The sequence below is a fragment of the Carcharhinus amblyrhynchos genome, chromosome 1 (assembly GCF_965287045.1).
Source record: "Carcharhinus amblyrhynchos chromosome 1, sCarAmb.v2.hapA, whole genome shotgun sequence".
In the NCBI taxonomy this organism is placed as follows: Eukaryota; Metazoa; Chordata; class Chondrichthyes; order Carcharhiniformes; family Carcharhinidae; genus Carcharhinus; species Carcharhinus amblyrhynchos.
In genome coordinates, this window is record NC_137324.1 from 1,352,250 (window position 1) to 1,640,607 (window position 288,358).

A 288,358-nucleotide genomic window follows, 5' to 3' on the forward strand; every position below is an offset into this window, starting at 1 on the left:
AGGTAATGTTGGAGTTGTACAGAACCTTGCTTTGGCCGCAGCTGTGTGCAGCTCTGGTCACCTCACTGTAGGAAGAATATGATTGTATTTGAGTGGATACAGGGGAAGTTCATCAGGATGTTGCCTGGGATGGAGCATTTGAACTATAACAATAGGCTTGGATTGTTTATTCTGGAGCAGAGAAAGCTGAGGGGGAACACGATTGAGGTGTATAAGATTATGAGGGGCATGGACAGGCTGAGTAGGAAGCGAGAGGCTTGGTTGAAGGGCTCAATCATGAGGGGGCTTAGTTTCAGGATGGGGGTGGGAGATTCAGAGGAGATTTGAGAAAAAACATTTTCATAAAGAGAGTGGTGGGAATCTAGAATGCATGACTTGGAACTATAATCAATATTTGAATGAGTACTTGAAAAGTCATAACATACAAGGATATGGGACAAGAGCAGGAAAATGGGATTAGCATGAAGTTAGTGACTTACTGACTCTATAACTATGACTCTCTGTGTGAGAGTGGGGAAACTTGGGAATTGAATTTCAATGCAGAAAACTGAGAGGCGATCCACTCTGGGGCAAAGGCTGAATTTGAGTGATGCAATTTTAAAGCTGGTACAAGGCAGAGAGACCTGGGTATCTTTGCATAGAAATATACAGGAAAGTTTTGGCAAGGGTACAGAAAATTCTTCTAGAATACTCCTGGGATGAGGGCTTCTGTGAAAAGACTGGAGGGGAAAGAAATTGCAAAGAGGAGATTTGAAATAGGGAGAGAATGAACCTGGAAGAACACTACCGGAACAGCTTTGTGAAAATGCATTGGAACAGGTTATCCAATCAATAAAGCTCTCTCTTGAACTGAACATCTTGAAATTCAGGTTTCACTGCGTCAATCATGTCTTTTCATTGAATGAGAGTTCTATGTCAGCTTCCCGATTTCAAAGCTGAGATGTTTGTTTGACAGCAAGGTACACTTTTCTTGCTGCAAAGCTTGAATAGATAGATGGCTCTTTTCCATAACTTCAAAGACTTCAGTGCATTTAGTTCTGGAGATTTAAGGGGGATTTAATAATGGGAAATAAGGAAATGGCTGAGGCATTGAACAGGTATTTTATGTCAGTCTTCAGCGGAAGACACAAATAATAGCTAAACATTGATGATGGGAAGGATATGGCAGGTGAGGACCTAAAAACTATCATTATCAGTGAAAAAAAACAGTATTAGGTAAACTAACGAGGCTAAAGGTAGACAAGTCTCCTGGCCCTGATGGAATGCATCCCAGGGTACTAAAAGAGATGGCAGGGGAAATAGCAAATGTGCTCGTGATGATTTACCAAAACTCGCTGGACTCTGGGGTGGCTCCTGCAGATTGGAAAATAGCAAATATGACGCCACTGTTTAAAAAAGGAGGTAGACAAAAGGCGTACAACTATGGTCAGTTAGCTTAACTTCTGTGTTGGGAAAATACTTGAACCTATCATCAAGGAAGAAATAGCGAGAAATCTAGATAGAAATTATCCCATTGGTCAGATGCAGCATCTGTGTTCATGAAGGGCAGATTATGTTTGACTAATTTAGTGGAATTCTTTGAGAACATTACATGTGCGGTGGACAATGGGGAACCTGTGGATGTGGTGTATCTGGATTTCCAGAAGGCATTTGGCAAGGTGCTGCACCTAAGGCTGCCGATAAAGGTGTACGGTGTCACAGGTAATGTATTAGCATGGATAGAAGAATGGTTAACTAACAGAAAGAAAAGAGTGGGGGATAAATAGGTGTTTTCCTGGTTGGCAATCAGTGACTAGTGGTGTGCCTCACCAATTGTTTACAATTTACATAGATGATTTGGAGCTCGCACATGACACTAAGATGAGTGGCAGAGCAAAGTGCAGAGGACACTGAAAGGCTGCAAAGACATATAGATAGCTTAAATAAGTGGGTGAGGGTCTGGCAGATGGAGTACAATGTTGGTAAATGTGAAGTTATCTATTTTGGTAGGAATAACAATAAAATGGACTATTCATATCATCATAGAATCCTCCAGTGCAGAAGGAAGCCATTCATCCCATTGAGTCTGCATTGACCACAGTCCCACTAGATCCTAACCCATAACCCCATGCATGTACCCTACCTACCCGCCTGACACTAAGGGGAAATTTAGCATGGTCAATCCACCTAACCCGCATATCTTTGGACTGTGGGAGAAAACCGGAGCACCGAGAAGAAACCCATGCAGATGCAGGGAGAATGTGCGAACTCCACACAGACAGTGACCCTAGCCAGGAACCAAACCTGTGTCCCTGGTGCTGTGAGGCAGCAGAGCTAACCATTGTGCCACCCTAAAGACTTCGTCTTCTGACACAGTCAAGATCTTTTGCAGCTCCCCATGGGGGAATTGAATCGTGGTCTCCCACATGACAGGCAGGGATACTAACCACTGTGGCAACCACTGTACGAAAGAGAATTATTCAAATAGCAAAAAATTGCAGCATGCTGCTGTGCAGAGGGACCTGGGTATCCTTGTGCATGAATTGCAAAAAGTTGGTTTGCAGGTGCAGCAGATAATTAAGAAGGCAAACGGAATTTTATAATCATAGAGATTTACAGCATGGAAATCGGTCCTTCAGCCCAACTTGTCCATGCTATCCAGTTTTTAAGCATTAAGCTGGTCCCAATTGCCCACATTTGGCCCATATCCCTCTGTGCCCATCTTACCCATGTAACTGTCTAAATGCTTTTAAAAGACAAAATTATACCCACCTCTACTTCTACCTCTGGCAGCTTGTTCCAAACACTCATCATCCTCTGGACACTTTTGTATCTCTCCCCTGTCACCTTAAACCTATGCCCTCTAATTTTAGACACCCCTACCTTTGGAAAGGATGTTGATCATCTACCTGATCTGTGCCCCTCATTATTTTATCTATAATATCACTCGCGAGCCTCCTAAGCTCCAGGGAAAAAATCCAGTCAATCCTTATAACACAATCCATCAAGTCCTGGTAGCATCCTGGTAAATATTTTCTGCACTTTTTCTAGTTTAATAATATCCATTCTATATTAGGTGACCAGAACCGTATACAGCATTCCAAGTGTGGCCTTACCAGTGTCTTGTACAACTTCAACAACACATCCCGCGATTCAATGTTCTGACCAATGAAACCAAGCATGCTGATGGAGGAAATAAGGATAATCTGATACTAAAAGGCTGAAAAATCAGAGTAGATGAATTTAGAAAAGAATATAGTACAGAAAATCTCTGACATATCTGAAATTACAAAGGTGCAATTGCATAGAAACACATATAACCACTGTTAGAGATTTTAAATATGCATTTTTGAACATATTCTGTACACACTTTGGCCGAATACAGACAGCCACAAGACATAATGGAAAGCATAGTGAGGTGAACCACACTTTTTAAGACTGTTGCAAAGTTGAGTTGTGAAGTTGAAATTTGGTGTTAGGAAAGATGTAAAAAATTGTAAAAATGCCAGAGGGACCATTGTATGGTTCCTTTAAAAGTTGGTGTTTCGTTCCAGTGCTTGGAGGTTTAGAATATGAAGTGCACACACAGTCCAATCTGAAACATTGGTACAAAAAAGTCAAGCAGTACTCTTGACAAAACAACCTTTTTTTTTATTTTGCCCAATCAATTTAAAGCTGGCACTCGGCTCCCAAGAACATAGAAAATTTGAATTTTATGGTGTTGACGTCATCAGACCAATCCTATTGGAGGAAAATTGATAGATCATCACAGTTATAAAAGAGAGTGCAGGGGGAAAACCAGGAGAGCAGCAGGAGAAGGGCCATCTTTCAAGCCTTGTGATCTCTCACGAGAAAGGTCAGCTCTCAACTCTGCCAGCTTCAGATATGTCTGAAGAGAACGTACCATCTAACTCACAAAAGGGACCAAATCAGAAAGAACTCACAGAAAGAGGAATCAACAGAGGAACTCCAAAAGATTCCTAAAGCCACAAAACCTGGTGATTTTTTTTGAGTGACTGAATTCTATTGTTATATTCTTTGGTTAAGGAATGGATATTTGCATTAATTTGAATGGCATTCTATTAGAATCTTATTTTATTCAGTATGTTACTTGTTTAGTTAAGTTCCCCTGTTAGTTGAATAAATAAATTGTTAATTCTACATTTTAAAGTCAGTGTTAAGTATTTCTGTCAGAATCATAGAATCGTACAGTGCAGAAGGAGGCCATTTGGCCCATCAAGTCTGCACTGGCCACAAGGCCACCCAGACCCAATCCTCACAACTACATGCAATTTAGCATAGCCAGTACACCTAACCCACACATCTTTGGACTCTGAGAGGAATGATATGGAGATGCTGGCAGTGAACTGGGGTAAACATAGTAAGAAGTCCCACAACACCAGGTTAAAGTCCAACAAGTTTATTTGGTAGCACAAGCCACTAGCTTTCGGAGCTCTGCCCCTCATCAAATGGTGAGAGTTCTGCTCACAAACAGGGCATATAAAGACACAAACTCAATTTACAAAATGATGGTTGGAATGCAAGTCTTTACAGGTAATCAAATCTTAAAGGTACAGACAATGTGAATGGAGAGAGGTTAAGCACAGGTTAAAGAGATGTGTATTGTCTCCAGTCAGGACAGATTTTGTAAGCCCAGCCAAGTTGTGGGGGTTACAGATAGTGTGACAAGATCCCGGTTGAGGCTGTCCTCATGTGTGTGGAACATGGCTATCAGTCTCTGCTCAGTGACTCTGCGCTTCCGTGTATCGTGCCGCCTTGGAGAACACTTACCCGAAGATCAGAGGCTGAATTCCCGTGACCGCTGAAGTGTTCCCCAACAGGAGAACACACTTGTCTGGTGATTGTCGAGCAGTGTTCATTCATCCGTTGTCCTAACATCTGTAAGGTCTCCCCAGTGTACCATGCCTTGGAACATCCTTTCCTGCAGCGTATCAGGGAGACAATGTTGGCCGAGTTGCAAGTGTATGTACCATGTACCTAGTGGATGGTGTTCTCACATGAGATGATGGCATCCGTGTCAGTGATCCAGCATATCTTGCAGTGATTGCTGTGGCAGGTTTGTGTGGTGTCATGGTCATTGTTCTCCTGAAGGTTGAGTGGGTTGCTGCGGACAATGGTCTGTTCAATTCACTGTACCGCAAGTCCACGGATAACCTCACAATGCTCCACTTCTCAGCTTCTACCCTAAACACGTTAAAGAAGCCATCCCCTACAGACAAACCCTCTGTATACACAGCATCTGTTAGATGAGGAGGATTGCAACTGGCACCTCCAGACGCTGAAAGATGCCCTCATAAGAACAGGATATGGCGCTCGACTCATTGATCAACAGTTCCGACGCACCGCAGTGAAAAACCGCACCGACCTCTCAAACACGGGACACGGCGGACATAGTACCCTACGTCATCCAGTACTTCCCCAGTGCGGAGAAGCTACGACATCTTCTCTGGAGCCTTCAACGTGTCATTGATGAAGATGAACATCTCGCCAGGGCCATCCCCACACCCCCACTTCTTGCCTTCAAACAACTGCATGACCTCAAACAGCAAACTACCCAGCCTTCACGGGAACAGTGACCACAACACCACACAACCATGCCACAACCTCTGCAATTCTCATCCAAATCATTCATGTAAATAACAAATAACAGTGGATTCAGCATCGATCCCTGCGGCACACTGCTGGTTACAGGCCTCCAGTTTCAAAAACAACTCTCTACAACCACCCTTTGTCTTCTGTCAAGCCAATTTTGTATCCAATTGGTATCTCACCCTGGGTCCAATGAGATTTAACCTTATGCAACAACCCTACCATGCAGTACCTTGTCAAAGGCCTTGCTAAAGTCCATGTAGACAATATCAACTGCACTGTCCTCATCTACCTTCTTGGTTACCCTCCTCAAAAAACTCAATCAAATTCACAAGACATGATTTTCCACTCACAAAGACTTGCTGTCTCTAATCAGTCCCAGCCTCTCTAAATGCCTGTAGATCCCTTCTCTCAGCAACCTTCTAACAACTTACCCGATGTGAGGCTCAGCTGTCTCTCGTTCCCAGGCTTTTCCCTGTAGCGCTTCTTAAACAAAGGCACAACATTTGCCACCCTCCAATCATCAGGGACCTCACCTGTGGCTATCGATGATTCAAATATCACTGCTGGGAGACCAGCAATTTCCTCCCTAGCCTCCCACAACATCCTGGGATACACTTCATCAGATCTCAAGAATTCATCTACCTTGGTATGCTTTAAGACTTCCAGCACCTTCTTCTTTGTAATACTCCTCAAGACATCACTATTTATTTTTGTCTTTCATTGCTAGAGGGATGGAGTTTAAAAACAGGGAGGTTATGTTGCAGTGTATAAGGTGCTGGTGAAGCCACACCTGGAGTACTGTGTACAGTTTTGGTCTCCTTACCTGATAAAGAATATACTGGCACTGGAGGGGATGCAGAGGAGATTCACTAGGTTGATTCCAGAGTTGAGAGGTTTGGCTTATGAGGAGAGACCGAGTAGACTGGAGCTATACTCACTGGAATTCAGAAGAATGGGGGTAGATCTCATAGAAATATATAAAATTATGAAGGGAATAGATAAGATAGTAGCAGGGAGTTTATTTCCACTGGTAGGTGAAACTAGTATTAAGGGGCAAAAGCTCAAAATAAGGTTTTAAAGTTTATTTATTCGTGTCACAAATAGGCTTACATTAACACTGCAAGGAAGTTGCTGTGAAAATCCCCTAGTCGCTACACTCTGGTGCCTGTTTGGGTACACTGAAAGAGAATTTAGCACTGCCAGATGGGCATTGCCCATGTACCCAGGTTGCCATTGCCAAGGTGCCCACGTGGGCATTGCCAAGGGATGATCCCCCTTGCCCTCAGCCTGCCTGAGGAACCTGCTCCCTGTTTATGTGGAGCTTGTCTATTCCTCACTGGCGAGAACCTTTCCCAGCCAGGTCATAAAGTGGGGCGGGCCCATGCGATTGAGAGCCGAGCTCACTAAGCAGATGTTTAACAGCATTAAAATAAATTTCCATATATTAACCTCCCTCTTGCTCATTTCCGGCAAGAGGATGACCATGCCAGAAATCTGGTACTTGTAAAATGACACCTGTTGTGAAAACCAGTGCCAATTGCGCTAAGTGCTTTACACTCAACTTTACAACAGTGGTAACATCGCTCCCTTAATGTTATTATAGGGCTTAAGGCTTTTATGTTGAATGAATAATGGGTGACTGGGCATGGGAGAGGCTGGGGTTAAAGGATAAAATGGCTGAGCATATGGAGGTTACGTGTTTGGGGAGTGAATGAGAAGCTGTAAGTACTGATGGGGAATAGGTGTGGAATGCTGAGGGAGATGAGAGCAATTAGGAGGATCAAGTTCCCAATTTAATATAAACCACCCAACAAGGACACTGGCCCAAGTCATGTTGAAGTCCTCATTAGGATCATCCACTCCACACTTTTTGAGGACATTTTGTAAATATTTCAACCTTGTTTTGAATTGGTGTTGTTATACGTTATCTGGAATAAGATCCAACAACACTGTTTGATTATAGTTCTCACTCTAAAGTTCCAGTCATGATGCATCTGCTTGACCTTCCGGCGCACGGGCAATCAAAGCCTGTGGCATCATGTCCAAATGCCAAATTGTGTGCCAGCGAATGGGACATGAGCAGAGCACGCCGGTCAGTGGTTGACCAACGATCCTAAAAGGGAACAGAAGGAAATTTTGGTGAAAATGCTACAAATTTATCCTCGAATACCAATAATAAGACATTTCACAGACTCACATAAATGCTTCACACTGCCTCATCACAAGAAAATTGTACATAGATAGTATATTTGTAATGAACCTGGACTAGTAATCCAGAGGGTCAGATAAACATTCCAGGACATAGTTCCAAATCCCACCAAAGGAATGTTGGGGGTGGAATTATATTCAATTAATAAATCAGCAGCTGAAAGCTAATTGCACTGTTTTTGTTATTAATTTGTGGGAGATGGGTGTCGCTGCTGGCCAGCATTTATTGCCCATCCCCAGTTGCCCAAGGCAGTTGAGATTCAACCATTTTGCTGTGGCTCTGGAGTCATATGTAGGTCAGACCGGGTAAGGATGGCAGATTTCCTTCCCTGAAGGACATTAGTGAACCAGATGGGTTTTTCTGACTATTGACAATGGTTTCTTGGATATCAGTAGATTCTTAATTCCAGATACTTTTTATTGAATTCAAATTCCACCAGCTGCCATGACGGGATTTGAACCGGGGTCCCCAGAACATTAGTTGAGTTTCTGGATTCATACCACTAGGCCATCACCTCCCATAACCCTGTAACCATCAATTGTTGCAAAAAGCCATCTGTTTCAATGACTCCCATTTGGGAAGAAAATCTACTGTCTTCAGCTGGTCCTCAAATGGGACTCCAAATCTACAGCAACGTGGTTGGATCTTAATCACCCTCTGACACGACCTGGCAAGCCATTCAGTTCAAGGGCAATTAGAGATGGCCAAAAAATCCTGGCCTTGCCAGAGCTGGTGTGTCTCAGGAAAAATAGAGCAGGATAATGATATAGCTCATAATAACCAGGGTGTGGCAGAAAGGGCCAGGAAGTGCTTAAACATTGAACAGGGTAACAAGAGATCAGGACAGAGATTGCAAGGAATATAAAAAAAGATAGAATTAAAGGCTCTGGGTCTGAAAACGGACAAATAAGCTGCTTCAGAGTTGTTGGTGTGGGGGGGGGCGGTGCTGCTGGTGGGGAGCGATTCTCCCAAAAGTGCTGAATTGGTGGGAAAACTGTTCTAAATCCCAACTGTTCAGCTTCTCACCCGAATCTCCGCACTCTGTGCAATGCAGAGGTGCCAGTCGTGAACCTCACCCCTGGGGGGTGGAGGGGTAGAGCCTATTCGCACCAGAGTCTGACAGTTCTGAACTCTGCGCGTGCGCAATGGTCCTGATCTGTCCGTTTCCCCATTTGCTGGACAGTTCGGGACCCCATCAGTGCTGCCCCTCCAGCTCCCCCCCCGCCCCCACCCACAGTCCCCACAACAATTCCCAGACCAGCCCTGACCCCCCTCTCCACCCTGCAGTGCCACAATGCACAGCCCAGCACCCCCCTCCCTCCCAGCAGTGGTGGTCCCCCTACCCCCGCTTCATCCCAGCAGACCCCTCTCGCTGACTCCTCCTCTGGGGTCAGACCCTCCCCGGAGGCACTCCTCCCTGCCTTCCCGGCAGACCACACCCTCCCCCCGCCCACCCCCAGCCCGCTCCGATAACTGGCCTCCCTCCATCCCAGGTCGATCGCCATACAGAGTGGTACCGGAGCCCCCCCATCCTCTCTGATCACCCCGAGGCCCCACCCACAATTGGCACTACCCGATGCCCAATGAGCAATGCCAAGGTGCCCCCAGACATTGGCACTTAGCCCCTTGGACAATGCCAGGGAGCACAGACTGGCACAGGGTGTCCATGCCCAGGGAGAGAAATGACCTTAGGTGCCTTAGAGAATGAGACTGGGCAAATAACAATGGGGAACCTGGAAATGGCAGGTGAATTAAATGAATACTTTGCATCAGTCTTCACTGGAGAAGACACTAATAACATTTCAGCAATACTAAATAATCAAGGGGTAAATATAGGGGGGGGTGGTAGGGAATAAGTACAATAACTATCACTAGAGAAAACTTATCAGGGAAACTAATAGGGCTAAAGGCTGATAAATCCCCCAAACCTGATAGATCATTTCTCAGGATGTTGAGGGAAGTAACTACAGAGACAGTGGACACACTGGTAATAACATACCAAAAATCCTTAACTCCTGGAAAAGTCCTAAACAATCAGAAAAATGCCAATGTAACACCTTATTAAAAAAGGGGGAGATAAAAAAAAGGTAACTATAGGCCAGTTAGATTAGTATCCGTCACTGGGAATTAGAAACGTAGAAAGAAACTTTACAGTGCAGAATGAGGCCATTCAGCCCATTAAGTATGCACAACAACAATCCCATCCAGGCCCTATCCCTGTAATCATACATATTTACCCCACTAATCTCTCTAAACTACACATCCCGGGACACTAAGGGGCAATTTAGCATGACCAATGTACCTAACCAGCATGTCTTTGGACTATGCAAGGAAACCGGAGTGCCCAGAGGGAACTCATGTAGACAAGGCAGAACATGCAAACTCCACACAGACAGCAACCCAAGCCAAAAATTGAACCAAGCCACCCACAAATGTTCATTAAAGAGTTCATTATAAAGGTTGTAATAGCAGAGCATTGAGAAACACGCAGTATAATCCAACAGAGTCAATATGGCTTCATGAAGGGGAAATCATGCCTGACAAATTGATTAGAATTATTTGAGGTGGTAATGAGCAGGGTAGGTAAAGGGGACCCAGTAGTTGTGGTATAATAGGATCCCCAAAAAGGGTTTGATAGGCACTGCACAGAAGACCACTTAATAAGATAAGGGCCCAAGGTGTTGGAGGTAGGATATTGGCACGGATAGAGGATTGGCTAACTGATAGAAGCCAGGGAGGTGGGATAAGAGGGCTATTTTCAGCATGGCAACCTGTAACTAGTGGAGTGCCAAAATGATCAGTACTGGGCCTACAATGGTTTACAATATATATTAATGTCTCGGAGGAGGGAAGTGAATGTCCTATTGCCAAGTTTGCAGATGACATAAAAATCGGTGGGAATGCAAGTGGTGTGAGTCTACCGAGGATATAAACAGGTTAGGTGAGTGGGGACAAACTTAGCAGATGGAATACAATGCATGAAAATGTGAAGTTTTACACTTGGGTAGGAAGAATGAAGGTGCGGAATATTATTCATGATGTAGAAAGGCGGCAGAAAGCTGCAGCACAGAGAGGGTTTTGGGGTCCTTGTGCATTCATCACAAAAAGCTAGCGGGCAAATTCAGCAGGTAATTGGGAGGAAAATGGAATGTTGGTCTTTATTTCAAAGTTCCAGAGCAAACACGACACTACACAACCCTGCCATAGCAACCTCTGCAAGACATACCGGATCATTGACACGGATACCACCATCACACATGAGAACACCACCCACTAGGTACATGATATATACTTATGTGACTCAGCCAATGTTGTCTATCTCATACACTGCAGGAAAGAACGTTGGTGAGAACATGCAGACGCTATAACGGATGAACAGAAACCATGCGACAGTCACCAGGCAGGACTGTTCCCTTCCTGTCGGGGAACACTCAGCAGCCAAGGGCATTTAGCCTCTGATCTTCAGGTAAGCATTCTCCAAGGTGGCCTTCAAGACACACGTCAACACAGAATTGCCAAGCAGAAATTGAAAGCAAAGTTCCACTCACATGAGGATAGCCTCAACCGGGATCTTGGGTTCATGTCACACTATCTGTAACCCCCAGCATCAGGCCTGGGCTTGCAAAATTCTACTAACTGTCTTGGCTTGAGACAATTCACACTTCTTTAACCTGTGATTATCCCTCTCTCCACTCACAATGTCTGGGCCTGTAAAGACTTGATTACCTGTAAAGACTCACATTTCAACCATTATCTTGTAATTGTGTCTCTGTGTACATATGCTGTGTTTGTGAACCCAACTCTCCACTCACCTGATGAACACAAGAACATAAGAAATAGGAGCAGGAGTAGGCCATCTAGCCCTTCGAGCCTGCCCCGCCATTCAGTAAGATCATGGCTGACCTGAAGTGGATCAGTTCCACTTCCCCGCTTTCTCCCCGTAATCCTTAATTCCCTTGTCTATCAGAAATCTATCTACCCGTGACTTAAATATATTCAACGAGGTGGCCTCCACCACTTCAATGGGCAAAGAATTCCAGAGATTCACCACCTTTTGAGAGAAGAAATTCCTCTTCAACTCTGTTCTAAACTGTGCCCCCCCCCCCCCCCCCCCCACGCCCCCCACCCACCCCCGACTTATTTTGAGGCTGTGTCCCCTTGTTCTGGTTTCCTTTCTAAGCGGAAAGAATCTCCCTACCTCTACCCAATCTAGCCCCTTCATTATCTTGTAAGTCTCAATAAGATCTCCCCTCAGCCTTCTAAACTCCAACGAGTACAGGCCCAGTCTATTCAATCTCTCCTCATAGTCTAACCCCCTCATCTCCGGTATCAGCCTGGTGAATCTTCTCTGAGACAGAGGGTAGTTGTGGAGGGGACCCTGTCAGGCTGGAGGCCAGTGACCAGTGGTGTGCCACAGGGCTCAGTACTGGGACCTCTCCTCTTTGTAGTATACATAAATGACTTGGAAGAGAGCGTGGGTGGTGTGATCAGCAAGTTTGCTGATGACACCAAGACGGCAGGGTTGGCGGGTACTGAAGTGGATTGTCAGGTGATACAACAGGATATAGATAGGTTGGTGCATTGGGCAGATAGGTGGCAGATGGAATTTAATCCTGACAAATGCGAGGTGATGCATTTTGGAAGGAATAATGCAGAGAGGAGCTATGTGATTAAAGGTAGACAGATTAGGAGTATAGAAATACAGAGGGACCTGGGAGTGCAGGTTCACAAATCCATGAAGGTTGCGACACAAGTGGAGAAGGTTGTTAGGAAGGCTTATGGAATGCTAGCCTTTATAGGAAGGGGTATAGAGTATAAAAGCTGCCGTCTAATGCTTCAGTTGTATAGAACGTTGGTTAGACCGCATTTGGAGTACTGCGTCCAGTTCTGGTCACCTTACTACCGGAAGGACGTGGAGACTCTGGAAAGGGTGCAGAGGAGGTTTACCAGGATGTTGCCTGGCATGGAGGGGTTGGGTTACGAGGAAAGGTTGGAGAAACTGGGACTATTCTCCTTGGAAAGACGGAGATTGAGGGGGGACATGATAGAGGTATATAAGATACTGAAGGGAATAGACAGAGTCAATAGTGAGAGACTGCTCCCTGGACTGGGTGCAAATCTGAGAGGACATGGTTTAAGGGTGAGGGGGGAGAGGTATAATTTGGATGTGAGAGGAAGGTTCTTTACGCAGAGAGTTGTGGGGGTATGGAACGCGCTACCGAGTAGGGTGGTGGAGGCGGGAACGTTGGACTCGTTTAAGGTTCAGTTAATAGGCACATGAGTGAAACGAGGATGGAGGGTTATGGTAGGGGTTATTAAATAAGGGTTAGAACCTCGGGAGACACCGGAAAGGCAGGCTTGTGATTAACGTTTTTGTCTTTTTATTCCGCAGGTGGAGGTCCACCTCGTTGTCAAACGAGGGGCATGCACATGGTGGGTCGTGCGTGGGCTGCTCTTGGAGGTTCCAGGAGTGGCCTAGTACTTCGTGTCGGTGTGTGTGCTTGATCCTGGACCGGTAGACGGGCGCCGCAACAGCTCGGTGACTAGCACTGCTAGCTGTGCAGATACATGGATTTGGGCCTGTGTCTGTGGGAGTTTGTGCATTCTCCCTGCGGATGCGTGGGTTTCCTCCGGGCGCTCCGGTTTCCTCCCACACCCCAAAGATGTGCTCTTAGGCTGATTGGTTTTACCAAATTGACACTATTCTCCCCTGAATCTGACTAAGTTAGGGGTTCTATTTGTAGACACGCAGGGTAGAATAGGTGTAGGGTGATGCGGCGGCGCGGGCTAATTGGGCCAAAGGGCCTGTTTCCCGTGCTGGGTTGTTCTTTGTTCCCTCCAAGGCCAATATATCTTTTTGCAAATAAGGGGGCCAAAACTGCACACAGTACGCCAGTTGCGGCCTCACCAGTGCCCTGTACAGCTGCAGCAAGACCTCCCTGCTTTTATATTCTATCCCCCTCACTATAAAGGCCAACATCCCATTCGCTTTCTTGATCACCTGCTGCACCTGCAGACTGGGTTTTTGCGACTCGTGCACAAGGCCCATTCGTACACAGGAGCATGCTACAACTTTTCACCCTTTAAATGATATTCCTTCCTCCTATTAAAGGCGTTTGACAAGGTACCTCACAAGAGGTTATTGCAGAAGGTCAGGGGACATGGAGTTGGAGGTAGGGTGTTAGCGTGGATAGAGGATTGGTTGTCAAATAGGAGGCAGAGAGTGGGGGTCAATGGGTGCTATTCGGATTGGCGGTTGGTGACTAGTGGGGTGCCCCAGGGGTCGGTGCTGGGGCCTCAGCTATTTACCATTTATATAGATGATCTGGAGGAGGGAACCGAGTGCAGGGTGTCGAAATTTGCTGATGACACCAAGATTGGGGGAAAGGCAAATTGTGCGGAGGGTGTGGAGAGTCTGCAGAAGGATCTAGATAGGCTGGGCGAATGGGCCAGGAAATGGCAAATGGAATTTAATGTTGGCAAGTGTGAGGTGGTCCACTTTGGTAGGAAGAATGGTAGGAAGGACTATTACTTACGTGGCGAAAAACTGCAGCAGGCGACGGTGCAGAGGGACCTCGGGGTCCTTGTGCATGAGTCGCAAAAACCCAGCTTGCAGGTGCAGCAGGTGGTCAGGAAGGCGAATGGGATGCTGGCCTTCATAGCGAGGGGGATTGAATATAAAAGTAGGGAGGTCTTGCTGCAGCTGTATAGGGCATTGGTGAGGCCGCAGCTGGAGTACTGTGTGCAGTTTTGGGCGCCGCACCTGCGCAAGGATATTTTGGCCCTGGAGGGAGTGCAGAGGAGGTTTACTAGGCTGATACCGGAGTTGAGGGGATTGAGCTATGAGGAGAGGCTGAATAAACTAGGCTTGTACTCGTTAGAGTTTAGAAGAATGAGGGGAGATCTCATTGAGACGTATAAGATGATGAATGGGATGGATAGGATAGAGGCGGAGAGACTCTTCCCGCTCAAAAAAGACAGCAGGACTAGGGGGCACAGCCTCAAGATAAAGGGGAGGCGGTTTAGAACGGAGTTGAGGAGGAACTTCTTCACTCAAAGGGTGGTGAATCTCTGGAATTCTCTGCCCGTTGAAGTGGTGGAGGCTGCCTCGCTAAATATTTTTAAGAAGCGGGTTGATGGGTTCTTGATAAGAGAGGGGATTAAGGGTTATGGGGAGAGGGCGGGAAAGTGGAACTGAGCCACAACAGATCGGCCATGATCTTATTGAATGGCGGGGCAGGCTCGAGGGGCTAGATGGCCTACTCCTGCTCCTATTTCTTATGTTCTTATGTTCTTATAACCTCACATTTGCTAATGTTATACTCCATCTGCCAGGTCCTCGCCCACTCACTCAGCCTATCCAAATCTCTCTGCAGACTTTCCACACCCTCCACGCAATTCGCTTTTCCACTCATCTTTGTGTCATCAGCAAATTTTGTTACCCTACACTCAGCCCCCTCCTCCAGATCGTCTATGTAAATGGTAAACAGTTGAGGTCCCAGCACTGATCGCTGCGGCACTCCACTAGTCACTAACTGCCAACCAGAAAAGCATCCATTGATTCCAACTCTCTGCTTCCTGTTAGATAACCAATCTTCAATCCACGCTAACAGTTTGCCCCCAACTCCATGTATCCTAACCTTCTGCAGTAACCTTTTGTGAGGCAACTTATCAAACGCCTTCTGGAAATCTAAAAACACCACATCCACTGGTTCCCCTCTGTCTACCGCACTCGTCACATCTTCATAAAAATCCAGTAAATTCGTTAAACACAGCTTCCCCTTCACGAATCCATGCTGCGTCTGTTTGATCGAACCGTTCTTTTCCAGGTGCCTCGTTATTTCTTCTTTGATGATGGATTCTAGCATTTTTCCAACTACGGTCGTTAAGCTAACCAGCCTGTAGTTCCCTGCCTTTTGCCTGCTACCTTTTTCAAACAGCAGCGTAACAGTAGCTGTTTTCCAATCCTCTGGCACTTCCCCAGAGTCCAGCGAATTTTGATAAATAATTACTAAGGCATCTGCTATTACTTCTGCCATTCCTTTCAGAACCCTGGGATGCATTCCATCCGGTCCCGGGGACCTGTCCACCTTTAGTCCCATTAGTCTACCAATCACTACCTCTCTAGTAACAGTAATTGTATTAAGGGCCTCATCTCCAAACCTCGCTGGATTCCGGGGAAGTGCCGGAAGATTGGAAAACGGCTAATGTTACGCCACTGTTTAAAAAGGGTAGCAGGCAAAAAGGCAGGGAATTGTAGGCCGGTTAGTTTAACGTCTGTTGTAGGAAAAATGCTTGAATCCGTCATCAAAGAAGAAATAGCGAGGCATGTTGAGAAGAATTGTTTGATAGAGCAGACGCAGCACGGATTCGTTAAGGGGAAGTTGTGTCTGACGAATTTATTGGAATTCTATGAGGGTGTGACTAGTGCGGTGGACGGAGGGGAACCGGTGGATGTGGTGTTTCTCGATTTTCAGAAGGCATTTGATAAGGTGCCGCACAAAAGGTTGTTACAGAAGGTTAGGGGGCATGGAGTTGGGGGTAAGGTGTTAGCGTGGATAGGGGATTGGATGTCTCATAGGAGGCAGAGAGTGGGGGTCAATGGGTGCTATCCGGATTGGCGGTTGGTGACTAGTGGGGTGCCCCAGGGATCGGTGCTGGGGCCTCAGCTATTTACCATTTATATATATGATCTGGAGGAGGGAGCTGAGCGTAGGGTGTCGAAATTTGCTGATGACACAAAGATAAGTGGAAAAGCAAATTGCGCGGAGGGTGTAGAAAGTCTGCAGAGGGATCTAGATCGGCTGAGCAAGCGTGCGAGGACCTGGCAGATGGAATACAATGTTGGCAAGTGTGAGGTTATCCACTTTGGCAGGAATAATAGTAGGAGGGACTACTATTTAAAAGGCGAAAAGCTGCAGCATGCTACGGTGCAGAGGGACCTGGGGGTCCTTGTGCATGAATCACAAAAACCCAGCCTACAGGTGCAGCAGGTGATCAGGGAGGCAAATGGGATGCTGGCCTTCGTAGCGAGGGGGATTGAATATAAAAGTAGGGAGGTCTTGCTGCAACTGTACAGGGCACTGGTGAGGCCACAGCTGGAGTACTGTGTGCAGTTTTGGTCGCCGCACTTGCGCAAGGATATTTTGGCCTTGGAGGGAGTGCAGAGGAGGTTCACTAGGCTGATACCGGAGTTGAGGGGATTGAACTATGAAGAGAGGCTGCATAGACCGGGCTTGTACTCGTTGGAGCCTTTTGGTTGGCAAGGGAATTAAGGGTTATGGGGAGAAAGCGGGAAAGTGGAACTGATCCACTTCAGATCAGCCATGATCTTATTGAATGGCGGGGCAGCCTCGAGGGGCTAGATGGCCTACTCCTGCTCCTATTTCTTATGTTCCTACCAACCCTCTATCTTTAATATTCGGTAAGCTATTCGCGTCCTCCTCCGTGAAGACCGACACAGAAAACTGACTTAAAGTCATAGCCATTTCCTCGTTTCCCACCATTAAATCCCCCCTCTCATCCTTCAAGGGTTCAACATTCACTCTAGCCATTCTCTTCTTGTTTATATATTTGTAAAAACTTTTACTATCATTTTTACTATTTAGAGCTAGTTTAGTTTCATTGAAGAAGCAGTGCTCTAAAAGCTCCTGATTCCCAATAAACCTGTTGGACTTTAAATTGGTGTTGTGAGACTTCTTACTGTGTCCACCCAGTTCAACACTGGCATCTCTACTTTATTTAAAGGGAATGGACTATAAAATTAGGAAGTCTAGCTAAAGTTGTACACAGCACTAGTTAGACCCCACCTGGAATACTGTGAACAGTTTTGGTCTCTTATCTAAGAAAAGATACACTGGCATTGGAGACAGTCCAGATGAAGGTAATAAGATTTATCCTGGGTATGTCATCTTCCAGAATCTTCTTTCTCCTTTATCTTCTATATTCAGTATCCTCTGTTGGTACATAGAACATAGAACATAGAACATTACAGCGCAGAACAGGCCCTTCGGCCCACGATGTTGCGCCGACCAGTTAAAAAAAACAATGACCCACTAATCTAAACCAATCCCTTTTCGTCCATAAACCTATCCACGGATCTCTTAAACGCCCCCAAACTAGGCGCATTTACAACTGCAGCAGGCAGGGCATTCTTATCCCTCACCACCCTCTGGGTAAAGAACCTACCCCTGACATCCGCCCTATAACTACCCCCCCTTAATTTAAACATTTACAATTGAGATGAGGCTTTCTTTTAAGACATAAATATGGCTGTTATGCTGTCTCTCCCTCAAGCTATGAACTGTTGCCAGCAGAAGCAGTGGCTGTCTGGCCACTTGGAACTGGGAGCTGTGACTTTAAGAACATAAGAAATAGGAGCAGGAGTAGGCCATCTAGCCCTTTGAGCCTACTCCGCCATTCAGTAAGATCAAGGCTGATCTGAAGAGGATCAGTTCCACTTTCCCACTTTCTCCCCATAACCCTTAATTTCCCTGTCCATCAAAAACCTATCTACCCGTGACTTAAATATATTTAGCGAGGTAGCCTCCACCACTTCAACAGGCAGAGAATTCCAGAGATTCGCCACCCTTTGGCTGAAAAAGTTCCTCCTCAACTCCGATCTAAACTGCCCCCCACTTATCCTGAGGCTGTGCCCTCTAGTCCTGCTATCCTTTCTGAGTGGGAAGAATCTCTCTACCTCTACCCTATCCATCCCCTTCATTATCTTATACGTCTCTATAAGATCCCCCCTCATCCTTCTAAAGTCCAACGAGTACAGACCCAGTCTATTTGGTCTCTCTTCATAGTCCAACCCCCTCATCTCCAGTATCAGCCTAGTGAACCTCCTTTGCACTCCCTCTAAGGCCAATATATCCTTGCACAAGTGCAGCGACCAAAACTGCACACAGTACTCCAGCTGCGGCCTCACCAGTGCCCTGTACATTTGCAGCAAGACCTCCCTGCTTTTATATTCTATCCCCCTCGCTATAAAGGCCAACATTCCATTTGTCTTCTTGATCACCTGCTGCACCTGCAGACTGGGTTTCTGCGACTCGTGCACAAGGACCCCCAGGTCCCTCTGCACCGTAGCATGCTGCAGCTTTTCGCCCTTTAAATAGTAATCCCTCCTACTATTATTTTTGCCAAATTGGATAACCTCACACTTGCTAACATTATAACATTATTTTTCAAACAGGAGGCCTGTGACCAGTGGTGTGCCAAAGGGATCAGTGCTGGGTCCACTGTTATTTGTCATTTATATTAATGATTTGGATGAGAATATCGGAGACATGGTTAGTAAGTTTTCAGATGACACTAAGACTGGTGGCATAGTGGACAGTGAGAAAGTTATCTCCAATTGCAACAGGATCTTGATCAATTGGGCCAGTGGACTGACGAACGGTAGATGGACTTTAATTTAGGCAAATGCGAGGTGATGCATTTTGGAAGACTGAACCAGGGCAGGGCTTACTGAGTTAATGGTAGGGCGTTGGGGAGAGTTACAGAACAAAGAGATCTAGGGGTACATGTTCATAGCGCCTTGAAAGTATAGTGTCAGGTGGACAGAGTGGTGAAGAAGGCATTCAGCATGCTTGGTTTCATCGGTCAGAACATTGAATACAGGAGTTGGGATGTCTTGTTGAAGTTGTACAAGACATTGGTAAGGCCACATTTGGAATACTGTGTGCAATTCTGGTCACCCTATTTTAGAAAGGATATTATTAAACTAGAAAGAGTGCAGAAAAGATTTACTAGGATCCTATGGGGATTTGATGGTTTGAGTTATAAGGAGAGGCTGGGTAGACTGGGATTTTTTTCTCTGGAGCATAGGGGGCTGAGGGGTGACCTTATAGAGGTCTATAAAATAACAAGGTGCAGAGACAAGGTAGATAGTCAATATCTTTTCCCAAAGGTAGGGGAGTCTAAAACTAGAGGGCATAGGTTTAAGGTGAGAGGGAAGAGATACAAAAGTGTCCAGAGGGGAAATTTTTTCACACAGAGGGTGTTGAGTGTCTGGAACAAGCTGCCAGAGGCAGTAGTAGAGGTGGGTACAATTTTGTCTTTTAAAAAACATTTAGATAGTTACATGGGTATGATGGGTATAGAGGGATATAGAACATAGAACATAGAACATTACAGCGCGGAACAGGCCCTTCGGCCCACAATGTTGCGCCAACCAGTCTTACTTTTAAAAAAAAAACATTGACCCACTAATCTAAACCAATCCCTTTTCGTCCATAAACCTATCCACCAATCTCTTAAACGCCCCCAAACTAGGCGCATTTACAACTGCAGCAGGCAGGGCATTCCAGTCCCTCACCACCCTCTGGGTAAAGAACCTGCCCCTGACATCCGTCCTATAACTACCCCCGCTTAATTTAAAGCCATGCCCCCTCGTGCTAGATTTCTCCATCCGAGGAAACAGGCTATCACCATCCACCCTATCTAAACCTCTAATCATCTTATATGTTTCTATAAGATCCCCTCTTAGCCGCCTTCTTTCCAGTGAAAACAACCCCAAATCCCTCAGTCTCTCCTCATAGGACCTCCCCTGCATACCAGGCAACATCCTGGTAAACCTCTTCTGCACCCTCTCCAAAGCCTCCACATCCTTCCTGTAATGTGGGGACCAAAACTGCACACAGTACTCCAAGTGCGGCCGCACCAGAGTTGTGTACAGTTGCAACATGACGCTGCGACTCCTAAATTCAATCCCCCTACCAATAAACGCCAAGACACCGTATGCCTTCTTAACAACCTTATCTACTTGATTCCCAACTTTCAGGGATCTATGTACACATACACCTAGATCCCTCTGCTCCTCCACTCTATTCAAAGTCCTCCCGTTAGCCCTATACTCAACACATCTGTTATTCCTACCGAAATGGATTACCTCACACTTCTCCGCATTAAACTCCATCCGCCACCTCGCGGCCCAGCTCTGCAACCTGTCCAAGTCACCCTGCAAACTTCGACACCCTTCCTCACAATCTACCACACCTCCGACTTTGGTGTCATCAGCAAACTTACTAATCCACCCAACTATACCCTCATCCAGATCATTAATAAAGATTACGAACAGCAGTGGCCCCAAAACAGATCCCTGAGGCACACCACTCGTAACCGAACTCCATGATGAATAATTACCATCAACCACCACCCTCTGTCTCCTATCTGCTAACCAATTCCTGATCCAAGTACCTAAATTACCACCAATCCCATACATCTGCATTTTCTGCAGAAGCATACCATGGTGAACCTTATCAAACGCCTTACTAAAATCCATATATACCACATCTACTGCCTTACCCCTATCCACCTCTTTGGTCACCTTCTCAAAGAACTCAATAAGGTTAGTAAGGCACGACCTTCCCGCTACAAAACCATGCTGACTATCTCTAATCAATTCATTACTCTCCAAATAACTATAAATCCTATCCCTAATAATTCTTTCTAAAACCTTGCCCACTACAGAAGTAAGACTCACTGGTCTATAATTCCCAGGGAAGTCTCTGCTCCCCTTCTTAAACAATGGGACAACATTCGCTTATGGATATGGGCCAAATGCGGGCAATTGGGATTAGCTTAGGAGTTTTAAAAACAAAGTGCGGCATGGACAAGTTGGCTGAAGGGCCTGTTTCCATGCTGTAAACCTCTATGACTTCTATGACCTCTATGTTGAGGAACAGAAATTTGAAACAACAAGAAAAGATGCAGAGATGGCAGATGAAAGCACATTAGTGCATAAATTGAAATCTAGCTTCCGACAACAATTTCATTCTGAGAGGGATAGAAATTGGGAGAGAGGGAGACCCTTCAATGAAAAACAACTGGGGACAGTTTACCACCTGTGAAAAAAGAAATTAAAGAGAGTGGAAAAGAGGTGAAAGACCTCAGGTGTTTTCACTGTGGTAAGGTGGGACACACAAAGGCACAGTGCTGGAGGCTTAAGAAAGGCACTAGAAAAAAAGATGTGGTAAAAGAGGCTCAACCAGTGGAATTAGTTAAAACAGTGAAGGAAATCCCAAGAGAAGTGGAGGTAGTGAGCCATCTGTCTCAGGAACAAAGAACTGAATTGAAAGATTTGTTATGTGCCATGAGGCTCTTTGTGGAAATAGAATGGGGAGGACAAATGACACGGTATATGAGGTTGACATAGGGAGTTTTGTTCCAATAAGACAACACTCCTATTGGCTTAATCCTCTCAAAGGAGCAGAAGGAAATGGAAGTGATGCTACAACAATTCATCACAGAGCCGAGTCAAAGCGAGTGGAGTTCGCCGATTGTTTGGTCCCCAAACCTGGTGGTACTCAATGATTCTGCGTACATTATCTTTATAAGACCCTTGTCAGGCCTCATTTGGAGTACTGTGCGCAGTTCTGGTCGCCTCACAAAAGGAAAGACGTAGAAGCTATTGAAAGGGTACAGAGGAGATTTACAAGGATGTTGCCTGGACTGGAGGCATGCCTTATGAAGATAGGTTGAGGGAGCTGGGACTCTTCTCCCTGGAGAGACGAAGGTTGAGAGGCGACCTGATAGAAGTTTATAAAATGTTGAGAGGAATAGATAGGGTGGATTCTCAGAGGCTATTTCCCCAGGTTGAAATGGTCGCTACGAGAGGACACAGGTTTAAGGTGCGGGGAGGAAAGTACAGAAGTGATGTTAGGGGTAAGTTTTTCACTCAGAGGGTGGTGAGTGAATGGAATCGGCTGCCGTCAGTGGTGGTGGAGGCGAACTCGCTGGAGTCTTTTAAAAGACTTCTGGATGAGTATATGGGGTTTAATGGGATTGGGGGTTATAGATAGGTCTATAGATTGGTAGGTGTTGATGTGATCGGCGCAACTCGTGGGCCGAAGGGCCTGTTTGTGCTGTAGTGTTCTATGTTCTATCCGAACGTCAACTAACTCATATCCAATTCCAAGGCTGGAGGATTGTGTGGAAAATGTAGGACAAGGATCTTACATTACAAAGTTGGACTTATTCTGTGGTTACTGGCAAGTTTCTCAGAAGACTAAGAAAATTTGGCATGTCAGCTACGACTGTCACCAATGTTTACAAATGCACCGTAGGAAGTATTCTTTCTGGATGTATCACAGCTTGGTATGGTTCCTGCTCTGCCCAAGATCGCAAGGATCTACAATAGGTGGTGAATGTATCCCAATCCATCAAGTAAACCAGCCTCCCATCCATTGACTCTGTCCACACTTCTCACTGCCTTGACAAAGCACTGCATAATTAAGGATCCTGCGCACCCTGGACATTCTCTCTTCCACCTTCTTCCTTTGGGAAAAAGCTGCAAAAGTCTGAGGTCACATACCGACTCAAAACAGCTTCTTCCCTGCTGCTGTCAGACTTTTGAATGGACTTACCTTGCATTAAGTTGATCTTAACACCTTAGCTATGACTGTAACGCTACATTCTGAACTCTTTTGTTTCCTTCTCTATGAACGGTATGTTTTGTCTGTATAGCACACAAGGAACAATAATTTTTCACTGTACGTTAACACATGTGACAATAATAAATCAAATCAAATCGAAATCAAATCAAGCACCTTTGTCAGAGACAGCAAAAGAAGTTTCAGCTTTTGTAACCTCAAATGGGATCTATCAATTTAAAGTGATGACCTTTGGGATGAAAAACACACCAACTACTTTTCAAAGGCTTATGATCAGAGTTGTTGCAGGATTGACTAATTCTGCTGTCTACATAATGTGGAGTTGCCAACGTTAGACTGGGGTAGGCACAGTAAGTAGTTTCACAACACCAGGTTAAAGTCTAAAGTCTTATTTGGCAGCACAAGCTTTCTGAGTGCTGCTTTTTCATCAGGTGAGTGAAGAGTTCATTCACAAACAGGGCATATATAGACACAAACTCAGTTACAAGATAATGGATGGAATGCAAGTCTTAGGTAATCAAGTCTTTTCAGGGACAGACAATGTGAGAATGGAGAGAGGGTTAAGCACAGTTTAAAGAAGTATAGAACATAGAACATTACAGCGCAGAACAGGCCCTTCGGCCCATGATGTTGCGCCGACCAGTTAAAAAGCAATGACCCTCTAACCTAAACCAATCCCTTTTCATCCATAAACCTATCCACGGATCTCTTAAACGCCCCCAAACTAGGCGCATTTACAACTGCAGCAGGCAGGGCATTCCAATCCCTCACCACCCTCTGGGTAAAGAACCTACCCCTGACATCCGTCCTATAACTACCACCCCTTAATTTAAAGCCATGCCCCCTCGTGCTAGATTTTTCCATCCGAGGAAAAAGGCTATCACTATCCACCCTATCTAAACCTCTAATCATCTTATATGTTTCAATAAGGTCCCCTCTTAGCCGCCTTCTTTCTAGCGAAAACAACCCCAAATCCCTCAGTCTCTCCTCATAGGACCTCCCCTCCATACCAGGCAACATCCTGGTAAACCTCCTCTGCACCCTCTCCAAAGCCTCCACATCCTTCCTGTAATGTGGGGACCAGAACTGCACACAATACTCCAAGTGCGGCCGCACCAGAGTTTTGTACAGTTGCAACATGACGCTGCGACTCCTAAATTCAATCCCCCTACCAATAAACACCAAGACACCGTATGCCTTCCTAACAACCTTAGCTACTTGATTCCCAACTTTCAGGGATCTATGTACACATACACCTAGATCCCCCTGTTCATCCACACTATTCAGAGTCCTCCCGTTAGCCCTATACTCTACACATCTGTTATTCCTACCAAAGTGAATTACCTCACACTTCTCCACATTAAACTCCATCCGCCACCTCTCGGCCCAGCTCTGCAACCTGTCTAAGTCTCCCTGCAAACTATGACACCCTTCCTCACAATCTACCACTCCTCCGACTTTGGTGTCATCAGCAAATCAGTATAAATTGTTTCCAGCCAGGCCAGGCAAATCGTGGAGGTTACAGATGGTACGACATGAACCCAAGATCCGTTTGAGGCCGTCCTCATTTGTGCGGAACTTGGCTATCAGTTTCTGCTCAGCGATTCTGTGTTGTGTATCATGAAGACCATTTGGAGAATGCTTATCCAAGGATCAGAGGCTGAATGCCCGTGACTGCTGAAGTGTTTCCTGACGGGAAGGGAACACTCCTGCCTGGTGATTGTTGAGTGGTGACCATTCATTCGTTATCGCAGCATCTGCATGGTCTCGCCAACGTACCATGCCTTAGGATATCCTTTCCTGCAGCGTATCAGGTAGACAATGTTGGTCAAGTCACAAGAGTATGTATCATACAATCATAGAGCCCTACAGTGCAGAAAGAGGCCATTCGGCCCATTGAGTCTGCACCGACCACAATCCCACCCAGGCCCTACCCCTGTACCCCTATGTATTTTACCCGCTAATCCCTTTAACCTATGCATCTCAGGACACTAAGGGGCAATTTTTTAGCATGGTCAATCAACCTAACCCGCACATCTTTGGACTGTGGGAGGAACCAGAACGCTCGGAGGAAAAGATCATTCCAAAGATGTGCGGGTTAGGTTGATTGGCCATGCTAAAATTGCCCCTTAGTGTACTAGGATGCTTAGTTTAGAGGGATGAACAGGTAAAATATGTAGGGATATGGGGGTAGGGCCTGGGTGGGGATGTGGTCGGTGCAGACTCGATGGGCCGAAGGGCTTCTTTCTGCACTGTAGGTTCTATGATTCTATGAAACCCATACAGACACGAGAAGAATGTGCAAACTCCACACAGACAGTGACCCGAGCCGGGATCCAAACCAGTCCCTGGAGCTGTGAAGCAGGAGTGCTAACCACTGTGCTACCGTGCTGCCCATATGCCTTGTTGAAGGCTCCAGAAAAGATATCGTAGCTCCGGGGAAGTACTGGACGATAAAGGGTACTCTGCTTGCCGTAAGGAGGTCTGTGTGGTTTTTCACTGTGGCCTCCACAACCCTCTGTGGCAATGAGTTCCACAGCTAACTAGCACATCTTTCGGGTTGTGGGAGGCAAATGCACACCTAGAGAAAACCCATGCAGACATAGGGAGAAGTCCAAAGATGTTGCCCCTCAGTGTCGTGAGATGCATAGGTTAGAGGGATTAAACATAGAACATAGAACATTACAGCGCAGAACAGGCCCTTTGGCCCACGATGTTGCGCAGACCAGTTACAAAACAATGACCCTCTAACCTAAACCAATCCCTTCTCGTCCATAAACCTATCCACGGATCTCTTAAACGCCCCCAAACTAGGCGCATTTACAACTGCAGCAGGCAGGGCATTCCAATCCCTCACCACCCTCTGGGTAAAGAACCTACCCCTGACATCCGTCCTAAAACTACCACCCCTTAATTTAAAGCCATGCCCCCTCGTGCTAGATTTCTCCATCAGAGGAAAAAGGCTATTACTATCCACCCTATCTAAACCTCTAATCATCTTATATGTTTCAATAAGATCCCCTCTTAGCCGCCTTCTTTCCAGCGAAAACAACCCCAAATCCCTCAGCCTCTCCTCATAGGACCTCCCCTCCATACCAGGCAACATCCTGGTAAACCTCCTCTGCACCCTCTCCAAAGCCTCCACATCCTTCCTGTAATGTGGGGACCAGAACTGCACACAGTACTCCAAGTGCGGCCGCACCAGAGTTGTGTACAGTTGCAACATGACGCTGCGACTCCTAAATTCAATCCCCCTACCAATAAACGCCAAGACACCGTATGCCTTCTTAACAACCTTATCTACTTGACTCCCAACTTTCAGGGATCTATGTACACATACACCTAGATCCCTCTGCTCATCCACACTATTCAAAGTCCTCCCGTTAGCCCTATACTCGACACATCTGTTATTCCTACCAAAGTGAATTACCTCACACTTCTCCGCATTAAACTCCATCCGCCACCTCTCGGCCCAGCTCTGCAACCTGTCTAAATCTTCCTGCAAACTATGACACCCTTCATCACTATCTACCACACCTCCGACTTTGGTGTCATCAGCAAACTTACTAATCCACCCAACTACACCCTCATCCAGATCATTTATAAAAATTACAAACAGCAGTGGCCCCAAAACAGATCCCTGAGGCACACCACTCGAAACCGAACTCCATGATGAATATTTACCATCAACCACCACCCTCTGTCTCCTATCCGCTAGCGGGTAAATATGTAGGGATATGGGGGTAGAGTCTGGGTGGGATTATGATTGGTGCAGAATTGATGGGCTGAATGGCCTCTTTCTGTACTGTACGGTTTCTATGATTTCTATGATGAGCGTACAGGCTCACCTGAGACTGTGCTATCAAATAAACCTGTTGGACTTTAACCTGGTGTTGTGAGAGTTCTTACTGTCCCTTTACATATCTTTGTATCATTCGCAAATTTAGCAACCATGCACTCAGTTCCATCTTCCAGACCATTAATGTATACAGTGAAAAGACGTGGTCCCAATACTGGCCCCTGTGGAACACCAGTAGTCACCAGTTGCCATCCTGAAAAGGATTCCCTTATCCCTAGGAAATTTGGCAAGTTCGCTCTGACTCCCATCAACTTTTACAGTTGCACCAGAGAAAGCATTCTTTCTGGTTGTATCACAGCTTGGTATGGCTCCTGCTCTGACCCAAGGCCGCAAGGAATTACAAAAGGTCATGAATGTAGCCCAATCCATCAGTAAACCAGCCTCCCATCCATTGACTCTGTCTACACTTCCCGCTGCCTCGGCAAAGCAGCCAGCATAATAAAGGATTTTGCGCACCCTGGACATTCTCTCTTTCACTTCTTCCATCGGGAAAAAGGTACAAAAGTTTGAGGTCACGTACATAAGAACATAAGGACATAAGAAATAGGAGCAGGAGTCGGCCATCTGGCCCTTCGAGCCTGCCCCGCCATTCAATAAGATCATGGCTGATCTGTCGTGGCTCAGTTCCACTTTCCCGCCCTCCCCCCATAACCCTTAATCCCCTCTCTTATCAAAAACCCATCAACCCGCTTCTTGAAAATATTTAGCGAGGCAGCCTCCACCACTTCAACGGGCAGAGAATTCCAGAGATTCACCACCCTTTGAGTGAAGAAGTTCCTCCTCAACTCCGTTCTAAACCGTCCCCCTTTATCTTGAGGCTGTGCCCCCTAGTCCTACTGTCTTTTTTGAGCGGGAAGAGTCTCTCCACCTCTATCCTATCCATCCCATTCATCATCTTATACGTCTCAATGAGATCTCCCCTCATTCTTCTAAACTCCAACGAGTACAAGCCTAGTTCATTCAGCCTCTCCTCATAGCTCAACCCCCTCAACTCCGGTATCAGCCTAGTAAACCTCCTCTGCACTCCCTCCAAGGCCAAAATATCTTTGCGCAGGTGCGGCGCCCAAAACTGCACACAGTACTCCAGCTGCGGCCTCACCAATGCCCTATACAGCTGCAGCAAGACCTCCCTACTTTTATATTCAATCCGCTTCGCTATGAAGGCCAGCATCCCATTCGCCTTCCTGACCACCTGCTGCACCTGCAAGCTGGGTTTTTGCGACTCATGCACAAGGACCCCGAGGTCCCTCTGCACCGTCGCCTGCTGCAGTTTTTCGCCACGTAAGTAATAGTCCTTCCTACCATTCTTCCTTCCAAAGTGGACCACCTCACACTTGCCAACATTAAATTCCATTTGCCATTTCCTGGCCCATTCGCCCAGCCTATCTAGATCCTTCTGCAGACTCTCCACACCCTCCGCACAATTTGCCGTTCCCCCAATCTTGGTGTCATCCGCAAATTTCGGCACCCTACACTCGGTTCCCTCCTCCAGATCATCTATATAAATGGTCAAAAGCTGAGGCCCCAGCACCGACCCCTGGGGCACTCCACTAGTCACCATCCGCCAATCCGAATAGCACCCGTTGACCCCCACTCTCTGCCTCCTATTTGACAACCAATCCTCTATCCACGCGAACACCCTACCCCCAACTCCAAGTCCCCTGACCTTCTGCAATAACCTCTTATGAGGTACTTTGTCAAACGCCTTCTGACTCAAGAACAGCTTCTTCCCTACCGCTGTCAGACTTTTGAATGGACCTACTTCGCATTGAGTTGATTTTTCTCTACACCCTAGCTATGACTGTAACACTACATTCTCCACTCACTCATTTTCTTCTCTATGAATGGTATGCTTTGTCTGTACAGTGCACAAGAAACAATACTTTTCACTGTATACTCATACATGTGACAATAATAAGTCAAATCAAATCAAAATCAGATCATTGTCTCTTAGCTTATGTAGCAGCCTCTTGCAGGGTATCTTGTCAAAGGCTTTCTGAAAATTCAGATACGTCCACTGGCTCTCCTCTGGCTCTTTTGTCTAACTTCTTTGTTACCTTCTCAAAGAATTCTATCAGATTTGTCAGACATGACTTCCCTTTGACGAAGCTGGGCTGACTCAGCCTTATTTTACCATGTATTTCATAGAAACATAAAAGATAGGAGGAGGAGGAGGCCATTTGACCCTTTAAGCCTGCTCCACCATTCATTATGATCATGGCTGATCATCCAACTTAATGGCCTAATCCTGTCTTTTCCCCATAACCTTTGACCCCATTCGCCCCAAGTGCTATGTCGAGAATATATTCAATGTTTTGGCATCAACTACTTCCTGTGGTAATGAATTAGACAGAATCACCACTCTTTTGGTGAAGAAATGTCTCCTCATCTCCATCCTCAATAGTCCACTCTGAATCCTCAGACTGTGACTCCTGGTTCTGGACTTCCCCACCATTGGGAATATCCGGCCTGCATCTACCCTGTCTAGACCTGTTAGACTTTTAGAACATAAGAACATAAGAAATAGGAGCAGGAGTAGGCCATCTAGCCCTTCGAGCCTGCCCCGCCATTCAATAAGATCATGGCTGATCTGAAGTGGATCAGTTCCACTTTCCCGCTTTCTCCCCATAACCCTTAATTCCCCTGTCTATCAGAAACCTATCTACCCGTGACTTAAATATATTTATCAAGGTAGCCTCCACCACTTCAACGGGCAGAGAATTCCAGAGATTCACCACCCTTTGACTGAAGAAGTTCCTCGTCAACTCTGATCTGAACTGCGCCCACTTTATCTTGAGGCTGTGCCCTCTAGTCCTGCTGTCCTTTCTAAGCAGGAAGAATCTCTCTACCTCTACCCTATCCATCCCCTTCATTATCTTATACGTCTCTATAAGATCCCCCCTCATCCTTCTAAACTCCAACGAGTACAGACCCAGTCTATTTAGTCTCTCTTCATAGTCCAATCTCCTCATCTCCGGTATCAGCCTAGTGAACCTCCTCTGCACTCCCTCCAAGGCCAAAATATCCTTGCGCAAGTGTGGCAACCAAAACTGCACACAGTACTCCAGCTGCGGCCTCACCAGTGCCCTGTACAGCTGCAGCAAGACCTCCCTACTTTTATATTCTATCCCCCTCGCTATAAAGGCCAACATTCCATTCGCCTTCTTGATCACCTGCTGCACCTGCAGACTGGGTTTTTGCGACTCGTGCACAAGGACCCCCAGGTCCCTCTGAACCGTAGCAAGCTGCAGCTTTTCGCCTTTTAAATAATAATCCCTCCTACTATTATTTCTCCCAAAGTGGATAACCTCACTCTTGCTAACATTATACTCCATCTGCCAGGTCCTCGCCCACTCACTCAGCCTATCCAGATCCCTCTGCAGACTTTCCACATCCTCCACGCAATTTGCTTTTCCACTCATCTTCATCACATTGAGATCCCCCCCTCATTCGTCTGAACTCCAGCAAAAACAATCCTAACCTAGTCAATCTCTCCTCATACATTAGTCCCACTAACCCCACAATCAGCCTGGTAAACCTTCGCCACACTCCCTCGAGAGCAAGAACATCCTTCCTCAGGAAAGGAGACCAAAACTGCACACAATACTCCAGGTGTGGCCTCACCAAGACCCTGTATAATTGCAACAACACATCCCTGCTCCTGTACTCAAAACCTCTGGCAATGAAGGCCAATGTACCATTTGCCTTCTTTACTGCCTGCTGGAGCTGCATGCTTACCTTCAGTGACTGGTGCACAAGGATACGCAGATCCCTCTGCACACTCCCTTCTCCCAATTTACAGCCATTCAGGTAGTAATCTGCCACCTTGTTTTTGCTTCCAAAGTGAATGCCTCACATTTATCCAAATTATTGATTTACCCACGCACCCAACCTGCCCAGATTATTCTGAAGGATCTCTGCATCCTTATCAGAGTTCACCCTCCACCCAATTTGGTATCATCTGCAAACTTTGAGATGTTAGATTTTATTCCCTCATCCAAATCATTGATATATATATTGTGAATAGTTGGGGTCTCAGCATTGATCCCTGTGGCACCCCACTAGTTACTGCCTGCCAATTTGAAAAGCACCCATTAATTCCTACTCTTGTTTCCTCTCTGCCAACCAGTTTTCTATCCACCTCAATACACTTCCCCCAATCCCATGCCCTTTAATCTGCGCAATAATCTCTTATGCAGGACTTTCTCAACGCTTTCTGAAAGTGCAAATATACCACATCAACTAGCTTCCCTTTGTCAACTCTACGAGTTACATCTTCAAAGAATTCCAACAGATTTGTCAAGCACGACTTCCCCTTCATAAATCCATGCTGACTTTGTCTGATCCTGTCACTGCTTTCGAAATGTTCTGCTATAATGTCCTCGATAATGGATTTGAGAATTTTCCCCACTACCGATGTTAAGCTTACTGATCTATAATTCTGCTTTCTATCTCCCTTTTTGAATAATGGAGTGGCATTCGTTACCCTCCAATCTGTAGAGACTGTTCCAGAGTCTATAGAATCTATACATCCACTATTTCTGAAGCCACTTCCTTAAGTACTCTGTACATGTGGTACATGTGGGTGCCAATGACGTAGGCAAAGTGCAGACTGAGGATCTGGGGAGGGAGTATGAGAAGCTGGGAATGGAATTAAAAAGTAGAACCAACAAGGTGGTCATCTCTGGGCTACTGCCTGAACCATGTGCAGACGGGCGTAGGGTTGACAGGATTAAGGAAATGAAAGGGTGGCTCAGAGATTGGTGTGGGAGGAATGGGTTTGAATTTATGGGGCATTGGCACCAGTATTGGGGTAGGTGGGACCTGTTCGGGTGGGATGGGGTTGGGCTGAACCGTGCTGGGACCAGAGTGCTGGCGAATCGAGTAAAGAGGACTGTAGACAGGGCTTTTAAACTAATTAGCGGGGGGGAGGGTGCGAGGGTAGGTGACCTTACGAGGTCTAAAGTTAAGGAGAGGGTACAGGTAAGGGAAGAGGCCGAGGATATCCCAATAATAGAGGGAGTAGGGGGCGTGAGTATGGTTGGTGGCGTTACGGCAAATAGGGTCCAGGTGAAGGCTGGGATGAAAGCGCTGTATCTGAATGCACGAAGCATTCAGAATAAAGTGGATGAGCTGGTGGTGCAGATCAACACAAATGGATATGATCTGGTGGCAATTACAGAGACGTGGCTGCAAGGTGACAGGGACTGGGAGCTGAATGTCCAAGAGTGTCAAGTGTTTAGGAAGGATAGGCGGGAGGGAAAAGGGGGGCGCGTAGCTCTGCTGATTAAGGATAGCATCAAGGTGGTAGCAAGGGATGATATTGGAGCCAAGGAGCAGAACGTGGAATCGTTGTGGGTAGAGATTAGGAACAGCAAAGGGAGGAAGACGCTGGTGGGTGTCATCTATAGGCCCCCGAATAATGATCTGGAGGTGGGGCGGGCTGTTAACGCGCAAACAAGTGCGGCGTGCAGGAATGGGACGGCCGTAGTTATGGGGGATTTCAATCTGTGTATTGATTGGTCGACCCATGTTGGACACGGTGGGCTCGAGGAGGAGTTCTTGGAATGCTGCCGGGATAATTTCCTTGAACAGTGTGTGTTGGAGCCGACAAGGGAGCGAGCTATCTTGGATCTGGTGCTATGTAATGAGGCGGGTAGAATTAGGGACCTTGCAGTGAAGGATCCTCTTGGGGAGAGTGATCATTGTATGGTGGAGTTTCTGGTGCAGATGGAGGAGGAGAAAGTGGGTTCCCGGACACGCGTCCTTTGTTTGAATAGAGGGGAGTACGGTAGGATGAGAGAAGAATTGGCGAATGTGGACTGAGGGAGTGCGTTGGAGGGAGGGTCTGCTGAGGAGCAGTGGAGGATCTTTAAGGAGATCTTTCTTGGTGCTCAGCAGAAATTTATTCCGATGGTCAAAAAGGACTGTAGGAGGAGAGGTAATAAGCCGTGGATAACGAAGGAGGTGAAGGAAAGTGTTAAATTAAAAGCGGAGGAATTTAGAGTAGCTAAGAGAAGAGGATTGGGAGAGGTTTAAACATCAACAAAGATTGACAAAGAAGTTGATAAAGGAGGGTAGGAGAAACTATGAAGCTGGGCTAGCGCTTAATATAAAAAAGGATAGCAAGAGTTTTTATAAATATATAAAAAGGAAGAGGCTGGCTAGGGTGAATGTTGGTCCTTCAGAGGATGAGAAAGGGGACCTAGTGGTAGGGGATGGGGATATGGCTAAGGTATTGAATAACTTTTTTGTATCTGTCTTCACGGAGGAGGACGTGAATAATTTGCCGGGTGTTAGCGATGGAAAGATGGTAGGACTGGGGGGTCTTAATGACATTACTGTTACTAGAGAGGCGGTGCTCGACAGACTGGAGGGGCTGATTGTGGACAAGTCCCCGGGACTGGATGGAATGCATCCGAGGGTTCTGAAAGAAATGGCGGAGGTTATAGTGGATGCATTGGTGGTTATTTTCCAGACGTCGCTGGATTCCGGGAAAGTGCCGGAAGATTGGAAAACGGCTAATGTTACGCCGTTGTTTAAGAAGGGTGCCAGGCAAAAGGCAGGGAATTATAGGTCGGTTAGTTTAACGTCTGTGGTAGGTAAAATGTTAGAATCCGTCATTAAGGAGGAAATTGCGAGGCATCTTGAAGGGAATTGCTTGATAGAGCAGACGCAGCACGGTTTCATTAAAGGGAAGTCGTGTCTGACAAATTTACTGGAGTTCTATGAGGATGTGTCTAGGGCGGTGGATGGAGGAGAGCCGGTGGATGTGGTCTTTCTGGATTTTCAGAAGGCGTTTGACAAAGTACCTCATAAGAGGTTATTGCAGAAGGTCAGGGGACTTGGAGTTGGGGGTAGGGTGTTAGCGTGGATAGAGGATTGGTTGTCAAATAGGAGGCAGAGAGTGGGGGTCAACGGGTGCTATTCGGATTGGCGGATGGTGACTAGTGGAGTGCCCCAGGGGTCGGTGCTGGGGCCTCAGCTTTTTAACATTTATATAGATGATCTGGAGGAGGGAACCGAGTGTAGGGTGTCGAAATTTGCGGATGACACCAAGACTGGGGGAACGGCAAATTGTGCGGAGGGTGTGGAGAGTCTGCAGAAGGATCTAGATAGGCTGGGCGAATGGGCCAGGAAATGGCAAATGGAATTTAATGTTGGCAAGTGTGAGGTGGTCCACTTTGGAAGGAAGAATGGTAGGAAGGACTATTACTTACGTGGCGAAAAACTGCAGCAGGCGACGGTGCAGAGGGACCTCGGGGTCCTTGTGCATGAGTCGCAAAAACCCAGCTTGCAGGTGCAGCAGGTGGTCAGGAGGGCGAATGGGATGCTGGCCTTCATAGCGAAGGGGATTGAATATAAAAGTAGGGAGGTCTTGCTGCAGCTGTATAGGGCATTGGTGAGGCCGCAGCTGGAGTACTGTGTGCAGTTTTGGGCGCCGCACCTGCGCAAAGATATTTTGGCCTTGGAGGGAGTGCAGAGGAGGTTTACTAGGCTGATATCGGAGTTGAGGGGGTTGAGCTATGAGGAGAGGCTGAATGAACTAGGCTTGTACTCGTTGGAGTTTAGAAGAATGAGGGGAGATCTCATTGAGACGTATAAGATGATGAATGGGATGGATAGGATAGAGGTGGAGAGACTCTTCCCGCTCAAAAAAGACAGTAGGACTAGGGGGCACAGCCTCAAGATAAAGGGGGGGCGTTTTAGAACGGAGTTGAGGAGGAACTTCTTCACTCAAAGGGTGGTGAATCTCTGGAATTCTCTACCCGTTGAAGTGGTGGAGGCTGCCTCGCTAAATATTTTCAAGAAGCGGGTTGATGGGTTTTTGATAAGAGAGGGGATTAAGGGTTATGAGGAGAGGGCCGGAAAGTGGAACTGAGCCACGACAGATCAGCCATGACCTTATTGAATGGCGGTGCGGGCTCGAGGGGCCAGATGGCCGACTCCTGCTCCTATTTCTTATGTTCTTATGGGATGTAGATTATCCGGCCCTGGGGTTTATCTGCCTTCAATCCCATCGATTTTCACAGCACCATTTTTCTACTAATATTGAGCTCCCTCATTTCTTCCCTCTCACTAAATTTTGCATTCTCCAACATTTCTGGCATCTGATTTGTGTCCTGTTTTGTGAAGACAGAATCAAAGTATATATTCAGTTGTTCAGCCATTTCTTTGTCCCCTAGTATACATTCCCCAAATGTATCCACGTACTCTACAATTTCATCCTTAATAATGGACTCCAAGATCTTACCCATGACCGAGGTCAGGCTGTCTTGCCTCCAATTTCCATCTTCTGCCTCCCTCTCTTCTTAAACAGCGGTGTTACATTAGCCTTTTTCCAGTCCTCTGGGACCTTCCCTGACTCCAGTGATTCCTGAAAGATCACCACTGATGTCTCCACAGTCTTCTCAGCTATCTCCTTCAGAACCCTGGGTGTGGTCCCTCTGGATTTATCCACCTTCAGACCTTTCAACTTCCCTAGCACCTTCTCCTTAGTGATGGCCACTACATGTACCTCTGCTCCCCCCAGACTCTCTTGAAGTTCTGGCATGTTACTGTTGTCTTCTACCGTGAAGACTGATATAAAGTCCCCATTCAGTTCCTCTGCCATTTCTTTGTCCCTCACACTACTCCTCCAGCCTCATTTTCCGGCAGTCCAAAAAAATTCTTGCAATCTTCTTTCATATTACTGGTTAGCTTATTAATTGTCCTCTACTCGCTTTTAAAGGCTTTCCAATCCTCTGGCTTCCCACTATTTCTCACTCACATTGTGCTCTTTCCTCTGCTTTTCTGCTATCCCTGACTTCCCTTGTCAGCCATGGTTACCTCAACCTCCATGAACATGCTTCCGCTTCCTTGGAATGAATTTGTGTGGCGCCTTCTGAATTATCCCCCAAAAGGGAATTGCTTGATAGAGCAGACGCAGCACGGTTTCATTAAAGGGAAGTCGTGTCTGACAAATTTACTGGAGTTCTATGAGGATGTGTCTAGGGCGGTGGATAGAGGAGAGCCGGTGGATGTGGTCTTTCTAGATTTTCAGAAGGCGTTTGACAAAGTACCTCATAAGAGGTTATTGCAGAACGTCGAGGGACATGGAGTTGGGGGTAGGGTGTTAGCGTGGATAGAGGATTGGTTGTCAAATAGGAGGCAGAGAGTGGGGGTCAACGGGTGCTATTCGGATTGGCGGATGGTGACTAGTGGAGTGCCCCAGGGGTCGGTGCTGGGGCCTCAGCTATTTACCATTTATATAGATGATCTGGAGGAGGGAACCGAGTGTAGGGTGTCGAAATTTGCTGATGACACCAAGATTGGGGGAACGGCAAATTGTGCGGAGGGTGTGGAGAGTCTGCAGAAGGATCTAGATAGGCTGGGCGAATGGGCCAGGAAATGGCAAATGGAATTTAATGTTGGCAAGTGTGAGGTGGTCCACTTTGGAAGGAAGAATGGTAGGAAGGACTATTACTTACGTGGCGAAAAACTGCAGCAGGCGACGGTGCAGAGGGACCTCGGGGTCCTTGTGCATGAGTCGCAAAAACCCAGCTTGCAGGTGCAGCAGGTGGTCAGGAGGGCGAATGGGATGCTGGCCTTCATAGCGAAGGGGATTGAATATAAAAGTAGGGAGGTCTTGCTGCAGCTGTATAGGGCATTGGTGAGGCCGCAGCTGGAGTACTGTGTGCAGTTTTGGGCGCCGCACCTGCGCAAAGATATTTTGGCCTTGGAGGGAGTGCAGAGGAGGTTTACTAGGCTGATACCGGAGTTGAGGGGGTTGAGCTATGAGGAGAGGCTGAATGAACTAGGCTTGTACTCGTTGGAGTTTAGAAGAATGAGGGGAGATCTCATTGAGACGTATAAGATGATGAATGGGATGGATAGGATAGAGGTGGAGAGACTCTTCCCGCTCAAAAAAGACAGTAGGACTAGGGGGCACAGCCTCAGGATAAAGGGGGGGCATTTTAGAACGGAGTTGAGGAGGAACTTCTTCACTCAAAGGGTGGTGAATCTCTGGAATTCTCTACCCGTTGAAGTGGTGGAGGCTGCCTCGCTAAATATTTTCAAGAAGCGGGTTGATGGGTTTTTGATAAGAGAGGGGATTAAGGGTTATGGGGAGAGGGCCGGAAAGTGGAACTGAGCCACGACAGATCAGCCATGATCTTATTGAATGGCGGGGCAGGCTCGAAGGGCCAGATGGCCTACTCCTGCTCCTATTTCTTATGTTCTTAAACTCCTGCCACTGTTGTTCCACAGTCTTTCCTGCTGTGTTCCCTTTCCAATTAACTCTGGCCAGCTCTTCCTCATGGCCGTATAGTTTCCTTTATGCAATTGTCACACCTTTATCTCCAATTCCAATATCTCCCTCTCAAAGTGCAAGGTGAATTCTGTCATATTGTGGTCACTGCCCCAAGGGGTTCCTTCATCTTAGTTCCTTGATCAAGTCTACCTCATTACACATCACTAGATCCAGAAATGCTTGTTCCCTGGTGGGCTCTAATGCAAGCTGCTCCGAAAAAAATTCCATAAATTCTTTATCTTGGGATCCGTTACCAACTTGATTTTCCCAGTCCACCTGCATATTGAATTCCCCCATGATTACTGTAATGTTGCCTTTCTTCTACACCTTTTCTATCTCCTAATATATTTTCTGTCTGACATCCTGAATACTGCTAGGAGGCCTGTACATAGAAACATATAGGCATAATGGGCCCTATTTTACCATTTTGATTCGAAGTGCTGGGCAACTTGAAACAGGGAGTTTTAGGCCTGTTCTGAGGCACCGTCATATGGATTCAGCCTGCAAAAATATCAGCAATTCCAAATCGTGCTACACAAGTACGTGGGCGGGGTTTAATACACCCAAAACCCTGCAGTTCCGATCGAAGCCTCCAACTGCGCATGCACAAAAAAAAGATAGAATGATGCTCTCCTCCCACATCCCTCCCAGGCTGGATAATGTCTCCCCTTGGCCCCCACTGACATTGCCCCATCCCCTCCCAACATTACTGACTCTAGCCCCCTGCCACCCAGACTGATTGCAGCCCCCTTCCCCCCACCAATCTCAAACAGAGTGGCAGCGGCCCTCCCCGTTTCCCTCCATCGATCACATGTAGAGTGATTTCCCCTCCCTCTCCACCTCACCCTAGACCCTCCTGTACAAGGCCCGCCATCTCCTCCGGACTCCGATGGCTGTATGACACCTCCCTTTCTCTTCCCTGTCCCCAATCATTGAGTCACTGATCCACCCCCATCAGCATATCTGCAAGTGCTCACTTGCCTTCTCCTCAATGCTAACAAGCAAACTGCATGTAATTTGCTGGAATGCTCTGCCAACTTGTCTGTCGCTGATCTGCCCTAATGAGGGGCAGCTCCATAAAAATGGCAAAGATGGACAGGTAGGCAGGCAGTGCAGAAGAAAGATGACCAAACGACCAGTCCCCAGATTTACTGAAGGTGACCTCGGGAGGCCGCTGGATGCAGCAGAGGTGAGGCGGGACACCCCCTTCTCCCCAGTAGGACGCAGACCCAGGGGGGTCGATGGCAATATGTACTGGGAGGCTTTTACTGCTTCCTTCGGTGCCAGGGCACTGTACCCCACAACTGGGAAGCAGTACCGCAAGAAGGTCAATGACTTCATCCAGGCAGCAAGGGTGAGTGCTGAACCCCATCTAGCATATTCCCCCAAATCACTCCCAGATCCTCCCACCCCAGCATCCTGCATGCTTCCAGCCCCTGAGCACCAGCGCCTCCTTCCTTCTCCCTACCCCAACAAGAGCCCCACTGTGATTACCCTCTGAGGACCACCTCCTGATACTCTGTAGGAGTCATGCCATAATTTCTTTCATGGCTATGTCCCCACAGGAGAAGGCTGACCAGAACACCCGAGAGATGGCAAAGACAGGGGGTGGTGAGCCAGACCTCCAGGTCCTCACCCACTTTAAAGAGCAGGTGTTGGGAGCTGTCCAGGGAAGGGGAGATGCGGGCTGTCAGCAACAGCATGGTTGGGCTAGAGCCAAGAAATAAGCAGCTGTCAATCCTCCACTCAATTTGAGGCAACTTTAAGGGGCATGAGTTTGGATGCGTGAGGGGCAAAGTTTAAAGGAGATGTATGAAGCATGTTTATTTGCACAGAAATGGTGGAGGGTGCCTGGAACTTGCTGCTGGGGGAGGTCGTGGAGGCAGATACGGGAGTGACCTTTAAGGGGGGAGTGTGGGTATAGAGTAGATATGCATTTGGGGTAGTCCGTGACTATACGATAGTCTGGGGAAAACAAGAGTCTGTAACATCTAGTGGAGGGCACATTCAACATGACACTTAATTGGAGATTTAATTCAAGCTGCTCAAAGCCCTTCCAAAGCAGCTGTGATTGAACTACAAGCCCATTGAAAAGTTAGAGGTCAGGCACAGAGAGTTCTAACGTGGTGTCATCCAGATTCGAAACATTGGCTCGATTCTCTCCCACAGATGCTGTCAGACCTGCTGAGATTTTACGGCATTTTCGGTTTTTGTTTTTTATTCTCTTCAGAGTGGCCACCTCAGTATCCATCAAACAAGCTTAGCTATTAGCATGAGGTCACCAGCAATTTGAGGCCAGTTATGCACAGTTGTGGAACAAGGAAATACAAGGAGTGATAGAACACTCACCGTGATTACTCCTGCAGAATACTTTGGGGAACACATACCAGAATAGATTGAATGAAGTGGATGTCTAGATACAACCTGACCTCTGTAAAAGACAAATCAATGTTGAAAAAGGAGAAGCATGAATCAAAGAACAATTAAAAATCTCCCATGGCGTAAATAAACAGTTAATGTTTATAAAGGACACAAAAACAACTTCATGCTCCTCGTGACTTCTGTAGGTATTGCTACAGCAACTATTAAAAACATGGATTTCTTACTCTGCAGAAGAAGGACATTTGGCTCATTGAGTATGCACCGAGTCTCTGAAAGAGCATCTTACCTCCAACCGCCTGCTCTCCCGATCCCTTGCTACCCCCCATAACCCTGCACGTTTACTGTGACTAATCCAACAAATCTTTGCACCTAAGGGGCAATTTAGCATGGCCAGTCCATCTATCCTGCACATCTTTGGACTGTGGGAGGAAACCAGAGGGAACCCACGCAGGCACGGGAGAATGTGCAGACTATACAAACAGACAGTCACCCAAGGCCAGAATAGAACCAGGGTCCCCGGTGTGTGAGGCAGCAGTGCTAACTGCTCTTGCTCCAGAGGGAGTACAGCAAAGGTTGACCAGGCTGATTCCTGGGATGGCAGGTCTGTCATTTGAAGAGAGACGAGGTCAGTTGGAATTATATTCACTGGAGTTTAGAAGAGTGAGGGGGGATCTCATAGCAACTTAAAAATTCTAACAGCGTTAGAATTCTAACAGAGAAAGAATGTTCCCAATGTTGGAGAGTCCAGAACTAAGGGTCATAGTTTGAGGATAAGGGATAAACCTTATAGAACTGAGGTGAGGTGAAATTTCTTCACCCAGAGGGTGGTGAATGTGTGGAATTCACTACCACAGAAAACAGTTGAAGCCAAAACGTTGCCTGATTTCAAGAAGAAATTAGATATAGCTCTTGGGGCTAAAGGGATCAAGGGATATGCGGGGAAGTGGGAATCAGGATATTGAATTCGGTGATCAGCCATGATCAAAATGAATGGTGGGGGAGGCTCAAAGGGGCGAATGGCCGCCTCCTGCTTCTAGTTTCTGTATTAAGCCACCATGTTGCCCACAGAACATAGACCAGTGAGCTTACTGGGGAAGTTGCTAGAATCCATTATCAAGGATTTCATAACTCGGCATTTGGAAAGCAGTGGTGTAATTAGACAAAGTCAGCATGGATTTACACAAGGGAAAATCATGTTTGATAAATCTATTGGAATTTTTTGAGGATGTAACTAGTAGAGTTGATCAAGGAGAACCAGTGGATGTGTCTTAATTAGACACTCAGAAGGCACTCAGAAGGTCACACATAACAGTATGGATATTAGGGAACTTGGTGAAATAAATAATGACGTCTTGAGAAGTGTACATATTAGACAAGATGAAGTGCTGGGAGTCTTAAAGCACATCAAGGTAGATAAATCCTTGGAACCTGATGAAGTTTATCCCAGGACGTTGTGGGAGGCTAAGGAAAAAATTGTGGGTCCCCTAGCAGAGATATTTGAATCATCGATAGTCACGGGTGAGGTGCCTGAAGATTGGAGGGTGGCAAATGTTGTGCCTTTGTTTAAAAAGGGCTGCAGGAAAAAGCGTGGGAACTACAGGCCAGTGAGCCTCACATCTGTAGTGGGTAAATTGTTGAAAGATGTTTTGAAAGACAGGACTGATTAGGGACAGTCAGCATGGCTTTGTGAATGGAAAATCATGTCTCACAAATTTGATTAAGTTTTTTGAAGGGGTAACCAAGAAGGTAGATAAGGGCAGTGTAGTTGATGGTGTCTACATGGACTTTAGCAAGGCCTTTGACAAGGTACCACATGGTAGGTTGTTGCATAAGGCTAAATCTCACAAGATCCAGGGTGAGGTTTCTAAATGGATACAAAATTGGCTTCTTGACAGAAGCCAGAGGGTAGTTGCAGAGAGTTGTTTTTCAAAATGGAGGCCTGTGACCAGCGGTGTGCCTCAGGGATCAGCGCTTAGTCCACTGTTATTTGTAATTTTTATTAATGATTTGGATGAAAATATAGGAGACATGGTTAGTGAGTTTGCAGATGACATCAAGATTGGTGGCATAGTGGACAGTGAAGAAAGTTATCTCCGGTTGCAAAGGAATCTTGATCAATTGGAGCAGTGGGCTGACGAATGGCAGATGGAGTTTAATTTAGATAAGTGTAAGGTGATGCATTTTGGTAGATTGAACCAGGGCAGGACTTACTCTGTTAATGGTAGGGTGTTGGGGAGAGTTACAAAACAAAGAGATCTAGGGGTACATGTTCATAATTTCTTGAAAGTGGAGTCACAGATGGACAGAGTGGTGAAGAAGGCATTCAGCATGCTTGGTTTCATTGATTAGAACATCGACTACAGGAGTTGGAATGTCTTGTTGAAGTTGTACAAGACATTGGTAAGGCCACATTTGGAATACTGTGCACAGTTCTGGTCACTCTATTATAGTAAGGATATTATTAAACTAGAAAGAATTTGGAAAAGATTTATCCAGGATGCTACCAGGACTTGATGGTTTGAGTTATAAGGAGACAAATAAACCTGTTGGACTTTAACCTCGTGTTGTGAGATTTCTTACTAGCAGATAGGAAGCAAAGAGTTAGCACAAATGGGTCTTTTTCTGATTGGCAGTCAGGGACTGGTGGGGTTCCGCAGGGATCTATGCTAGGACCCCATCTCTTCACATTATATATTAATGATTTGAAAAAGGAAACTGAACACATTAAGATTGATGCTTCCATTGACGCAAACTCAGCGCAGTCAGCCGGGAAAATTTTGTGGCGGCTGATGAGGCGGAATTCACACATTTATTCCCGCCCTGATAGTGCCTCCTTCCACTGGATTTCCAGTGGCATCGACTCTGTGCCAGAAATCGGTTGGGAGCTGCCAAAAAATTTCAATAGTTATTTCATATATATTTTGATTACAATGAATGGGCCTGGGACTGAAGTCTCTGGGCCCAATATCATCTCCCTCCCCCGCCAGAGTGACTCCATCCACCTAGTTTAGAGTAGCTCCCCACTAACAGGGAACTGGTGGCTCAACCCTGCTGGAGTAAAAAGGGGCAATTGGGGCCCCTCCCAAAGGGCAGGCTATTGGGGGAGTGCCCCTGGACATTGGCATCTTGGCAGTGCCAACCTTGGCTAATTTTACAAACACATCACTTTGACATTGTGAAGTTTGTGTTTGTAAAATTGTCTGTTTTAAAGGCGGTTTTGCTTTATTTGTACTTGGAATTTTGGAAAAAAGAGAGGTGCATGATGCACGCAGTAAACAGACTGAAACATTATAATGCAAGGCCAGATAGTACTGTTGCCAAGACAACAGGCTGTGTTTGAAATTTGCCCAATCAGTTTGCACTAGGCATCTGAATAACAGCAGCCTATCAGATTTGAATTTGATGTTTTGGTAACTTGTAAACCAATCCTATTGTAGGAATGTTACTCTGTCATCAGGAGTAGAACAGCCAATTTCCAGTTCCAGAGAGCCAGCCAGCAGCTGCCTCTGCCACAGCTTGAGAGAGAGACACACACAGCCTGTAACTGTCTCTGCTACAGCTAATAGCTTTTACCTCATAGCCTCATCTGAATTAAAAAGTACAGAAGAATGACCGGGGGGCACCTTGGTACTGCGCATTGGGTATGGGGCAGTAATAAGATGGAGAGTCCAATGGGGACATGGCTGATGGGGCAGGGCCTGATGGCGTGGGGCCTGCTGGGTGGGAGAATCGATGGGAAGGCCCTGCTGCCACTCTGCAGACAGGACTGGTAGGGGAAGAAGGGAGCCCAGCGATCGGGGCAGGCTGAAGGGTTGGGGCAGGGTCAGCCTGCTTGGAGTGGTCAGGAAAGCAGAGGGGTTTGGGGCTGTGGAGGGAGAAATCATAAGAATAGGAGCAGGAGTAGGCCATCTAGCCCTTCGAGCCTGCCCCGCCATTCAATAAGATCATGGCTGATCTGAAGTGGATCAGTTCCACTTTCCCGCTTTCTCCCCATAATCCTTAATTCCCTTGTCTTCACTCAAAGGGCGGTGAATTTCTGGAATTCTCTGCCTGTTGAAGTGGTGGAGGCTGCCTCGTTGAATATATTTAATTCACGGGTAAATAGATTTCTGATAGACAAGAGAATTAAGGATTATGGGGAGAAAGCGGGAAAGTGGAACTGATCCACGACAGATCAACCATGATCTTACTGAATGGCGGGGCAGGCTCGAAGGGCTAGATGGCCCACTCCTGCTCCTATTTCTTATGTTCTTCATAAGTTCCTCCTCAACTCCATTCTCCCTTATTTTGAGGCTGTGCCCTCTAGTCCTGCTATCCTTTCTAAGCGGAAATAATCTCTCTACATCGACCCTATCCAGCCCCTTCATAATCTTGCATCTATAAGATCCCCTCAGCCTTCTAAACTCCAACGAGTACAGGCCCAGTCTATTCAATCTTTCCTCATAAGCTAACCCCCCTAATCTCCGGTATCAGCCTGGTGAACCTTCTCTGCACTCTCTCTAAGGCCAATATATCCTTACGCAGATAAGGGGACCAAAACTGCACACAGTACTCCAGTTGCAGCCTCACCAGTGCCTTGTACAGTTGCAGCAAGACCTCCCTGCTTTTATATTCTATCCCCCTCGCTAAAAAGGCCAAAATTCCATTCACCTTCTTGATCACCTGCTGCACCTGCAGGCTGGGTTTTTGCGACTCGTGCACAAGGACCCCCAGGTCCCTCTGCACCGTAGCATGTTGCAGCTTTTCACCCTTTAAATAGTAATCCCTCCTACTATTATTTCTACCAAAGTGGATAACCTCACATTTGCTAATGTTATACTCCATCTGCCAGGTCCTCGCCCACTCACTCAGCCCATCCAGATCCCTCTGCAGACTTTCCGCGTCCTCCACGCAATTCGCTTTTCCACTTATCTTCGTGTCATCCGCAAATTTTGTTACCCTACACTCAGCCCCCTCCTCCAGATCATCTATGTAAATGGTAAACAGTTGAGGCCCCAGCACCGATCCCTGCGGCACTCCACTAGTCACCAACCGCCAACCAGAAAAGCACCCATTGATTCCAACTCTCTGCTTCCTATTAGACAACCAATCCTCTATCCACGCTAACACCTTACCCCCAACTCCGTGCACCCTAACCTTCTGAAGCAACCTTTTGTGAGGCACCTTATCAAACGCCTTCTGGAAATCCAAAAACACCACATCCACCAGTTCCCCTCTGTCTACCGCACAAGTCACATCCAGTAAAAATCCAGTAAATTCGTTGAACACGACTTCCCCTTCACGAATCCGTGCTGCGTCTGCTTGATCAAACCATTCTTTTCTAAGTGTCCTGCTATTTCTTCTTTGATGACGGATTCTAGCATTTTTCCAACTACGGACATTAAGCTAACCAGCCTATAATTCCCTGCCTTTTGTCTGCTACCTTTTTCAAACAGCGACGTGACATTAGCTGTTTTCCAATCCTCTGGCACTTCCCCGGAGTCCACTGAATTTTGATAAATAAATACTAAGGCGTCTGCTACCACCTCTGCCATTTCTTTAATTCCATGCATTCCATCCAGTCCCGGGGACTTAAGAACATGAGAACATAAGAAATAGGAGCAGGAGTAGGCCATCTAGCCCTTCGAGCCTGCCCCACCATTCAATAAGATCATGGCTGATCTGTCGTGGCTCAGTTCCACTTTCCCGCCCTCTCCCCATAACCCTTAATCCCCTCTCTTATCAAAAACCCATCAACCCGCGTCTTAAAAATATTTAGCGAGGTAGCCTCCACCACTTCAACGGGCAGAGAATTCCAGATATTCACCACCCTTTGAGTGAAGAAGTTCCTCCTCAACTCCGTTCTAAACCGCACCCCCTTTATCTTGAGGCTGTGCCCCCTAGTCCTACTATCCTTTCTGAGCGGGAAGAGTCTCTCCACCTCTATCCTATCCATCCCATTCATCATCTTATACGTCTCAATGAGATCCCCCCTCATTCTTCTAAACTCTAACGAGTACAAGCCTAGTTTATTCAGCCTCTCCTCATAGCTCAACCCCCTCAACTCCGGCATCAGCCGAGTAAACCTCCTCTGCACTCCCTCCAAGGCCAAAATATCCTTGCGTAAGTACGGCGCCCAAAACTGCACACAGTACTCCAGCTGCGGCCTCACCAATGCCCTATACAGCCGCAGCAAGACCTCCCTACTTTTATATTCAATCCCCCTCGCTATGAAGGCCAGCATCCCATTCGCCTTCCTGACCACCTGCTGCACCTGCAAGCTGGGTTTTTGCGACTCATGCACAAGGACCCCGAGGTCCCTTTGCACCATCGCCTGCTGCAGTTTTTCTCCACGTAAGTAATAATCCTTCCTACCATTATTCCTACCAAAGTGGACCACCTCGCACTTGCCAACATTAAATTCCATTTGCCATTTCCTGGCCCATTCGCCCAGCCTATCTAGATCCTTCTGTATACTCTCCCCACCCTCCGCACAATTTGCCTTTCCACCAATTTTGGTGTCATCAGCAAATTTCGACACTCTACACTCAGTTCCCTCCTCCAGATCATCTATATAAATGGTAAATAGCTGAGGCCCCAGCACCGACACCTGGGGCACTCCACTAGTCACCATCCGCCAATCCGAATAGCAACCATTGACCCCCACTCTCTGCCTCCTATTTGACAACCAGTCCTCTATCCACGCTAACACCCTACCCACAACTCCATGCCCCCTGACCTTCTGCAATAACCTCTTGTGAGGTACCTTGTCAAACGCCTTCTGAAAATCCAGAAAGACCACATCCACCGGCTCTCCTCTATCCACCGCCCTAGACACATCCTCATAGAACTCCAGTAAATTTGTCAGACACGACTTCCCTTTAATGAAACTGTGCTGCGTCTGCTCTATCAAGCAGTTCCCCTCAAGATGCCTCAAGATTTGTCTACCTTCAGTCCCATTAGTCTACCAAGCACTACCTCTCTAGTAACAGTAATTGTATTAAGGACCTCATCTCCTACCATCCCTCTATCTTTAATATTTGGTAAGCTCTTTGCGTCCTCCACTGTGAAGACCGACACAAAAAACTTATTTAAGGCTTCAGCCATTTCCTCGTTATCCACCGCTAAATCCCCCCTCCCATCCTCCAAGGGTCCAACATTCACTCTAGCCAGTCTCCTCTTCTTTATATATTTGTAAAAACTTTTACTGTCATTTTTTATATTTAGAGCTAGTTTAGCTTCATACTCTATCTTTCCTTTCTTTATCGCTTTCTTAGTCATTCTTTGTTGATTCTTAAATCTTTCCCAATCTTCTACTCACCCACTATTTTTAGCCACTCTGAACGCATCGGCTTTTAATTTAATACTCTCCTTTATTTCCTTCGATAACCATAGCTGGCTATCTCTTCTCTTACAGTCCTTCTTTACCATTGGAATATATTTCTGCTGAGTACCGAAAAAGATCTCCTTAAAAATTCTCCACTGTTCCTCAGCCGTCCTACCGACCAATCTGCGCCCCCAATCGACATTCGCCAATTCCAATCTCATCCTATCGTACTCCCCTCTGTTCAAAGAGGACACAGGTTTGGGACCCTACTTTCTCATCCTCCATCTGCATCAGAAATTCAACCATACTATGATCACTCATCCCAAGTGGATCCCTCACAAGAAGATCCCTAATTCTACCTGCCTCGTTACACAACACCAGATCTAAGAGAACTTGCTCCTTCGTAGGTTCCGTTCCATACTGTTCAAGGAAATTATCCCGACAGCATTTAAAGAACTCTTCCTCAAGTCCACCGCGTCCGACTTGAGTCAACCAATCAACATGCAGATTAAAATCCCCCATAATTCCTCATTGTTCCTGTGGAGCAGCTTCGAGAGGCAGTGATTTTTGGGCATGTGTGGAGGTCGCGAGTAAGGTACTTTTTCTTGTTTAAATTTTTAACTTATTTCTAGTTTAAAGTCGCGAGTAGCGGTGGGTTTTTTTTCTTTTTTTTGAATTAGTTAGAAACCGGAAGTCGTCACTAGGACGCTTACCGGGATTTGTAGTTTTTTTTTCGGGTCTCTGACACTATAAATTGGCACAGAGAGGATACCCGATCCTCTACACTGGTAGAGAATCCCACCCTCCCACCTCCTCGAACCAAATTAGAAGTGTGTGGGAAGTTTTTTTTTCTTTTTTTCCCTGCTGGAAATTGTTTCAGGGATGGCAGTTCAGGCAGTAAGCTGCACCTCCTGTGGTATGTATGTGGTGAGGGACACCAGTGGTGTTTCAGGTGATTTTACCTGTAGGAAGTGTGTTCGTTTGCAGCTTCTGGAGGAGCGTGTTAAGGAGCTGGAGGTGGAATTGGAGGAACTCAGGATAATTCGGGAGGCTGAGGCGGACATTGATAGGAGTTACAAGGAGATAGTCACTCCTAGAAATGAGTCTTGGGTAACTGCCAGGAAGAGGGGAAAGAAGCAATTGGGGGGACAATCCCCTGGGGCTGTTCCCCTCCAAAATAGGTTTTCTGTCCTGGAGGCTACAGTTGAGGAGGAATCAACTGGAGATAGCCAAAGGGAGCAGGTCTCTGGAGGTGAGCCTGTTGTGAAGGCTCAGGTGGTTAGGGGATGTAAAAGATTGGGCCTCGTGATTGGGGACTCCACAGTTAGGGGGACGGATAGGAGAGTCAGAGGTAATGGTAGGGACTCAGGGCTGGTGTGTTGCCTCCCAGGGGCTGGGGTCCGGGATGTTTCAGAGAGGGTGTTTCGGACTCTTAAGGGAGAGGGAGATCAACCCCAAGTCATAGTTCATGTGGGGACGCATGACATAGGGAGGTTAAGGGAAGGGGATATTAAGCAGAAATTTATGGAGTTGGGGTGGAAACTTAAGGCCAAGTCGGACAGAGTGGTTATCTCGGGACTCTTGCCTGTGCCACGGGATAGTTTAGAGCGGAACAGAGAGAGGGTAAGTTTGAACTCGTGGCTGAGGGGATGGTGCAGGAGGGAGGGGTTCAGGTTCTTGAGCAATTGGGGCTCATTCTGGGGAAGGTGGGACCTCTACAGGAGTGATGGTTTACACCTGAATCAGAGGGGAACCAATATCTTGGGGGGAAAATTTGCAAAGGCTATGCAGGGGGGTTTAAACTGATTCAGAGGGGGGGTGGGACCTGAGTAGCGGGGGTGAAAGTGAGGGGGGCATAGATGGGGACTGCAATGCACGGCGTCATGGGGGTGAAGCGGAGCAGGGTTTGAAATGCGTATACTTTAATGCGAGGAGTATTCGCAATAAAGTGGATGAACTTGCAGCGTGGATCAGTACCTGGGACTTTGATGTTGTGGCCATTTCAGAGACTTGGATAGAGCAGGGTCAGGAATGGTTGTTGCAGGTTCCGGGGTTCAAATGCTTCAGTCGGAGTAGAGAAGGAGGTAGAAGGCGGGGAGGGGTAGCATTATTAGTCAAGGATTGTATCACAGTGTCAGAGAGGAAGTTTGATGAGGACTTGTCTGTTGAGGTAGTATGGGCGGAGATTAGAAATAGGAGAGGAGAGGTCACCCTGTTGGGAGTCTTTTATAGACCTCCTAAAAGTTCTAGAGAGATTGAGGAAAGGATTGCGGAGACGATCCTGGATAGGAGTGAAAGTAATAGGGTAACTGTTATGGGGGACTTTAACTTTACTAATATTAATTGGAATTGCTATTGCTCTAGCTCATTAGAGGGGTCAGTTTTTGTGCAAAGCGTGCAGAAAGGTTTTTTGACTCAGTATGTAGATAGGCCAACTAGAGGTGAGGCTATATTGGATTTAGAACATAGAACATTACAGCGCAGAACAGGCCCTTCGGCCCACAATGTTGCGCCGACCAGTTAAAAAACAATGACCATCTAACCTAAACCAAACTCTTTCCATCCATAAACCTATCCACGGATCTCTTAAACGCCCCCAAACTAGGCGCATCCACAACTGCAGCAGGCAGGGCATTCCAATCCCTCACCACCCTCTGGGTAAAGAACCTACCTCTGACATCCGTCCTATAACTACCACCCCTTAATTTAAAGCTATGCCCCCTCGCGCTAGCTTTCTCCATCCGAGGAAAAAGGCTATCACTGTCCACCCTATTCAAACCTCTGATCATCTTATATGTTTCAATAAGGTCCCATCTTAGCCGCCTTCTTTCTCACGAAAACAACCTCAAATCCCTCAGACTCTCCTCATAGGACCTCCCCTCCATACCAGGCAACATCCTGGTAAACCTCCTCTGCACCCTCTCCAAAGCCTGCACATCCTTCCTATAATGTGAGGACCAGAACTGCACACAATACTCCAAGTGCGGCCGCACAAGAGTTTTGTACAGTTGCAACATGACGCTGCGGCTCCTAAATTCAATCCGCCTACCAATAAACTCCAAGACACCGTATGCCTTCCTAACAACCCTATCTACTTGATTCCCAACTTTCAGGGATCTATGTACACATACACCTAGATCCCTCTGTTCATCCACACTATTCAGAGTCCTACCGTTAGCCCTATACTCTACACATCCATTATTCCTGCCAAAGTGAATTATCTCACACTTTTCCGCATTAAACTCCATCCTCCACCTCTCGGCCCAGCTCTGCAACTTGACCAAGTCTCTCTGTAGACTAAGGCACCCTTCCTCACTATCTACCACACCTCCGACTTTGGTGTCATCAGCAAATTTACTAATCCACCCAGCTATACCCTCATCCAGATCATTAATAAAAATTACAAACAGCAGTGGCCCCAAAACAGATCCCTGAGGCACACCACTCGTAACTGAACTCCATGTCGAATACTTACAATCAACCACTACCCTCTGTCTCCTATCCGCCAGCCAATTCCTAATCCAATTTCCTAAATCACCCTCAATCCCATACATCTGCAATTTCTGCAGAAGGCTTCCATGGTGAACCTTATCAAACGCCTTACTAAAGTCCATACACACCACGTCAACTGCCTTACCCCTATCCAGCTCTTTGGTCACTTTCTCAAAAAACTCAATAAGGTTAGTAAGGCACGACCTACCCTCCACAAAACCATGCGGACTATCTCTAATCATTTCTAATCATTTCATTACTCTCATTTGGTGCTGGGAAATGAGCCAGACCAGATGCTAGACTTGGAAGTTGGTGTGCATTTTGGTGATAGTGACCACAATTCGGTTACGTTCACCTTAGTGATGGAAAGGGATCGGCATGAACCTCGGGTCAGTAGATTTAGCTGGGGGAAGGGTAATTATGAGGCTATTAGGAGAGAATTAGGAAGCATAGGTTGGACTAGGAGACTACAGGGTCTCGGAACGTCCGAAATGTGGAGTTTTTTCAAGGAGCAGCTACTGCGAGTCCTTGATATGTACGTCCCTGTCAGGCAAGGAGGAAATGGTCGAGCTAGGGAACCGTGGTGCACTAAGAAAGTTGGTTCGCTGGTTAAAAAGAAAAAGGAGGCTTATGTTCAGATGAGACTTGAGGGCTCAGGTAGTGCACTAGAAAGCTTTAGATTGGCTAGGAGGGAGTTAAAGAGGGAGTTAAGAAGGGCTAAAAGAGGACATGAGAAGACTTTGGCTGATAGGATTAAGGAGAATCCTAAGGCGTTCTATAGATATGTTAAGAACAGAAGGTTGGTTAGGGCAAGATTGGGGCCAGTTAGAGACAGCAGTGGGAATTTGTGTGTGGAGCCGGAAGAGATTGGAGAGGCATTGAACCAATATTTCTCTTCGGTGTTCACGCAGGGGGACATAAATGTAGCTGTGGAGAACACTGGGTTACAGGGTTGTAAACTGGATAGTATTGCAGTTGATAAGGAGGATGTGCTAGATATTCTTGAGGGTTTGAAAATAGATAAGTCCCCTGGGCCGAACGGGATTTACCCTAGGATTCTCTGGGAGGCAAGAGAGGCGATTGCAGAGCCTCTGACTCTGATCTTCAGGTCGTCGTTGGTCACAGGTATAGTGCCGGAGGATTGGAGGATGGCGAATGTTGTCCCATTGTTTAAGAAGGGGAACAGAGACTTCCCCGGGAATTATAGACCGGTGAGTCTTACTTCTGTTGTGGGTAAGGTTTTAGAAAAAATTATTAGGGATAGGATTTATAGTTATGTAGAGAGTAATGAATTGATTGGAGATAGTCAGCATGGTTTTGTGGAGGGTAGGTCGTGCCTTACTAACCTTACTGAGTTTTTTGAGAAAGTGACCAAAGAGGTGGATGGGGGTAAGGCAGTTGATGTAGTATAGATGGACTTTAGTAAGACGTTTGATAAGGTTCACCATGGTAGGCTTCTGCAGAAAATGCAGATGAATGGGATTGAGGGTGATTTAGGTAATTGGATCAGGAATTGGCTGGCGGATAGGAGACAGAGGGTGGTGGTTGATGGTAAGTATTCGTCATGGAGTTCAGTTACAAGTGGTGTGCCTCAGGGATCTGTTTTGGGGCCACTGCTGTTTGTAATTTTTATAAACGATCTGTATGAGGGTATAGCTGGGTGGATTAGTAAATTTGCTGATGACACCAAAGTCGGAGGTGTGGTAGATAGTGAGGAGGGGTGTCTTAGTTTACAGGGGGACTTGGACAAGTTGCAGAGCTGGGCTGAGAGGTGGCGGATGGAGTTTAATGTGGAAAAGTGTGAGGTAATTCACTTTGGCAGGAATAACAGATGTGTAGAGTATAGGGCTAACGGTCGGACTCTGAATAGTGTGGATGAACAGAGGGATCTAGGTGTATGTGTACATAGATCCCTGAAAGTTGGGAATCAAGTAGATAGGGTTGTTAGGAAGGCATACGGTGTTGTGGCGTTTATTGGTAGGGGGATTGAATTTAGGAGCCGCAGCGTCATGTTGCAACCGTACAAAACTCTTGTGTGGCCACACTTGGAGTATTGTGTGCAGTTCTGGTCCCCACATTATAGGAAGGATGTGGAGGCTTTGGAGAGGGTGCAGAGGAGGTTTACCAGGATGTTGCCTGGTATGGAGGGGAGGTCCTATGAGGAGAGTCTGAGGGATTTGAGGTTGTTTTCGTTAGAAAGAAGGCGGCTAAGAGGGGACCTTATTGAAACATATAAGGTGATTAGAGGTTTGGATAGGGTGGACAGTGATAGCCTTTTTCCTCGGACGGAGAAAGCTAGCACGAGGGGGCATAGCTTTAAATTGAGGGGTGGTAGTTATAGGACGGATGTCAGGGGTAGGTTCTTTACCCAGAGGGTGGTGAGGGATTGGAATGCCCCGCCTGCTGCAGTTGTGGATGCGCCTAGTTTGGGGGCGTTTAAGAGATCTGTGGATAGGTTTATGGATGGAAAGGGTTTGGTTTAGGTTAGAGAGTCATTGCTTTTTAACTGGTCGGTGCAACATTGTGGGCCGAAGGGCCTGTTCTGCGCTGTAATGTTCTACGTTCTACAATTATCGCTGTTCCGTTTCTGCACACATCAATTATTTGCTTGTTTATAGCCTGCCCCACCTCTAAGTTATTATTTGGGGGCCTATATACCACACCCACCAGCAACTTTCTCCCCTTACTATTTCTTAACTCCACCCACAACGATTCCACGTTTTGCTCTTTGGAGCCTATATCTTCCCTTACGACCGCCCTGATATTATCCTTTATTAACAGAGCTACCCCTCCTCCTTTTTCCTCCTGTCTATCCTTCCGAAATGTCTGACACCACTGGATATTCAGTTCCCAGTCCTGGTCACCCTGCAACCACGTTTCCGTAATGGCCACTAGATCATCCCCATTTGTGCTGATTTGCACCATCAGCTCATTCATTTTGTTTCGAATGCTTCATGCATTCAGGTAAATGGTGAGGGGGAGCTGGTTCCCCCTCACCATTTGGGAGGAAGGTGGGCTTGGGATATAGAATTTGATGATCAGACATGATGAAAATGTATGACAGGGTAGGCTTGAAGGGCTGAATGGCCTGCTCCTGCTTCTATTTTCTCTGTTTCGATGTGGTAGTGTGAGCTGGGGTCCTCTTTTGTGACCTTACTGGACTCTCTTGCCAGGTACCAAGTTTAAAGGTCGTTCGAGAACACCAATTCACTATCCACAGATCAGAGCTGAGTGATGGCTTCAAAAAGCAAACAGCTGCTATCCTCAAATTCAGTGATGAGGATCTTCAGGGCTTATCCGAGACACATTGAGATACCTTATGCCTGTGATCATAGAAGGAAATCCACCAACCTCATCAATGAAGTGAGGTTGGTGGATAAATTCTACCATAATGCGAAATTCTCCTTCTAGTGAGTGAGTGAGTGAGTTCAGCGCCAACTCTGGCTCCAGGAGTGCCATCCAGTGCAGGAGAAGGATGAATGAGCTCATCCACTCTGCCAGGGTAAGTCAGGCTCTTCCCACTTCTCAACTCCCAGTCTCACAGCCCATCAACCATTCACAGAGATCATCACACTACCATCACACGAGACATCAGCACTGACTCTCACAAACATGTCAACATCTTCATCGCTTACATCCTATACAGCTGGCATCTTCAGCTCTGGGACAAGTCCCCTCAGGAATCTCTGGCACCTTTATAATCTATCTTGGCATCCATCCTGCTCAGAGTCTGACCACCTTTATGCAGGATGAACTCACCCAGGGCAAAAGGGAGAGAGATCCTGCAGCAGACGGTGGGATGTCTGAGCTCAGGCCCTCGCTCAGTGTAAATAGCAGAGCTGCCCAGGACTGTGTTTGTTCCCAGGGTGAGACTGGCATCTCCCAACCAGTGAGGACCCATGACAAGCTCATCATTCACCGAACTGCACTGAGTGCTTTGCAGTGTAACTCTCTGAAAGTTAGGAATGGACAATAAATATTAGCACAGTCAGCAACACCCACATCCTGAAAATGACTTTAAACAAAGTCCTCTGAGTGCCGGTGAACTTGGATTTCTCTGTCTCTGCCTGAGGTACACTAAATCAATGCAGTGCCTAGTGCACATTGAGGTGTGTGTGTGTGTACAGGGTGAATATTGCAGTTGCAGTCCATCCTTAGGATGCTGATTCAAGCTGTTTCTGAGTGACTTGCTGCCTATCAGAGAGAAAAGACGTCATTCATGATTTGTTCGTAGTACCAAACATTTTTAAAGTTTAAAGTTTATTTATTAGTCACAAGTAGGCTTACATTAACACTGCAATGAAGTTAATGTGAAAATTCCCTTGTCGCCACACTCCAGCACCTTTTTGGAGACACTGAGGGAGACCTGATGAAGTGTATCCCAGGACCCTGGGGGAGGCTAGGGAGGAAATTGTGGGTCCCCTATTAGAGATATTTGAATTATTGATAGTCATGGGTGAGGTGCCTGAAGATTGGAGGGTAGCAAATGTTCTGCCCTTGTTTAAAAAGGGCTGCAGGGAAAAGCCTGGGAACTACAGGCCAGTGAGCCTCACATCTGTGGTGGGTAAATTGTTGGAAGGTATTTTGAGAGACAGGACCTACAGGCATTTAGAGATACAAGGACTGATTAGGGACAGTCAGCATGGCTTTGTGAGTGGAAAATCATGTCTCACAAATTTGATTGAGTTTTTTGAAGGGGTAACCAAGAAGGCAGATGAGGGCAGTGCAGTTGATGTTGTCTACATGGACTTTAAGAAGGCCTTTGACAAGGTACCGCATGGTAGATTGTTGCATAAGGTTAAATCTCACGGGATCCAGGGTGAGGTAGCTAAACGGATACAAAATTGGCTTGACGACAGAAGCTAGAGTGGTTGTAGAGGCTGGATAGACTGGGACTTTTTTCTCTGGAGTGTAGAAGGCTGAGGGGGTGATCTTGTAGAGGTCTATACAACAATGAGGGGCAGCAAAATAGTCAATATCTATTCCCAAAGGAAGGGAAGACGGCATAGGTTTAAGGTGAGAGGGGAGAGATACAAAAGAGTCTAGAGGGGTAATGTTTTCACACAGAGGGTGGTGAGTGTCTGGAACAAGCTACCAGAGGTAGTAGTAGCACACGTACAATTCTGTCTTTTAGAAAGCATTTAGCCAGTTAGTTGGGTAAGATGAGTATAGAGGGATATGGGCCAAATGCAGGCAATTGGGACTAGCTTAGGGCTTTAAAAACAATGGGGCGACATGGACAAGTTGGGCCGAAGAACCTGTTTTCATGCTGTAAACCTCTATGATTCCCTATGAACCAGATGGGGTTTTAAAGTAATGGATAATGGTTTCACGGTCTTCATTAAACTTTTAATTCCAGAATTTTATTGAATTCAGATTTCACCATCTGCTATGGTGGGATATGAACCTGGTTACCGAGACCATTACCCTGGGTCTCTAGATCCCCAACACAGAATCTCTGACACAGAATCCCCGACATAGAATCCCTGGGTGCGACACGTGGCACAGTAGTTATCACTGGTATCTCACAGCGCCAGGGATCTGGGTTCGATTCTCAGCTTGGGTTAATGTTTATGTGGCATTTGCATATTTGCCCCGTACCTGCATGGGTTTCCTCTGGGTACTCCGGTTTCCTCCCACATTCTGAAAGACATGTTGGTTAGATGCATTGATCTGAACAGGCGCTGGGGTGTGGTGACTAGGGGGATTTCACAGTAACTTCATTGCATTGTTAATGTAAGTCTTACTTGTGATACCAATAAATAAACTTGACTTTAAAAAACTTTACACTGCAGAAGAAGGCCATTCGGCTCATCGAGTCTGCACCAACTCTCCGAAAGAGCATCTATCCTTCAACCCCCAGCTGCTTCACAGAGCCTGTGACCCAGGTTCAATTCCGGCCTCGGGTGACTTGGAGTTTGCACATTCTCTCCATGTCTAAATGCGTTTCCTCCGGGTGCTCCAGTTTCCTCCCACAGTCCAAAGATGTGCAGGATAGGTGGGTTGTCCATGTCAAATTGCCCCTCAGTGGCAGGGCGCCTAAGCTAGGATAAATGTGTGGGGTTTTGGGTATAGGGCCTGGGTGGGAATGTTGACAGGTTAGGCTCGATGGGCTGAATGCACTGTAGGATTCTATGATATCTATTTCTACCCAGGGTTGGTTTGTTGTGAGAGAATGATGTGTCAGATACTCACAGCATGAGTTGAGCATTGTCATGAGGTGTACTTGGTAGAAGGTGTTTTTGTCTCCATGACCTGAATCGCTCCAGAGTCTGCTCAAGATCATAGTCCACACGGATTTCATCCGTTCTCCATGCCAGAATTGCAACCAGCACAAAGCGAACTTGCATTTCTGAAAAGTACTGATGAAAAGAAAGGGTGTCATAAACTGAGCTGAATGAATTTCTCTGATAGGCACATAAAACTGAAAACAACCAATCACTAGGCAGCCAAATTCTCCTCCAATTCAATTTATAAGTTTGCTGATGACACCACTGTAGCAGGTCAGATCTCAAACAGTAACGAGAAAGAGTACAGGAATGAGATAGCGAATCTGGTGCGGCAACAATAATCTCTCCCTCAATGTCAACAAAACCAAGAAGATTGTCATCGACTTCAGGAAGTGTAAAGGAGAACATGCCCTTGTCTACATCAATGGGGATGAAGTAGAAAGAACATAGAACATAGAACATTACAGCGCAGAACAGGCCCTTCGGCCCACGATGTTGCGCCGACCAGTTAAAAATCAATGATCCTCTAACCTAAACCAATCCCTTTCCATCCATAAACCTATCCACGGATCTCTTAAACGCCCCCAAACTAGGCGCATCTACAACTGCAGCAGGCAGGGCATTCCAATCCCTCACCACCCTCTGGGTAAAGAACCTACCTCTGACATCTGTCCTATATCTACCACCCCTTAATTTAAAGCTATGCCCCCTCGTGCTAGCTTTCTCCATCCGAGGAAAAAGGCTATCACTGTCCACCCTATCTAAACCTCTAATCATCTTATATGTTTCAATAAGGTCCCCTCCTAGCCGCCTTCTTTCTAACGAAAACAACCTCAAATCCCTCAGTCTCTCCTCATAGGACCTTCCCTCCATACCAGGCAACATCCTGGTAAACCTCCTCTGCACCTTCTCCAATGCCTCCACATCCTTCCTATAATGTGGGGACCAGAACTGCACACAATACTCCAAGTGCGGCCGCACCAGAGTTTTGTACAGTTGCAACATGACATTGCGGCTCCTAAATTCAATCCCCCTACCAATAAACGCCAAAACACTGTATGCCTTCCTAACTACCTTATCTACTTGATTCCCAACTTTCAGGGATCTATGTACACATACACCTAGATCCCTCTGTTCATCAACACTATTCAGAGTCTTACCGTTAGCCCTATACTCTACACATCTGTTATTCCTGCCAAAGTGAATTACCTCACACTTTTCCGCATTAAACTCCATCTGCCACCTCTTGGCCCAGCTCTGCAACTTGTCCAAGTCTCTCTGTAAACTATGACACCCCTCTTCACTATCTACCACTCCTCCGACTTTAGTGTCATCAGCAAATTTACTGATCCATCCAACTATACCCTCATCCAGATCATTTATAAAAATTACAAACAGCAGTGGCCCTAAAACAGATCCCTGAGGCACACCACTTGTAACCGAACTCCATGACGAATACTTACCATCAACCACCACCCTCTGTCTCCTATCCGCTAGCCAATTCCTGATCCAATTAACTAAATCACCCTCAATCCCATACATCTGCATTTTCTGCAGAAGCCTTCCATGGTGAACCTTATCAAACGCCTTACTAAAGTCCATATATACCACGTCAACTACCTTACCCCCATCCACCTCTTTGGTCACTTTCTCAAAAAACTCAATAAGATTACTAAGGCACGACCTGCCCTTCACAAAACCGTGCTGACTATCTCCAATCAATTCATCACTCTCTAAATAAGGTATATAAGATACTGAAGGGAATAGACAGAGTCAATAGTGAGAAACTGCTCCCTAGATTGGTTACAAATACAAGAGGGCATGATTTAAGGGTGAGGGGGGAGAGGTATAATTTGGATATGAGAGGAAGGTTCTTTACGCAGAGAGTTGTGGGGGTATGGAACGCGCTACCGAGTAGGGTGGTGGAGGCGGGAACGTTGGACTCGTTTAAGGTTCAGTTAGATAGGCACATGAGTGAAACGAGGATGGAGGGTTATGGTAGGGGTTATTAAATAAGGGTTAGAACCTCGGGAGACACCGGAAAGGCAGGCTGTATGATTAACGTTTTTGTCTTTTTATTCCGCAGGTGGAGGTCCACCTCGTTGTCAAACGAGGGGCATGCACACGGTGGGTCATGCGTGGGCTGATCTTGGAGGTTCCAGGAGTGGCCTAGTACTTCGTGTCGGTGTGTGTGCTTGATCCTGGACCGGTAGACGGGCGCCGCAACAGCTCGGTGACTAGCACTGCTGGCTGTGCAGATACATGGATTTGGGCCTGTGTCTGTGGGAGTTTGTGCATTCTCCCTGTGGATGCGTGGGTTTCCTCCGGGCGCTCCGGTTTCCTCCCACACCCCAAAGATGTGCTCTTAGGCTGATTGGTTTTACCAAATTGACACTATTCTCCCCTGAATCTGGCTAAGTCAGGGGTTCTATTTGTAAATACGCAGGGTAGAATAGGTGTAGGCTGATGCGGTGGCGCGGGCTTGTTGGGCCGAAGGGCCTGTTTCCCGTGCTGGGTTGTTCTTTGTAAATAACTATAAATCCTATCCCTAATAATTTTTTCTAAAACTTTGCCCACAACAGAAGTAAGACTCACCGGTCTATAATTCCCGGGGAAGTCTCTGTTCCCCTTCTTAAACAATGGGACAACATTCGCTATCCTCCAATCTTCCGGCACTATACCTGTGACCAACGACGACCTGAAGATCAGAGCCAGAGGCTCTACAATCGCCTCTCTTGCCTCCCAGAGAATCTTAGGGTAAATCCCGTCGGCCCAGGGGACTTATCTATTTTCAAACCCTCAAGAATATCTAGCACATCCTCCTTATCAACTGCAATATTACCCAGTTTACAACCCTGTAACCCAGTGTTCTCCACAGCTACATTTATGTCTCCCTGCGTGAATACCGAAGAGAAATATTGGTTCAATGCCTCTCCAATCTCTTCCGGTTCCACACATAACCTCCCACTGCTGTCTCTAACTGGCCCTAATCTTGCCCTAACCAATCTTCTGTTCTTAACATATCTATAGAACATATCTATAGCCTTAGGATTCTCCTTAATCCTATCAGCCAAAGTCTTCTCGTGTCCTCTTTTAGCTCTTCTTAACTCACTCTTTAACTCCCTCCTAGCCAATCTAAAGCTTTCCAGTGCACTACCTGAGCCCTCAAGTCTCATCCAGACATAAGCCTCCTTTTTCCTTTTAACCAGCGAAACAACTTCAGGTTTTTCGGTGTACAGATCACCAACAACCTGTCCTGGTCCCCCCATGTCGACACTACAGTTAAGAAAGCCCACCAACACCTCTACTTTTTCAGAAGACTAAGGAAATTTGGCATGTCTGCCACAAATCTCACCATCTTTTACAGATGCACCATAGAGAGCATTCTTTCCAGTTAGAACACAGCTTCTATAGGTCCTGCTCTGTCCAAGACCACAAGAAACTACAAAAGGTTGTGAACGAAGCTCAGTTCATCACTCAAACCAGCCTCCCATCCATTGAATCTGTCCTTTCTTACCGCTGCCTCGGCAAAGCAGCCAACATAATTAAGGACCCTACATATCCAGACATACTCTCTTCAACCATTTTCTGTCGGGAAAAAGATACAAAAGTCTGAGGTCATGTACCAACTGATTCAAGAACAGCTTCTTCCCTGTTGCCATCAGATTTTTGAATGGACCTACCTTGCATTAAGTTGATCTTTCTCGACATGACTGCCACGCTACACTCTCTAACCTCTCCTTTCCTTCGCTATATATGGTATACTTTGTCTGTGCAGTGTGCAAGAAATAGTACTTTTCACTGTATGTTAATATGTGACAATAATCAAATCAAACTAAACAAGGTGACGATAGAATTTTCCAAGGAAATTGAAGAAGGAAATCAGAGATGCAAAGATAGGAAGAGGGCACAGCGGAGGTGACAAATTAATGTTTCCTATCTGTCTTTATGAAGGACGGTGTTGTCAATGTCATAGTGGAAGCAGTTGAGACACTGGAAGGATTATAAACTGAATAAGGTGTTGGGCCAGACCAGAGCTGGTGGAAGAGGCAATGCTATTGGATTAGCACTCCATTCCTTCTGACTTAACCAAGCAAGGAGCTGAGGATTTCTAGCCAGATTCTGACCTTGTGCTGGTTGAATTTAGCTGATCAGTAGGCCATGTTGTACAGGGAAACAGGTACGAGAATTGTATACAGCCACCAAATGCTACAAACCAGCTCCCAGCTACTCTGGGAGGCCTGAGAATAAATTTTAGTGTGAAAGGTCAGTTTCAGTATGAAAGGTCAGTTCTAGTGAGAAAGGTCAGTTTCAGTGTGAAAGGTCAGTTTTACCACTTTTTAGACGCATGGGTTCAAGAAGGGCAGGTCATGTTTAACTAATTTGGTGGAATTCTTTGAGAACATTGCATGCACAGTGGACAATGGGGAACCTGTGGATGTGATTTATCTGGATTTCCAGAAGGCATCTGACAAGGTGCCTCACCAAAGACTGCTACACAAGATAAAGCTGCACAGTGTTACGGGTAATGTATTAGCATGGATAGAGAATACAGGTTAACGAACAGAAAGCAAAGAGTGGGGGTAAATGGGTGTTTTTCTGGCTGGCGATTAGTGACTCGTGATGTGCCTCAGGGATCAGTGCTGGGACCACAACTGCTTACGATTTACATAGATGATTTGAAGTTGGGGACATAAGAACATAAGAACATAAGAAATAGGAGCAGGAGTAGGCCATCTAGTCCTTCGAGCCTGCCCCGCCATTCAATAAGATCATGGCTGATCTGTCCTGGCTCAGTTCCACTTTCCCGACCTCTCCCCATAACCCTTAATCCCCTCTCTTATCAAAAACCCATCAACCCGCTTCTTAAAAATATTTAGCGAGGCAGCCTCCACCACTTCAACGGGCAGAGAATTCCAGATATTCACCACCCTTTGAGTGAAGAAGTTCCTCCTCAACTCCGTTCTAAACCGTCCCCCCTTTATCTTGAGGCTGTGCCCCCTAGTCCTACTGTCTTTTTTGAGCGGGAAGAGTCTCTCCACCTCTATCCTATCCATCCCATTCATCATCTTATACGTCTCAATGAGATCTCCCCTCATTCTTCTAAACTCTAACGAGTACAAGCCTAGTTTATTCAGCCTCTCCTCATAGCTCAACCCCCTCAACTCCGGTATCAGCCTAGTAAACCTCCTCTGCACTCCCTCCAAGGCCAAAATATCCTTGCGCAGGTGCGGCGCCCAAAACTGCACACAGTACTCCAGCTGCGGCCTCACCAATGCCCTATACAGCTGCAGCAAGACCTCCCTACTTTTATATTCAATCCCCCTCGCTATGAAGGCCAGCATCCCATTCGCCTTCCTGACCACCTGCTGCACCTGCAGGCTGGGTTTTTGCGACTCATGCACAAGGACCCCGAGGTCCCTCTGCACCGTCGCCTGCTGCAGTATTTCGCCACGTAAGTAATAGTCCTTCCTACCATTCTTCCTACCAAAGTGGACCACCTCACACTTGCCAACATTAAATTCCATTTGCCATTTCCTGGCCCATTCGCCCAGCCTATCCAGATCCTTCTGCAGACTCTCCACACCCTCCGCACAATTTGCCTTTCCCCCAATCTTGGTGTCATCAGCAAATTTCGACACCCTACACTCGGTTCCCTCCTCCAGATCATCTATATAAATGGTAAATAGCTGAGGCCCCAGCACCGACCCCTGGGGCACTCCACTAGTCACCAACCGCCAATCCGAATAGCACCCATTGACCCCCACTCTCTGCCTCCTATTTGACAACCAATCCTCTATCCACGCTAACACCCTACCCCCAACTCCATGTCCTCTGACCTTCTGCAGTAACCTCTTGTGAGGTACCTTATCAAACGCCTTCTGAAAATCCAGAAAGACCACATCCACCGGCTCTCCTCTATCCACCGCCCTAGACACATCCTCATAGAACTCCAGTAAATTTGTCAGACACGACTTCCCTTTAATGAAACCGTGTTGCGTCTGCCCTATCAAGCAATTCCCTTCAAGATGCCTCACAATTTCCTCCTTAATGACGGATTCTAACATTTTACCTACCACAGACGTTAAACTAACCGGCCTATAATTCCCCGCCTTTTGCCTGGCACCCTTCTTAAACAACGGCGTAACATTAGCCGTTTTCCAATCTTCCGGCACTTCCCCGGAATCCAGCGACGTCTGGAAAATAACCACCAAGTGTAGTGTGTCAAAGTTCACAGATGACACTGTGATGAGTGACAGAACAAACTGTGCAGAGGACGCTGAAAGTCTGCAAAGGGATACAGTCTAAGTGAGTGGGAAAGGGAATGGCACCTGTTAGTAAATGTGAGGTCATTTATTGTATTAGGAATAACAGCAAAATGGACTATTATTTAAATGGTAAAAAATTGCAGCATTCTGCTGTGCAGAGGGACCTGGGTGTCCTTGTGCATGAATCACAAGGAGTTGGTTTACAGGTGGAGCAGGTAATGAAGAAGGCAAATGTAATTTTGTCCTTCATTGCGAGAGGGATGCAGTTTAAAAACAGTAAGGTTATGTTGCAGCTGTATAAGGTGCTACAGATGACACTAAGATGAGTGAACTAGAGTACTATGCAGCTTTGGTCTCCTTACTTGAGAAAGGATATACTGGCACTCGAGGAGGTGCAGAGGAGAATCACTCGGTTGATTCCAGAGTTGAGAGGGTTGGCTTTTGAGGAGAGACTGAATAGACTGGGGCAATACTCAGTGGAAATTAGAAGAATGAGGGGAGATCTTATAGAAACATATAAGATTATGAAGGGAATAGATAAGATAGAAGCAGGGAAGTTGTTTCCACTGGTGGGTGAAACTCGACTAGGGGGCATAGCCTCAAAATAAGGGGAAGCAGATTTAGGACTGAGTTCAGGAGGAACTTCTTCACACAAAGGGTTGTGAATCTGTGGAATTCCCTGCCCAGTGAAGCAGTTGAGGTTACCTCATTGAATGTTTTTAAGGCAAGGACAGATAAATTTTTAAACAGTCAATGAATTAAGAGTTATGGTGAGTGGGCGGTTAAGTGGAGCTGAGGCCACAAAAAGATCAGCCATGAACTTATTGAATGGCGGAGCAGGCTTCAGGGGCCAGATGGTCTATTCCTAGGTTATATGGTCTTAATGAGAAAAGTTATTTTCAGTGTGAAACTCTGTTTTGGTGAGAAAGGTCAGTTTCAGTGAGAAAGGTCAGTTGAAAATTGAATTGGAGGGGAATTTGGCTACACAGTCGTCAGTGTATAAGGAGTATAGGAGGCGGCTGAGAACACAGCCTTGTGGGTCTCCACTGTTGAGGATAATCATGGAGAAATTTCAGTGTGAAAGGTCAGTTCTAGTGTGAAAGATCAGGCTTAGTGTGAAAGTAAGGAGTCTCACAACACCAGGTTAAAGTCCAACAGGTTTATTTGGTAGCACAGCCACAAGCTTTCAGAGGGCTGCTCCTTCATCAGGTGAGTGGGGGTTCTAGTCACAAACAGGGCATATGAAGACACAAACTCAATTTACAAGGTAATGGTTGGAATGCAAATCTTTACAGGTAATCAAGTTTTAAAGGTACAGACAATGTGAATGGAGTACTGTGTGCAGTTTTGGTCGCCGCACTTGCGGAAGGATATATTGGCCTTGGAGGGAGTGCAGAGGAGGTTCACTAGGCTGATACCGGAGATGAGGGGGTTGGACTATGAAGCGAGACTAAATAGACTGGGTCTGTACTCGTTGGAGTTTAGAAGGATGAGGGGGGGATCTTATAGAGACGTATAAGATAATGAAGGGGATGGATAGGATAGAGGTAGAGAGATTCTTCCCGCTTAGAAAGGATAGCAGGACTAGAGGGCACAGCCTCAAGATAATGGGGGGGTGCAGTTTAGAACGGAGTTGAGGAGGAACTTCTTCACTCAAAGGGTGGTGAATCTCTGGAATTCTCTGCCCATTGAAGTGGTGGAGGCTGCCTCGTTAAATATATTTAAGTCACGGGTAGATAGGTTTTTGATGGACAAGGGAATTAAGGGTTATGGGGAGAAAGTGGGAAAGTGGAACTGAGCCACTTCAGATCAGCCATGATCTTACTGAATGGCGGGGTAGGCTCGAAGGGCTAGATGGCCTACTCCTGCTCCTATTTCTTATGTACTTATGTTATGAATGGAGGGAGAGTTAAGCAGAGGTTAAAGAGATGTGTATCGTCTCCAGCCAGTACAGTTAGTGAGATTTTGCAAGCCCAGGCAAGTCATGGCGGTTACAGATAGTGTGACATAAACCCAAGATCCCGGTTGAGGCCGTCTTCATGGGTACAGAACTATCAGTTTCTGCTCAGCGACTCTGTGTTGTCATGTGTTGTGAAAGCCGCCTTGGAGGACGCTTATCCGAAGATCAGCGGCTGAATGCGCATGACGCTGAAGTGTTTCCCATCGGGAAGAGAACACTCTTGCCTGGTGATTGTCGAGCGGTGTTCATTCATCCGTTGTAATCGCGTCTGCATGGTCTCCCCAATGTACCATGCCTAGGGACATCATTTAGGTAGACAATGTTGGCCAAGTTGCAGGAGTATGTGTCATGTACTGGTAGAAGGTGTTCTCACGTGAGATGATGCCATCCATGTCGATGATCCAGCATGTCTTGCAGAGGTTGCTGTGGCAAGATTGTGTGGTGTTGTGGTCACTGTTCTCCTGAAGGCTGGGTAGTTTGCTGCGGACAATGGTCTGTTTGAGGTTGCCCCGTTGTTTGAAGGCAAGAAGTGGGGGTGTGGGGATGGCCTTAGCCCTCAACTCGGCTGACATTGTCTACCTGATACGCTGCAGGAAAGGATGTCCCGAGGCCATGGTACATTGGTGAGACCATGCAGACGCTACGACAATGGATGAATGAACACCGCTCGACAATCACCAGGCAAGACTGTTCCCTTCCAGTTGATGAACACTTCAGCAGTCACGGGCGTTCAGCCTCTGATCTTCAGGTAAGCGTTCTCTAAGGCCGCCTTCACGACACACGACAGCACAGAGTCGCTGAGCAGAGACTGATCGCCAAGTTCCACACACACGAGGACGGCCTCAACCAGGCTCTTGGGCTCATGTCACACTATCTGTAACCCCCATGACTTGCCTGGGCCTGCAACATCTCACTTACTGTACTGTCTAGAGACAACACACATTTCTTTAACCTATGCTAAATGCTATCTCCACTCACATTGTCTGCACCTTTAAGAATTGATTAGCTGCAAAGTCTCGCATTCGAATCAGTATTCTGTAAACTGTGTGTGCCATTATATGCTCTGTTTGTGATCAGAACTCTCCACTCACTAACGAAGGGGCAAACCCCAAAAACTAGTGGTGTTTATAGAACATAGAACATTGCATAGAACACAGAACATTACAGCGCAGTACAGGCCCTTCGGCCCTCGATGTTGCGCCGACCAGTGGAACCAATCTAAAGACCCTCTAACAGAAACTATCCGCCAAAGTCTTCTCATGTCCTCTTCTAGCTCTTCTTAACTCTCTCTTTAGATCCTCCCTGGCTAATTTGTAACCCTCCAGTGCCCTAACTGAGCCTTCATGTCTCATGTTTACATAAGCCTCCTCCTTCCTCTTCACCAGAGATTCAACTTCCTTAGTACATCACGGTTCCCTCGCTCGACCACTTCCTCCCTGCCTGACAGGTACATATTTATCAAGGACTCGCAGTAGCTGCTCCTTGAATAAGCTCCACATTTCAGATGTTCCCAGCCCCTGCAATTTCCTACTCCACCCTATGTATCCTAAATCTCGCCGAATCGCCTCATAATTACCTTTCCCCCAGCTATAACTTCTGCCCTTCGCTATATGCCTATCCCTTTCCATCACTAAGGTAAACGTAACCGAATTGTAGTCACTATCACCAAAGTGCTCACCTACCTTCAAGTCTAACACCTGGTCTGGTTCATTACCCAGTACCAAATCCAATGTAGCCTCACCTCTTGTTGGCCGATCTACATACTGTGTCATGAAACCTTCCTGCACACATTGGACAAAAACTGACCCCTCTAATGTGCTTGAGCTATAGCTTTTCCAATCAATATTTGTAAAGTTAAAGTTCCCCCATAACAACTACCCTGTTATTTTCACTCCTATCCAGGATCATCTTTGCAATCCTTTCCTCTACATCTCTGGAACTTTTTGGAGGCCTATAAAAACCTCCCAGCAGGGTGACCTCTCCTTTCCTGTTTCTAATCTCAGCCCATACTACCTCAATAGACGAGTCCACATCAAACGTCCTTTCTGACACCGTAATACTGTCCTTGACTAACAATGCCACACCTCCCCCTCTTCTACCACCTTCTCTGCTTTGACTGAAACATCTGAACCCCGGAACCTGCAACAACCATTCCTGTCCCTGCTCTATCCATGTCTCTGTAATGGCCACAACATCGAAGTCCCAGGCACCAATCCAGGCTGCAAGTTCGTCCACCTTATTGCGTATGCTCCTCGCATTAAAGTATACACACTTCAAACCACCCTCCTGCCTGCCAATACACTGCTGTGACCTAGAAACCTTATCCATGACCTCCCTATTCTCATCCTCCTGTACATTGGAGCTACAATTCAGGTTCCCATCCCCCCTCTGAATCAGTTTAAACCCCCCTGAGTAGCATTGGCAAATTTTCCCCCCGAAGATATTAGTTCCCGTCTGGTTCAGGTGCAGACCATCCCTCTTGTAGAGGTCCCACCTACCCCAGAATGAGCCCCAATTGTCCAAGTATCTGAACCCTTCCCTCCTGCACCATCCCTTTAGCCACGAGTTCAAATGTTCTCTCTCTCTATTCTTCTCCATGCTATCCCGCGGCACAGGTAACAAACCAGAGATAACCACTCTGTTTGTTTTAGCCCTGAGCTTCCACCCCAACTCCCTGAATTTCTGTTTTATATCCCCATCCCTTTTCCGACCTATGTCATGGGTGCCTACATGAACCACAACTTGGGGCTGCTTCCCCTCCCTCTTAAGGATCTCAAACACTCGCTCAGAGATATCATGGACCCTGGCACCTGGGAGGCAACATACCAACTGTGAGTCTCGCTCGTTCCCGCAGACTCTCCTATCTGTCCCCTTAACTATGGAATCCCCAGTCACTAATCCTGTTCTTTTCTTCCCCCTTCCCACCTGAGCATCAGGGACAGGCTCTACCCCTGAGACCTGTCCTCCATGGCTTACCCCAGTTGAGTCTTCCTCCCCAACAACATCCAAAACAGAGTACTTATTTTGGAGAGGAACAGCCTTGGGGGATCGCTGCTCTGACTGTTTCTTACCCCTTCTAGCAGTCACCCATGCATCACTTTTGGGAGTAACTACCTCCCTGTAACTTTTATCAATAGCTGCCTCTGCTTCCCAAATAATTCTTAGTTCCTCCAGTTCCAGCTCAGGTCCCTAACACGGTCCTCAAGGAGCTGTAAATGGGTGTACCTCCTGCAGGTGTCATCAGCTGGGACACTACCAGTGTCTGTCACCTCAAACATCCCACAGGAGGAACATGGCACTGCCTGCACTGCCATCCCTATTACTTCCCTTACCAAGAAACAAAAAATAAACTTAAACTTACCTGCTCTCACTCCAAGTCACTCGCTTTTTTTTAGGTTAGAGGAGGGGGTAGGATGGGATACTCTACACGTGGAGAATATCAGGTTTCTTCACCTTTCCAATTTATGGGGGTCCAGAGGGAAAAAAAAACTACTTCCCAGGCCTCCTCATGACCATTTCCTATATCCGGTTTAAATTACAGCGCAGTATAGGTCCTTCGGCCCTCAATGTTGCGCCGACCAGTGGAACCAATCTAATGATCCTCTCACCTAAACTATTCCAATGTTATCCATACCAACTGACCAGTTGAATGCCCTTAAAGTTGGCGAGTCCACCACTGCTGCAGGCAGGGCATTCCATGCCCTTACTACCCTCTGAGTAAAGGACCTACCTCTGACATCCGTCCTATAATTATCACCCCTCAATTTAAAGCTATGTCCCCTCATGTTAGCCATTACCATCCGAAGAAAAAGGCTCTCACTGTCCACCCCATCTAATCCTCTGATCATTTTGTATGCCTCAATTAGGTCACCTCTTAACCTTCTCTCTAACGAAAACAACCTCAAGTCCCTCAGCCTTTCCTCATAAGACCTTCCCACCATACCAGGCAACATCCTGGTTAACCTCCTCTGCACCCTTTCCAATGCTTCCACATCTTTCTTATAATGTGGCGACCAGAACTGTCCGCAATACTCCAACTGCGGCCGCACCAGAGTTTTGTACAGTTGTAACATAACCTCATGGCTCCGAAACTCAATCCCTTTATCAATAAAAGCTAACACACCGTACGCCTTCTTAACAACCTTATCAACCTGGGTGCCAACTTTCAGGGATCTATGCACATGTACACCAAGATCTTGCTGCTTGTCGACACTACCAAGAGTCCTTCCATTAGCCCTATATTCTGTAATCCTGTCACTCTTACCAAAGTGAATCACCTCACACTTTTCCGTATTAAACTCCATTTGCCACCTCTCAGCCCAGCTCTGCAGCTTATCTGTGTCCCTCTGCAAACTGTAACATCCATCCTCACTGTCTCCAACTCCTCCGACTTTAGTGTCATTTGCAAATTTACTAACAAATCCTTCCACACCCTCAGCTAGGTGATTTATAAAAATGACAAACAGCAGTGGCCGCAGAATAGATCCCTGCGGTACACCACTAGTAACTGAACTCCAGGTTGAATATTTACCATCAACCACCACCCTCTGTCTTCTATCAGCTCGCCAATTCCTGATCCAAACTGCCAAATCACCCTCAATCCCATGCATTCGTATTTTCTGCAATAGCCTACCATGGGGAACCTAATCAAACGCTTTGCTAAAATCCATATACACCACGTCAACTGCCTTACCCTCATCCACCTCTTTGGGCACCTTCTCAAAGAGCTCAATAAGATTTGTGAGGCACGACCTATCCTTCACAAAACCACGCTGACTATCCCTAATCAATTTATTTCTCTCTAGATGATTATAAATCCTATCTCTTATAATTCTTTCCAAAACTTTGCCCACAAAGTAAGGCTCACTGGTCTATAATTCCCAGGATGGTCTCTACTCCCCTTCTTGAACAAGGGGACAACATTTGCTATCCTCCAGTCTTCCGGCACTATACCTGTAGCCAATGATGACATAAGAACATAAGAAATAGGAGCAGGAGTAGGCCATCTAGCCCTTCGAGCCTGCCCCGCCATTCAATAAGATCATGGCTGATCTGAAGTGGATTAGTTCCACTTTCCCGCTCTCTTCCCATAACCCTTAATTCCTCTGTCTATCAGAAACCTATCTACCCTTGACATAAATATATTTAGCAAGGTAGCCTCCACCACTTCAACGGGCAGAGAATTCCAGAGATTCACCACCCTTTGACTGAAGATGTTCCTCCTCAACTCTGATCTAAACCACCGCCCCCCCCCCAATATCTTGAGGCTGTGCCCTCTAGTCCTGCTAAGCTTCCTAAGTGGGAAGAATCTCTCTACCTCTACCCTATCCAACCCCTTCATTATCTTATACGTCTCTATAAGATCCTCCCTCAGCCTTCTAAACTCCAACGAGTACAGACCCAGTCTATTTAGTCTCTCTTCATAGTCCAACCCCCTCATTTCCGGTATCAGCCTAGTAAACCTCCTCTGCACTCCCTCCAAGGCCAATATATCCTTGCGCAAGTGCGGCAACCAAAACTGCACACAGTACTCCAGCTGCGGCCTCACTAGTGCCCTGTACAGTTGCAGCAAGACCTCCCTGCTTTTATATTCTATCCCCCTCGCTATAAAGGCCAACATTCCATTCGCCTTCTTGATCACCTGCTGCACCTGCAGACTGGGTTTTTACGACTTGTGCAGAAGGACTCCCAGGTCCCTCTGCACCGTAGCATGCTGCAGCTTTTCGTCTTTCAAATAATAATCCCTCCTCCTCTTGTTTCTGCCGTAATGGATCACCTCACACTTGTTAACATTATACTCCATCTGCCAGGTCCTCGCCCACTTGCTCAGCCCATCCAGATCTCTCTGCAGACTTTCCGCGTCCTCCACACAATTCGCTTTTCCACTCATCTTCGTCTCATCAGCAAATTTTGTCACCCTACACTCAGCCTCCTCCTCCAGATCATCTATAAAAATGGTAAACAGTTGAGGCCCCAGCACCGATCCCTGCGGCACTCCACGAGACACCAACTGCCAACCAAAAAAGCACCCATTGATACCAACTCTCTGCTTCCTATTCAACAGCCAATCCTCTATCCACGCTAACTTATCCCCAACTCCGTGCACCCCAACCTTCCATAGCAACCCTTTGTGAGGCACCTTATGAAACACCTTTTGGAAATCTAAAGGCATTTGAGATTAAGATCAAAGCCAGAGGCTCTGCAAACTCCTCCCTAGCCTCCCAAGAATCCTATGATAAATCCCATCCGGCCCAGGGGACTTATCTATTTTCATACTTTCAAGAATTGCTAACAGCTCTTCCTTATGTACCTCAATTCCATCTCGTCTAAAAGCCCGTATCTCAATATTCTCCTCGACTACGTTGACTTTTTCCTGTGTGAATAGTGACGAAAAATATTCATTTAGTACCTCTCCTATCTCTACAGGCTCCACACACAACTTCCCACGACTGTCCTTGACTGGCCCTAATCTTGCCCGAATCAATCTTTTTTTCCTGAGATATTTATAGAAAGCTTTAGGGTTCTCCTTGATCCTATCCACCAAAGTCTTCTCATGTCCTCTTCTAGCTCTTCTTAACTCTCTCTTTAGCTCCTTCCTGGCTAATTAGTAACTCTCCAGTGCCCTAACTGAACCTTCACGTCTCATCTTTACATAAGCCTCCTTCTTCCTCTTCACCAGAGATTCAACTTCCTTAGTACACCACGGTTCCCTCGCTCGACCACTTCCTCCCTGCCTGACAGGTACATATTTATCTAGTAGCTGCTCCTTGCATAAGCTCCACATTTCAGATGTTCCCAGCCCCTGCAGTTTCCTACCCCAACGTAGGTATCCTAAATCTCGCCTAATAGCCTCATAATTTCCTTTCCCCCAGCTATAACTTCTGCCCTTCGGTATATGCCTATCCCTTTGCATCACTCAGGTAAACGTAACCCAATTGTGTCACTATCACCAAAGTGCTCACCTACCTCCAAGTCAAACACTTGGTCTGGTTCATTACCCAGTACCAAATCCAATGTAGCCTCACCTCTTGTTGGCCTATCTACATACTGTGTCATGAAACCTTCCTGCACACATTGGACAAAAACTGACCCCTCTGACGTGCTTGAACTATAGCTTTTCCAATCGATATTTGTAAAGTTAAAGTCCCCCATAACAACGACCCTGTTACTTTCGCTCCTATCCAGGATCATCTTCGCAATCCTTTCCTCTACATCTCTGGAACTTTTTGGAGACCTATAAGAAATTCCCAGCAGGGTGACCTCTCCTTTCCTGTTTCTAATCTCAGCCCATACTACCTCAATAGACAGGTCCACATCAAACGTCCTTTCTGCCACTGTAATACTGTCCTTGACTAACAATGCCACACCTCCCCGTCTTTTAACACCTTCCCTGCTCTGACTGAAACATCTGAACCCCGGAACCTGCAACAACCATTCCTGTCCCTGCTTTATCCATGTCTCTGAAATGACCACAACATCGAAGTCTCTCCCTGGCTACCCTCCTGTTTTGATTTAATTTGATTCATTATTGTCACACTTATTAACAGAGTGAAAAGTATTGTCCGTTGCGTGCTCTACAGACAAAACATACCCTTCACAGAGAAGGAAACAAGAGAATGCAGAATGTAGTGTTATCGTCATAGCAAGGGTGTTGAGGAAGATCAACTTAATGAAATTTAAGTCCTTTCAAAAGTCTGACAGCAGCGGGGATGAAGCTGTTCTTGAGTCAGTTGGTATGTGGCCTCAGACGTTTGTATCTTTTTCCCGACAGAAGAAATGGAAGAGAGAATGTCTGGGGTGTGTGGGATCCTAAATTATGCTGGCTGCTTTGCTGAAGCAGCAGGAAGTGTAGACAGAGTCAAAGGGTGGGAGTCTGCTTTGCGTGATGGACTGGGCTACATTCACATCCTTTCGTAGTTCCTTGCGGTCTTGGGCAGAGCATCTGTAAACGTTGCAGAGTTGTCACCAACATGCCAAATTTTCTTAGGCTTCTGAGAAAGTAGAGGCATTGGTGGGCACTTGACCCTTTCTATTTCATTCCTGTTGATGTAGGCAGGGGCATGTTCTCCTTTCTGCTTCCTGAAGTTGATGATAATCTCCTTCGATTTGTTCACATTGAGAGAGAGAGCTTATTCTTGCTGCACCAGCTCACCGTTTCTCAATTTCATTCCTGTACTCTGTCTTGTCATTGTTTGAGATCCGACCCACCACTCCCACCACTCTCTGTGTGAAGAACCCCACCCCCCAATATTCCCTTTAAACTTTTCCCCCTTCAGCCTTCACCCATGTCCTCTAGTTTTTTTCTCCCCTCGCCTCAGTGGAAAAGCCTGCTTGCATTCATTCTATCTATACCCATCGTAATTTTATACACACCTATCAAATCTCCCCTCATTTTTCTATGCTCCAGGGAAAAAAGTCCTAACCTATTCAATCTCTCTCTGTAACTTAGTTTCTCAAGTCCTGGCAACATCCTTGTAAACCTTCATTGCACTCTTTCAACCTTATTTACATCCTTCCTGTAACTAAGTGACCAAAACTGCACACAATACTCTAAATTCAGCCTCACCAATGTCTTATACAACCTCACCATAACATTCCAACTTTTATACTCAATACTTTGATTGATAAAGGCCAATGTTCCAAAAGCACTCTTTATGGCCCAATCTACCTGTGAAGCCATTTTTAGGGAATTATGTATCTGTATTCCCAGATCCCTCTGTTCTATTGCACTCTTCGGTGTCCTACCATTTACCTTGTATATTCTACGTTGGTTTGTCCTTCCAAAGTGCAATACCTCACACTTGCCCACATTAAACTCCATCTGCATTTTTCAGCTCATTTTTTCTCGCTGGTCCAAATCCCTCTGCAAGCTTTGAAAATCTTCCTCACTGTCCACCACACCTCCAATCTTTGTATCATCAGCAAATTTGCTGATCCAAGTTACCACATTGTCATCCAGATCATTGATTCAGAGGACAAACAACAATGGACCCAGCACTGAGCCCTGCAGCACTCTACCAGTCACAGGCCTCCAGTCAGAGAAGCAATCCTCCACGACCACTCGCTGGCTTCTTCCATTGAGCCAATGTCCAATCCAGTTTACTACCTCTCCATTTATACCTAGTGACTGAACCTTCTTAACTCATCTCCCATGTGGGACTTGTCAAAGAACTTACTGAAGTCCAAGTAGACAACATCCACCGCCTTCCCTTCATCCACTTTCCTGGTGACCTCCTGGAAAAACTCTAATAGATTGGTTAAATATGACCGACCACGCACAAAGCCATGTTGACTCTCCGTCAAAAGTCCCGTCTATCCAAGTATTTGTAGATCCTATCTTAGTACTCCTTCCAATAATTTACCTACTACTGATGTCAAACTTATCGGCCTATAATTTCCTGGATTACTTTTTGAGCTATCTTCCAATCATCCAGCACCTCACCCATGGATACCAACATTTTTAATATATCTGCCAGTTATAGAGGTTTACAGCATGGAAACAGGCCCTTTGTCCCAACTTGTCCATGCTGCCCCTTTTTCAATCCCTAAACTCGTCCCAATTGCCTGCATTTGGCCCATATCTCTCTATATCCATCTTACCCACGTAACTGTATTGAAAAGACAGTTGTCTTTTAAAGGCAGTTATCTTTTTAAAAGACAAAATTGTACTCATCTATACTACTGTCTGGCACCTTGTTTCAGACACTCACCATCCTCTGAAAATATTGTCCCTCTGGACACTTTTGTATCCCTCCCCTCTCACCTTAAACCTATGCCCTAGTTTTAGAATCCCTACCTTTGGGAAAGGATAATGACTATCTCGCCAATCTGTGCCCCTCATTATTTTATAGACCTCTATAAGCTCACCCTTAAGCCTCCTATGCTCCAGAGTAAAAACATCCCAGTAGCATCCTAGTAAATCTTTTCTGCACTCTTTCTAGTTTAATAATATCCTTTCTATAATAGGGTGACCAGAACTACACAGTATTCCAAGTGTGGCCTTACCAATTCCTGTACAACTTCAACAAGACATCCCAACTCCTATATTCAATGTTTTGACCAAGAAACCAAACATGCTTCATGCCTTCTTCACCACACTCTCCACCTGTGACTCCACTTTCAAGCAGCTAAGAACATGTACCCCTAGATCTCTGTTCTGTAACTCCCCAACGCAGAAGATTAACTGAGTAAGTCCTGCCCTGATTCAATCTATCAAAATGTATGACCTCACATTTATCTAAATTAAACTCCATCTGCCATTTGTCAGCCCACTGCCCAACTGATCAAGATCCCATTTCAATCTGAGATAACTTTCTTTGCTGTCCACTATGCCATCAATCTTGGTGTCATCTGCAAACTTACCAATGCCTCCTATATTCTCATCCAAATCAATATAAAGTGGACCCAGCACTGATCCCTGAGGCACACCGCTAGTCACAGCCTTCCAGTTTGAAAAACAATTCTCCACAACCACCCTCTGGCTTCTGTCAAGAAGCCAATTTTGTATCTATTTGGATATCTCACCCGTGAGATTTAAGGTGTGAAAGGTCAGTCTCAGTGTGAAAGGTCAGTCTCACTGTGAATAAACTTAGCAAAGAGTACTCAGCAAGAGGCTGTTGAGTTAGTGCAAGACCTTTGGGGCAGTCGTAGTAGCGAACCAGATAAGTCAAAGAGTTTCGGAAATATATTTGAAACACTAAATTAAAATGAAGAAAGTTTGGCTTCAGGACGAAGGATAAACAAACTTTGGAAGTGGATTTGATGTCAGCAACATACCCACAGGCAGATTTATAGTTTTAGTAACAGTATAGTTAGAAAGGTTAAAACCATTATGAGGAAAGGTTGAGGGAGTTGGGGCTTTTCTCTTTGGAGCGAAGGAGGATGAGAGGCGACTTAATAGAGGTTTATAAAATGATGAGAGGGATTGATCGAGTGGGCGAGCAGAGACTGTTTCCTTGGGTGGATATAGCTGTTACCAGGGGCATAACTTTAAGGTTCATGGTGCAGTTTTGGTCGCCGCACCTACGCAAGGATATTTTGGCCTTGGAGGGAGTGCAGAGGAGGTTCACTAGGCTGATTCCGGAGTTGACGGGGTTGAACTGTGAGGAAAGGCTGAATAAACTAGGCTTGTACTCATTAGAGTTTAGAAGAATGAGGGGAGATCTCATTGAGACGTATGAGATGTTGAATGGGATGGATAGGATAGAGGTGGAGAGGCTCTTTCTGCTCAGAAAGGACAGTAGGACTATAGGGCACAGCCTCAAGATAAAGGAGGGATGGTTTAGAACGGAGTTGAGGAGGAACTTCTCCACTCAAAGGGTGGTGAATCTCTGGAATTCTCTGCCCGTTGAAGTGGTGGAGGCTACCTCGCTAAATATTTTTAAGACGCAGGTTGATAGGTTTTTGATAGGCAAGGGGATTAAGGGTAATGGGGAGAGGGCGGGAATGTGGAACTGAGACACGACAGATCAGCCATGATCTTATTGAATGGCGGGGCAGGCTCGAGGGGCTAGATGGCCTATTCCTGCTCCTATTTCTTATGTTCTTATGGTGGGAGATGTGGGGGGAAGTCCGAGGTAGATTCTTCACTCAGATAGTGGTTGGGGTGTGGAATGCACTGCCTGCTGTGATAGTGGAGTCAGGCACTTTAGGAACTTTCAAGCGGTTATTGGATAGGCACATGGAGCACTCCAGAATGATAGGGAGTAGGATAGCTTGATCTTGGGATTGGACATAGCTCGGCACAACATCGAGGGCCGAAGGGCCTGTACTGTGCTGCACTGTTCTATGTTCTAATAAGATAATGTTAATAGTTTGCTCAAATGTGAATGCAATAACAGTCTTAAAATGAGATATAGTTTTAAAAGTATCTTTATATTGAAATATTAAGTGATTCTGTATTTTATCATACTAAGTGTATTTTTATTATTTATTAAATGTGTTTGTTCACCTCAGTCAAAAATGCGAATGCTGCAGAAAACTGATACAGTTCACTATTCAACAGCGAGAATCCATTAGTCAACAGAATAAACGAAATAAGTTTCAAGATCCTGGGACAGTTACTGAAACATAGGCTGCGATTCTCTCATCACAACCTGCAAATTTTCTGTTGGGCGGGTCCAGGAGATGTGCATGTCGGCCATCTGGCGGGTTTGCGACAGTTTTTACGAACCACGCGCACCTTCCAGCCAGAGAAAAATGGTGCCACTCGGAACCTGCTGAAAATTGGTGGGCCACTGTTTAGCAGAAGTTTATATACCTTTATATGCCATTATCTACATGGCAATCTCTGCCCATGTCTGCGTCTCCTGTCTCTTTGGCATGATGCAATTTTGATGCGAATCAGGACAGGTATTTAAAAGTCATATGGCAGACTTGAACAGGCGTGAGGAGGCAGGTGCTCCTAGAGGAGCATGGGGGTTGGTGCAGGCAAGTCCTGGAGATGTCTGGTGGACTTTCTCCTGCTGCATTCAGGTTTTGGCCCATTGACGAATGACATCTGTGGGGTGGGCGGGGGCGGTTCCATTTCCTCACAGCTCCCTGGATGAGTTTCCATCAAGGATCCCGTACCCTACCCCAACGCCCCCTCCCAGCAGCGCTATAGCACACTGTGGGAAACAGCTTCGAGGGCTCCCACTCACCCCGCCCCACCCCACCCCCTCACTCCCACCCCCTCTCCAAGCAGTGCTATAGCATACTGTGGGAAGCAGTTTCGAGGGCTCCTTCTTGCAGTGATAGTGTCTTGCCGCAGGATGTGGTCAGGAATCTACTGAGTGCTGGGTTTCTGGTGTGAGGGAGGAGTGCACCATGTGCTGACTGAGGCCTAACCAGAAGAAGCAGCTGCTGCTCCAGGCCAGGATGCAGAGGTTCAGACATTGAATCTGTTGTCAGTGGGCACCCATCTGGTGTTGTCTGTAGTCTGTCCCTGCCCTGTGACACTGACCAGCAACACATGCCTGTAACAGATGCTGCAGTTACACACATAGCAATGGCTCAAGGGTGTGCAGTGCCCACGTCTGCACACAGAACTACATAATCTGTGCCAGCATTTGTCACGACTGGAATCTCTCACAATCCAAATCGGCCATGCATGGCACCATGGATTGTATGGGGTTCCAGCTCCTACAAGTGGGGGTACTGGCCCAAGTGAGCATTTGGGGGTGGTCTGGGTCTATGCAGCCAATGGGAATAATCTGTCACTCTATGTTTTTTTCCAAACCCCACTGTGCAGATGGTTCTCGATTTGTTTGAACTGGAGCTGGCCATGTCGGTGGCAGCAAGGGCAGGCGAGGAGGTGGAGAGAGCACTGCAAGAGCAGCCACTACCAGTCCCTCAGGAAGGAGGGCCGCCAAGGACCAGGAGGTGGGTGAGCAGGCTCCTGAGAGGATGCCCAGAAGGCGGAGGGTGCCAAGGCCAAGGAGGTACAGGCACAGCAATTCCTTCGAGGCCCTCTGAGGAGATGTTGCCGGCTGTGCTTTTCCAAGACTACAGTGCATCACATTTGTGAGGTGCTCTCACACGTTAGGAGAGGGGGTGGCCACCCATACCCTGTGGATGTGAAGGTGACAGTAGCCCTCAATTTCTATGCCTCTGGATCATTCCAGGCTCCCAGTGAGGACCCGTGCAGAGATGTGCGTGGCAGGTCACAAATGCCCTGTGTGCCTGGGCCGGGCAGTTCATTAATTTCAATGTGGGCCATGCACAGCAAAAGGCCCAGGCTCTTAGCTTCACCTCCAACGCTGGGATCCTGAATATGCAGTGAATGGCACGCACACTACCTTGCGGGCCCCACGTGCAGGGCCACTGCGATTTGTGAACCAGAAGGGATTCCACTCCCTGAATGTCCAAATTGACTGCGACCATCAGCTCAAGATTATGCAGGTCAATGCACGCCACCCAGGGGGTGTCCATGACAGCTTTGTGGCAGTCTGGGCACTACTGGGCGACAAGTTAAGGTCATGGCAGATGACACCTGTACAGAGGCCCCAGGCTGAGGTGGAGACCTGCTACAACAAGGCCAAGCACCAACCCGGTCCGTCATTGAATGGTGCATTGGCGTAGGGTGGGGTGGGGGGCACTTCATCAAGGGTCCACTGGATGTTGGGGAAGGTAAGGCAGGCACTCTTAAACACATGGCTGAGTCTGCAAGGCTTAACAGGCAACCTCTATGTTTCGGAGTCGGGAACACAGAGCTGTTGAAGGGGGCAGTGTGGGGGGTGGGTGAAGAGAATCAGAGACACATTAGTCGCAGCTTGATGTGCAATTAACAGTCTATGGTGCTCTTAACATAAATGATTCCCAAACTCTGACTAATGCTGACCCTCAACCCCACCCTCTAGTGAACTACAATTTTCTAACCTTGTGCGGCCGACTGCTTCTTCTAGGTGCTCCCTCAGGATGCACATCGGAGGTGCAGGTGTCCAGCTGTGGTGCATGTCCCACTGCCTGTGATGCCCTTGATAGACATCCCCTCTGTGGCACTTCTTTGTGCCACCCTGTTCACCTCGTTAGCCCTGAGATGCCCCAGTGTGAGAAAGGGGGCAGTCGGAAGGTCTCGGGATGTCCAGGCTCTTCTGGGTGGAAGACCCTGACATGGGCTCGAGCCTTTCCTCCCTTGGGGTGGCCCAGAGGTCCCAGGGACACTCCATGGGATGCCAGGATAGTTTGGACTGAGCTCCAGAAGCTCGGCATCACTTGGCTCTGCCAGTCCTGGGGGACAAGATGCGCCTGCCTCATGGTCTGTGAGCCTGGAGCCCTGGCCCTCTGAGCCTGGGCTAAGTTGTCGAGGCTCAGAGCCACAGCTTGGTGTGTCTCCAGAATGCCAGTGGCGATCCCAGCCATGGCCAGCAGTGTGTCCCACATGCCCTCCGTCACCCATGGCCATGGAATAATATGCCTCCTGGATGCTGGAAACATACTCGTCCATGGCCCGCTGTGTCTCCAGGATGGCTTGGATCCTGTCATCCATGAGGACAGACCCTTGAACAAGCCTTTCCACTGCAGTCGCCACCCTTGCAGTGTTGGCCTGGTTCGCACACTGTGTCGGCACCACTTCCTGCAACAACAGAAGTGGTGAATGCCAAGAGCCTGACACCGCACTCTGGCAGGCAGTGCCACAAAAAAAATGTACAACCTTCTGCAAGAAGCAAGGGTGAGTGAGCATCCCTCTTAGAACCTCATGTATACTTGGCACACATCTCCAACCCTGCTTATTCACCTGAAAGCCATGCAACAAGTGACCCTTCCCCCAAGAACAGAATGTAACCCCTTCCCCTCACCCCTTCCATGGTGACCACTTTCCTCAAAACTGCCAGCACAACACCGGAGACACAAGTGCGCATTTTACACCACGCACTACAATACGTTAATTCTTGCTTTACATCTTATGTTCCCCTCGGAAAATAAAATCCACATTGCATGGGAGATGACACACACTGTTGGTGGTGTGCCTGACCTGTGGCAGCTGACTAGCATGGAGGAGTGTGCCATGGAGCTGGCGGGGCTGATAGGCCACTGATCTTGATGCTGGAAGGTCTTTTCCACGATCTCCCAACGATGTGCACATGCGCACGCTCATCCCGTCGATTTCAGGTGCTTTGGCCCCACTTGTCCCCCTCCCCCCACCAAGCGTTTAATGATATTCACAACTGCGTCTCTGCAGTGCACAGACCGCAGAGATTCGGGTGAGAAGCTGAACTGTCAGAACTGTCACAATCTAGAACAGTTTTCCCACCAATTCAGCACTTCTGGGAGAATCACCGCCAAAATGTATTAAATAAAGGCATTTATTGTCCAGACAGGAAAAAAGGTCTTTCTTATGGGCCAGGTGAGGACAAAGGATGGACAAACCGCCCTGAAAGGACGCAATATGTTCCCCTACCAGAGTTACTACCCCTCCCTGAGACCCCATACACGCCCAACAGCTGTACGTTCCTGCCAAGACTCCAAAAACACAGGAAATGCACAGACACAAACAATTGTTTGCAGTTTAAAAAACTGGCAGTCTTGAAGCATTAATGCATTTCAAGAGATAATTGAAGTTATATGACTTGTAATGAATCAAGGCTCCAGCGAGAGGGCAACTCTAAAAAGAGAAACTCCAAGAGAAAGACCCCAGACTTTGGGAATGAAAGGATTAGAGGGGAATGAAAGGCTGCAGGAGGTGGGGAACAAAAGACCGCAGGAGGAGAGGAATGAAAGACTCTAAATGATGAAGTGAAAACAATAATAGAGCTTCGATTTTTTTGGTGTCCGTATCACCAACAACCTGTCCTGGTCCCCCATGCTGACGTTAAAGTTGAGAAAGCCCACCAACGCTTCTAATTTCTCAGAAGACGAAGGAAATTTGGCATGTCAGCGACAACTCTCACCAATTTTACAGATGCACCATAGAAAGCATTCTTTCTACTTGTATCACAGCTTGGTATGGCTCCTGCTCTGCCCAAGACCACAAGGAATTACAAAAGGTCATGAATGTAGCCCAATCCATCACACAAACCAGTCTCCCATCCATTGACTCTGTCCACACTTCCCACTGCCTCGTTAAAGCAGCCACCATAATTAAGGACCCCACGCACTCTGGATATTCTCTCTTCCACTTTCTTCCATTTGGAAAAAGATTCAAAAATCTGAGATCATGTACCAACTGGCTCAAGAACAGCTTCTTCCTGAGGAATTGAGTTTAGGAGTTGGGAGATAATGCTGAGACTATATAAGACCCTGGTCAGACCCCACTTGGAGTACTGTGCTCAGTTCTGGTCGCCTCAAGACAGGAAGGATGTGGAAGCCATAGAAAGGGTGCAGAGGAAATTTCCAAGGATGTTGTCTGGATTGGGTGGCATGCCTAATGAGGATAGGTTGAGGGAGCTCGGTCTTTTCTCCTTCGAGAGACTAAGGTTGAGAGGTGACCTGACAGAGGTGTATAAGATGTTAAGAGGTGTAGATCGAATGGATTCTCAGAGGCTTTTTCCCAGGGCTGAAATGGCTGCCACAGTGTGTTAATACATGTGACAATAATAAATCAAACCAAATCAAAGAGATGATGCTGCAGCGAAATGAACTGGAAACAAATAATAAAGTTATAATGAGTCAGAAAGTAAAATAAGCCACAGGGAAAAAAGTTGTAAGAGTGAAGACACTGCTGTCTCACAGCGCCAGGGGCCCGGGGCAGCCAGGTGACACAGTGGTTAGCACTGCTGTCTCACAGCGCCAGGGACCCGGGGCAGCACGGTGACACAGTGATTAGCACTGCTGTCTCACAGCGCCAGGGACCCGGGGCAGCACGGTGACACAGTGATTAGCACTGCTGTCTCACAGTGCCAGGGACCCGGGGCAGCACGGTGACACAGTGATTCACACTGCTGTCTCACAGTGCCAGGGACCCGGGGCAGCACGGTGACACAGTGATTAGCACTGCTGTCTCACAGCACCAGGGACCCAGGGCAGCACGGTGACACAGTGATTAGCACTGCTGTCTCACAGTGCCAGGGACCCGGGGCAGCACGGTGACACAGTGATTAGCACTGCTGTCTCACAGTGCCAGGGACCCGGGGCAGCACGGTGACACAGTGATTAGCGCTGCTGTCTCACAGCGCCAGGGGCCCGGGGCAGCCAGGTGACACAGTGGTTAGCACTGCTGTCTCACAGCGCCAGGGACCCGGGGCAGCACGGTGACACAGTGATTAGCACTGCTGTCTCACAGCGCCAGGGACCCGGGGCAGCACGGTGACACAGTGATTAGCACTGCTGTCTCACAGTGCCAGGGACCCGGGGCAGCACGGTGACACAGTGATTCACACTGCTGTCTCACAGTGCCAGGGACCCGGGGCAGCACGGTGACACAGTGATTAGCACTGCTGTCTCACAGCACCAGGGACCCAGGGCAGCACGGTGACACAGTGATTAGCACTGCTGTCTCACAGTGCCAGGGACCCGGGGCAGCACGGTGACACAGTGATTAGCACTGCTGTCTCACAGTGCCAGGGACCCGGGGCAGCACGGTGACACAGTGATTAGCACTGCTGTCTCACAGTGCCAGGGACCCGGGGCAGCACGGTGACACAGTGATTAGCACTGCTGTCTCACAGTGCCAGGGACCCGGGGCAGCACGGTGACACAGTGATTAGCACTGCTGTCTCACAGTGCCAGGGACCCGGGGCAGCACGGTGACACAGTGATTAGCGCTGCTGTCTCACAGTGCCAGGGACCCGGGGCAGCACGGTGACACAGTGGTTAACACTGCTGTCTCACAGCGCCAGGGACCCGGGGCAGCACGGTGACACAGTGATTAGCGCTGCTGTCTCACAGTGCCAGGGACCCGGGGCAGCACGGTGACACAGTGGTTAACACTGCTGTCTCACAGCGCCAGGGACCCGGGGCAGCACGGTGACACAGTGGTTAACACTGCTGTCTCACAGCGCCAGGGACCCGGGGCAGCACGGTGACACAGTGGTTAGCACTGCTGTCTCACAGTGCCAGGGACCCGGGGCAGCACGGTGACACAGCGGTTAGCACTGCTGTCTCACAGCACAAGGGACCGAGGTTCAATTCCAGCCTTGTGTGACTGTCTTTGCGGAGTCTGCATGTTCTCCCCATGTCTCATGGGTTTCTTCCAGGTGCTCCAGTTTCCTTCCACAGTCCAAAAGAAAGAGTACAGAGTAGGGAAAGAGTGTGTATACGGGAGAAGGAGGAAGCGTATATCGGAGAGAGAGAGGAGGAGAAAGAGAGAGTGTACAGAGTGGGATAGGGAAAGACCGTGCATATAGTGGGGAGAGTACCGAGCAAGATAGGGAAAGAGAGTGTACAGGGGGAGAGAGAGAGAGAACACAGAGAGAGAAAGGCAAAGCAAGGGCATATGGGGGAGAGAGAGTACAGAGTGGGTTAAGGAAAGAGAGAGTACACGGGGGGGGTGGGATCCTGAGTAGCAGGGATGAAAGTGAGGGGGGCATAGATGGGGACTGCAATGCACGGCATCGTGGGGGTGGAGCAGAGCAGGGTTTGAAATGCTTATACTTTAATGCGAGGAGTATTCGCAATAAAGTGGATGAACTTGCAGCGTGGATCAGTATCTGGGACTTTGATGTTGTGGCCATTTCACAGACATGGATAGAGCAGGGTCAGGAATGGTTGTTGCAGGTTCCGGGGTTCAAATGCTTCAGTCGGAGTAGAGAAGGAGGTAGAAGGGGGGGAGGGGTAGCATTATTAGTCAAGGATTGTATCACAGTGTCAGAGAAGAAGTTTGATGAGGACTTGTCTGTTGAGGTAGTATGGGCGGAGATTAGAAATAGGAGAGGGGAGGTCACCCTGTTGGGAGTCTTTTATAGACCTCCTAAAAGTTCTAGAGAGGTTGAGGAAAGGATTGCGGAGACGATCCTGGATAGGAGTGAAAGTAATAGGGTAATTGTTATGGGGGACTTTAACTTTACTAATATTGATTGGAATAGCTATAGCTGTAGCTCATTAGAGGGGTCAATTTTTGTACAAAGCGTGCAGGAAGGTTTTCTGACTCAGTATGTAGATAGGCCAACTAGAGGTGAGGCTATATTGGATTTGGTGCTGGGAAATGAGCCAGACCAGGTGTTAGACTTGGAAGTTGGTGTGCACTTTGGTGATAGTGACCACAATTCGGCTACGTTCACCTTAGTGATGGAAAGGGATAGGCATGAACCTCGGGTCAGTAGTTTTAGCTGGGGGAAGGGTAATTATGAGGCTATTAGGAGAGAATTAGGAAGCCAGGTTGGACTAGGAGACTACAGGGTCTGGGAACGTCCGAAATGTGGAGTTTTTTCAAGGAGCAGCTACTGCGAGTCCTCGATATATATGTCCCTGTCAGGCATGAAGGAAATGGTCGAGCTAGGGAACCGTGGTGCACTAGGAAAGTTGATTTGCTGGTTAAAAGGAAAAAGGAGGCTAATGTCAGGATGAGACTTGAGGGCTCAGGTAGTGCACTGGAAAGCTTTAGATTGGCTAGGAGGGAGTTAAAGAGTGAGTTAAGAAGGGCTAAAAGAGGACATGAGAAGACTTTGGCTGATAGGATTAAGGGGAATCCTAAGGCGTTCTATAGATATGTTAAGAACAGAAGATTGGTTAGGGCAAGATTAGGGCCAGTTAGAGAAAGCAGTGGGAAGTTATGTGTGGAACTGGAAGAGATTGGAGAGGCATTGAACCAATATTTCTCTTCGGTATTCACGCAGGGGGACATAAATGTAGCTGTGGAGAACACTGGGTTACAGGGTTGTAAACTTGATAGTATTGCAGTTGATAAGGAGGATTTGCTAGATATTCTTGAGGGTTTGAAAATAGATAAGTCCCCTGGGCCGGATGGGATTTACCCTAGGATTCTCTGGGAGGCAAGAGAGGCGATTGCAGAGCCTCTGGCTCTGATCTTCAGGTCGTCGTTGGTCACAGGTATAGTGCCAGAAGATTGGAGGATAGCGAATGTTGTCCCATTGTTTAAGAAGGGGAACAGAGACTTCCCCGGGAATTATAGACCGGTGAGTCTTACTTCTGTTGTGGGTAAGGTTTTAGAAAAAATTATTAGGGATAGGATTTATAGTTATTTAGAGAGTAATGAATTGATTGGAGACAGTCAGCATGGTTTTGTGGAGGGTAGGTCGTGCCTTACTAACCTTATTGAGTTTTTTGAGAAAGTGACCAAAGAGGTGGATGGGGGTAAGGCAGTTGACGTGGTATATATGGACTTTAGTAAGGCGTTTGATAAGGTTCACCATGGAAGGCTTCTGCAGAAAATGCAGATGTATGGGACTGAGGGTGATTTAAGTAATTGGATCAGGAATTGGCTGGCGGATAGGAGACACAGGGTGGTGGTTGATGAAAAGTATTCGTCATGGAGTTCAGTTACAAGTGGTGTGCCTCAGGGATCTGTTTTGGGGCCACTGCTGTTTGTAATTTTTATAAATGATCTGGATGAGGGTATAGTTGGGTGGATTAGTAAATTTGCTGATGACACCAAAGTTGGAGGTGTGGTAGATAGTGAGGAGGGGTGTCATAGTTTACAGAGAGACTTGGACAAGTTGCAGAGCTGGGCTGAGAGGTGGCGGATGGAGTTTAATGCAGAAAAGTGTGAGGTAATTCACTTTGGCAGGAATAACAGATGTGTAGAGTATAGGGCTAATGGTAGGACTCTGAATAGTGTTGATGAACAGAGGGATCTAGGTTGAGGTTGTTTTCGTTAGAAAGAAGGTGGCTAAGAGGGGACCTTTTTGAAACATATAAGATGATTAGAGGTTTAGATAGGGTGGACAGTGATAGCCTTTTTCCTCAGATGGAGAAAGCTAGCACGAGGGGGCATAGCTTTAAATTAAGGGGTGGTAGTTATAGGACGGATGTCAGAGGTAGGTTCTTTACCCAGAGGGTGGTGAGGGATTGGAATGCCCCGCCTGCTGCAGTTGTGGATGCGCCTAGTTTGGAGGCGTTTAAGAGATCTGTGGATAGGTTTACGGATGGAAAGGGATTGGTTTAGGTTAGAGGGTCATTGTTTTTTAATTGGTCGGTGCAACATCGTGGGCCGAAGGGCCTGTTCTGCGCTGTAATGTTCTATGTTCTGTAGGAGAGTGAGAGAGAGGGAGAGAGAGAGACAGCACACAGTGAGACAGGGAATGTGAATGTACACAACAGAGAGTGAAATAGTGGACACCAGAGAGTGAGAGAGGCCTTAGTGTGGAATAGAGAAGGAGAGTGTACATGGGAGAGAGAGAGCAAGCACAAGAGCTGGACATGGAAAGAGAGTGTACACGAGAGAGAGAGAGAGAGAGAGAACAAAGATTGGGATTGAGAAAGATAATGTACAGTGGAGAGAGAGCGAGAGAGAGAGAGAGCACAGAGCAGATTAGGGAAATGACTGAAGACTGGAGTCAGAGAGAGAGCACAGAGTGGCACAGGAAAAGAGAATGCACAGTGGAGAGAGAGGGAGAGGGGCAGAGTGGGAACTGAACGCACAGCCGACATTGGGAGATGAAATAAAAATTTTACCTCCATGTCAATACTCACAGTGTTCACCAAATTTATAACTCGAATCACTTCCTGCCTAACAGCGTCATCAGTATCCCCCAGTTTCTTCGTCTGAAGGGAAACAAAATGATTGGCTTTGAATCAGGTGATCAAAGTATCTCCATCCCTCCCAGAAACATCACCTGTTCCCATCATTCCACATGATTGTAAATGATGAAAGGGCACCCCTCATAATGAGGCCACTCAGTCTGTGTGTATCCCTGCTCCAGCTGCTCTTTATCCTTTCCATATCAAATTGCCTTTTGGAAGTTTCCAATCAAGCTGCTTCCTTTATGCTTGCCGGCAGTTCAGTCTGAATCATGATGACTCCAGTTCAAATCCAGGGGGTCAAATATTTTGAAAAGAATACAGAGGGACTGGAGGGTTTGTAGTCACGTGTTACAATGTTAACACCAGGAATATTTGGCCATACATAATAGTGAATGGTTCATAGGCTGTGTCTTTTTTTTTCTTGAGGAGAGATGGCAGAGAGTTGTCCTGATAGAGATTGCCAAAATGATGGGAGGTTTTGTCATATTGTTCGTGACAAACATCCACCAGATAGATTGATGAATAAATAGTTGATTGAGATAAATAACTTTTGACAGAGAATAATGAAAAGGAAGGAGTACCCCATGATTCAAGACTCCCAGCAAACAGGGGAACTCCATACTTAGTCCCTGGAGCTGGGCACTCTGTCCCAGCTGGCCAACTGCTTTACGTGACCCCCCGAGAGCCCACCCATACAAGCAGCATCATGAATCAAAGGTACAGTTGAGGTGGACAACATGGTATATGTGGGTAGCCGATGTCTGCTGCAAATTGTTCTACCATTGCATGGACTTCTTCTTGTGCATCCAATCATTTGGAAGGTGCATCTATTGTTTTTGTTTCGGAGCAGCAGGAAACCGGAAGTCAGCCGTAGGGAGACCTGGGTAACTTTGTTTCACCTAATAAATTTGAACGGTGAGGGAACCCGAGACACTTAACGTATAATGTCTCCCACCCCCCACCTCCCCGCCCCCCACCCCCACTCCTCCAACCAACACAGAGATGTAGAGGAAAGGATTGCAAGGATGATCCTGGATAGGAGAGAAAGTAACAGGATGTTTGTTATGGGGGACTTTAACTTTACAAATATCGATTGGAAAAGCTATAGTTCAAGCACGTTAGAGGGGTCAGGGAACCAGCCCCAAGTTGTGGTTCATGTAGGTACCCATGACATGGGTACGAAAAGGGATGGGGATGTAAGACAGAAATTCAGGGAGTTAGGTTGGAAGCTTAGGGCTAAAACAAACTGAGTTGTTATCTCTGGTTTGTTACCCGTGCCACGGGATAGCGTGGAGAAGAACAGAGAGAGAGAACATTTGAACTCGTGGCTAAAGGGATGGTGAAGGAGGGAAGGGTTCAGACACCTGGACAATTGGGGCTTATTCTGGGGTAGGTGGGACCTCTACAAGAGGGATGGTAGACACCTGAACCAGAGGGGTACCAATATCTTGGGGGGAAAATTTGCCAATGCTATTCGGGGGGGTTTAAACTGATTCAGAGGGGGGATGGGAACCTGAATTGTAGCTCCAATGTACAGGAGGATGAGAATAGGGAGGTCATGGATAAGGTTTCTAGGTCACAGCAGTGTATTGGCAGGCAGGAGGGTGGTTTGAAGTGTGTATACTTTAATGCGAGGAGCATACGCAATAAGGTGGACAAACTTGCAGCCTGGATTGGTGCCTGGGACTTCGATGTTGTGGCCATTACAGAGACATGGATAGAGCAGGGACAGGAATGGTTGTTGCAGGTTCCGGGGTTCAGATGTTTCAGTCAGAGCAGAGAAGGTGGTAGAAGAGGGAGAGGCGAGGCATTGTTAGTCAAGGACAGTATTATGGTGGCAGAAAGGACGTTTGATGTGGACTCGTCTATTGAGATAGTATGGGCTGAGATTAGAAACAGGAAAGGAGAGGTCACCCTGCTGGGAGTTTTTTATAGGCCTCCAAAAAGTTCCAGAGATGTAGAAAAAAGGATTGCAAAGATGACCCTGGATAGGTGCGAAAGTAACAGGGTAGTTGTTATGGGGGACTTTAACTTTACAAATATTGATTGGAAAAGCTATAGTTCAAGTACGTTAGAGGGGTCAGTTTTTGTCCAATGTGCGCAGGAAGGATTCATGACACAGTATGTAGATACGCCAACAAGAGGTGAGGCTACATTGGATTTGGTACTGGGTAATGAACCAGACCGGGCGTTAGACTTGGAGGTACGTGAGCATTTTGGTGATAGTGACCACAATTGGGTTACGTTTACCTGAGTGATGCAAAGGGATAGGCATATACCGAAGGGCAGAAGTTATAGCTGGGGGAAAGGTAATTATGAGGCTATTAGGCGAGATTTAGGATACATAGGGTGGAGTAGGAAATTGCAGGGGCTGGGAACATCTGAAATGTGGAGCTTATTCAAGGAGCAGCTACTGTGAGTCCTTGATAAATATGTACCTGTCAGGCAGGAAGGGAGTGGTCGAGCGAGGGAACCGTGGTGGACTAAGGAAGTTGAATCTCTGGTGAAGAAGAAGATGGAGGCTTATGTAAAGATGAGACATGAAGGCTCAGTTAGGGCACTGGAGAGTTACAAATTAAGTAAAAAGTCTGACAACACCAGGTTTTAGTCCAACCGATTTATTTGATAATACTCACAAGCTTTTGAGGCTTCCCTCTTCGTCAGGTGAATGGAGAGTTCTGGCCTCAGACAGAGCATATAAAGCACAGACAGTTTAGAGATTACTGATTAGAATGCGGACCCTTACATTCTAATCAGTAATCTCTAAACTGTCTGTGCTTTATATGCTCTGTCTGAGGCCAGAACTCTCCATTCACCTGACGAAGAGGGAAGCCTCGAAAGCTTGTGAGTATTATCAAATAAATCGGTTGGACTAAAACCTGGTGTTGTCAGACTTTTTACTGTGTTTACGCCAGTCCAACGCCGGCATACCCACATCATGAGTTACAAATTAGCCAGGGAGGAGCTAAAGAGAGAGTTAAGAAGAGCTAGAAGGGGACATGGGAAGACTTTGGCGGATAGGATCAAGGAGAACCCTAAAGCTTTCTACAGGTATGTCAACAATAAAAGGCTGGTTAGGGCAAGATGAAGGCCAGTCAGAGACAGCAGTGGGAAGTTGTGCGTGGAGCCTGAAGAGATAGGAGAGGCACTAAATGAATATTTTTCGTCAGTATTCACTCAGGAAAAAGTCAATGCAGTCGGGGAGAATACTGAGATACAGGCTTTTAGATGAGACGGGATTGAGGTACATAAGGAAGAGCTGTAAGCAATTCATGAGAGTATGAAAATAGATAAGTCCCCTGGGCCGGATGGGATTTATCCTAGGATTCTCTGGGAGGCTAGGGAGGGGATTGCAGAGCCTTTGGCTTTGATCTTCATGTCGTCATTGGCTACAGGTATAGTGCCGGAAGACTGGAGGATAGCAAATGTTGTCCCCTTGTTCAAGAAGGGGAGTAGAGACCATCCTGGGAATTATAGACCGGTGAGCCTTACTTCTCTTGTGGGCAAAGTTTTGGAAAGAATTATAAGAGACAGGATTTATAATCATCTAGAAAGAAATAAATTGATTAGGGATAGTCAACACGGTTTTATGAAGGGTAGGTCGTGCCTCACAAAACTTATCGAGTTCTTTGAGAAGGTGACCAAAGAGGTGGACAAGGGTAAGGCAGTTGACGTGGTGTATATGGATTTTAGCAAAGTGTTTGATAAGGTTCCCCATGGTAGACTACTGCAGAAAATGTAGATGCATGGGATTGAGGGTGATTCAGCAGTTTAGATCAGGAATTGGCTAGCTGATAGAATAGTAAAAAGTCTGACAACACCAGGTTTTAGTCCAACCTATTTATTTGATAATATATGGTCTTTCTTGATTTTCAGAAAGCGTTTGACAAAGTGCCTCACAAGAGGTTATTGCAGAAGGTCGAGGGACATGGAGTTGGGGGTAGGGTGTTAGCGTGGATAGAGGATTGGTTGTCAAATAGGAGGCAGAGAGTGGGGGTCAACGGGTGCTATTCGGATTGGCGGATGGTGACTAGTGGAGTGCCCCAGGGGTCGGTGCTGGGGCCTCAGCTTTTTACCATTTATATAGATGATCTGGAGGAGGGAACCGAGTGTAGAGTGTCGAAATTTGCTGATGACACCAAGATTGGGGGAACGGCAAATTGTGCGGAGGGTGTGGAGAGTCTGCAGAAGGATCTAGATAGGCTGGGCGAATGGGCCAGGAAATGGCAAATGGAATTTAATGTTGGCAAGTGTGAGGTGGTCCACTTTGGTAGGAAGAGGAGGACGTGAATAATTTGCCGGGTGTTAGCGATGGAAAGGTGGTAGGACTGGAGGGTCTTAATGACATTACTGTTACTAGAGAGGTGGTGCGCGACAGACTGGAGGGGCTGATTGTGGACAAGTCCCCAGGACCGGATGGAATGCATCCGAGGGTTCTGAAAGAAATGGCGGAGGTGATAGTGGATGCCTTGGTGGTTATTTTCCAGACGTCGCTGGATTCCGGGGAAGTGCCGGAAGATTGGAAAACGGCTAATGTTACGCCGTTGTTTAAGAAGGGTGCCAGGCAAAAGGCGGGGAATTATAGGCCGGTTAGTTTAACGTCTGTGGTAGGTAAAATGTTAGAATCCGTCATTAAGGAGGAAATTGCGAGGCATCTTGAAGGGAATTGCTTGATAGGGCGGACGCAACACGGTTTCATTAAAGGGAAGTCGTGTCTGACAAATTTACTGGAGTTCTATGAGGATGTGTCTAGGGCAGTGGATAGAGGAGAGCCGGTGGATGTGGTCTTTCTGGATTTTCAGAAGGCGTTTGACAAGGTACCTCACAAGAGGTTATTGCAGAAGGTCAGGGGACATGGAGTTGGGGGTAGGGTGTTAGCGTGGATAGAGGATTGGTTGTCAAATAGGAGGCAGAGAGTGGGGGTCAATGGGTGCTATTCGGATTGGCGGTTGGTGACTAGTGGGGTGCCCCAGGGGTCGGTGCTGGGGCCTCAGCTATTTACCATTTATATAGATGATCTGGAGGAGGGAACCGAGTGCAGGGTGTCGAAATTTGCTGATGACACCAAGATTGGGGGAAAGGCAAATTGTGCGGAGGGTGTGGAGAGTCTGCAGAAGGATCTAGATAGGCTGGGCGAATGGGCCAGGAAATGGCAAATGGAATTTAATGTTGGCAAGTGTGAGGTGGTCCACTTTGGTAGGAAGAATGGTAGGAAGGACTATTACTTACGTGGCGAAAAACTGCAGCAGGCGACGGTGCAGAGGGACCTCGGGGTCCTTGTGCATGAGTCGCAAAAACCCAGCTTGCAGGTGCAGCAGGTGGTCAGGAAGGCGAATGGGATGCTGGCCTTCATAGCGAGGGGGATTGAATATAAAAGTAGGGAGGTCTTGCTGCAGCTGTATAGGGCATTGGTGAGGCCGCAGCTGGAGTACTGTGTGCAGTTTTGGGCGCCACACCTGCGCAAGGATATTTTGGCCCTGGAGGGAGTGCAGAGGAGGTTTACTAGGCTGATGCCGGAGTTGAGGGGATTGAGCTATGAGGAGAGGCTGAATAAACTAGGCTTGTACTCGTTAGAGTTTAGAAGAATGAGGGGAGATCTCATTGAGACGTATAAGATGATGAATGGGATGGATAGGATAGAGGTGGAGAGACTCTTCCCGCTCAAAAAAGACAGTAGGACTAGGGGGCACAGCCTCAAGATAAAGGGGAGGCGGTTTAGAACGGAGTTGAGGAGGAACTTCTTCACTCAAAGGGTGGTGAATCTCTGGAATTCTCTGCCCGTTGAAGTGGTGGAGGCTGCCTCGCTAAATATTTTTAAGACGCGGGTTGATGGGTTTTTGATAGGAGAGGGGATTAAGGGTTATGGGGAGAGGGCGGGAATGTGGAACTGAGCCACGACAGATCAGCCATGATCTTACTGAATGGCGGGGCAGGCTCGAAGGGCTAGATGGCCTACTCCTGCTCCTATTTCTTATGTTCTTATGAAAAACTGCAGCAGGCGACGGTGCAGAGGGACCTCGGGGTCCTTGTGCATGAGTCACAAAAACCCAGCTTGCAGGTGCAGCAGGTGGTCAGGAAGGCGAATGGGATGCTGGCCTTCATAGCGAAGCGGATTGAATATAAAAGTAGGGAGGTCTTGCTGCAGCTGTATAGGGCATTGGTGAGGCCGCAACTGGAGTACTGTGTGCATTTTTGGGCGCCGCACCTGCGCAAAGATATTTTGGCCTTGGAGGGAGTGCAGAGGAGGTTTACTAGGCTGATACCGGAGTTGAGGGGGTTGAGCTATGAGGAGAGGCTGAATAAACTGGGCTTGTACTCGTTAGAGTTTAGAAGAATGAGAGGAGATCTCATTGAGACGTATAAGATGATGAATGGGATGGATAGGATAGAGGTGGAAAGACTCTTCTCGCTCAAAAAAGACAATAGGACTAGGGGGCACAGCCTCAAGATAAAAGGGGGGCGGTTTAGAACGGAGTTGAGGAGGAACTTCTTCACTCAAAGGGTGGTGAATCTCTGGAATTCTCTGCCCGTTGAAGTGGTGGAGGCTGCCTCGCTAAATATTTTTAAGACGCGGGTTGATGGGTTTTTGATAGGAGAGGGGATTAAGGGTTATGGGGAGAGGGCGGGAAAGTGGAACTGAGCAGCGACAGATCAGCCATGATCTTATTGAATGGCGGGGCAGGCTCGAAGGGCTGGATGGCCTACTCCTGCTCCTATTTCTTATGTTCTTATACTCACAAGCTTTCGGGGTTAGCCCCTTCGTCAGGTGAATGGATTCTCCATTCACCTGACGAAGGGGCTAACCCCGAAAGCTTGTGAGTATATTATCAAATAAATAGGTTGGACTAAAACCTGGTGTTGTCAGACTTTTTACTGTGTTTACGCCAGTCCAACACCGGCATACCCACATCATAGCTGATAGAAGACAGAGGGTGGTGGTTGATGGGAAATAACTGAATAAACTAGGCTTGTACTCATTAGAGTTAAGAAGAATGAGGGGAGATCTCATTGAGACATATAAGATGATGAGTGGGATGGATAGGATAGAGGTGGAGAGACTCTTCCTGCTCAGAAAGGACAGTAGGACTAGGGGGCACAGCCTCAAGATAAAGGGGGGGTGGTTTAGAACGGAGTTGAGGAGGAACTTCTTCACTCAAAGGGTGGTGAATCTCTGGAATTCTCTGCCCGTTGAAGTGGTGGAGGCTGCCTCGCTAAATATTTTTAAGACGCGGGTTGATGGGTTTTTGATAAGAGAGGGGATTAAGAGTTATGGGGAGAGGGCGGGAATGTGGAACTGAGCCACAACAGATCAGCCACGATCTTATTGAATGGCGGGGTAGGCTCGAAGGGCTAGATGGCCTACTCCTGCTCCTATTTCTTCTGTTCTTATGAAATATTCAACCTGGAGTTCAGTTACAAGTGGTGTACCTCAGGGATTTGTTTTGGGGCCACTGCTGTTTGCCATTTTTATAAATGACCGAGATGAGGGTGTAGAAGGATGGGTAAGTAAATTTGCTGATGACACCAAAGTCGGAGGAGTTGTAGACAGTGAGGATGGATGTTACAGTTTGCAGAGGGACATAGATAAGCTGCAGAGCTGGGATGAGAGGTGGCAAATGGAGTTTAATGCGGAAAAATGTGAGGTGATTCACTTTGGTAAGAGTAACAGGATTACCGAATATAGGGCTAATGGAAGGAATCTTGGTAGTGTCAACGAGCAAAGAGATCTCGGTGTACGTGTGCGTAGATCCCTGAAAGTTGGCACCCAGGTTGATAAGGTTGTTAAGAAGGCGTATGGTGTGTTAGCTTTTATTGGTAGAGGGATTGAATTTCGGAACCGTGAGGTCATGTTACAACTGTACAAAACTCTGGTGCGGCCGCACTTGGAGTATTGTGTACAGTTCTGGTCGCCACATTGTAAGAAAGATGTGGAAGCATTGGAAAGGGTGCAGAGGAGGTTTACCAGGATGTTGCCTGGTATGGTGGGAAGGTCTTATGAGGAAAGGCTGAGGGACTTGAGGTTATTTTTAATTGAGAGAAGAAGGTTACGAGGTGACCTGATTGAGGCATACAAGATGATCAGAGGGTTAGATAGGGTAGACAGTGAGAGCCTTTTGCCTTGGATGGTGATGGCTAACATGAGGGAACATAGCTTCAAATTAAGGGGTGGTAATTATAGGATGGATGTCAGAGGTAGGTTCTTTACTCAGAGAGTAGTAAGGTCGTGGAATGTCCTGCCTGCAGTAGTTGTGGACTCACCAACTTTAAGGGCGCTCAAATGGTCTGTGGATAGGCATATAGATAACGTTGGAATAGTTTAGGTTAGAGGGTCATTAGATTGGTTCCACTGGTCAGCACAACATCGAGGGCCGAAGGGCCTGTACTGCACTGTAATGTTCTATGATGTAGAAAAAGAGATAGTCAGCCATGGATATGTAAGGAAATAAAGGAAGTATCAAATTGAAAAAAATGCATACAAAGTGGCAAAGATTAGTGGGAACCTAAGACATTGGGAAATCTTTAAAGGTCAACAGAAGGCCACAAAAAAAGCTATAAAGAAAGGTAAGATGGATTATGAGAGTAAACTAGCTCAGAATATCAAAACATCTACCAAAAGTGTCTCCAAATATATAAAATGAAAAACAGTGGCTCAAGTAAACATTAGTCCTTGGAGGGTGAGAAGGGGGATGTAATAACTGGAAATGAGAAAATGGCTGAGACATTGAACAGATATTTTTTGTGTCGGGCTTCACAGTGGAAAACACAAATAACATGCCAAAAATTGATGACAAGAAAGCTATGGTCTTCACCAACAACCGGTTCTAGTCCTCGAATGCTAACACTATGGTTAAGAATGCCCACCAACGCCTCTACTTTCTGAGAAGGCTAAGAAAATTTGGCACGTCAGCTACGACTCTCACCAACTTTTCTAGATGCACCACAGAAAGCATTCTTTCTGGGTGTATCCCATCTTGGTGTGGCTCCTGCTCAAGACTGCAAGAAACAACAATGGGTCGTGAATGAAACCCAGTCCATCATGCAAATCGGCCTCCCATCCATTGACTCTGTCAACACTTCCCGCTGCCTTGGCAAAGCAGTCAGCATAAATAAGGACCCCATGCACCCCGGACATTCTCTTTTCCACCTTCTTCCGTTGGGAAAAAGATACAAAAGTCTGCGGTCACATACCAACCGTCTCAAGAACAGCTTCATCTCTGTTGCTGTTAGACTTTTGAATGGAATGCATTAAGTTGATCTTTCTCTATACCTTAGCTATGACTGTAACACTACATTCTGCTCTCTCTCGTTTTCTTCTCTATGAATGGTATGCTTTTTCTTTATAGCGAGCAAGAAACAATAGTTTTCACTGTATGTTAATACATGTGACAATAATAAATAATATATCAAATCAAATCTATGGCAAGTGAGGACCAAGAAACTCATTATCAGTAAAGAAGTAGTGTTGGGCAAATACTGAAAGAGATGCCGGAGGAAATAGCAAATGCACTCGTGATAATTTACCAATTTCGCTGGACTCTGGGGTGGTTCTCACAGATTGGAAAATGGCAAACGTGATGCCACTGTTTAAAAAAGGAGGTAGACAAAAGGTGGGTAACTATAGGCAGATTAGCTTAACTTCTGTAGTAGGGAAAATGGTTGAATCTATCATCAAAGAAGAAAGAATGAGACATCTGGATATAAATTGTCCCATTGGGAAGATGCAGCATGAGTTCATGAAGGGCAGGTCATGTTTGCCTAATTTGGTCGAATTCTTTGAGAACATTACATGCACAGTGGACAATGGGGAACCTGTGGATGTGGTGTATCTGGATTTCCAGAAGGCATTTGGCAAGGTGCCGTACCAAAGGGTGCTGCATAAGATAAAGGTGCATGGTGTTACAGGTAATGTATTAGCATGGATAGAGGATTGGTTAACTAACAGAAAGCAAAGAGTGGGGGTAAATGGGTGTTTTTCTGGTTGGCGATCAGTGACTAGTGGTGTGCCTCAGGGATCAGTGTTGGGACCACAATTGTTTATGATTTACATAGATGGTTTGAAGTTGGGGAACAAGTGTAATGTGTCAAAATTCACAGATGACACTAAGATGAGTGGCACAGCAAAGGATGCAAAGGACACTGAAAGTTTACAAAGGGATATAGATAGTCTGATTGAGTGGGTGAGGGTCTGGCAGATGGAGTACAATGTTGATAAATGTAAGGTCATCCATTTTGGCAGGAATAACAGCAACATTATTATTTAAATGGTAAAAAAAATGAGATTTTGCTGTGCAGAGGGACCTGGGTGTTCTTGTGCATGAATCACAATAAGTTGGTTTGCAGGTGCAGGGGGTAATTAAGAAGGCAAATGGAATTTTGTCCTTCATTGCTAGAGGGATGGAGTTTAAAAACAGTGAGGTTATGTTGCAGTGTATAAGGTGCTGGTGAGGCCACACCTGGAGTACTATGTACAGTTTTGGTCTCCTTACTTGAGAAAGGATACACTGGCACTGGAGGGAGTGCAGAGGAGATTGACTAGGCTGATTCTGGAGTTGAGAGGATTGGTTTATGAGGAGAGACTGAGTAGACTGGAGCTGTACTCGTTGGAATTCAGAAGAATGGGGGGAGATCTTATCAAAACATATAACATTATGCCTCCCGAAGATACACAAGGCAAACACACCCAGCCATCCCGTCCTAATGGGCAATGGGACCCTGTGCAAGAACCTCTCCGGCTACGTCGAGGGCATCCTGAAACCCATTGTACAAAGAACCCACAGCTTTTGTCGCGACACTACGGACTTCCTACAGAAACTCAGCACACATGGAGCTGTTGAACCAGGAGCACTCCTTGTCACAATGGATGTCTCGGTGCTCTATACCAGCATCCCGCATGACGATAGCATTGCTGCAACTGCCTCAGTACTCAACACCGACAACTGCCAGTTTCCAGATTCAATTTTACAACTCATCCGCTTCATCGTGGACAACAATGTCTTCACCTTCAAGAACCAGTTCTCCATCCAGACACACGGAACAGCCATGGAGGCTAAATTCGCACCTCAATATGCCAACATCTTCGTGCATAGGTTTGAACAAGACTTCTTCACCGCACAGAATCTTCAACCGATGCTGTACACTAGATACATCGATGACATTTTCTTCCTTTGGCCCCATGGTGAACAATCACTGAAACAATTATATGATGGCATCAACAAGTTCCATCCCACCATCAGACTCACCATGGGCTACTCTCCAGAATCGGTTGCATTCTTGGACACACGCATCTCCATCAAGGATGGCAAGGCTGTTCCCTTCCAGTTGGTGAGCACTTCAGCGGTCATGGGCATTTGGCCTCTGATCTTCGGGTAAACGTTCTCCAATGTGGCCTTCACGACATACGACAGCGTAGAATCGCTGAGCAGAAACTGACAGCCAACTTCCGCACACGAGGATGGCCTCAACAGGGATCTTGGGTTCATGTCACACTATCTGTAACCCCTATCACTTGCCTGGGCTTGCAACATCTCACTTACTTACTGGAGACAATACACATCTCTTTAACCTATGCTTAATGCTATCTCCGCTCACACTGTCTGCACCTTTAAGAATTGATGAGCTATGAGGAGAGGCTGAATAAACTAGGCTTCTACTCGTTAGAGTTTAGAAGAATGAGGGGAGATCTCATTGAGACGTATAAGATGATGAATGGGATGGATAGGATAGAGGTGGAGAGACTCTTCCCGCTCAGAAAGGACAGTAGGACGAGGGGGCACAGCCTCAAGATAAAGGGGAGGCGGTTTAGAACAGAGTTGAGGAGGAACTTCTTCACTCAAAGGGTGGTGAATCTCTGGAATTCTCTGCCCGTTGAAGTGGTGGAGGCTGCCTCGCTAAATATTTTTAAGACACGGGTTGATGGGTTTTTGATAAGAGAGGGGATTAAGGGTTATGGGGAGAGGGCGGGAATGTGGAACTGAGCCACGACAGATCAGCCATGATCTTATTGAATGTCGGGGCAGGCTCGAAGGGCTAGATGGCCTACTCCTGCTCCTATTTCTTATGTTCTTATTTCCTCTGTACTTGCTTCCCAGCACCTTAAACCTGCGTCCTCTCGTAGCGACCATTTCAGCCCTGGGAAATAGCCTCCAAGAATCCACCCTATCTATTCCTCTCAACCTCCATCAGGTCGCCTCTCAACCTTCGTCTCTCCAGGGAGAAGAGACCGAGCTCCCTCGACCTATCTTCATAAGGCATGCCCCCCAATCCAGGCAACATCCTTGTAAATCTCCTCTGCACCCTCTCAATAGCTTCCACATCCTTCCTGTAGTGAGGTGACCAGAACTGTACACAGTACTCCAAGTGGGGACTGACAAGGGTCTTTCAAAGTTGCAGCATTACCTCCCAACTCCTAAACTCAATCCCTCGATTAATGAAGGCCAGTACACCATATGCCTTCTTGACCACATCCTCCACCTGCGAGGCCGATTTAAGAGTCCTATGGACCCGGACCCCAAGATCCTTCTGCTCTTCAACACTACTAAGACTCCTACCCTTGATATTGTACTCCTTCATCCCATTGGTCCTGCCAAAATGAACCACTACACATTTATTCGTGTTGAAGTCCATCTGCCACTTCTCTGCCCAGTCTTGCATCCTATCTATGTCACGCTGCAACTTTTGACATCCTTCCAGACCATCCACAACACCATCAACCTTCGTATCGTCGGCAAACTTACTAACCCATCCCTCCCCTTCCTCATCCAGGTCATTTATGAAAATGACAAACAGCAAGGGTCCTAGAGCAGATCCCTGGGGCACTCCACTGGTGACTGACCTCCATGCAGAAAAAGACCCATCCACAACCACTCTCTGCCTTCTGCAGGCAAGCCAGTTCTGGATCCACAAGGCCAAAGCCCCCTGGATCCCATGCCCTCTCACCTTCTGAAGAAGTCTTGCATGGGGGACCTTATCAAACGCCTTGCTGAAGTCCATGTAAACCACGTCCACCGCTCATCCTTCGTCAATGTGTTCAGTCACGTTTTCAAAGAACTCAACTAGGCTCGTAAGGCACGACCCACCCTTGACAAAGCCGTGCTGACTATTACTGATCATTTTAAACTTCCTAAATGCTCATAAATCTTGTCCCTCAGAATCCTCTCCATCAACTTACCAACCACTGAGGTCAGGCTCACCGGTCAGTAATTTCCCAGGCTATCTTGTTCCCTTTCTTCAAAATAGGAACCAGATCCGCAATCCTCCAATCCTCCGGAACCTCTCCCGTCTCCATCGACGATGCAAAGATCATCGCCAGGGGCTCTGCAATCACTTCCCTCACCTCCCACAGTAACCTGGGGTACATCCCATCCGGTCCCGGCGACTTGTCTATCTTGATAGAGTTTAAAAGTTCCAACACATCCTCTTTCTTAATGTTCCAGACAAACACCTCCAGACAAACACCTTCCTAGCCTGCCTGATCCTATCTCTTTCCAATGCTATCGTGAAGGAGATAGAATTATGATCTCCATCCCTGAGATGCTCTCCCACCGAGAGATCCGACACCTGTCAAGCACCAGGTCAAGTACAGCCTCTCCTCTCGTAGGCTTATCCACGTGCTGTGTCAGAAAACCCTCCTGAACACATCTAACAAACTCCTCCCCATCCAAACCCCTTACCCTTGGGATATTGCAGTCGATGTTTGGGAAATTAAAGTCTCCCATCACGACAACTCTGTTATTACTACATCTCTCTAGGATTTGTTTCCCTATCTGCACCTCAACTTCCCTGTCACTATTGGGCGGCCTATAGAAAACACCAAGCAAAGTTATCGACCCTTTGCTGTTCCTAACTTCCACCCACAGAGACTCCGTAGACAGTCCCTCCACGGCATCCACCTTCTCTGCAGCCATGATACTGACCCTGATCAACAGTGCCACTCCACCACCTCTCTTGCCCCCGTCCCTGTCCTTCCTGAAGCATCTGAATCCCGGCATTTGAAGTACCCAGTCCTGTCCCTTGATGACCACATCACATCCCCAAGCAGCAATCCACGCCCTAAGCTCATCTACTTTGTTCACTACACTCCTGGCGTTAAAATTGACACACCTCAGACCCTCGGTCTGGGCACTTCCCTTCTCCATTACCCGTCTAACCTCCCTCTCATACTGTCTACAGTCCTTCCCTACCTGGGAGCTAACCTCCTCGGTCTCAGTCTCCTCATCTCTATTCCCTCCCCCCAACCTTTCTAGTTTAAAGACCCCCAGTAGCCCGAGCCAACCTTCCCACCAAGATATTGGTCCTCCTGGGATTCAAGTGCCACCCGTCTTTACTGAACAGGTCACACCTGCCCCTAAAGAGGTCCCAATGATCCAGGAACTGGAATCCCTGCCCCCCTGCTCCAGTCCCTCAGCCACGCATTCACTCTCCACCTCATTCCATTCCTGCTCTCATTCTCCCGTGGCACAGGCAGCAATCCTGAGATTACTACCTTTGCGTTCCTCTTTCTCAGCTGTCTACCTAATTCCCTATAATCCCTTTTCATGACCCTTCCCTTTTCCTGCCTATGTCAGCGGTACCTATATGAACCACAACCTCCGGCTCCTCACCCTCCCCTTTCAGGATGTCTGGGACGCGTCAGAAATGACATATCAGAAACGATCTCACAATGTGAAGGTGATGGATATCGTATTGAAAGGAACAATGTTATAATTCAGGCCAGAAACTCCAAAGTGTGTTATGCAGTCTGCCTGGATCATGAGCTTTGCAATTTGAATTTGGCTAGGGTAAGCATGATAGGTTTCACTTCAGGTACGATTCCACTGACCCACTTGGGAGCTTTTACCAAGCAAAGTTTATTTAAGAATACAGTTAATGGAAAAGGAAAAAAATCCATGATATTATATAATCTTAGATAAATATATGAAATGTTCCAACCAAACAAACCTCCCTATAGAAATCCCTTGACACAGGGTTAGCACAGGAAATATGAATGCTCATACAATGCTGGAGCTTAGTCCTTTCATTGGATGCTGCCTTTCTCTTCACAAACACACACACACAGACAAGCTTAGAGTCAGGACAGCTTTCAAAAACAGCAAGGGGGGAGAGAGAGAGAGAGAGAGAGAGACCCTAGGCAAGCTCCTACCAACAGCAGATTTTCCACTCTAGGAAGGCAGGGAAACCTGCTTCCAGTTGGCCAGCGGAATCTCCAATACCAGGGAGAGAGAGGGAAACAACCAGGACAGCTTCTGATTCTAAAACCAAATCTGAAAGTAGGTCCTTGAATTCTGGGGAGGAACTACCCGGCTTTGACCTGTCAAACAATCTTCACCCTAACAATGCAGTCATAAAAGGTCCCAGAAAGTACCTGAGGCCCAGGATAAAAATTTTTAAAAAGTGCTGAAGCTTCAATGAAAGGACTTCCAGCAGACAGCTCAGCAAAATAAAACCAAAAGGCCTGCTTACAACTGCAGAGAACATGATTTAACAAAAACAAAATTAAAGTAGAAGTCTTTCAGACTGTGGGAAGGAACTGGAGCACCCGGAGAAAACTCACACAGACACGGGGAGAATGTGAAAACTCCAGACAGTGACCCAAGAGGGGAATTGGACCCGGGTCCCTGGCGCTGTGAGCAGTAGTGCTAACCACTGTGCCAACATGCCGCCCTTCGGAACAATTCTTAAAGATTCACGAATATCACAATGATCGCTGGAATACACTGTCTACATCCTGATTTGAGGCCATACATCAAGCGAGCTTGGGTTGACTGACCAGGGTAGGTGTCTACTGCAGCGAATTTGAGTGCTCATTGCTCCTAGTCTGTATGGAAGAGTTCTTGAACAACTACACGCAGGACAATTTTGTATAGTCCAGATGAAGGAATTAGCACATAATTAATTTTTGTGGATGGGTCTGAATGCTCAAATTGAAAAAAGTAGTTGGACTGTGTCAATCCTGTGCACAAACAGGAAATACACCATCATTATCTTCTTTACTCCCTTGGGAATGGCCTAAAATGCCATGGCTAATATTACATGTAGATTTTGCTGTTTGAGGGTTGCATGTTCTTCATTATAATTGATGCACACTCAAAGTGTCCAGGAGTTATGAGATCCACCGCATCTGAACTAGCCATTGAAAAACTTGATTAAATCTTTGCAAGGTTTGGTAAACTAGAAGAGATTGTTCACAATTTACTTCATGAGAGATTCACGATTATCTCAAAGTAAATGGTATTCACACCCTTATTATCCATCAACCAATGGATTCGCTGAAAGATTAAAAGCTTCAAAAGAGCAATGTTTGTCATCACTGCATGTAAACACCTTTTTGGTATCTTATAGAAACACTATTCATGCGACAACCCAAAGTTCACTTACAATGTTACTCTTAAAAAGAAAGTTGAGAATGATGTTTGACTTCCAGACTTCAGAGATATTACAGCATCAACAACAACCTCATGCTCATTACCCACAAGTGAGAAATGGGTACCAGCCATAGTTTTCGCAAAAACAGGTCCCATTCCTACACGGTTTAAATTGAAGATGACCAATTGTCATCTCAAAATTATATCTCAGAATCATCTCCAGAAATGCCAATTTCCTTAGCCCCTAGTGTTGTGAATACTATTACAGGAAGAGTTAATTGAATCTTAGTTGTCTGATGACTGTGCCTCTGCTACTATAACCAAGAGGGAATGAAACATTATCAGTTTCCAGAGAAGAAATGTCGACCGAAGTTCCAAATCATATGTCTAGGGTCAAGGACAGTCAAGCTCCAGAACGTTGTATACAACCAAAGAGGAAGAGATATCCTCCTGACCCTGATGTCACTATTTCCAGTCTTGCTCCTTATCCTGTACTGTGGGCCCTTTTCTAGGCCTCAATAACCCATGTTCAACATGCTCAGAGAAGCCACTTACCATTGCACTGTCTGCCACAACCACCAGCTCGACATATTTCTGCTGTGTAATAACATTCCTTCTTACCTGGAGATAGAGAAAATATCAGTTAGTTTGAGGTGCAAATGTACAAGTGACCTGGGCTGGGAGAGACCCAGATCATGTGGATCCAACAATTTTTTGAAGTTATACACAAGTACTTTACTTTTCGCTGTCTCATTCTCACAATATAAGGAGCGAATGAGCATCCCTGTTATAATTGCTTTTCAATTCATTCACATGATTTTGGCATGGCTGACTTGGCCACAGTCTATTGCCCATCCCTTGTTGCCCTTGAGAAGATGGTGCTCAAATGTCCCCTTGAACCATTGCAGTCCTTTAATGTGTAGGTAAACCCACAGTGCTATTACAGAGTTCCAAGAGTTTGACCCAGCAACAGTGAATGAACAGTGGGATATTTCCAAGTCAGGATGGTGGGTTACTTGGAGTGGAACCTCCAGGTGGTATCTGCTGCTCTTGTCCTTCTACACGGCAGTGAACAAGAACAAAGAAAATTATAGCACAGGAACAGGCCCTTTGGCCCTCCAAGACTGCACCGACCATGCTGCCGTAGAACCATAGAAAATTACAGCTCAGAAACAGGCCTTTTGGCCCTTCCTGTCTGCGCCGAACCATTTTCTGCCTAGTCCCACTGACCTGCACTTAGATCATATCCCTCCACACCCCTCTCATCCATGAGCCCGTCAGAGTTTTTCTTAAATGTTAAAAGTGACCCTGCATTTACCACTTTATCCGGCAGCTCATTCCACACTCTCACCACTCTCTGCATGAAGAATTCCCCCCTAAAATTCCCTTTAAACTTTTCTCCTTTCACCCTTAACCCATGCCCTCTGGTTTTTTTTTTCTCCTCTAGCCTCAGTGGAAAAAGCCTGCTTGCATTCACTGTATCTATACCCACCAAAATCTTATGCCCATCAAATGCCCAACTGAACTAAAGCCCCCTACCCTTCCGGGGACCATATCCCTCTATTCCCATCCTATTCATGTGTTTGTCCAACTGCCACTTAAAAGTCACTATTGTATCTGCTTCCACTACCTCCCCCGACAACAATTTCCAGGCACCCGCTACTCTCTGTGTAAAAAATCTGCCTCGTACATCCCTCGTACCTTAAACCTGTGCCCCCTAGTAATTGACTCTTCCATCCTGGGAAAAAGCTTCTGACTATCTACTCCATGCCTCTCCTAATCTTGTAGACTTCTATTAGGTCACCCCTCAATCTCCATCATTCCAGTGAGAACAAACTAAGTTTCTCCAACCTCTCCTCATAGCTAATGCCCTCCATACCAGGCATCATCCTGGTAAATCTTTTCTCTCCCCATCCAAAGCCTCCACATCCTTCTGGTAGAGTGGCGACCAGAATTGAACACTATATTCCAAGTGCAGCCTCACTAAGATTCTATGAAGCTGCAACATGATCTGCCGATTTTTAAACTCAACACCCTGGCCGATGAGGGCAAGCATGCCGTATGCCTTCTTGACTACCTTCTCCACCTGCACTGCCACTTTCAATGACCTGTGTACCCAGATCTTTTTGCCTACCAATACTCTGAAGGGTTGTGCCATTTACTGTATATTTCCTATCTGTATTAGACCTTCCAAAATGCATTACCTCACATTTGCCCGAATTAAACTCCATCTGCCATCTCTCCGCCCAAATATCCAACTGACCTATATCCTGTTGTATCCTCTAATGATCCTCATTGCTATCCACAAGTCCAGCAACCTTTGTGTTGTCCACAAACTTAGGAATCAAACTAATCAAATAGTGGTCATGCGTTTGGAAGGTATTGCCTAAAGAACATTGGTGAGTCCCTGCAATACATCTTTTAGATGGTATACAAAGCTACCATTGTTCATCAGTGGTGGAAGGAGTGGATGTTTGTGGATGTGGTGTCAATCAAGTGGGTTGCATTATTTTTCCATTTAATTTGAATTGATTTATTATTGTCACATGTATTAGTACACAGTGAAAAGTATTGTTTCTTGTGCACGATACAGACAAAACATACTGTTCATAGAGAAAGAAACAAGAAAGTCCAGTGTGTAGTTTTACAGTCAGGGCGTAGAGAAAGATCAACTTAATACAAGGGTAAGTCCATTCAAAAGTCTGACAGCAGCAGGAAAGAAGCTGTTCTTGAGTCAGTTGGTATCTTTTGTAACTTTTTCCCAAAGGAAGAATGTCCGGGGTGCATGGAATCCTTAATTATTCTGGCTGCTTTGCCAAGGCAGCGGGAAGTGTAGACAGAGTCAGTGGATGGGAGGCTGGTTTGTGTGATGGATTGGGCTACATTCATGGCCTTTTGTAGTTCCTTGAGGTCTTGGGCAGAGCAGGAGCCATACCAAGATGTGATACAACCAGCTTTCTATGGTGCATCTGTAAAAGTTGGTACGAGTGGTAGCTTACATGCCAAATTTCTTTAGTCTTCTGAGAAAGTTAGTGGGCTTTCTTAACTATCGTGTCAACAGGAGAGGTTGTTGGTGATCTGTACACTAAAAAACTTGAAGCTCTCGACCCTTTCTACTTTGTCCTCGTTGATGTAGACAGGGGCATGTTCTAAGAACATAAGAAATAGGAGCAGGAGTAGGCCATCTAGCCCTTCAAGCCTGCCCTGCCATTCAATAAGATCATGGCTGATCTGAAGTAGATCAGTTCCACTTTCCCGCTCTCTCCCCATAACCCTTAATTCCCTTGTCTGTCAGAAACCTATCTACCTGTGACTTAAATATATTTAGCAAGATAGCCTCCACCACTTCGACGGGCAGAGAATTCCAGAGATTCACCACCCTTTGAGTGAAGAAGTTCCTCCTCAACTCCGATCTAAACTGTCCCCCCCTTATCTTGAGGCTGTGCCCTCTAGTCCTGCTATCCTTTCTAAGCGGAAAGAATCTCTCTACCTCTACCCTGTCCATCCCCTTCATTATCTTATACGTCTCTATAAGATCCCCCCTCATCCTTCTAAACTCCAATGAGTACAGACCCAGTCTATTTAGTCTCTTTTCATAGTCCAACCCCCTCATCTCCGGTATCAGCCTAGTGAACCTCCTCTGCACTCCCTCCAAGGCCAATATATCCTTCCTCAAGTGCGGCGACCAAAACTGCACACAGTACTCCAGCTGCGGCCTCACCAGTGCCCTGCACAGTTGCAGCAAGACCTCCCTACTTTTATATTCTATCCCCCTCGCTATAAAGGCCAGCATCCCATTCGCCTTCTTGATCACCTGCTGCACCTGCAGACTGGGTTTTTGCAACTCATGCACAAGGACCCCCAGGTCCCTCTGCACCGTAGCACGCTGCAGCTTTTCGCCTTTTAAATAATAATCCCTCCGACTATTATTTCTGCCAAAGTGGATAACCTCACACTTGCCAACATTATACTCCATCTGCCAGGTCCTCGCCCACTCGCTTAGCCTATCCAGATCCCTCTGCAGACTTTCCACACCCTCCGCGCAATTTGCTTTTCCAATCATCTTAGTGTCATCAGCAAATTTCGTCACCCTACACTCAGCCCCCTCCTCCAGATCATCTACATAAATGGTAAATAGCTGAGGCCCCAGCACCGATCCCTGCGGCACTCCACTAATCACCAACTGCCAATCAGAATAGCAACCACTGATACCAACTCTCTGCTTCCTATTAGACAGCCAATCCTCTATCCATGCTAACACCTTACCCCCAACTCCGTGCACCCTAACTTTCTGTAGCAATCTTTTATGAGGCACCGTATCAAACGCCTTTTGGAAATCTAAAAACACCACATCCACCGGTTTCTCTCTGTCTACCGCGCTAGTCACATCCTCATGGAAATCCAATAAATTCGTTAAACACAACTTCCCCTTAACGAATCCGTGCTGCGTCTGCTTGATCAAACCATTCTTTTCTAGATGCCTCGCTATTTCTTCTTTGATGACGGATTCAACCATTTTTCCAACTACAGACGTTAAACTAACCGGCCTATAATTCCCTGCCTTTTGTCTGCTACCTTTTTAAAACAGCGGCGTAACATTAGCCGTTTTCCAATCTTCCGGCACTTCCCCAGAATCCATCGAAGTTTGATAAATAATTACTAAGGCATCCACTATCACCTCTGCCATTTCTTTCAGAACCCTGGGATGCATTCCATCCAGTCCTGGGGACTTGTCCACTACAGTCCCATTAGTCTATCTTTCTCCTTTACCCTTACTGAAGTCGATGACAATCTCTTTCATTTTGCTGACATTGAGGGAGAGATTATTGTAGCCGCACCAGTTCACCAGATTCTCTATCTCATTCCTGTACTGATTTTCGTCATTGTTTGAGATCCGACCCACTATTGTGGTGTCGTCAGCAAACTTGAAAACTGAATCGGATGGGACAGACTTATAAATGAATATTATGACCCTAAGCCACCTCTGCTCCTGCAAAGGTACTGGTTTTGCTTATCAAAAGCCTTCCAAAAGTCCATGTAGACAACACCAACTGCACTGCGCACATCCACCTTCTTGGTTACCCCTTCAAAAAACTCAATTAAATTTGTAAGACATGATTGTCCCACTCACAAAGCCATGCTGACTGTCCCTAATCAGTCCTTACATCTCTAAATGCCTGTAGATCCTGTCTCTTAAAATACCTTCCAACAATTTACTCACCACAGATGTGAGGCTCACTGGCCTGTAGTTCCCAGGCTTTTCCTTTTTAAACAAAGCAGCCCTTTTTAAACAAAGGCACCACATTTGCCACCCTCCAATCTTCAGGCACCTCACCCGTGATGATCGATGATTCAAATATCTCACCTAGGGGACCCACAATTTCCTCTCTAGCCTCTCAAATTGTCCTGGGACACACTTCATCAGGTATTGCTGATTTACCTACCTTGATGCACTTTAAGACTTCTGTAATATGTACACTCCTCAATATTTATTTCCCCAAGTTCCCTAACATCCTTGCTTTTCTCAATAGTAAATACTGATGAGAAATATTCATTTAGGATCTCACCCATCTCTTGTGGATCCACACATAGATGACCTTGTTGATCCTTAAGAAGCTCTACTCTCTCCCTTGTTACTCTTTTGTCCTTTATGTATTTGTATAAGCCCTTTCTCTTAAATGTACTCTTACACCCGCTATACTTTTTAAGAGATTCACTTGATCCCAGCTGCCTATGCACATTCTTCACTGGGCAGGGAATTCCACAGATGCACAACCCTTTGAATGAAGAAGTTGTGGGCCAAAGGGCTTTAGTGTTCTAAGAAGTTCCTCCTCAACTTAGTCCTAAATCTGCTTCCCCTTATTTTGAGGCTATCCCCGCTAGTTCTAGTTTCACCCGCCAGTGGAAACAATATCCTCGCTTCTATCTTATCTCTACCCTTCATAATCTTATATGTTTCTATAAGATCTCCTCTCATTCTTCTGAATTCCAATGAGTAAAACCCCAATCTATTCTGTCTCTCCTCATAAGCCAACCATCTCAACTCTAGAATCAACCTAGTGAATCTCCTCTGCACCCCCTCCAGTGCCAGTATATCCTTTCTCAAGTAAGGAGACCAAAACTATAACAGTACTCCAGCACCTTATTCAGCTGCAACATAATCTCACTGTTTTTAAACTCCATCCCTCTCACAATGAAAGACAAAATTCCATTTGCTTCTCAATTACCTGCTGCACCTGCAAACCAACTCCTTGAGATTCCTGCACAAGGTCACCCAGGTCCCTCTGCACCACAGAATGGTGCAATTTTTTACCATTTAAATAATAGTCCATTTTGCTGTTATTTCTACCAAAATGGATGACCTCACATTTACCAACATCGTACTCCATCTACCAGACCCTCACTCACTCACTTAGACTGTCTATATCCCTTTGCAGACTTTCAGTGTCCTCTGTACACTTTGCTCTCAAGGAACAGAATCAGGAACAGGATCTGGAACAGGCTCCGGAACAGGATCAGGACCAGGGTCAGGAACAGAATCAGAACAGGATCAGGACCAGGGTCAGGAACAGAATCAGAACAGGATCAGGACCAGGGTCAGGACCAGGGTCAAGATCAGGAACAGGGTCAGCAACAGGATCAGGACCAGCAGCAGGAACAGGATCAGGATCAGGAACAGGGACTAAGAACAGGGTCAAGGTCAGGACAAGGGTCAGTCTAGGATCAGGAATAGGATCAGGATCAAGAACATTATCAGGGTTAGGATCAGGATCAGGAACTGGATCAGGAACAGGAATAGGATCAGAAACAGGGTCAGGACCGGGATAAGGATCAGAAACAGGATCAGGAACAGGATCAGGGTCTGGGACAGGAACAGGATCCGGAACAGGAACAGGACCAGGGTCAGGAACAAGGTCAGGGCAAGGATCAGGGATAAGGTCAGGAGCAGGGTCAGGAACAAGATATGAAACTGGAACAGGATCCAGAACAGGATCAAGATCAGGGTCAGAAACAGGATCGGGAACAGGATCTGGAACATGATCAGGAACAGGTTCAGGAACAGGTTCAGGATCAGGAACCAGAACAGGATAAGGGTCAGTAACAGGATCAGGAACAGAGTCAGGAACAGAAACAGGAGAAGCAATCAGTTCAGGAATAGGATCAGGAACAGGGTCAGGGACAGAAACAGGTTCAGGAATAAGATCAGGAACAGGGTCAGGAAGAGAAACAGGAATAGGTTCAGGATGAGGATGAGGAACAGGAGTTGTATGAGGATGTGTCTAGGGCGGTGGATAGGGGAGAGCCGGTGGATGTGGTCTTTCTAGATTTTCAGAAGGCGTTTGACAAAATACCTCACAAGAGGTTATTGCAGAAGGTCGAGGGACATGGAGTTGGGGGTAGGGTGTTAGCGTGGATAGAGGATTGGTTGTCAAATAGGAGGCAGAGAGTGGGGGTCAATGGGTGCTATTCGGATTGGCGGTTGGTGACTAGTGGGGTGCCCCAGGGGTCGGTGCTGGGGCCTCAGCTATTTACCATTTATATAGATGATCTGGAGGAGGGAACCGAGTGTATGGTGTCGAAATTTGCTGATGACACCAAGATTGGGGGAACGGCAAATTGTGCGGAGGGTGTGGAGAGTCTGCAGAAGGATCTAGATAGGCTGGGCGAATGGGTCAGGAAATGGCAAATGGAATTTAATGTTGGCAAGTGTGAGGTGGTCCACTTTGGTAGGAAGAATGGTAGGAAGGACTATTACTTACGGGGCGAAAAACTGCAGCAGGCGACGGTGCAGAGGGACCTCAGGGTCCTTGTGCATGAGTCGCAAAAACCCAGCTTGCAGGTGCAGCAGGTGGTCAGGAAGGCGAATGGGATGCTGGCCTTCATAGCGAGGGAGATTGAATATAAAAGTAGGGGGGTCTTGCTGCAGCTGTATAGGGCATTGGTGAGGCCGCAGCTGGAGTACTGTGTGCAGTTTTGGGCGCCGCACCTGCGCAAAGATATTTTGGCCTTGGAGGGAGTGCAGAGGAGGTTTACTAGGCTGATACCGGAGTTGAGGGGGTTGAGCTATGAGGAGAGGCTGAATAAACTGGGCTTGTACTCGTTAGAGTTTAGAAGAATGAGAGGAGATCTCATTGAGATGTATAAGATGATGAATGGGATGGATAGGATAGAGGTGGAGAGACTCTTCCCGCTCAAAAAAGACAGTAAGACTAGGGGGCACAGCCTCAAGATAAAAGGGGGGCGGTTTAGAACGGAGTTGAGGAGGAACTTCTTCACTCAAAGGGTGGTGAATCTCTGGAATTCTCTGCCCGTTGAAGTGGTGGAGATTGCCTCGCTAAATATTTTTAAGACGCGGGTTGATGGGTTTTTGATAAGAGAGGGGATTAAGGGTTATGGGGAGAGGGCGGGAAAGTGGAACTGAGCAGCGACAGATCAGCCATGATCTTATTGAATGGCGGGGCAGGCTCGAAGGGCTAGATGGCCTATTCCTGCTCCTATTTCTTATGTTCTTATGTTCTTATATGATCAAGATCAAGAACAGGATCAGGGCCAGGATCAAGATTAGAATCAGGAACAGAAACAGGATCAGGAACAGGACCAGGAATGGGAACAGAAACAGTAATAGGATAAGGACCAGGAAAAGGATCAGGAACAGGATCTTGAACAGGAACAGGATCCAGAACAGGGTCAATGCCAGGGTCAGGATTCGGATCAGGAACAGAAACAAGATCAGGATCAGGAACAGAAGCAGGATCAGGAACAGGATCAGTACCAGGGTCAGGAATATGATCAGGATCAGGAATAGAAACAGGATCAGGAGCAGGGTCAGGACAAGAACATAAGAAATAGGAGCAGGAGTAGGCCATCTAGCCCTTCGAGCCTGCCCCGCCATTCAATAAGATCATGGCTGATCTGTCGCTGATCAGTTCCACTTTCCCGCTTTCTCCCCATAACACTTTATCTCCTTGCCTACCAAAAACCTATCTACCTGCGTCGTAAATATATTTAGCAAGGTAACCTCCACCACTTCAACTGGCAGAGAATTCCAGAGATTCACCACCCTTTGAGTGAAGAAGTTCCTCCTCAACTCCATTCTAAACTGCACGCCCCCTTATCTTGAGGCTGTGCCCTCTGGTCCTGCAGTCCTTTCTGAGGGGGAAGAACCTCTCCACCTCTACCCTATCCATCCCTTTCATCATCTTATACGTCTCAATGGGATCCCCCCTCATCCTTCTAAACTCTAACGAGTACAAGCCCAGTCTATCCAGCCTCTCCTCATAGCTCACCCCCTCAACTCCGGTATCAGCCTAGTGAACCTCCTCTGCACTCCCTCCAAGGCCATAATATCCTTGCGCAAGTGCGGCGACCAAAATTGCACACAGTACTCCAGCTGCAGCCTCACCAATGCCCTATACAGCTGCAGCAAGACCTCCCTACTTTTATATTCAATCCCCCTCGCTATGAAGGCCAGCATCCCATTTGCCTTCCTGACCACCTGCTGCACCTGTCGGCTGGGTTTTTGCGACTCATGCACAAGGACCCCCAGGTCCCTCTGCACCGTCGCATGCTGCAGCTTTTCGCCCTGTAAGTAGTAGTCCTTCCTACTATTATTCCTACCAAAGTGGACAACCTCACACTTGCCAATATTGTATTCCATCTGTCAGGTCCTCGCCCACTCGCTCAGCCGATCTAGATCCCTCTGCAGGCTTTCCACACCCTCCGCACAATTTGCTTTTCCACTTATCTTTGTGTCATCGGCAAATTTTGACACCTTACACACTCGGCTCCCTCCTCCAGATCATCTATATAAATGGTAAATAGCTGAGGCCCCAGCAACGATCCCTGGGGCACTCCACTAGTCACCAGCCGCCAATTTTGTCTTTTTTTTCTGCTGGTAATTGTTTCAGGGATGGCAGTTCAGGCAGTGTGCTGCATCTCCTGTGGGATGTATGTGGTGAGGGACTCCAGTAGTGTTTCAGGGGATTTTACTTGTAAGAAGTGTGTTAGATTGAAGCTTCTGGAGGAGCGTGTAAAGGAGCTGGAGGGGGAATTAGAGGAACTCCGCATAATTCGGGAGGCAGAGGAGGACATAGATAGGAGTTATAAGGAGATAGTCACTCCTAGAAATCAGTCTTGGGTCACTGCCAAGAGGAGGGGAAAGAGGCAAGTGGGGGGAAAATCCCCTGGGGCTGTTCCCCTCAAAAATAGGTTTTCGGTCCTGAAGGCTACAGTTGAGGAGGAATCAACTGGGGATAGCCAAAGGGAGCAGGTCTCTGGGGGTGAGCCTATTGAAAAAGCTCAGGTGGTTAGGGGCTGTAAAAGATTGGGCCTCGTGATTGGGGACTCCACCGTTAGGGGGACGGATAGGAGAGTCAGAGGTAATGGTAGGGACTCAGGGCTGGTGTGTTGCCTACCAGGGGCTGGGGTCCGGGATGTATCTGAGAGGATATTCAAGACTCTTAGGGGAGAGGGAGATCAACCCCAAGTTATAATTCATGTGGGGACACATGACATAGGGAAGCTAAGGGAAGGGGATATTAAGCAGAGATTCATGGAGTTGGGGTGGAAACTAAAGGCCAAGTCAGACAGAGTGGTTATCTCTGGACTCTTGCCTGTGCCAAGGGATAGTTTAGAGAGGAATAGAGAGAGGGAAAGTTTGAACTTGTGGCTGAGGGGATGGTGCAGGAGGGAGGGGTTCAAGTACTTGTGCAACTGGGGCTCATTCTGGGGAAGGTGGGACCTCTATAAGAGTGATGGCTTCCACCTGAACCAGAGGGGAACAAATATCCTGGGGGGTAAATTTGTGAAGGCTATGTGGGGTGGTTTAAACTGATTCAGAGGTGGGGTGGGATCCTGAGTAGAGGGGGTGAAAGTGAGGGGGGCATAGTTGGGGACTGCAATGCACGGCATTGTGGGGGTGGGGCGGAGCAGGGTTTGAAATGCGTATACTTTAATGCGAGGAGTATTCGCAATAAAGTGGATGAACTTGCAGCGTGGATCAGTACCTGGGACTTTGAAGTTGTGGCCATTTCAGAGACATGGATAGAGCAGGGTCAGGAATGGATGTTGCAGGTCCCGAGGTACAAATGCTTTAGTCGGAGTAGAGAAGGAGGTAGAAGGGGGGGTGGGGTAGCATTATTGGTAAAGGACTGTATTACAGTGTCAGAGAGGAAGTTTGATGAGGACTTGTCTGTTGAGGTAGTATGGGCAGAAATTAGAAATAGGAGAGGAGAGGTCACCCTGTTGGGAGTCTTTTATAGACCTCCAAAAAGTTCTAGAGAGGTTGAGGAAAGGATTGCGGAGACGATCCTGGTTAGGAGTGAAAGTAATAGGGTAATTGTTATGGGGGATTTTAACTTTACTAATATTGATTGGAATTGCTATAGCTCTAGCTCGTTAGAGGGGTCAGTTTTTGTTCAAAGCGTGCAGGAAGGTTTTTTGACTCAGTATGTTGATAGGCCAACTAGAGGTGAGGCTATATTGGATTTGGTGCTGGGTAATGAGCGAGACCAGGTGCTAGACTTGGAAGTTGGTGTGCATTTTGGTGATAGTGACCACAATTTGGTTACGTTCACCTTAGTGATGGAAAGGGATAGGCATGAACCTCGGGTCAGTAGTTTTAGCTGGGGGAAGGGTAATTATGAGGCTATTAGGAGAGAATTAGGAAGCATAGGTTGGACTATGAGATGACAGGGACTGGGAACATCCGAAATGTGGAATTTTTTCAAGGAACAGCTACTGCGGGTCTGCAATAGGTATGTCCCTGTCAGGCTAGGAGGATTTGGTAGGGCTAGGGAACCGTGGTGCACTAAAAAAGTTGATTCGTTGGTTAGGAAGAAAAAGGAGGCTTATGTTCGGATGAGGCTTGAGGGCTCAGGTAGTGCATTAGAAAGCTTTAGATTGGCTAGGAGGGAGTTAGAACATAGAACATAGAACACTACAGCACAAACAGGCCCTTCGGCCCACGAGTTGTGCCGATCACATCAACACCTACCAACCTACAGACCTATCTATAACCCTCAATCTCATTAAACCCCATATACTCATCCAGAAGTCTTTTAAAAGACCCCAGCGAGTTCGCCTCCACCACCACTGACGGCAGCCGATTCCATTCACTCACCACCCTCTGAGTGAAAAACTTACCCCTAACATCACTTCTGAACCTCCCTCCCCGCACCTTAAATCTGTGTCCTCTCGTAGCAACCATATCAACCTGGGGAAATAGCCTCTGAGAGTCCACCCTATCTATTCCTCTCAACATTTTGTAAACTTCTATCAGGTCGCCTCTCAACCTTCGTCTCTCCAGGGAAAAGAGTCCCAGCTCCCTCAACCTAACTTCATAAGGCATGCCTCCCAGTCCAGGCAACATCCTTGTAAATCTCCTCTGTACCCTCTCAATAGCTTCTACATCTTTCCTATAGTGAGGCGACCAGAACTGCGCACAATACTCTAAATGAGGCCTGACAAGGGTCTTATAAAGTTGCAGCATTACCTCCCGATTCCGAAACTCAATCCCTCGATTAATGAAGGCCAGTACACCATACGCCTTCTTGACCACCTCCTCCACCTGCGAGGCCGATTTAAGAGTCCTGTGGACCCGGACCCCAAGATCCTTCTGCTCTTCAACACTACTCAGACTTCTGCCCTTGATAGTGTACTCGTTCATCCCGTTGGTTCTGCCAAAATGGACGACTACACATTTATCTGCGTTGAAGTCCATCTGCCACTTCTCCGCCCAGTCCTGCATCCTATCTATGTCCTGCTGCAACTTTTGCCATCCTTCCAGACCATCCACAACACGACCAACCTTCGTGTCATCAGCGAACTTACTTACCCATCCCTCCACTTCCTCATCCAGGTCATTTATGAAAATGACAAACAACAAGGGTCCCAGAACAGATCCTTGAGGCACTCCGCTGGTGACTGACCTCCATTCAGAAAAAGCCCCATCCACAACCACTCTCTGCCTTCTGCAGGCAAGCCAGTTCTGGATCCACAAGGCCAAAGGCCCTTGGATCCCATGGCCTCTCACCTTCTCAAGAAGTCTTGCATGGGGGACCTTATCAAACGAAGAGGGAGTTAAGAAGGGCTAAAAGAGGACATGAGATGACTTTGGCTGATAGGATTAAGGAGAATCCTAAGGCGTTCTATAGGTATGTCAAGAACAGAAGGTTGGTTAGGGCAAGATTAGGGCCAGTTATAGACAGTAGAGGGAAGTTGTGTGTGGAACCGGAAGAGATTGGAGAGGCATTGAACCAATATTTCTCTTCGGTGTTCACGCAGGGGGACATGAATGTAGCTGTGGAGGACACTGGGGTGCAGGGGTGTAAAATAGAAAGTATTGCAGTTGAAACCAGGGATGTGCTGGATATTCTAGAGGGCTTGAAAATAGATAAGTCCCCTGGTCCAGATGGGATTTACCCTAGGATTCTCTGGGAGGCTAGAGAGGTGATTGCAGAGCCTCTGGCTCTGATCTTCAGGTCATCGTTGGTCTCTGGTATAGTACCGGAAGATTGGAGGACAGCGAATGTTGTCCCATTGTTTAAGAAGGGGAACAGAGACTTCCCCGGGAATTATAGACCGGTGAGTCTTACTTCTGTTGTGGGCAAGGTTTTAGAAAGAATTATTAGGGATAGGATTTATAGTTATTTGGAGAGTAATGAATTGATTAGAGACAGTCAGCATGGTTTTGTAGCAGGTAGGTCGTGCCTTACTAACCTTATTGAGTTCTTTGAGAAAGTGACCAAAGAGGTGGATAGGGGTAAGGCAGTTGACGTGGTATATATGGATTTTAGTAAGGCGTTTGATAAGGTTCACCATGGTGGGCTTCTGCAGAAAATGCAGATGTATGGGATTGGGGGTAATCTAGGTACTTGGATCAGGAATTGGCTGGCAGATAGGAGACAGAGGGTGGTGGTTGATGGTGAATATTCGTCATGGAGTTCGGTTACGAGCGGTGTGCCTCAGGGATCTGTTTTGGGGCCACTGCTGTTTGTAATTTTTATTAATGATCTGGATGAGGGTATAGTTGGGTGGATTAGTAAGTTTGCTGATGACACCAAAGTCGGAGGTGTGGTAGATTGTGAGGAAGGGTGTCATAGTTTGCAGGGTGACTTAGACAGGTTGCAGAGCTGGGCCGCGAGGTGGCGGATGGGGTTTAATGTGGAGAAGTGTGAGGTAATTCATTTCGGTAGGAGTAACAGATGTGTTGAGTATAGGGCTAACGGGAGGACTTTGAATAGTGTGGAGGAGCAGAGGGATCTAGGTGTATGTGTACATAGATCCCTGAAGGTTGGGAATCAAGTAGATAAGGTAGTTAAGAAGGCATACGGTGTCTTGGCGTTTATTGGTAGGGGGATTGAATTTAGGAGTCGCAGCGTCATGTTGCAACTGTACACAACTCTGGTGCGGCCGCACTTGGAGTATTGTGTGCAGTTCTGGTCCCCACATTACAGAAAGGACGTTGAGGCTTTGGAGAGGGTGCAGAGGAGGTTTACCAGGATATTGCCTGGTATGCAGGGGAGGTCCTATGAGGAGAGACTGAGGGATTTGGGGTTGTTTTCGCTGGAAAGAAGGAGGCTAAGAGGGGATCTTATTGAAACATATAAGATGATTAGAGGTTTAGATAGGATGGATAGTGATAGCCTTTTTCCTCGGATGGAGAATGCTAGCACGAGGGGGCATGGCTTTAAATTAAGGGGTGGTAGTTATAGGACAGATGTCAGGGGTAGGTTCTTTACCCAGAGGGTGGTGAGGGATTGGAATGCCCTGCCTGCTGCGGTTGTAAATGCGCCTAGTTTGGGGGCGTTTAAGAGATCTATGGATAGGTTTATGGACGAAAAGGGATTGGTTTAGATTAGTGGGTCAGTGTTTTTTTTTAAAAAAACTGGTCGGCGCAACATCGTGGGCCGAAGGGCCTGTTCTGCGCTGTAATGTTCTATGTTCTAATCCGAATAGAACCCATTGACACCCACTCTCTGCCTCCTATTTGTAGGCCAATCCCCTATCCACGCTAACACCTTACCCCCAACTCCGTGCCCCCGAACCTTCTGTAACAACCTTTTGTGCGGCACCTTATCAAACGCCTTCTGAAAATCGAGAAACACCACAACCACCGGTTCTCCTCTATCCACCGTACTAGACACATCCTCATAGAATTCCAATAAATTCGTCAGACACGACTTCCCCTTAACGAATCCGTGCTGCGTCTGCTCTATTAAACAATTCTTCTCAAGATGCCTCGCTATTTCCTTTTTGATGACGGGTTCAAGCATTTTTCCCACTAACCGGCCTATAATTCCCTGCCTTTTGCCTGCTACCCTTTTTAAACAGCGGAGTACCATTAGACGTTTTCTAATCTTCTGGCACTTCCCCGGAATCCAGTGAGATTTGGAAAATAATCACCAAGGCATCCACTATCACCTCTGCCATTTCCTTCAGAACCCTTGGATACATTCCATCCGGTCCTGGGGACTTGTCCACCATCAGTCCCTCTAGTCTGTCGAGCACTGCCTCTCTAGTAACAATCATCTCATTCAGGCCCTCCACTCCTACCATCTTTCCATCGTTAACACCCGGCAAACTATTCGCGTCCTCCTCCGTGAAGACCGAAGCAAAAAAGTTATTCAAGGCCTCAGCCATTTCCTCATCCCCCACACTAAATCCCCCCTCTCATCCTCTAAGGGTCCAACATTCACCCTAGCCAGCCTCCTCCTTTTTATATATTTATAAAAACTCTTACTATCCTTTTTTATATTTAGCGTTAGCCTTGATTCATAGTCTATCTTTCCTTTCTTTATCAGCTTCTTTGTCATTCTTTGTTGATATTTAAACCTCTCCCAATCCTCTACTCGCCCACTACTCTTAGCCCCTGGTGATGATCTTTGCGTCAATGGAGACGGGAGAGGTTCCGGAAGATTGGAGGATTGCGGATGTGGTTCCTATTTTCAAGAAAGGGAACAGAGATAGCCCGGGAAATTACCGACCGGTGAGTCTGACCTCAGTGGTTGGTAAGCTGATGAAGAGGCTTCTGAGGGACAAGATTTACGAGCATTTGGAGAGGTTTGACATGATCAGAAATAGTCAGCATGGATTTGTCAAGGGCAGGTCATGCCTTACGAGCCTAGTTGAGTTCTTCGAAAATGTGACTGAACACATTGACGAAGGAAGAGCGGTGGACGTGGTGTACATGGACTTCAGCAAGGCGTTTGATAAGGTCCCCCATGCAAGACTTCTTGAGAAGGTGAGAGGGCATGGGATCCAAGGGCCTTTGGCCTTGTGGATCCAGAACTGGCTTTCCTGCAGAAGGCAGAGAGTGGTTGTGGATGGGTCTTTTTCGACATGGAGGTCAGTCACCAGTGGAGTGCCCTAGGGATCTGTTCTAGGACCCTTGCTGTTTGTCATTTTCATAAATGACCTGGATGAGGAAGTGGAGGGATGGGTAAGTAAGTTTGCTGATGACACGAAGGTCGGTGATGTTGTGGATGGTCTGGAAGGATGTCAAAAATTGCAGCAGGACATAAATAGGATGCAGGACTGGGCGGAGAAGTGGCAGATGGACTTCAACGCGGATAAATGTGTAGTCGTCCATTTTGGCAGAACCAACGGGATGAACGAGTACACTATCAAGGGCAGGAGTCTTAGTAGTGTTGAAGAGCAGAAGGATCTTGGGGTCCGGGTCCACAGGACTCTTAAATCGGCCTCGCAGGTGGAGGATGTGGTCAAGAAGGTGTATGGTGTACTGGCCTTCATTAATCGGGGGATTGAGTTTAGGAATCGGGAGGTAATGCTGCAACTTTATAAGACCCTTGTCAGGCCTCACTTGGAGTACTGTGCGCAGTTCTGGTCGCCTCACTATAGGAAAGACGTAGAAGCTATTGAAAGGGTACAGAGGAGATTTACAAGGATGTTGCCTGGACTGGGAGGCATGCCTTATGAAGTTAGGTTGAGGGAGCTGGGACTCTTCTCCCTGGAGAGACAAAGGTTGAGAGGCGACCTGATAGAAGTTTATAAAATGTTGAGAGGAATTGGATTCTCAGAGGCTATTTCCCTGGGTTGAAATGGTCGCTACGAGAGGACACAGATTTCAGGTGCGGGGAGGAAAGTACAGAAGTGATGTTAGGGGTAAGTTTTTCACTCAGAGGGTGGTGAGTGAATGGAATCGGCTGCTGTCGGTGGTGGTGGAGGCGAACTCGCTGGGGTCTTTTAAAAGACTTCTGGATGAGTATATGGGATTTAATGGGATTGGAGGTTATCGATAGGTCTATAGATTGATAGGTCTATAGGTAGGTGTTGATGTGATCGGCGCAACTCGTGGGCCGAAGGGCCTGTTTGTGCTGTAGTGTTCTATGTTCTATGACACCAAGGTCTCGCTGAGTATCCACCTCTCTCAATTTACACCCATTTGAATAATAATCTGCCTTTCTATTATTGCTATCAAGGAGGATAACCTCACATTTACCAAATTATACTGCATCTGCCATGCATACAGCTACACTCAGCCTATCTGAATTACCCTGAAGCATCTCTGTACCCTCCTCACAGCTCACCCTTCCACCCAACTTCATATAGCCTGAAAATTTGGAGATAATACATTTAGTTCCCTCTTTCAAATCATTAATATAGAATGTGAACAACTGGGGTCCAGGTACAGATTCCTGCGGTACCCCACTAGTTTAAAGTTGATCATTAGTGTCATAAATCAGCTTACATTAAAACTGCAATTAAGTGACTGTAAAAATCCGCTAGTCACCACAAGCCAGTGCCTGTTCGGGTACACTGACAGAGAATTTAGCATGGCCAATGCACCTAACCAGCACATCTTTCGGTAATGCCTACCAATCAGAGAAAGATTCATTTATCGCTATCCGCTAACCAGCTTTCTATCCGTCTCAAGACACGACCCTACAATCGCATGTTCTTTTGCTTTACTTAGTAGTCTGTGTGATCTCGTTTAGATTAGATAGGTAGATAAAGGAAAAGGGAATGAGAACGTGGCACATCAATATGATTTGGACATTTTCCTTGATTGGAGGGGGTGCTACCTGTTCAGCTTGTTGGGTCGATAAGATCGTTTACATGCCACAATTTTAGAATTAATCGGTTCTTTCTTTTAGTTATTGTACTGCTGATTACTCACCCTCCGTGAACGATCAGACTGATGAGTGTCAATTAGTTTCTGATGGACAGTTCTGACTCCAAAGCTACTTGATTCTGGGGGGAGATCTTCAAATCTGTATAACAAATGACGGCCAACTTCATCTCCCTTCAGATGTTCAATGATGTAAGTTTGATTACTGAAAATAATCTGAGCGCTGGAGGAGAGAAACAGAGAGAAAACACCCTTATCCTAGTGAAAGAGAGGCAAATCTGTATTTCCAAAAGGAATAACTCGGTCTGCAGAATAAATCATTTCTCAAACATTTCTCAATATTCATTTGATTCAAAGGATGTGGGTGTCGCTGACTAGACCAGCTTTTATTGCCCATTCCTAATTGCCCTTGAGAAGATGATGGTGAGCGGCCTTCTTGAACCAAAGCACTTCTTGTGGTGTAGGTACTTCCACAGTGCTGTTAGGGAGGGAGTTCTAGGATTCTGACCCAGCAAAGTGAAGGAATGGTCTAAGTCAGGATGGTGCGTGTCTTGGAGAGGAACTTCCAGGTGGTGGTGTTCCCATGTATTTACTGCTCTTGTCCTTCTAGATGGTTGTGGTCATGGGTTTGGAAGGTATTACCTAAGGAACCTTGGTGAGTTCTTGCAGTGCATCTTTTACACACAGCTGCCACTATTTGTCGTTGGTGGAGGGATTGGATGTTTGTGGAAGAGGTGGCAATTACGCCAGCTGCTTCGTCCTGGATGGTGTCAAACTTCTTGGAGTTATTGGAGCTGCACCTATCCAGGCAAGCAGGGAGTATTCCTGGGGTGGATAGTGATAGCCTTTTTCCTCGGATGGAGAAAGCTAGCACGAGGGGGCATGGCTTTAAATTAAGGGGGGGTAGCTACAGGACGGATGTCAGGGGTAGGTTCTTTACCCAGCGGGTGGTGAGGGATTGGAATGCCCTGCCTGCTGCAGTTGTAAATGCGTCTAGTTTGGGGGCGTTTAAGAGATCTCTGGATAGGTTTATGGACGAAAAGGGATTGGTATAGGCTAGTGGGTCATTGTTTTTGTAACTGGTCGGCGCAACATCGTGGGCCGAAGGGCCTGTTCTGCGCTGTAATGTTCTATGTTCTATGTTCTATTCCATCACACTCCTGACTTGTGCTGTGATGGTGGACTAGCTTTGGCGAGTCAGGAGGGGAGTTCCTTGCTGCAGGGTTCCCAGCCTCTGGACTGCTCTGGGAGTCATGATGTGGAGATGCCAGCGTTGGACTGGGGTAAACATAGTGAGAAGTCTCACAACACCAGGTTAAAATCCAACAGTTTTATTTGGTGGCAAAAGCCACTAGCTTTTGGAGCGCTGGCTGCCCCTTTATCAGGCGAGTGGGAACTCTAATCACAAACAGGATATATAAAGACACAAACTTAATTTACAGAATAATGATTGGAATGCAAGTCGTCTTTTTCGCAACTTTAACCAAGTGTTGTGAGACTTCTTACTCTGGTCTAGTAGCCACAATATTTATTATATGACTATTCCAGTTCAGTTTCTGGTCAATGGTAATCCCCAGGATGTTGATAGTGGGAGGATTCAGTGGTGAATGTTATGACGAGGTAGTTGAATCCTTTCTTGTTGGGATGATCATTTCCTGGCACTTGTGTGATGCAAATGTTACTTGCACTTGGAACCAAGGTGAGTGATCGTCCACTATCACAACCAGGTGTGACTCCAATCAGCAGAGAATTTCCCTCAATTCCCATTGATTCCAGTTTTGCTGGGCTCCTTGATGCCGCACTCAGTCAAATGTGGCCTTGATGTCAAGGGCTGTCACTCTCACCTCACCTCAGCACTTTTTTGGACAAAGGCTGTAATGAGGTCAGGGGCTCACTGACCCTGCTAGAACCCAAACAGAGCACCAGTGAGCAGGTCATTGTTGAGTAAGTGCCACTTGATAGTGCTTTCAATGGCCCCGCCCATCTCTTATCACTTTACATCCCATGAAAGAATGATGAAAAAAGGTACAGCAAGCAATTGGGATTGGTCAGGTATCTAGATGTGTAGAGAACTGGCTTGCAAAGAGGAGTCAGAGAGTAGTTGTGGAGGGGTCTTTTTCTAGCTGGAGGTCTGTCACTAGTGGTGTGCCGCAGGGCTCGGTACTGGGACCTCTTCTCTTTGTAGTGTACATAAATGATTTGGAAGAGGGAGTAGGTGGTGTGATCAGCAAATTTGCTGATGACACCAAGATGGCTGGATTGGCGGGCAGTGAGGAGCAGTGTCTGGCAATACAGCGGGATATTGATAGGCTGGTTGATTGGGCAGATACATGGCAAATGGAGTTTAATCCAGATAAATGTGAGGTGATGCATTTTGGCCGGAATAATGTAGGGGGAAGTTATATGATAAAGGGTAAGCCTGTAAGGAGTATCGAGTCGCAGCGAGACCTGGGGGTGCAAGTGCACAAGTCTTTGAAGGTGGCAGTGCAAGTGGAGAGTGTGGTGAAGAAAGCCTATGGTATGTTAGCCTTTATAGGAAGGGGTGTGGAATATAAGAGCTGGAGTCTAATGTTGCAGTTGTACAGAACATTGGTTAGGCCACATTTGGAGGACTGTGTACAGTTCTGGTCGCCATACTACCAGAAGGACGTGGTGACTCTGGAGAGAGTGCAGAGGAGGTTTACCAGGATGTTGCCTGGTATGGAAGGACTGGGGTGTGAGGAAAGATTGAAGAAATTGGGGCTCTTTTCCCTTGAAAGACGGCGACTGAGGGGGGATCTAATAGAGGTATATAAGATTATGAAGGGTATAGATAGAGTAAACAGAGGTAAGCTATTTCCTATGGTAGAGACACATAGGACAAGGGGCCATGGACTTAAGGTGAGCGGGGAGAGGTGCAACACAGATATTAGAGGGAGGTTTTTCACACAGAGGGTAGTGGGGGTATGGAATGCTCTGCCAAGTAAGGTGGTGGAAGCAAACACGCTAGAGTCCTTTAACAGTAACTTAGACAGGCACATGACTGAGTTGGAGATGGGTGGATATAGGAGAACCTTTAATTAAGGGTCATTAGCATTGGGGTGTCCCTAGAAATGTAAATGGGTATAGTATGATAATAATGTTCTGCTCTTTTCATTCACAGGTTTTAAGTCGGTCCACCTCGTGTCCAACGAGGGGCATACACGCGATGGGTCGTACTGGGGCTGCTCTTGGTTGTTCGAGATTGGCCTCGTGCTTCATGTCGTTAGTGTGTGCCTAAACTGGACAAGATACTGGGCAAGACGACAGCTCAGTGACTATCGCTGATTGCTGTGCAGACACATGGATTTGGGCCGGTGTCTGTGGGAGTTTGCGCATTCTCCCGGTGCTTGCGTGGGTTTTCTCCGGGTGCTCCGGTTTCCTCCCACACCCCAAAGATGTGCTGTTAGGCTGATTGGCAGGAATGAATTGTCCCTAAATCAGTTTTCCCTCAATCTGGATGGCCATAAAACATTAGATAGGGGTGACGGGTAGAGAGGTGGTGTTGAGATGGCAGCGTGGGCTCGTTGGGCTGAAGGGCCTGTTTCCCAGGCTGATTTTGTTCTTTGTTCTTTGTTCAAATGGCATATTAGCCTTTAATGCAAGGGACATTACACAATACAGGAATAAAGAAGCTTGCTGCAATTGCACAGGGGTTTGGTGAGATCACATCTGAAATAATGTGTACAGTTTTGGTCTCCACATTTCCAGGAAAGGTACATTGGAGGGGGTACAAAGAAGATTCATTGTTTTGGTCCCAGGCATGAAGGGTTCGTCCTGAGATGAGAGACTGAGTAAATTGAGCTCACATTCTCCAATATTTAGAAGAATGACAGGTGATCCTATTGAAAGATTCTCAAGAGGCTTTATAAGAGATTGCTTCTATTGATCGGGGAATCTCAAACACAGGCACAGTCTCAAGATGAAGGTCTGATCATGTCACTGAGGGAGTTATGAATATTTGGAATTCTCTGCCGCGCAGGGTTGTTCTAGAATTGAACACATTAAAGTCTGGAAGAGACAGATTTACAATATATGTTCACCACTTGGAAGTACTACTGGCAAAATTAGGTAGGAAGGCACAAAGAGTGTGCTGAGGGATATGGACAGGTTAAGTGAGTGAGCAAAAACTTGACAGATGGAATATAATGTACAAAAATGTGAAGTTTTATACTTTGGTCGGAAGAATGAAGGAGCTGAATATTATTTAAGAAGAGAATGAGAGGCGACCTTATTGAGACACATCGGATTCTCAGTGAGTTTGATAGGGTAGATGTTGAGAGGTTGTTTTACTTTGGAAGAGAGTCTGGGACCAAAGGGCACAATCTCGAAGCAAGGGATTGCCATTTAAGACAGAGATGAGAAATCATAGAAACCCTACAGTGCCACAGTGCCATTTGGCCCATTGAGTCTGCACAACCACAATCCCACCCAGGTCCTACCCCAATATCCCTATATATTTTACCCGCTAAGCCACTCATCTCAGTACACTAAGGGGAAATTTTAGCATGGCCAATCAACCTAACTCGCACATCTTTGGACTGTGGAAGGAAATCGGAGCACCTGGAGGAAACCCGCAGACACGAGGAGAATGTGCAAACTCACACAGACAATGACCCAAGCCAGGAATCGAACCCAGACCCCTAGAGCTGTGAAGCAGGAGTGCTAACCACTGTGCCACCCCAAGGGTGGCATGAGAAGGGATTTCTTATCTCAGAGAGTAGTGAATCTGTGGAATTCTTTCCCACAGAGGGCGGTAGAGGCTGGGTTGTTAAGGTTGTTCAAGGCTGAGATAGATTTTTAATCAGTAAGGAAATCAAGGATTATGAGGATAAGGCAGGCAAATGGTGTTGAAGCTTGCATTGAATCAGTTTTGATATTAAACAGTGGAGCAGAATTGATGAGCTGAATGACCCACTTGTGTTCCTACATCTTATGGATTTATTTTTGGTCTTTTAGGGAATTCAGGAACATGGGGAGTGAGTGGGAAAGTGTAGCTGAAGCCCCTAAGGTCAGCCATGATAACGTTGAATGGTGGATCAAGCTTCACTAGCTGGCCATCCAGTTTGAGGTTGTACACTTCCTCCGACATCTTCAACTTTGCTTCTGCATGTTGCCAACAACGACTGTCAATATGTCTGCTGTCTTCCCGTGTGAGCCTTCTCATTCTGACTGGTCACAAACCAGACTCTCCCATGAGTCTGTGGAAACGCCTGATCTCTTGAGACATGATCCTATTTCTCGTGTTCATATGTTCTTGTGACAATCCCCCCGTGCTACCCACACACCCCCCCACCCCACCCCTACACGGATCTAGCTCAATGGTGAGATCCTGGAAACGTACATCATTTTCCTTATCAAAGCAGCTCCCAATCTGATAAAGGAAGACATAGACAATGATGTTTATCATTGCTTCCAGCTCAGCATTCGACCGAGTGTATGGAGTGGTACCTTAAACCCAGGACAAAGGTTATGGTTCAGGGGGCAGCAGCAATGGCCCTTTGGCCCATCAATACATCCATATAATTCAGAGATTTGAATAATCTATTGCAGATCAATCATGAAACTTGACAAATACAATCAGCGCTCTCCCTTTCAAGATTCTCCCAACCCCAGAAAAGGAAAGGCAATCTGGCAGCACGCTGCGAATGAGCAGGACATATATATCATCCATCGACTGAGACAACTGAACCAACCACTCCCCTCAGAACACCATCAAAGCACAATGCTCCCAGGAGGAAATGCTTTTGGAACGTGTTCAAAGCATGCATGGTGTAGTGGTATTGTCACTGGACTAGTAGTCCAGTAGACCCAGGATAATGCTCTGGGGAGCCAGGTTCAAATCTCACCACACCAGATGGCAAAATTTGAATTCACTAAAAATCTGGAGTTAAAAATCGAATGATGATCATGAAACCATTGTCGATTGTCATAAAAGCCCATCTGCTTCACAAAGGTTCTTTAGGTGGAAATCTGCCATCCTTACCTGGCCTGGTCTACATGTGACTCCAGACCTATAGCAATGTGGTTGACACTTAAATGCTCACAAAGAACAGTACAGCTCAGGAACAGGCCCTTTGGCCCACTAACTCTGTGCCAACACAGATGTCTCTCTAATCTAACACTTTCTTGCCTCTATGTGGTCCGTATCCCTCTATTCCTGACCTATTCATGTATTTACCCAGATGCCTCTTGAACATTGTTATAGACTCTACTGCTTCCACCATTTCCTCCAGAAGCGCATTCCAGACATTCACCACCCTCTGTGTGAAAAACTTGCCCCTTACATCCCTTTTAAACTTTTCCCCTCCTGCTTTCTAACTATGCCCCAAGTGATTGACCCTTCAACCCTAGGAAAAAGACTCTATCCATTCTATCCAAGCCTGTCATAATCTTGTAAACCTCTATCAGGCTCCCCCTCATCCTCCGACACTCCAATAAAAACAACCCAAGTTTGTTCAACCTTTCTTCATAGTCCATATCTTCCAAACCAGGCAACATCCTGGTAAATGTCTTCTGCACCCTTTCCAATGCATCAACATCCTTCCGGTAATGTGGTGACCAGAATTGCACACAATACTCCAAATGCGGCCTAACCAGAGTCTTATACAGCTGCAATATGATTTTCCAATTCCTATACTCAATGCCCCGACCAATGAAGGCCAGCATGCCATACACCTTCTTGACCACCTTGTCCACCTGAGTTGCCACCTTCAGGAATCTGTGGATCTGTACGTCTAGATCCCTCTGTATGTTAATAATTCGAAGGGCTCCACCACTTACTGTGTACTTTCCTTCTTCAATAGACCTTCCAAATCACATTACCTCACATTTGTCTGGGTTAAATTCCATCTGCAACTTTTTGGCCCAGGTCTCCTGCTGTATCCTCTGACAATCCTCCTCACTATCTGCTACTCCCCCAACTTTTGCATCATCTGCAAATTTACGAATCAGACCTACATTTTCCTCCAAAGCATTTATATATATTACAAACATCATAAGCCTCAGCACGAATCTTTGTGGAACACCGCTTGTCACAGACCTCCAGTAGAAAAGTATTCTTCTACTCTCTGCTTTTTAGCCCAAGCCAGTTTTGCATCCATCTTACCAGCTCACCTTGGATCCCACATGACCTCACCTTCTGTATCAGGCCAGAGGAACCTTCCTGAAGGCTTTACTAAAGTCCATGGATACAACATCCACTGCCCTGCCTTGGTCAATTTCTTTTGTCATTTCGTCAAAGAACTCAATCAAGATTGTGAGACACGACCTCCTCTTCACAAAACTATGCTATTGCTAATAAGCCTATTCTCTTCCAGATGTGAGTACATTCTGTCTCTGAGAATCTTCTCCAATAATTTCTCCACCACTGTTGTGAGGTCCACAGGCTGTTATTTCCCAGATTGTCACTTCTGCTCTTCTTAAACAGAGGAACAATGTTGGCCAATTTCCAATCCTCTGGTATTTCGACTGTGGCTAAAGAGGATATAAAGATTTTGGCCAAGGTCTCAGCAATTTTTTCCCTCGCTTCTCTGAGTATAGACCCTATCTGACCCTGGGGACTTGTCCATCTTAATGGTTTTTAAAACCTCCAATACTTCCTCTCTTTTTATCTCAAGATGTCCGAGAATGTCAACATCCTCCTTTCTACACTCACCATCCACCACATCCTTCTCCTTTGTGAATAATGATGCAAAGTATTTGTTAAGGACATCAACCACCTCATCTGGCTCCACACACAAATTCCCTCCACTGTCCTTGAGTGGACCTACCCTTTCCTTAGCTACCCTCTTCCTCCTTATATACGAATAAAAAGCCTTGGGTTTCTCCTTAATCCTGCCAGCCAAGGACATTTCATAGCCCCTTTTTTGCCCACGTAAGTCCCTGTTTAAGCTCTTTCCTGCTATCTTGGTATTTCTCAAGAGCCTTATCCGTTTTCAATTGCCTGAAATTTATGTATGCCTCCTTCTTCCTTTTCACTAAGCTCACAATCTCTTGTCATCCAGGGTTCCCAAATCTTGCCATTTTTATCCTTCATTTTCACAGGGACATTCTTGTCCTGAATTGTTAACAACTGGCTTTTAAAAGGCTCTGACATCTTGGATGTGGATTTATATGATGTGAATAATGTTTTTTAAATCCTCAATCCTGAGAGGAGAAAGCTCACTCCAAATAAAACACGTCCCTTTACCCAACTGAATTAACAGGCTATAAGTTACAAATGTGAATATTTACGGCAAACTGAGAATTAACTGTCAGTCTTGTTACCTGAGTCCTGAGCAGATGCTTGCAGAGACCTGGGATCCAGGGAGTCTTCTGATGGAACCCTTGTAGTAACAGTGATGCTGTAGGAAGATGATTAAATCTCAGTATAAAACTCCTGATACCTCAAGAGAACATATTGACAAATCTTCTTTGATATATCAAATAGCATTATAGTCAGGGAACAAATGTAACTAAAGCTCTGAGCGAGGAGTCGGAATGGCTGTAGTTTCATTGATTCTGGGAGAGATTCTCACAATCAGGAGGAAAGGAGTTTTAGTGGTGATTCACAGGCACTGGGCCCCAAAACAGGCCCCTCTCCAGTGTCAGGATCCATGATCTCTGGTGAGACTAGCTGTCATAACTTGAGATGCATCGATGTGGCTAATAGTTAATTGAAAGGAATTATTGATGACAAGAACTAGATACTAAGAAGGGTTTAACAGCACAACTAATGTAGGTTTCCTCCTAACACCGTGACTCTGACTGAATCCTCTAGTAAAAAGTTTGACAACACACATCATGAATCCTCTAGTCCAGGAATGCTCATTCTCACTTCCAGGTTGGCCACTGGGTCTGGACTGGTCATTGACCTGTGAAGGACTGCGCACTACCCCATTCACCATTTAACACAGGCTGAGTTCTCATTCCTTGCAATACTGCAGACTGGTCTGAAATAAAAACAAATTGCTGGAAAAACTCAGCAGTTCTGGAAAAGAGATGAGGCATCTTGTGCTTGAACTCAGAAACATAGAAAATAGAAGCAGCACGAGGCCATTCGGCCCTTGGAGTCTGCTCCACCATTCATTTTGTTCATGGCTGATCACCAAATTCAATATCCTGATCTCCCCTTCCCCCCGATATCCCCTGATCCCTTTAGCCCCAAGAGCTACATCTAATTTTCCCTTGGAATCACACAATGTTTAACCTCAACTACTTTCTGTGGGAATGAATTCCACATTCACCACCCTCTGGGTGAAGAAATTTCTCCTCACCTCAGTTCTAAAAGGTGTATCCCTTGTCTTCAAACTACGACCCCCTAGTTCTGGACTCCCCCGCCATTGGGAACATTCTTACTAAATCTATTTTGTCTAACCCTGTTGGAATTATATACGTTTCTATCAGATCCCCTCTCACTCTGAAAGTGTTAGCTCCGTTTCTGTCTCCACAGAATCAGTGAGCTTTCGCAAGCCAGTGAGAGACAGACTGCGGCTGGAGTGAGATTCAGCCAGAGTGAGGGTATCAGGAATTTGGTGCTGAGGAGAAAGAGGTGCTCATCTTCAGGAGGAGCGGAGAGACAGATCTATGTGGGAGACTCGAGGGTAAGTGAGAAGTAGAAAGAAATCGAACCCTGGTGTCACAGCCAGCAGGTAAGTGATCGGCTGGTGACTAGTAAGTCGTTTTTGTCTTTTTTCTCTTTTTTTTCCTCTTGCATTGCAGTTGACGTTGTTAACTTAAGGGTTAAGTCATGGCAGGAGATCCCGGACCCACATCATGCTCCTCTTGTGGTATGTGGAAATTTAGGGACCCCTCCAGTGTCCCTGGCTCCTTGATGTGCGAAAGTCCGTCCAACTGCAGCTCCTGTTGGACCCATTGGCAGCTCTGATGCTGCAGTTGGATTCATTTTGGAGCATTCACAATGCTGAGGAGGATTGCCGGGTGTTAGGGATGGAAAGATGGTCGGAGTGGAGGGCCTGAATGACATTATTGTTACTAGAGAGGCGGTGCTCGACAGACTAGAGGGACTGATTGTGGACAAGTCCCCAGGACCAGATGGGATGCATCCAAGGGTTCTGAAGGAAATGGCAGAGGTGATAGTGGATGCCTTGATGATTATTTTCCAAACATCGCTGGATTCCGGGGAAGTGCCGGAAGATTGGAAAACGGCTAATGTTACGCCGTTGTTGAAGAAGAGTGGCAGGCAAAAGGCAGGGAATTATAGGCCGGTTAGTTTAACGTCTGTTGTAGGTAAAATGCTAGAATCCATGATCAAGCAAGGCACCTAGAGGAGAATTGTTTTTTAGAGCAGACACAGCACAGTTTTGTTAAGGGGAAGTCGTGTCTGACAAATTTATTGGAGTTCTGTGAGGATGTGTCTAGGTCAGTGGATAGAGGAGAGCCGGTGGATGTGGTCTTTCTTGATTTTCAGAAGGCGTTTGATAAGGTGCCGCACAAGAGGTTATTACAGAAGGTTAGGGGACATGGAGTTGGGGGTAGGGTGTTAGCGTGGATAGAGGACTGGTTGTCAAATAGGAGGCAGAGAGTGGGGGTCAATGGGTGCTATTCGGATTGGCGGTTGGTGACTAGTGGAGTGCCGCAGGGGTCGGTGCTGGGGCCTCAGCTATTTACCATTTATATAGATGATCTGGAGGAGGGAACCGATTGTATGGTGTCAAAATTTGCCAATGGCACCAAGATTGGTGGAACGGCAAATTGTGCGGAGGGCGTGGAAAGTCTGCAGAAGGATCTAGATAGGCTGGGCGAATGGGCCAGGAAATGGCAAATGGAATTTAATGTTGGCAAGTGTGAAGTTGTCCATTTTGGTAGGAATAATGGTAGGAAGGACTATTACTTACATGGCGAAAAACTGCAGCAGGCGACGGTGCAGAGGGACCTCGGGGTCCTTGTGCATGAGTCGCAAAAAACCAGCCTGCAGGTGCAGCAGGTGGTCAGGAAGGCGAATGGGATGCTGGCCTTCATAGCGAGGGGGATTGAATATAAAAGTAGGGAGGTCTTGCTGCAACTGTACAGGGCACTGGTGAGGCCGCAGCTGGAGTACTGTGTGCAGTTTTGGTCGCCGTACTTACGCAAGGATATTTTGGCCTTGGAGGGAGTGCAGAAGAGGTTTACTCGGCTGATACCGGAGTTGAGGGGGTTGAGCTATGAGGAGAGGCTGAATAAACTAGGCTTGTACTCGTTAGAGTTTAGAAGAATGAGGGGAGATCTCATTGAGACATATAAGATGATGAATGGGATGGATAGGATAGAGGTGGAGAGACTCTTCCCGCTCAGAAAGGACAGTAGGACTAGAGGGCACAGCCTCAAGATAAAGGGGGGGCGGTTTAGAACAGAGTTGAGGAGGAACTTCTTCACTCAAAGGGTGGTGAATCTCTGGAATTCTCTGCCCGTTGAAGTGGTGGAGGCTGCCTCGCTAAATATATTTAAGACGCGGGTTGATCGGTTTTTGATAGGCAAGAGGATTAAGGGTTATGGGGAAGAGGGTGGGAAAGTGGAACTGAGACACGACAGATCAGCCATGATCTTATTGAATGGCGGGGCAGGCTCGAAGGCCTAGATGGCCTACTCCTGCTCCTATTTCTTATGTTCTTATGTTCAGTGAGTTGGTCACTCACTGAAGATAAAGATTACAGAGGGAGATAGGGAATAGATGACCACCAGACAGAGGAAGAGTTGGAAGGCAGGGGTTCCCTGTGGTCATCTTCCTCCAAAACAGATATACCATTTTGGATAGTGTTGGGGGAAATGGCTCACCAGGGGAAGGTGGCAGCAGCAGGTTCATGTCACTGTGGCTGGCTCTGCTGCACAGTGGGCAAAAAAAAGTGGCAGAGCTATGGTTATAGGAGATTCAATTGTGAGGGGAATAGACAGGAGTTCCTGCAGACGCAAGCGAGACTCCAGGATGGTATGTTGCCTCCCTGGTGCCAGGGTCAAGGATGTCTTGGAGCGGCTGCAGGGCATTCTGGAGGAGAAGGGTGAACAGCTGGCTGTTGTGGTGCATATGGGCACCAACAATCTAAGCAAAAAAAAACAGGATGAAGTCCTACAAGTAGAATTTAGGGAGTTCGGAATTAACCTCAAAGGTAGTAATCTCAGGATTGTGAACATGTGCTAGTCAGAAGAGAAATGTCATGCAGCTAAGATGAATATGTGGCTTGAGAGATGGTGCAAGAGGGAGGGATTCAAATTCCTGGAACATTGGAACCAGTTCTGTGGGAGGTGGGACCAATAAAAATTGGATGGTCTGCATCTGGGCAGGACTGGAACTGATGTGCTGGGGGAGTGTTTGCTGGTGCTGTTGGAGAGGGTTTAAACTAATGTGGCAGGGAGATGTAATGTGTCAGAGGGAAGTAAAATGTGGACAGAAACAAAAGGCAGTAAGGGAAACAGTGGAAGGCACAGAGATCAAAGACAAAAATCAAAAAGAGCCACAGTACAGAGACTGTGGAGAACTCACTGAATGGGTCCAGTAAGGCTAAGAGAAATAAAACACAGAGAGGATGTACAAACCATGACAGGACAGATGGTCTGAGGTGTGTCTGTTTTAACGCAAAGAGTATGATAAGTAAGGTGGATGAATTTAAAGCTTGGATTACTACATGGAACTATGATGCTGTGGCAATTAAGAAGACTTGAACAGCAACAGGAAAATGACAGGCCTGTTTGTATTAGGGCAAAATAAAAGAGCCCGTATTGAGATACGAGGCTGTCTTTGTGCCTTGATTGACACTTCACCTGCTCTTGCCTGTTTTCTGCTGATTTCCTCTTTCTTTTCCTGGGCAGGTCTGGTGTTGGCGTTCACTGAACTCCACACATCCCGCAGTATCTTTGTGAGAGAATGATGACAGCTGCATTCAGCAGCAACTGTGTAATTAAGGTGGAAAATGAAAGGTTTGGCAGTGCTGAGCCTCGGGTTGATTGGGATTGTTCACGGTGGCTGCAGTCACTTTGTTCTGGACCAGAGATTTTTTTCTTTGACTACATTGAAGCACCTCAGAGTTCAACACAATCGATGGAGAAAGCATAATTGTTATTGCAATTTCAATGCTGGCCATTTTGAGATGTTAATAATGTTCATTTAGATATTTTGTGAAGAGGATACATTTTTGCTAAACATAATAACCCCAGGAGTCGGCTGGGGAGGAACCCTGCTTTTATTGCACAAAATGAAAGTGAACAATAACCACAAACCTGTGGTTAACACAGCAGGTCCCAATTGGGACTAGATGGTTAGTGGACCCTCTCAGGGTCTCACTTTATACAGGGCTCAGGGTACAAATCCACCTCCTTGGCTAATTACCAAGGGAGCTTGTATTCAACGAGGCCGACTTGGGGGTCAATTAATGATTTCCCATGCAGATTCTGAGGGTTATCACGGCCCTCCCCTTCCAAGGCTGAGAGATCTCCCTCGCTCCTTGGGCACCAGGGCCATCTGCGTCTTTTGGCCCTTGGCCTTTTTCCTATTTCATATACCGCCTGGTCAGGTGGTTTGTAGTCTACCAGTGAATGCCTCTTTCCTGATGATCAACGAGGTATTATTGAAGATGGTTCTTCCTCACTGAGAGCTTCTGGCTGGGCTTCTGCTGTTTCAGTCTCTGCTTCAGAGTTGGAAATCTCATAAGAAGTTTCGGGGCCTTCTGTTGTCAAGTGTGTCATGAACTTCCTTTGTGTACTTGAGGTTTCTGATGACATACTCGCCAAGTTGGCTGCTTTTGTTGAAGGATCCTGACGTTTTAGGTGGTCCACATTTTTCCATTGTACTGTGTCTCCAACTTTTACCATGTAGGACACAGGCCCTGTTTCGGAGAGAATTGCTCCTGATGTCCATTGGGTGCTGCCTCCAAAGTTTTGCATTAAGCCATGTCTCCCTTTGAAAAGACTCTATCTGCTTTTATTTTATCATGGCCACATTTTTGGGTTTCATGCTTCTCTTCCAGTCTTCCATTTAGGTTTGGGTGTGCAAGGCTGAGCCTTGTAGGCACCTGCCCATTAATAACTCAGCTGGGGCTATACCTGTTATATGTGTCCTTGTTCTATAACTGAAGAGTAAATGGCCTGTTTGGTATCGACAGATCCCCCGGATTGTTTTTTCATTTCCTTTCAAAAGCTTGTTCCATTAATCCGTTTGAAGATGGGAGTGTAAGGGGCTGTGCAGACATGCCAAATTCAGTTTTGTTTCCATAAATGTCCTAAATTCCCCCCTGGTATATGGGGTTCCATTACCCACCACTAAAATGTCTGCACTTCTATGGGTACTAAAAGATTGTTGTGATTTCTCTAACGTGTTTTGCAAAGTGGTGGATGTCATCCAATGCATCTCCATCCACTTAGAGTGGGCATCAATTAACAACAATAACTTGGATTTCATAAACAATCCTGCAAAATCCACATGCATTTCAACACATGGCTTACCTGGCCATTTCCACAGAGGGGTGTAGGAAAGCTACTAGTGGTGCCTTCTGGTTTCCTTGGCACAGCTTACATGTTATTACCATTTTCTCTTTGTTCCTATACGAAATAGGAGCAGGAGTAGGCCATCTAGCCCTTCGAGCCTGCCCCGCCATTCAATAAGATCATGGCTGATCTGTCGTGGCTCAGTTCCACTTTCCCGCCTTCTCCCCATAACCCTTAATCCCCTCTCTCATCAAAAACCCATCAACCCGCTTCTTAAAAATATTTAGCGAGGCAGCCTCCACCACTTCAACGGGCAGAGAATTCCAGAGATTCACCACCCTTTGAGTGAAGAAGTTCCTCCTCAACTCCGTTCTAAACCGCCCCCCCTTTATCTTGAGGCTGTGCCCCCTAGTCCTACTGTCCTTTTTGAGCGGGAAGAGTCTCTCCACCTCTATCCTATCCATCCCATTCATCATCTTATATGTCTCAATGAGATCTCCCCTCATTCTTCTAAACTCTAACGAGTACAAGCCCAGTTTATTCAGCCTCTCCTCATAGCTCAATCCCCTCAACTCCGGCATCAGCCTAGTAAACCTCCTTTGCACTCCCTCCAGGGCTAAAATATCCTTGCGCAGGTGCGGCGCCCAAAACTGCACACAGTACTCCAGCTGCGGCCTCACCAATGCCCTATACAGCTGCAGCAAGACCTCCCTACTTTTATATTCAATCCCCCTCGCTATGAAGGCCAGCATCCCATTCGCCTTCCTGACCACCTGCTGCACCTGCAAGCTGGGTTTTTGCGACTCATGCACAAGGACCCCGAGGTCCCTCTGCACCGTCGCCTGCTGCAGTTTTTCGCCACGTAAGTAATAGTCCTTCCTACCATTCTTCCTACCAAAGTGGACCACCTCACACTTGCCAACATTAAATTCCATTTGCCATTTCCTGGCCCATTCGCCCAGCCTATCTAGATCCTTCAGTGATGCCCAGTTTGGGTTTCACCAGGGTCACTCAGCTCCTGACCGCATTACAGCCTTGGTTCAAACATGGACAAAAGGGCTGAATTCCAGAGATGAGGTGAGAGTGACAGCCCCTGGCATCAAGGTTACATTCGACTGAGTGTGTCATCAAGGAGCCCTAGCAAACCTGGAATCGATGAGTATCAGGAGGCAAATTCTCCGCTAGCTGGAGTCATACCTGGTACATAGGAAGATAGTTGTGGAGGGTCAGTCATCTCAGCTCCAGGGCATCTCTGCAGGAGTCTCTCAGGGTAGTGTCCTAGGCCCAACAATCTTCACCTGCTTCATCAGTGACCTTCCCTCTGTCATAAGGTCAGAGTGGAAATATTTGCCGATGATTGCACAATGTTCAGCATCATTCAGATACTGAAGCAGTCCATGTTCAAATGCAACAAGATCTGTACAGCATGATGGCACAGTGGTTAGCACTGCTGCCTCACAGTGCCAGGGACTCAGGTTCGATTCCTCGCTTGGATCACTGTCTGTGTGGAGTTTGCTCATTATCCTCATGTCTGCGTGAGTTTCCTCTGGGTGCTCCAGTCTCCCCCTACAGTCCAAAAATGTGTGGGTTAGGTGGGTTGGCCATGTTAAATTTCCTCTTAGTGTCAGAGACACTAGCTTGGGTAAATGCATTGGGATAGGGCCCAGCAGTGATTGTGATTGGTGCAGATTCGATGGGCCAAATGGCCTGCTTCTGCACTGAAGGATTCTATTCTATGATACTATGGACAAATCCAAGCTTGGGCTGACAAGTGGCAAGTAACATTCATGCCACACAAATGCCAGGCAATGACCATCTCCAATAAGAGACACTCTAACCACCACCCCTTAACATTCAATGGTGTTACCATCACTAAATCCCCCCACTGTCAACATCCTTGGGGTTACCACTGACCAGAAACTCAACTGGACTCACCACATAAATACAGTGACTACCTGAGCAGGTCAGAGGCAAGGAATACTGTGGAGTAACACCTCCTAATTCCCCAAAGCGTATCCACCATCTACAAAGCACAAGTCAGGAGTGTGATGGAATACTCTGCACTTGCCTGGATGTGTGCAGCTGAAACAACTCAAGGAGCTTGACACCATCCAGGACAAAGCAGCTCACTTGGCTGGCACCACATTGGCAAACATTCAATCCCTCCACCACTGATGCTCAGTAGCAGCAGTGTGTACTGTCTACAAGATGCACTGCAGCAATTTACCAAAGATCCTTACACAGCACCTTCCAAACCCATGACCACTTCCATCTAGAAGGACAACAGCAGCAGATAAATGGGAACACCACCACCTGCAAGTTCCCCTTCAAGTCACTCACCATCTTGACTGGAAAATATATCGCTGTTCCTTCGCAGTCGCTGGGTCAAACTCCTGGAATTCCCTCCCTAACGGCATTGTGGGTCAACCCACAGAACAGGGACTGCAGCAATTAAGAAGGCAGCTCACCACTACCTTCTCAGGGCACCTAGGATGGGCAATAAATGCTGGCCTGTCAGCAACACCCATGTCTCACAAATGAATATGTCTCAGGATCTTGCTTTATACAGGGCTCCATATAGAGATTGGCTGATTACCAATCTCTAGGAAGCTTAAAGTCAACAGGCCCAACTGGGAGCTCAGTTAGTGATCCCCCATGCAGAGCACGGGGTTATCATTCAACAGAAAATATAGAACATAGAACAGTACAGCACAGTACAGGCCCTTCGGTCCTCGATGTTGTGCTGAGCTATGTCCAAACCCAAGATCAAGCTATCCCACTCCCTATCATTCTGATGTGCTCCATGTGCCTATCCAATAACTGCTTGAAAGTTCCTAAAGTGTCCGACTCCACTATCACAACAGACAGTGCATTCCACACCCCAACCACTCTCTGAGTAAAGAATCTACCTCGGACTCCCCTCCTATGTCTCCATGAACCTTATATATATGGCCCCTAGTAACAGCTGCATCCACCCGAGGAACTAGTCTCTGCACATCCAGTCTATCTATCCCCCCATGATCTTATAAACCACGATTAAGTCCCTCTCATCCTCCTCCGCTCCAAAGAGAAAAGCCCCAACTCCCTCATAAGACCTACCCTCCAAACCAGGCAGCATCCTGGTAAATCTCCTCTGCACTCTTTCCAATGCTTCCACATCCTTCTTATAGTGAGGTGACCAGAACTGAACACAATATTCCAAACGTGGTCTCACCCAAGGTCCGGTATAGTTGCAGCATAACCCCACAGCTCTTAAACTCAAACCCCCTGATAATAAACGCTAACACACTATAAGCCTTCTTCACGGCTCTATTCACTTGAGTGGTAACCTTCAGAGATCTGTGGATATGAACCCCAAGATCTCTCTGTTCCTCCACATTCCTCAGAACCCTGCCATTGACCCTATAATCTGCATTCAAGTTTGTCCTACCAAAATGAAATATGGTGGTGCTCTGAGCATGTTTACCCACTTTCTGGCCTCACCAACGAAGCCACATATTAAGTGGTCTCTTTCTATGCCAATTGACACAGGGAGGTCGAACACTTCAAGGTAGAGAGAAAATTCCAAAGCACTCAGTAGGTGGAGCAGTGTCACAGAGACAGAGAGTTGGAGTTAACACCTCAAGTTAATGACCATTCATCAAAAGGCTGACCCTGCTCTTGTTCAATCGTCACACACATTGTTTGCAGCAAGATTCCTCAGACAGTTATTGATGTCACTGAGCAGTATTGTCGGGAGATTAATAATTCAGAGACCCAAGGGAATGCTCTGAGGACCTCGGTTCAATTCCCATCATGACAAATAATGAAATTTACAAACTCAATAAAATATCTCAACTTAAATCTCTAACGATGACAATGACTGGGACTGCAACAAGTGGCGAGGAAACCAACAGGAGGGAAAAACATATTTGACTGCGTCCTTGCAAATCGGCCTGCGCAGATACATCTGTCCATGACAGTATCTGTAAGAGGGACCACGCATAGTTCTTATGGAGATGCAGTCCCACCTTCACATTGAGAATATCCGTCACTGTGTAATGTGGCACTGTCACTATGCTAAATGGGACAGATTTCAAACAAACCTAGCAACTCAAGACAGGGCATCCATGAAGAGCTGAGGGGCCATCAGCAGATGTATAATTGTATTCAATAACAATCTGTAACTTCATTGCCCATCATATCCCCCACTCTACCATTGCCACCAAGCCAGAGAATGAACCATTGGTTCAATGGAGGGTGCAGGAGGGCATGCCAGGCGCAGCACCAGGTATACCTAAAATGAGGTGTCAACCTGGTGAAGCTTCAACACAGGACTACTTGCATGCCAAACAGCATAAACAGCAAGTGATAGACAGCTAAGCGATCCTACAACCAGTGGATTAAATCCAAGCTCTGCAGTCCTGCCAAATCCAGTCGTGAATGGTTGAGGACAATTAAACAACTCACTGGAGAAAGAGACACCACAAATTTCCCTGTCCTCAATGATGGAGGAGTCCAGAACATCAGTACAAGAGATCAGGCTGAAGTATTCACAGCAATCTTCAGCCGGAAGTGCTGAGTGGGTGATCCATCTCACCCTCCTCCAGTGGTCCCCAGCATCTCAGATACCAGTCTCTCGCCAATTCGATTCACTCCAAGTGATGTTAAGAAACTGCTGAAGGCATTGATCATGCAAAAGCAATGGGCCCTGACAATATTCCAACCAAAGTACTGAAGACTTGTGCTCCAGAACTTGCCACTCCCCTAGCCAAGCTCTTCCAGTACAACACTGCATCTATACAATAGTTAGATATGGAATGTGGAAATCAGCACAGTGCCCCACAAAGCTGTGTTCTCAGCCCCCTACTGTACTCCTTATACACCAATGACTGTGCGGCCAAATTCCCCTCCAACTCGACTTCTAACAAACTTGAAAGTTTGCTGACGACACCACCGTAGTGGGTCAGATCTCAAACAATGACGAGACAGAATAAGAACATAAGAAATAGGAGCAGGGGGAGGCCATCTAGCCCTTCGAGCCTGCCCCGCCATTCAATAAGATCATGGCTGATCTGTCGTGGCTCAGTTCCACATTCCCACCCTCTCCCCATAACCCTTAATCCCCTCTCTTATCAAAAACCCATCAACCCGCGTCTTAAAAATATTTAGCGAGGCAGCCTCCACCACTTCAACAGGCAGAGAATTCCAGAGATTCACCACCCTTTGAGTGAAGAAGTTCCTCCTCAACTCCGTTCTAAACCGCCCCCCCTTTATCTTGAGGCTGTGCCCCCTAGTCCTACTGTCCTTTCTGAGCGAGAAGAGTCTCTCCACCTTTATCCTATCCATCCCATTCATCATCTTATACGTCTCAATGAGATCCCCCCTCATTCTTCTAAAGTCTAACGAGTACAAGCCTAGTTTATTCAGCCTCTCCTCATAGCTCAACCCCCTCAACTCCGGAATCAGCCTAGTAAACCTCCTCTGCACTCCCTCCAAGGCCAAAATATCCTTGCATAAGTACGGCGCCCAAAACTGCACACAGTACTCCAGCTGCGGCCTCACCAATGCCCTATACAGCTGCAGCAAGACCTCCCTACTTTTATATTCAATCCCCCTCGCGATGAAGGCCAGCATCCCATTCGCCTTCCTGACCACCTGCTGCACCTGCAAGCTGGGTTTTTGCGACTCATGCACAAGGACCCCGAGGTCCCTCTGCACCGTCGCCTGCTGCAGTTTTTCTCCACGTAAGTAATAATCCTTCCTACCATTATTCCTACCAAAGTGGACCACCTGGCACTTGCCAACATTAAATTCCATTTGCCAGTTCCTGGCCCATTCGCCCAGCCTATCTAGATCCTTCTGTAGACTCTCCACACCCTCCGCACAATTTGCCGTTCCACCAATCATGGTGTCATCAGCAAATTTCGACACCATACACTCGGTTCCCTCCTCCAGATCATCGATATAAATGGTAAATAGCTGAGGCCCCAGCACCGACCCCTGGGGCACAACACTAGTCACCATCAGCCAATCCGAATAGCACCTATTAACCCTCACTCTCTGCCTCTTATTTGACAACCAATCCTCTATCCACGCTAACACCCTACCCCCAACTCCATGTCCCTTGACCTTCTGCAATAACCTCTTGTGAGGTACCTTGTCAAACGCCTTCTGAAAATCCAGAAAGACCACATCCACCGGCTCTCCTCTATCCACCGCCCTAGACACATCCTCATAGAACTCCAGTAAATTTGTCAGACACGACTTCCCTTTAACGAAACCGTGCTGCGTCTGCTCTATCAAGCAGTTCCCCTCAAGATGCCTCGCTATTTCCTCCTTGATGACGGATTCTAACATTTTACCTACAACAGACGTTAAACTAACCGGCCTATAATTCCCCGCCTTTTGCCTGCCACCCTTCTTAAACAACGGCGTAACATTAGCCGTTTTCCAATCTTCCGGCACTTCCCTGGAATCCAGCGACGTCTGGAAAATAACCACCAAGGCATCCAATGTCACCTCTGCCATTTCTTTCAGAACCCTCGGATGCATTCCATCCGGTCCTGGCGACTTGTCCACAATCAGCCCCTCCAGTCTGTCGAGCACCACCTCTCTAGTAACAGTAATGTCATTAAGGCCCTCCAGTCCTACCACCTTTCCATCTCAAACACCCGGCAAATTATTCACGTCCTCCTCCGTGAAGACAGAAACAAAAAAGTTATTCAAGACCTTAGCCATATCCCCATCCCCTACCACTAGGTCCCCTTTCTCATCCTCTAAGGGTCCAATGTTCACCCTAGCCAGCCTCTTCCTTTTTATATATTTATAAAAACTCTTGCTATCCTTTTTTATATTAAGCGCTAGCCCAGCTTCATAGTTTCTCCTACCCTTCTTTATCAACTTCTTTGTCAATCTTTGTTGACATTTAAATCTCTCCCAATCCTCTTCTCGCCCACTACTCTTAGCTACTCTAAACGCCTCCGCTTTTAATTTAACACTTTCCTTCACCTCCTTCGTTATCCATGGCTTATTACCTCTCCTCCTACTGTCCTTTTTAACCATCGGAATAAATTTCTGCTGAGCACCAAGAAAGATCTCCTGAAAGATCCTCCACTGCTCCTCAGCAGACCTACCTTCGAACGCGCTCCCCCAGTCCACATTCGCCAATTCTTCTCTCATCCTACCGTACTCCCCTTTGTTCAAACAAAGGACGCGTGTCCGGGAACCCACTTTCTCCTCCTCCATCTGCACCAGAAACTCCACCATACAATGATCACTCTCCCCAAGAGGATCCTTCACCGCAAGGTCCCTAATTCTACCTGCCTTATTACATAACACCAGATCCAAGATAGCTCGCTCCCTCGTCGGCTCCAACACACACTGTTCAAGGAAATTATCCTGGCAGCATTCCAAGAACTCCTCCTCGAGTCCACCGCGTCCAACATGGGTCGACCAATCAATATGCAGATTGAAATCCCCCATAACTACGGCTGTACCATTCCTGCACGCCGCACTTATTTGCGCGTTAACAGCCCACCCCACCTCCAGATCATTATTCGGGGGCCTATAGGCGACACCCACCAGCGTCTTCCTCCCTTTGCTGTTCCTAATCTCCACCCACAACGATTCCACTTTCTGCTCCTTGGCTCCAATATCATCCCTTGCTACCACCCTGATGCTATCCTTAATCAGCAGAGCTACGCACCCCCCTCTTTCCTCCTGCCTATCCTTCCGAAACACTTGATACCCCTGGACATTCAGCTCCCAGTCCCTGTCACCTTGCAGCCACGTCTCTGTAATGGCCACCAGATCATATCCATTTGTGCCGATCTGTGCCACCAGCTCATCCACTTTATTCCGAATGCTTCGTGCAGTTAGATAAAGTGCCTTCATCCCAGCCTTCACCTGTACCCTATCTGATGTAACGCCACCAACCATACTCACTTTATTATTGGGACATCCTCGGCCTCTACCCTTACCTGTACCGTCTCCTTCACTTTAGACCCCGTAATGTCACCTACCCTCGCACCCTCCCCCCCTCTAATTAGTTTAAAGCCCTGTCTACAGTCCTCTTTACTCGATTTGCCAGCACTCTGGTCCCAGCACGGTTCAGACCAACCCCATCCCGCCTGAACAGGTCCCACCTACCCCAATACTGGTGCCAATGCCCCATAAATTCAAACCCATTCCTCCCACATCAATCCCTGAGCCACCCATTCACTTCCTTAATCCTATCAACCCTACGCCCGTCTGCACTCGGTTCAGGCAGTAGCCCAGAGATAACCACCTTGTCGGTTCTACTTTTTAATTCCATTCCCAGCTTTTCATACTCCCTCTCCAGATCCTCAGTTCGCATTTTGCCTATGTCGTTGGCACCCACATGTATCACAACGACCGGATTCTCACCCTCCCATTCCAGGTTCCTCTGCAGCCCAGATGCGACATCCCGGACCCGAGCACCAGGCAGACAACACACCCTTTTGTGCACTTTGTCATTGTGACAAAGGACAGTGTCAATACCCTTAACCACACTATCCCCAATTACTACTACGTTCCTTTTCACCTTCTCTTTGCCTATGTCCTGCTGCATCACTGTACTGTGTGCAGTTTGCTCACCGACCTCACCTCCCTCGTCCTCGTCCACACTGGAAGCAAGAACCTCAAACCTGTTATGCAGATTGAGAGGCTGAGGCCTCCACTCCCCACCCCCCTTCCTCCTCTCAGCAGCCCCCTCTTGTTCCTGACCCTTAGAGTTAGCCAGTCCAGGGGGGATGGATGTCACTTGCACCCCATTGACAATGGCACCCTCTCTCCCCTTGATGAGCCTCAGTGTCTGTAGCTCAGAGGCCAGCTCACCTACCTTGAGCTGGAGCTCCTCCAGCAACCTGCACTTACTGCAGACATGGTCACTGGGAAGGACCCTGGGGTCCACCAGCTCCCACATCATACAGAAACCACACATCACATGCCCCTCCATTATTCACTGTAGTAATATTGAATATTTGAACACGAACTTACTGGCCCTTTTTCTCGCAAACCCTTTTGATATTAAGCCCTAATAGCTCACTCTGCTCCCCCTCACTCCACTGCCCGCTCCGACGCTGCCCGCTGTCTACACAGGAATGAGACAGAGAATCTGATGAACTGGTGAGGCAAAAATAATCTCTCCCTCAATGTCAAATGAAGGAGAACATCATCAACTTCAGGAAGCGTAGTGGAGAACATGCCCTTTTCTACATTAATGGTGATTAAGTGGAAATGGCTGAGAGCTTCAGGTTTCTAGGTGTTCAGATCAGCAGCAAACTGTTCTGGTCTCCCAACGCAGTGCTATAGTTAAGAAAGCCCACCAACACCTCTACTTTCTCAGGAGGCTAAAGAAATTCAGCACATCCACTACAACTCTCATCTATTTTTTACAAATGTCCTATAGAATGCATTATTTCTGGTTGTATCACAGCTTGGTACAGTTCCTGCTCTGAAGGTTGCAGAAATTTACAAGGGGTTGTGAAGGTATCCCAGTCCTTCACATAAACCAGCCTCCCATCCATTGACACTGTCTATACTTTCCACTGCCTCGGAAAAGCAGCCAGCATAATTAAGGACCCCATGCACCCCGGACATTCTCTCTTCCACCTTCTCCTGTCAGGCAAAAGATACAAAAGTCTGAAGTCACGTACCAACCAATTCAAGAACAGCTTCTTCTCGGCTGCCATCAGAATTTTGAATGGACTAATCTTATATTAAGTTGATCCTTCACTACTCCCTAACTATGACTGTAACACAATATTCTGCACCCTCTCCTTTTCTTCTCCCCTGTGTACTCTATAAATGGTACATTTTGTCTGTATAGCACGCAAGAAACAATACTTTTCACTGTATCCTGAGAGTCTTCCCATGTCTGAGTGGGTTTTCTCTGGGTGTTCTGTTTTCCTCACACAGTCCAAAGATGATTGGCAAGCAGTAAGTTTGGGTAAGTATTGAATTTTATTGCTTATAGTTTCAGAAGTAATTTTTGTCACTTATAGTAAGAATTATGTTCGGTAGTAACGAGGAACAGAAAGAACGGCCTTTGAGGATTGGATATAATCTGATATCAAGTATCATTCAAAAGCTTAACTGAAAGGGAGAAAGTCAGGAGAGCTCCTAGCCATGGTTTGCCCATCGTGCTCCATGCGGGAGGCCGGGAACATTTCCAGTGCCTTGGGTCAGCGTGTGCAGGAAGTGTCTCCAGCTGCAGCTCCAGACGGAGATGGAGGTAGAGCGGTGGATGGGGACACTGTGGAGCACCTGCGAGGCATAGAGTATTGTGGATAGCCCATATAGAGAGGTGGTCACAACGCAGGCTCAGACCCCACAGGCAGGAAAGGAATGGGAGTGACCACCAGATGGAGCAAGAGGGCACGGTAGGTAGTGCAGGAATCTCCTGTGGCATTTCCCTGAAAAACATATATACCCTATTGGATACTGTTCAGGGAATGACCTCTCCAAAGGTCATTCCCCTGAAAGATGAGATCGCAGAGTACTTGCAAGTGCATGATAAAGTAGGACTGAGTCAGCACAGCTTTGGCAAGGAGGAGTCATGTTTGACAAATCTGTTAGAGTTCTTTGACAAGGTAATATGGAAGTTAGGTAAAGGAGAACCAATGGACGTGATTTATTTAGATTTCCAGAAGGCCTTTGACAAGGTGCCGCGTAGGAGGCTGTTAAATTAAAGTGCCCATGGTGTTAAGGATAAAATCCTAGCATGGATAAAGGATTGGCTGCCTGGCAGAAGGCAGAGAGTGGGGATGAAGGGGTCTTTTTCAAGATGGGAGTTGGTGACTAATGGTGTGCCTCAGGGGTCAGTATTGAGACCACAACTTTTTACAATCTACATTAACAATTTGGAGGAAGGAACTTAAGGCACTGTTGCTAAGTTTGCAGATGATACAAAGATATGTAGAGGAACAGGTAGCATTGAGGAAATGGAAGGGCTGCAGAAGGATTTGGACAAGTTCAGGTGATTTTACTTGTAAGAAGTGTGTTCGATTGCAGCTTCTGGACGAGTGAGTAAAGGAGCTGGAGGTGGAATTAGAGGAACTCCGCATAATTCGGGAGGCGGAAGCAGACATCGATAGGAGTTATAAGGAGATAGTCACTCCTAGAAATCAGTCTTGGGTCACTGCCAGGAGGAGGGGAAAGAAGCAAGTGGGGGGACAATCCCCTGGGGCTGTTCCCCTCCAAAATAGGTTTTCGGTCCTGGAGGCCACAGTTGAGGAGGAATCAACTGGGGATAGCCAAAGGGAGCAGGTCTCTGGGGGTGAGCCTATTGTAAAAGCTCAGGTGGTTAGGGGATGTAAAAGATTGGGCCTCGTGATTGGGGACTCCACAGTTAAGGGGACGGATAGGAGAGTCGGAAGTAATGGTAGGGACTCAGGGCTGGTGTGTTGCCTACCAGGGGCTGGGGTCCGGGATGTATCGGAAAGGGTATTCAGGACTCTTAGGGGAGAGGGAGATCAACCCCAAGTTATAGTTCATGTGGGGACGCATGTCATAGGGAGGTTAAGGGAAGGGGATATTAAGCAGAGATTTATGGAGTTGGGGTGGAAACTAAAGGCCAAGTCAGAGAGAGTGGTTATCTCCGGACTCTTGCCTGTGCCACGGGATAGTTTAGAGAGGAATAGAGAGAGGGAAAGTTTGAACTCGTGGCTGAGGGGATGGTGCAGGAGGGAGGGGTTCAGGTACTTGAGCAATTGGGGCTCATTCTGGGGAAGGTGGGACCTCTATAAGAGTGATGGTCTACACCTGAATCAGAGGGGAACAAATATCCTGGGGGGTAAATTTGCAAAGGCTATGAAGGGAGGTTTAAACTGATTCGGAGGAGGGGTGGGGTCCTGAGTAGAGGGGGTGAAAGTGAGGGGGGCTTAGATGGGGACTGCAATGCACAGCATCGTGGGGTGGGGCAGAGCAGGGTTTGAAATGCGTATACTTTAATGCGAGGAGTATTCGCAATAAAGTGGATGAACTTGCAGCGTGGATCAGTAGCTGGGACTTTGATGTTGTGGCCATTTCAGAGACATGGATAGAGCAGGGTCAGGAATGGTTGTTGCAGGTCCCGGGGTTTAAATGCTTTAGTCGGAGTAGAGAAGGAGGTAGAAGTGGGGGAGGGGTAGCATTACTGGTCAAGGACTGTATCACAGTGTCAGAGAGGAAGTTTGATGAGGACTTGTCTGTTGAGGTAGTATGGGCGGAGATTAGAAATAGGAGAGGAGAGGTCACCCTGTTGGGAGTCTTTTATAGACCTCCTAAAAGTTCTAGAAAGGTTGAGGAAAGGATTGCGGAGACGATCCTGGTTAGGAGTGAAAGTAATAGGGTAATTGTTATGGGGGACTTTAAGTTTACTAATATTGATTGGAATTGCTATAGCTCTAGCTCGTTAGAGGGGTCAGTTTTTGTACAAAGCGTGCAGGAAGGTTTTTTGACTCAGTACGTAGATAGGCCAACTAGAGGTGAGGCTATATTGGATTTGGTGTTGGGAAATGAGCCAGACCAGGTGCTAGACTTGGAAGTTGGTGTGCATTTTGGTGATAGTGACCACAATTCGGTTACGTTCACCTTAGTGATGGAAAGGGATAGGCATGAACCTCGGGTCAGTAGTTTTAGCTGGGGGAAGGGTAATTATGAGGCTATTAGGAGAGAATTAGGAAGCATAGGTTGGACTAGGAGATTACAGGGACTGGGAACGTCCGAAATGTGGAGTTTTTTCAAGGAGCAGCTACTGCGAGTCTGTGATAGGTATGTCCCTGTCAGGCAAGGAGGATTTGGTAGGGCTAGGGAACCGTGGTGCACTAAAAAAGTTGATTCGTTGGTTAAAAAGAAAAAGGAGGCTTATGTTCGGATGAGGCTTGAGGGCTCAGGTAGTGCATTAGAAAGCTTTAGATTGGCTAGGAGGGAGTTGAAGAGTGAATTAAGAAGGGCTAAAAGAGGACATGAGAAGACTTTGGCTGATAGGATTAAGGAGAATCCTAAGGCGTTCTATAGGTATGTCAAGAACAGAAGGTTGGTTAGGGCAAGATTAGGGCCAGTAACAGACAGTAGAGGGAAGTTGTGTGTGGAACCGGAAGAGATTGGAGAGGTATTGAACCAATATTTCTCTTCAGTGTTCACGCAGGGGGACATGAATATAGCTGAGGAGGACACTGGGTTGCAGGGGTGTAAAATAGACAGTATTGCAGTTGATAAGGGGGATGTGCTGGATATTCTAGAGGGTTTGAAAATAGATAAGTCCCCTGGTCCGGATGGGATTTACCCTAGGATTCTCTGGGAGGCAAGAGAGGTGATTGCAGAGCCTCTGGTTCTGATCTTCAGGTCGTCGTTGGTCTCTGGTATAGTACCGGAAGATTGGAGGATAGCGAATGTTGTCCCATTGTTTAAGAAGGGGAACAGAGACTTCCCTGGGAATTATAGACCGGTGAGTCTTACTTCTGTTGTGGGCAAGGTTTTAGAAAAAATTATTAGGGATAGGATTTATAGTTATTTGGAGAGTAATGAATTGATTGGAGATAGTCAGCATGGTTTTGTAGCGGGTAGGTCGTGCCTTACTAACCTTATTGAGTTTTTTGAGAAAGTGACCAAAGAGGTGGATGGGGGTAAGGCAGTTGACGTGGTATATATGGATTTTAGTGAGGCGTTTGATAAGGTTCACCATGGTAGGCTTCTGCAGAAAATGCAGATATATGGGATTGAGGGTAGTCTAGGAAATTGGATCAGGAATTGGCTAGCAGATAGGAGACAGAGGGTGGTGGTTGATGGTAAATATTCGTCATGGAGTTCGGTTACGAGTGGTGTGCCTCAGGGATCTGTTTTGGGGCCACTGCTGTTTGTAATTTTTATTAATGATCTGGATGAGGGTATAGTTGGGTGGATTAGTAAATTTGCTGATGACACCAAAGTCGGAGGTGTGGTAGATTGTGAGGAAGGGTGTCATAGTTTGCAGGGAGACTTAGACAGGTTGCAGAGCTGGGCCGAGAGGTGGCGGATGGAGTTTAATGCGGAGAAGTCTGAGGTAATTCACTTTGGTAGGAATAACAGACGTGCTGAGTATAAGGCAAACGGGAGGACTTTGAATAGTGTGGAGGAACAGAGGGATCTAGGTGTATGTGTACATAGATCCCTGAAAGTTGGGAATCAAGTAGATAAGGTTGTTAAGAAGGCATATGGTGTCTTGGCGTTTATTGGTAGGGGGATTGAATTTAGGAGTCGCAGCGTCATGTTGCAACTGTACACAACTCTGGTGCGGCCGCACTTGGAGTACTGTGTGCAGTTCTGGTCCCCACATTACAGGAAGGATGTGGAGGCTTTGGAGAGGGTGCAGAGGAGGTTTACCAGGATGTTGCCTGGTATGGAGGGGAGGTCATATGAGGAGAGACTGAGGGATTTGGGGTTGTTTTCGCTGGAAAGAAGGCGGCTAAGAGGGGATCTTATTGAAACATATAAGATGATTAGAGGTTTAGATAGGGTGGATAGTGATAGCTTTTTTCCTCGGATGGAGAAAGCTAGCACGAGGGGCATGGCTTTAAATTAAGAGGGGTTAGTTATAGGACGGATGTCAGGGGTAGGTTCTTTACCCAGAGGGTGGTGAGGGATTGGAATGCCCTGCCTGCTGCAGTTGTAAATGCGCCTAGTTTGGGGGCGTTTAAGAGATCCGTGGATAGGTTTATGGACGAAAAGGGATTGGTTTAGATTAGTGGGTCATTGTTTTTTAACTGGTCGGCGCAACATCGTGGGCCGAAGGGCCTGTTCTGCGCTGTAATGTTCTATGTTGGGAGAGCGGGCGAAAAAGTGGCAGATGGAATACAATGTGGAAAGGTTTGAGGTTATGCACTTTGGAGGGAGGAATGGAGGCATAGATTTATTTTCTAAATGGGTAAATGCTTAGGAAATCAGAAACACAGAGGGACTTGGGAATCATTGTTCAAGATTCTCTTAAGGTTAATGTGCAGGTTCAGTCGGAGTTAGGAAGGCAAATGCCATGTTCGCATTCATGTCAAGAGGGATAGAATACAAGGGCAGGGATGTACTTCTGAGGCTGTACAAGGCGCTGGTCAGATCCCACTGGAGAATTATGAGCAGTTTTGGGCCCATATCTGGGGAAGGATGTGCTGGCCTTGGAAATGGTCCAGAGGAGGTTCACAAGAGTGATCCTTGGAATGGTGAGCTTGTCAAATGAGGGACGGTTGAGGACTCTGGGTCTGTACATGTTGGAGTTTAGAAGGATGAGGCGGAGATCTTACTGAAAATTACACGATACTGCGAGGGCTGGATAGAGTGGATGTGGAGAGAATGTTTCCACTAGTCAGAAAAACTAGAACCAGAGGGCACAACCTCAGGCTAAAGGGATGATCCTTTAAAAAAGAGGTGATGATGAATTTCTTCAGCCAGAGAGTCATGAATCTGTGAAATTCTTTGCCACAGAAGGCTGTGGAATACTTTGTCACAGAAGCCTGTGGAGCCAGGTCACTGAGTGTCTTTAAGACAGAGATAGATAGGTTCTTGATTAATAAGGGGATCAGGGTTATGGGGAAAAGGTAGGAGAATGGGGATGAGAAAAATATCAGCCATGATTGAATGGTGGAGAAGCCGCGATGGACCAAATAGCTTAATTCTGCTCCTAAATCTTATGGTTTTATGGTCTCAGGGGAAAGCAGCAACTTTGCATCATTTTGGTTCTGCTGCAGAGGGGAGGAATAAAAGGCGTGAGGATGTCATACTTAGCGGGCATTCAATTGTAAAGAGAATAGTTAAGTGTTTCTGTGGCTACAAATAAAACTCCAGGATGGTATGTTGCCTGCCTGGTGCTAGAGTCAAGGATTTCTCGAAGTGGCTGCAGGACATCCTGAAGGGGAAGGGCGAACAGCCTGCGGTCGTAATACATGTTATGTACGTACACAGTGATCTTGCAGTTAGGGATCCTCTTGGAAAAAGCATTCACAGTATTGAATATAAAATACAGGTGGAACCTGAGAAGGTAAAATCCAATACCAGTGTCTTGTGATTAAACAAAGGAGGCTATAAAGGGATGCGAGAGTGTTGGCTACGGTAAACTGGGAGCAAAAACTTTATGGTGGGACAACTGAGGAACAGTGGAGGACTCTCAAAGCGATCTTTCACAGTGCTCAGCAAAAGTATATACCAGAGATAAGGAAGGACTGTAGAAAAAGAGATAATCAGCTATGGATATCAAAGGATATAAAGGAGGGTATCACATTGAAAGAAAATGCACACAAAGTGGCAAAGATTAGTGGGAACCTAGAGGATTGAGGAATCTTTAAAGGTCAACAGAAAGCCACAAAAAAAGCTATAAAGAAAAGAAAGATGGATTATGAGAATAAACTAGCTCAGAATATAAAAACAGATAGCAAAAGTTTCTACAAATATATAAAATGAAAAAGAGCGACAAAAAATAAACATTGGTCCTTTAGAGGATGAGAAGGGGGATGTAATAAGTGGAAATGAGAACATGGCTGAGACATTGAACAGGCATTTTGTGTCAGTCTTCACAGTGGAAGACACAAATAACACGCCAAAAATTGATGACAGAAAGGCGATGGCAGGTGAGGACCTAGAAACCATCATTATCACAAAAGAAGCAGTGCTGGGCAAACTAATGGGGGCTAAAGGTAGACAAGTCTCCTGGCCCTGATGGAATGCATCCCAGGGTACTAAAAGAGATGGCGGGAGAAACAGCAAATGCACTAGAGGTAATTTATCAAAATTCACTGGACTCTGGGGTGGTTCCCGCAGATTGGAAAACAGCAAATGCCTTTTGTTTACCTCCTTTTCTAAATAGTGGCGCCACTTCATTGCTAGAGGGATGGATTTTAAAAACAGCGAGGTTATGTTGCAGCTGTATAAGGTGCTGGTGAGGCCACACCTGGAGTACTGTGTACAGTTTTAGTCTCCTTACTTGAGAAAGGAAATACTGGCACTGGAGGGGGTGCAGAGGAGATTCACTAGGATGATTTCGGAGTTGAGAGGGTTGGCTTATGAGGAGAGACTGAGTAGACTGGGGCTGTACTCATTGGAATTCAAAACAATGAGGGGAGATCTTATGGAAACATATAAGATTATGAGGGAATAGATAAGATAGAAGCAGGGAAGTTGTTTCCACTGGTGGATGAAAGTAGAACTAGGGGGCATAGCCTCAAAATAAGGGGAAGCAGATTTAGGACTGAGTTCGAATGAACTTCTTCACACAAAGAGTTGTGAATCTGTGGAATTCCCTGCCCAGTGAAGCAGTTGAGGCTCCCTCATTGAATGATTTTAAGGCAATGATAGATAAATTTTTGAACAGTAAAGGAATTAAGGATTATGGTGAGTAGGCGGCTAAGTGGAGCTGAGTCCACAAAAAGATCAGCCATGATCTTATTGAATAGCGGAGCAGGCTCGAGGGGCCAGTTGGCCTGCTCCTAGTTCTTATCTTCTTATAAGCATGGTGATCAGTGACTCGTGGTGTGCCTCATGGATCAGTGTTTGACCGCAATTGTTTATGATTTACATACATGATTTGGAGCTGGAGACCAAGTGTAGTGTGTCAAAATTCACAGGGGACACTAAGGTGAGTGCCAGAGCAAAGAGTGCATAGGATGCTGAAAGTCTGCAAAGGGATATAGATAGTCTAAGTGAGTGAGCAAGGGTCTAGCAGATGGCTTGCAATGCTGGTAAATGTGAGGTCATCCATTTTGGTAAGAATACCAACAAAATGGACTATTATTTAAATTGTAAAATATTGTAGCATGCGGCTGTGCAGAGGGACCTGGGTGTCCTTGTGCAGGAATCTCAATGAGCTGGTTTGGAGGTGTAGAAGGTAATTAAGAAGCAAATGGAATTTTGTCCTTCATTGCTAGAGGGATGGAGTTTAAAAACAGGGAGGTAACGTTGCAGCTGTGTAAGGTGCTGGTGAGGCCACACCTGGAGTACTATTACAATTTTGGTCTCCTTACTTGAGAAAGGATACACTGGCACTGGAGAATAAGACTTATCAGGCTGATTCCCAGGATGACAGGCCTGTCGCATAAGGTGAAACTGAGTCAGTTAGGATTGTATTCATTGGATTTAGAAGAGTGGACCTTATAAAAACAGATAAAATTCTAACAGGGTTAGACAGGTTAGATTCAGAAAGAATGTTCCCACTGATGGCTAAGTCCAGAACTAGGGGTCATAGTTTGACGATAAGAGGTAAACCCTTCAGGATTTTTGAATTAATTTATTATTGCCGCATGTATTGGTACACAGTGAATAGTATTGTTTCTTGCGCAACACACAAAGGAAGCATAATGTTTATAGAGAGGGTGCAGAATGTAGTGTTGCAGTCATAACAAGGATGTAGCAAAAGCTCAATGTGAAGAAGGTCCATTCAAAAGTCTGATGGCATCAGGGAAGAAACAGTTCTTGAGTCGGTTGATATGTGACCTCAGAGTGGTGGGATGTTGGGGCGAGTTACAGAACAAAGAGATCTAGGGGTACATGTTCATAGCTCCTTGAAAGTGGAGTCACAGATGAACAGAGTGGTGAAGAAGGCATTCAGCATGTTTGGTTTCATTGGTCAGAACATTGAATACAGGAGTTGGGATGTCTTGCTGAAGTTGTACAAGATATTGGTAAGGCCACACTTGAAATACTGTGTGCAATTCTGGTCACCCTATTATAGAAAGGATATTATTAAACTAGAAAGAGTGCAGAAAATATATACTAGGATGCAATCGGGACTTGATGGATTGAGTTATAAGGAGAGGTTGGACGGACTGGGACTTTTTTCTCTGGAGCATAGAAGCGGGGTGGTGACCATATAGAGGTCTATAAAATAATGAGGGACACAGCTCAGCTTGATAGTCAATATCTTTTCCCAAAGGTAGGGGAGTCTAAAACTAGAGGGCATAGGTTTAAGGTGAGAGGGGAGAGATACAAAAGTTTCCAGAAGGGCAATTGTTTAACACAAAGGGTGGTGAGTGTCTGGAACAAGCTGCCAGAGGTAGTAGTAGAGGCGGTTACAATTTTGTCTTTTAAAAAGCGTTTAGATAGTTACATGGGTACGATGGGTATAGAGGGATATGGGGCAAATGCAGGCAATTGGGATTAGCTCAGGGGTTTGAACAAAAAAGGGCTTTATGGACCAAAGTTGGGCCGAAGGGCCTATTTCCATGCTGTAAACCTCTATGACTCTCTAACTTCTGTATCTTTTTCCCCATGGAAGAAGGTAAAAGAGAGTATGTCTGTGGTGTGTAGGGTCCTTGGTAATTTAGGCTGCTTTTCTGATGCAACAGGAAGCATACACAAAGTCAATAGATGGGAGGCTGGTTTGTGTGATGGACTGGGCTTCATTCACAACCTTTTGTTATTTCTTGTGGTCTTGGTCAGACCAGGATTCATACCAAACTGTGGTACATCCAGAAAGGATGCTTTCTATGTTGCATCTGTAAAAATTGGTGAGAGTCGTAGCGACATGACAAATTATCTTAGCCTTCTGAGAAAATAGAGGTGCTGGTGGACTTTTTTAAATATGGCATCAGCGTGCAGGGGCCAGGACAGGTTGTTGGTAGGAACTTCTTCACCCAGAGGGTGGTGAATGTGTGGAATTCACTACTTGAGGCCAAAACATTGTCTGATTTCAAGAAGGAATTAGATACAGCTCTTGGGGCTAAAGGGATCAAGGAATGTGGGGGGGGGGAGAGGAGGGATCAAGATGCAAAATTCTATGATCAGCCATGATCAAAATGAATGGCGGAGCAGGCTCGACGTGCTGAATGGCCTACGCCTGCTTCTATTTTCTGTTTCTATGTTAATGCCCATCCCTAGTTGCCCTTGAACTGCGTGGCTTGCTAGACCATTTCAGAGGGCATTTAAGAATCAACTACATTGCTGTGGCTCTGGAGTCACATGTAGGCCAGTCCAGGTAAGGATGGCAGATTTCCTTCCCTCAAGGACATAGGTGAACCAGATGGGTTTTTACGACAACTGATAATGGCTTCATGGTCACTGGTCGACTCTAAATTTCAAATTGAATCCAAATTTCAAACCAAGGTCCCCAGAGCATTGCCTTGGGTCTCTGGGTTGCGACCGCCATCTCCCTAAATGAATGAAGGTTGGATCACAGGATGAGAAAAATTTGTGAATCATGGTAGATCTTTCATCACAAAATTCCAGGCGATAGTGCTGCGTCTCAGACCAAATGGCAAAGTCCCTGATAATCCAGGAGATAAGATAGAGATGGGGAGGAATTTCTTCTCTCAGAGGGTCATGAGTGTTTGGACTTCCTTGCCACAGAGAACTATGGAAGCAGAACTTGTCTATATTTATATTTAAGGCTGAGATAGATTTTTGCTCAGGAAGGGAATCAAGGGTGAGGGGGAAGGGCAGAAAAATGGAAGTGAGAATGTCAAAACAGCCATAATCCTATTGAACGGTAGAGCAGGCTCAAGGGGTCGAATGGCCGACTCCTGTTCCTATTTTTTATGGTCTTATATCTGAAGAATGGAAACTTGGACAATGTACAGGACTGACTCTGACAACTGAGGAGTTTTATAGAAGTCACAGCCACCAGAAAGGTGGGCAGGAAATAAAAGAGCAAAATACATGCAGTTTGATCTCAGTTTATAAGATAATGCTCACCAGTTTAGCTCCCTTGTCTGTCATCAATGGCTCATTTGAATCGTAGTGTGATGTCTGAAACACATTTGGCACATGGGTACTGCAGGAAAAAGTAAAGTCACGACTTTAGAATTTAATTTATAGTTTTAAAGATTTAAAGTTGTAGTAATATGGGAGTATCTGACAGAAAAACTGATAAGCAACACTTGTAAATGCAACTCCAATGTACTTGAGCTTATTAAAAGCTTTGAATGTTGATAAGTGAAAAGGTCAGAGCCCCATACCTCTTGATACTCCGTGAGTCTAGAAATCTAACGATTTCCATCTTAAAAATATCCAGTGATTTATCCTCCATGGGTTTCTGTGGTAGAGAATTTGTCAGGTTTACTGTCCTCTGAGTGAAGAAATTTCTCCTCATCCTGTTCTAAATGGCCTACTCTGCATCCTGAAACTGTGACCCCTGGTTCTAGGGCCTCCATTCAGACAAAGCATCATTCCTGCGTCCAGTCTGTCCAACCCTGTCAAATTTAATACCTTTCAATGAGTTCCCCTCTTATTCTTCTAAATTCCACTGAATACAACTGAAGATTGTTGCAACTACTTCACCCTTGTCTTTTGCACTGATGTGCTGGGTTGCTCCATCATTGAGGATGGGAATATTTGTGGAGCCTCTTCCTTCAGAGAGTTACTTAATTGTCTACCAACATTCACAATGTAGAGCTTTGATCTGATCCGTCCACTACGACTCTATTTTTACAGATGCACCATACAAAGAATCCTTTCTGGATGTATCACAGCTTGGTATGGCTCCTGCTCCGACCATCTACAAAAGGTTGTGAATGTAGCCCAGTCCATCACTCAAACCAGCCTCATATCCATTAATCCTATCTACATTTCCCACTGCCTCGGAACAGCAGCCAGCACAGTCAAGGACCCCACACACTCCAGACATTCTCTCTTCCACCATCTTCTGTCAGGAAAAAGATACAAAAGTTTGAGGACACACACCAACCAATTCAAGAACAGCTTCTTCCCATCAAAAGCCATCAGACTTTTGGATGGACCTATCTTATATTAAGTTGATTTTTTTCTACACTCTGGCTATGACTGTAACACTACATTCTACACCCTCTCCTTTCCTTCTCTATGTACAGTATGCTTTGTCTGTATAGCTCACAAGAAACAACACTTTTCACTGTATGCTAATACATATATCAATAGTTAATCAAATCAAAATCAAATCAGTTGGGATTTAGTCTTGCATGCTTTATTCACCCTTTGACATACGAGAAAATATGTTCCAAAGTGTGCTAATCCCATTTTCCAATACTTGTCCCATAGCCTTGAATGTTATGATGTAACAAGTGCTTATCCAAACACTTTTTAATGGGTAGAAGGTTTCCGGCCCCTACTACCTTCCCAGGCAGTGCATTCCAGATTGCCACCACCATCTGAGAGAAAGAAAGTATTTCTCAAATTTGCTCTGAATCTCCTGCCCCTCATCCTAAAACCCTGTTCCCTCATGATTGATCCCTCAACTAAGGGAAACTGCTGTTCCTTACTCACCCTGTCCATACCCCTCATAATCTTACACACCTCAATCATATCCCCCCCTCATCCTTCTCTGTTCTAAAGAAAACTAGCCAAACCTTTCCAGTTGCTCCTTATAGCTCAGATGCTCCATTCCAGGCAACATCCTGGTGAATCTCCTCTGTACCCTTCAAGTGCTATCAGAGCCTTCCTATAGTGAGGTGACCAGTACTCATATCAGCTGTGGCCTGAAAAACATTCTGTCCGACTCCAACATTACCACCTTGCTGTTATACTCTATACAATGAGTGATAAAAGCAAGTATACCACATACCTTCTGACCTAGCCGAGTCACTTGCTCTGCTGTCTTCAGGGAGCTACAACTAATTAGTCCAAGATCCATCTGTTCCTCTGAGCTTCCCAGTGTCCTGCCATTCAATAAATACTCCCTCGTCTTGTTTCTTCTTCCAAAGTGCATCACCTTGCACTTATTAGGGTTAAACACAATCTGCCATTGCCCTGCCCATCTGACCAACCAATCTACAGCTTCCTCTAACCTATGACCTTCTTCTTCACTTTAGCGACCCTACCAATGTCAGTGTCTTCTGCAAACTTGGTTATCATTTCCCGCACATTATCATCTATGTCATTTTTGGATATACACAGTAAGAAGTCTCACACATCAGATTAAACAGGTTTAATTGGTAGTAATCGCCAATAGCTTTCGGAACGCTGCTCCTTCATCAGATGAGTGCAGAGTTCACCTGACGAAGCAACAGTGTTCCGAAAGCTAGTGGCATTTATTACCAAATAAACCTGTTGGACTTTAACCTGGCGTTGTGAGACTTCTTACTGTGTTTACCCCAGTCCAACACCGGCATCTCCACATCATTTTTGGATATAACAGCACTGAACTTTGTGGACAGCACAGTGACACAGTGGTTAGCACTGCACTCCTCACAGTGCTAAGTACCTGTGTTCAATTCCTGCTTGGGTCACTGTCTGTGTAGAGATTGCAAATTCTCCCCGTGTCAGCATGGGTTTCCTTCAGGTACTCCGGTTTCCTCCCACAGTCCAAATATGTGCGAGTTAGGTTGATTGGCCATGCTAAGTTGTCCCTTAGAGTCCCAGGATGTGTTGGTTAGAGAGATTAGCAGGGTAAATATGTGGAGGTACAAGGATAGGGCCTGGGTGGGGTTGTGGTCAGTGCAGATGCAATGGGCCAAATGGCCTCCTTCTACACTGTAGTGTTTCTATGATTTCAATTATTACACCACTGGACACTGGCCTCCGGATACTCAAACATCCTTCTACCCTTTGAGGTCTATTACCGAGCCAGTTTTGGATCATCTTGCCTTGTATCCTTGAATTCCATGTGCTTTAACCTTCTCAGTCAGTCTCCCATATGTGACCTTGTCAAAAGCTTTGCTAAAATCCAATAAACAACATTAAATGCACTTCCCTCATCCACACACTCGATCAAAATTGACCAAAGTTCGAGAACAACCAAGTCCTTGAAGTGTGTAGGCATCCAGTCAGAAAAAGACCTTTCCTATTAACTGTATTATTACTGTCTGATAATTCATTACCAGCCCTTGTATATATATATTGATGATTTTGGTTATTTGTTGTTGTGGGACCTTAGAAGTAAAGGGAGAGGGAAGTTATATGTTTGGGGTTGTTGTTGTGCTGTTACTTTAAGAGTTAGTCACGTGTTTAATTTGTGACATCAACTGCTGCATGGGCTTTGCCTCAGTCTTTATAGAGTTAACAGCGATTCGATAAATCTCTGTAGTTGCCTGCATCCAACGCAACCTGCTACAAATGGAAATTACAAAATGATAGCCACACTTATTTTCTGTTGTTGGTAATTTCAAAATCACGAAGTGTTATGACCATTTTGCAGCTTGCATTTTGAAATTTGAATGACTATGCTCTTACCTGAAACCGATGGAAGTCACAGAATCACAGAATATTACAGTGCAGAAGAGGCCCTTTGGCCCATCAAGTCTGCACTGCCCTGCCCAGCTAATCCCACTTGCCAGCACTTGGCACATAGCCTTGAATTTTATGGCGTGCCAAGTACTCATCCAGGTACTTTTTAAAGGATGTGAAGCCTCCACCACTCTCCCAAGCAGCGCATTCCAGATCGTCGCTACCCTCTGGATAAAAAGGTTTTCCTTAAATTCGCTCTAAATCTCCCACCCCTCACTTTTAACTTGTGTCGCCTTGTAACTGACCCGAAACGGAAGAGCTGCCATTTATCCGCTCTGTCCATGCCCCTCATAATCTTGAACACCTCAATCAGGTCACCCCTCAGTCTTCTCTGCTCCAGAGAAAACAACCCAAGACTATCCAACCTCTCTTTATAATTTAATTGTTTCTTCCCAGGCATCATCCTGGTAAATCTTCTCTGCACCCCCTCCAGTGCAATCACATCCCTCCAACAGTGTGGTGACCAGAACTGCACACAGCACTTCAACTGTGGCCTCAACAATTGATAATGTCACTTTAATAAAAAGAAAACCAGTGTTACTGGACCCAGGGTCATCTGGACTCGAAACATCAGCTCTTCTTACAGAGGCTGTCAGACCTACTGAGATTTGCCAGCATTTTCTCTTTTTGTCCCAGATTCCAGCATCCGCAGTAATTTGCTTTTATCTAGTGTTACTGGAAGCCATCCAGTTTTAGTTACGAAAATTGTCTTAATTGTGAGATAATAAAAGATTAAGTAATTCAGTAATAACTATGTTAGAAAAACTGGAAATGGAATTTGGAACACAAATGTTTTATCTTTCAGAATATTAAGCATATTTTTTTCCTGACATTTGATCATTAACACAAACTTTTAAACTGCTGTGAGAGAATGGTATTAATATGTGTTTCTTAGGCCACCGAGTAAAGAGATTACATGAATGTTAACCTTGACTGGTAAGACTGAATGGGACTTTGCCTAAGGGAATTCAGCTGCAGACAACAGGTAGCTATGGTAACCAATTATTGGTTGAGGCCCAAGCCTACCTCAGGGTAAGAGATGTCGGGTGGGATTTTCCGGCCACGCTTGCCCTAAAATGGGAAAATACTGACTGAGGTCAACGGATCTTTGCATTCCTGTGGCAGGCAGGATGGGAAAGTTCCTCCCGTAGTTTGAGGGAATAGAGGGACAAGGATCACAAGGAAAGGCATCATGTGTTGGCATAGACTTGGTAGGCTGAAGGGACTGTTTTCAGCTGTAGTTTGTTCTGTTTAAAAATGGTTTCTGAGAACTATTCCAACATCACAAAGACTGCTGCAGTTCAGAAAGATCACCAACACCTCAGGAAAAATCCAGGACAGGCAACTGTACAGGGTACTGGTGAGGCCGCAGCTGGAGTACTGTGTGCAGTTTTGGTCGCCGCACTTGCGCAAGGATATTTTGGCCTTGGAGGGAGTGCAGAGGAGGTTCACTAGGCTGATACCAGAGATGAGGGGGTTGGACTATGAAGAGAGACTAAATAGACTGGGTCTGTACTCGTTGGAGTTTAGAAGGATGAGGGGGGATCTTATAGAGACGTATAAGATAACGAAAGGGATGGATAGGGTAGAGGTAGAGAGATTCTTCCCGCTTAGAAAGGATAGCAGGACTAGAGGGCACAGCCTCAAGATAAGGGGGGGGCACAGTTTAGAACGGAGCTGAGGAGGAACTTCTTCACTCAAAGGGTGGTGAATCTCTAGAATTCTCTGCCCGTTGAAGTGGTGGAGGCTGCCTCGCTAAATACATTTAAGTCACGGGTAGATAGGTTTTTGACAGACAAGGGAATTAGGGGTTATGGGGAGAAAGCGGGAAAGTGGAACTGATCCACTTCAGGTCAGCCTTGATCTTATTGAATGGAGGGGCAGGCTCGAAGGGCTAGATGGCCTACTCCTGCTCCTATTTCTTATGTTCTTATGCAACAGTGAGCAATACCACACATGTCCATATCTCATCAGCTAATTTAACAAAAGGAGTTAGCAACCAAAGATGCAGATTTGAAGTGAATGAGTTGACGACAGAAGAACCAGGATAAATTTTTTTAAAACTTTACTTTTACAAAAAAGGAGTAAATGAGTCCTGGAAGGTATTCCAGAAAGGTGGAGCAAGCAAATCCAATTGTTACTTAGAAAATAATTGTATAAGTGCTTGAAGAGAGAACAGGAGTTGGCATGGTGGCACAGTTAGCATTGCTGCCTCACAGTGTCAGGGCTCTAGGTTCGATTCCCAGCTTGGGTCCCTGTCTGCGCAGAGTTCTCCTAGTGTCTGCATGGGTTTCCTCTGGGTGCTCCTGTTTCCTCCCACAGTCCAAAAGACGTGCTAGTTAGGTGGATTGATCATGTTAAATCCACCTCATTGTTCCGTGGGAGCACTGAAGAGAGGCTGCGATTTGCGAGTGGAGAGCTTGTGGGTGAGTACAGCGACTTTAAAAAACTAACTTTGTTTCAGTGAGTTTAGTGGGTTTTTTTTGCTTGCTTTAAGTTTGACCCCGGTTTGACCCCGGAAGTAGTTGCGAGGGCACTCGGGTCAAGTTTTTTTTTCACCTACTATAAATTAGACGGGATTCGGGATGTCTCTGGGCGTGTCCCAGACATCCTGAAAGGACAGGGTGAGGAACCAGAGGTTGTAGTACATATAGGTACTACTGACGTAGGCAAGAAGAGGGAGGCACTCGTGAAAAGGGACTATAGAGAACTGGGTAGGCAGCTGAGGAAGAGAAAAGCGAAGGTAGTAATCTCAGGATTGCTGCCTGTGCCACGGGAGAATGAGGGCAGGAATGGAATGAGGTGGAGGCTGAATGCGTGGCTGAGGGACTGGTGTAGAGGGCAGGGATTTCAGTTCCTAGATCACTGGGACCTCTTTAGGGGTAGGTGGGACCTGTACAGCAAGGATGGGTGGCACTTAAATCCCAGGGGGAATAATAATTTGGGGAATTATTAGGGAAGTGGGGAACAGGGAAGTGACAGGGAAGTTGAAGTGCAGATAGGGGAACAGATTCTGGAGAGATGTATTAATAACAGAGTTGTCGTGATGGGAGATTTCAATTTCCCAAACATCGACTGGAGTATCCCTAGGGTCAGGGGTTTGGATGGGGAGGAGTTTGTTAGGTGTGTTCAGGAAGGTTTCCTGACACAGTATGTGGATAAGCCTACGAGGGGAGAGGCTGTACTTGACCTGGTACTGGCGAATGAACCAGGACAGGTGACGGATCTCTCGGTAGGAGAGCATCTTGGGAATGGTGACCATAATTCTATCTCCTTCACAATTGCATTGGAACGAGATAGGATCAGGCAGGCTAGGAAGGTGTTTGTCTGGAGTAAGGGAAGATACGAAGAAGTCAGGAAGTTACTTGGACAAATAAACTGGAAGGAGGCGTTCTTAGGGAAAAGTACCGAAGGAAGGTGGCGGATATTCAAGGAACGTTTGTCTGGAGCTATGCATGACAACGTTCCGATGAGACAAGGGGGTTTTGGTAGGTCGCGGGAACCGTGGTGCACGAAGGCTGTGTTGAACCTAGTCAGGAGGAAAGGGAAGGTGTACAAAAGGTTCAGGGAACTAGGAGAGGTTAAGGATCTTGAGGAGTATAAGGACTGTAGAAAGGAGCTTAAAAGGGAAATTAGGAGAGCCAGAAGGGGTCATGAGAAGACCTTGGCGGGTACATAGAACATAGAACACTACAGCACAAACAGGCCCTTCGGCCCACAAGTTGCGCCGATCACATCATCACCTACCAACCTACAGACCTATCTATAACCCTCAATCTCATGAAACCCCATATACTCATCCAGGAGTCTTTTAAAAGACCCCAGCGAGTTCGCCTCCACCACCACTGACGGCAGCCGATTCCATTCACTCACCACCCTCTGAGTGAAAAACTTACCCCTAACATCACTTCTGAACCTCCCTCCCCGCACCTTAAATCTGTGTCCTCTCGTAGCGACCATTTCAACCCGGGGAAATAGCCTCTGAGAGTCCACCCTATCTATTCCTCTCAACATTTTGTAAACTTCTATCAGGTCGCCTCTCAACCTTCGTCTCTCCAGGGAAAAGAGTCCCAGCTCCCTCAACCTAACTTCATAAGGCATGCCTCCCAGTCCAGGCAACATCCTTGTAAATCTCCTCTGTACCCTTTCAATAGCTTCTACGTCTTTCCTATAGTGAGGCGACCAGAACTGCGCACAGTACTCCAAATGAGGCCTGACAAGGGTCTTATAAAGTTGCAGCATTACCTCCCGACTCCTAAACTCAATCCCTCGATTTATGAAGGCCAGTACACCATACACCTTCTTGACCGCCGCCTCCACCTGCGAGGCCGATTTAAGAGTCCTGTGGACCCGGACCCCAAGATCCTTCTGCTCTTCAACACTACTCAGACTTCTGCCCTTGATAGTGTACTCGTTCATCCCGTTGGTTCTGCCAAAATGGACGACTACACATTTATCCGCGTTGAAGTCCATCTGCCACTTCTCCGCCCAGTCCTGCATCCTATCTATGTCCTGCTGCAACTTTTGCCATCCTTCCAGACCATCCACAACACCACCGACCTTAGTGTCATCAGCGAACTTACTTACCCATCCCTCCACTTCCTCATCCAGGTCATTTATGAAAATGACAAACAACAAGGGTCCCAGAACAGATCCTTGAGGCACTCCGCTGGTGACTGACCTCCATTCAGAAAAAGCCCCATCCACAACCACTCTCTGCCTTCTGCAGGCAAGCCAGTTCTGGATCCACAAGGCCAAAGGGTAAGATTAAGGAGAATCCCAAGGCCTTCTATAAATATGTGAAAGGTAAAAGGATGAGAAGAGAAGGGATAGGACCTATAAAAGGTGAAGGGGGAAAGGTCTGTGTGGAACCAGAAGAAATGGCAGAGGTGTTCAATGAGTACTTTGCCTCAGTATTCACGGTGGAAACTGATCTGGGAGATTTTGCTACGGATTTGCAGCAGATGGAAAAGATTGAGTTTGTGGATATTAAGGTGGAGCATGTGTTAGAACTTTTGAATTCTATCAAGATAGATAAGTCGCCGGGACCAGATGGGATATACCCCAGGATACTGTGGGAGGCGAGGGAAGTGATTGCAGAGCCCCTGGCGATGATCTTTGCGTCGTCAATGGAGACGGGAGAGGTTCCGGAAGATTGGAGGATTGCGGATGTAGTTCGTATTTTCAAGAAAGGGAACAGAGATAGCCCATGAAATTACCGACCGGTGAGTCTGACCTCAGTGGTTGGTAAGCTGATGGAGAGGCTTCTGAGGGACAAGATCTACGAGCATTTGGAGAGGTTTGAGATGATCAGGAATAGTCAGCATGGATTTGTCAAGGGCAGGTCGTGCCTTACGAGCCTAGTTGAGTTCTTCGAAAATGTGACTGAACACATTGACGAAGGAAGTGCCGTGGACGTGGTATACATGGACTTCAGCAAGGCGTTTGATAAGGTCCCCCATGCAAGACTTCTTGAGAAGGTGAGAGGGCATGGGATCCAAGGGCCTTTGGCCTTGTGGATCCAGAACTGGCTTGCCTGCAGAAGGCAGAGAGTGGTTGTGGATGGGTCTTTTTCTGAATGGAGGTCAGTCACCAGTGGAGTGCCCCAGGGATCTGTTCTAGGACCCTTGCTGTTTGTCATTTTCACAAATGACCTGGATGAGGAAGTGGAGGGATGGGTAAGTAAGTTTGCTGATGACACGAAGGTCGGTGGTGTTGTGGATGGTCTGGAAGGGTGTCAAAAGTTGCAGCAGGACATAAATAGGATGCAGGACTGGGCGGAGAAGTGGCAGATGGACTTCAACGCGGATAAATGCGTAGTCGTCCATTTTGGCAGAACCAACGGGATGAACGAGTACACTATCAAGGGCAGGAGTCTTAGTAGTGTTGAAGAGCAGAAGGATCTTGGGGTCCGGGTCCACAGGACTCTTAAATCGGCCTCGCAGGTGGAAGAGGTGGTCAAGAATGCGTATGGTGTACTGGCCTTCATTAATCGAGGGATTGAGTTTAGGAGTCGGGAGGTAATGCTGCAACTTTATAAGACCCTTGTCAGGCCTCATTTGGAGTACTGTGCGCAGTTCTGGTCGCCTCACTATAGGAAAGACGTAGAAGCTATTGAAAGGTACAGAGGAGATTTACAAGGATGTTGCCTGGACTGGGAGGCATGCCTTATGAAGTTAGGTTGAGGGAGCTGGGTCTCTTTTCCCTGGAGAGACGAAGGTTGAGAGGCGACCTGATAGAAGTTTATAAAATGTTGAGAGGAATAGATAGGGTGGATTCTCAGAGGCTATTTCCCTGGGTTGAAATGGTCGCTACGAGAGGACACAGATTTAAGGTGCGGGGAGGAAAGTACAGAAGTGACATTAGGGGTAAGTTTTTCACTCAGAGGGTGGTGAGTGAGTGGAATCGGCTGCCATCAGTGGTGGTGGAGGCGAACTCGCTGGGGTCTTTTAAAAGACTTCTGGATGAGTGTATGGGGTTTTATGGGATTGGGGGTTATAGATAGGTGTTGATGTGATCGGCGCAACTCGTGGGCCGAAGGGCCTGTTTGTGCTGTAGTGTTCTATGTTCTATGTTCTTTGTGTAACCAAACAGGCACCGGAGTCTGGCGACAAGGGGATTTCATAGTAACTTCATTGCGATTGGACCCGTGACTAATAAATAAACTTTAAACTATGAGGAATGAACAGGAGAGTGGGAATGACTGGGTGGCTCTACATTACAGCCAGCTCAGGCCAAAGGGCAGAATGGTGGGAGGCAGGCTAGGATAGCTACAGTATGGAGTTTAAAGAGTGTTAGGTACAAAGCAAAACTCTAACTTTCTGATCATTTGTACAGGATACCTATATTGAATATGAAACAGAAACTACTGAATGAAATCCATCCACAAGGCATCATGAGAATTGATACCTAGTTCTCTTTCATACAAAGTGAGATTTACTTACAGATCTCTGCGGAGGTCCAATATTATGTTCTCTTCCTCGATTACCGTAGAAATGCTAATGTGTTCTGGATAGTCCGTCTGCAAAGGTACAAAGAATTACTCACTATGAGACATGATTTATTCACTGAAGCCCGCACATTATGGGGCAGCAAGGTAGCACAGTGGTGAGCACTGCTGCCTCACAGTGCCAGGGGCCTGGCTTCAATTGGGTCACTGTCTGTGTGGAGTCGACATGATCTCCCTGAGTCTGAATCATAGAAACCCTACGGTGCAGAAAGAGGCCATTCGGCCCAACAAGTCTGCACCGACCACAATTCCACCCAGGCCCTATTCCCAGATCCCTACATATTTACCCGCTAATCCCTCTAACCTACACATCCCAGGACACTAAGGGGCAATCTAGCATGCCCAATTAACCTAACCCGCAAATCTTTGGAATCTGAGAGAAAACCAGAGCACCCAGAAGAAACCCATGCAGACACAGTAAAAATGTGCAAACTCCACACAGACAGTGACCCGAGCCGGGATTTGAATTCCGGTCCCTGGAGCTGTGAAGTAGCAGTGCAAACCACTGTGCTACCATGCCGCCCACCATGGTCTGCTTGGGTGTCCTCCGGGTGCTCCAGTTTCCTCTCACATTCTGAAAGATGTGCTGGTTCGATACCTTGATCCAAACAGGCGACTAGAGGAATTTCACAGTAACTTCATTGCAGTGTTAATGTAAGCCTTACTTGTGACTAATAAACTTTACTTTTACTTTATATTACTCACAAGGCAGTAATTTGTTTGGAGAGTATAAATGCTCGTATGTATACATGGATTCCTCCAACTTAGGACAGTAACAAATTCTGTAGACATAGCAGTTATCTCCTGTACTAAGCATTGCGTGATAGAATGGTACAGTGCAGAATCCTATCCATTGAGTCTGCGGCAGCCCTTTCCAATGTCATTCTACTGAGTCCCACTTAACTTGCTGGCATTACCTGGTCTGGTACTCGCTGAGTCGTACCGCTGACAGTGAGAATGGAGAATTTGGTGATTAGCCAGTGCTCCAATCACAGCAGTGGGACTGGAGAATCCCAGCTGCGGGTGAGGTGGGTGAACTCCAGCACTCGCCTGGTTGATTTCTCTATTTCCAGTCTCACAGCAGTGACGTTCATTTGGAACAATCCTTTGGGATGGCACTGAGTTTTCTTTACCCACTCAGCTCTCTGCTCAAAAGCAATTAGGGATGGGCCTTGCCAGTGATATCCACTCTATCGTCCCATAAATAAATAATTAACACCTTTCCAGCAATTATTTATCAAGTATTTCTCCAATTCCTTTTTAAAGGCTTGTTTCCACCACCATTTTGGATAATGCCTTCCAAATCTTAATGGTTAATCAGTAACCCGGAAATAATAGGATACAGCCACATGAATACTGTAGCACCAGTCACACACTCATATCTTCCATCTTGTTTTATTATCTCTTTCTCTCTCATGCTCTCTTATACTCTCTCAGTCTTATTTGCTCTCTTGCTGAGTCTTTCACTCATTCCATCACTCTCTTGCATTCTTTTTCCCGTTTTCATCTCAGTTTTGCTTATGTGTCACTCCTTGGCTTTTAATTCAATCCAAATCTAAATCTCATAACACGAAGTCAAAGTCTAACAGGTGATGACCTGATGAAGAAGCAGCACTCCGAAAGCTCGTGCTACCAAATAAACAAGTTGGACTTTAACCTGGTGTCGTGAGACTACATACGTGTCCACCCCAGTCCAACGCCAGTACCTCCACATCTTAGCTCCAATCCAAATCTCAGTTCTATATCCCATCTCAACTCTTACTTCCCATAACGTCCTTTCTCCCTCCCACCACACGACCAGAACAGGGGGACAGTAAACAGGTTCATGTGGGCACAGAATTAGAAAGTTAATAAGAAGGGGCTAGACAATAAATAGTGCAGGATAATGATATGGATAATGAGAATGACATTGTGATAAAAGAACGGAGCATACAAACAGAATGAGCAACAGCAAACAGAGTCAGAGTGAGGAAAAATGGCAACATCCATAACAAGATAGATAAACTCATAGAACTATTTTATCTGCAGTACTATTCTATAGCACTGTTCTATCTTTTACTTGAGATTAGGTGGCACAGTGGTTAGCACTGCTACCTCACAGCGCCAGAGACCTGGGTTTGATTCCTGCTTTGGTCACTGCAGAACATTGACTGCAAAGTGACGAGGGCAGGGAACCTAATATTCAAGGGTATTTAAGATTTTGGGAAGATTGGAAAAAAGGAGGAGATGGTGCATCTCTGTTCAAAACAATACGTGTGGAGATGGCGTTGGGACCCCAAAACAATGTGACCAGTGCAGCAGGGAGAAATGGTCTCGGCCAGATGTAGAATCAGCCTGGGCCAAGGTAAGAAATAGGAAGGGAAAGAAAATATTGGCCCTTTAATAGTAGTTCCACTGGAGGACAGAGCATTAAATCAAGAAAGAATAGAAAAAAGAACAGTACAGAACAGAAACAGTCCCTTCGGCCCCTCCAAGCCTGCACTGATCACACTGTTCTATCTAGACCAACCAGCTGTATCCCTCTATTCCCCACCTGTCCATGTGCCTACCCAGATAAGCATTAAATGTTGCTAACATGTCTGCCTTAACCATCTCACTTGGCAGCGCATTCCAGGACCCCACCACCCTCTGTGTAAAAAACTTACCCCAGACACCTCCAATGAACCTTTTCCCCCTTGTGCTCCCTTGCAATTGTCATTTCTTCCCTGGGAAAAAGCTTTCAACTCTTCACCTTTTCTATGCCTCTCATAATTTTATAAACTTCTATCAGGTTGCCCCTCAACCTCTATTCCTCCAGGGAGAACAATTCCAGTTTATTCATTCTCCCTCATAGCTAATACCCTCCATACCAGGCAACATCCTGGTCAGCCTCCACGTCCTTCTTAGTGCGGTGACCAGAATTGACTACAATATTCCAAATGTGGCCTTACCAACATTTTATAATAACTGTGACATAATTTACCAACTTTTAAACTCGATGCCCCGTCCGATGAAAGCTAGCACGCCATATGCTTTCTTCACCACCTTTTCCACCTGAGCTGCCACTTTTAAGGATCTGTGGACCTGTGCTCTCAGGTCTCTTTGTATGTCTTACCTCCTGATGATTCTGCCATTTATTTTGTAGCTCCACCTGAATTGGATCTACCAAAATGCACCACTTCGCGTTTTTCAAAATTAAATTCCTTCTCCCATTTCTCCACCCAATTTTCCAGCCTATCTATATCCTGCTATATTCTCTGACAATATTCATCACGATCCACAACTCCACCAATCTTAGTATCATCCACAAACTTGCTCATCAAACCAGCTACATTTTCTTCCAAGTCATTTATATATATATATTACAAACAGCAGAGGTCCCAGCACTAATCCTTGTGGAACACCACTAGTTATAGATCTCCATTGAGAAAAATCCCCTTCCATCACTACTCTCAGTCTTCTATGGCCAAGCCTGTTCTGAATCCACCTAGCTCGTTAGAAACATAAAACTAGAAGCAGGAGTAGGCCATTTGGCCCTTTGAGCCTGCTCGGGCATTCATCTTGATCATGGCTGATCATCAAATTCAATATTCTGATCCCCGTTCCTCCCATATCCCCGGTCCCATGAGCCCTAAGAGTTATTGTTAATTTCTTCTTGAAATCAGACAACATTTTGGCCTCAACTACATTCTGTGGTAGTGAATTCCATGCATTCACCACCCTCTGGGTGAAGAAATGTCTCCTCACCTTAGTTGTAAACGGTTTACCCTTTATTCTCAGACTATGACCCCGAGTTCTGGACTCCCCCAGCATTGGGAACAGTCTTTCTGAATCTACCCTGTCTAACCCTGTTAGAATTTGATAAGTTTCGATGAGATTCCCTCTCACTCTTCTAAACTCCAGTGAATATAATCCTAACCGACTTAGTCTCTCCTCATATGACAGACCTACCATCCCAGCAATCAGCCTGGTAAACCTTTGCGGTATTTCTTCTATAGCAAGGATATCCTTCTTCAGATAAGGACACCAAAACTGCACACAATACTCCAGGTGTGGCCTCACCAATGTCCTATACAATTGCAGCAAAACATCCCTATCCCTATTCTCAAATCCTCTCATGATGAAAGCCAACATATCATTTGTCTTCTTTGCCTTCACCCTTGATCCCACTTTTTGTTCCAGCCTGCCATGAGGGTCATAGAGTCATAGAGGTTTACAGCATGGAAACAAGCCCTTAGGCCCAACTTGTCTATGCCACACTCTTTTTTAAAACCCCAGCTAATCCCAATTGCCTGCATTTGGCCCATATCCCTCTATAACCATCTTACCCATGTAACTGTCGCAAAGCTTTTTAAAAGACAAAATTGTACCTGTCTCTACTGCTATGAAGGTAGACAAGTCCCCGGGACCGGATGAAATGCATCCCAGGGTTCTGAAAGAAATGGCAGAGATGATAGCGGATGCCTTAGTAATTATTTATCAAAATTCGTTGGATTCTAGAGAAGTGCCGGAAGATTGGAAAACGGCTAATGTCACGCCGCTGTTTAAAAAAGGTAGCAGACAAAAGGCAGTGAATTATAGGCCGGTTAGTTTAACGTCCGTAGTTGGAAAAATGCTAGAATCCATCCTCAAAGAAGAAATAGCGAGGCACCTAGAAAGGAATGGTTTGATCGAGCAGACGCAGCACGGATTCGTGAAAGGGAAGTCATGTTTAACAAATTTATTGGATTTCTATGAGAATGTGACTAGTGCGGTAGATAGAGGGGAACCAGTGGATGTGCTGTTTTTAGGTTTCCAGAAGGCGTTTGATAAGGTGCCTTACAAAAGGTTGCTGCAAAAGGTTAGGGTGCACGGAGTTGGGGGTATGGTGTTAGCATGGATAGAGGATTGGTTGTCTAATAGGAAGCAGAGAGTTGGAATCAATGGGTGCTATTCTGGTTGGCAGTTGGTGACTAGTGGAGTGCCGCAGGGTTCGGTGCTGGGGCCTCAACTGTTTTACCATTTATATAGATGATCTGGAGGAGGGCGCTGAGTATGGGGTAATGAAATTTGCTGATGACACGAAGATGAGTGGAAAAGCAAATTGCGTGGAAGGTGCAGAAAATCTGCAGAGGGATCTGGATAGGCTGAGTGAGTGGGCGAGGAGCTGGCAGATGGAGTATAATGTTAGCAAATGTGAGGTTATCCACTTTGGTAGAAATAATAGTAGGAGGGATTATTATTTCAAGGACGAAAAACTGCAGCATGCTACGGTGCAGAGGGATCTGGGGGTCCTTGTGCACGAATCGCAAAAACCCAGTCTGCAGGTGCAGCAGGTGATCAAGAAGGCGAATGGAATGTTGGCCTTTATAGCGAGGGGGATAGAATATAAAAGTAGGGAGGTCTTGCTGCAACTGTAGAGGGTACTGGTGAGGCCACAACTGGAGTACTGTGTGCAGTTTTGGTCGCCGCACTTGCAAAAGCATAGATTGGCCTTGGAGGGAGTGCAGAGAAGGTTCACTAGGCTGATACTGGAGATGAGGGGGCTAGCCTATGAGGAGGGATTGAATAGACTGGGTCTGTACTCATTGGAGTTTAAAAGGATGAGGGGGAAACTTATAGAGACATATAAGATAATGAAGGGGCTAGATAGGGTAGAGGTAAAGAGATTCTTCCCGCTTAGAAAGGATAGCAGAACTGGACGGCACAGCCTCAAAATAAGTCGGTGGGGGGGTGGGTGCAGTTTAGATCGGAGTTGAGGAGGAACTGAAATGGTGGTGACTCTCTCGAATTCTCTGCCCATTGAAGTGGTGGAGGCTACCTCGCTGAATATATTTAAGTCACGGGTAGATAGATTTCTGATAGACAAGGGAATTAAGCGTTATGGGGAGAGAATGGGAAAGTGGAACTGATCCACTTCAGATCAGCCATGATCTTGTTGAATGGCGGGGCAGGCTCGAAGGGCTAGATGGCCCACTCCTGCTCCTATTTCTTATGTTCTTATGTACTATCTCTGGCAGCTTGTTCCAGACACTCACCACCCTCTGTCTGAAAAAAATTGCCCTTCTGGACACTTTTGTATCTCTCCCTTCTTACCTTAAACCTATGCCCTCTAGTTTTAGACTCCTCTACCTTTGGGAAAAGATATTGACTATCAAGCTGATCTGTGTCCCTCATTATTTTATAGACCCCTAAATGGTCACCTCCCAGCCTTCTACGCTCCAGAGAAAAAATCCCAGTCCTTCCCGTCTCTCCTTATAACTCAATCCATCAAGTCTCGGTAGCATCCTAGTATATATTTTCTGCACTCTTTCTAGTTTAATAATATCCTTTCTATAATTGGATGACCAGAATTGCACACAGTATTTCAAGTGTGGCCTTACCAATATCTTGTACAACTTCAACCATCAAGAAAATAGACCCCACAAGAAAACATTTGGTCGGAACAGCTCCTATAAGAAAATGTTTTGAAAATGGATGACAAGGCAGGAGGTTGGGAAAATTTTAGAAACCAGAAAATGATGATTACAAAACAAAAGGGGAGTTTTAGAGTATGAGAGCAGACTAGCAAGAAATATAAAAACAGACATTTCAGAGCTCCTACAAAACATAAAAAAGAGTTGCTAAAGTGGAAGTTGGTCCCTTTGAGGGTCAGACTGGTGAATAAGAAATAGAAAACAAGGAGTTTTGAACAAGTATTTTGTATCGGTCTTCACAGGAAAAAAAACGCAAGAATGTTAGAAACCACTGGACAACAGGAAGGGAGGAGCTTAATGCAATCACAACCAAGAGAAATGGACTGGGATCAATAGCTGACCAGCCCTCATGGACCTGGTGGCCTGCTTCCTTGGGATGGGAATGAATTGATTTCAGGACTAGTGGATGCACTAGTTGTGGTCTTCCAAAATCTTAGAGATTCAGGATGCCCTCTGATGGTTTGAGTTAAAAGGACAGGCTGAATAGACTGGGACTTTTTTCTCGAGAGCGTAGGAGACTGAGGGGTGACCTTATAGAGATCTATAAAATAATGAGGGACATAGACAAGGTAGACCGTCAATATATTTTCCCAAAGGTAGGGGAGTCTAAAACTAGAGGGCATAGATTTAAGGTGAGAGGGGAGAGCTACAAAAGTGTCCAGAGGGGCAAATTTTTCACACAGAGGGTGGTGAGTGTCTGGAACAAGCTGCCAGAGGTAGTAGTAAAGGCAGGTACGATTTTATCTTTTAAAAAGCATTTAGATAGTTACATGGGTACGATGGGTATAGAGGGATATGAGCCAAATGCAGGCAATTGGTTAGCTTAGGGATTTAGAAAAACAAAGACAGGTTGGACAAGTTGGGCCGAGGGCCTGTTTCCATGCCGTAAACCTCTATGACTCTGTGGCCACACTGTACCGACTGAATGGCTGTTGAGAAGTGTCCCAAAGCATTCAGGCAGATCAGCAATTGCCTGTCTTGCGTAAAGTAAATCAAATAAAATGAGGGACAAAGTAAAAGGGGCAGGCCCTTATAAAGAGGGGCAACCGCCCAAAACAAAAAATAAGCGTAAGGCAAACTTAAAATGTCAAATCAAAATGTGATTAAGAGGGCCTATAATAGACCCCAGCCCCTGCAGCGTGCAATAAACACAAGGGAGTAAACAGTGCCCGTGGATTCTGCATGATCCCTCTCCAGGGATAACTGTTCATGAATGCAGCTGTGATAGAGGGTCAGACAGTTGGGTCGGATGACACCCAATTCCCCCCCACCCCCGACAGCTGCCTGGACCTTTTTCTGGCAAGTGTGGACAGGCCCACACGCCACCCCCCCCCACCCCCCCCGCCCCACACAACCTCTGCCGACCGCCCATGCCAGGTACCTGGATCAGGAGTGTGGGACTGAAGTGCAAACTAAACATCAATAAAAGGTTTTTGATGTCACACAAAAGGGAGTGCAGCTTAAAACAATAAATTTATACCTAATCCATGGACTCCACAAGACTGCAAAAAGGGGCAGGTTTCTTGGGAACCCATGAAGAGGTAGAATTTACAGTTGTGCTGCATGCACAAGTTTCCAGCCCAGGTTCCCAATGTACTGGGGGAAGATCCCTCCTTAGAGGCATCTCCACTGGGGACTTCTGACACTGGACAGCAACAAGGTGCACCAAGGTGTATCCAGGCAACAGGCGAGGGCACTGTAATGGAAGATGTGCAGCAACCCATACAGGAAACCTCCACATGCAGCAGCAAAGGGCACGGAGGGCATTGTCGCAAGGCAACTCCAACTGCGGGGTGCCAGACGCGGGAAAGTGGGTCTGACGGCATGGGTGAAGAACATTCCAGTTAGCTCGTGAATTAGGCACTGTGAAGTTTCACTTGCACTTTTTATATATGAGCACTGAGTTTGACTGCACAGTCATAGCCACTAATAAATGTTGTAGCATCCCCACAGCTATGACCAAATTGTCTCTGATTAGCCTCCAACAGGGATGACCATTTCTGACTTCGCTGGAGGAATCCTGCATGTGGATGTCCATGGGAGAGGGTTCTCAGTGCACCTCTACTGGGAATATCAAAACACTCAAGCCTTTTGTAAGGAGTATCCAGGAGGGCTTGAAACAGTGTGTAGATAGCCAAATAGGGAAGGGGCCATACCAGACCTGGTCAGGTGGTCGATGTTTCAGTGGGGGAGTAGTTTGGGAACAGTGACCACAATTCAGTAAGCTTTAAGGTACTGATGGATAAAGATAAGTGTAGTCCTCAAGTTAAGGTGCTAAACTGGGGGAAGGCTAATTACAACAATATTAGACAGGAACTGAAGAATGGAAATTGGGGACCGACGTTTGAGGGCAAATCAGCATCTGGCATGTGGGAGGTTTTCAAGTTTAAGTTGATAGGGATCCAGGACCAGCACATTCCTGTAAGGACGAAGGATAAGTATGGCAAGTTTTGGGAACCTTGGATCTTGGATAACGAGAGACGTCGTGAGCCTAGTCAAAGAGAAAAAGGAAGCATTTTCAAAGCGAGGAGGCTGGGGACACACAAAGCAAGTGTGGAATACAAAGAAAGCAGAAAGAAACTTAAGCAAGGAGTAAGGAGGGCAAAAAGGGGCCACGAGAAAGCATTAGCCAGCAGGATTAAGGAAAATCACAAGGTTTTTTTATACATATGTAAAGAGCAAGTGGATAGCCAGGGAAAGGTTTGGCCCATTTAAGGACAAGGGAGTAAATCTATGGGTGGATCCAGAGAAAATGGGTGAGGTATTAAATGAGTACTTTGCATCAGTATTCACCAAAGAGAAGGACTTGGTGGATGTTGAGTCTGGGAAAGGATGTGTTTGAGCCTTGTTCAGATCAAAAAGGAGGAGTATTGGGGTTCTTGAGAAAAGTTAAGGCAGACGAGTCCCCAGGGCCTGATTGGATATACCTCAGAAAACTGAGAGAGACAAGGGAGGAAATTGCTGATGCCTTAAGAGAAATTTTGTATCCTCACTGGCTACAGGAGGTCCCAGAGGATTGGAGACTAGTCAATGTTGTTCCTTTGTTTAAGAAAAGTAGCAAGAATAAACCAGGTAATTATAGGCCGATAAGTCTTACATCAGTGGTTGGGAAATTATTGGAAAGGATTCTTCAAGACAAGATTTATTCCCACTTGAAAATAAGTGGACGTATTAGTGAGCGGCAACACAATGGTTTTGTGAAGGGGAGGTCATGTCTCACAAACTTAATTGAATTTTTCAAGGAACTGATGAAGATGATTGATGAGGGTAGGGCAGTGGCTGTTGTCTACATGACTTCAGTAAGGCCTTTGACAAGGTCCCTCATGGCAGACTGGTACAGAAGGTGAAGTCGCATGGGATCAGAGGTGAGCTGGCAAGGTGGATACAAAACTGGCTCGGTCAAAAAAGACAGAGGGTAGCAGTGGAAGGGTGCGCTTCTTAATAGACAGCTAGTGGCATTCATCAGGAATCAGTGCTGAAACCTTTGCTGTTTGTAATATATATAAATTATTTGGAGGAAAATGTAACTGGTTTGATTAGTAAGTTTGTGGACGACACAAAAGTTGGTGGATTTGTGGATAGCAATGAGGGCCATCAGAGGATACAGCAGGACACAGATCAGTTGGAGACTTGGGCGGAGAGATGGCAGATGGAGTTTAATCTAGATAAATGTGAGATAATGCATTTTGGAAGGTCTAATACAGATAGGAAATATACAGTAAATGGAAGAACCCTTAAGAATATTGATAGGCAAAGGGATCTGGGTGTACAGGAACAGGCGGCACGGTAACACAGTGGTTAGCACAGCTGCTTCACAGCTCCAGGGTCCTGGGTTCGATTCCCGGCTCGGGTCACTGTCTGTGTGGAGTTTGCACATTCTCCCCATGTCTGCGTAGGTTTCCTCCCACAGTTCAAAGATGTGTGGGTGCGGTTGATTGGCCATGCTAAGAAATTGCCCCTCAGTGTCTAGGGATGCGTGGGTTAGAGAGATTAGCGGGTATAATATATGGGGGTCGGGCCTGGGTGGGACTGTGTTCGGTGCAGACACGATTGGCTAAAGGGCCTCTTTCTGCACTGTAGGGGTCTATGATCTAAGAGACCAAAACTGCACACAATACTCGAGGTATGGCCTCACCAAGGCCCTGTATAATTGTAACAACACATCCCTGCTCCTGTACTCAAAACCTCTCGCAATGAAAGCCAACGTGCCATTTGCCTTCACTGCCTGTTGCACCTGCATGCTTACCTTCAGTGACTGGTGCACAAGGACACCCAGGTCCCACTGCACACCCTCCTCTCCCAATTTACAGCCATTCAGGTACTAATCTACTTTCTTGTTTTTGCTTCCAAAGTGGATAGCTTCACAGTTATCCAAATTATACTGTATCTGCCATTGATTTACCCACTTACCCAACCTGTCCAGATCATTCTGAAGAATTTCTGCATCCTCATCACAGTTCACCCTCCTACCCAACTTGGCATCATCTGCAAACTTTGAGATGTTACATTTTGTTCCCTCATCGAAATCATTAATTATTGTTGTGAACAGCTGGGGTCCCAGCACTGATCCCTGTAGCATCACATTAGTTACTGCCTGCCAATATGAAAAGCACTCATTAACTCCTATTCTTTGTTTTCCCTCTGCCAACCAGTTTTCTATCTATTCCAATATACTTGCTTCAATCCCGTGTGCTTTAAACTTGCACGATAATCTCTTGTGCAGGACTGACAGTCATAGAGGCTTACAGCATGGAAACAGGCACTTTGGCCTAACTTATCCATGCCACCCATTTTTTTAAAAATCCCTAAGCTAGCCCCAATTGTCTGCATTTGCCCCAAATTCCTCGATACCCATCTTACCCAGGTAACTGTCCAAAAGATTTCTTAAAAGACAAAATTGTACCCGCCTCTACTACTACCTCTGACAGCTTGTTCCAGACATTCACCGCCATCTGTGTAAAGAAATTGCCCCTCTGGACACTTTTGTATCTCTCCCCGCTGACCTTAAACCTATGCCCTCTAGTTTTAGACTTTCCCATCTTTGGGAAAAGATATTGACTATCTAGTTGATCTATGCCCCTCATTATTTTATAGAACTCTATAAGATCACCCCTCAGCCTCCTATGTTCCAGAGAAATAAGTTCCAGTCTGTCAAGCCTCTCCTTATAACTCAAACCATCAATCCTAGTAACATCCTAGTAAATCTCTTCTGCATTATTTCTAGTTTAATAATATATTTCTATAATAGAGTGACCAGAACTGTACACAGCACTCCAAGCGTGGCCTTACCAATGTCTTGAACAACTTCAACAAGACATCCCAATTCCTGTACTCACTGTTCTGACCAATGAAACCAAGCATGCCAAATGCCTTCTTCACCACTCTGTCCACCTGTGACTCCACTTTCAAGGAGCTATTGAACTCTCCTCAATGCCCTACCATTAGCTGAGTAAGTCTTGTCCTGGTTCAATCTACCAAAATGCATTACCTCGCATTTGTCTAAATTCAGCTCCACCTGCCATTCATCAGTCCATTGGCCCAATTGATCAAGATTCTGTTGCAATCTGATATAACCTTCTCCACCAATCCTGGGTCATCTGCAAACTTACTCACCATGCCTCCTATATTCTCATCCAAATCATTAATATAAATGACAAATAACAGTTGACCCAGCACCGATCCCTGAGGCACACCGCTGGTTACAGGCTCCAGTTTGAAAAACAACCCTCTCCAACCAACCTCTGGCTTCTGTCAAGAAGTCAATTTTGTATCCATTTAGCTACCTCACTCTGAATCTGAGATTTCACCTTATGCAACAACCTACCATGCGGTACCTTGTCAAAGGCATTGCTAAAGTCCATGTAGACAACATCAACTGCACTGCCCTCATCTACCTTCTTTGTTACCTCTTCAAAAAACTCAATCAAATTTGTGAGATATGATTTTCCACTCACAAATCCATGCTGACTCTATCTGATCCTGTCACTGCTTTCTAAACGCTCTGCTATAAAGTCCTTGATAATGGATTTGAGAATTTTCTCCACTATCGATGTTAAGCTCACTGGTGTATCATTCCCTGTTTGCTCTCTACCTCCCTTTTTGAATACTGGAGTGCCAGTATCTATCCTCTAATCTGCAGGGACAATGGGAATGGGTGTGAAAATGGGTAATATTCCCGTGAGTCGGCTCAATCCCACTTTTACAACCTTAATTTGCTGAAAAACAGGCATGATGAGGGGGTAAAATTGCACTGATTGCCTCTTATCTGAGTCCCAAAGTGCAAATTCCATCACACAATTTCTGTATTCAGGTTCAAAAATGGATCATTTCTCTGAACTGGACACACCATCTGGGTACATGGAAATACAACACTCCCCCCTCAGCACTATTCCTCTTAAAAACATTCAGTATCTTCCACGCTTCAAATCGTTCTGAGCCAAACCTACTACAGTTTTTAAAAAACAGATTTCCCACTTTGCAATTCCCATATTGGGATTTTTTTCTGGATTATTAGCACAATGTTACTCAAACAATTCACACCCAGGATAAACTGGAATGATTTTGATCATTACAGTATACAGGGATGGAGACGCACTTTGGGTTGTTACGATCAGCCTGTCGGAACCGCGTCAGATTAATTACCTGTGGCAGTAGGGTTATGTTCTGTTTCCGTTTCCCTACTAACACCTGTGGGAATACAAACTTGTAATCCTTCAGTTCTTCAAGTAGTTTCTGCTGATCTGGGTCATCTGTATGAAACACAAAGGGGAGATTTTGTGGCATTTTAGCAAAGGCCAGGGCACCATTTTTGTATATTGGACATGATGTGAAAGTCCACGACATAGAGATTTCTCAGCACCAGCAGGCTCCTCGTCTGCGTAGGCCTCAACAATGGCAGCCCTCAGTACTCGTGTAACCAAGTACTGGACAGCTCAACACACCGCAGCACGGGGAACTACCTGTATTATCAGGCCCCACAATAGGATCCTTCTGCTCCAGTCACCCCAGCACAAGTCATCCCTACCACTGAGATCCACAACTCAACGGCACATCATTATCCAGTAGTTGTGACTTCAAGTCTCACTCAATGTGAGCACGGGATCTAGGCTGAACACCACAGCAGTACCGAGGGGGTGCTGTACTTTTAGAGGTGAGATCCTTCAGGTAAGCAGATGAAGGAAGTTCTCCCTCTGTGCTGTCAGGTGCTTGGGAAAGATATCAAGGCACTGTTTTAAAGCATTTGCTCTTTTCAATATTTATTCACGATCTGGACACACCAGATATTTTCCTCAACACTCTAATAGGAGTAATTGGTACTCAGCGGGACATAGTTTAAATTTAAGTTTATTTATTGGCATCAAAAGTAGGCTTACATTAACACCGAAGTTACTGTAAAAATCCCCTAGGTGCCAGACTCTGGCCTCTGTTTGAGTACACTGAGGGAGAATTTAGCATGGCCAATGCTAAATTCATCTAACCAGCAAGCCTTTCAGACTGTGGGAGGAAACCCACTCAGACACGGGGAGAATGTGCAGACTCCGTACAGACAGACAGGAAAATGGGCAGTTGAAACTGAATACAGAACAATGTGAAATATTCATTTTGGTGGGAAGAATATGGAAAGGCAATATGAATTAAATGGTAAAAGAGGCAGTTTGATCAAGTGAGAGCAATACAGTTCACACAATAACAGAGTTGTTAGTGTCACCTTTAATGAAGTATGCACAGGTTAGCACTGCTGCCTCACAGTGCCAGGGACCCGGGTTTGGGTCACTGTCTGTGTGGAGTTTGCACGTTCTCCCCACGTCTGCATGGGTTTCCTTCAGGTGCTCTGGCTTCCTCCCACACTCCAAGAATGTGCAGGTCAGGTGAATTGGCGATGATAAATTGCCCTTTTGTGTCCCAAGATATTTAGTTTAGGGGATTAGCAGAGTAAAGACACGGGGTTGCAAAGTAAGCCTCGGTAAGAGTTGGTGCAGACATGATGGGTCGAATGGCCTTCTTCAGTCTGTATGCATTCTCTGATTCTATACAGCTAGTATGTCACTGTACAGCTGCTCCTGTAACTCTTTAGAGTTTGTACCCTTTGTTTTGTATTATCTCTGCATGTTCTTTAATACAATCACTTCACATTTCTCCCGATTGAACTCCATCTACCTGTCCAGCCATTCCAACAACTTACCCATAACCTTTATAAATTCTAAACAATTCTACCCACAGTGCACAAGATTTTTACATCATCTGTAGACTTTGCAATTGTGCCCCGTACATCAGGGTTACTAATATACATCGGAAAAAACAGAATTGCAAAACTAACCTCGGAGGAATCCCAGTACAAACATTCCTCCAGCCATGGCTTTGTTTCTGGTGATGGAAACGATGCGTATCCATTTGCTAATGTCCATATTATTGCATTTACAGTATTGCCCTAAAACGGTGTGGTTCTGTATCCTTTTGCCTTTTGCAAATCCATGCACATCATATCAACAGCATTACCCTCAACAACCCTTCCTGTTATCTGTTGGAGACAACAGCATTGTCCTCCTCAAAGGTCTCTTCAAAAACACCAGCAAATTAGTTAACACAGTTGTCCCTTGTGGTTTTCTTTACAAATTACCATTTTCTACATGATTGACAATAATGTCTTAACTTATTGATTCTTGCAGTTTCTCCACCACCAAAGTTCAAAAGTCTGTTGTTGCTTTACACCCTTTTTTTAAACAAGGGTGTAAAAGGGTGAGTGACTGAGATGGCAGTGGGGGACCAGTGGCCAGAGTTATTAATTCTAAAATAGTTATGGAAAGGAAGAAAACTTGTCCACAGGTACAAGTTCTAAATTGGGGCAAGGCGGACTTTGACGGAATTAGACAGGAGTTTGCAAGGGTTGATTGGAATAGCTGTTTGAGGGCAAAGTGACCTCCGGCAAGTGAGGGGCCTTTAGAAGTGAAATAGCTAGAGTTCAGAGTCCATATGTTCCTGTTAGGGTGAAGGGCAAAGCTGGCAGGAGTAGGGAATCCTGGATGACAAGTTATAGTGAGGTTTTGGCCAGGAAAAAGGAGGCATGGCTCAGGCACAAGCAGCTGAAATCACGGGATTCCTTGGAGGTGTACAGGGGATAAAGGAGTATACTCAAGAAGGACGGCAAATAGAGGGCATGAGATTGCTTTGGCTGAGAGGATTAAAGTGAATCCAAAGGGATTCTTTAAGTATATTAAAGGAAAAAGAATAACTAGAGAGAGAACAGAACCCCTCAAGGACAAAAGTGGGCACACATGTATGAATCAGCAGGGGTTGTTTAAATAAGTTTAAAGCACTTTCGTAGTAAGAACTTACCTTGTAGAACAAGAAAGGATGGGGGGAGGGAATTGTGATGGGGAAACTGGGACGGAGGAGGTTAGCTCCCAGGTAGGGGAGGACCGCAGGCCGAATGGGAGGGAGGTTAGACAGGGGGTGGAGAAGGGAAATGCCCAGACTGAGGGGCTGAAGTGTATATATTTTAATGCAAGGAGTGTAGTGAATCAGGTAGATGAGCTTAGGGCGCGGATTGCTGCTTGGGATTGTGATGTGGTGGCCATTACGGAGACTTGGATGTCTCAGAGACAGGACTGGGTACTTCAGGTGCCAGGTTTCAGATTCTTCAGGAAGGACAGGGAGGATGGCAGAAGAGGTGGTGGAGTGGCACTGTTGATCAGGGACAGTGTCATGGCTGCAGAGAAAGAGGATGCCGTGGAGGGACTATCTACAGAGTCTCTGTGGGTGGAAGTTACGAACAGCAAAGGGTCGAAAACTTTGCTGGGTGTATTCTATAGGCCACCCAATAGTGACAGGGAAGTTGAAGTGCAGATAGGGAAACAGATTCTGGAGAGATGTATTAATAACAGAGTTGTCGTGATGGGAGACTTCAATTTCCCAAACATCGACTGGAATATCCCTAGGGTAAGGGGTTTGGATGGGGAGGAGTTTGTTAGGTGTGTTCAGGAAGGTTTCCTGACACAGTATGTGGATAAGCCTACGAGGGGAGAGGCTGTACTTGACCTGGTACTGGCAAATGAACCAGGGCAGGTGATGGATCTCTCGGTAGGAGAGCATCTTGGGAATGGTGACCATAATTCTATCTCCTTCACAATTGCATTGGAACGAGATAGGATCAGGCAGGCTAGGAAGGTGTTTGTCTGGAGTAAGGGGAGATACGAAGAAGTCAGGAAGTTACTTGGACAAATAAACTGGAAGGAGGCGTTCTTAGGGAAAAGTACCGAAGGAAGGTGGCGGATATTCAAGGAATGTTTGTCTGGAGCTATGCATGACAACGTTCCGATGAGACAAGGGGGTTTTTGGTAGGTCGCGGGAACCGTGGTGCACGAAGGCTGTGGTGAACCTAGTCAGGAGGAAAGGGAAGGTGTACAAAAGGTTCAGGGAACTAGGAGAGGTTAAGGATCTTGAGGAGTATAAGGACTGTAGAAAGGAGCTTAAAAGGGAAATTAGGAGAGCCAGAAGGGGTCATGAGAAGACCTTGGCGGGTAAGATTAAGGAGAATCCCAAGGCCTTCTATAAATATGTAAAAGGTAAAAGGATGAGAAGAGAAGGGATAGGACCTATAAAAGGTGAAGGGGGAAAGGTCTGTGTGAAACCGGAAGAAATGGCAGAGGTGCTTAATGAGTACTTTGCCTCAGTATTCACGGTGGAAGCTGATCTGGGAGATTTTGCTACGGATTTGCAGCAGATGGAAAAGATTGAGTTTGTGGATATTAAGGTGGAGGATGTGTTAGAACTTTTGAATTCTATCAAGATAGATAAGTCGCCGGGACCAGATGGGATATACCCCAGGATACTGTGGGAGGCAAGGGAAGTGATTGCAGAGCCCCTGGCGATGATCTTTGCGTCGTCAATGGAGACGGGAGAGGTTCCGGAAGATTGGAGGATTGCGGATGTAGTCCCTATTTTCAAGAAAGGGAACAGAGATAGCCCGGGAAATTACCGACCGGTGAGGTGGAAAGACTCTTCCCGCTCAAAAAAGACAATAGGACTAGGGGGCACAGCCTCAAGATAAAAGGGTGGTGGTTTAGAACGGAGTTGAGGAGGAACTTCTTCACTCAAAGGGTGGTGAATCTCTGGAATTCTCTGCCCGTTGAAGTGGTGGAGGCTGCCTCGCTAAATATTTTTAAGACGCGGGTTGATGGGTTTTTGATAGGAGAGGGGATTAAGGGTTATGGGGAGAGGGCGGGAAAGTGGAACTGATCAGCGACAGATCAGCCATGATCTTATTGAATGGCGGGGCAGGCTCGAAGGGCTGGATGGCCTACTCCTGCTCCTATTTCTTATGTTCTTATGTCTGACCTCAGTGGTTGGTAAGCTGATGGAGAGGCTTCTAAGGGACAAGATTTACGAGCATTTGGAGAGGTTTGACATGATCAGGAATAGTCAGCATGGATTTGTCAAGGGTAGGTCGTACCTTACGAGCCTAGTTGAGTTCTTCGATAATGTGACTGAACACATTGACGAAGGAAGTGCCGTGGACGTGGTGTACATGGACTTCAGCAAGGCGTTTGATAAGGTCCCCCATGCAAGACTTCTTGAGAAAGTGAGAGGGCATGGGATCCAAGGGCCTTTGGCCTTGTGGATCCAGAACTGGCTTGCCTGCAGAAGGCAGAGAGTGGTCGTGGATGGGTCTTTTTCTGAATGGAGGTCAGTCACCAGTGGAGTGCCCCAGGGATCTGTTCTAGGACCCTTGCTGTTTGTCATTTTCATAAATGACCTGGATGAGGAAGTGGAGGGATGGGTAAGTAAGTTTGCTGATGACACGAAGGTCGGTGGTGTTGTGGATGGTCTGGAAGGATGTCAAAAGTTGCAGCAGGACATAAATAGGATGCAGGACTGGGCGGAGAAGTGGCAGATGGACTTCAACGCGGATAAATGCGTAGTCGTCCATTTTGGCAGAACCAACGGGATGAACGAGTACACTATCAAGGGCAGGAGTCTTAGTAGTGTTGAAGAGCAGAAGGATCTTGGGGTCCGGGTCCACAGGACTCTTAAATTGGCCTCGCAGGTGGAAGAGGTGGTCAAGAAGGCGTATAGTGTACTGGCCTTCATTAATTGAAGGATTGAGTTTAGGAGTCGGGAGGTAATGCTGCAACTTTATAAGACCCTTGTCAGGCCTCATTTGGAGTACTGTGCGCAGTTCTGGTCGCCTCACTATAGGAAAGACGTAGAAGCTATTGAAAGGGTACAGAGGAGATTTACAAGGATGTTGCCTGGACTGGGAGGCATGCCTTATGAAGTTAGGTTGAGGGAGCTGGGTCTCTTCTCCCTGGAGAGACGTAGGTTGAGAGGCGACCTGATAGAAGTTTATAAAATGTTGAGAGGAATAGATAGGGTGGATTCTCAGAGGCTGTTTCCCCGGGTTGAAATGGTCGCTACGAGAGGACACAGATTTAAGGTGCGGGGAGGAAAGAACAGAAGTGATGTTAGGGGTAAGTTTTTCACTCAGAGGGTGGTGAGTGAATGGAATCGGCTGCCGTCAGTGGTGGTGGAGGCGAACTCGCTGGGGTCTTTTAAAAGACTTCTGGATGAGTATATGGGGTTTGATGGGATTGGGGGTTATAGATAGGTCTATAGATTGGTAGGTGTTGATGTGATCGGCGCAACTCGTGGGCCGAAGGGCCTGTTTGTGCTTTAGTGTTCTATGTTCTAACTGTTTAAATCATTTAAAAGCATTTTGGCGGGCTTTTTGTATCTACCGCTTTAAGAATTCTAAGGGAGTGGACAGCAGGGAGTTGTGGGGGGGCAGGCTTTAAAACAGCGCCAGGTTTAAAAGGAGGCCTGGTGTAGACAGCGGGCAGCGTCAGAGCAGGCAGCGGAGTGAGAGGGAAGCAGAGTGAGCTACTAGGGCTTAGGAGCAAAAAGGCTTGGGGGAAAAAGTGAATAATGGAGGGGTATGTGATGTGTTGTTTCTGTATGATGTGGGAGCTGGTGGACCCCAGGGTCCTTCCCAGTGACCATGTCTGCAGTAAGTGCAGGTTGCTAGAGGAGCTCCAGCTCAAGGTAGATGAGCTGGCCTCTGAGCTTCAGATACTGGCGCTCATCAGGGGGAGACAGGGTGTCATTGTCAATGGGGTGCAAGTGACATCCACCGCCCCTAGACTGACTAACTCTAAGGGTCAGGAACAAGAGGGGGCTGCTGAGCAGAGGAAGGAGGGTGGGGAGCAGAGGAAGGAGGGTGGGGACCAGAGGAAGGAGGGTGGGGACCGGAGGAAGGAGGGTGGGGACCGGAGGAAGGAGGGTGGGGACCGGAGGAAGGAGGGTGGGGACCGGAGGAAGGAGGGTGGGGACCGGAGGAAGGAGGGTGGGGAGCAGATGCCTCAGCCTCTCAATCTGCATAACAGGTTTGAGGTTCTTGCTTCCAGTGTGGACGAGAACGAGGGAGGTGAGGTTGGTGAGCAAACTGCACACAGTACAGTGATGCAGACGCAGGACATAGGCAAAGAGAAGGTGATAAGGAACGTAGTAGTAATTGGGGATAGTGTGGTTAAGGGTATTGACACTGTCCTTTGTCACAATGACAAAGTGCACACAAGGGTGTGTTGTCTGCCTGGTGCTCGGGTACGGGATATCGCATCTGGGCTGCAGAGGTTGATAAGATTAAGGAAGTGAATGGGTGGCTCAGGGATTGGTGTGGGAGGAATGGGTTTGAATTTATGGGGCATTGGCATCAGTATCGGGGTAGGTGGGACCTGTTCGGGTGGGATGGGGTTGGTCTGAACCGTGCTGGGACCAGAGTCCTGGCGAATCGTGTAAATAGGACTGTAGACAGGGCTTTAAACTAACTGGGTCGGGGAGGGGGGGGAGGTGCAAGGTTAGGTGACATTACGGGGTCTAAAGTTAAGGAGAGGGTACAGGTAAGGGAAGAGGCCGAGGAGGTCCCAATAATAAAAAGGGAGTAGGGGGCATGAGTATGGTTGGTGGCGTTACATCAGATAGGGTCCAGGTGAAGGCTGGGATGAAGGCACTTTATCTGAATGCACGAAGCATTCGGAATAAAGTGGATGAGCTGGTGGCGCAGATCAGCACAAATGGATATGATCTGGTGGCCATTACAGAGACGTGGCTGCAAGGTGACAGGGACTGGGAGCTGAATGTCCAGGGGTATCAAGTGTTTAGGAAGGGTAGGCGGGAGGAAAAAGGGGGGTGCGTAGCTCTGCTGATTAAGGATAGCATCAGGGTGGTAGCAAGGGATGATATAGGAACCAAAGAGCAGAAAGTGGAATCGTTGTGGGTGGAGATTAGGAACAGCAAAGGGAGGAAGACGCTGGTGGGTGTCGTCTATCGGCCCCCAAATAATGATCTGGAGGTGGGGCGGGCTGTTAACGCGTAAATAAGTGGGGCATGCAGGAATGGAACAGCGATAATTATGGGGGATTTCAATCTACATATTGATTGGTCGACCCATGTTGGACGCGGTGGGCTCGAGGAGGAGTTCTTGGAATGCTGCCGGGATAGTTTCCTTGAACAGTGTGTGTTGGAGCCGACGAGGGAGCGAGCTATCTTGGATCTCGTGTTATGTAATGAGGCGGGTAGAATTAGGGACCTTGTGGTGAAGGGTCCTCTTGGGGAGAGAGATCATTGTATGGAGGAGTTTCTGGTGCAGATGGAGGAGGAGAAAGTGGGTTCCCGGACACGCGTCCTTTGTTTGAACAGAGGGGAGTACGGTAGGATGAGAGAAGAATTGGCGAATGTTGACTCGGGGAGCGCGTTGGGAGGTAGGTCTGCTGAGGAACAGTGGAGGATCTTTAAGGAGATCTTTCTTGGTGCTCAGCAGAAATTTATTCCGATCGTTAAAAAGGACTGTAGGAGGAGAGGTAATAAGCCGTGGATAACGAAGGAGGTGAAGGAAAGTGTTAAATTAAAAGCGGAGGCGTTTAGAGTAGCTAAGAGTAGTGGGCGAGAAGAGGATTGGGAGAGGTTTAAATGTCAACAAAGATTGACAAAGAAGTTGATAAAGGAGGGTAGGAGAAACTATGAAGCTGGGCAAGCGCTTAATATAAAAAAGGATAGCAAGAGTTTTTATAAATATATAAAAAGGAAGAGGCTGGCTAGGGTGAACGTTGGACCCTTAGAGGATGAGAGGGGGGACTTAGTGGTAGGGGATGGGGAAATGGCTGAGGTCTTGAATAACTTTTTTGTTTCGGTCTTCACGGAGGAGGACGTGAATAATTTGCCGGGTGTTAGAGATGGCAAGGTGGTAGGACTGGAGGGTCTCAATGACATTACTGTTACGAGAGAGGCGGTGCTCGGCAGACTGGAGGGACTGATTGTGGACAAGTCGCCAGGACCGGATGGAATGCATCCGAGGGTTCTGAAAGAAATGGCGGAGGTGATAGTGGATGCCTTGGTGGTTATTTTCCAAACGTCGCTGGATTCCGGGGAAGTGCCGGAAGATTGGAAAACGGCTAATGTTACGCCGTTGTTTAAGAAGGGTGGCAGGCAAAAGGTAGGGAATTATAGGCCGGTTAGTTTAACGTCTGTTGTAGGTAAAATGTTAGAATCCGTCATCAAGGAGGAAATAGCGAGGCATCTTGAGGGGAATTGCTTGATATAGCAGATGCAGCACGGTTTCATTAAGGGGAAGTCGTGTCTGATAAATTTATTGGAGTTCTATGAGGATGTGTCTAGGGTGGTGGATAGAGGAGAGCCGGTGGATGTGGACTTTCTTGATTTTCAGAAGGCGTTTGACAAGGTACCTCACAAGAGGTTATTGCAGAAGGTAAGGGGGCAATGAGTTGGGGGTAGGGTGTTAGCGTGGATAGAGGATTGGTTGTCAAATAGGAGGCAGAGAGTGAGGGTTAATGGGTGCTATTCGGATTGGCGGTTGGTGACTAGTGCAGTGCCCCAGGGGTCGGTGCTGGGGCCTCAGCTATTTACCATTTATATAGATGATCTGGAGGAGGGAACCGAGTGTATGGTGTCGAAATTTGCTGATGACACCAAGATTGGTGGAACGGCAAATTGCGCGGAGGGTGTGGAGAGTCTGCAGAAGGATCTAGATAGGCTGGGCGAATGGGCCAGGAACTGGCAAATGGAATTTAATGTTGGCAACTGCGAGGTGGTCCACTTTGGTAGGAATAATGGTCGGAAGGACTATTACTTACGTGGCGAAAAACTGCAGCAGGCGACAGTGCAGAGGGACCTCGGGCCTCGGGGTCCTTGTGCATGAGTCGCAAAAACCCAGCCTGCAGGTGCAGGAAGGCTAATGGGATGCTGGCCTTCATAGCGAAGGGGATTGAATATAAAAGTAGGGAGGTCTTGCTGCAGCTATATAGGGCATTGGTGAGGCCGCAGCTGGAGTACTGTGTGCAGTTTTGGTCGCCGCACTTATGCAAGGATATTTTGGCCTTGGAGGGAGCGCAGAGGAGGTTTACTAGGCTGACACCGGAGTTGAGGGGGTTGAGCTATGAGGAGAGGCTGAATAAACTAGGCTTGTACTCATTAGAGTTTAGAAGAATGAGGGGAGATCTCATTGAGACATATAAGATGATGAATGGGATGGATAGGATAGAGGTGGAGAGACTCTTCCCACTCAGAAAGGACAGTAGGACGATGGGGCACAGCCTCAAAATAAGGGGGAGGCGGTTTAGAACGGAGATGAGGAGGAACTTCTTGACGCAAAGGGTGGTGAACCTCTGGAATTCTCTGCCCGTTGAAGTGGTGGAGGCTGCCTCGCTAAATATTTTTAAGACGCGGGTTGATGGGTTTTTGATAAGCGAGGGGATTAAGGGTTATGGGGAGAGGGCGGGAATGTGGAACTGAGCCACGACAGATCAGCCATGATCTTATTGAATGGCGGGGCAGGCTCGAAGGGCTAGATGGCCTACTCCTGCTCCTATTTCTTATGTTCTTATGTTCTTATGTTTGAGGTTCTCAATGAATATTTCTCCTCTACTTTTACGTGCAGAAAGACATTAAGACTTGGGAACCTGGGAAAATTAATGGTGATATTTTGGGGACAGCTAGAGAAGGTGTTGGACATATTAAAATGTGTGAAGGTGGATAAATCTCCTGGCTCTGACCAAGTACATACAAGAACACCATGTGAGGCTACAGAAGAAATTGCGAAGCCCTGGGTGAGATATTTGCATCATTGTTAGCCATGGATCAGATACCAGAAGGCTGAAGGGTAGCAAATGTTGTGCGCTTGTTTAAAAGAAGGACTGCGAAGAAAAACCTGGGAATTATAGACTACTAAGCCTAACATCTGTGGTTGGTAAGTTACTGGAGAGGATTCTGAGGGATAAGATATGCAGGAATTTGGAAAGATAGGGTTTGATTAGGAGTAGTCAGCAAGGTTTTGTGCATGGAAATCATGCCTTACAAATTTGTTAGTATTCTTTGATGAAGTGATCAGGAAGGTTGATGAGGGAAGGGTGGTAAAGTTCCACACGGTAGGCTGCTCTGGAAGGTTAGATCACATGGAATCCAGGGACAGCTGGCAAATTGGCTTGTCAGATCGGAGGCCTGAGACTGGTGGTGTGCCTCAGGGGTCAGTGCTGGGCCCATTGCTATTTGTTATCTGTTTCAATTGGATTCAAATGTGCAAGGCATAATCAGTAAGTTTGCAGATGACATTGAAATAGGTGGTATTGTAGATAGTGAGGAAAGTTATCAAACATTGCAGCAGGATCTTGATCAGCTGGGGAAGTGGACCAAGAAATGGCAAATGGAGTTGCATTTTGGAAAGCCAAATCAAGGTAGTTTTTAATAGTGAATGGTAGGACCTTAGGGACCTTAGAGAGTATCATGGAACAGAGGGACCTTGGAGTTCAGGTGCACTGTTCTCTGAAGGTGGAGTCACAGGTAGATAGGGCAGTGAAGAAGGCTTTTGGCATGCTGGCCTTCATCGGTCAGGGCACTGAGTTCAGAAGTTGGGAAGTTATGTTGCAGTTGTACAGGACATTGGTGAGGCCACACATGGATATAGAACAGCGCAGTACAGGCCCTTCGGCCCTCGATATTGCACCGACCAGTGGAACCAATCTAATGACCCTCTAACCTGAACTATTCCAATGTTATCCATATGCCTATCCACTGACCGTTTGAACGCCCTTAAACTTGGCGAGTCCACAACTGCTGCAGGCAGGGCATTCCAAGACCTTACTACCTTCTGAGTAAAGAACCTACCTCTGACATCCATCCTATAACTACCACCCCTTAATTTAAAGCTATGTCCCCTCGTGTTAGCCATCACCATCTGAGGAAAAAGGCTCTCACTGTCCACCCTATCTAACTCTCTGATCTTCTTGTATGCCTCAAATAGGTCACCTCGTAACCTTCTTCTCTCTAATAAAAATAACCTCAAGTCCCTCAGCCTTTCCTCATAAGACCTTCCCACCATACCAGGCAACATCCTGGTAAACCTCCTCTGCACCCTTTCCAATGCCTTCACATCCTTCCCATAATGTGGCGACCAGAACTGTACGCAATACTCTAAGTGCAGCCGCGCCAGAGTTTTGTACATTGCAACATGACCTCACGGCCCCGAAATTCAATCCCTCTACCAATAAAAGCTAACACACCGTACGCCTTCTTAACAACCTTATCAACCTGGGTGCCAACTTTCAGGGATCTATGCACATGTACACCGAGATCTCTCTACTCGTCAACACAACTAAGAGTCCTTCCATTAGCCCTATATTCTGTACTCCTGTTACTCTTACCAAAGTGAATCACCTCACACTTTTCCACATTAAACTCCATTTGCCACCTCTCGGCCCAGCTCTGCAGCTTGTCTATGTCCCTCTGCAAACTGTAACATCCATCCTCACTGTCTACAACTCCTCCGGCTTTGGTGTCATCAGCAAATTTACTAATCCATCCTTCTGTACCCTCATCTAGGTCATTTATAAAAATGACAAACAGCAGTGGCCCCAAAACAGATCCCTGAGGTACACCACTTGTAACTGAACTCTAGGTTGAATATTTCCCATCAACCACCACCCTCTGCCTTCTATCAGCTGGCCAATTCCTGATCCAAACTGCTAAATCACCCTCAATCCCATGCATCTGCATTTTCTGCAATAGCCTACCATGGGGAACTTTATCAAACGCTTTGCTAAAATCCATATACACCACATCAATGGCCTCACCCTTATCCATCTCTTTGGTCACCTTCTCAAAAAACTCGATAAGGTTTGTGAGGCACAACCTACTCTTCACAAAACCGTGTTGACTATCCCTAATCAATTTATTTCTCTCTAGATGATTATAAATCCTATCCCTTATCATTCTTTCCAAAACTTTGCCCACAACAGAAGTAAGGCTCACCGGTCTATAATTCCCAGGATGGTCTCTACTCCCCTTCTTGAACAAGGGGACAACATTTGCTATCCTCCAGTCTTCCGGCACTATACCTGTAGCCAATGACGACATGAAGATCAAAGCCAAAGGCTCTGCAATCTCCTCCCTAGCCTCCCAGAGAATCCTAGGGTAAATCCCATCCGGCCCAGGGGACTTATCTATTTTCATACTCTCAAGAATTGCTAACACCTCCTCCTTATGTACCTCAATCCCGTCTAGTCTACTATCTGGTATCGCAGTATTCTCCTCGACCACACTGACTTTTTCCTGCGTAAATAGTGTCGAAAAATACTCATTCAGTGCCTCTCCTATCTCTTCAGGCTTCACGCACAACTTCCCAGTGCTGTCTCTGACTGGCCCTAATCTTGCCCTAACCAATCTTTTATTCTTGACATACCTATAGAAAGCTTTAGGGTTCTCCTTGATCTATCCGCCAAAGTCTTCTCATGTCCTCTTCTAGCTCTTCTTAACTCTCTTTAGCTCCTTCCTAGCTAATTTGTAACTCTCCAGTGCCCTAACTGAGCCTTCATGTCTCATCTTTACATAAGCCTCCTTCTTCCTCTTCACCAGAGATTCAACTTCCTTAGTACATCACGGTTCCCTCGCTCGACCACTTCCTTCCTGCCTGACAGGTACATATTTATCAAGGACTCGCAGTAGCTGCTCCTTGAATAAGCTCCACATTTCAGATGTTCCCAGCCCCCGCAATTTCCTACTCCACCCTATGTATCCTAAATCTCACCTAATAGCCTCATAATTACCTTTCCCCCAGCTGTAACTTCTGCCCTTCGGTATATGCCTATCCCTTTCCACCACTGAGGTAAACGTAACCGAATTGTGGTCACTATCACCAAAGTGCTCACCTACCTTCAAGTCTAACACCTGGTCTGGTCCATTACCCAGTACCAAATCCAATGTAGCCTCACCTCTTGTTGGCCGATCTACATACTGCGTCATGAAACCTTCCTGCACACATTGGACAAAAACTGACCCCTCTAACGTACTTGAACTATAGCATTTCCAATCAATATTTGTAAAGTTAAAGTCCCCCATAACAACTACACTGTTACCTTCGCACCTATCCAGGGTCATCTTTGCAATCCTTTCCTCTACATCTCTGGAACTTTTCGGAGGCCTATAAAAAACTCCCAAAAGGGTGACCTCCCCTTTCCTGTTTCTAATCTCAGCCCATACTATCTCAATGGACAGGTCCACATCAAATGTCCTTTCTGCCACCGTAATACTGTCCTTAACTAACAATGCCACGCGTCCCCCTCTTCTACCACCTTCTCTGCTCTGACTGAAACATCTGAACCCCGGAACCTGCAACAACCATTCCTGTCCCTGCTCTATCCATGTCTCCAAAATATTGTGTTCAGTTTTGGTCACTTGCTCTCAGAAGGATGTTATTAAACTGGAGAGAGGGCAGAAGAGATTTATAAGGATATTGCCAGGACTCAAGGGACTGAGTTATAGGGAGAGGCTAGGACTTTTTTGTTTGGAGCATAGGAGACTGAGGGGTGCTCTTATAGAGGTGTATAAGATCATGAGCGGCATGGATACAGTGAATGCATTCAGTCTTTTCCCCAGGGCTGGGGAATAGGGAACTAGAGGGGATAGGTTTAAGTTAAGAGGGGAAAGAATTAATGGGAACCTGAGGAGCAACTTTTTTACACAGAGGGTGGTACGTATGTGGAATGGGCTGCCGGAGGAAGTGTTGAGGCAGCGACATTGACAATATTTAAAAGCATTTGGAAAAGGAAAGGTTAGAGGGATATGGGCCAAATGCAGGAATATGGGCTGAGCTTAGGTGGGCTTTTTGGGTGGCATTGACCAGTTTGGGCTGAAGGGCCTGTTTCTGTGCCATAGATTTGATCATAGGACACAGGTTTAAGGAGCTGGGGAGTAAGTACAGAGGAGAGGTCAGGGGCAAGTTTTTCACTCAGAGAGTGGTGAGTGAGTGGAGTCCGCTCCCGTCGGTGGTGGTGGAGACAAACTCGTTGGGGTCTTTTAAGAGACTTCTGGATGAGTACATGGGACTTAATAGGATTGAGGGCAATAGGTAAGCCTAGTAGGTAGAGATATGATCGGCACAACTTGTGGACTGAAGGGCCTGTTTGTGCTGTAGTTTTTCTATGATTCTATGATATATAATTCTCTAGTTATCTGGCCCAACCCCGGAGACTCAGAATGACAGAAAAATTACAGTCAATGCCTCTGCAAATTTCACTTTCAATTCCCTCACCTTCCATAGGTGTATCTCATCTGGTACCAGTGCTTTATCAATGTTAATTATAGACAGACTATCCAGTACCTCACATGAATCCATTACAAACCGTTCTCCATCAACATCCTGGGGGATCACAATTGACCAGGAATTCAATTGGACTAGCCACATAAACACAGTGGCTACAAGAACAGGTCAGAGTCTGGGAATTCTGTGGAGAGTAACTCACGTCCTGACTCCTGAAGCCTGTCCACCTTCTACAAGTCAGGAGTGTGATGTAATACTCCCCACTTGCTTGAATGAATGCAGCTCCAACAACACTCAAGAAACTTGACACCATCCAGGACAAAACAGTCCACTTGACTGCTACCCCTTCCACAACATTCACACCCTTCACCACTGACGCAATATGTACCGTCTGAAAGATACACTGAAAAAACTCACCAAGGATCCTTAGGCAGTGCTTTCCAAACTCATGACCACTGCCATCCAGAAGGACAAGAGCAGCAGATTCTTTCTTTTTTTTTGATTTGATTTGCTTTCTTGTCACATGTAATAGTATGCAGTGATAAGTATTGTTTCTTGCACGCTATATAGACAAAGTACTGTTCATAGAGAAGGAGAGAGTGCAGAATGTAGTATTGCAGTCATAGCTAGGGTATAGAAAAAGATCAACTTAATATGAAGTCCACTCAAAGTCTGATGGTAACAGGGAAGCAGCTGTTCTGGAGTTGGTCGGTATATGACCTCAGACTTCTGTATCTTTTTCCTGATATAAGAAGGTGGAAGAGAGAATGTCCGGGTATATGGGGTCCTTGATTTTGTTTTATTAATTCATGGGACATGGGCATCGCTGGCTGGCCAGTATTTATTGCCCATCCCTAGTTGTCCCAGGGCAGTTGAGAGTCAACTATGTTGCTCAGGCTCTGGAGTCACATATAGGCAAGACCGGGTAAGGACGGAAGATTTCCTTCCGTAAGGAACATTAGTGAATCAGATCGGCTTTTCCAACAATTGACAATGACTTCATGATCATCAGAGCATTCTTAATTCCAGATATTTTGTATTGAATTCAAATTCCAACAGCTGCCCTGGTGAGACTCGAACCCAGGTCACCAGAACATTAGCTAAGTTTCTGGATTAATAGTCTAACAACAATACCACGAGGCTATCACTTCTCCACATGCTGGCTGCTTTTCTGAGGGAGCGGGAAGGGTAGAAAGAGTTGCCATTCCTTCATTGTCACTGGGTCAAAATCCTGGAATTCCATCCCTAAGAGCACCTTGAGTGTACCTACACCCAGCAGTTCCAGAAGGCATCTAAACACCACCTTTGCAAGGCCAACCATCACAAAGAACAAAGAAAGTTACAGCACAGGAACAGGCCCTTTGGCCCTCTAAGCCTGCACCGACCATGCTTCCTGACTTAACTAAAACCTCCTATCCTTTCAGGGACCATATCCCTCTATTCCCATCCTATTCATGTATTTGTCCAGATGCCCCTTAAAAGTCACTGTTGTATTTGCTTTGACTACCTCTCCTCCACGCTCCCCCCCCCCCCGAGAATCCCTACAGTGCAGAAGGAGGCCATTCGGTCTATTGAGCCTACACTGACAACAATCTCACCCAGGCCCTATCCCCATCGTTACTGCATGGTTACTGCGTTTACTGCATAAACAGTGCCAGTGTTATACACTCAAGTCTTCTTGACACTAACTGGCAATTTAGCATGGCCAATCCACCTAAAAGGAAATCCGTTCAGACATAGGGAGAATGTGCAAACTCCACACAGACAGTAACTCAAGCCAGGAATGGAACCCGGGATGGTTAATAAAAGCTGGTTTAGCCAGTGACAGCAACATCCCATGAATAAGACTGGAGAGTTACAGGAGCAGATTGTATTATAGAAATGTGATGTGGTGGTGTTATCAGAGACCTGACACAAGGAAGGGCAAGACTGGGGGATAAATCTTTCTGGGTACAAGATGTTCAGAAGCAGTAGGACAGGAAGGAAAAGAGGAGAGTGTGGTATTGTTAAGGGAATCATTTCAGTGCTGGAGAAAGAGAAGGTCCCAGAGTGTTCGAGGACAGAATCAATTTGGCTAAAGCTAAAGAATATAAAGAACAATTACATTGCTCGGTGTAGGCTATAGCCCCCAGCTAGTGAGAAGGATGTAGAGTAATGAGTCTGCAGGGAAATTACACGGAGATGCAAACATTATAGAGCAGTTTTAATGGGGACTTTAATTAGCTGAATGAAGACTGGGACAGTGGTAATGTAAAGAGCGAAGAGAGGCAAACGTTCCTATATTAAAGGGGATGCTGATTGGTGATGCTTTAACCTGAGGATCACCACACCTCAGGCAAGGGGCAAAGCTGACAAGTTGGGTCCTACGTGAATTACCTCAGCCGGTACGGGAATTGAACCCATGCAGGTTAATGCCAGTTAGTACAATCTAACACAAATCTTTATACTGTAACAAAATCCTGTTCCTTTACATAAGCAGCACAAATTTGTTCCTGTATATAAACCTTTCCAGATCAATACACTTTAACACAATCCTGTTCCAGAAAATAAGCTTTGCCAGTGTTTTATACTCGATTGCCAGTGTTGCAGTACATAACCAGTGCCAGTGTTATACACACAAATGCGATCCTGTTCCTGTATAAACAGTGTCAGTGTTATATTTTTTCTGTACATAAACAGTGCCAATTTTATGCCATCTGACACAAACCTGTTTCTGTACATAAACAGTGCCAGTGTTATGCACTCGAACACAAACCTGTTTCTGTACATAAACAGTAAAAAGTCTGACAACACCAGGTTTTAGTCCAACCTATTTATTTGATAATATACTCACTAGCTTTCGGGGTTACCCCCTTCGTCAGGTGAATGGAGAGTTCTGGCCTCAGACAGAGCATATAAAGCACAGACAGTTTAGAGATTACTGATTACTGATTCGGTGGTAACCCCGAAAGCTAGTGAGTATATTATCAAATAAATAGGTTGGACTAAAACCTGGTGTTGTCAGACTTTTTACTGTGTTTACGCCAGTCCAATGCCGGCATACCCACTACATAAACAGTGCCAGTGTTATGCACTCTAACACAATCCTGTTCCTGTACATAAACAGTGCCAGTGTTATACACTCTAACACAAATCTTTGCCAGTGTTTTATACTATAACACAATCCTTTTCATGTACAGAAAGAGACACTGTTATACAATCTAACTGAAATCTGTTCCTGTATTTAAAATTTGCCAGTGCTACACACTTTAACACAATCCTGTTCCTGTATATAAACAGTGTCAGTGTTACACACTGTAACACAATCCTGTTTCTGTACATAAACATTACTAGTGTTATACACTGTAACACAATACTCTTCCTGTATGTAAACATTGCCACTGGCAGGTTGGAAAGATTGAACATAAGAACATAAGAACTAGGAGCAGGAGTAGGTCATCTGGCCCTTCAGCCATGATCTTCTTGAATGGCGGAGCACCTCGAGGGACCAGATGGCCTACTCCTGCTCCTAGTTCTTATGTTCTTATAAGATCGTGGCTGATCTTTTTGTGGACTCAGCTCCACTTGCCCACCTGCTCACCATAACCCTTAATTCCTTTACTGTTCAAAAATGTATCTATCCTTGCCTTAAAAACATTCAATGAGGTAGCCTCAACTGCTTCACTGGGCAGGGAATTCCACAGATTCACAATCCTTTGTGTGAAGAAGTTCCTCCTCAACTCAGTTCTAAATCTGCTTCCCCTTATTTTGAGGCTATGCCCCCTAGTCTAGTTTCGCCTGCCACTGGCAACAACCTCCCTACTTCTATCGTATCAATTTCCTTCATAATGTTATATGTTTCTATAAGATCTCCCTTCATTCTTCTGAATTCCAGTGAGTATAGCCCCAGTCTCCTCAGTGTCTTCTCAAAGCCAACTCTCTCAACTCCAGAATCAACCAAGTGAATCTCACCCCATCTGCACTCCCTCCAGTGAACAAAGAACAAAGTAAATTATAGCACAGGAACAGGCCCTTCAGCCCTCCAAGACTGGACCCACCATGCTGCCTGACTTAACTAAAACCCCCTACCCTTCCGAGGACTATGTCCTTCTATTCCCATCCTATTCATGTACTTGTCAAGATGCCCCTTAAAAGTCACTACTGTATCCGCTTCCACTACATCCCCCAGCAACGAGTTCCAGGCACCCACTACTCTCTGCGTAAAAATCTGTCTCGTGCACCTCCTTTAAACCTTGCCCCTCACATCTTAAGCCTATGCCCCCAAGTCATTGAATTTTCCACCCTGGGAAAAAGCTTCTGAATATTCACTCTGTCTATGCTCCTCATAATCTTGTAGATTTCTATCAGGTCACCCCTCAACCTCCAGCGCTCCAGTGAGAACAAACCAAGTTTCTCCAATCTCTCCTCATAGCTGATGTCCTCCATACCAGGCAACATCCTGGTAAATCTTTTCTGTACCCTCTCCAAAGCCTCCACATCATTCTGGTGGTGTGGCGACCAGAATTGAACACTATATTCCAAGTGTGACCTCACTAAGGTTCTAAAAAGCTGCAACATGACTTGCCAATTTTTAAACTCAATGCCCCAGCCAATGAAGATAAGCATGCCGTGTGCTTTCTTGATTACCTTCTCCAGTGAACTGTTTACCTGTACATCCAGATCCCTCTGCCTATCAATACTCTTAAGGGTTCTGCCATTTACTATATATTTCCTATAGACCTTCCAAAATTCATTCCCTCACATTTGTCTGGGTTACCGGCCATCTGCCATGGCTCCGCCCAAGTCTCCCACTGATCTGCTGTATCCTCTAATGGCCCTCATCTCTATCCACAAATCTTTGTGTCATCCACAAACTTACCGATCAAACCAGTTACGTTTTTCTCCAAATCATTCATATATATATCTTACAAACTGCAAAGGTCCCAGCACTGATCCCTGAGGAACACCACTTGTCACAGCCCTCCATTCAGAAACGCACCTTCCACTGCTACCCTCTGTCTTCTTTGACTGAACCAGTTTTGTATCCACCTTGCCAGCTCACCTCTGATCCCATGCGACTTCACCTTCTGCACCAGTCTGCCATGAGGGACCTTGTCAAAGGCCTTACTGAAATCCACGGAGACAACATCCAGTGCCCTGCCCTCATCAATCTTACCTTAGCACTTCTTATTACCTCTTCAGTATCCCTTTGTTGATGTTTGAAAGATTCCCAATTGTTTACGATTTCTTCATGCAGAGAGTGGTGGGAGTGTGGAATGAGCTGCCGGATAAAGTGGTAAATGTAGGGTCACTTTTAACGTTTAAGAGAAACTTGGATGGGTTCATGGATGAGAGGGGTATGGAGGGATATGGTCCAAGTGCAGGTCAGTGGGACTAGACAAAAAATGGTTCGGCACAGACAAGAAGAGTCAAAAGGCCTGTTTCTGAGTTGTAATTGTCTATGGTTTTGTGGTTCAGACTGTGGGAGGAGAACGTGTAAACTATACACAGACAGAGATCCAAGCCAGGAATCGAACCCGATGATTTGGAGTTGGGGACCAAATGTAGTGTGTCAAAATTTGCAGATGACACTAAATGGGTGGCAGAGCAAAGTGTGCAGAGGATGTTGAAAGTTTGCAAAGGGATATAGATAGTCTAAGTGAGTGGGCAAGTGTCTGGCAGATGGAGCACAATGTTGGTAAATTTGAGGTCATCCATGGGTGCTGGAGCTCACTGCCAGGGGAGTTGTGGAAGCAGATGTGATAATGACTTTTAAGGGGCGTCTTGACAAATACACGTATAGGATGGGAATGGAAGGATATGGTCCCTGGCAAGGTAGGGGGTTTTAGTTAAGTTGGGCAGCATGGTCAGTGCAGGCGTGGACAGCCGAAGGGCCTGTTCCTGTGCTGTAATTTTCTTTGATCTTTGTTCTTATACACTGGAAAACAATCCTGTTCCTGCGTATAAACAGTTCCAGTGTTACACACAGTAACATAATCTCATTCCTGTACATAAACTGTGCCAGTGTTATACATTCTAATACAAGCCTGTTCCTGTGTATAAACAGTGTAAGTGTCATGCACTCTAACACAATCCTCTTTCTGTACGTGTGAGGCAGCACAGTGACACAGTGGTTAGCACTGCTGCCTCACAGCGCAGGGACCCGGGTTCGATTCCTGGTTTGGATCTCTGTCTGTGTATAGTTTGCACGTTCTCCTCCCACAGTCTGAACCACAGAACCATAGACAATTACAGCTCAGAAACAGGCCTTTTGACTCTACTTGTCTGTGCCGAACCATTTTTTGTCTAGTCCCACTGACCTGCAGTTGGACCATATCCCTCCACACCCCTCTCATCCATGAACCCATCCAAGTTTTTCTTAAATGTTAAAAGTGACCCTACATTTACCACTTTATCCGGCAGCTCAATCCACACTCCCACCACTCTCTGCATGAAGAATGCCCCCCAATATTCCCTTTAAACTTTTCTCCTTTCACCCTTAACCCATGCCCTCTGGTTTTTTTCTCCCCTCGCCTCAGTGGAAAAAGCCTGCTTGCATTCACTCTATCTATACCCATCAAAATCTTATACACCTCTATCAAATCTCCCCTCATTCTTCTACGCTCCAGGGAATAAAGTCCTAAACTATTCAATCTCTCTCTGTAACTCAGCTTCTCAAATCCCGGGAACATCCTCGTGAACCTTCTCTGCACTCTTTCAATCTTATTTACATCCTTCCTGTAACTAGGTGACCAAAACTGTACACAATACTCTAAATTCGGCCTCACCATTGCCTTATATAACCTTGTAAAAAGTCTAACAACACCAGGTTTTAGTCCAACCGATTTATTTGATAATAGACTCACAAGCTTTCGGGGTTAGCCCCTTCGTCAGGTGAATGGAGAGTTCTGGCCAGAGTTCTGGCCACCTGACGAAGGGGCTAACCCCGAAAGCTTGTGAGTCTATTATCAAATAAATCGGTTGGACTAAAACCTGGTGTTGTCAGACTTTTTACTGTGTTTACGCCAGTCCAACGCTGGCATACCCACATCATGATTATATAACCTTACCATAACACTCCAACTTTTATACTCGATCCTCCGATTTATAAAGGTCAATGTACCAAAAGCACTCTTTACAACCCTATTCACCTGTGGCGACACTTTCAAGGAATTCTGTACCTGTATTCCCAGATCCCTCTGTTCAACTGCACTCTCCAGAGTCCTACCATTTACCCTGTACGTTCTACTTTGGTTTGTCCTTCCAAAGTGCAGTACCTCACACTTGTCTGTGTTAAATTCCATTTGCCATTTTTCAGCCCATTTTTCTAGCTGGCCCAAATCCCTCTGCAAGCTTTGAAAACCTTCCTCCACTACACCTCCAATCTTTGTATCATCAGCAAATTATGGGCATCTCCCCATAAATACCTGAAAGACATGCTGGTTAGGGTGCATTGACCTGAAGAGGCACCAGTACGTGGCGACTAGGGGAATTTTCACTGTAACTTCATTACAGTGTTAATGTAAGTCTTACTTGTGATTAACAAACAATCTTACCATAAACTGCACCGGTGTTATACCTTCTCACACAGTCCTGTTCCTGTACATAAACAGTGCCTGTGCGTTACACTCTAATACACTCCCGTTCCTGTATGCCATGTGCAGTGCTGTGACCATTTCACCATTACAATTTTTTTATTATTTCAATATTTTTTTCTCATTATTTAAGGAAGATTAAAAGTATTAAGATTCAGTCACTGTTCTTCCTCACCTGAAGCAGTTTCTTGTCCACTTGAAGAAGATCCATTAATCTCAGTGTTCCAGTCAGCTCCTAGTGAACAGCTGTTGGATTCATTACTGGGAACAGTTAACAATGTCGAACTTCTGAGAGTTCTCACATCAGCAGCTGCAGTCTCTTCATTTACTACTGCTGAAAGATCTGAAACCTGGCACCAAATCAGAAATACCAAACACACATTACCGGCAAACATTGTGAATAATCACAGCTGTTTGCCCTCCACCTCACAGCTCTCTCCCTTTATTACCCTGCCTGTCCTCCACGTCAATCTCCTTCCCTCTGTCCTTTATTCTCTGTTAATCTGTGTCAGCTCTCGGTGAGTTTTTGAATCTGTGCCAGCCTGTGAATGATGTGAGAAGTAACTTTGTAACAGCCCCAGCCATACCCAGGAGGTAGGAGGGAGAGGGAAAACAGATTGTGAGGAGGAGCAGTCGCACTGAGTAGATGTAGGGAATTTGGGGAAATAAATAGCGATGTCTTGAGGAGTGTAGATATTACAGAGAAGGAGGTGCTGAAATCTTAAAGCGCATCAAGAGAGATTAAATCACCAGGACCTGATGAAGTGTCCAGGACACTGTGGGAGGCTAGGAAGGAAATTGCGGGTCCCCCAGCCGAGATATTTGAATCATCGATAGTCACGGGTGAGGTGCCTGAAGATTGGAGAATGGCAAATGTTGTGCCTTTGTTTAAAAAGGGCTGCAGGGGAAAGCCTGGGAAATACAGGCCAGTGAGCCTCACATCTGTGGTGGGTAAATTGTTGGAAGGTATTTTGAAAGACACGATCTACAGGCATTTAGAGACGCAAGAACCGATTAGAGACAGCCAGCATGGCTTTGTGAGTGGAAAATCATGTCTCACAAATTTAATTGAGATTTTTGAAGGGGTAACCAAGAAGGTAGATGAAGGCAGTGCAGCTGATGTTGTCTACATGGACTTTAGCAAGGCCTTTGACAAGGTACCGCATGGTAGGTTGCTGCATAAGATTAAATCTCATGGGATTCAGGATAAGGTATCTAAATGGATACAAAATTAGCTTCTTGACAGAAGCCAGAGGATGGTTGTAGAGAGTTGTTTTTTTCAACCTGGAGGCCTGTGACCTTCAGTGTGCCTCAGGGATCCATTATTTGTCATTTATATTAATGTTGTATTAATGGTTTGGATGAGAATGTAGGAGGCATGATTAGTAAGTTTGCAGATGACACTAAAATTGGTGGCATAGTGGACAGAGGAGAAAGTTATCTCCAGTTGCAATGGGATCTTGATCAATTGGGCCAGTGGGCTGATGAATGGCAGATGGAGTTTAATTTAGACAAATGCGAGGTAATGCATTTTGATAGATTGAACAAGGGCAGGCCTTACTCAGTTAATGGTAGGGCATCGGGGAGAGTTACAGAACAAAGAGATCTAGGGGTACATGTTCATAGTTCCTTGAAAGTGGAGTTACAGGTGGACAGAGTGGTGAAGAAGGCATTCGGCATGCTTGGTTTCATCAGTCAGAACATTGAATACAGGAGTTGGGATGCCTTGTTGAAGTTGTACAGGACATTGGTAAGGCCACACTTGGAATACTGTGTGCAATTCTGATCACCGTATTATAGAAAGGATATTATTAAACTAGAAAGAGTGCAGAAAAGATTTACTAAGGTACCACCAGGAGTTGATGGATTGAGTTATAATGAGAGGCTGGATAGACTGGGACTTTTTTTTCTGGAGCGTAGGAGGCTGATGGGTGATCGTAGAGAGGTCTACAACATAATGGGGGGGCACAGATCAGCTACATAGTCAATATCTTTTCCCAAAGGTAGGGGAGTCAAAAATTCAAGGGCATAAAATCATAACATTAGAGGATGTGTACATTAAAGTGATTAGCGGGATAAAAATGGGGGGTTACGGGGATAAGGCCTGAGTGGGATTGCAGTCTGTACAGACCCAATGGGCTGAATGGCTTCCTTCTGCTTTGTAGGGACCTATAATTCCATGATTCTGAAAAAAGGTGAGGGGGAGAGATACAAAAGTGTCCAGAGGGGCAATTTTTTCACACAGAGGGTGGTGAGTGTCTGGAACAAGCTGCCAGAGGTAGTAGTAGAGGCAGGTACAATTTTATCTTTTAAAAAGCATTTAGATAGTTGCATGGGTAAAATGGGTATAGAGGGATATGGGGCAAATGCGAGCAATTGGGATTAGCTTACGGGTTTTAAGAAAAAGGGTGGCAAGGACAAGTTGGGCCTGAGGGCCCATGCTGTTTCCATGCTGTAAACCTCTCTGACTCTATGAGTCTCTCTGTGGCTTCTGCTGGTGAACTGTCAATGGCACCACCACAGATACAGAATGCTTGGGATAGGCATTACCGAGAGAATGCTGCATTGTCAGCGAGTGCTGCTCTTTAGGGAAAATATGAGAGGCTTAGAAAGAGTGCAGAAAAGATAGATGAGAATAGAATCACAGAATCCCTATTGTGCAGAACAATTTAGCCCATTGTGCACCAGCCCCGTAACCCCACATATTTACGCTGCTAATTCTCCCTGACACTAAGGGGCAATTTGGCACAGCCAATCCACCTAACCCACACATCTTTGGACTGTGAGAGGAAACTGGAGCACCCGGAGGAAACCCACAGTGACACGGGGAGAATGTGCAAATTCCACACCGACAGCGACCCGAGGCTGGAATTGAACCCAGGTCCCTGACACTGCGGTGCAGGAGTGCTAACCACTGAGCCGCCATGCTGCCTCACAGTTCCAGGGACCTGGGTTAAATTGCTGGTTTGGGTCACTGTCTGTGCAGAGTCTGTACGTTCTCCCCGTGTCTCTGTGGGTTTCCACTGTGTGCTCTGGTTTCCTCCAACAGTCCACAGATGTGCGGGTTAGGCTAAATTGTCCCTTAGTGTCCCGGGATGTGTAGGTTAAAGTGATTCGCAGGATAAAAATTGGGGGTGGGGGGGGTGGTGGGGAGGTTACAGGGATAAGACCTGGGTGGGATTGCTGTCTGTACAGACCCAATGGGCTGAATGGCCAGCTTCTGCTCTGTAGAGACCGAGAATTCCATGATTCTAAAAACTAATGGTGACATGAAGTAAAGCTTTCTCACACAGTGAGTGTTGGGATCAGTATGCACTGCCCGAGAGTGAGGCTGAGGCAGGCTCAATCGAGAGGGGATTGGATTCTAATCTCAAAAGGATGAGTGTACAGGGCTACCAGGAAAAACAGGGAGTGGTACGCAGAGAAGGTGAGCTGAATGGCCTCGCTTTGTACTGTGACAATTCTAAGCTTTGTGATCTCTTTTTCTGCAATTTGTCTCCTGCTACTCCACTATCAGCTCTGATAAATTGAAGCATACAAGATGATCAGAGGATTAGATAGGGTGGATAGTGAGAGCCTTTTCCCTCGGATGTTGATGGCTAACACGAGGGGACATAGCTTTAAATTAAGGGGTGGTAATTCTAGGACGGATGTCAGAGGTAGTTTCTTTACTCAGAGGGTAGTAAGGACGTGGAATGCCCTGCCTGCAGCAGTAGTGGACTCGCCAACTTTAAGGGAATTTAAATGGTCAGTGGATAGGCATATGGATAACATTGGAATAGTTTAGGTTAGAGGGTGATTCGATCGGTTCCACCGGTCGGCGCAACTTCAAGGGCTGAAGGGCCTGTACTGCGCTGTAATGTTCTGTGTTCTAAACCTCATTCTGAAACATTCCCCCCAAGACCCCTGGCTGGCTGTTCCTCTCTCCAACTACGAGCCCCCTCTCCTAACCTCCCTTTCTGAATGTTCTTGGATTCAACTCCCTTGACTTTTCTCTCACTTTTTGCTGACTGGCCTCCGATCTGCTATGAATATAAGGAACAGACTGTTATATCCGAGGGCAGTGCAGACACAGTTTGTCATTTTAGTACAAGACATGCTTCATGTTGCAATGGGGAAACACACTCTGAACATCCGCCTGTTTCTTTCCTGATATAGAACATTGCAGAACACGTCAGCCCCCGTCCTAAACATATGTAACATTTGGGAACAAACCCTCTGTTCTGAAAAATTTACATAGTCAGTGGTGTTTGTTCTTCTTTCCATTTTCCAGAATGTATTAATTCCTTCCCTGAGAGGAATCTTTGTAAAAATCTCACTGATTGCAGTTTGCTTTATTATTGGAAATTAGAAATGATTTATAACAGCAGTTTCTGTGCTGTTTATTCAAATATGTTGCAAAATTAGAATACAGACTAACAACAACAAGTGTTTATACGCTGGCATTACTGCAAACATTCTAAACATCTCACAAGAATACTGTCAGTACAGGGACCTTTGCTATTTGTAATATACATAAATGATTTGGAAGAGGGAGTAACTGGTGTAATCAGCAAGTTTGCAGATGACACAAAGATGGCTGGACTTGTTGATAGTGATGAGCAGTGTCAGACAATACAGCAGGATATAGACAGGCTGGTAAATTGGGCAGAGAAATGGCAGATGGGATTTAATCCAGATAAATGCAAGGTGATGCATTTTGGAAGAAATAATGAACATAGAACATAGAACATTACAGCGCAGAACAGGCCCTTCGGCCCACGATGTTGCGCCGACCAGTTACAAAACAATGACCCACTAACCTAAACCAATCCCTTTTCGTCCATAAACCTATCCACGGATCTCTTAAACGCCCCCAAACTAGGCGCATTTACAACTGCAGCAGGCAGGGCATTCCAATCCCTCACCACCCTCTGGGTAAAGAACCTACCCCTGACATCCGTCCTATAAGGAGGAAGGAGGGAATTATACAATAAATGGTAGGACTATTAAGAGTATAGAAACGCAGAGGGACCTAGGGGTGCAAGTACACAAGTCCTTGAAGGTGGCAGTACAGGTGGAGAAGGTGGCGAAGAAGACTTATGGTATGCTTGCCTTTATAGGAAGGAGTATAGAGTATAAAAGCTGGCATCTAATGTTGCAGTTGTACAGAACGTTGGTTAGACTGTATTTGGAGTACTGCGTCCAGTTCTGGTCGCCTTACTACCAGAAGGACGTGGAGACCCTGGAGAGAGTGCAGAGGAGGTTTACTAGGATGCTGCCTGGTATGGAAGGACTTAGCTATGAGGAGAGATTGGGCAAATTGGGGCTGTTCTCCCTGGAAAGACAGAGAATGAGGGGAGACCTAATCGAGGTGTATAAGATTATGAAGGGTATAGATAGAGTGAACAGAGGGAAGCTTTTTCCCAGGTTGGATACGAAAATCACGAGGGACCACAGGCTTAGGGTGAGAGGGGTGAGGTATAATTCAGATGTGAGAGGGAGGTTTTTCACACAGAGGGTTTGGGAGCCTGGAATGCAATGCCAAGTAGGGTAGTGGAGGCAGGCACGCTAGAGTTGTTTAAGGCTTTCCTACATAGGCACATGAACGGACTAGAGATGGAGGGATGCAAAAGATTGTTCTATTTACCATTTATATAGATGATCTGGAGGAGGGAACCGAGTGCAGGGTGTCGAAATTTGCTGATGACACCAAGATTGGGGGAAAGGCAAATTGTGCGGAGGGTGTGGAGAGTCTGCAGAAGGATCTAGATAGGCTGGGCGAATGGGCCAGGAAATGGCAAATGGAATTTAATGTTGGCAAGTGTGAGGTGGTCCACTTTGGTAGGAAGAATGGTAGGAAGGACTATTACTTACGTGGCGAAAAACTGCAGCAGGCGACGGTGCAGAGGGACCTCGGGGTCCTTGTGCATGAGTCGCAAAAACCCAGCCTGCAGGTGCAGCAGGTGGTCAGGAAGGCGAATGGGATGCTGGCCTTCATCGCGAGGGGGATTGAATATAAAAGTAGGGAGGTCTTGCTGCAGCTGTATAGGGCATTGGTGAGGCCGCAGCTGGAGTACTGTGTGCAGTTTTGGGCGCCGCACCTGCGCAAGGATATTTTGGCCCTGGAGGGAGTGCAGAGGAGGTTTACTAGGCTGATACCGGAGTTGAGGGGATTGAGCTATGAGGAGAGGCTGAATAAACTAGGCTTGTACTCGTTAGAGTTTAGAAGAATGAGGGGAGATCTCATTGAGACGTATAAGATGATGAATGGGATGGATAGGATAGAGGTGGAGAGACTCTTCCCGCTCAAAAAAGACAGTAGGACTAGGGGGCACAGCCTCAAGATAAAGGGGAGGCGGTTTAGAACGGAGTTGAGGAGGAACTTCTTCACTCAAAGGGTGGTGAATCTCTGGAATTCTCTGCCCGTTGAAGTGGTGGAGGCTGCCTCGCTAAATATTTTTAAGAAGCGGGTTGATGGGTTCTTGATAAGAGAGGGGATTAAGGGTTATGGGGAGAGGGCGGGAAAGTGGAACTGAGCCACAACAGATCAGCCATGATCTTATTGAATGGCGGGGCAGGCTCGAAGGGCTAGATGGCCTACTCCTGCTCCTATTTCTTATGTTCTTATGATCTTAAATAAGGATCAAGAGCCTCAGGACGTTCCTGGGAATCAATAGATTCCTATGGACCGTCCAACATATTTTATGGCTCACCTGTCTTATGTTCGAGCTTCTGGGGATCTTCCGTGAATGCCTGTATAAGGTGTGTTTATTGATGTCTTTTTTTACATCCACAGGTGATTCGGTCCACCTTGCTGTCCAACAAGGGGCATACACGCGGTGGGTCATGCGAGGGCTGCTCTTGGATGTTGCTTTGAGGGTTGCCTAGTGCTTCACGTCGGTAGTATGCGCTTAAACTGGACCAACTGACGGGCAACACGACAGCTCAGTGACTGTCACTGTTTGCTGTACAGATTCATGGACTTGGGCCAGTGTCTGTGGGAGTTTGCACATTCTCCCCGTGCTTGCGTGGGTTTTCTCCGGGTGCTCCAGTTTCCTCCCACACCCCAAAAACATGCTTTTAGGTTGATTGTTGTTAACAAATTGTCCCTAAATTAGACCTCACTTAATCTGGTGTGCAGAAATTCTCTAAATTTGCGCACTTTTTTTGTGGAATCGAAGAGTCGTTGATAAAGATCATGGGTAGAAGAAGGATTGGAATGAGGCACTGACTGACTGCTAAAATGGCGGCGCGGGCTTGTAGGGCCGAAGGGCCTGTTTCCTGTCCTGTGTTGCTCTTTGTATTTCTTTGTAAAAGGTGACATGAGCCAGTGAGGACTTTTTCGCACATGTCTCTCTCGGACAGTCTCATTGGATGATCACTTTTGCCTTAGTAATTGAATGTCAGTGAGCTTCCGAACCAGGCACAAAACTGGACAAGAAGTTACACGGGAGAGATGAAGAAAACGTTCTTTAAAGAGTGAGGTTTAAGCTTCGTGTCATCAGTGAGGAACGAGAGCGGGTCATGTTTAGGAGTGAATTAGCAGCCATTAGTCTTATGGTGGAGATTTCAAAGTCAGGATTGCTCAAGAGGCTAACGTTAGGAGAGCAGCTGTGTATTCTGTGTTCTCTCATGGAATATGGACAAGGGCAACGCTTCTTTCTGCCCTTGAGACGTAATCACATTGCCATGCAGACAAACATAAGAACATGGAGCAGGAATAAGCCATTCAGCCCTTTGAGTCTGCTCTGTCACTGAATAAGATCATGGCTGATCTGACTGCATCCTGAATTTCACTTCCCTACCTGACCCTCACAACCCTCAACTCCCTTGCCAATCAAAATGCTTTCTGAATCCAACTTTTTAATCATTTCATTCAATTTCACTTTTGCTTTTGTATATTTTATTAGCATGATCACCAATTGCTGGACTAGGGGTGGCGCGTTAGCACAGCGGTTAACACTGCTGCCTCACAGCTCCAGGGACCCTGGTTCAATTCCAGCCTCAGTCTGTGTGGAGTTTGCACATTCTCCCCATGTCTGTGTGGATTTCTTCTGGGTGCTCCGGTTTTCTCCCACAGTCCAAAAGATGCCAGGTTTGGTGGGTTGGCTGCACTAAAAAAATTGCCCTGTTATCAGCGGGATGAGCAGGGTAAGTAGGGAGATAGGCCTGGGTGGGATTGTTGTTGGTGCAAGCTTGATGGGCCAAATGACCCCCTTCTGTAGTGGAGAGATTCTATGATTCTACAATACCTCGAACCTCAGGCATGGACCAGATGATAGTCACTTTCCAGACACTTACCAAATAATTAGCTTCAGTAATAGAATAAGGCCACCAACTGGAAGTGAGAAAATTAGCGAACAAAAAACAAAAAGCACCTCTTTCCCCTAATTACCCAACTCGCAGCACGCTATTCTAAGTCACATCCACATGCTAAACTGCACTAAGTTAGGAGCTAAGACAAAGGCTAGCTGAGGCAGTTACATGGGAAAAGGTATGAAACTGCCCTTAGTTAACCCCAACTACTCTTAGAGTGCAGGCCTTGTTAAAACCTGTCTTAAAGCTGTGAACTTTGGAATTAAAACTCCAGAGTTAATTTTTTGCCAAATGCAAAAATAAATTGATTTTTAAAAAGGATTTAAAAAGGGAAGACTCCTTACTTGCCATTCTCCAGCATCCAGTGTCGGCATGGTCCTTTGTCTTAGCAGATAAGAAGCCTCCTAATAGCCAGCCTGGGTTATGAAATGCAGATGGCCTTTGTACAGTTCTCTTTGAATTTGTTCTGTGCAGCCCAAGGGGGTTTGTTAGTGTCTTTTCAGGGATACGGAGATTTTTAGAGTCTCTTCAGGGATGATATGGAGATGATGGTGTTGGACTATGGTGGGCACAGTAAGAAGTCTCACAATACCAGGTTAAAGTCAATTTTTACCTTGCCAGCACCTTATACAGCTGCAACATAATCTTGCTGTTTTTAAACTGCATCCCTCTAGCAATGAAAGACAAAATTCCATTTGCCTTCTTAATTACCTGCTGCACCTGCAAACCAACGTTTTGTGATTCTTGCACAAGGACACCCAGGTCCCTCTGCACAGCAGCATGCTGCAATTTTTCACCATTTAAACAATAGTCCATTTTGCTGTTATTCTTACCAAAATGGATGACCTCACATTTACCAACATTGTACTCCATCTGCCAGACTCTCGCACACTCACTTAGATTATCCATATCCCTTTGCAGACTTTCAGCGTCCTCTGCACACTTTATTCTTCCACCCATCTTAGTGTCATCTGTGAATATTGACACATTACACTTGGTCCCCAACTCCAAATCATCTATGTAAATCGTAAACAATTGCAGTCCCAGCACTGATCCCTGAGGTACACCACTAGTCGCTGATTGCCAACCAGAAAAACACCTATTTACCCCCAACTCTTTGCTTTCTGTTAGTTAACCAATCCTCTATCCATGCTAATACATTACCTGTAACACTGTGCAACTTTATCTTATGTAGCAGTCTTTGGTGCTGCACCTTGTCAAATTCCTTCTGGAAATCCAGTTACATCGCATCCATAGGTTCCCCAGTGTCCATTGCACATGTAATGTTCTCAAAGAATTCCACCAAATTAGTCAAACATGACCTGCCCTTCATGAACCCATGTTGCATCTTACTGATGGGACAATTTATATCTAGATGTCTTGCTATTTCTTCCTTGACGATAGATTCAAACATTTTCCCTACTACAGAAGATAAGCTAACCGGCCTACAGTTAACTGCCTTTTGTCTACCTCCTTTTCTAAACAGTGGTGTCAGATTTGCTGTTTTCCAAGCTGCAGGAACCACCCCAGAGTCCAGCGAATTTTGGTAAATTACCACTAGTGCATTTGCTATTTCCCCCACCACCTCTTTTAGTACCCTCGGATGCATTCCATCAGGACCAGGAGACTTGCCTACCTTTAGCCCCGTTAACTTGCCCAACACTACCTCTTTCGTGATAATGATAGTTTCTTGGTTCTCACCTGCCATCGCCTTCCTGTCATCAATTTTTGGCATGTTATTTGTGTCTTTCACTGTGAAGACCGACACAAAATACCTGTTCAATGTCTCAGCTATTTTCTCATTTCCAGTTATTACATCCCCTTCTCATCCTCTAAAGGACCAATGTTTACTTCAGCCACTCTTTTTCATTTCATATATTTGTAGAATCTTTTGCTTTCTGTTTTTATATTCTGAGCTAGTTTTCTCTCATAATCCATCTTACTTTTGTTTATAGCTTTTTCGTGGCTTTCTGTTGACCTTTAAAGATTTCCCAAACCTTTAGGTTCCCACTAATCTTTGCCACTTTGGATGCATTTTCTTTCAATTTGATACCCTCCTTTATTTCCTTCAATATCCATAGCTGATTATCTCTTTTTCTACAGTCCTTCCTTATCGCTGGAATATACTTTTGCTGAGCACTGTGAAAGATCGCTCTGAAAGTCTGCCACTGTTCCTCAATTGTCCCACCATAAAGTTTTTGCTCCCAGTCTACCTTAGCCAACTCCTCCCTCATCCCATTGTAGTCTCCTTTTTTTAAGCACAAGACACTGGTATTGGATTTTACCTTCTCACGCTCCATCTGTACTTTAAATTCAACCACACTGTGATCGATTCTTCCAAGAGGATCCCTAACTGTAAGATCATTAATTATTCCAGTCTCATTACACAGGACCAGATCTAGGATAGTTTGCTCCCTTGTCAGTTCCACTGTTCAAGGAAGCTATTGTGGATACATTCAATGAACTCCTCCTTAAGGCTGCCTTGACTGACCTGGTTTGACCAATTGATACGTAGATTCAAATCCCCCATGATAATTGCTGTACCACTTTTACATGCATCAGTTATTTCTTTGTTTATTTCTCGCCCCACCGTGATGTCATTATTTGCTGGCCTACAGCCTATGCCTATTAGTGACCTTTTCTTCTTACTATTTCTAATTTCCACCCAAATGGATTCAACCTCTTTTTCCATAGAACCGATATCATCTCTCACTACCGCCTTCAAATCATCCTTAAATACCAGAGCTACACCTTCCTGTCAGTCCCTCCGAACAGTCTGATACTCCTGAACATTCCACTCCCAGTCGTGACCATCCTGTGACCATGTCTCTGTAATGGCCACCAAATCATACTCATTTGCAATGATTTGTATTTGTACCGTCAACTCATTTACCTTGTTTTGAATGTTACGAACATTCAGATAAAGTGCCTTCATGCTAGTTTTTGTGCCTTCTTTTTGAATTCTGACACTTCTATTAATAACATCTCCCGAGTTCTCCTTCCTTTTAACTTTTTTCCTGATTTTGATGTAGTTGGAACCTTCTCCCAACATTTTGTCCTTGCTCCCTCCTTCTCAGGCTCTTTACATAGGTTTCCATCCGCCGGCATATTAGTTTAAACCCTCCCCAACCACTCGAGCAAACACTCCTTCCAGGACATCAGTCCCAGTCCGGCCCAGGTGTAATCCGTCCAATTTATAAAGGTCCCACCTCCCCCAGAACCAGTCCCAATGCCCCAGGAATCTGAAACCCTCCCCCTGACACCAGCTCTTCAGCCACATATTTATCTGATATCTATATATAAACTAAGCTTGTACTCGTTAGAGTTTAGAAGAATGAGGGGAGATCTCATTGAGACGTATAAGATGTTGAATGGGATGGATAGGATAGAGGTGGAGAGGCTCTTCCCGCTCAGAAAGGACAGCAGGACTAGAGGGCACAGCCTCAAGATAAAGGGGGGCGGTTTAGAACGGAGTTGAGGAGGAACTTCTTCACTCAAAGGGTGGTGAATCTCTGGAATTCTCTGCCCGTTGAAGTGGTGGAGGCTGCCTCGCTAAATATTTTTAAGACGCGGGTTGACAGGTTTTTGATAGGCAAGGGGATTAAGGGTTATGGGGAGAGGGCAGGAATGTGGAACTGAGCCACGACAGATCAGCCATGATCTTATTGAATGGCGGGGCAGGCTCGAAGAGCTAGATGGCCTACTCCTGCTCCTATTTCTTATGCTCTTATATATCCTCTCATTTCTACTATGACTAGCACATGGCACCGGAAGTAATCCTGAGATCACTACGTTTGAGGTCCGATTTCTTAACTTTCTTCCTTGCTCCCTCTATTCTGCATTTAGGACCTCATCCCTTTTTTTAACCTATATCGTTTGTACCAATGTGTATTTCGACCACTGGCTATTCGCCCTCACCCTTCAGAATGTTCTGCAGCTGTTCCGAGACATCCTTGATCATAGCACCAGGGAGGCAACATACCATCTTGGAATCTCAAAACGCCTGTCTATTCCCCTTACAATTGAATCCCCCATAACTATTGCACTAGCACACTTTTTACCCTCCTGTCTGCAGCAGAACCAACTATGGTGCAACAAATTTGGCTGCTGCTGCTTTCCCTCGAGGTCATTCCACTCAACAATATCCAAAGACGTATATCTGTTTTGCAGGGGAATGGCCACAGGAGATTCCTGCACTCCCTGCCAATCTCTCGTGCTCTGTCTGGTGGTCACCCCTTTTCTTCCTGCCTGCGAAGTCTGAGCCTGTGGTGTGACCACCTCTGTATACGTGCTATCCATGATACTCTCTGATTCGTGGGTGCTCCACAGTGTCTCCATCCACTGCTCCAGCTCTGAAACTCGAGCTTCCAGGAGCTGTATCTGGAGACACTTCTTGCACACATGCTGACCCAGGGAACTGGAACTGTCCCCAGCCTGCCACATGGAGCAAGAGGAACAAACCACAGCTTGGAGCTCACCTGTCATGTATTAACCCTTTAAATCAAACTTCTGAAAGGGTTTTGTTTCAGATATATACAATTTTTATTCTTTCCCTTCTTCCTGCTCCTTGTTACTACCGAGCATAACCTTTTCAAACTATGAACCGCAGAAATTACACAGGATACTCTAATAGCCTCTGCTGCCTGATTCACCTAACTCCCTGTGTTCATCCAACTCCAAAAGCACTCCTCTCAGTCAAACAGCACTCACCTCATCCACTACTCCACCAATCTTGGTGTCGTCAGCAAATTTACTAACCCACCCTCCAGCCCCCTCTTCCAAGTCATTGATAAAATCACAAATAGCAGAGGACCCAGCCCTGACCCCTGTGGTACACTGCTGGTAACTGGCCTCCAGTCTGAAAATTTTCCCTTCACCACCGCCCTCTGTCTCCTATGAGACAGCCAGTTACTTATCCAATCAGCCAAATTTCCTTCTATCTCACACTTCCTTATCTTCTTCCTGAGTCTACCATGGGGAACCTTATCAAACAGCTCACTAAAATCCATGTATACGACATCTACTGCTCTACCTTCATCCACACACTTAGTTACTTCCTCAAAGAATTCAATCAAATTTGTGAGGCAGGACTTACCCCTCACGAAACCGTGCTATCACGGATTAAACTGAATCTTTCCAAATGGTCATAAATCCTATCTCTCAGGACCCTTTCCATTAACTTACTGACCACTGAAGTAAGACTAACTAGCCTATAATTACCAGGGTCATTCCTATTTCCTTTCTTGAAAAGAGGAACAACATTTGCCACTCTCCAGTCCTCTGGCACTATCCCTGTGATGTGGGTATGCCGGCGTTGGACTGGCGTAAACATAGTAAAAAGTCTGACAACACCAGGTTTTAGTCCAACCTATTTATTTGATAATATACTCACAAGCTTTCGAGGGGACTGCCTCTTCGTCAGGTGAATGGAGAGTTCTGGCCTCAGACAGAGCATATAAAGCATACACAGTTTAGAGATTACTGATTAAAATGCGAATCCTTACACCTAACCTGCTGTTCAAGACCTGAAGTGGCTGATAATGTGAGTGGAAGGAGCACCGATCACAGTTTAAAGAGATGTGTATTGTCTCCAGACAGTACAGTAAGTGAGGTTTTGCAAACCCAGGCAAGTCACGGGGGTTACAGATAGTGCGACATGAACCCAAGATCCCTGTTGAGACCGTCCTCATGTGTGCGGAACTTGGCTATCAGTCTCTGTTCAGCGACTCTGCGCTGTCGTGTGTCGTGAAGGCTGCCTTGGAGAATGCTTACCCGAAGGTCAGAGGCTGAATGCCCGTGACCACTGAAGTGTTCGCCAACAGGAAGGGAACAGTCTTGCCTGGTGACTGTCGAGCGATGTTCATTCATCCGTTGTCGTAGCGTCTGCATGGTCTCCCCAATGTACCATGCTTCGGGACATCCTTTCTTGCAACGTATCAGGTAGACAATGTTGGCCGAGTTGCAAGAGTATTTACCATGTACCTGGTGGATGGTATTCTCACGTGTGATGATGGTATCCGTGTCGATGATCTGGCATGTCTTGCAGAGGTTGCTGTGACAGGGTTGTGTGGTATTGTGGTCACTGTTCTCCTGAAGGCTGGGTAGTTTGCTGCGAACAATGGTCTGTTTGAGGTTGTGTGGTTGTCTGAAAGCAAGAAGTGGGGGTGTGGGGATAGCCCTGGCGAGATGTTCGTCTTCATCAATGATATGTTGAAGACTCCGGAGAAGATGTCGTAGCTTCTCCGCTCCGGGGAAGTACTGGACGACGAAGGGTACTCTGTCCACTGTGTCCTGTGTTTGCCTTCTGAGGAGATCGGTGCGGTTTTTCGCTGTGGCGCATCGGAACTGCCGATCTATGAGTCGAGCACCATATCCTGTTCTTACGAGGGCATCTTTCAGGGTCTGGAGGTGTCTGTCACGATCCTCCTCATCTGAGCAAATCCTGTGTATACGGAGGGCTTGTCCATAGGGAATAGCTTCTTTAACATGTTTAGGGTGGAAACTGGAGAAGTGGAGCATTGTGAGATTGTCTGTGGGCTTGCGGTACAGTGAGGTGCTGAGGTGACCGTCCTCAATGGAGATGCGTGTGTCCAAGAATGCAACTGATTCTGGGGAACAGTCCATGGTGAGTCTGATGGTGGGGTGGAATTTGTTGATATCATCATATAGTTGTTTCAGTGATTGTTCACCATGAGGCCAAAGGAAGAAAATGTCATCGATGTATCTAGTGTACAGCATCGGTTGAAGATTCTGTGCGGTGAAGAAGTCTTGTTCGAACCTGTGCATGAAGATGTTGGCATATTGAGGTGCAAATTTGGTCCCCATGGCTGTTCCATGTGTCTGGATGAAAAACTGGTTGTTGAAGGTGAAGACATTGTGGTCCAGGATAAAGCGGATGAGTTGTAAAATTGCATCTGGAAACTGGCAGTTGTCAGCATTGAGTACTGAGGCAGTCGCAGCAATGCCATCGTTGTGGGGGATGTTGGTGTAGAGCGCTGAGACATCCATTGAGACGAGGAGTGTCCCTGGTTCAACTGCTCCGTGTGTGCTGAGTTTCAGTAGGAAGTCCGTAGTGTCACGACAAAAGCTGGGGGTTCTTTGTACAATGGGTTTCAGGATGCCCTCGACGTAGCCGGAGAGGTTCTCACACAGAGTTCCATTGCCCGATACGATGGGACGGCCAGGTGTGTTTGCCTTGTGTATCTTTGGGAGGCAGTAGAGATCTCCAATGCGGGGAGTACGTGGAATGAGAGCACGGAGGGTGCTCTGAAGGTCCGGATCAAAGGTCTTGATCAGATTGTTGAGTTGACGAGTGTGTTCTTTGGTCGGATCTGTGGGTAATTGTCTGTAGTGTTCCTCATTGTTTAGTTGTCGGTATACTTCTTTACAGTAATCCGTTCTGTTCAGTATGACGATGGCCCCTCCTTTGTCTGCTGGTCTGATGACAGTGTTGACTTGAGAGAGTGGATGGCGTTGCGTTGTGCTTGGGTGATGTTCGGGGCTGTCTTGTGAGTGCGGCTGATGAATCTGGTGTTAACACACCTCCTGATGGTTTGGGCATACAAGTCCAGTCGAGGGCAGCAGCCTTCCGGAGGAGTCCAATTGGATTCCTTCCTCTTAGGCTGTTGCACTGCGGATCTCTCTGTCGGCTGTTCTGGTTCATCGACTGTCTCATTGTGTTCGTTGCTGGCCTCTTGGGGTTTGTGGAAAAACTCCCGCAGCCTCATTCGCCTGATGAATTCCTCTGTGTCCGCTGCGAGACTGATGGGGTCCATTTTGGTGGTGGGGCAGAAATTGAGCCCTCGGCTGAGAACTTCGATTTCATCTGGTTGAAGTGTGTAGTCCGACAAGTTGACAATAGACCTCCCTGTCTGTGCTTTATATGCTCTGTCTGAGGCCAGAACTCTCCATTCACCTGACGAAGAGGCAGTCCCCTCGAAAGCTTGTGAGTATATTATCAAATAAATAGGTTGGACTAAAACCTGGTGTTGTCAGACTTTTTACTGTGTTTACGCCAGTCCAACGCCGGCATATCCACATCATGACTACTATCAACACCACAAACTGCCGGATCCAAGTGGAGAGGATCTCCAAGAAGATTGCGCATATCGACACAGACATCAAGTTTTTACAGAGATGCAAGAAAGCAGACAAGATACCAAAGGACTACAGATCACGAACCCACTCAGGGCAACTTATAACACAGACTACGCTGAAAGACTTTGCCGTCGCACCTCTCTCACACTCCTCAGCCACCTCACACACCAGCTTTACAGCAAACGCCACACCCTGGAAACTAAAATGGAATACATTTTCTCAACTTGTACTCAGGATGCAGACCAACTGCGAAACTCTGCCAAGCAGGTGAGACAAAGAAACTACACCACCTACATGCACACCAAGAATAGGAAACTTGAGAAACTCGGCATTGCCACCAGCAACAACCAAGCCTCCCCCGGCACCACAGTAGAAAACAGCACTACTGCAGGGAGGTCTATTGTCAACTTGTCGGACTACACACTTCAACCAGATGAAATCGAAGTTCTCAGCCGAGGGCTCAATTTCTGCCCCACCACCAAAATGGACCCCATCAGTCTTACAGCAGACACAGAGGAATTCATCAGGCGAATGAGGCTGCGGGAGTTTTTCCACAAACCCCAAGAGGCCAGCAACGAACACAATGAGACAGTCGATGAACCAGAACAGCCGACAGAGAGATCCGCAGTGCAACAGCCTAAGAGGAAGGAATCCAATTGGACTCCTCCGGAAGGCCGCTGCCCTCGACTGGACTTGTATGCCCAAACCATCAGGAGGTGCGTTAACACCAGATTCATCAGCCGCACTCACAAGACAGCCCCGAACATCACCCAAGCACAACGCAACGCCATCCACGCTCTCAAGACAAACCGCAACATTGTCATCAAACCAGCAGACAAAGGAGGGGCCATCGTCATACTGAACGGAACGGATTACTGTAAAGAAGTGTACTGACAACTAAACAATGAGGAACACTACAGACAATTACCCACAGATCCGACCAAAGAACACACTCGTCAACTCAACAATCTGATCAAGACCTTTGATCCGGACCTTCAGAGCACCCTCCGTGCTCTCATTCCACATACTCCCCGCATTGGAGATCTCTACTGCCTCCCAAAGATACACAAGGCAAACACACCTGGCCGTCCCATCGTATCGGGCAATGGAACTCTGTGTGAGAACCTCTCCGGCTACGTCGAGGGCATCCTGAAACCCATTGTACAAAGAACCCCCAGCTTTTGTCGCGACACTACGGACTTCCTACTGAAACTCAGCACACACGGAGCAGTTGAACCAGGGACACTCCTCGTCACAATGGATGTCTCAGCGCTCGACACCAACATCCCCCACAACGATGGCATTGCTGCGACTGCCTCAGTACTCAATGCTGACAACTGCCAGTTTCCAGATGCAATTTTACAACTCATCCGCTTTATCCTGGACCACAATGTCTTCACCTTCAACAACCAGTTTTTCATCCAGACACATGGAACAGCCATGGGGACCAAATTTGCACCTCAATATGCCAACATCTTCATGCACAGGTTCGAACAAGACTTCTTCACCGCACAGAATCTTCAACCGATGCTGTACACTAGATACATCGATGACATTTTCTTCCTTTGGCCTCATGGTGAACAATCACTGAAACAACTATATGATGATATCAACAAATTCCACCCCACCATCAGCCTCTCCATGGACTATTCCCCAGAATCAGTTGCATTCTTGGACACACGCATCTCCATTGAGGACGGTCACCTCAGCACCTCACTGTACCGCAAGCCCACAGACAATCTCACAATGCTCCACTTCTCCAGTTTCCACCCTAAACATGTTAAAGAAGCTATTCCCTATGGACAAGCCCTCCGTATACACAGGATTTGCTCAGATGAGGAGGATCGTGACAGACACCTCCAGACCCTGAAAGATGCCCTCGTAAGAACAGGATATGGTGCTCGACTCATAGATCGGCAGTTCCGATGCGCCACAGCGAAAAACCGCACCGATCTCCTCAGAAGGCAAACACAGGACACAGTGGACAGAGTACCCTTCGTCGTCCAGTACTTCCCCGGAGCGGAGAAGCTACGACATCTTCTCCGGAGTCTTCAACATATCATTGATGAAGACGAACATCTCGCCAGGGCTATCCCCACACCCCCACTTCTTGCTTTCAGACAACCACACAACCTCAAACAGACCATTGTTCGCAGCAAACTATCCAGCCTTCAGGAGAACAGTGACCACAATACCACACAACCCTGTCACAGCAACCTCTGCAAGACATGCCAGATCATCGACACGGATACCATCACACCAGGTACATGGTAAATACTCTTGCAACTCGGCCAACTTTGTCTACCTGATACGTTGCAAGAAAGGATGTCCCGAAGCATGGTACATTGGGGAAACCATGCAGACGCTACGACAACGGATGAATGAACATCGCTCGACAGTCACCAGGCAAGACTGTTCCCTTCCTGTTGGCGAACACTTCAGTGGTCACGGGCATTCAGCCTCTGACCTTCGGGTAAGCATTCTCCAAGGCAGCCTTCACGACACACGACAGCGCAGAGTCGCTGAACAGAGACTGATAGCCAAGTTCCGCACACATGAGGACGGTCTCAACAGGGATCTTGGGTTCATGTCGCACTATCTGTAACCCCCGTGACTTGCCTGGGTTTGCAAAACCTCAGACCAGTACAAAACTGTACTGTCTGGAGACAATACACATCTCTTTAAACTGGGATCAGTGCTCCTTCCACTCACATTATCAGCCACTTCAGGTCTTGAACAGCAGGTTAGGTGTAAGGATTCACATTTTAATCAGTAATCTCTAAACTGTCTGTGCTTTATATGCTCTGTCTGAGGCCAGAACTCTCCATTCACCTGACGAAGAGGCAGTCCCCTCGAAAGCTTGTGAGTATATTATCAAATAAATAGGTTGGACTAAAACCTGGTGTTGTCAGACTTTTTACTATCCCTGTGGACAGTGAGGACCCAAAGATCAAAGCTAAAGGCTCCGTAATCTCATCCGTTGCCTCTCAAAGTATCCTAGGATGTATCCCATCTGGCCCAGGGGACGTATCCACCCTCAGGTTTTTCAACCTTGCAAATACATCTTCCCTCAGAACATCGACCTCCTCCATCCTATCAGCCTGTATCACACACTCATCCTCAAAAACATGGCCCCTCTACTGAGTGAACACTGAAGAAAAGTATTCACTCAACGAGAAAAGTATTCATTCAATGAGAGAAGTATTCATTCAACAAATACTCTGCTCCATATTTCACATTGAGGTGATCTTTCTCTGCACCCTAGCTATGATTATAACACTATATTCTGCACTTTCTCCATTCCTTCTCTATGTATGGTATCCTTTATATTGCATGCAAGAAAGAATACTTTTCACTGTATACTAATACATGTGGCAATAATCAATTAAATCAAGTCAAAATGTCCTTATATTTATATAGATAGCAATGTGGCTGCTTCTCAAAGGTCAGTGAGGGATGGCCAACAAGTGCTCCCCTTGTTCCACGAAATAATATAAAATACACAGCTGCCCCGAATGTGAGCCTCTTGAGCAATCCTGGTCTGGTTTGTTCCCGAATATTACACACGTTTAGGATGGGGGCTGTGTGTTCTGTAATGGCCTAGATCAGGAAACAGACAGGCGGATGTTCAGTGTGTGTTTCCCCATTGCAACATGAAGCATGTCTTGGACTAAAATGACAAACTGTGTCTGCACTGCCCTCGGATATAACAGTCTGTTCCACAGTGTTTCACAACAGATCAGTCAGCAAAAAGTGGAAGTAAAGACAGCGGAGTTAAATCCAAGAGCAGTCAGAAAGGAAGGTTAGGAGAGGGACCTCGTAGTTGGAGAGAGAGGAACAGCCAGTCAGGGGTTTTGGGGAAAATGTTTCAGAGTGAGGGATATCACAGCTGATTGTGGAGCAGCAGGAGGCAAATTGCAGAACAAGAGATCACAAAGCTCAGAACTGTCACAATACAGAACAAGGCCATTCAGCCTGCCTTCCCCACATATCACAGTACAGAACGAGGCCATTCAGCTCACCTTCTCTGCGTACCATAGAACATAGAACATTACAGCGCAGAACAGGCCCTTCGGCCCACAATGTTGCGCCGACCAGTTAAAAAAAACAACAATGACCCACTAACCTAAACCAATCCCTTTTCATCCATAAACCTGTCCACAGACCTCTTAAACGCCCCCAAACTAGGCGCATTTACAACTGCAGCAGGCAGGGCATTCCAATCCCTCACCACCCTCTGGGTAAAGAACCTACCCCTGACATCTGTCCTATAACTACCCCCCCTTAGTTTAAAGCCATGCCCCCTCGTGCTAGATTTTTCCATCAGAGGAAAAAGGCTATCACTATCCACCCTATCTAAACCTCTAATCATCTTATGTGTTTCAATAAGATCCCCTCTTAGCCGCCTTCTTTCCAGCGAAAACAACTCCAAATCCCTCAGCCTCTCCTCATAGGATCTCCCCTCCATACCAGGCAACATCCTGGTAAACCTCCTCTGCACCCTCTCCAAAGCCTCCACATCCTTCCTGTAATGTGGGGACCAGAACTGCACACAATACTCCAAGTGCGGCCGCACCAGAGTTGTGTACAGTTGCAACATAACGCTACGACTCCTAAATTCAATCCCCCTACCAATAAACGCCAAGACACTGTATGCCTTCTTAACAACCTTATCTACTTGATTCCCAACTTTCAGGGATCTATGTACACGTACACCTAGATCCCTCTGCTCCTCCACACTATTCAAAGTCTTCCCGTTAGCCCTATACTCAACACATCTGTTATTCCTACCAAAGTGAATTACTTCACATTTCTCTGCATTAAACTCCATCCGCCACCTCTCGGCCCAGCTCTGCAACCTGTCTAAGTCTTCCTGCAAACTATGACACCCTTCCTCACTATCTACCACACCTCCGACTTTGGTGTCATCAGCAAATTTACTGATCCACCCAACTATACCCTCATCCAGATCATTAATAAAAATCACAAACAGCAGTGGCCCCAACACAGATCCCTGAGGCACACCACTTGTAACCGAACTCCATGATGAATATTTACCGTCAACCACTACCCTCTGTCTCCTATCCGCTAGCCAATTCCTAATCCAGTTCCCTAGATCACCCCCAATCCCATACATCCGCATTTTGTGCAGAAGCCTACCATGGTGAACCTTATCAAACGCCTTACTAAAATCCATATACACCACGTCCACTGCCTTACCCCCATCCACCTCTTTGGTCACTTTCTCAAAAAACTCAATAAGGTTAGTAAGGCACGACCTACCCGCCACAAAACCATGCTGACTATCTCCAATCAACTCATTACTCTCCAAATAACTATAAATCCTATCCCTAATAATTTTTTCCAAAACCTTGCCCACAACAGAAGTGAGACTCACCGGTCTATAATTCCCGGGGAAGTCTCTGTTCCCCTTCTTAAACAATGGGACAACATTCGCTAACCTCCAATCATCTGGTACTATACCAGAGGCCAACGACGATCTGAAGATCAGAGCCAGAGGCTCTGCAATCACTTCTCTTGCCTCCCAGAGAATCCTGGGGTAAATCCCATCCGGACCAAGGGACTTATCTATTTTCAGACCCTCCAGAATATCCAGCACATCCTCCTTATCAACTGTAACACTGTCAATTCTACTCCCCTGCAACCCAGTGTCCTCCTCAGCTATATCCATGTCCCCCTGCGTGAACACCGAAGAGAAATATTGGTTCAATGCTTCACCAATCTCCTCCGGTTCCACACATAACTTCCCTCTGCCGTCTATAACTGGCCCTAACCTTGCCCTAACCAACCTTCTGTTCTTGACATACCTATAGAACGCCTTAGGATTCTCCTTAACCCTATCAGCCAAAGTCTTCTCATGTCCTCTTTTAGCCCTTCTTAGCTCGCTCTTCAACTCCCTCCTAGCCAATCTAAAGCTCTCTAGTGCACTATCCGAGTGCTCACGTCTCATCCGAACATAAGCCTCCTTTTTCTTTTTAACCAACGAATCAACTTTTTTGGTGCACCACGGTTCCCTAGCCTTACCAATTCCACCTTGCCTGACAGGGACATACCTATCACAGACTCGCAGTAGCTGCTCCTTGAAAAAACTCCACATTTTGGACGTTCCCAATCCCTGTAATCTCCTAGTCCAACCTATGATTCCTAATTCTCTCCTAATAGCCTCATAATTACCCTTCCCCCAGCTAAAACCACTGGCCCGAGGTTCATGCCTATCCCTTTCCATCACTAAGGTGAACGTAACCGAATTGTGGTCACTATCACCAAAATGCACACCAACTTCCAAATCCAACACCTGATCTGGCTCATTTCCCAGCACCAAATCCAATATAGCCTCACCTCTAGTTGGCCTATCTACATACTGAGTCAAAAAACCTTCCTGCACACTTTGCACAAAAACTGACCCCTCTAACGAGCTAGAGCTATAACAATTCCAATCAATATTAGTAAAGTTAAAATCCCCCATAACAATTACCCTACTACTTTCACTCCTAACCAGGATCGTCTCCGCAATCCTTTCCTCAACCTCTCTAGAACTTTTAGGAGGTCTATAAAAGACTCCCAACAGGGTGACCTCTCCTCTCCTATTTCTAATCTCCGCCCATACTACCTCAACAGACAAGTCCTCATCAAACCTCCTCTCTGACACTGTGATACAATCCCTGACCAATAATGCTACCCCTCCCCCCCTTCTACCTCCTTCTCTACTTCGACTAAAACATTTAAACCCCGGGACCTGCAGCATCCATTCCTGCCCCTGCTCTATCCATGTCTCTGAAATGGCCACAACATCGAAGTCCCAGGTACTGATCCACGCTGCAAGTTCACCCACTTTATTGCGAATACTCCTCGCATTGAAGTATACACATTTCAAACCCTGCTCCACCCCACCCCTGCGATGCCATGCATTGCAGTCCCCATCCATGCACCCCTCACTTTCAACCCCTCTACTCAGGATCCCTCCCCCCCTCCGAATCAGTTTAAACTTCCCTGCATAGCCCTAGCAAACTTACCCCCCAGGATATTGGTCCCCTTCTGATTCAGGTGTAGACCATCCCTCTTATAGAGGTCCCACCTTCCCCAGAACGAGCCCCAATTGCTTAAGTACCTGAACCCCTCCCTCCTGCACCATCCTCTCAGCCACAAGTTCAAACTTTCCCTTTCTCTATTCCTCTCTAAACTATCTCGTGGCACAGGCAAGAGTCCGGAGATAACCACTCTATCAGTCTTGGCCTTTAGTTTCCACCCCAACTCCATAAATCTCTGCTTAATATCCCCTTCCCTTAACCTCCCTATGTCATGTGTCCCCACATGAACAATAACTTGGGGTTGATCTCCCTCTCCTCTAAGAGTCCTGAATACCTTTTCAGATACATCCCGGACCCCAGCCCCTGGTAGGCAACACACCAGCCCTGAGTCCCTACCTTTACTTCCGACCCTCCTATCTGTCCCCTTAACCGTGGAGTCCCCAATCACGAGGCCCAATCGTTTACAGCCCCTAACCACCTGAGCTTTCACACTAGGCTCACCCCCAGTGACCTGGTCCCTTTGACTATCCCCAGTTGTTTCCTCCTCAACTGTAGCCTCCAGGACCGAAAACCTATTTTGGAGGGGAACCGCCCCAGGGGATTGTCCCCCCGATTGCTTCTTTCCCCTCTTCCTGGCAGTGACCCAAGACTCATTTTTAGGAGTGACTATTTCCTTATAAGTCCTATCGATTTCCACCTCTGCCTCCCGAATTATGCGGAGTTCCTCTACCACTCCCTGTCTTTCCTGGTAGCCCTGTACACTCATCCTTTTGAGATTAGAATCGAATTCCCTCTCGATTGAGCCTGCCTCAACCTCACTCTCGGGTAGTGCAGACCGATCCCAACACTCACTGTGTGAGAAAGCTTTACTTCATGTCACCATTATTCTTTTAGAAGCACAGAATCAAAGGATCCCTACAGTGCAGAGGATGCCATTTGGTCTGCACAAACAATTCCACACAAGTCTTAACCTCGTAACCCCACATTTTTATCCTGCTAATCCTTCTAACCTATACATCCTGGGACACTAAGGGACAATTTAGCCTAACCCCTGCATCTTTGGACTATGGGAGGAAACCGGAGCACCTGGGGGAAACCCACGCAGACATGGGGAGAACGTGCACTCTCTGCATAGACAGTGACCCAAAGCAGGAGTCGAACCACTGTGCCAACATGCTGCCCATCGTTTGTCAGTGACTTCAATCTGTGCCCTCAGCTTCTTAATCCTTCCACCAATGGGAAGAATTTTTCCTGATCCTTCATGATTCTGAACATTTGCGGTAGCACAGTGGTTATCACTGCTGCCTCACAGCGCCAGGACCTGGGTTCGATTTCCGGCTTGGGTCCCATTCTGTGTCTGCGTGGGTTTCCTCCGGGTGCTCCTGTTTCCCCCCATGTTCTAAAAGATGCGCTGGTTAGGTGCATTGATCCAAACAGGTATCGGACTGCGGCGACTTTTCACAGTGACTTCATTGCAGTGTTAATGTAAGCCTGACTTTTGACTAATAAACTACTTTATCAAATCTCTCAATCTTCTTCATCAGGGGAAACAATTCCAACTAGTCTCATCTACCCATGTGACTGAAGTTCCTCATCCCTGGAACTAGTCTTGTCTGCACTCTTTCTAAGCTTCTCATATTTTCCCTGAAGAGCAGCACTCGTTGACAATGCAGCATTCTCTCGGGAATACCTATCCCGAGCAAATTGTATCTGTGGTGATACCATTGGCAGTTCACCAGCAGAAGGCCCCATCACTCATTGCGACTGCTCCTCCTCACAATCTGTTTTCCCTCTCCCTCCTACCTCCTGGGTATGGCTGGGGCTGTTACAAAGTTACTTCTCACATCATTCACAGGCTGGCACAGATTCAAAAACTCACCGAGAGCTGAGACAGATTAACAGAGAATAAAGGACAGAGGGAAAGAGATTGACGTGGAGGACAGGCAGGGTAATAAAGGGAGAGAGCTGTGAGGTGGAGGGCAAACGGCTGTGATTATTCACAATGTTTGCCGGTAATGTGTGTTTGGTATTTCTGATTTGGTGCCAGGTTTCAGATCTTTCAGCAGTAGTAAATGAAGAGACTGCAGCTGCTGATGTGAGAACTCTCAGAAGTTCGACATTGTTAACTGTTCCCAGTAATGAATCCAACAGCTGTTCACTAGGAGCTGACTGGAACACTGAGATTAATGGATCTTCTTCAAGTGGACAAGAAACTGCTTCAGGTGAGGAAGAACAGTGACTGAATCTTAATACTTTTAATCTTCCTTAAATACTGAGAAAAAATATTGAAATAATAAAACAATATTGTAGTGGTGAAATGGTCCCAGCACTGCACATGGGATACAGGTCCAACAGGTTTATTTGGGAGCAAACGCCACGAGCTTTCAGAGTGCTGCCCCTTCATCAGGTGAGTGGGGTTTCTATTCACAAACAGGGCATATAAATACACAAACTCAATTTCCAAAATAATGGTTGGAATGCGAGTCTTTACAGGTAATCAAGTCTTAAAGGTACAGACAATGTGAGTGGAGAGATGGTTAAGCACAGGTTAAAGAGATGTGTCTCCAGCCAGGACAGTTAGTGAGATGTTGCAAGCCCAGTCAAGTCGTGGGGGTTACAGATAGTGTGACATGAACCCAAGATCCCGGTTCAGACCGTCCTCGTGTTTGTGGACTTGGCTATCAGTCTCTGCTCAGTGACTCTGCGCTGCCGTGTGTCGTGAAGGCCGCCTTGGAGAACGCTTACCCGAAGATAGAGGCCGAATGCCCGTGACTGCTGAAGTGCTTGTCAACAGGACAAGAACAGTCTTGTCTGGTGATTGTTGAGTGATGTTCATTCATTTGTTGTCATAGCGTCTGCATGGTCTCCCCAATGTACCATGCCTCGGGACATCCTTTCCTACAGTGTATCAGGTAGACAACATTGGCTGAGTTGCAAGAGTGTGTACTGTGTACCTGGTGGATGGTGTTCTCATGTGAGATGATATCATCCATGTCGATGATCCGGCATGTCTTACAGAGGTTACTGGGGCAGAGTTTGAGGTGTTGTGGTCACTATTCTCCTGAAGGCTGGGTAGTTTGCTGCAGACAGTGGTCTGTTTGACGTTGTGCAGTTGTTTGAAGGCAAGAAGTGGGGGTGTGGGAATGGCCTTGGTGAGATGTTTCTCTTCATCAATGATGTTGAAGATTCTGGAGAAGATGTCATAGCTTCTCTGCTCCAGAGAAGTACTGGATGACGAAGGATATTCTGTCCACATTGTCCCTTGTTTGTCTTCTGAGGAAGTCGGTGCGGTTTTTCGCTGTGGCACGTCGGAACTGTCGATCAATGAGTTAAGCGCCATATCCTGTTCCTATGAGGGCACCTTTCACCATCTGGGAGGTGTCTGTTGCAATCCTCCTCATCTGAGCAAATCCTGTGCAGACGGAGGGCTTGTCCATAGAGGACGGCTTCTTTAATGTGTTTCGGGTGGAAGCTGGAGAAATGGAGCATCATGAGGTTGTGTGTGGGCTTGCGGTACAGTGAGGTGCTAAGGCGACCGTCCTTAATGGAGATGCGTGTGTCCAAGAATGCAACTGATCCCAGAGAATAGTCCATGGTGAGTTTGATGGTGGGATGGAACTTGTTGATGTCATCATGTAGTTGTTTCAGTGATTGTTCACCATGAGTCCAAAAGATTGCTATTCTGGTTGGTAGTTGGTGACTAGTGGAGTGCCGCAGGGATCGGTGCTGGGGCCTCAATTATTTACCATTTACATAGACGATCTGGAGGAGGGGTTGAGTGTAGGGTAATGAAATTTGCTGATGACACGAAGATGAGTGGAAAAGCAAATTGCGTGGAAGGCACAGAAAGTCTGCAGAGAGATCTGGATAGGCTGGGTGAGTGGGCGAGGACCTGGAAGATGGAGTATAACGTTAGCAAATGTGAGGTTATCCACTTTGGGAGAAATAATAGTAGGAGGGATTATTATTTAAAGGGCAAAAAACTGCAGCATGCTACAGTGCAGAGGGACCTGGGGGTCCTTGTGCACGAATCGCAAAAACCCAGTCTGCAGGCACAGCAGGTGATCAAGAAGGCGAATGGGATGTTGGCCTTTATAGCGAGGGGGATAGAATATAAAAGCAGGGAGGTCTTGCTGCAACTGTACAGGGCACTGGTGAGGCCGCAACTGGAGTACTGTGTGCAGTTTTGGTCACTGCATTTGTGAAAGGATATATTGGCCTTGGAGTGAGTACACAAAAGGTTCATCAGGCTGACACTGGAGGTGAAGGGGTTAGCCTATGAAGAGAGAATGAATAGGCTGGGTCTGGCACAGCCTCAAGATAAGGGGGGTGCAGTTTAGAACGGAGTTGAGGAGGAACTTCTTCACTCAAAGGGTGGTGAATCTCTGAAATTCTCTGCCCGTTGAAGTGGTGGAGGCTACCTCGCTAAATATATTTAAGACACGGGTAGATAGGTTTTTGGTAGGCAAGGGAGTTAAGGGTTATGGGGAGAAAGCGGGAAAGTGGAACTGATCCACTTCAGATCAGCCATGAGCTTATTGAATGGCAGGGCAGGCTCGAAGGGCTAGATGGCCTACTCCTGCTCCTATTTCTTATGTTCTTTACATTCTGTACTTGTTCGAATTTAGAAGGCTGAGGGGGGATCTTATAGAGACATATAAGATAATGAAGGGGCTGGATAGGGTACAGGTACAGAGATTCTTCCCGCTTAGAAAGGATAGCAGGACTAGAGGGCACAGCCTCAAAATCGGGGAAGGGGGGCAGTTTAGATCAGAGTTGAGGAGGAACTTCTTCACTCAAAGGGTGGTGAATCTCTGGAATTCTCGGCCCATTGAAGTGGTGGAGGCTACCTCGCTGAATATATTTAAGTCACGGATAGATAGATTTCTGACAGACAAAGGAATTAAGGGTTATGGGGAGAAAGCGGGAAAGTGGAACTGATCCACTTCAGATCAGCCATGATCTTATTGAATGGCGGGGCAGGCTCGAAGGGCGAGATGGCCCACTCCTGCTCCTATTTCTTATGTTCTTAGAAAAGTTGGTGGATTTGCGGATAGCGATGAGGACCATCAGAAGATACAGCAGGATGTGAGCCAGTACTTCAAAAAACTAAGAAAGAGAGCAGCAAGGCAGTGCTAATAGGGGACTCGATAGTGAGGGGATCACACAGGCGTTTTTGTGGACACAGACGGGAGTCGCGGATGGTGGTTTGTCTCCCTGGAGCTGGGATCCGGGATGTCTCTGGACGCGTCCCAGACATCCTGAAAGGGGATGGTGAGGAACCGGAGGTTGGGGTTCATATAGGTACTGCTGACATAGGCAGGAAGAGGGAAGCAGTCATGAAAAGGGATTATAGGGAACTGGGTCGGCAGCTGGGAAAGAGGAATGTGAAGTTCGTAATCTCAGGATTGCTGCCTGCGCCGCGGGAAAATGAGAGCAGGAATGGAATGAGGTGCAGGTTAATGCGTGGCTGAGGGACTGGAGCAGGGGGCAGGGATTCCGGTTCCTGGATCATTGGGACCTCTTTAGGGGCAGGTGTGACCTGTACAGTAAAGCGGGTGGCACTTGAATCCCAGGGGGACCAATATCTTGGCGGGAAGGTTGGCTAGGGCTACTGGGAGGACTTTAAACCAGAAAGGTTGAGGGGAGGGAACAGAGATGAGGAGACTGAGAACGAGGAGGTTAGCTCCCGGGTAGGGAAGGACTGTAGACAGTATGAGAGGGAGGTTAGACGGGTGGTGGGGCAATGTCCAGACTGAGGGGCTGAGGTGTGTCTATTTTAGTACCAGGAGTGTAGTAAATAAGGTAGATGAGCTTAGGGCGTGGATTGCTGCTGGGGAATGTGATGTGGTGGCCATTACAGAGACTTGGATATCTCAGGGACAGGACTGGGTACTTCAGGTGCCAGGATTCAGATGCTTCAGGAAGGACAGGGTTGGGGGCAAAAGAGGTGGTGGAGTGGCACTGTTGGTCAGGGACAGTGTCATGGCTGCAGAGAAGGAGGATGCCGTGGAGGGACTATCTACAGAGTCTCTGTGGGTGGAAGTTACGAACAGCAAAGGGTCGATAACTTTGCTGGGTGTTTTCTATAGGCCGCCCAATAGTGACAGGGAAGTTGAGGTTCAGATAGGGAAACAGATCCTAGAGAGATGTAGAAATAACAGAGTTGTCATGATGGGAGACTTTAATTTCCCAAACATCGACTGGAATATCCCAAGGGTAAGGGGTTTGGATGGGGAGGAGTTTGTTAGATGTGTTCAGGAGGGTTTCCTGACACAGTACGTGGATAAGCCTACGAGAGGGGAGGCTGTACTTGACCTGGCGCTGGCTAATGAACCAGGACAGGTGTCGGATCTCTTGGTGGGAGAGCATCTCGGGGATGGAGATCTTAATTCTATCTCCTTCACGATAGCATTGGAAAGAGATAGGATCAGGCAGGCTAGGAAGGTGTTTGTCTGGAGGAAAGGGAAATATGAAGACATCAGGCAGATAATTGGACAAATAAACTGGAAGGAGGTGTTCTTGGGGAAAAGTACTGAAGGAAGGTGGCGGATATTCAAGGAATGTTTGACTGGAGCTCTGCACGATAAAGTTCTGATGAGACAAGGAGGTTTTGGTAGGGCGCGGGAACCATGGTGCACGAAGGTTGTGGTGAACCTAGTCAGGAAGAAAAGAAAGGTGTATAAAAGGTTCAGAGAGCTAGGAGATGTTAAGGATCTAGGGGAGTATAAGGCTTGTAGAAAGGAGCTTAAAAAGGAAATTAGGAGAGCCAGAAGGGGTCATGAGAAGGCCTTGGCAGGTAAGATTAAGGAGAATCCCAAGGCGTTCTACAAATATGTGAAAAGTAAAAGGATGAGAAGAGAAGGGATAGGACCTATAAAAGGTGAATGGGGAAAAGTCTGTGTGGAACCAGAAGAAATGGCAGAGGTGCTTAATGAGTACTTTGCCTCGGTATTCACGGTGGAATGTGATCTGGGAGGTTGTACTACAGGTTTGCGGCAGACTGAAAAGATTGAGTATGTGGATGTTAAGGAAGAGGATGTGTTAGAACTTTAAAACTCTATCAAGATAGACAAGTCGCCAGGACTGGATGGGATGTACCCCAGGTTACTGTGGGAGGTGAGGGAAGTGATTGCAGAGCCCCTGGTAATGATCTTTGCATCGTCGATGGAGATGGAAGAGGTTCCAGAGGATTGGAGGATTGCGGATGTGGTTCCTATTTTGAAGAAAGGGAACAGGGATAGCCCGGGAAATTACCGACCGGTGAGTCTGACCTCAGTGGTTGGTAAGCTGATGGAAAGGCTTCTGAGGGACAAGATTTATGAGCATTTGGAGAAGTTTAGAATGATCAGAAATAGTCAGCATGGCTTTGTCAAGGGCAGGTCGTGCCTTACGAGCCTAGTTGAGTTCTTTGACAATGTGACTGCACACATTGCTGTAGAGCGATAGACGTGGTTTACATGGACTTCAGCAAGGCGTTTGATAAGGTCCCCCATGCAAGACTTCTTGAGAAGGTGAGAGGGCATGGGATCCAAGGGGCTTTGGCCTTGTGGATCCAGAACTGGCTTGCCTGCAGAAGGCAGAGAGTGGTTGTGATGGGTCTTTTTCTGCATGGAGGTCGGTCACCAATGGAGTGCTGTTGTGCTGTAGTGTTCTATGTTCTCTGTAGACACCTTTGAGGAGGACAATGCTGTTTTCTTCAAGAGGTAACAGCAAGGGTTGTTGAGGGTATTGCTGTTGATACGATGTGCATGGATTTGCAAAAGTCAAAAGGATACAGAACCGCACAGTTTGTGGGCAATGCTGTAAATGCAATAAGACGGACATTAGCAAATGGATACGCATTGTCTCAGTCACCACTGGAGGACTGTTTGTCCTGGGATTCCTCTGAGGTTAGTTTTTCAATTCTGTTGCTCCCAATGTATATTAATAATCCCGAACTTGTAGTACGGGGCACAATTTCAAAGTTTACAGATGACATGTGAAAACCTTGTGCACTGTGGGTAGAATGGTTTAGAATTTATAGATGTATAAATTTTTGAATTTATATATATAGAATTTATAAACACATTTCTGTAATTGTTGGAATAGCTGGACAGGTAGATGGAGTTCAATATGGAGAAATGTGGAGTGATTGTATTAAAGAACATGCAAAGATAATATAAAACAAAGGGTACAAACTCGAAAGAGTTACAGGAGCAGCTGTACAGCTACATACTAGCTGTATAGAATCAGAGAATGCAGACAATGAAGAAGGCCATTTGACCCATCATGTCTGCACCAACTCTCACCCAGGCTTACTTTGTAACCCCGTGTATTTACTCTGCTAATCCCCTAAACTATACATCTTGAGACACGAAGGGACAATTTATCATCACCAATCCACCTGACCTGCACATCTTTGGAGTGTGGGAGGAGACCGGAGAACCTGGAGGAAACCCATGCAGACATGGGGAGAACATGCAAACTTCATCATGCCCATTTCCCAGCAAGTTAAGATTGTAAAAGTGGGGCTGAGCCGACTAGCGGGAATGGCACCCATTTTCACACCCAATCCCATCATACTGGCAAAAATAAATGGGTACGATTGGGAGCTCACCCAAAATAGGCAAGAAGTCAATGAGCATTTTTTTGCACAAATCACAATGTCATCAACCGGTTTCGCTCACAATCGTGAGTTACCTGCCATAACCACCTCGTTTACTGCAGCTCCAAGCGGCGAGTGAAACACCCTGAATTCCACGCACTTTAACCTTCTCAGTCAGCCCCCCATGTGGGACATTATCAAAAGCTTTGCTAAAATCCATATAAACTACATCAAATTTCCTCATCCACACACTCAATCACATTTTCAAAAATTCCACCAAATTTGTCAGGCATGACCCCCCCTCTGACAAAGCCATGCTGACTATCGCTAATTAACTCATGCCTTGCCAAGTGGAATTAAGACATCCACTATCACCTCTGCCATTTCCTTCAGAACCCTGGGCTGTATTCCATCCAGTCCTGGGGACTTGTCTACCATCAGTCCTGTTAGCCTATCAAGCACTAACTCTCCAGTGACAGTAATCGCATTCAGGCCCTCAACTCCTACCATCCTTCTATCTTTAATATCCGGCAAACTATTCGCGTCCTCCTCCATGAAGACCGAGGCAAAAAACTTATTTAAGGCCTCAGCCATTTCGTCATCTCCCACCACTAAATCCCCCCTCTCATCGTCTAAGGGTCCAACATTCACTCGAGCCAGCCTCTTCTTCTTTATATATTTGTAAAAATTCTGACTGTCCTTTTTATATTTAGTGCTAGTTTAGCTTCATAGTCTATCCTTCCTTTCTTTATCAACTTCTTAGTCATTCTTTGTTGATTTTTAAATCTTTCCCAATCTTCTAATCGCCCACTACTTTTAGCCACTCTGAACGCATCAGCTTTTAATTTAATACTCTCCTTTATTTCCTTCGATAACCACGGCTGGTTATCCCTTCTCCTACAGTCCTTCTTTACCATCAGAATATATTTCTGCTGAGCACCGAAAAGTATCTCCTTAAAGATCCTCCACTGTTCCTCAGCCGTCCTACCGACCAATCTGCGCCCCCAAACTACATTTGCCAATTCCTCTCTCATCCTATCGTACTCCCCTCTGTTCAAACAGAGGACACAGGTTCGGGACCCTACTTTCTCATCCTCCATCTGCATCAAAAACTCAACCATACGATGATCGTTCGCCCCAAGAGGATCCCTCAAAATAAGATCCCTAATTCTTCCTGCCTCGTTACATAACACCAGACCTAAGCTAGCTCGCTCCCTCGTTGGTTCCGTCACACACTGTTCAAGGAAACTATCCCGACAGCATTCCAAGAACTCTTCCTCAAGCCCACCGTGTCCGACTTGGGTCAACCAATCAATATGCAGATTGAAATCCCCCATAATTATCGTCGTTCCATTTCTGCACACATCATTTATTTGCTTGTTTATAGCCCGCCCCACCTCTAAGATATTATTTGGGGGCCTATAGACCACACCCAGCAGCGTCTTCCTCCCCTTACTGTTCCTTATCTCCACCCACAACGATTCCACGTTTTGCTCTTTGGAGCCTATATCTTCCCTTACTACTGCCCTGATATTATCCTTAATCAGCAGAGCTACCCCAACCCCTTTTTCCTCCCATCTATCCTTCTTAAACACTTGATACCCCTGGACATTCAGCTCCCAGTCCCTGTCACCCTGCAACCACATTTCCGTAATGGCTACCAGATCATATCCATTTGTGCTGATCTGCGCCACCAGTTCATTCACTTTGTCCGAATGCTTTGTTTCGCTGGATTCTGGGGAAGTGCCGGAAGATTGGAAAACGGCTAATGTTACGCGCTGTTTAAAAAGTGTAGCAGGCAAAAGGCAGGGAATTATAGGTCGGTTAGTTTAACGTCTGTAGTTGGAAAAATGTTTGAATCCGTCATCAAAGAAGAAATAGCGAGACATCTGGAAAGGAATGGTTTGATAGAGCAGACGCAGCATGGATTCATTAAGGGGAAGTTGTGTTTGACAAATTTATTAGATTTCTATGAGGATGTGACTAGTGTGGTAGACAGAGGGGAACGAGTGGATGTGCTGTTTCCAGATTTTCAAAGGGCGTTTGATAAGGTGCCTCACAAAAGGTTGCTTCAGAAGGTTAGGGTGCATGGAGTTGGGGGTAAGATTTAGCATGGATAGAAGATTGGTTGTCTAATAGGAGGCAGAGACTTGGTATCAATGGGTGCTATTCTGATTGGCGGTGGGTGACTGGTGGAGTGCCGCAGGGATCGGTGCTGGGGCCTCAGCTGTTTATCATTTATATAGATGATCTGGAGGAGAGGGCTGAGCGTAGGGTGACGAAATTTGCTGGTGACACAAAGATGAGTGGAAAAGCAAATTGCACGGAGGGTGTGGAAAGTCTGCAGAGGGATTTGGATAGGCTAAGCGAGTGGGCGAGGACCTGGCAGACGGAGTGCAATGTTAGCAAGTGTGAGGTTATCCACTTTGGCAGAAATAATAGTAGGAGGGATTATTATTTAAAGGGCGAAAAGCTGCAGCATGCTACGGTACAGAGGGACCTGGGGGTCCTTGTGCATGAGTCGCAAAAACCCAGTCTGCAGGTGCAGCAGGTGATCAAGAAGGCGAATGGAATGCTGGCCTTTATAGCGAAGGGGATTGAATATAAAAGCAGGGAGGTCTTGCTGCAACTGTACAGGGCACTGGTGAGGCCGCAGCTGGAGTAGTGTGGGCAGTTTTGGTTGCCGCACTTGCGCAAGGATATTTTGGCCTTGGAGGGAGTGCAGAGGAGGTTCACTAGGTTGATACCAGAGATGAGGGGGTTGGACTATGAAGAGAGACTAAATAGACTGGGCCTGTACTCGCTGGAGTTTAGAAGAATGAGGGGGGTTCTTATAGAGACGTACAAGATAATGAAAGGGATGGATAGGGTAGAAGTAGAGAGATTCTTCCCGCTCAGAAAGGTCAGCAGGACTAGAGGGCACAACCTCAAGATAAGGGCGGGGGTGCAGTTTAGATCAGAGTTGAGGAGGAACTTCTTCACTCAAAGGGTGATGAATCTCTGGAATTCTCTGCCCGTAGTTTCAGCTGGGGGAAGGGTAATTATGAGGCCATTAGGAGAGAATTAGGAAGCATTGGTTGGACTAGGAGATTACAGGGACTGGGAACGTCCGAGATGTGGAGATTTTTCAAGGAGCAGCTACTGCGGGTCTGTGATAGGTATATCCCTGTCAGGCAAGGAGGATTCGGTAGGCCCAGGGAACCGTGGTGCACTAAAAAAGTTGATTCGTTGGTTAGGAAGAAAAAGGAGGCTTATGTTCGGATGAGGCTTGAGGGCTCAGGTAGTGCATTAGAAAGTTTTAGATTGGCTAGGAGGGAGTTGAAGAGGGAGTTAAGAAGGGCTAAAAGAGGACATGAGATGACTTTGGCTGATAGGATTAAGGAGAACCCTAAGGCGTTTTACAGGTATGTCAAGAACAGAAGGTTGGTTAGGGCAAGATTAGGGCCAGTTACAGACAGTAGAGGGAAGTTGTGTGTGGAACCGGAGGAGATTGGAGAGGCATTGAACCAATATTTCTCTTCGGTGTTCACGCAAGGGGACATGAATGTAGCTGAGGAGGACACTGGGGTGCAGGGGTGTAAAATAGATAGTATTGCAGTTGATACGGGGGATGTGCTGGATATTTTAGAGGGTTTGAAAATAGATAAGTCCCCTGGTCCGGATGGGATTTACCCTAGGATTCTCTGGGAGGCAAGAGAGGTGATTGCGGAGCCTCTGGCTCTGATCTTCAGGTCGTCGTTGGTCTCTGGTATAGTACCGGAAGATTGGAGGACAGCAAATGTTGTCCCATTGTTTAAGAAAGGGAGAAGAGACTTCCCTGGGAATTATAGACCGGTGAGTCTTACTTCTGTGGTGGGTAAGGTTTTGGAAAGGATTATTAGAGACAGGATTTATAGTTATTTGGAGAGTAATGAATTAATTAGAGACAGTCAGCATGGTTTTGTAGCGGGTAGGTCGTGCCTTACTAACCTTATCGAGTTCTTTGAGGAAGTGACCAAAGAGGTGGATAGGGGTAAGGCAGTTGACGTGGTGTATATGGATTTTAGTAAGGCGTTTGATAAGGTTCACCATGGTAGGCTTCTGCAGAAAATGCAGATGTATGGGATTGGGGGTGATCTAGGTAATTGGATCAGGAATTGGCTAGCAGATAGGAGACAGAGGGTGGTGGTTAATGGTAAATATTCGTCATGGAGTTCGGTTACGAGCGGTGTGCCTCAGGGATCTGTTTTGGGGCCACTGCTGTTTGTAATTTTTATTAATGATCTGGATGAGGGTATAGTTGGGTGGATTAGTAAGTTTGCTGATGACACCAAAGTCGGAGGTGTGGTAGATTGTGAGGAAGGGTGTCATAGTTTGCAGGGTGACTTAGAAAGGTTGCAGAGCTGGGCCGCGAGGTGGCGGATGGAGTTTAATGTGGAGAAGTGTGAGGTAATTCATTTCGGTAGGACTAACAGATGTGTTGAGTATAGGGCTAACGGGAGGACTTTGAATAGTGTGGAGGAGCAGAGGGATCTAGGTGTATGTGTACATAGATCCCTGAAAGTTGGGAATCAAGTAGATAAGGTTGTTAAGAAGGCATACGGTGTCTTGGCGTTTATTGGTAGGGGGATTGAATTTAGGAGTCGCAGTGTCATGATGCAACTGTACACAACTCTGGTCCGGCCGCACTTGGAGTATTGTGTGCAGTTCTGGTCCCCACATTACAGGAAGGATGTAGAGGCTTTGGAGAGGGTGCAGAGGAGGTTTACCAGGATGTTGCCTGGTATGGTGGGGAGATCCTATGAGGAGAGACTGAGAGATTTGGGGTTGTTTTCGCTGGAAAGAAGGCGGCTAAGAGGGGACCTTATTGAAACATATAAGATGATTAGAGGTTTAGACAGGGTAGATAGTGATAGCCTTTTTCCTAGGATGGAGAAAGATAGCACGAGGGGGCACGACTTTAAATTAAGGGGGGGTAGTTATAGGACTGATGTCAGGGGTAGGTTCTTTACCCAGAGGGTGGTGAGGGACTGGAATGCCCTGCCAGCTGCAGTTGTAAATGCGCCTAGTTTGGGGGCGTTTAAGAGATCTGTGGATAGGTTTATGGACGAAATGGGATTGGTTCAGATTAGTGGGTTAGTGTTTTTTTTTTAAAGCTGGTCGGCGCAACATCGTGGGCCGAAGGGCCTGTTCTGCGCTGTAATGTTCTATGTTCTATGTTGAAGTGGTGGAGGCTACCTCGCTAAATATATTTAAGTCACTGGTAGATAGGTTTTTGACAGACAAGGGAATTAAGAGTTATGGGGAGAGAGCGGGAAAGTGGAACTGATCCACTTCAGATCAGCCATCATCTTATTGAATGGCGGGGCAGGCTCGAAGGGCTAGATGGCCTACTCCTGCTCCTATTTCTTATGTTCTTAAGTGGAGATTAATTCGCTCCTTCAGAGTTTTCTCCAATAGTTTCCCTATCACTGACCTGCGATTCACCAGTCTTTAATTTCTTGGTTCATCTCTACCACCCTTCCTGAAAAGTGGAGCCACATTAACCATCCTCCAGTCCTCTGGCACTTCCCCCATGAGAGGAATTAAAAATTTGTCTCCGCGCCTCTGCAATATCCTGCCTTGTCTCTCACAGTAGGGTGTCGTGGTGGCATAGTGGTTAGCACTGCTGCCTCACAGCACCGATTCTGCTCCAATTCAGACCTTAGGTCACTGTCTGTGTGGTGTCTGCACATTCTCTCAGTGTCTGCGTGGGTCTCCTCCCACAATGTAAAGATGCCGGTTTGATGGATTGGCCATGGCCCCTTCGTGTCAGGGGGATTAACAGGGTAAACGTGTGGGGTTACAGGAATAGGAAGTGTGGTCGGTACAGACCCGGTGGGCCAAATGGCTTCCTTCTATATTGTAGGGATCCTAGGATTCTAGCTTGGGATGCAATTCATCCGGGCCGGGGTTTGATCATTTTTAAGCTTATCAGAGCCTCCAATACCTCCCCTTTCCCTCTGTCAAACTGGTCAAGGTTCTCACAGTCCCTTTTCCTGAATTCTGTAACTACACCCTCCTTCTCCTAAGTGAAGACCAATGAGAAGCATTCCTTTAACACCCTTCCAAAGGCTTGCAGCTTCACATACAGGTTGTGTCTCTGCTCGGCCCTACACTTTGACATGCTGGTTCGTTGCATTGACCCGAACAGGCACCGGTCTGTGGCAACTAGGAGAATTTCACAGTAACTGCATTGCACTGTTAATGTAAGCCTTATTTGTGAATCATAAATAACTTTAACTCTTTTTTCCCTAGTGAACTTCTTCCCCTTAATGTATTCATAGAATATTTTTCATACCCCCCCATGTTCTTCTAATGAGTCATGATACTCTTTTGGAGAGCCATTGCAGACATGATGGGCCAAATGGACTTCTTCTGCACCATAATAATTCTGATTTACAATATCTATCTGATACTCTGAACTTCAGAGTAGGTATGAGGTGTGTGCGAATTAACAAACTGTGATTCAATATACCACACTATAGAATAAGTGACAGATGTAACCAATCCCAATTCCATGGATTTGTTGACATCCCAACCAAATGTCTATCACTCTGTGCACTGAACAATCTCACTGAAACTTTGTCTTTTCCATCAGTTTTTTTTAATCTCCACATCTGAAGATCTCTCAAAGTCACTCTGACTCAAACTGCCTCAACAGCAATCCACTTCGCAGGGTTGTGTCTCACCGTCTGAGATAATTTCTCCTGGTTATCAGCGTACACTCAAAATTCATTGTTCAGAACAAGTTCAGATCTTCAGCCTTGCCAGGCAGAATACCATAGCTCCAAGTGTGTAACTTTTGCCCAATGACCTGCAGTACAGAGTCACCATACTTCAGCTGCCAGCTCTGATCTTCAGGGCTTCTCTTGTGCCAACTTTGCTCAAAGTCTGCTTCCTGAAGTTGTTTTTTTTTTATTTGGAGCCTATGGTTCTATTCCTTTATTTTAATTTGACTTAACAGGATCCATTTATGTCCCCTGTCTTTTATCCCTTGCCTGGAACATCTCTGGGACCTCTCCCTGTCTCCCTCCTTGATTTGGGACTTCTACCTGTCCCTCTCCTATGAGGTGTTCCATGGGATACCTACCTGATATTGGCATTCTATATGAGGGCAACTGACCTAGATTTCTGTGCCTTTTCCCCTCCTTATTCTGTGCGGGTGTCCTTCGTCTGAAGAAGGTTAATAAGTAGTTCTGTGCATGTGCAGGCGGTTCCTGGCTGGTGCACGCATGAAAGGTCCAAAGTTCAAAGTGAATCGATCATTCTAGAACATAGAACAGTACAGCACAGTACAGGCCCTTCGGCCCTCGATGTTGTGCCAAGCTTTGTCCGAAACCAAGATCAAGCTATCCCACTCCCTATCATTGTGTGCTCCATGTGCCCATCCAATAACTGCTTTAAAGTTCCTGAAGTGTCCGACTCCACTATCACAGCAGGCAGTGCATTCCACACCCCAACCACTCTCTGAGTAAAGAATCTACCTCGGACATCCCTCCAAATCTCCCACCATGAACCTTATAGTTATGCCCCCTAGTAACAGCTACATCCACCTGAGGAAATAGTCTCTGAAAGTCCACTCTATCTATCCCCCTCATCATCTTATAAACTTCTATTAAGTTGCCTCTCATCCTCCTCCACTCTAAAGAGAAAAGCCCCAGCTCCCTCAACCTTTCTCTAACCGCTGAACAAAAACAGGTTCCATAGTTTAGGCTTTCTTGCAGAAGTGAGTCAACGAGGGCAATACGGTGGCACAGTGGTTAGCACTGTCCACAGTCCAAAAGCCGTGCTGGTTAGGTGCACTGGTCATGCTAAATTCTTCCTCAATGTACCCAAACAGGTGCAGAACTCGGGGATTTTTACAGTAACTTCATTTCAGTATTAATATAAGCCTACATGTGACAATAATAAATAAACTTAAACTTAAAACTACTTGATCCTGAATGTCCAACTTCTTGGGCGTTGTTGCAGCTGCACTCAGCCAAGCCAGTGGCTAGACTTGTGCTGCGTAGGTCCTGGACATGCTTTAGCGAGTTATGATTTGAATTACTCCCCACAGAATTTCTTCAGACTGTTTCCCTTAGATAAAGAAGGTTGGGAGCTTTGATAGAGATATTGAAAATCATGAAGAGTCTGGACAGTTTAAGTAGGGAGAAACTGTTCCCATCATAAAAGGATGGAGAACAACAGGACATAAATTTAATGAATAAAAGAAGCAAAAGTGATTGAAGGTGAAAATTTTTCACACAAGAAGTGGTCAAAGTTTGGAACGAATTGCCGCAGAGTGTGGTCGAGACAGGTTCAACTGAAGCATTCAAAATAGAATTAGGCTGTTATCTGAAAGAATAAATGTGCAGGATTACAGGGAGAGGGTAGGAGAACAGTACTAGGTGAATTCCTCTTTTAGAGAGCTGGTTCAGTTACAATGAGCCAATTGACCTTCTTCTGCACCATAACAATTGTGTAAGTTTTGTGAAGTCCCAACTGGCCCTGGTAGCCACATTATTAACATGGCTGCTCCAGTCCAGTTTCTGGTCAATGGTAGTTCCTGGGATGTTGGTACTGGGGGATTCAGCAATGGTAATGTCATTGAATGAATGTACATTCTCAGCTTCCAAGGGGGGGATCTGAATTCATGCCTCTGGAATGTACATCCAAATCTCTGGTGTGCGAGTATGATAGTGTTCTGACTAATACTGGCAGTCTTAGGAAATCTCACCCTAATCTTGAGATAATACCAAATACCAAGTACTTGCATGCAAGAATCGAATCCCACATTTATTGAGATCTTTCTCTTTTTCACTTTCCACAAAGACATTTCCTGTAACAACAAAATCAGATAGAGGGACCAGATGGGACCAAACTACCTTAAAGAGCTGAGGGAAGAAAACTTCCTGAATAAACTTCTTCCATTTAATAAGCATTCAATAAATGACTTTATTCCCTGACAGTGGCAATAATTTTTAATGATCTTTGTCCACCCGGCTTTACTTCACCTCTGACATTGATAATTATCAATTTCTGATTGGCATCTTGAGAGTGGCGGCCATTTACTGATGTCATTTCCTGTTATCTGCTGTTTGGTTTATTAATGTGTCAATTCGGTGTGGGATTTCCCTCTCATTCTAACTTTCCCTGATATTTCGTTAATTTTTATGATTTTCTACTAAGACAAGCTGAAAGGTGGTTTCTTTGCCACCTTTTTGAGATAAGAGGGCGTCTTATTTCAAATCTTAATGATTATCATTTGGGCGTATTGTGCAAAATCGTGATTGGTGTCTTGACATCATGTAGAGTTCTCATTAGGGTAGACACTTACCAACATTTTCCACTGTAATGTCCGAACTGTGTTTGGGGCTATGGGTTTAAAACAAAAAGAAAAAGACGTAATTTGAATACCAAGATTCAAATTAACATGGAATAGAATCATAGAATCCCTCCAGTGCAAAGGAGACCATTCAGCCCATTGAGCCTGCACCAACAACAATCCCATCAAGGCTCCCATCACTCCATATATTTACCCTGCTCATCCTCCTAAAACTAAGAGGCAATTTACCATGGCCAATTAACCTAACCTGCACATGTTTGGGTGTGGGAGGAAACCGGAGCACCCAGAGGAAACCCACTTAGACATGGGAAGAATGTGCAGGCTCTGCTCAGACAGTAACCAAGGCCAGAATTGAACCTGGGTCCTGACACTCTGAGGCAGCAGCTCTTCACGGAGTAGAAACTGAAACTAAATATGCAGCATGAAACACACCCAAATGACATCATCATCAAATCATGTGATTATCAGTTCTGAAAGCAATCACACAGCCATTTAAAGATATAAAATTCCTCTCCTTTACTTCTAGAACATAGAACATTGCAGCACAGTACAGGCCCTTTGGCCCTCGATGTTGTGCTGAGCTATGTCCGAACCCAAGATCAAGCTACCCCACTACCTATCATTCTGGTGTGCTCCATGCGCCAATCCAATAACCGCTTGAAAGTTCCTAAAGTGTCTGACTCCACTATCACAGCAGGCAGTCTATTCCACACCCCAACCACTCTCTGAGCAAAGAATCTACCTCGGACATCCCTCCTATATCTCCCACCATGAACCTTATAGTTATGCCCCCTAGTAACAGCTACATCCACCCAAGGAAATAGTCTCTGCACTCCACTCTATCAATCCCTCTCACCATCTTATAAACCTCGATTAAGTCACCTCTCATCCTCCTCCGCTCCTAAGAGAAAAGCCCCAAGTCCCTCAACCTTTCCTCATAAGACCTACCCTCCAAACCAGGCAGCATCCTGGTAAATCTCCTCTGCACTCTCTCCAATGCTTCTACATCCTTCTTATAATGAGGTGACCAGAACTGAACACAGTATTCCAAATGTGGTCTCACCAACATCTGGTATAGTTGCAGCATAGCCCCACAGCTCTTAAACTCAAACCCCCTGTTAATAAACGCTAACACACTATAAGCCTTCTTCACGGCTCTATCCACTTGAGTGGGAAACTTCAGAGATCTGTGGATATGAACCCCAAGATCTCTCTGTTCTTCCACATTCCTCAGAACCCTGCCGTTAACCCTGTAATCTGCATTCCAGTTTGTCCTACCAAAATGAATCACCTCACATTTAGAACATAGAACATTACAGCACAAACAGACCCTTCGGCCCACAAGTTGCGCCGATCACATCTATACCTACCAAGCCATAGAACTATCAGTAACTCCAAATGCCACTAGATCCCATGTATTCATCCAGAAGTCTTTTAAAAGACCCCAGCGAGTTCGCCTCTACCACCACCGACGGCAGCCGATTCCACTCACTCACCACCCTCTGAGTGAAAAGCTTACCCCTAACATCTCCTCTGTACTTGCTTCCCAGCACCTTAAACCTGTGTCCTCTCGTAGCGACCATTTCAGCCCTGGGAAATAGCCTCTGAGAATCCACCCTATCTATTCCTCTCAACATTTTATAAACCTCTATCAGGTCGCCTCTCAACTGTCGTCTCTCCAGGGAGAAGAGACCTAGCTCCCTGGCTTTATCAGGGTTAAACTCCATCTGCCACTTTTCGGCCCAGCTCTGCATCCTATCAATGTCTCTTCGCAGCCTGCAAGAGCCCTCCATCTTATCCACTACTCCATCAATCTTGGCGTCATCAGCAAATTTACTAACCCACCCTTCAGCCCCTTCTTCCAAGTCATTGATAAAAATCACAAATAGCAGGGCACTTGGGTAACTATTAGGAAGAGGAAACCACGGGTGATGGAGAGCACACCGCTGGATGTCCCCCTTCAAAATAAGTACTCTGGCCTGAGTACTACTACGGGGGACAACTCATCTGAGGGAGGAAGCGGTGGCCAGGTCTCTGGAGCTGAGCCAGTGAGTCGAAAAATCAAAAAAGAGAGCAGAAAGGTAGTATTAATAGGGGACTCCACAGTGAGGGGCACGGACAGGCGTTTTTGTGGATGTAGACGGGAGTCGTGGATGGTGGTTTGTCTCCCTGGGGCTGGGATTCGGGATGTCTCTGGGCGTGTCCCAGACATCCTGAAAGGGGAGGGTGAGGAACCAGAGGTTGTAGTACATATAGGTACTACTGACATAGACAAGAGGGAGGCACTCGTGAAAAGGGACTATAGGGAACTGGGTAGGCAGCTGAGGAAGAGAAAAGCGAAGGTAGTAATCTCAGGATTGCTGCCTGTGCCACGGGAGAATGAGGGCAGGAATGAAATGAGGTGGAGGCTGAATGCGTGGCTGAGGGACTGGTGTCGAGGGCAGGGATTTCAGTTCCTAGATCACTGGGACCTCTTTAGGGGTAGGTGGGACCTGTACAGTAAGGATGGGTGGCACTTAAATCCCAGGGGGACTAATATCTTGGCGGGAAGACTGGCTAAGGCTACCGGGGGGACTTTAAACTAGAAAGGATGGGGGGAGGGAATTGTGATGGGGAAACTGGGACGGAGGAGGTTAGCTCCCAGGTAGGGGAGGACCGCAGGCAGAATAGGAGGGAGGTTAGACAGGTGGTGGAGATGGGAAATGCCCAGACTGAGGGGCTGAAGTGTATATATTTTAATGCAAGGAGTGTAGTGAATAAGGTAGATGAGCTTAGGGCGTGGATTGCTGCTTGGGAATGTGATGTGGTGGCCATTACGGAGACTTGGATGTCTCGGGGACAGGACTGGGTACTTCAGGTGCCAGGCTTCAGATGCTTCAGGAAGGACAGGGAGGATGGCAGAAGAGGTGGTGGAGTGGCACTGTTGATCAGGGACAGTGTCATGGCTGCAGAGAAAGAGGATGCCGTGGAGGGACTATCTACAGAGTCTCTGTGGGTGGAAGTTACGAACAGCAAAGGGTCGAAAACTTTGCTGGGTGTATTCTATAGGCCACCCAATAGTGACAGGGAAGTTGAAGTGCAGATAGGGAAACAGATTCTGGAGAAATGTATTAATAACAGAGTTGTCGTGATGGGAGACTTCAATTTCCCAAACATCGACTGGAATATCCCTAGGGTAAGGGGTTTGGATGGGGAGGAGTTTGTTAGGTGTGTTCAGGAAGGTTTCCTGACACAGTATGTGGATGAGCCTACGAGGGGAGAGGCTGTACTTGACCTGGTACTGGCGAATGAACCAGGGCAGGTGATGGATCTCTTGGTAGGGGAGCATCTTGGGAATGGTGACCATAATTCTATCTCCTTCACAATTGCATTGGAACGAGATAGGATCAGGCAGGCTAGGAAGGTGTTTGTCTGGAGTAAGGGGAGATACGAAGAAGTCAGGAAGTTACTTGGACAAATAAACTGGAAGGAGGCGTTCTTAGGGAAAAGTACCGAAGGAAGGTGGCGGATCTTCAAGGAATGTTTGTCTGGAGCTATGCATGACAACGTTCCGATGAGACAAGGGGGTTTTGGTAGGTCGCGGGAACCGTGGTGCACGAAGGCTGTGGTGAACCTAGTCAGGAGGAAAGGGAAGGTGTACAAGAGGTTCAGGGAACTAGGAGAGGTTAAGGATCTTGAGGAGTATAAGGACTGTAGAAAGGAGCTTAAAAGGGAAATTAGGAGAGCCAGAAGGGGTCATGAGAAGACCTTGGCGGGTAAGATTAAGGAGAATCCCAAGGCCTTCTATAAATATGTGAAAGGTAAAAGGATGAGAAGAGAAGGGATAGGACCTATAAAAGGTGAAGGGGGAAAGGTCTGTGTGGAACCAGAAGAAATGGCAGAGGTGCTTAATGAGTACTTTGCCTCAGTATTCACGGTGGAAGCTGATCTGGGAGATTTTGCTACGGATTTGCAGCAGATGGAAAAGATTGAGTTTGTGGATATTAAGGAGGATGTGTTAGAACTTTTGAATTCTATCAAGATTGATAAGTCGCCGGGACCAGATGGGATATACCCCAGGATACTGTGGGAGGCGAGGGAAGTGATTGCAGAGCCCCTGGCGATGACCTTTGCGTCGTCAATGGAGACGGGAGAGGTTCCGGAAGATTGAAGGATTGCGGATGTAGTCCCTATTTTCAAGAAAGGGAACAGAGATAGCCCGGGAAATTACCGACCGGTGAGTCTGACCTCAGTGGTTGGTAAGCTGATGGAAAGGCTTCTGAGGGACAAGATTTACGACCATTTGGAGAGGTTTGACATGATCAGGAATAGTCAGCATGGATTTGACAAGGGCAGGTCGTGCCTTACGAGCCTAGTTGAGTTCTTCGATAATGTGACTGAACACATTGACGAAGGAAGTGCCGTGGACGTGGTGTACATGGACTTCAGCAAGGCGTTTGATAAGGTCCCCCATGCAAGACTTCTTGAGAAGGTGAGAGGGCATGGGATCCAAGGGCCTTTGGCCTTGTGGATCAAGAACTGGCTTGCCTGCAGAAGGCAGAGAGTGGTTGTGGATGGGTCTTTTTCTGAATGGAGGTCAGTCACCAGTGGAGTGCCCCAGGGATCTGTTCTAGGACCCTTGCTGTTTGTCATTTTCATAAATGACCTGGATGAGGAAGTGGAAGGATGGGTAAGTAAGTTCGCTGATGACACGAAGGTCGGTGGTGTTGTGGATGGTCTGGAAGGATGGCAAAAGTTGCAGCAGGACATAAATAGGATGCAGGACTGGGCGGAGAAGTGGCATTTGGACTTCAACGCGGATAAATGCATAGTCGTCCATTTTGGCAGAACCAACGGGATGAACGAGTACACTATCAAGGGCAGGAGTCTTGGTAGTGTTGAGGAGCAGAAGGATCTTGGGGTCCGGGTCCACAGGACTCTTAAATCGGCCTCGCAGGTGGAAGAGGTGGTCAAGAAGGCATATGGTGTACTGGCCTTCATAAATCGAGGGATTGAGTTCAGGAGTCGGGAGGTAATGCTGCAACGTTATAAGACCCTTGTCAGGTCTCATTTGGAGTACTGTGCGCAGTTCTGGTCGCCTCACTATAGGAAAGACGTAGAAGCTATTGAAAGGGTACAGAGGAGATTTACAAGGATGTTGCCTGGACTGGGAGGCATGCCTTATGAAGTTAGGTTGAGGGAACTGGGTCTCTTTTCCCTGGAGAGACGTAGGTTGAGAGGCGACCTGATAGAGGTTTATAAAATGTTGAGAGGAATAGATAGGGTGGATTCTCAGAGGCTATATCCCCGGGTTGAAATGGTCGCTACGAGAGGACACAGGTTTAAGGTGCGGGGAGGAAAGTACAGAAGTGATGTTAGGGGTAAGTTTTTCACTCAGAGGGTGGTGAGTGAATGGAATCGGCTGCCGTCAGTGGTGGTGGAGGCGAACTCGCTGGGGTCTTTTAAAAGACTTCTGGATGAGTATATGGGGTTTTATGGGATTGGGGGTTATAGATAGGTGTTGATGTGATCGGCGCAACTCGTGGGCCGAAGGGCCTGTTTGTGCTGTAGTGTTCTATGTTCTATGTCTATGACCCAGCACTGACCCCTCTGAATGAGAAAGACAATTTTTCCCCCTTTTTTCTTACTTGGTCTTTCTTCAAAAACAAAAATACAGAGAAAAGTACAGCACATGAACAAGCCCTCCAAGCCTATGCCAATCATGATGGCCTAACTAAACTAAAAACCTCTGCCCTTACTCAGTCTGTATACCTCTTTTCCCTCCCTATTCACGTACCCATCCAGATGCCTCTTAAATATTGCTCATGTGCCGACTTCTATCACCTCCTCTGGCAGCTCATTCCAGTCGCCCACCACTCAATGCGTGATAAACTTCCCCTGCACATCTCTCTTAAACTTTCCCCCTCTCACCTTGAACCTGTGCCCCCTTGTAATTGACACTTCCACCCCAGGAAAAAGCCTTTGACTATCCACTTTGTCTATGCCTCTCATTATTTTGTAGACATCTCTCAGGTCTCCCCTCAGCCTCTGTCTTTCCAGTGAAAACAATCCACTTTATTCAGCCTCTCCTCATCGCCAACATCCTCGGGACCAGGCAACATCCTAATAATCTTCTTTGCACTCTTTCCAAAACTTCCACGCCCTTCTGGTAGTGTGGTGGCCTGAATTGCAAGCAATACTTCAAATGTGGCCTTACCAAAGTTTTATAAAGCTGCAACATAACTTCCCTATTCTTGTCCTCAGTGCCCTGGCTGATAAAGGCAAGGGTGCTATATGTTTTCTCGATCACCTTGGCCACCTGTGCTGCCACTTTTAGGGAACTGTGAACCTTTACATTCAAATCCCTCTGTGTGTTAATGTGCCTAAGGGTTCTGTCATTTACAGTATAATTCACACCTCAATTTGATCCTCCAAAAAGATCATCTCACACTTGTCCAGATTAAACCCCATTAAACTATTTCTGAGCCCAAGTCTCCAATCTATCCATATCCTGCTGTATTCTCTGACAATCCCCAAAACTATCAGCAACTCCAGCAATCTTTGTGTCACCTGCAAACTAATTAATCAGACCACTTATATTTTCCTCTAAATCATTTATGTATACGGCAAACAACAAAGGTCCCAGCACTGATCCCTGCGGAACACCAGTAGCCATGATGTGGAGATGCCAGCGTTGGACTGGGGTAAACACAGTAAGAAGTCTCACAACACCAGGTTAAAGTCCAACAGGTTTATTTGTGTTGGGGGCGCTACCAAGTAAACCTGTTGGACTTTAACCTGGTGTTATGAGACTCCTTACTGTGAACACCAGTAGCTACAGATCCCCATTCTGCAAAACACCCTTCCACAACTGCTCTCTGCCTTCTATAACCAAGCTAATTCTATATCCAGTTCACTAGCACTTCAATCTTTAATTCTGTCTTTGAATTTCCCAAGCCTTCTAGAATTCACTTCGAAAAGTGTGAGGACTCACAATGTCTTTTTCCACTTAGAATCTTTTCTCAATGCTCTCGGTGAAACAAAATCCTGTCTCATCGCCAGTTTTCCTTTTGTAATGCCCTAACTATCTGGGATGGGAGAATTGTGAGATTTGCACGTGTGTTCCTGACGGAGAGCAGGCATGGACGAGACCATGTTGGAAACTGGTAGGAAGACCAGGTCAGTGATTTTAATCTGCTTCTAATGTAATTTAAATATCATAATCGGGCGATTGGGCCTTGGGTTGGGTAGGGCAACATGGCGAGGGTCCCAGGCTGGCTAGTGATCAAGCTGGCCAGCAAACTGGAGGCTGACAGATCGGGGCCACTGCACGTGCACAGAGTTCTGGACAGAGTTCTGTCAGTCTCCAGCATGAATAGCAGCCCCCAACCCCCTCCCCCCCCCGCCCCCCCCCCACCCCCCAAGCTTTTAATGATATTCCCGATTGTGACCCCTGCATTGCACAGAGTGTGGGAGATTTGAGTCTGAACTCCCACTGGAAAAACAATCATGGTTTACACCATTTTTCTCAGCAGTTTGAATTTTTTGGGGAGAACTGCCCCTGTGATTTGCACAGATAGATTTAATTTAACACAAAACAAAACGAGTTTTGAAGCAGGTATTCTACAGTCAGAAAATGAAACTAAGACAGAAGCCTGTGAAACACCCCATAATGTCACCATCAAATCTTTTCAATACAAAACAAGGCAGCCTATTCACATTTCTGCCAACATTTGATTCCAACTCACTCAACTCAGATGCGCTCTCATGCCATCAACATTGATTTTCCCCAATTAATTCTCCCTGCGCTGCACTGATGCTGCTCCTTTTCCGTGGCCAAACTAAACTTCATTACCATCCTGCTGGTCAGGGAGTCATGTGATCTCTGGGATTTGCCCCAATGCCTCTCTTCCTGTCTCTCATAAACACCTCGTACACAAGAATATTTAATATCAAGTCCTGCCCTTCTTTGAGTCATTCATAAGAACATAAGAACATAAGAAATAGGAGCAGGAGTAGGCCATCTGGCCCTTCGAGCCGGCCCCGCCATTCAATAAGATCATGGCTGATCTGTCGTGGCTCAGTTCCACATTCCCGCCCTCTCCCCATAACCCTTAATCCCCTCTCTTATCAAAAACCCATCAACCCGCGTCTTAAAAATATTTAGCGAGGCAGCCTCCACCACTTCAACGGGCAGAGAATTCCAGAGATTCACCACCCTTTGAGTGAAGAAGTTCCTCCTCAACTCCGTTCTAAACCGCCCCCCCTTTATCTTGAGGCTACGCCCCCTAGTCCTACTATCCTTTCTGAGCGGGAAGAGTCTCTCCACCTCTATCCTATCCATCCCATTCATCATCTTATACGTCTCAATGAGATCTCCCCTCATTCTTCTAAACTCTAACGAGTACAAGCCTAATCTATTCAGCCTCTCCTCATAGCTCAACCCCCTCAACTCCAGCATCAGCCTAGTAAACCTCCTCTGCACTCCCTCCAAGGCTAAAATATCCTTGCGTAAGTACGGCGCCCAAAACTGCACACAGTACTCCAGCTGTGGCCTCACCAATGCCCTATACAGCTGCAGCAAGACCTCCCTACTTTTATATTCAATCCCCCTCGCGATGAAGGCCAGCATCCCATTCGCCTTCCTGACCACCTGCTGCACCTGCAAGCTGGGTTTTTGCGACTCATGCACAAGGACCCCGAGGTCCCTCTGCACCGTCGCCTGCTGCAGTTTTTCTCCACGTAAGTAATAATCCTTCCTACCATTATTCCTACCAATGTGGACCACCTCGCACTTGCCAACATTAAATTCCATTTGCCATTTCCTGGCCCATTCGCCCAGCCTATCTAGATCCATCTGTAGACTCTCCCCACCCTCCGCACAATTTGCCTTTCCACCAATTTTGGTGTCATCAGCAAATTTCGACACCCTACACTCGGTTCCCTCCTCCAGATCATCTATATAAATGGTAAATAGCTGACGCCCCAGCACCGACCCCTGGGGCACTCCACTAGACACCATCCGCCAATCCGAATAGCACCCATTGACCCCCACTCTCTGCCTCCTATTTGACAACCAATCCTCTATCCACGCTAACACCCTACCCCCAACTCCATGCCCCCTGACCTTCTGTAATAACCTCTTGTGAGGTACCTTGTCAAACGCCTCTGAAAATCCAGAAAGACCACATCCACCGGCTCTCCTCTATCCACTGCCCTAGACACATCCTCATAGAACTCCAGTAAATTCGTCAGACACGACTTCCCTTTAAGGAACCCGTGCTGCGTCTGCTCTATTAAGCAGTTCCCCTCAAGATGCCTCGATATTTCCTCCTTGATGACGGATTCTAACATTTTACCTACAACAGGCGTTAAACTAACAGGCCTGTAATTCCCCGCCTTTTGCCTGGCACCCTTCTTAAACAACGGCGTACACCTTTTAACTTTTCCCTTGTCACGAACCCAGACCCCAATCACTCCTTCCGGATGAAACCATATTTCACTTCTTGCAATTTACTGTACTGAATTCACTGCCTACAATGTGGTCTGCTGCACTAAATGCAGTCCACTGACTGCTTTACAGAACACTTCCATAGTGTCTGAGGGCATCAACTTACGTTACCTCTCACTTCTCATTTCAGTTCTCCACCTTGGAAATCTGCTATCCTCTCTGGTCTCGTCTAGATCCACGGCAATGGGTTCACTTCTACCTGCCCCTCTGAAATGACCTCGCAAACCACACCACTCAAGGGCAATTCGAGATGGGCAACAAACACTGACCCAGCCAGCAACATTCACATTCCATAACAGAATAAATTTTTAAAAATAACTTGCTCAAAGCAAATTACATTACAATCGATCTGTGAGTTGATAAAAATTCCCAGTCCTGGAATGTTAACTCTCTTTCACAGATTCTGCCAGACATGTTCAGCATATCTGGCATTTCAACTTTTATTTCAGACTTGCAGCATTGGCAGTATTTTGTTTTTGTCTCAAGCGATTGAATGAAACAAGTCACTGGTTAGACTGCAACGTGAGCACTGTCTGCGCACCACAACCAAAATGCCGCATACATGTTATTATCCAAGCTGAACCTTGTGCAGTACTGATGCACGTTTTGAGAGGCGGTCACACTGCAGGCTCAAACTACACAGGCAGGAAGGGAATGGATGACCACCAGACAAAGCAAGAGAGATAGGCAGGTCGTGCAAGAATCTCCTGCAGCCATTCCCCTACAAAACAGATATACATTCTTGGATACTGTTGAGGGGAGTGACCTCTCTAGGGAAAGCAGCAACAGCCAAACTCATTGCACCATGGTTGGCTCTGCTGCAGAGGGAAGAGGTAACAAGTGTGCCAGTGCAATAGTTAGAGGGGATTCAATTGTTAGAGGAATAGACAGGCGTTTCTGTGGCTGCAAGTGAAGCTCCAGACGGTATGTTGCCTCCCTGATGCAAGGTTCAAGGATGTCTTCGGAGCGGCTGCAGGACATTCTGAAGGGGGAAGGCAAACAGCCAGTGGTCAGAGTACATGTTGGTACAAACGACGTAAGTAAAAAAAGAGATGAGGTCCTAAAAGCAGAATACAGGGAGCTAGGAAGAAAGTTAAGAAATCAGACCTCAAAGGGAGTGATCTCAGGATTACTACTGGTGCCACATGCTATTCAGAGTGGAAATTACAGGATATATCGGATAAATATGTGGCTGAAGAGGTGGTGTCAGGAGGAGGATTTCAGGTTCCAGGGGCATTGGGACCAGTTCTGGGGGAGGTAGGACCTCTATATATTGGACGGGTTACATCTGGACAGGACTTGGACTGATCTCCTGGGGGCAGTGCCAGAGTGATTGGGGAGGGTTTAAAATAATATGCCAGGGGATTGTAACCTATATAAGGAGTCCGAGAAGGAGCGAGCAAGGACAAAATGTGGGGGGGGAGGCTCCAACTACATCAAAATCAGGAAAAAAGTTAAAAGGAGATGTTATTAATAGAAGTGTTAGAATTCAAAAAGGTATAAAAATTATAAAAATTAATTTTTTCATATAAAGGGTACTTTATATGAATGCTGGTTGTATTCGAAACAAGGTAAATGAATTGACTGCATAAATCATTGCAAACGATTTGGTGGCCATCTCAGAGACCTGGTTGCAGGATGGTCACGTCTGGGTGTTAAATATCCCAGGCATATTAAGACTGTTCAAAGCGACCGACAGGAAGGTAAGAGAGGTGGTTACCTCTGATATTTAAGGGTGACATCAGGGCAGTAGTGAGAGATGATATAGGTTCCATGGAAAAAGGTTGAATCCATTTGGGTGGAAATTAGAAATAGTAAGGAGAAAAAGTCACTGATAGGCGTAGTCTGTAGGCCACCAAATAATTTCATGATGGAGCAAGGAATAAACAAAGAAATAACTGACGTGTCAGCAATCATCACGGGGGATTTTAATCTACATATCAATTGGTCAAACCAGGTCAGTCAAGGCAGCCTTAAGGAGGAGCGAATAGAATGTATCCGCAATAGCTTCCTTGAACAGTATGTAATGGAACCTACAAGGGAGCAAACTGTCCTAGATCTGATCCAGTGAAATGTGACAGGAATAATTAATGATCTTACAGTTAGGGATCCTCTTGGAAGAAGTGATCACAGTGTGGTTGAATTTAAAATACAGATGGAGCGTGAGAAGGTAAAATCCAATACCAGTGTCTTGTGATTAAAAAAAGGAGACTACAATGGGCTGAGGGAGGAGTTGGCTAAGGTAGACAGGGAGCAAAAACTTTTATGGTGGGACAATTGAGGAACAGTGGCAGACTTTCAAAACGATCTTTCACAGTGCGCAGCAAAAGTATATTCCAGTGATAAGTAAGGACTGTAGAAAGAGAGATAATCAGCTATGGATATTGAAGGAAATAAAGGAGGGTACCAAATTGAAAGAAAATGCATACAAAGTGGCAAAGATTAGTGGGAACCTAGAGGATTGGGAAATCTCAACAGAAATCTCAACAGGATTGGGAAAAGTCAACAGAAAGCCACGATAAAAGCTACAAACAAAAGTAAGGTGGATTATGAGAGTAAGCTACCTCAGAATATAAAAACAGATGGCAAAAGTTTCTACAAATATATAAAACAAAAAACAGTGGCTAAAGTAAACACTGGTCCTTTAGAGGATGAGAAGGGGGATGTAATAACTGGAAATGAGAAAATGGCTGAGGCATTGAACAGGTATTTTGTGTCGGTCTTCACAGTGGAAAACACAAATAACATGCCAAAAATTGATGACAGGAAGGCGATTGCAGATAAGGACCTAGAAACTATCATAACAGAGGAGTTGTCAGGGGTAAGTTTTTCACTCAGAGGATGGTGAGTGAGTGGAATCGGCTGCTGTCGGTGGTGGTAGAGGCGAACTCGCTGGGGTTTTTTAAGAGACTTCTGGATGAGTACATGGGATTTAATGGGATTGAGAGTTATAGATAGCTCCATGGCCTGGTAGGTATCAATATGATTGGTGCAACTTGTGGGCCGAAGGGTCTGTTTGTGCTGTAGTGTTCTATTTTCTATTATCACAAAAGAGGTACTGTTGGGCAAGTTAATGGGGCTAAAGGTAGACAAGTCCCCTGGCCCTAATGGAATACATCCCAGGGTGCTAAAAAGATGGCGGGAGAAATAGCAAATGCACTGATAGTGATTTACGAAAATTAGCTGAATTCTGGGGTGGTTCCCACAAATTTTAAAACAGCAAATATGATGCCACTGTTTAAAAAAGGAGATAGACAAAAGGCGGGTAATGATAGGCTGGTTAGCTTAACTTCTGTCGTAGGGAAAATGTTTGGATCTATCATCAAAGAAGAAGTAGCGAGACATCTAGATATTAATTGTCCCACTGGTAAGATGCGGCATGGGTTCATGAAGGGCAAGTCATGTTTGACTAATTTGGTGGAACTCTTTGAGAACATATGTGCAGTGGACAATGGGGAATCTGTGGATGCAGTGTATCTGGATTTCCAGAAGGCATCTGACAAGGTGCCACACCAAAGACTGCTGCATAAGGTAAAGATGCATGGTGTTACAGGTAATGCATTAGCATAGATAGAGGATTGGTTAACTAACAGAAACCAACGAGTGGGGTAAATGGGTGTTTTTCTCGTTGGCGATATGTGGTGCACCTCAGGGATCAGTGTTGGGACCGCAATTGTTTACAATTTACATAGATGATTTGGAGTTGGGGACCAAGTACAGTGTGTTAAAATTCGCAGATAACACCAAGATAAGTAGCAAAGCAAAATGTGCAGAGGATGCTGAAAGTCTGCAAAGGAATATAGATAGCCTAAGTGAGTGGATGAGGGTCTGGCAAATGGAGTACAATGTTGATAAATCTGAGGTCAGCCATTTTGGTAGGAATAACAGCAGAATATTGCAGCATGCTGCTGTACAGAGAGACCTGGGTGTCCTTGTGCAAGAACCAAAAGGAATTGGTTTGCAGGTACAGCAGGTAATTAAGAAGGCAAATGGAGTTTAAAAACAGCGAGATTACGTTGCAGCTGTATAAGGTGCTGGTGAGGCCACACCTGGAATACTGTGTACAGTTTTGGCCTCCTTCCTTGAGAAAGGATATACTGGCACTGGTAGGGGTGCAGAGGAGATTCACTCGGTTGATTCCAGAGTCGAGACGATTAGCTTATGGCATGAGACTGAGTAGACTGTGGCTAGACTCACTGAAATTCAGAAGAATGAGGGGAGATCTTATAGAAACATATAAGATTATGAAGGGAATAGACAAGATAGAAGCAGGGAAGTTGCTTCCACTGGAAGGTGAAACTAGAACTAGGGTCATAGCCTTAAAATAAGGGGAAGCAGATTTAGGACTGAGTTGAGGAGGAACTTCTTCACACAAAGGGTTGTGAATCTGTGGAATTCCCTGCCCAGTGAAGCAGTTGAGGCTCCCTCATTGAATGTTTTTAAGGCAAAGATAGATAAATTTTTGAATAGTTTAGGAATTAAGGGTTATGGTGACCGGGCAGGGAGGTGGAGCTGAGTCCACAAAAAGATCAACCATGATCGTACTGAATGGCGGGGCAGGCTCGAGGGGCCAGATGGCCAACTCCTGCTCCTAGTTCTTATTTTCTTATGTTCTCTGCTCCACCTAGAATCAAACACCTGGCAGCCCCTCACTCTGTCTGCGAATTGCCTCCTCTTTCTCTTTGCCAGTTTGACATGGCAGTTTGCTCAGGTCTTGCTCTGACTTGGATTCTATTCTTCAAACTCGCCCTTATGGTCTTATGGTCTTCATCCTTCCATCTTCAAACAGTGAGGATATATGGTGTTGATTTCCCTTTTTTGCTTATCGGCCCCTGTGCACTGCTGCTCCAGCTCTGGGATTATTTAAACTCTTTACATTCAGTTTCCAAACCAGTTTGACAGAAATGTTGCAGCACAGAGCCTGAGGCAAGTTATGGCAACACACCCGTCTACTGTCAGTGATATTCAATCAGCTCTCTGTCCGCTGAAGAAATGTGACCCTAGCGGGATTTCCAGCTCTGTCTGAAGAAATGTGACCCGAGCGGGATTTCCAGCTCTCTGTGGATGCCTTGGTGGTTATTTTCCAGACGTCGCTGGATTCCGGGGAAGTGCCGGAAGATTGGAAAGCGGCTAATGTTACGCCGTTGTTTAAGAAGGGTGCCAGGCAAAAGGCGGGGAATTATAGGCCGGTTAGTTTAACGTCTGTTGTAGGTAAAATGTTAGAATCCGTCATCAAGGAGGAAACAGCGAGGCTTCTTGAGGGGAATTGCTTGATAAGAGCAGACGCAGCACGGTTTCGTTAAGGGGAAGTCGTGACTGACGAATTTACTGGAGTTCTATGAGGATGTGTCCAGGGCGGTGGACAGAGGAGAGACGGTGGATGTGGTCTTTCTTGATTTTCAGAAGGCGTTTGACAAGGTACCTCACAAGAGGTTATTACAGAAGGTCAGGGGGCATGGAGTTGGGGGTAGGGTGTTAGCGTGGACAGAGGACTGGTTGTCAAATAGGAGGCAGAGAGTGGGGGTCAATGGGTGCTATTCGGATTGGCGGTTGGTGACTAGTGGAGTGCCCCAGGGGTCGGTGCTGGGGCCTCAGCTATTTACCATTTATGTAGATGATCTGGAGGAGGGAACCGAGTGTAGGGTGTCGAAATTTGATGATGACACCAAGATTGGTGGAACGGCAAATTGTGCGGAGGGTGTGGAGAGTCTGCAGACGGATCTACATAGGCTGGGCGAATGGGCCATGAACTGGCAAATGGAATTTAATGTTGGCAAGTGCGAGGTGGTCCACTTTGGTAGGAATAACGGTAGGAAGGATTATTACTTACGTGGAGAAAAACTGCAGCAGGCGACGGTGCAGAGGGACCTTGGGGTCCTTGTGTATGAGTCGCAAAAACCCAGCTTGCAGGTGCAGCAGGTGGTCAGGAAGGCGAATGGGATGCTGGCCTTCATAGCAAGGGGGATTGAATATAAAAGTAGGGAGGTCTTGCTGCGGCTATATAGGGCATTGGTGAGGCCGCAGCTGGAGTAATGTGTGCAGTTTTGGGCGCCGTAATTACACAAGGATATTTTGGCCTTGGAGGGAGTGCAGAGGAGGTTTACTAGGCTGATACCGGAGTTGAGGGGGTTGAGCTGTGAGGAGAGGCTGAATAGATTAGGCTTGTACTCATTAGAGTTTAGAAGAATGAGGGGAGATCTCATTGAGACGTATAAGATGATGAAGGGGATGGATAGGATAGAGGTGGAGAGACTCTTCCCGCTCAGAAAGGACAGTAGGACTCGGGGGCACAGCCTCAAGATAAAGGGGGGTGCGATTTAGAACGGAGTTGAGGAGGAACTTCTTCACTCAAAGGGTGGTGAATCTCTGGAATTCTCTGCCCGTTGAAGTGGTGGAGGCTACCTCGCTAAATATTTTTAAGACGCGGGTTGATGGGTTTTTCATAAGAGAGGGGATTAAGGGTTATGGGGAGAGGGCGGGAATGTGGAACTGAGCCACGACAGATCAGCCATGATCTTAATGAATGGCGGGGCAGGCTCGAAGGGCCAGATGGCCTACTCCTGCTCCTATTTCTTATGCTCTTAAGTTCTGTCTGCTGAAGAAATGTGACCCTAGCGGGATTTCCAGCTCTCTGTCTGCTGAAGAAATGTGACCCTAGCGGGATTTCCAGCTCTCTGTCTGTTGAGGTAGTATGGGCAGAAATTAGAAATAGGAGAGGAGAGGTCACCCTGTTGGGAGTCTTTTATAGACCTCCAAAAAGTTCGAGAGAGGTTGAGGAAAGGATTGCAGAGACGATCCTGGTTAGGAGTGAAAGTAATAGGGTAATTGTTATGGGGGACTTTAACTTTACTAACATTGATTGGAATTGCTATAGCTCTAGCTCATTAGAGGGGTCAGTTTTTGTTCAAAGTGTGCAGGAAGGTTTTTTGACTCAATATGTAGATAGGCCAACTAGAGGTGAGGCTATATTGGACTTGGTGCTGGGAAATGAGCCAGACCAGGTGCTAGACTTGGAAGTTGGTGTGCATTTTGGTGATAGTGACCACAATTCGGTTACGTTCACCTTAGTGATGGAAAGGGATAGGCATGAACCTCGGGTCAGTAGTTTTAGCTGGGGGAAGGGTAATTATGAGGCCATTAGGAGAGAATTAGGAAGCATTGGTTGGACTAGGAGATTACAGGGACTAGGAACATCTGAAATGTGGAGTTTTTTCAAGGAGCAGCTACTGCGGGTCTGTGATAGGTATGTCCCTGTCAGGCAAGGAGGAATTGGTAGGGCTAGGGAACCGTGGTGCACAAAAAAAGTTGATTTGTTGGTTAGGAAGAAGAAGGAGGCTTATGTTCGGATGAGGCTTGAGGGCTCGGGTAGTGCAGTAGAAAGCTTTAGATTGGCTAGGAGGGAGTTGAAGAGGGAGTTAAGAAGGGCTAGAAGAGGGCATGAGATGACTTTGGCTGATAGGATTAAGGAGAATCCTAAGGCGTTCTATAGGTATGTCAAGAACAGAAGGTTGGTTAGGGCAAGATTAGGGCCAGTTACAGACAGTAGGGGGAAGTTGTGTGTGGAACTGGAAGAGATTGGAGAGGCATTGAACCATTATTTCTCTTCGGTGTTCACGCAGGACGATATGAATGTAGCTGAGGAGGACACTGGGGTGCAGGGGTGTAAAATAGAAAGTATTGCAGTTGATACAGAGGATGTGTTGGATATTCTAGAAGGGTTGAAAATAGATAAGTCCCCTGGTCCAGACGGGATTTACCCTAGGATTCTATGGGAGGCAAGAGAGGTGATTGCAGAGCCACTGGCTCTGATCTTCAGGTCGTCGTTGGTCTCTGGTATAGTACCGGAAGATTGGAGGACAGCGAATGTTGTCCCATTGTTTAAGAAGGGGAACAGAGACTTGCCTGGGAATTATAGACCAGTGAGTCTTACTTCTGTAGTGGGCAAGGTTTTAGAAAGAATTATTAGGGATAGGATTTATAGTTATTTGGAGAGTAATGAATTGATTAGAGATAGTCAGCATGGTTTTGTAGCAGGAAGGTCGTGCCTTACTAACCTTATTGAGTTCTTTGAGAAGGTGACCAAAGAGGTGGATAGGGGTAAGGCAGTAGACGTGGTATATATGGATTTTAGTAAGGCGTTTGATAAGGTTCACCATGGTATGCTTCTGCAGAAAATGCAGATGTATGGGATTGGTGGTAATTTAGGTACTTGGATCAGGAATTGGTTAGCAGATAGGAGACAGAGGGTGGTGGTTGATGGTAATTATTCATCATGGAGTTCGGTTACGAGTGGTGTGCCTCAGGGATCTGTTTTGGGGCCACTGCTGTTTGTAATCTTTATTAATGATCTGGATGAGGGTATAGTTGGGTGGATTAGTAAGTTTGCTGATGACACCAAAGTCGGAGGTGTGGTAGATTGTGAGGAAGGGTGTCGAAGTTTGCAGGGTGACTTGGACAGGTTGCAGAGCTGGGCCGCGAGGTGGCGGATGGAGTTTAATGCGGAGAAGTGTGAGGTAATCCATTTCGGTAGGAATAACAGATGTGTTGAGTATAGGGCTAACGGGAGGACTTTGAATAGAGTGGAGGAGCAGAGGGATCTAGGTGTATGTGTACATAGATCCCTGAAAATTGGGAATCAAGTAGATAAGGTTGTTAAGAAGGCGTACGGTGTCTTGGCGTTTATTGGTAGGGGGATTGAATTTAGGAGTCGCAGCGTCATGTTGCAACTGTACACAACTCTGGTGCGGCCGCACTTGGAGTACTGTGTGCAGTTCTGGTCCGCACATTACAGGAAGGATGTGGAGGCTTTGGAGAGGGTGCAGAGGAGGTTTACCAGGATGTTGCCTGGTATGCAGGGGAGGTCCTATGAGGAGAGACTGAGGGATTTGGGGTTGTTTTCACAGGAAAGAAGGCGGCTAAGAGGGGATCTTATAGAAACATATAAGATGATTAGAGGTTTAGATAGGGTGGATGGTGATAGCCTGTTTCCTCGGATGGAGAAAGCTAGCACGAGGGGGCATGGCTTTAAATTAAGGGGGGGTAGTTATAGGACGGATGTCAGGGGCAGGTTCTTTACCCAGAGGGTGGTGAGGGACTGGAATGCCCTGCCTGCTGCAGTTGTAAATGCGCCTAGTTTGGGGGCGTTTAAGAGATTGGTGGATAGGTTTATGGACGAAAAGGGATTGGTTTAGATTAGTGGGTCAATGTTTTTTTTTAAAAATAAGACTGGTCGACGCAACATTGTGGGCCGAAGGGCCTGTTCCGCGCTGTAATGTTCTATGTTCTATGAAGAAATGTGACCCTAGCAGGATTTCCAGCTCTCTCTGTCTGCTGAAGAAATGTGACCCTAGCGGGATTTCCAGCTCTCTGTCTGAAGAAATGTGACCCTAGCGGGATTTCCAGCTCTCTCTGTCTGCTGAAGAAATGTGACCCTAGCGGGATTTTCAGCTCTCTGTCTGAAGAAATGTGACCCTAGCAGGATTTACAGCTGTCTGTCTGAAGAAATGTGACCCTAGCGGGATTTCCAGCTCTCTGAAGAAATGTCACCCTAGCAGGATTTCCAGCTCTCTGTCTGAAGAAATGTGACCCTAGCGGGATTTCCAGCTCTCTCTCTGTCTGAAGAAATGTGACCCTAGCGGGATTTCCAGCTCTCTGTCTGCTGAAGAAATGTGACCCGAGTGGGATTTCCAGCTCTCTGTCTGAGGAAATGTGACCCTAGCGGGATTTCCAGCTCTCTGTCTGTCTGAGGAAATGTGACCCTAGCGGGATTTCCAGCTCTCTGTCTGTCTGAGGAAATGTGACCCTAGCGGGATTTCCAGCTCTCTGTCCGCTGAAGAAATGTGACCCTAGCGGGATTTCCAGCTCTCTGTCTGCTGAAGAAATTTGACCCGAGTGGGATTTCCAGCTCTCTGTCTGAAGAAATGTGACCCTAGCGGGATTTCCAGCTCTCTGTCTGCTGAAGAAATGTGACCCTAGCGGGATTTCCAGCTCTCTGTCTGTCTGAAGAAATGTGACCCTAGCGGGATTTCCAGCTCTCTGTCTGAAGAAATGTGACCCTAGCGGGATTTCCAGCTCTCTGTCTGTCTGAAGAAATGTGACCCTAGCGGGATTTCCAGCTCTCTGTCTGAAGAAATGTGACCCTAGCGGGATTTCCAGCTCTCTGTCTGAAGAAATGTCACCCTAGCGGGATTTCCAGCTCTCTCTCTGTCTGAAGAAATGTGACCCTAGCGGGATTTCCAGCTCTCTGTCTGTCTGAAGAAATGTGACCCAAGCGGGATTTCCAGCTCTCTGTCTGCTTAAGAAGTGTGACCCTAGCGGGATTTCCGGCTCTCTGTCTGTCTGGAGAAATGTGACCCTAGCGGGATTTCCAGCTCTCTGTCTGAAGAAATGTGACCCTAACGGGATTTCCAGCTCTCTGTCTGTCTGAAGAAATGTGACCCTAGCAGGATTTTCAGCTCTCTGTCTGAAGAAATGTGACCCTAGCAGGATTTCCAGCTATCTGTCTGAAGAACTGTGACTCTAGCGGGATTTCCAGCTCTCTGTCTGTCTGAAGAAATGTGACCCTAGCGGGATTTCCAGCTCTCTGAAGAAATGTCACCCTAGCGGGATTTCCAGCTCTCTGTCTGAAGAAATGTGACCCTAGCGGGATTTCCAGCTCTCTCTCTGTCTGAAGAAATATGACCCTAGCGGGATTTCCAGCTCTCTGTCTGCTGAAGAAATTTGACCCGAGTGGGATTTCCAGCTCTCTGTCTGAAGAAATGTGACCCTAGCGGGATTTCCAGCTCTCTGTCTGAAGAAATGTCACCCTAGCGGGATTTCCAGCTCTCTGTCTGAAGAAATGTGACCCTAGCGGGATTTCCAGCTCTCTGTCTGCTGAAGAAATTTGACCCGAGTGGGATTTCCAGCTCTCTGTCTGAAGAAATGTGACCCTAGCGGAATTTCCAGCTCTCTGTCTGCTGAAGAAATGTGACCCTAGCGGGATTTCCAGCTCTCTGTCTGTCTGAAGAAATGTGACCCTAGCGGGATTTCCAGCTCTCTGTCTGAAGAAATGTGACCCTAGCGGGATTTCCAGCTCTCTGTCTGTCTGAAGAAATGTGACCCTAGCGGGATTTCCAGCTCTCTGTCTGAAGAAATGTGACCCTAGCGGGATTTCCAGCTCTCTGTCTGAAGAAATGTCACCCTAGCGGGATTTCCAGCTCTCTGTCTGAAGAAATGTGACCCTAGCGGGATTTCCAGCTCTCTCTCTGTCTGAAGAAATGTGACCCTAGCGGGATTTCCAGCTCTCTGTCTGTCTGAAGAAATGTGACCCAAGCGGGATTTCCAGCTCTCTGTCTGCTTAAGAAGTGTGACCCTAGCGGGATTTCCGGCTCTCTGTCTGTCTGGAGAAATGTGACCCTAGCGGGATTTCCAGCTCCCTGTCTGAAGAAATGTGACCCGAGCGGGATTTCCAGCTCTCTGTCTGCTGAAGAAATGTGACCCTAGCGGGATTTCCAGCTCTCTGTCTGAAGAAATGTGACCCTAGCGGGATTTCCAGCTCTCTCTCTGTCTGAAAAAATGTGACCCTAGCGGGATTTCCAGCTCTCTGTCAGAAGAAATGTGACCCTAGCGGGATTTCCAGCTCTCTGACTGCTGAAGAAATGTGACCCTAGCGGGATTTCCAGCTCCCTGTCTGTCAGAAGAAATGTGACCCTAGCGGGATTTCCAGCTCTCTGTCTGCTGAAGAAATGTGACCCTAGCGGGATTTCCAGCTCTCTGTCTGAAGAAATGTGACCCTAGCGGGATTTCCAGCTCTCTGTCTGCTGAAGAAATGTGACCCTAACGGGATTTCCAGCTCTCTGTCTGTCTGAAGAAATGCGACCCTAGCAGGATTTTCAGCTCTCTGTCTGAAGAAATGTGACCCTAGCAGGATTTCCAGCTATCTGTCTGAAGAACTGTGACCCTAGCGGGATTTCCAGCTCTCTGTCTGTCTGAAGAAATGTGACCCTAGCGGGATTTCCAGCTCTCTGTCTAAAGAAATGTCACCCTAGCGGGATTTCCAGCTCTCTGTCTGAAGAAATGTGACCCTAGCGGGATTTCCAGCTCTCTCTCTGTCTGAAGAAATATGACCCTAGCGGGATTTCCAGCTCTCTGTCTGCTGAAGAAATTTGACCCGAGTGGGATTTCCAGCTCTCTGTCTGAAGAAATGTGACCCTAGCGGGATTTCCAGCTCTCTGTCTGAAGAAATGTCACCCTAGCGGGATTTCCAGCTCTCTGTCTGAAGAAATGTGACCCTAGCGGGATTTCCAGCTCTCTGTCTGCTGAAGAAATTTGACCCGAGTGGGATTTCCAGCTCTCTGTCTGAAGAAATGTGACCCTAGCGGGATTTCCAGCTCTCTGTCTGCTGAAGAAATGTGACCCTAGCGGGATTTCCAGCTCTCTGTCTGTCGGAAGAAATGTGACCCTAGCGGGATTTCCAGCTCTCTGTCTGAAGAAATGTGACCCTAGCGGGATTGCCAGCTCTCTGTCTGAAGAAATGTGACCCTAGCGGGATTTCCAGCTCCCTGTCTGTCAGAAGAAGTGTGACCCTAGCGGGATTTCCAGCTCTCTGTCTGCTGAAGAAATGTGACCCTAGCGGGATTTCCAGCTCTCTGTCTGAAGAAATGTGACCCTAGCGGGATTTCCAGCTCTCTGTCTGCTGAAGAAATGTGACCCTAGCGGGATTTCCAGCTCTCTGTCTGCTGAAGAAAGGTGACCCTAGCAGGATTTCCAGCTCTCTGTCTGCTGAAGAAATGTGACCCTAGCGGGATTTCCAGCTCTCGGTCTGAAGAAATGTGACCCTAGCGGGATTTCCAGCTCTCTGTCTGCTGAAGAAATGTGACCCTAGCGGGATTTCCAGCTCTCTGTCTGCTGAAGAAATGTGACCCTAGTGGGATTTCCAGCTCTCTGTCTGAAGAAATGTGACCCTAGCGGGATTTCCAGCTCTCTGTCTGCTGAAGAAATGTGACCCTAGCGGGATTTCCAGCTCTCTGTCTGCTGAAGAAATGTGACCCTAGCGGGATTTCCAGCTCTGTCTGTCTGAAGAAAAGTGACCCTAGCGGGATTTCCAGCTCTCTGTCTGCTGAAGAAATGTGACCCTAGCGGGATTTCCGGCTCTCTGTCTGCTGAAGAAGTGTGACCCTAGCGGGATTTCCAGCTCTCTGTCTGTCTGAAGAAATGTGACCCAAGCGGGATTTCCAGCTCTCTGTCTGCTTAAGAAGTGTGACCCTAGCGGGATTTCCGGCTCCCTGTCTGTCTGGAGAAATGTGACCCTAGCGGGATTTCCAGCTCTCTGTCTGCTGAAGAAATGTGACCCTAGCGGGATTTCCAGCTCTCTGTCTGCTGAAGAAATGTGACCTTAGCGGGATTTCCAGCTCTCTGTCTGCTGAAGAAGTGTGACCCTAGCGGGATTTCCAGCTCTCTGTCTGCTGAGGAAAGGTGACCCTAGCAGGATTTCCAGCTCTCTGTCTGCTGAAGAAATGTCACCCTAGCGGGATTTCCAGCTCTCTGTCTGAAGAAATGTGACCCTAGCGGGATTTCCAGCTCTCTGTCTGTCTGAAGAAATGTGACCCTAGCGGGATTTCCAGCTCTCTGTCTGTCTGAAGAAATGTGACCCTAGCGGGATTTCCAGCTCTCTGTCTGCTGAATAAATATATATATTTTTATAAATATATAAAAAGGAAGAGGCTGGTTAGGGTGAATGTTGGTCCTTTAGCGGATGAGAAAGGGGACCTAGTGGTAGGGGATGGGGATATGGCTAAGGTATTGAATAACTTTTTTGTTTCTGTCTTCACGGAGGAGGACGTGAATAATTTGCTGGGTGTTAGCGATGGATAGGTGGTAGGACTGGAGGGTCTTAATGACATTACTGTTACTAGAGAGGCGGTGCTCGACAGACTGGAGGGGCTGATTATGGACAAGTCCCCAGGACCGGATGGAATGCATCCGAGGGTTCTGAAAGAAATGGCGGAGGTTATAGTGGATGCCTTGGTGGTTATTTTCCAGACGTCACTGGATTCCGGGGAAGTGCCGGATGATTGGAAAACGGCTAATGTTACGCCGTTGTTTAAGAAGGGTGCCAGGCAAAAGGCGGGGAATTATAGGCCGGTTAGTTTAACCTCTGTGGTAGGTAAAATGTTAGAATCTGTCATTAAGGAGGAAATTGCGAGGCATCTTGAAGGGAATTGCTTGATAGAGCAGACGCAGCACGGTTTCATTAAAGGGAAGTCGTGTCTGACAAATTTACTGGAGTTCTATAAGGATGTGTCGAGGGCGGTGGATAGAGGAGAGCCAGTGGATGTGGTCTCTCTAGATTTTCAGAAGGCGTTTGACAAAGTACCTCACAAGAGGTTATTGCAGAAGGTCGAGGGACATGGAGTTGGGGGTAGGGTGTTAGCGTGGATAGAGGATTGGTTGTGGCCTACTCCTGCTCCTATTTCTTATGTTCTTATGTTCTAATGAAGAAATGTGACCCTAGCGGGATTTCCAGCTCTCTGTCTGCTGAAGAAATGTGACCCTAGCGGGATTTCCAGCTCTCTCTGCCTGCTGAGGAAATGTGACCCTAGCGGTATTTCCAGATCTCTGTCTGAAGAAATGTGACCCTAGCGGGATTTCCAGCTCTCTGTCTGAAAAAATGTGACCCTAGCGGGATTTCCAGCTCTCTCTCTGTCTGAAAAAATGTGACCCTAGCGGGATTTCCAGCTCTCTGTCAGAAGAAATGTGACCCTAGCGGGATTTCCAGCTCTCTGTCTGCTGAAGAAATGTGACCCTAGCGGGATTTCCAGCTCTCTGTCTGCTGAAGAAATGTGACCCTAGCGGGATTTCCAGCTCTCTGTCTGTCAGAAGAAATGTGACCCTAGCGGGATTTCCAGCTCTCTGTCTGAAGAAATGTGACCCTAGCGGGATTGCCAGCTCTCTGTCTGAAGAAATGTGACCCTAGCGGGATTTCCAGCTCCCTGTCTGTCAGAAGAAGTGTGACCCTAGCGGGATTTCCAGCTCTCTGTCTGCTGAAGAAATGTGACCCTAGCGGGATTTCCAGCTCTCTGTCTGAAGAAATGTGACCCTAGCGGGATTTCCAGCTCTCTGTCTGCTGAAGAAATGTGACCCTAGCGGGATTTCAAGCTCTCTGTCTGCTGAAGAAATGTGACCCTAGCGGGATTTCCAGCTCTGTCTGTCTGAAGAAAAGTGACCCTAGCGGGATTTCCAGCTCTCTGTCTGCTGAAGAAATGTGACCCTAGCGGGATTTCCAGCTCTCTGTCTGCTGAAGAAGTGTGACCCTAGCGGGATTTCCAGCTCTCTGTCTGTCTGAAGAAATGTGACCCAAGCGGGATTTCCAGCTCTCTGTCTGAAGAAATGTGACCCGAGCGGGATTTCCAGCTCTCTGTCTGCTGAAGAAATGTGACCCTAGCGGGATTTCGAGCTCTCTGTCTGAAGAAATGTGACCCTAGCGGGATTTCCAGCTCTCTCTCTGTCTGAAAAAATGTGACCCTAGCGGGATTTCCAGCTCTCTGTCAGAAGAAATGTGACCCTAGCGGGATTTCCAGCTCTCTGTCTGCTGAAGAAATGTGACCCTAGCGGGATTTCCAGCTCTCTGTCTGCTGAAGAAATGTGACCCTAGCGGGATTTCCAGCTCTCTGTCTGTCAGAAGAAATGTGACCCTAGCGGGATTTCCAGCTCTCTGTCTGAAGAAATGTGACCCTAGCGGGATTGCCAGCTCTCTGTCTGAAGAAATGTGACCCTAGCGGGATTTCCAGCTCCCTGTCTGTCAGAAGAAGTGTGACCCTAGCGGGATTTCCAGCTCTCTGTCTGCTGAAGAAATGTGACCCTAGCGGGATTTCCAGCTCTCTGTCTGAAGAAATGTGATCCTAGCGGGATTTCCAGCTCTCTGTCTGCTGAAGAAATGTGACCCTAGCGGGATTTCCAGCTCTCTGTCTGCTGAAGAAAGGTGACCCTAGCAGGATTTCCAGCTCTCTGTCTGCTGTAGAAATGTGACCCTAGCGGGATTTCCAGCTCTCGGTCTGAAGAAATGTGACCCTAGCGGGATTTCCAGCTCTCTGTCTGCTGACGAAATGTGACCCTAGCGGGATTTCCAGCTCTCTGTCTGCTGAAGAAATGGGACCCTAGCGGGATTTCCAGCTCTCTGTCTGCTGAAGAAATGTGACCCTAGCGGGATTTCCAGCTCTCTGTCTGAAGAAATGTGACCCTAGCGGGATTTCCAGCTCTCTGTCTGCTGAAGAAAGGTGACCCTAGCAAGATTTCCAGCTCTCTGTCTGCTGAAGAAATGTGACCCTAGCGGGATTTCCAGCTCTGTCTGTCTGAAGAAAAGTGACCCTAGCGGGATTTCCAGCTCTCTGTCTGCTGAAGAAATGTGACCCTAGCGGGATTTCCGGCTCTCTGTCTGCTGAAGAAGTGTGACCCTAGCGGGATTTCCAGCTCTCTGTCTGTCTGGAGAAATGTGACCCTAGCGGGATTTCCAGCTCTCTGTCTGCTGAAGAAATGTGACCCTAGCGGGATTTCCAGCTCTCTGTCTGCTGAAGAAATGTGACCTTAGCGGGATTTCCAGCTCTCTGTCTGCTGAAGAAGTGTGACCCTAGCGGGATTTCCAGCTCTCTGTCTGCTGAAGAAAGGTGACCCTAGCGGGATTGCCAGCTCTCTGTCTGAAGAAATGTCACCCTAGCGGGATTTCCAGCTCTCTGTCTGAAGAAATGTGACCCTAGCGGGATTTCCAGCTCTCTCTCTGTCTGAAGAAATATGACCCTAGCGGGATTTCCAGCTCTCTGTCTGCTGAAGAAATTTGACCCGAGTGGGATTTCCAGCTCTCTGTCTGAAGAAATGTCACCCTAGCGGGATTTCCAGCTCTCTGTCTGAAGAAATGTGACCCTAGCGGGATTTCCAGCTCTCTGTCTGCTGAAGAAATTTGACCCGAGTGGGATTTCCAGCTCTCTGTCTGAAGAAATGTGACCCTAGCGGGATTTCCAGCTCTCTGTCTGCTGAAGAAATGTGACCCTAGCGGGATTTCCAGCTCTCTGTCTGTCTGAAGAAATGTGACCCTAGCGGGATTTCCAGCTCTCTGTCTGAAGAAATGTGACCCTAGCGGGATTTCCAGCTCTCTGTCTGTCTGAAGAAATGTGACCCTAGCGGGATTTCCAGCTCTCTGTCTGAAGAAATGTGACCCTAGCGGGATTTCCAGCTCTCTGTCTGAAGAAATGTCACCCTAGCGGGATTTCCAGCTCTCTGTCTGAAGAAATGTGACCCTAGCGGGATTTCCAGCTCTCTCTCTGTCTGAAGAAATGTGACCCTAGCGGGATTTCCGGCTCTCTGTCTGCTGAAGTGTGACCCTCGCGGGATTTCCAGCTCTCTGTCTGTCTGAAGAAATGTGACCCAAGCGGGATTTCCAGCTCTCTGTCTGCTTAAGAAGTGTGACCCTAGCGGGATTTCCGGCTCCCTGTCTGTCTGGAGAAATGTGACCCTAGCGGGATTTCCAGCTCTCTGTCTGCTGAAGAAATGTGACCCTAGCGGGATTTCCAGCTCTCTGTCTGCTGAAGAAATGTGACCTTAGCGGGATTTCCAGCTCTCTGTCTGAAGAAATGTGACCCTAGCGGGATTTCCAGCTCTCTGTCTGCTGAAGAAATGTGACCCTAGCGGGATTTCCAGCTCTCTGTCTGCTGAAGAAATGTGACCCTAGCGGGATTTCCAGCTCTCTGTCTGTCTGAAGAAATGTGACCCTAGCGGGATTTCCAGCTCTCTGTCTGCTGAATAAATATATATATTTTTATAAATATATAAAAAGGAAGAGGCTGGTTAGGGTGAATGTTGGTCCTTTAGCGGATGAGAAAGGGGACCTAGTGGTAGGGGTTGGGGATATGGCTAAGGTATTGAATAACTTTTTTGTTTCTGTCTTCACGGAGGAGGACGTGAATAATTTGCTGGGTGTTAGCGATGGATAGGTGGTAGGACTGGAGGGTCTTAATGACATTACTGTTACTAGAGAGGCGGTGCTCGACAGACTGGAGGGGCTGATTATGGACAAGTCCCCAGGACCGGATGGAATGCATCCGAGGGTTCTGAAAGAAATGGCGGAGGTTATAGTGGATGCCTTGGTGGTTATTTTCCAGACGTCACTGGATTCCGGGGAAGTGCCGGATGATTGGAAAACGGCTAATGTTACGCCGTTGTTTAAGAAGGGTGCCAGGCAAAAGGCGGGGAATTATAGGCCGGTTAGTTTAACCTCTGTGGTAGGTAAAATGTTAGAATCTGTCATTAAGGAGGAAATTGCGAGGCATCTTGAAGGGAATTGCTTGATAGAGCAGACGCAGCACGGTTTCATTAAAGGGAAGTCGTGTCTGACAAATTTACTGGAGTTCTATAAGGATGTGTCGAGGGCGGTGGATAGAGGAGAGCCGGTGGATGTGGTCTCTCTAGATTTTCAGAAGGCGTTTGACAAAGTACCTCACAAGAGGTTATTGCAGAAGGTCGAGGGACATGGAGTTGGGGGTAGGGTGTTAGCGTGGATAGAGGATTGGTTGTGGCCTACTCCTGCTCCTATTTCTTATGTTCTTATGTTCTAATGAAGAAATGTGACCCTAGCGGGATTTCCAGCTCTCTGTCTGCTGAAGAAATGTGACCCTAGCGGGATTTCCAGCTCTCTCTGCCTGCTGAGGAAATGTGACCCTAGCGGTATTTCCAGATCTCTGTCTGAAGAAATGTGACCCTAGCGGGATTTCCAGCTCTCTGTCTGAAAAAATGTGACCCTAGCGGGATTTCCAGCTCTCTCTCTGTCTGAAAAAATGTGACCCTAGCGGGATTTCCAGCTCTCTGTCAGAAGAAATGTGACCCTAGCGGGATTTCCAGCTCTCTGTCTGCTGAAGAAATGTGACCCTAGCGGGATTTCCAGCTCTCTGTCTGCTGAAGAAATGTGACCCTAGCGGGATTTCCAGCTCTCTGTCTATCAGAAGAAATGTGACCCTAGCAGGATTTCCAGCTCTCTGTCTGAAGAAATGTGACCCTAGCGGGATTGCCAGCTCTCTGTCTGAAGAAATGTGACCCTAGCGGGATTTCCAGCTCCCTGTCTGTCAGAAGAAGTGTGACCCTAGCGGGATTTCCAGCTCTCTGTCTGCTGAAGAAATGTGACCCTAGCGGGATTTCCAGCTCTCTGTCTGAAGAAATGTGACCCTAGCGGGATTTCCAGCTCTCTGTCTGCTGAAGAAATGTGACCCTAGCGGGATTTCCAGCTCTCTGTCTGCTGAAGAAATGTGACCCTAGCGGGATTTCCAGCTCTGTCTGTCTGAAGAAAAGTGACCCTAGCGGGATTTCCAGCTCTCTGTCTGCAGAAGAAATGTGACCCTAGCGGGATTTCCAGCTCTCTGTCTGCTGAAGAAGTGTGACCCTAGCGGGATTTCCAGCTCTCTGTCTGTCTGAAGAAATGTGACCCAAGCGGGATTTCCAGCTCTCTGTCTGCTTAAGAAGTGTGACCCTAGCGGGATTTCCGGCTCTCTGTCTGTCTGGAGAAATGTGACCCTAGCGGGATTTCCAGCTCTCTGTCTGAAGAAATGTGACCCGAGCGGGATTTCCAGCTCTCTGTCTGCTGAAGAAATGTGACCCTAGCGGGATTTCGAGCTCTCTGTCTGAAGAAATGTGACCCTAGCGGGATTTCCAGCTCTCTCTCTGTCTGAAAAAATGTGACCCTAGCGGGATTTCCAGCTCTCTGTCAGAAGAAATGTGACCCTAGCGGGATTTCCAGCTCTCTGTCTGCTGAAGAAATGTGACCCTAGCGGGATTTCCAGCTCTCTGTCTGCTGAAGAAATGTGACCCTAGCGGGATTTCCAGCTCTCTGTCTGTCAGAAGAAATGTGACCCTAGCGGGATTTCCAGCTCTCTGTCTGAAGAAATGTGACCCTAGCGGGATTGCCTACTCTCTGTCTGAAGAAATGTGACCCTAGCGGGATTTCCAGCTCCCTGTCTGTCAGAAGAAGTGTGACCCTAGCGGGATTTCCAGCTCTCTGTCTGCTGAAGAAATGTGACCCTAGCGGGATTTCCAGCTCTCTGTCTGAAGAAATGTGACCCTAGCGGGATTTCCAGCTCTCTGTCTGCTGAAGAAATGTGACCCTAGCGGGATTTCCAGCTCTCTGTCTGCTGAAGAAAGGTGACCCTAGCAGGATTTCCAGCTCTCTGTCTGCTGTAGAAATGTGACCCTAGCGGGATTTCCAGCTCTCGGTCTGAAGAAATGTGACCCTAGCGGGATTTCCAGCTCTCTGTCTGCTGACGAAATGTGACCCTAGCGGGATTTCCAGCTCTCTGTCTGCTGAAGAAATGGGACCCTAGCGGGATTTCCAGCTCTCTGTCTGCTGAAGAAATGTGACCCTAGCGGGATTTCCAGCTCTCTGTCTGAAGAAATGTGACCCTAGCGGGATTTCCAGCTCTCTGTCTGCTGAAGAAAGGTGACCCTAGCAAGATTTCCAGCTCTCTGTCTGCTGAAGAAATGTGACCCTAGCGGGATTTCCAGCTCTGTCTGTCTGAAGAAAAGTGACCCTAGCGGGATTTCCAGCTCTCTGTCTGCTGAAGAAATGTGACCCTAGCGGGATTTCCGGCACTCTGTCTGCTGAAGAAGTGTGACCCTAGCGGGATTTCCAGCTCTCTGTCTGTCTGAAGAAATGTGACCCAAGCGGGATTTCCAGCTCTCTGTCTGCTTAAGAAGTGTGACCCTAGCGGGATTTCCGGCTCTCTGTCTGTCTGGAGAAATGTGACCCTAGCGGGATTTCCAGCTCTCTGTCTGCTGAAGAAATGTGACCCTAGCGGGATTTCCAGCTCTCTGTCTGCTGAAGAAATGTGACCTTAGCGGGATTTCCAGCTCTCTGTCTGCTGAAGAAGTGTGACCCTAGCGGGATTTCCAGCTCTCTGTCTGCTGAAGAAAGGTGACCCTAGCGGGATTTCCAGCTCTCTGTCTGAAGAAATGTGACCCTAGCGGGATTTCCAGCTCTCTCTCTGTCTGAAGAAATGTGACCCTAGCGGGATTTCCAGCTCTCTGTCTGCTGAAGAAATTTGACCCGAGTGGGATTTCCAGCTCTCTGTCTGAAGAAATGTGACCCTAGCGGGATTTCCAGCTCTCTGTCTGCTGAAGAAATGTGACCCTAGCGGGATTTCCAGCTCTCTGTCTGTCTGAAGAAATGTGACCCTAGCGGGATTTCCAGCTCTCTGTCTGAAGAAATGTGACCCTAGCGGGATTTCCAGCTCTCTGTCTGTCTGAAGAAATGTGACCCTAGCGGGATTTCCAGCTCTCTGTCTGAAGAAATGTGACCCTAGCGGGATTTCCAGCTCTCTGTCTGAAGAAATGTCACCCTAGCGGGATTTCCAGCTCTCTGTCTGAAGAAATGTGACCCTAGCGGGATTTCCAGCTCTCTCTCTGTCTGAAGAAATGTGACCCTAGCGGGATTTCCAGCTCTCTCTCTGTCTGAAGAAATGTGACCCTAGCGGGATTTCCAGCTCTCTGTCTGTCTGAAGAAATGTGACCCTAGCGGGATTTCCAGCTCTCTGTCTGAAGAAATGTGACCCTTGCGGGATTTCCAGCTCTCTGTCTGAAGAAATGTGACCCTAGCGGGATTTCCAGCTCTCTGTCTGAAGAAATGTGACCCTAGCGGGATTTCCAGCTCTCTGTCTGAAGAAATGTGACCCTATCGGGATTTCCAGCTCTCTGTCTGTCTGAAGAAATGTGACCCTAGCGGGATTTCCAGCTCTCTGTCTGAAGAAATGTGACCCTAGCGGGATTTCCAGCTCTCTGTCTGCTGAATAAATATATATATTTTTATAAATATATAAAAAGGAAGAGGCTGGTTAGGGTGAATGTTGGTCCTTTAGCGGATGAGAAAGGGGACCTAGTGGTAGGGGATGGGGATATGGCTAAGGTATTGAATAACTTTTTTGTTTCTGTCTTCACGGAGGAGGACGTGAATAATTTGCTGGGTGTTAGCGATGGATAGGTGGTAGGACTGGAGGGTCTTAATGACATTACTGTTACTAGAGAGGCGGTGCTCGACAGACTGGAGGGGCTGATTATGGACAAGTCCCCAGGACCGGATGGAATGCATCCGAGGGTTCTGAAAGAAATGGCGGAGGTTATAGTGGGTGCCTTGGTGGTTATTTTCCAGACGTCACTGGATTCCGGGGAAGTGCCGGATGATTGGAAAACGGCTAATGTTACGCCGTTGTTTAAGAAGGGTGCCAGGCAAAAGGCGGGGAATTATAGGCCGGTTAGTTTAACGTCTGTGGTAGGTAAAATGTTAGAATCTGTCATTAAGGAGGAAATTGCGAGGCATCTTGAAGGGAATTGCTTGATAGAGCAGACGCAGCACGGTTTCATTAAAGGGAAGTCGTGTCTGACAAATTTACTGGAGTTCTATAAGGATGTGTCGAGGGCGGTGGATAGAGGAGAGCCGGTGGATGTGGTCTCTCTAGATTTTCAGAAGGCGTTTGACAAAGTACCTCACAAGAGGTTATTGCAGAAGGTCGAGGGACATGGAGTTGGGGGTAGGGTGTTAGCGTGGATAGAGGATTGGTTGTGGCCTACTCCTGCTCCTATTTCTTATGTTCTTATGTTCTAATGAAGAAATGTGACCCTAGCGGGATTTCCAGCTCTCTGTCTGCTGAAGAAATGTGACCCTAGCGGGATTTCCAGCTCTCTCTGCCTGCTGAGGAAATGTGACCCTAGCGGTATTTCCAGATCTCTGTCTGAAGAAATGTGACCCTAGCGGGATTTCCAGCTCTCTGTCTGAAAAAATGTGACCCTAGCGGGATTTCCAGCTCTCTCTCTGTCTGAAAAAATGTGACCCTAGCGGGATTTCCAGCTCTCTGTCAGAAGAAATGTGACCCTAGCGGGATTTCCAGCTCTCTGTCTGCTGAAGAAATGTGACCCTAGCAGGATTTCCAGCTGTCTCTCTGTCTGAAAAAATGTGACCCTAGCGGGATTTCCAGCTCTCTGTCAGAAGAAATGTGACCCTAGCGGGATTTCCAGCTCTCTGTCTGCTGAAGAAATGTGACCCTAGCGGGATTTCCAGCTCTCTGTCTGTCAGAAGAAATGTGACCCTAGCGGGATTTCCAGCTCTCTGTCTGAAGAAATGTGACCCGAGTGGGATTTCCAGCTCCCTGTCTGTCAGAAGAAGTGTGACCCTAGCGGGATTTCCAGCTCTCTGTCTGCTGAAGAAATGTGACCCTAGCAGGATTTCCAGCTCTCTGTCTGAAGAAATGTGACCCTAGCGGGATTTCCAGCTCTCTGTCTGCTGAAGAAATGTGACCCTAGCGGGATTTCCAGCTCTCTGTCTGCTGAAGAAATGTGACCCTAGCGGGATTGCCAGCTCTCTGTCTGCTGAAGAAAGGTGACCCTAGCAGGATTTCCAGCTCTCTGTCTGCTGAAGAAATGTGACCCTAGCGGGATTTCCAGCTCTTGGTCTGAAGAAATGTGACCCTAGCGGGACTTCCAGCTCTCTGACTGCTGAAGAAATGTGACCCTAGCGGGATTTCCAGCTCTCTGTCTGCTGAAGAAATGTGACCCTAGTGGGATTTCCAGCTCTCTGTCTGAAGAAATGTGACCCTAGCGGGATTTCCAGCTCTCTGTCTGCTGAAGAAAGGTGACCCTAGCAGGATTTCCAGCTCTCTGTCTGCTGAAGAAATGTGACCCTAGCGGGATTTCCAGCTCTGTCTGTCTGAAGAAAAGTGACCCTAGCGGGATTTCCAGCTCTCTGTCTGCTGAAGAAATGTGACCCTAGCGGGATTTCCAGCTCTCTGTCTGCTGAAGAAGTGTGACCCTAGCGGGATTTCCAGCTCTCTGTCTGTCTGAAGAAATGTGACCCAAGCGGGATTTCCAGCTCTCTGTCTGCTTAAGAAGTGTGACCCTAGCGGGATTTCCGGCTCTCTGTCTGTCTGGAGAAATGTGACCCTAGCGGGATTTCCAGCTCTCTGTCTGAAGAAATGTGACCCGAGCGGGATTTCCAGCTCTCTGTCTGCTGAAGAAATGTGACCCTAGCGGGATTTCCAGCTCTCTGTCAGAAGAAATGTGACCCTAGCGGGATTTCCAGCTCTCTCTCTGTCTGAAAAAATGTGACCCTAGCGGGATTTCCAGCTCTCTGTCAGAAGAAATGTGACCCTAGCGGGATTTCCAGCTCTCTGTCTGCTGAAGAAATGTGACCCTAGCGGGATTTCCAGCTCTCTGTCTGCTGAAGAAATGTGACCCTAGCGGGATTTCCAGCTCTCTGTCTGTCAGAAGAAATGTGACCCTAGCGGGATTTCCAGCTCTCTGTCTGAAGAAATGTGACCCTAGCGGGATTTCCAGCTCTCTGTCTGCTGAAGAAATGTGACCCTAGCGGGATTTCCAGCTCTCTGTCTGCTGAAGAAAGGTGACCCTAGCAGGATTTCCAGCTCTCTGTCTGCTGAAGAAATGTGACCCTAACGGGATTTCCAGCTCTCGGTCTGAAGAAATGTGACCCTAGCGGGATTTCCAGCTCTCTGTCTGCTGACGAAATGTGACCCTAGCGGGATTTCCAGCTCTCTGTCTGCTGAAGAAATGTGACCCTAGCGGGATTTCCAGCTCTCTGTCTGCTGAAGAAATGTGACCCTAGTGGGATTTCCAGCACTCTGTCTGAAGAAATGTGACCCTAGCGGGATTTCCAGCTCTCTGTCTGCTGAAGAAAGGTGACCCTAGCAAGATTTCCAGCTCTCTGTCTGCTGAAGAAATGTGACCCTAGCGGGATTTCCAGCTCTGTCTGTCTGAAGAAAAGTGACCCTAGCGGGATTTCCAGCTCTCTGTCTGCTGAAGAAATGTGACCCTAGCGGGATTTCCGGCTCTCTGTCTGCTGAAGAAGTGTGACCCTAGCGGGATTTCCAGCTCTCTGTCTGTCAGAAGAAATGTGACCCAAGCGGGATTTCCAGCTCTCTGTCTGCTTAAGAAGTGTGACCCTAGCGGGATTTCCGGCTCTCTGTCTGTCTGGAGAAATGTGACCCTAGCGGGATTTCCAGCTCTCTGTCTGCTGAAGAAATGTGACCCTAGCGGGATTTCCAGCTCTCTGTCTGCTGAAGAAATGTGACCTTAGCGGGATTTCCAGCTCTCTGTCTGCTGAAGAAGTGTGACCCTAGCGGGATTTCCAGCTCACTGTCTGTCTGAAGAAATGTGACCCTAGCGGGATTTCCAGCTCTCTGTCTGCTTCAGAAGTGTGACCCTAGCAGGATTACCGGCTCTCTATCTGTCTGGAGAAATGTGACCCTAGCGGGATTTCCAGCTCTCTGTCTGCAGAAGAAATGTGACCCTAGCGGGATTTCCAGCTCTCTGTCTCTCTGAAGAAATGTGACCCTAGCGGGATTTCCAGCTCTCTGTCTGAAGAAATGCACCCTAGCGGGATTTCCAGCTCTCTGTCTGAAGAAATGTGACCCTAGCGGGATTTCCAGCTCTCTCTCTGTCTGAAGAAATGTGACCCTAGCGGGCTTTCCAGCTCTCTCTCTGAAGAAATGTGACCCTAGTGGGATTTCCAGCTCTCTGCTGAAGAAATGTGACCCTAGCGTCATTTCCAGCTCTCTGTCTGAAGAAATGTGACCCTAGCGGGATTGCCAGCTCTCTGTCTGAAGAAATGTGACCCTAGCGGGATTTCCAGCTCCCTGTCTGTCAGAAGAAATGTGACCCTAGCGGGATTTCCAGCTCTCTGTCTGCTGAAGAAATGTGACCCTAGCGGGATTTCCAGCTCTCTGTCTGAAGAAATGTGACCCTAGCGGGATTTCCAGCTCTCTGTCTGCTGAAGAAATGTGACCCTAGCGGGATTTCCAGCTCTCTGTCTGCTGAAGAAAGGTGACCCTAGCAGGATTTCCAGCTCTCTGTCTGCTGAAGAAATGTGACCCTAGCGGGATTTCCAGCTCTCGGTCTGAAGAAATGTGACCCTAGCGGGACTTCCAGCTCTCTGTCTGCTGAAGAAATGTGACCCTAGCGGGATTTCCAGCTCTCTGTCTGCTGAAGAAATGTGACCCTAGTGGGATTTCCAGCTCTCTGTCTGAAGAAATGTGACCCTAGCGGGATTTCCAGCTCTCTGTCTGCTGAAGAAAGGTGACCCTAGCAGGATTTCCAGCTCTCTGTCTGCTGAAGAAATGTGACCCTAGCGGGATTTCCAGCTCTGTCTGTCTGAAGAAAAGTGACCCTAGCGGGATTTCCAGCTCTCTGTCTGCTGAAGAAATGTGACCCTAGCGGGATTTCCAGCTCTCTGTCTGCTGAAGAAGTGTGACCCTAGCGGGATTTCCAGCTCTCTGTCTGTCTGAAGAAATGTGACCCAAGCGGGATTTCCAGCTCTCTGTCTGCTTAAGAAGTGTGACCCTAGCGGGATTTCCGGCTCTCTGTCTGTCTGGAGAAATGTGACCCTAGCGGGATTTCCAGCTCTCTGCCTGCTGAAGAAATGTGACCCTAGCGGGATTTCCAGCTCTCTGTCTGCTGAAGAAATGTGACCTTAGCGGGATTTCCAGCTCTCTGTCTGCTGAAGAAGTGTGACCCTAGCGGGATTTCCAGCTCACTGTCTGTCTGAAGAAATGTGACCCTAGCGGGAATTCCAGCTCTCTGTCTGCTTAAGAAGTGTGACCCTAGCAGGATTACCGGCTCTCTATCTGTCTGGAGAAATGTGACCCTAGCGGGATTTCCAGTTCTCTGTCTGCTGAAGAAATGTGACCCTCGCGGGATTTCCAGCTCTCTGTCTCTCTGAAGAAATGTGACCCTAGCGGGATTTCCAGCTCTCTGTCTGAAGAAATGTGACCCTAGCGGGATTTCCAGCTCTCTCTCTGTCTGAAGAAATGTGACCCTAGCGGGCTTTCCAGCTCTCTGTCTGAAGAAATGTGACCCTAGTGGGATTTCCAGCTCTCTGCTGAAGAAATGTGACCCCAGCGGGATTTCCAGCTCTCTGTCTGAAGAAATGTGACCCTAGCGGGATTTCCAGCTCTCTGTCAGAAGAAATGTCACCCTAGCGGGATTGCCAGCTCTCTGTCTGCTGAAGAAATGTGACCCTAGCGGGATTTCCAGCTCTCTGTCAGAAGAAATGTCACCCTAGCGGGATTGCCAGCTCTCTGTCTGCTGAAGAAATGTGACCCTAGCGGGATTTCCAGCTCTCTGTCAGAAGAAATGTCACCCTAGCGGGATTGCCAGCTCTCTGTCTGCTGAAGAAATGTGACCCTAGTGGGATTTCCAGCTCTGTGTCTGAAGAAATGTGACCCTAGCGGGATTTCCAGCTCTCTGTCTGCTGAAGAAATGTGACCCTGGTGGGATTTTCAGCTCTCTGTCTGAAGAAATGTGACCCTAGCGGGATTTCCAGCTCTCTGTCTGCTGAAGAAATGTGACCCTCGCGGGATTTCCAGCTCTCTGTCTGAAGAAATGTGACCCTAGCGGGATTTCCAGCTCTCTGTCTGCTGACGAAATGTGACCCTAGCGGGTTTTCCAGCTCTCTGTCTGAAGAAATGTGATCCTACCGGGATTTCTAGCTCTCTGTCTGAAGAAGTGGGACCCGAGCGGGATTTCCAGCTCTCTCTGTCTGCTGAAGAAATGTGACCCTAGCGGTATTTCCAGCTCTCTGTCTGAAGAAATGTGACCCTAGCGGGATTTCCAGCTCTCTCTCTGTCTGAAGAAATGTGACCCCAGCGGGATTTCCAGCTCTCTCTCTGTCTGAAGAAATGTGACCCTAGCGGGATTTCCAGCTCTCTGTCTGCTGAAGAAGTGTGACCCTAGCGGGATTTCCAGCTCTCTGTCTGTCTGAAGAAATGTGACCCAAGCGGGATTTCCAGCTCTCTGTCTGCTTAAGAAGTGTGACCCTAGCGGGATTTCCGGCTCTCTGTCTGTCTGGAGAAATGTGACCCTAGCGGGATTTCCAGCTCTCTGCCTGCTGAAGAAATGTGACCCTAGCGGGATTTCCAGCTCTCTGTCTGCTGAAGAAATGTGACCCTAGCGGGATTTCCAGCTCACTGTCTGTCTGAAGAAATGTGACCCTAGCGGGAATTCCAGCTCTCTGTCTGCTTAAGAAGTGTGACCCTAGCAGGATTACCGGCTCTCTATCTGTCTGGAGAAATGTGACCCTAGCGGGATTTCCAGTTCTCTGTCTGCTGAAGAAATGTGACCCTCGCGGGATTTCCAGCTCTCTGTCTCTCTGAAGAAATGTGACCCTAGCGGGATTTTCAGCTCTCTGTCTGAAGAAATGTGACCCTAGCGGGATTTCCAGCTCTCTCTCTGTCTGAAGAAATGTGACCCTAGCGGGCTTTCCAGCTCTCTGTCTGAAGAAATGTGACCCTAGTGGGATTTCCAGCTCTCTGCTGAAGAAATGTGACCCCAGCGGGATTTCCAGCTCTCTGTCTGAAGAAATGTGACCCTAGCGGGATTGCCAGCTCTCTGTCTGCTGAAGAAATGTGACCCTAGCGGGATTTCCAGCTCTCTGTCAGAAGAAATGTCACCCTAGCGGGATTGCCAGCTCTCTGTCTGCTGAAGAAATGTGACCCTAGTGGGATTTCCAGCTCTGTGTCTGAAGAAATGTGACCCTAGCGGGATTTCCAGCTCTCTGTCTGCTGAAGAAATGTGACCCTGGTGGGATTTTCAGCTCTCTGTCTGAAGAAATGTGACCCTAGCGGGATTTCCAGCTCTCTGTCTGCTGAAGAAATGTGACCCTCGCGGGATTTCCAGCTCTCTGTCTGAAGAAATGTGACCCTAGCGGGATTTCCAGCTCTCTGTCTGCTGACGAAATGTGACCCTAGCGGGTTTTCCAGCTCTCTGTCTGAAGAAATGTGATCCTACCGGGATTTCTAGCTCTCTGTCTGAAGAAGTGGGACCCGAGCGGGATTTCCAGCTCTCTCTGTCTGCTGAAGAAATGTGACCCTAGCGGTATTTCCAGCTCTCTGTCTGAAGAAATGTGACCCTAGCGGGATTTCCAGCTCTCTCTCTGTCTGAAGAAATGTGACCCCAGCGGGATTTCCAGCTCTCTCTCTGTCTGAAGAAATGTGACCCTAGCGGGATTTCCAGCTCTCTCTCTGTCTGAAGAAATGTGACCCCAGCGGGATTTCCAGCTCTCTGTCTGTCAGAAGAAATGTGACCCTAGCGGGATTTCCAGCTCTCTGTCTGCTGAAGAAATGTGACCCTAGCGGGATTTCCATCTCTCTGTCTGTCAGAAGAAATGTGACCCTAACGGGATTTCCAGCTCACTGTCTGTGAGAAGAAATGTGACCCTAGCGGGATTTCCAGCTCTCTGTCTGAAGAAATGTGACCCTAGCGGGATTTCCAGCTCTCTGTCTGAAGAAATGTGACCCTAGCGGGATTTCCAGCTCTCTGTCTGAAGAAATGTGACCCTAGCGGGATTTCCAGCTCTCTGTCTGCTGAAGAAATGTGACCCTCGCGGGATTTCCAGCTCTCTGTCTGAAGAAATGTGACCCTAGCGGGATTTCCAGCTCTCTGTCTGCTGAAGAAAGGTGACCCTAGCAGGATTTCCAGCTCTCTGTCTGCTGAAGAAATGTGACCCTAGCGTGATTTCCAGCTCTCTCTCTGAAGAAATGTGACCCTAGCGGGATATCCAGCTCTCTGTCTGCTGAAGAAATGGGACCCTAGCGGGATTTCCAGCTCTCTGTCTGCTGAAGAAATGTGACCCTAGCGGGATTTCCAGCTCTGTCTGTCTGAAGAAAAGTGACCCTAGCGGCATTTCCAGCTCTCTGTCTGCTGAAGAAATGTGACCCTAGCGGGATTACCAGCTGTCTGTCTGTCTGAAGAAATGTGACCCTAGCGGGATTTCCAGCTCTCTGTCTGCTGAAGAAATGAGCCCCTAGCGGGATTTCCAGCTCTCTGTCTGCTGAAGAAATGTGACCTTAGCGGGAATTCCAGCTCTCTGTCTGCTGAAGAAGTGTGACCCTAGCGGGATTTCCAGCTCTCTGTCTGAAGAAATGTGACCCTCGCGGGATTTCCAGCTCTCTGTCTGTCTGAAGAAATGTGACCCAAGCGGGATTTCCAGCTCTCTGTCTGCTTAAGAAGTGTGACCCTAGCGGGATTTCCGGCTCTCTGTCTGTCTGAAGAAATGTGACCCGAGCGGGATTTCCAGCTCTCTCTCTGTCTGAAGAAATGTGACCCTAGCGGGATTTCCAGCTCTCTGTCTGTCTGAAGAAATGTGACCCTAGCGGGATTTCCAGCTCTCTGTCTGTCAGAAGAAATGTCACCCTAGCGGGATTTCCAGCTCTCTGTCTGCTGAAGTAATGTGACCCTAGCGGGATTTCCAGCTCTCTGTCTGATGAAATGTGACCCTAGCGGGATTTCCAGCTCTCTGTCTGAAGAAATGTGACCCTAGCGGGATTTCCAGCTCTCTGTCTGCTGAAGAAATGTGACCCTCGCGGGATTTCCAGCTCTCTGTCTGTCTGAAGAAATGTGACCCTAGCGGGATTTCCAGCTCTCTGTCTGCTGAAGAAATGTGACCCTAGCGGGATTGCCAGCTCTCTGTCTGCTGAAGAAATGTGACCCTAGCGGGATTTCCAGCTCTCTCTGCCTGCTGAGGAAATGTGACCCTAGCGTTATTTCCAGATCTCTGTCTGAAGAAAGAAATGTGACCCTAGCGGGATTTCCAGCTCTCTGTCTGCTGAAGAAAGGTGACCCTAGCAGGATTTCCAGCTCTCTGTCTGCTGAAGAAATGTGACCCTAGCGGGATTTCCAGCTCTGTCTGTCTGAAGAAAAGTGACCCTAGCGGGATTTCCAGCTCTCTGTCTGCTGAAGAAGTGTGACCCTAGCGGGATTTCCAGCTCTCTGTCTGTCTGAAGAAATGTGACCCAAGCGGGATTTCCAGCTCTCTGTCTGCTTAAGAAGTGTGACCCTAGCGGGATTTCCGGCTCTCTGTCTGTCTGGAGAAATGTGACCCTAGCGGGATTTCCAGCTCTCTGTCTGCTGAAGAAATGTGACCCTAGCGGGATTTCCAGCTCTCTGTCTGCTGAAGAAATGTGACCCTAGCGGGATTTCCAGCTCTCTGTCTGCTGAAGAAGTGTGACCCTAGCGGGATTTCCAGCTCACTGTCTGTCTGAAGAAATGTGACCCTAGCGGGATTTCCAGCTCTCTGTCTGACTAAGAAGTGTGACCCTAGCAGGATTACCGGCTCTCTATCTGTCTGGAGAAATGTGACCCTAGCGGGATTTCCAGCTCTCTGTCTGCTGAAGAAATGTGACCCAAGCGGGATTTCCAGCTCTCTGTCTGCTGAAGAAATGTGACCCTAGCGGGATTTCCAGCTCACTGTCTGTCTGAAGAAATGTGACCCTAGCGGGATTTCCAGCTCTCTGTCTGCTTAAGAAGTGTGACCCTAGCAGGATTACCGGCTCTCTATCTGTCTGGAGAAATGTGACCCGAGCGGGATTTCCAGCTCTCTGTCTGCTGAAGAAATGTGACCCTAGCGGGATTTCCAGCTCTCTGTCTCTCTGAAGAAATGTGACCCTAGCGGGATTTCCAGCTCTCTGTCTGAAGAAATGCACCCTAGCGGGATTTCCAGCTCTCTGTCTGAAGAAATGTGACCCTAGCGGGATTTCCAGCTCTCTGTCTGTCTGAAGAAATGTGACCCTAGCGGGCTTTCCAGCTCTCTGTCTGAAGAAATGTGACCCTAGTGGGATTTCCAGCTCTCTGTCTGAAGAAATGCACCCTAGCGGGATTTCCAGCTCTCTGTCTGAAGAAATGTGACCCTAGCGGGATTTCCAGCTCTCTGTCTGTCTGAAGAAATGTGACCCTAGCGGGCTTTCCAGCTCTCTGTCTGAAGAAATGTGACCCTAGCGGGCTTTCCAGCTCTCTGTCTGAAGAAATGTGACCCTAGTGGGCTATCCAGCTCTCTGTCTGAAGAAATGTGACCCTAACGGGAATTCCAGCTCTCTCTGTCTGCTGAAGAAATGTGACCCCAGCGGGATTTCCAGCTCTCTGTCTGAAGAAATGTGACCCTAGCGGGATTGCCAGCACTCTGTCTGCTGAAGAAATGTGACCCTAGCGGGATTTCCAGCTCTCTGTCTGAAGAAATGTGACCCTAGCGGGATTTCCAGCTCTCTGTCTGCTGAAGAAATGTGACCCTAGTGGGATTTCCAGCTCTGCGTCTGAAGAAATGTGACCCTAGCGGGATTTCCAGCTCTCTGTCTGCTGAAGAAATGTGACCCTAGTGGGATTTTCAGCTCTCTGTCTGAAGAAATGTGACCCTAGCGGGATTTCCAGCTCTCTGTCTGCTGAAGAAATGTGACCCTCGCGGGATTTCCAGCTCTCTGTCTGAAGAAATGTGACCCTAGCGGGATTTCCAGCTCTCTGTCTGCTGACGAAATGTGACCCTAGCGGGTTTTCCAGCTCTCTGTCTGAAGAAATGTGATCCTACCGGGATTTCTAGCTCTCTGTCTGAAGAAGTGTGACCCGAGCGGGATTTCCAGCTCTCTCTCTGTCTGAAGACATGTGACCCCAGCGGGATTTCCAGCTCTCTCTCTGTCTGAAGAAATGTGACCCTAGCGGGATTTCCAGCTCTCTCTCTGTCTGAAAAAATGTGACCCTAGCGGGATTTCCAGCTCTCTGTCTGTCAGAACAAATGTGACCCTAGCGGGATTTCCAGCTCTCAGTCTGCTGAAGAAAGGTGACCCGAGCGGGATTTCCATCTCTCTGTCTGTCAGAAGAAATGTGACCCTAACGGGATTTCCAGCTCACTGTCTGTGAGAAGAAATGTGACCCTAGCGGGATTTCCAGCTCTCTGTCTGAAGAAATGTGACCCTAGCGGGATTTCCAGCTCTCTGTCTGAAAAAATGTGACCCTAGCGGGATTTCCAGCTCTCTGTCTGAAGAAATGTGACCCTAGCGGGATTTCCAGCTCTCTGTCTGAAGAAATGTGACCCTAGCGGGATTTCCAGCTCTCTGTCTGCTGAAGAAATGTGACCCTAGTGGGATTTCCAGCTCTGTGTCTGAAGAAATGTGACCCTAGCGGGATTTCCAGCTCTCTGTCTGCTGAAGAAATGTGACCCTAGAGGGATTTTCAGCTCTCTGTCTGAAGAAATGTGACCCTAGCGGGATTTCCAGCTCTCTGTCTGCTGAAGAAATGTGACCCTCGCGGGATTTCCAGCTCTCTGTCTGAAGAAATGTGACCCTAGCGGGATTTCCAGCTCTCTGTCTGCTGACGAAATGTGACCCTAGCGGGTTTTCCAGCTCTCTGTCTGAAGAAATGTGATCCTACCGGGATTTCTAGCTCTCTGTCTGAAGAAGTGTGACCCGAGCGGGATTTCCAGCTCTCTCTGTCTGCTGAAGAAATGTGACCCTAGCGGTATTTCCAGCTCTCTGTCTGAAGAAATGTGACCCTAGCGGGATTTCCAGCTCTCTCTCTGTCTGAAGAAATGTGACCCCAGCGGGATTTCCAGCTCTCTCTCTGTCTGAAGAAATGTGACCCTAGCGGGATTTCCAGCTCTCTCTCTGTCTGAAAAAATGTGACCCTAGCGGGATTTCCAGCTCTCTGTCTGTCAGCAGAAATGTGACCCTAGCGGGATTTCCAGCTCTCTGTCTGTCAGAAGAAATGTGACCCTAGCGGGATTTCCAGCTCTCTGTCTGCTGAAGAAATGTGACCCTAGTGGGATTTCCAGCTCTCTGTCTGAAGAAATGTGACCCTAGCGGGATTTCCAGCTCTCTGTCTGCTGAAGAAATGTGACCCTCGCGGGATTTCCAGCTCTCTGTCTGAAGAAATGTGACCCTAGCAGGATTTCCAGCTCTCTGTCTGCTGAAGAAATGTGACCCTCGCGGGATTTCCAGCTCTCTGTCTGCTGAAGAAATGTGACCCTCGCGGGATTTCCAGCTCTCTGTCTGAAGAAATGTGACCCTAGCAGGATTTCCAGCTCTCTGTCTGCTGAAGAAATGTGACCCTAGCGTGATTTCCAGCTCTCTGTCTGAAGAAAAGTGACCCTAGCGGGATTTCCAGCTCTCTGTCTGCTGAAGAAATGGGACCCTAGCGGGATTTCCAGCTCTGTCTGTCTGAAGAAAAGTGACCCTAGCGGGATTTCCAGCTCTCTGTCTGCTGAAGAAATGTGACCCTAGCGGGATTACCAGCTCTCTGTCTGCTGAAGAAATGTGACCCTAGCGGGATTTCCAGCTCTCTGTCTGCTGAAGAAATGAGCCCCTAGCGGGATTTCCAGCTCTCTGTCTGCTGAAGAAATGTGACCTTAGCGGGAATTCCAGCTCTCTGTCTGCTGAAGAAGTGTGACCCTCGCGGGATTTCCAGCTCTCTGTCTGTCTGAAGAAATGTGACCCAAGCGGGATTTCCAGCTCTCTGTCTGCTTAAGAAGTGTGACCCTAGCGGGATTTCCGGCTCTCTGTCTGTCTGGAGAAATGTGACCCTAGCGGGATTTCCAGCTCTCTGTCTGAAGAAATGTGACCCTAGCGGGATTTCCAGCTCTCTGTCTGTCAGAAGAAATGTGACCCTAGCGGGATTTCCAGCTCTCTGTCTGCTGAAGTAATGTGACCCTAGCGGGATTTCCAGCTCTCTGTCTGATGAAATGTGACCCTAGCGGGATTTCCAGCTCTCTGTCTGTCTGGAGAAATGTGACCCTAGCGGGATTTCCAGCTCTCTGTCTGCTGAAGAAATGTGACCCTAGCGGGATTTCCAGCTCTCTGTCTGAAGAAATGTGACCCTAGCGGGATTTCCAGCTCTCTGTCTGCTGAAGAAATGTGACCCTCGCGGGATTTCCAGCTCTCCGTCTGCTGAAGAAGTGTGACCCTAGCGGGATTTCCAGCTCTCTGTCTGTCTGAAGAAATGTGACCCTAGCGGGATTTCCAGCTCTCTGTCTGAAGAAATGTGACCCTAGCGGGATTTCCAGCTCTC

At 46.7% G+C, this 288,358-nt stretch overlaps 1 protein-coding gene across 1 annotated transcript; it reads right to left on the reverse strand.

The window, feature by feature from the left end:
- Positions 1 to 79,153: 79,153 nt before the first annotated feature.
- On the reverse strand, positions 79,154 to 202,888 carry LOC145348451 (zinc metalloproteinase-disintegrin-like protein H4 subunit A). Its single transcript, XM_080196647.1, has 10 exons — positions 202,834 to 202,888; positions 180,129 to 180,235; positions 166,988 to 167,064; positions 156,540 to 156,618; positions 129,786 to 129,862; positions 121,548 to 121,722; positions 103,964 to 104,029; positions 86,979 to 87,068; positions 79,849 to 80,043; positions 79,154 to 79,180 (listed from the first exon to the last, which is right to left on the reverse strand). Exons 4-10 carry the CDS (start codon positions 156,561 to 156,563, stop codon positions 79,154 to 79,156), a joined length of 654 nt encoding a protein of 217 aa, XP_080052773.1. The 5' UTR covers positions 156,564 to 156,618; positions 166,988 to 167,064; positions 180,129 to 180,235; positions 202,834 to 202,888.
- Between the last annotated feature and the right edge of the window lie 85,470 nt (positions 202,889 to 288,358).

Coding starts and splice junctions, on each gene's coding strand:
- LOC145348451 (XM_080196647.1), bottom strand. CDS start 156,563: ATGACAGACAAGGGAGCTAAACTG. Junction 121,723..129,785: donor AGCATCTGCTCAGGACTCAG/GTAACAAGACTG, acceptor TCTCTCCTCCAG/CGCTCAGATTATTTTCAGTA. Junction 87,069..103,963: donor TTGTGGCAGACAGTGCAATG/GTAAGTGGCTTC, acceptor GTTTCCCTTCAG/ACGAAGAAACTGGGGGATAC.